This window comes from Prionailurus viverrinus, chromosome D1, assembly GCF_022837055.1.
Source record: "Prionailurus viverrinus isolate Anna chromosome D1, UM_Priviv_1.0, whole genome shotgun sequence".
Classification (NCBI taxonomy): domain Eukaryota; kingdom Metazoa; phylum Chordata; class Mammalia; order Carnivora; family Felidae; genus Prionailurus; species Prionailurus viverrinus.
Genome location: NC_062570.1, coordinates 59,455,715 through 59,705,350, shown reverse-complemented (window position 1 = coordinate 59,705,350; position 249,636 = coordinate 59,455,715). Strand labels below are relative to the sequence as shown.

The following is a 249,636-nucleotide window of genomic DNA, read 5'->3' as shown; positions in this document are numbered from 1 at the left end:
AGAGAGAGGAAGACACAGAATCGGAAACAGGTTCCAGGCTCTGAGCCATCAGCCCAGAGCCTGACGCGGGGCTCGAACTCACGGACCGCGAGATCGTGACTTGGCTGAAGTCGGACGCTTAACCGACTGCGCCACCCAGGCGCCCCGTGAGTGGACTCTTAAGAGAGGAAGAAGGGGCTCCTGGGTGGATCAGTCAGTTGAGCAACTGACTCTTGGTTTCAGCTCAGGTCATGATCTCATGGTTTGTGGGTTTGGGCCCTATGTTAGTCTCTGTGCTAACAGCATGGAGCCTGCTTGGGATTCCTCCTCTCCCTCTCTGCCAATCTCTCTCTCTCTCAAAAATAAACATTTAAAAAGGGAAGAAGAAAAAAAGGTTTGATCCTAACAACTATGCCTTATATTGACAAGCTTATCCAAGTTTTTGTGCATGGGAAGGAAACAGCATAAGGACTGCCATAGTGGACATCTATGGTGTGGTCATCCTAGCACAACTCCTCTCTTGGGAACTGTCTCCTCCATCCACACGGCTACCTAGGGAATCATTGCTCTTGTACAATCCTACCCTCAGCCATAATTGGTCCAGGTGTGGATACTTGTCCAAAGATGGGTCAATAAACCCTTTCCCATAATTTCTTCTTTTTGTTTTTTAATTTTTATTTTATTTTGGAGAGAGACAGAGACAGCACGAGTGGGGGAGGGGCAGATAGCAAGGAGACAGAGAATCCCAAGCAGGCTCCCTGCTGTTAGTGCAGAGCCTGATGCGGGATTCAAACTCATGAACCATGAGATCATGACCTGAGCCAAAACAAAGAGTCAGACACTTAACCAACCAAGCCACCCATGTGCTCCTCATCATTTCTTCTTAATTGAATTGAGAAACAAGACCTTCTCTTTTGGATGGCAAAAGCTGTAAATATAAATCTCAGGAACTGTTTGCAGCCATTTTCCCTATAACAAAGAGAAAGAATATGGTCTGTAGTGTAGAAAGAATAAATAAGAAGTTGAGGCAAAAGATATAGAGACTTAGAATTTAGGAGCCTCATTCCAGTTATTCCTGAGACATCTTTACTCTTTTTGCAAATTAGTTGTTCAGCCCTCCACTGAATTTTGTTATCCAGTACATGCTTCTTTTTTTTTTTTAAGTTTATTTATTTATTTTGAGAGAGAGAGTGAGCACAAGTGGGGAAGGGGAAGAGAGAGAGGGAGAGAGAATCCCAAGCAGGCTCCATACTGTCAGTGCACAGCCTGATACAGGCTTGATGTCACAACCATGGGCGATCATGACCTGAGCCGAAATCAACAGACACTCAGCCAACTGAGCTACCTAGGCGCCCCCCACCCAACACATTCTTCTTTACATTTAATCTAGTTCAAGTTGAATTAAGCACATAGTGATGCAAAGAGCAGACCCTAAAATATGGAACTGGCCTTGTTGATATCAGGTGAAATGTAGTCAGAATCTCTCCATCCTGACCCTAGAAATGAGATGACCTTGTTAGGTGATAATAAAGTAGCTGGAAAAACTACTGCATGTTGTCTCTCAGAACTTGACCTCAGTTTTCCCCCTTGCCCTGAGGTTTCAATTTCAGAGGATTAAGTAGAAAAATGGTAAAATATTGGTGTATACTGTCTACATTTGCAACCTCAGGAAGGTGGGTCAAGAGGGTACAAGCAGATGAGGAACAGCATGACAATTTGTAACTTTGGTAAGGATATGTCTGTTTGTGGGCAGCAATCTAAGGCTGCAACAAGAGTATAATCATGTGATTGGCAGATTGTTCATAGTCAAGTTTTCTGCCACATCCTAAGGTGAATGAATGTATTGATTAGGAAATAATAAATGTGTAACAGGTGAAATGGAGATAATTGGGAAAATCCAGAGGAATCAGAAAAGTGTGATTCTCCCAGTCCTTCTTGGCACTCTGGCCTGACAGCAGGAAAGAGTTGACATTCATTATTCTTTTTTTGTTATCTAGCATCTGAAACCACTTTCTAAGTTAGGGGAATTCCCCACCTAACAGATGTCAGATACTTGCTTTCTAAACTTCCCTTACAACCAAGATGCAGACACTTGACCTAGTCTCAGCCAATCATGTACACTCATCACAGACTAAGTTAAGGAATCTGTAGTAGTGAGGACACAGGGACCATAAGAATCCTCTACAGGGGCAAGGGGTTGTGACAAGGTCTAGTTCTAGGTGCAGGAGGGCCCCTACAGAGCTTGTTTTTGGCAGCATTGAGGGTTTGGCACCAACCACATCAGCTGTGCAAGGGACAGTGGTGGCAGGGCTGTCTTCATGGAGAAAACAATGCAGCTTAATTTAGGTCAGTATTTCTAGATCTATGGTTCTGTATTTAGTCCTCCAGGCATTCCAGTAATTCTTTAATATATCTAATATATTTTATAAATGTAATATACTAATATATATATTTTTTGCTTAAATAAGATGGAGTTCATTTCTGTTGCTTGTAACTAATGACTCTGACTGATACAGAAATTGGTACTAGACTGGCTGAGGGCATCAGGGTCTCAAAACTATTGGAATCTTGGAATAATTTTGATGCCTGGTTGTGACCAAAGGCAGTGAAAATCCAGAGATAGAGTGTCATTCAACGGCAAAAATAGTTCATCAATGTATTACGAGTGGCCACCTGGAATGAAGTGGCCATAAAGAGCATAACGGGGGGCTGTTAGGGATCAGTATAAAGGGAATGAGGAATTGAAGGATTGCGAGGAAGTTTGCTCCTATGTGAGAGAATGGCTTGAAAGAAGTGATGCAGACAGCATGGTGGTGATGAAAGGATCCGGATGGCTACAAAAGCCATGAGCCCTCTATGAGTTAGGGTTAGGTTGGGTGCACATAAGAAAAAATCCAAAATAACAATACTGTAAAAAAAAAAAAAGTAATAGATTATTTCTTCCTCACTTAAGGTAAGACTGTAAGTAAGGAGTCCAGTGCTTGTGTGGCTGCTTCATGGGCATCAAGGACTCCTATTCCTTCCTTCTTTCTGTTTCCTAGAATGTGGTTTCTAACTTCATGTTTATTTCATGTCCTAGAGTTCCATTCTAGGCATCAAGAATGAGGAAGAAGGAAAAGAAAAAGTGCATCACTCAGTGAGACATCTCCCTATAAGGAACCTTCCGGAAGTTCCATGCAACACATCTACTTTTTCTTTTTTGTCTGAACTTAGTTATATAGTCACATCAAACTTAATGGGGGACTAGGAAAGGCAAGATTTTAACTGAGCATATTAGTATTCCCCAGCCCAAAATAGAGTCTGCGTTGCTGAGGAATAAGGAGAGAATGGATATTATCCATTGCTGCATAACAAATAACCCCCAAACTTATTAGCTTAAAGCAATACACATTTATTATCTCATAATTTCTGTGGATCAGGAATCTGGATGTGGCTTGCCTGGGTGTTCTGCTTCAGGGCCTTTCACAAGATGGCAGTCAATGTGCCAAGTCTGTAGTCTCAAATTAAGCCCTGACTTAGGAAAGATTGCTTCCTAAGTTCACTCACATGGTTGTTGCCAGGACTCTATTCACCCAGGGCTGTTGGACTGAGGGCTCAGTCCTTACCAGATGGTAGCCAGAGGTTGCCCTCAGTTCCTTGCCTCTCCATCAGGGCAAGCACATAAGGAGAGCCAGAGAAAATGGGTAGATCTTATCTAATAACAATGAGCCCTTTATATTTGGGTCAGAAGGTCAGAAACAGTGAAGTCAGAGAGATTTGAAGCATCACTCAACAGGAGGAAGATTCTTTATCGTCAAATGGAGGAGCCACATGGTAAAGAATGTGGGTGACTTCTAGGAGCTGAGAGTGACTTCCAGCTGAAAGTCAATAAGAAAAGAGGACCTCAGTCCTACAACTACAAGGAATTGAATTCTGCTAAGAACCTGAATTAACTTGGGAGTGGTTTCTTCCTCAGAGCCCCCAGAAAGGAATGCATCCTGGCTGATATGATACTCTGAGATCCTTAGCAGATGAGTACTGTGCCCAACTCTGGCTTACAGAATTGTGAGCTAATGACTGAATGTTATTTTAAGCTGCTAAGCTTTAGATTATTTGTTACACAGTAACATAAAACTAATCTAATATGCAGTTTGCTTAGCCATTCTCTTTTGATGGACATATGGACTATTTCTAATTTTGTCTTAGTATGAGTAGTGATGCTATGAGCATTTATGTACAAGTTTTTTTGGTGGATGTATGTTTTCATTTCTGTTGAAATGGAATTGTTGGGTCATAGAGTAGATGTATGCTTAGTTTTATAAGAAACTACAAGAACTTTTCCTAAAGTAGTTGTTCCATTTTATACTCCCACCAATATGTATGTGAATTCTGGTTGCTCCACAACCTTTTTCATTGTCAAGTAGTCTTTTTTTTTTTTTTAATGTTTATTTATTTCTGAGAGAGAGAGACAGCAAGTGCACATGAGCAGGAAGGGGCAGAGAGAGAGGGGCAAAGGATCTGAAGTGGGCTCCACGCTGACAGCTGAGAACCTGATAAGGGGCTCAAACTCTTGAACTGTGAGATCATGGCCTGAGTCAAAGTTGGATGCTCAACTGACTGAGCGACCCAGTCACCCCACAAATAGTCTTTTAAATCTTATCCATCCTTGTGGGTGTACAGTGGACTTTATTGCTTTTTTTTTTTAGTTGGTTGACTGAAACCTGGATTCATTGATGAAGTTAAATGAAATTGAGATGCCAAGAATCCTTTGTTATAATGTAGAAGAAAGAATCCAAACACTTAGGGAGATGGGAATGTTGGTTTATAAATCTTTCCTTCTAGGAAAGCGTGATTCATCTACAACCATTTCCAACCCCTGAGAGGGTCCAGATGACATTCTCTTCACTAAGGCACTGAGAAACATATTTGTGAGAGAGTAATAACATCTTTGGAAAATGCATAGTAACTGTTTTCTGTAGGCCAGGGATGTTGGGGGAAGACACTGCAGATGGGACTAAAGAATATGGGCATTTCACTAAGGTGTTAACTGATTCATAAAACCAAGAATCCTTTGGAATCTGTGAACAGAAGGCCAACTTAAGATAAAGAGTTATGGTCTCCCACCCAATTTTCAGGCCTGGATTAGTTCCTTGAATGAAGTGAAGACAAGTACACTTAAGGAAGTTGTATAAAGATCTGTCTATATATTCCTTATAGGCTTTCCCAGTGGGAATTCTAGTCATTTCTCAGGATAACTTATGAGTTGAATTGCATCCTCCAAAAAGATATGTCGAAGTCCTTGCCCTAAATACCTGTGGAATAGGTGGCCTTATTTGGAAATGGGTTCTTTGCAGATGTAATCAAGTTAAGGTGAGGTCATACTAGATTAGTGTGGGCCCTAATCCAATGACTGATGTCCTTATAAAAAGACATTTGGACATACAGACACACAGAAAGAACACTATGTGAGGATGGAGGCAGAGGCTGGAGAGATGCATCTACAAGCCAAGAATTGCTGGAAACCAGGAGAAGTTAGGAGAGAGGCATGTAATGGATTCTCCCTCAGAGTCTCCAGAGGGAACCAACTCTGCCAACACCTTTGAACTTCTGTCCTCCAGAACTGTGAGAGAATAAATCTCTGTTGTTTTAAGTCACCCAGTCTGTAGTACTTTGTTATGGCATCCCTAGGAAACTAAGAGTAACTGTGCCCTTAGGTATTGTTGACACCGGCTCTAATGCAAATTGGAGCTGTAGTTGGCACAGTGATCCACCACTCAAGAGTGGAGGCTTATGGAGTCAAGTGATAGATTGACTTTTGATTGTCATCTACCTCACTGTCACTCTAGTCCTTAAACCCATTTTTAAACCCATGATTTTTCCAACTCCAGAGTGTATAGTTGGACTAGGCATATTCAGCAAGTGGCAGAATGTGTCTCTAATCCATGGAATATGGCTATTATGGTTGAAAGGGTGAAGTGGAAGCCCTACAACTTCCTTCCTATCAAAATTATAAACCAAAAATAATACTGTATTGCTGGGGGAAACGTAAGACTAGTGCAGCCATCAAAGATCTGAAAATTCAGAGGTAGCGATTGCTGTTACTTACCTTCTTAACTCACCTGTCCGGCTTATACATAGTCAGAAGATGCTTGGAGAATGGCAGTGAATTATTGAAAGGTTAAGAGAGGTGATGACTCCAGATATGGTTTCTTTACTAGAGCAAAACAACAGAGACTCAGCCACCTGTAATAAAGTTGTTAGCTTGCAAATGTTTTTTCTCTATTTCAGCAGGCAAAGAGAAGGCAAAGGTATTTTTGTTTAATCTGGCAAGGGCAGAAGTACACCTTCATCATTTTGACGCAATTTAGTCCCATAGACACTTCGATCATCTTAACATCACAGGGGATATCACACAAGTCCACTATAATCATGACAAAATGCTGATAAAACCAGATGTCTTAGTGAGTTGGTGTTTTCAGTGTTTTTGGTTTTAGTCACTCTACGATGTGTGTAGTGGTATCTCATTGTTGTTTTAGTTTACAATTCCCCAACTCCCTAATAACATATGATAAGGAGCATATTTTTGTATGCTTATTTGCTATCTTTTTTTTTTTTTTAATTCTTTTTTCAACGTTTATTTATTTTTGGGACAGAGAGAGACAGAGCATGAACGGGGGAGGGGCAGAGAGAGAGGGAGACACAGAATCGGAAACAGGCTCCAGGCTCCGAGCCATCAGCCCAGAGCCTGACGCGGGGCTCGAACTCACAGACCGCGAGATCGTGACCTGGCTGAAGTCAGACGCTTAACCGACTGCGCCACCCAGGCGCCCCATTTGCTATCTTTTTTAGTAAGGCATCTGTTCAAATCTTTTCTTTTCTTTTCTTTTTTCTTCATTTTTAAAAATTTTTATTTAATTTTTTTTAACTCATATCCAAGTTAGTTAGCATATAGTGCAACAATGATTTCAGGAGTAGATTCCTTAATTCCTCTTACCCATTTAGCCCCACCCCCCCTCCCACAACCCTTCCAATAACCCTCTGTTTGTTCTCCATATTTAAGAGCCTCTTATGTTTTTGTCCCCCTCCCTGTTTTTATATTATTTTTGCTTCCTTTCCCTTATGTTCATCTGTTTTGTATCTTTTTTTTTTTAATTTTTTTTCCCAACGTTTATTTATTTTTGGGACAGAGAGAGACAAAGCATGAACGGGGGAGGGGCAGAGAGAGAGGGAGACACAGAATCGGAAACAAGCTCCAGGCTCTGAGCCATCAGCCCAGAGCCCGACGTGGGGCTCGAACTCACGGACCGCGAGATGGTGACCTGGCTGAAGTCGGACGCTTAACCGACTGCGCCACCCAGGCGCCCCATCTGTTTTGTATCTTAAAGTCCTGATACGAGTGAAGTCATATGATATATGTCTTTCTTTGACTAATTTTGCTTAGCATAACACCCTCTAGTTCCAGCCACATAGTTGCGGCAAGATTTCATTCTCTCTGATTACCGAATAATACTCCATTGTATATATGTACCACATTTTCTTTATCCATTCATCAATTGATGGACATCTGGGCTCTTTCCATCCTTTGGTTATTGTCGATAGTGCTGCTATAAACATTGGGGTGCGTGTGCCCCTTTGAAACTGCATACCTGTATCCCTTGGATAAATACCTAATAGTGCAATTGCTGGGTCACAGGGTAGTTCTATTTTTAATTTTTTTGAGGAACTTCCATACTGTTTTCCAGGAGTGGCTGCACCAGTTTACTTTCCCACCAGCAGTGCAAAAGAGATCCTCTTTCTCTGCATCCTTGCCAACATCTGTTGTTGCTTGAGTTGTTAATGTTAGCCATTCTGACAGGTGTGAGGTGGTATCTCATTGTGGTTTTGATTAGGATTTCCCTGATGATGAGTGATGTTGAGCATTTTTTCATGTGTTGGTTGGCCATCTGGATGTCTTCTTTGGAGAGTGTCTATTTATGTCTTTTGCCAATTTCTTCAATGGATTATTTGTGTTTTTTTGGAGCTGAGTTTGGTAAGTTCTTTATAGATTTTGGATACTAACCCTTTTCTGATATGTACCTTGCAAATATCTTTTCCCATTCCATCGGTTGCCTTTCAGTTTTGCTGATTGTTTCCTTCACTTTGCAGAAGTTTTTTATTTTGATGAAGTCCCAATAGTTCATTTTTGCTTTTGTTTCCCTTGCCTCTCGAGACGTGTTGAGTAAGAAGTTGCTGCGGCCAAGGTCAAAGAGGCTTTTGCCTGTTTTCTCCTCGAGGATTTTGATGGCTTCCTGTCTTACATCTAGGTCTTTCATCCATTTTGAGTTTATTTTTGTGTATGGTGTACGGAAGTGGTCCAGGTTTATTTTTCTGTATGTCGCTGTCCAGTTTTCCCAGCACCACTTGCTGAAGAGACTGTCTTTATTCCATTGGATATTCTTTCCTGCTTTGTCAAAGATTAGTTGGCCATATGTTTGTGGGTCCATTTTTGGGTTCTCTATTCTGTTCCATTGATCTTAGTGTCTGTTCTTGTGCCAGTACCATACTGTCTTGATGATTATAGCTTTGTAATACAGCTTGAAGTCCGGTTCTCTTTTCTTTTCCCTCCTTCCCTCCCTTCCTTCCTTGTTTCTTAAACACATATTGCTTTATTTAGCGTTTCTCTGGATTGCAGAAATGTCAGAGTCTGGGTGAGACATCCCAGGGGGGCAGAGACAGGTGGGTAGCCACCAGGCCCTCTGGGGAGGTGGGGTAAAACAGCAGAAAGAGGTGATGCCTCCACAGCTCCTCCCAAGGCCAGCCACTTCCCCAGGCTTCCAGGACAGGGAGGGGGTCTGGGGCCAGGATCTACTGCCTGTTTTGAAATTAGGTTGTTTGTTCTCTTATTGTTGAGTTTTAAGGATTCTTTGTATATTTTTGATACTAGTCCTTTATCAGATATGTGTTTTGCAAATATTTTCTCCCAGGCTGTGTGTCTTGTCCTTTCTTTTACTAGTGTGTTTTATAGAACAGAAATTTCTAATTTTAATAAGGTCCAACTTATCCATTGTTTCTTTATGGACTGTGCTTTGGGTGTTGTGTTTAAACAGTCACTGCCAAACCCAAGGTCACCTAGATTTTCTCCTATGTTATCTTCTAGGAGTTTTATAGTTTTGCATTTTACAAAGTTAGGTTCTTTGGTCAACTAACATGTATATTTTAAACAATTACTTTATCAAATTAAAATATACATAATTAAAAAAAATCAAGACTTATAATGAAAAACACCAGTCCTCCTCTCTACCCCTTTGTATCCCCAGAACCCACACCTCACTTTGCAAAACATTTCAGCTGTTTCTTTTGGTATTGACTTCCATATATTTAGATAAATAATTTTAGCTAACATTTATTGTTTACAATGTGTCAGGCTTTATCTTAAGCATTTTTCATGTTTAGTCTTTATAATCATTTTATATTGTAGGTACTATTTCCATTCCCATTTTAGAGATGAGAAAAATTGAGTCGCAGAGGGGTTAGGTACTTACATAAGGTCACATGGTTAGCAAATGGTGGAGTTGGGATTTAATCCTAGGTAGTATGTTTTTTCAGTATAATGTTTACCCTGTGATTTCTTGATTTATTAATCTTTTAATTTAACTTTTTATGTTTTATTTTATATTTAAGAGAGAGAGACAGACAGGGGCATGACAGAGAGGGAGGGAGACACAGAATCTGAAGCAGGCTCCAGGTTCTGAGTCATTAGCACAGAGCCCAACGCGGGGTTTGAACACACAAGCAGTGAGACCATGACCTGAGCTGAAGGTAGACACTTAACGGACTGAACCACCCAGACACCCCTTATTAATTTTAGACTGTTGGATTCTTAGTATGAATATTTACCACTCACACCACCTAAGTCCCCAGTGTGTCTCCCAATATTAACCCAATATGCTTTATTTCACTGAATCTAAGACCTCACTGACTATAATACACCTTTATATATCACTAAAAAGAAAAAAAAATACCAAAATAACCATTATACTCTCTTATCACTTAGAACATTTTTAGGGGTGCCTGGGTGGCTCAGTCGGTTGAGTGTCTGACTTCGGCTCAGGTCATGATCTCACCGTTCGTGAGTTCGAGCCCTGCATCGGGCTCTGTGCTGACAGCTTGGAGCCTGGAGCCTGCTTCAGATTCTGTCTGTCTGTCTGTCTGTCTCTCTCTCTCTCTCTCTCTCTGCTCCTCCCCTGTTCACATGCTGTCTCTCTCTTAAAAATAAATAAAGATTTAAAAAATTTTAACAAAAAAAGAACATTTTTATATTTATTGAAAGAGACCACTTACTTTACATTATACATCTATACTTTAGATGTATAATTTATTATACACTTTTGTGCATGCATGCAAAAAGAAAAAGATAAGCAAATAAATTGGTTAAAGTATTTCTGAAATTTATTTCAGAGTCTCATTCTTTTTAATTTTTTGCCTCACAATGCCCACATTTTATTTTTTTAATACAGTGTCATACCCCATACTTTCAAGAGTATTGGTGATATAGCATTTTTTAAAGTTTATTTCTTTTGAGTGAGAGAGAGAGAGAGGTGGGGAGGGACAGACAGAGAGGGAGAGAGACTCTCAAGCAGACTCCACTGGCAGTGAGGAGCTTGATCCAGGGCTTGATCCCATGATCTGCAAGATCATGACCTGAGTCTAAATCAAAAGTGGGGTGTTTGACTGAGCCACCCAGGCGCCCCAATATAGCATTTTTTTAAGAGAGGTATCCACGGGGCGCCTGGGTGGCACAGTCGGTTAAACGTCCGACTTCAGCCAGGTCACGATCTCACGGTCCCTGAGTTCGAGCCCCGCATCGGGCTCTGGGCTGATGGCTCAGAGCCTGGAGCCTGTTTCCAATTCTGTGTCTCCCTCTCTCTCTGCCCCTCCCCCGTTCATGCTCTGTCTCTCTCTGTCTTAAAAATAAATAAACGTTGAAAAAAAAAATTAAAAAAAAAGAGAGGTATCCACTATCATCAGTGGGATTTTCTTCCAAACCATTGATATTCATTCTACAAGTTTCGATACTGGTACTTACTTGATTTTTCCAGAAGATATAAATGAAAACTTCTTAGACAAAACCTGGACTTCTCTCCTTTCCTCAAATGGTTCTTAAATGGGTTGTGGACTAAAATGTCCAGGAGTGGCATATTCAGTCATGTGATAGGAATTAACCATTACAGTTGCATATGAAATAGCATCTATGTCATGATCATTGCCCATCTGCTAGCACTTGTGACAGACTTTGATTTCAGATTCTCAGATTTCAGTTTGATAACTTGTGTATCTTGGAATCCATGAAGAACAGTATTTGTATGCAAATTTTAGTTATGTCAACATTTAATTAGACTTTATACCTGAGCCATGTATCATATATGTAACATGATTAATTTCTTCATATGAATTTTTGCTTTCCTAGAATAATAGCCTGTTTTTCATTTGCTTACTTTTCTATATTCTCCATAGTTATTTCTCTCCTAAGAAATTGTAAAACATTTGTAAATACTCTTTTCCACACAGACATGTCTTCTATTAGTCCCATTATTTTTTTCCTGGAGACATTTCTCCTGGAGTTTATGGGTTAGGCTGGATTATTGTTCCCAATTCTTCACTTCCTTCCTGTTATTCAATTATACACCCATGCTTTTTCCATGTGACTTTGTAGTATCTTCCATTAGAGTAGGGGGGAGTATGTTTTCCCACCTCATTGATGTTGAGCTTAGCCCTGTGACTTGCTTTGGCTCAAGAATGTTAATAGACATGAGAGGAGCAGAATATTTCAATGTACTTGTGTAATTTGGCTTGCTTCTTCCGCTTCTGCAATTTGCCATGAAAATAACATGGCTTGGGTGGCTGCTGGTTTCAAGAGAATGAGAAAACATGGTGAGAAGACTTGAACTCAAACTTCAGTCCAGAGCCAAGCCCAGCTGAGCCCAGTTATATTGATTGAACCCAAGCCAATATGTAGACCCATGGACATGAAAAACATTTGTTTTTGTAAGCCACTGAAATTTTGAGGTTTTCTTTTATTACATAGAAAAAATTGACTAAATGCCTTCTGTCTTCCTGCAAAATCCTGCAAAAATCTTCCTGGACTAATTGTTACTTTGCAGAGCTATTTTCCTGAGATATTCCTTTGCCCATCTATCAGGCCAGATACCCTATTTACTGATTTCTGTGACTTCCTTTTTCTTGGTTTATTTCCTTGTTTGAATGGAGCATATCCTAAAGTAGCTTCCTGAGAAAGGGTGCATAATAGGCATATTTCTTGAGCCCCCTTCATATCTGATTAACATGTTGATTAGGCTATCACATTTCATTAAGAATTTGGCCAGGTATGAATTTCCAGGTTGAAAATAATTTTCTTCCAGAATTTGAAGGCATTTCACCATTGTCTTTCAGTTTCCTATGTTGTTTCTGAGGGATGTAATTATAATTTCTTACTCTTAAAAATGGTTTTAAACTTTATTTATTCATTTTGAGGGGTGGGCAGAAAGAGAGAGAGAGAGAGAGAGAGAGAGAGAGAGAGAATCCAAAGCAGTCTCTGCACTGTCAGTGCAGAGCCAGAGGTGAGGCTCCAACTTGTGAACCATGAGATCATGACCTGAGCTGAAGTTGGACACTTAAATGACTGAGCCATGCAGGTGCCCCTAATTTTTTTAAAGTTTGTTTTGAGAGACGGAGAGAGAGGGAGAGAATGAGCTGGGGAGGGGCAGAGACAGAGGGAGAGAGAGAATCCCAAGCAGGATCCTTGCTGTCAGTGCAGAGCCTGATGTGAGGCTTGATCCCTATGAGATCATGACCTGAGTTAAAATCAAGAGTTTGATGCTTAACACAATGAGCCACTCAGCCACCCCTCTCATTTTCCATTTCTTTTTGTTCTACTTTTTGAGAGATTTTCTCAAGTTTATCTTCTAATTATTTTATGGATTTAAAAAATTAGTTAACATATCTTAAAATTGCAGAAGTTATCTCTGTTCTGTTATTGTTACTTTTAAAAAAAAGAATCTTATTTTTTGTTTCATGGTTATATTATTTTCTTTTTCTTATCTCTCTCTTTTTATTCTTCATCTTTATATTTTTTGGGCAATTTTTTTCTATTGTTTTCTGTATTTTCTGCTTTCTTCTAGTTTTCTTCTTTTTTAAGTTTTATTTATTTATTTTTGAGAAAGAGAGAGAGAGAGAGGGATAGAGAGCACACAAGTGGGGGACAGAGAGAGAGGGAGACAGAGAATCCCAAGCAGGCTCCACACTCTCAGTGCAAAGCCCATCGCGGGGCTTGATTTCACAAACTGTGAGACCATGACCTGAACTGAAACCAAGAGTCAGACACTTAACCAACTGAGCCACCTGGGTGCCCCTAGTTTTCTTCTTGATTATATTTTTGGCTTTTATGCTCAAGCTTTCCTCACATGTCTGGTGACCCTTGTTTCCTTTCATATTTAGGAGTGAAGTATCAAAGTTTGTTGGGAGCTCTGTGTGCCCAGAGCTTGTGAAATGTGGTTTCTCTGTATGGTCATTGGATAAGGACTCATCCATTTTTTTTTTTAATGCGAAATGTTGCATCTATAGATCTTTTCTCTATGATCTTTTAGTATCTCTAGAGAGAAATCTTTCAAGGTTCTGCCCAAGAAGGAAATGTGCCTGGCTGCCATTGCTTTTGAAGCTATGTGGCAGAAGTAGCCGGGGTATGTTTTGGGAACAGCTTTTATACCTCACTTTTTGTTGTTCTTGGTGGTCCTGAGCCTGAAGACTCTCTGGTTGGCTTCTTCCACAGGCTAACACTTCAGTTTCCTGTTTCTTCAGGGAGGGGGTAATTAGCTGACCAGGATGTAGGAGGAGACCTGGAAGTCTTACTGCATCAAAAAAAATTTTTATGTTAAAAAAAATTTCTTTTTAATGTTTATTTATTTTTGAGACACAGAGACAGAGACAGAGCAGGGGAGGGGCAGAGAGAGAGAGGGAGACACAGAATCCAAAGCAGACTCCAGACTCTGAGCTTTCAGCACAGAGCCCAATGTGGGACTCAAACTCACAGACTGAGTTCATGACCTGAACTAAAGTCGGATGCTTAACCGACTGAACCACCCAGGTGCCCCATATGTTTACTTATTTTTTTTTAGAGAGAGAGAGAGAGACAGAGAGAGAGAGAGAGAGAGAGAGAGAGAGAGAGAGCACACGGGGGAGGGGCGGAGAGAGAGGGAGACACAGAATCCGAAGCAGGCTCCAGGCTCTGAGCTGTTAGCACAGAGCCCAAAGCGGCGCTTGAACTCACGGACCTCGAGATCATGACCTGAGCCAAAGTCAGACGCTTAACTGACTGAGCCACCCAGGCACCTCAGTCTTACTGCATTTAAAAAATAAAATATATTTACAGTCCTGGAGTTTCCTGGAGTCCTGTGGTATAAATTTGATTTTTTTTTTTTTTACATTCACTCTGTAGCTATTGGGCGTTTAGTTTTCTTAGTTCTGCTATTCATTTTTCTCAGTTCTGTTTTCCCTATTCAGTTTCCACTTTTAATAGAGTACAAAAATGTACTGAGAGAAAAAGTTTATAATTTCACTAACTCAAAATAAAAATACATATATTAGGCCAGATGATTTAAGAAAGACAGGGGTGCCTGAGTGGCTCAGTGGGTTAAGCACTGACTTTGGCTCAGGTCATGATCTTGTGGTCCATGGGTTCTGTCTCTCAAAAATAAACAAACATTAAAAAAAAAAAGAAATAGAAAGTGATATATAAAGTGTCTTCCTCCTTTCTTCCCCTAGTCCTTCTCTCAAAAGGTAACCTTTGTGAATACTTTTATTTCTCCTAGAAATAAAAAAAAAAAAAGGCTGTGTGTGTGTGTGTGTGTGTGTGTGTGTGTGTGTAAGTGTACATACACATACACAAAGGGGATAAAACCATAATGTATATGAACTAGATTTTTCCCCATAATATTCCTGGAGATATTTCATTATTGGCACATACAGATTCATTTTGTTCTTATTAGTTGTGTAGTATTTATAATTTATTGTGATGAACACAATGGTTTTGAAACAATATTTTTTTTGAAAACAGTTTTTAATGTTTATTTTTGAGAGAGAGAGAGAGAGAGAGAGAGAGAGCATGAGCTGGGAGGGGCAGAGAGAGAGGTAGACAAGAATCCGAAGCAGGGTCCAGGCTCTGAGCTGTCAGCACAGAGCCTGATGCAGGACTTGACCTCAGGAACTGTGGAATCATGACCTGAGCTAAAGTCAGATGATTAACCAACTGAGCCACCCAGGTACCCCTGAAACAATATTTCTAGAACACTATGCAAATTATAAATTATAGAATCCTTCCTAGTAAGTTCTTTTTGTAGAGCAATTATTTCAAGCTAATTAATACTTACCCAGTATTTTTCCAGGCATGTACACTTGCACTTTATTTTTTAGTTTATTAGTTTAAGTAATCTGTACACTTGACGTGGGGCTCAAACTCATTACCCCAAGATCAAGTGTCACATATTCCCCTGACTGAGCCAGCCAGGTGTCTCTGTACACTTGTATTTTAATACATCAAACTTGCTTATTTTAAAATTTAAATAAACTTTCTATTTTGAGAGAGAGAGAGAGAGAGAGAGAGAGAGAGAACACACAAGTGAGGGAGGGGCAGAGACAAGGAGAGACAGAATCCTGGGCAGACTTCACACCATCAGCGCAGAGCCCTATGTGGGGCTTGAATTCAGGACTGTGAGATCATGACCTGAGCTGACATGAAGAGTTGGATGCTTAACCCACTGCACCACCCAGGCGCCCCAATATACCAACCTTTCTTAAAATGATCCCACCTGCAAATAACAGATGGCCACATATATAGTCACAAGGGTTTCAGGTGAAATGCTCAGCGAGGCAGTGAGCAAGATTTTTGGGAATCTTTTGGTTGCAAGAAACAGAAATTTCACCTGAAAGTAAACTCCAGCTAAATGAAAAAAGAAAGTTGGTTTTAGGGATACTCTGTTGTCTTATAGGACCTAACAGCAGGTGGGCTTCAGGGAAAACTGGGACCAGAGACCCAGACACCATTGTAACTCTCTCTGACCTTTAGCTCTGCTCCTCTCTGCAGTCTGTTCTTTACTCTCAGCTCATCAGTTTCTTCCACTACTCTGGCCCCCAGAGCAGATAACTTGGCCATGGCCAGCTCCAGAGCTGTACATCTTAGATACTCTAAAGAGAGCCTTGGGGTTCTCTCTCAAGCTCTGGTTTTAAAATTTCTTGGTGGGGGGAGAAAGGGGAGTCTGGTTGGTCCAGCTTGGGTCATAGTAGGTTATCACATTAGGACCAGTAAAATATATCCAGATGTATATCCAGAGAGCAATGGATGGCCATGAATGGACCAACATGACAGCAACCTTGAAAAGCATCTGGATGGTGTTAGTGGGTGGGGGACAACGTTGCTATCAGAAGGAGAATCCTGAGCAGACTGTTGCCTAGGAGTCTTCCATTACTAAGTCTTCTAATTTCTTGATGGACACTTCCTAGAAGGGGTAAGATTTCAGTGGTGCCATAATTCAAAGAAAATCAAAGCCCTCAGCGAAGGTTCCAAAGGTTCCCTAGGTCACAGAAAGACCATAGCCAAAGATGCCTTTACCAGTTTGGAGGCCACCAACACACCCTTTTCTGGGCCTCCAATGTTGTGTGATCCTTCCAATCAAAAGTGGAAAGCAGCAGGCATTATTGTTAAATAATGGCTCAGAGGGAGATCTACATCTCTTAATATAGATCAAAGTTTCTTTTTGATCCCGTATTCCATCTTTCTGAAGAACCCCCTTTAACATTTCTTGTAATGCAGGTCGGATGGTAATGAATTCTCTCAGTTTGTATTTGTATGAAAAAGTGTTTCACTTTCATTTTTGAAATACTTTCACTGGGTATGGAATGCTGAGTTGACAGTTTCTTCCTTCAGCACTTTAAAGATGTTATTCTCTTGTCTTCTGGCCTGCAGAGGTTTTGGTGAGAAGTATGTTTGTTCCCTGTATAATGTGTCTTTTTTTCTTTGGCTGCTTTCAAGATTTTTCTCTTTATTTTTGGTTTTTGGAATTTTAAATATATGATGTGTCCAGGCATGTGTAGTAGTTTAAAAATATATATATGAATTCTTTGATGCTTTAAAAGGTGGAGCTTTATTCTTCTTTTAAGTTTGAGATGGACTTAGAAACTTACTTCCTGTTCCCTCAGGTATTTTAATTTGTAGTAATTTTTTTGTATTGAGGTATAATTAACATATAACATATTAGTTTCAGGTATATGACATGATTTGACATTTATATGTTATCACAAAATAACTACAACAATATCTAGTTAACATCTATCATTATACAAATTTTTTATTTACATATCGCCATGACTCATTTATTATATAACTGGAAGTTTGTATATTTTGATTGCTTTTACCCATTTTCCCCAGCCCCCACTGAACTGTTCTCTGTGTAAGTTTTTTTTTTTTTCAATATTCCACATATGAGTGAGATTATATGGTATTTGTCGTTCTCTGACTTGTTTAACTTAGTATAATGCCCTCAAGGTCCATCTATGTTTTCACAAATGGCAAGATTTCATTGTTTTTATGGCTGAATATTCTGTATCTTGGATATTGTAAATAATGTTGCAGTGAACATGGGGTGCATATATCTTTCTGAGTTAGTGTTTTTGTTTTCTCCAGGTAAATACCAAGAAGTGGAATTGATGGATCACAGGATCCAAACTAAAAATAAAAAAAATTTTAATCTTTTGAGGAACCTCCCTATTGTTCTCCATAGGAGACTTACTTCTAATGAAGAGAATATGGTGGGAATAATGGTGTGCTACTTCTGAGACCTAGATCATACTAGATAAGGTTGCTTCTGCTTCACTCTTAGATTGCTCTAGGGATACTAACTGCCACACTGTGAGGATTTTAAGCTGGTATGCTTTAGTGACCAGGAAATTATAATTGTTTTATATATTTGTTAGAATAAGTCAGCTGACTGAAGAGATACTGTAATGGGAAGAAACTATCAAAGATAAAAACCCAAGTTGTGACATTAGGCCACAGAAAGCTTGAGTGATTTGCTCTTCCAGAAAGCACCTGGTAAGCATTTATACTGTGTCTGAGTATGTCCAGATAAACCACAGAAATTAAGCAGAGTTAGACTCTAAAACAGTTTTGTAATTTTAACCTGCTGGGATATGAACCTTGACTTCTTTGATAAGCTGTATTAAAATGAAGTTCATTTAACTTTTTAAAATTAATAGACTATTTTTTAGAGCAGCTTTAGGTTCACAGCAAAACTGAGTGGAAAGTATAGAGTTCCCATATACTCCCCCATCCCTAGAAAGCTTCCCCACTATCGACATCACCATTGGAGTGGTACATTTGTTACAACTGATGACATGTCATTATAAGCCAGAGTCCATAGTTTACAGCAGGGTCCATTCCATGGGTTTTGACAAATGTATGGCATGCACTCAACAATATCTAATATACAGAAGAGCTTCATTGCCTTAAAAATCCCCTATGCTCCACTTCCTCTCTGCCCCACTCAAGCTTCCAGCAACTGCTGATGTTTTTTACTGTCGCTATGGCTTTGTCTTTTCCAGAATGTCATATAGTTGGGATCATACAGTATGTAGTCTTTTCACATTGACTTCTTTCACTAGTAATATGAATTCGTGGTTTCTTCATGTCTTTTTGAGGCTTGATAGCTCATTTCTTTTTAGCACTGAATAGATGTACCACAGTTTGCTTATCCACTTGCCTATTAAGGAATATCTTGGTTATTTCCAAGTTTTGGCAATTATGAATAAAGCTACTATAAATTTTGTGTGTAGCTTTTGTGTGGATTTTTCAACACATTTGGGTAAATACCAAGCAGCATGACCTGCAGGATCCTATGGTAAAGTATTTTTAGTTTTGTAAGAACTAAAATAGTCAAACTGTGTTTCAAAGTGGCTGGACTGTTTTGCATTCCCACCGGCAATGAATGAGAGTCCCTGTTGCTTCACATCCTCACCAGCACTGGTGCTTCAGATTCTTTTCTAATGTGTGTGTAGTGGTATTTCATTGTTTTAATTTGTAATTAATTAGTGATGTAGGATATTGAGCATCTTTTCACGTGCTTATTTGCTCTCTGTATGTCTTTTTTTGGAGAGGTGTCTGCTCAGATCTTTTGCCCATTTTGTAATCTGGTTGTTCATTTTTTTTGTTGAATCTTAAGAGTTCTTTGTACATTGTGGGTACCAGTCTTTAATCAGATTATGTAGTTTGCAAATATTTTCTCCCAGTCTATGATTTGTATTCTCATTCTCTTGACATTTAGCTTTGATGCATTTTTTAAAAAGCTTATTTTCTAAATGATTTTTTCTTTAAATTGAGGTATAATTTTCTTGATACAAAAAACCTAAGATAATTCATGTCATAAAAGTCACCCTTTAAAGTGTACAATTAACTCACTGGTTTGCACAAAGTTGTTCAACCATCACCACTATGTACAGAAAATTTTCCTCACTCCAAAAAGAAACCTATTATCATTCCCATTTCCCTCCCCTCTTGGCAACCACTAATCTACTTTGTCTCTATGGATTTGCCTATCTGGACATTTTCATATAAATGAAATCAGAATATGTAATCTTTTGTAACTGGATCCCATTACATTTAATATGTTTTCAAGGCTCATCTTCATGTTGTTGCATACATCAGTACTTCATTCTTTTTATGGCTTAGTATTCCATTGTATGGATACATCATATTTTATCTATTCATCAGTTTGATGGACATTTGGATGGTTTCCACTTTTTTGCTTTTAACATTAATGTAACAAGTTTTTGTGTGTGTTTTATGACACAGGTATATACTTGGGATTGTAATTGCTGGGACCTATAGAAACTTTTTTTTTTTTTTAATGTTGAGAGAGAGAGTGTATGCACACGAGTGGGGAAGGGGCAGAGAGAGGAGAGAGAATCCCAAGCATGCTCTGCACTGCCAGTGCAAAGCCCGGCATGGGGCTTGAACTCATGAACCATGAGTTCATGGCTTGAGCTGAAACTAAGTCACTTAACCGACTGAGCCACCCAGGGATCCCTGAAAGTTGCTTAATCTTCCCAGGGATTGCTAGACTCTTCCAAAGTGATTGCATCATTTTACATTCCCAAATCTCCACTTCATCACTTGTTATTGTCTATATTTTTGATTATAGCCATTATAGTGGGTGTATAGTGGTATCTCATTGCAGTCTTGATTTGCATTTCTCTGATGGCTAATGATGTTTTGCTTATTGCCCATTTGTACATTTTTGGAGAAATATCTCTTCAGACCTTTTTCCCATTTTACAATTAAGTTATTCATCTTTTTATTGTTGAGTTGTAAAAGTTCTTGAAGTGTAGTTACTGTTGATAAGATGTAGGATATGACAGTGACATAGGTGAGTGAAGTGGGCAGGGGCAGAAAAAGACCATTAAATATAAGTAAAGCAGAGAGTTGGAACAGTCATTCATGGTAAGTTAAAGCCACCAAGAATGGCATGTGTGGGAAAAAGAGAAAGTGATACTACAGGAGCTAAAACCTTCCCTGTATGAGGGACATTGAGAATTCAGTAGAAAGAACAATGACAGAAGGGTTGGGATAGTAGTCAGACTGCTTAATTTTAAAAGCTGGAAGAAAGGATGAGAAATAATCACAAAGCAGCAGTGGGGGGCTCACTTCCTGGGTATGACAATAAAAGCGGCCTCCACTTAGGAAGGCTACAGGGGAAGCAACAGTTTATGGGACAGCCAAAGTAAGCAGTCCCTTTAGGGGACAATTAAGGTGAAGAGTGATGGAAACATTCCAACAAGAAGGTGCTTACATAGAATTTGATTATAGGGGCACCTGGGTGGCTCAGTCGGTTAAGCATCCAACTTCAGCTCAGGTTATGATCTCGCGGTCCGTGGGTTTGAGCCCCACGTCGGGCTCTGTGCTGACCGCTCAGAGCCTGGAGCCTGTTTCGGATTCTGTGTCTCCCTCTCTCTCACCCTCCCCTATTCATGCTCTGTCTCTCTCTGTCTCAAAAATAAACGTTAAAATTTTTTTTAATAAAAAAAAAGAATTTGATTATAGAAGGCAAGTGCTGGAAGGCACAGGCAAAGGGCTGGGAAGGGGAGCAGTATGTGTGATGTGGTGGTAGATGACCAATGAGGTTCAGACGCTTGGGATTACTGTGACAAACCTGTGAGGCATGGTGGGATTAAACTTGACTCTTAGGCGATGGTGAGCAAATAGTTCCAGGACTGTGGTCGAGGCTACATTCCTTATTTCTGCAACTGGTCATGGCCCAGAGGTGGGGGTGGGTGGGGTGGCACTCCAGTGACTTCCCTCCTCTTCTACTCATTCCATATTCTCCTTGCCCTATGTCATCTCCTTAGATCATTAGTGTTCTTTGCCTAGTAGGTGATCCAAATCTTTGTTCTTTAAAAATCCGAGTGGTCCTAGTATTTAATACCTAATACATAGTATCAATTAGGACCACAACAAAATAGAAAATTGCTTAGATGTAAAAAACATGGAAATAAATCTGAGGAAAGTTCTGGAGTGTTCTTTTCAGATTCACCTATTTTTTATACTGTCCTTTCTTGCATTATGGTTTCCAGTCTTCCCTTTATCTCTCTGAACATTTTAAACATATATAAATTCAGATTCTTTTAACAATTTTGAGTAATCTCTACATGTAAGTGGTGGCCAAACGCACAACCCTGAGATCAAGAGTTGCAGGTTCCACCAACTAAGCCAGTGAGGCACCCTTCAGACTCTTTTAAAAACAATTCTTGGAGTGTAATCTCTCCCATTTGTTCTTTCCTTGGTTTGTTGTTTCTTCTCCTTCTTCTTCTTTTGTAACTTTTTCAATTTCTCCCTGTAAGCTCATTTTTAATAGGACTTGTTTTCCCATGGGTTCCTTTGTGAAAAGCTGATTATGGGAATATTCTTAAAGAACAGTAACTCCTTGACTTCCACTCTCACAAATCCTTTGACTTTTGGGTTCCCATTCATTTCTGGCACCTTGGGATCGCCCATTTTTAGTTTCAAGCCCAGTTATGTGTTAAGCTTTTTGTTGTTACATATTATTTCCATGTTTGAGGGTGGGAAGGGATTTTGCCTGTAACTACTCCATCTGTTGCAAACTGGTCCGAAGTCAGTCCAAAGGGTCTTTTGAAAACATAAATATGGTAATTTCATTCCCTTAGATGGCATTCAAGGCACTATGAAATTAGGAAACTTGCTTCTCTAGCTTCATTTTTCACTGCTTTCTCCTCTTTTCCACATCCAGATACAGTCTCCACATTCTAGTCATAGATGACTCTTCTCTTTCCTTTCTCTCTCATTGTACCTAGGGTGTGTGTTGGTGGGAGTTAAATGGATTCATTCGCTAGTTTGCACACTATTAAGTAGTTACTGCCAGTAGCTTGTATGTTCTAAGAGCTAGATCCAGAAAACAGTATCTCCAGGTGCCTTCACATCTAGACACTGCAGTGTAACATGAGTTTAGTTAACTTAAAAAAAATTTTTAATGTTTATTTTTGAGAGAGAGAGAGAGAGAGAGAGAGAGAGCGAGCACACGTGCATGAACAGGGGAGGGGCAGACAGAGAGGGAGACACAGAACCTGAAGCAGCGTCCAGGCTCCGAGCTGTCTGCACAGAGCCCAATGAGGGGCTAGAACTAACAAGACGCAACATCATGACCTGAGCTGAAATTGGACACTCAACTGACTGAGCCACTCAGGCACCCCTAGTTAACTTTAAATTAAAAATGCTGTTGAGTCTAGTTAGGTTTACACTGAATTATATATTGAGTCATACTTTTCAAGAACTTGGTATATCTTCTCATTTTATGCCCTTCAGTAGGATTTTCTTAAGTTTATTGTTAAATATTTTATAATTTTGAATAGGTAACACATTAATATGGTTCAAAATTAAAAGTATAAAAATGAATATCGTGAATTTTCCACTTCCATTGCTATCCCCCTCTCTCTACCCAATTCCCCTTTCACAGGTATTTTTTTTGTATATATGAACAAATATATATATGTATTTGTTGCAACTGAATGAAATACCTTTCCTTTGTTACTGTTTTCTAGTTGACTACTGCTAGAATAGAAAAAAAGCTATTGATTTTTATACATTTACCTTTTATTCATACACTTACCAAATTTCCTTATTATGCTACTAGGTTTTAGTATAGTCTCTTGGATTTCCTAAATACACAATCGTATTTCACCAAAACAAGATAAGTTATTATTTTCCAGTATTTTCATCAATTATTTAGTTTTCTTGCCTAATTGTTTTCAGTTGAATTTTCAAAGCAATGTTGAATCCTGTCTTATTTCAGACTTCAATAAAAACAGCTTTAGTATTCACTATTAGAAATGTTTGCGATTGTTTTTTGATGAATTATCTTTTCCTTTTACTTAGAACTTTATTTTACATTAAAAAAATTTTTTTTAAGGAATCTCTATGTCCAATATGGGGCTCAAAATCAGGACCCCAAGATCAAGTTACATGCTCTACTGGCTGAGATAGCCAGGCACCCTTAGAGCTTTATTTTTATATCATAAATCATTAAAACTGAAAAATTTTATTCAATGCTTTTTCAGCATATACTGATAAAATATTTTATCTCCTTTAATTTAGCAAACTTTATCTGAAATAATTTTAGAGTTAGAGAGAAGTTCCAAAAACAATATAAAGAATTCCTATATATCCTTACTCAGATTTCCCACCTGTTAATACTTTACTCTTTTGTTTTATCATTGTGGGTGTGTATGTGTACATGTGTATACATATATGAGTCCATGCATCTGTATGTATGTATGTGTGTATGTGTGTATGTATGTATGTATATGTATATATAGTTTTATATATATATAAAGTTTCCAGATACATTTGCAAATTTTTACCTTTAACCTCTAAATACTTCAATGTATATTTTATAAAAACAAGGACATTCTCTTAATCATGTATTATCAAAATAAGAAAATTGATATTGATCTGACATTTAAATAATCCAGTTTTTTTTTTTGTTTTTTTTTTTAAGTAAGCTCTACACCCAACACAGGGCTTCAATCTGAGATCAAGAGTCGCATGCTCTACCAACTGAGCCAGCCAGGTGCCCCTCTTCGTTCTTGATGTAGTGACTTATATTAATAAATTTCTAATACTGAGGTTTGTACCACTGAAATAAACCTAATATGATCATAGCATACAATTCAACTTTGTTTTATTTGGAATTTTTAATCTATAGGCATAGGTGAGATTAGGCTAGGACATTCTTTTAGGCACTATCAGGTTGGAGTATTAATCTTATGCTGGCCTTTAAAAATCAACCAAGCATCTTTCCATCTGATCCCACAGTCTGAAGCAACTTATAATTAAAAATTGTAACTCATCTATTTGTTGGGCTGGATGACAGCTTCAAGTGGTGTTCACCTTGTGACAATTCAATGAACTGTATACTTGTGATTTGTGCATTTTTCCACATATATTTCAATAAAAGAAGTTTAAGTAGGGGCGCCTGTGTGGCTCAGTCGGTTAAGTGTCCAACTCTTGATCTCAGCTCAGGTCTTGAGATCGAGCCTGTGTTGGGCTCTGTGCTGGGCGTGGAGCTTGCTTAAGAGTTTCTCTCTCTCCCTCTAGCACTCATGTGTGCTCTCTCTCTAAAAACAAAACAAAACAAAAAAGTTTAAAAGAACATGATTTTTAAAAGGATAAATGTTTAATAACCTTTCCAATTTTTTCTTTGGTAATTAATTGGTCTATTCAAAGTATGTTTTGGGTCAGTATTTGCTAGGAAATTATCTATTGTTTCCAAATTTGTTGCCATAGAATTCTCCTAAAATTTAAAGTTTCCATATTTACATGGTTTCTCATTCCTAATTCTGCAGGTTTGTGTTTTTTTTTTTTTTTTTTTTTGCTGTTTTTCTATTTATCAAGCTGAGATTTTATCTATTTTATTGGTGTTTTCAGAGTCATTTTTCTACTTGTCCTTTTTTTTTTTTTGGTTTCCTACTTTTTTAAAAAGTTTATTCATTTTGAGAGAGAGGGAGAGAGAGAAAGAATCGCAAGCAGGTTCCTCGATGTCAGTGTAGAGCGTGACATGGTGCTCATTCCCACAAACCATGAGATCATGACCTGAGCTGAAACCAAGAGTAGGACGCTTAACCAATCGAGCCACCCAGGTGTCCCAGTTTTCCTACTTTTTAACTTCAGGTTTTATCTTTATTGGTCCATTTTCTATTTTTGCATGGTTTAAATGTGTTTCTTTCCTAAATCTCTAAAACAATCACTACACATCTTTGAGTTTTTCTTTCTGAATAATAAGTGTTACATTTTAATTTTCGAGCCCAGTCTCACGCATTCCAGGATACTCAGTATGGGATCAGGGTCTTACTTTACCCCATTTACTGAGGGTCCAATCCTGGCAGGTCCTTCTGGCTGGGCACAAAATCATGACAAATAAATGTGTGCTTGTTGAATAAATGATACTGTTCTGTCCTGGGACCCACTGTGAAGATCTGTGCTTGCTGCAAGGCCCACCCACCCATCCAAATACCTGGAGCATCTGTCATATGCTGGCACTGTGTCAGGTCTTGTGAATAGGGCAGTGAACTAAATAAGTATCTGCCCTCTGGGTGTTTATATTCTAGTGACAAATACAGACACAGAACAAGTAATACAAGTGAACTAAGAATTGCCTAGGATGCTCTGGAAGTGATGATAGGGACCCATCATCACTTAGGAGGTCTACCTAAGAATCTGTAGAAGTGGTCATACTTAAGTTCCTCAAAATCTGAGGATTTACTCTGTCTCCTACTTTCCTCTCAGGAAGGTGGCCATTGGGTTTTCTAATATGAAAGTTGTCTGGTCTTGAGTTATATGCCTATTGCTCCTAGTCACAGTGGATTGAACCAAAGACTGACAGCCAGGCATACGAACTTAATCCAATAGGAATGTTCCACATAGGATGGTCACTAACTGACTGAATTAGAGCCCCTAAGGGAAGTCTGAACACCAAACAGAGTGAAAGGAGAAGAAACAGAGATAGCAGAAGAAGAAAAAAAGAAAAGTAAAGTATAATAGTGTCACAAATCCTATAGTATTGGATTGGAACTGTAGGTATCACCTGAACTCATGATTTTTAATAATATACATATAGACACAGTAATAAATTCAGATGTGCATGTTAACATAAATACACATATTTCTTTAGCTCTGTATGCTGAAAGGGCCTAGAAATAATGACACCCCAGTAGCAATGAATACATCTGATGCCCATTCTCGAGTGAAAGGAACCAGGAGCTACCTGGGGAAATAACTGATGCCAGGGCTAGAACAAGAAAAATATGAGTGAGCTTGGAACATCCTGTGGTGCTAGAGAGTAAGGAAGTACTTAAAAAAAAAAAAAAATGATGGGGACAATGCTGAAACAACACAGAAGCCAACTTGAGAGAGTTCCTGATGGCCAAATCTGGGCCAGTATGAGCAACAAATGAACTATTTTAGTATTAGATTATAACCCATAGAATAAAACAAATATCCATTAGTTTATACTGATATAAATTATTGGATAAATATATGGGGGAAAAGAGATAGCTCTTCCCCACAGTAGAATACCAACTAATACATATAAAATAAGTAAACAGAAAGTCATCATTAGGTCAACACAGCATTAATGTAAACAAAAGCCACTTGGTTTTTGGATGCTAAAATTAGTGGGCAAAAAGTCTAAGAATAAATAAGACATTGACACAGCTTCAAAGTATCTCCCCACAAGATTCTTACTAAATTTCAAAGGGGAAATTAGTAATTTTACAGTGGAGAAACCTGGTACACACCACCTCAGCCATGTGATCAAAAGTAACATCACCACCTGCTATGAGGCATTAGAGGGGCACATCATCAGTTCTGGGGTAGTTTTGTCAAAAATGCAAACCCTCAATCTAATCACATGAAAACAGAAGACAAATCCAAATTGAGGAACATTCTACAAAACAACTGGCCTGGACATTTCAAAAGTGTCAAGGTCATGAAAAGCAAAGAAAAATGGAGGCATTGTCACAGGGTGAAGGAGATGAAGGAAACAGGACAACAAAATGTAACATGGACAAAAAAGGGGGACGGCACCTGGGTGGCTCCGTTGGTTAAGCATCTGACTCTTGATTTCAGCTCAGGTCATATCTCACAGTTCGTGAAGCTGAGCTCTGCATTGGCTCTACGCTGACAGTGCAGAGCCTGCTTGGGTTGTCGCTCTCCCCCTCCCCCACATGCGCGTTTGTGCACGCAGCACTCTCGCTCTCAAAATAGACCAACTTTGAAAACAAAACAAACAGGGGCACCTGGGTGGCTCAGTTGGTCAAGCATCCGACTTCGGCTCAGGTCATGATCTCACTGTTCCTGGGTTCGAGCCCTGTGCTGGCAGCTCAGAGCCTGGAGCCTGCTTCGGATTCTGTGTCTCCCTCTCTCTCTGCCCCTCCCCCGCTTGTGCTCGGTCTCTCTCTCTCTCTCTCTCTCTCAAAAATAAACAGACATTAAAACAATTAAAAACAGAAAAACAAAACAAGACAAAAACCCCCACAAAATGTAACATGGGATCCTGGATTGGACTTTGGGTCAGAAAAAGGGCATCAGCGGGAAACCTCGCAAAATCTGAATGTCTACCGAGTAGTTAGTACTGCATCAATGTTAATTTCCTGCTTTTAATAACTATACTACAGTTTTTAAGATGTTACTATTACAAGAAGTGAGGCGAAGGGTATATGGGAACTCTACCATTTTTGCAACATAAGCCTAAACTTATTTCAAAACAAGAAGCTGTAGTAGTAGTAGTAGCAGTAGTAGTAATAATAAAAAGAACAGCAGTCACTGAGGTAGGGAACAGCAGGCAGCTCCTTGAAGAGCTGGACAGTGATTACTGGAGCATCTGCTGGAGCCCATGTCTTAGCTTCTGTCTGCTTCATACCCACCATACTGTCATGGCATTCCTCCATTACCTGCCCCCATTTTCTGCTTCCTGAAAGAGATCATCAGCTAACACAAAAGGAGAGTTCTAAAATGGCCCTGCAGGGTGACGGAGTGGTCATCAATGGTGGCTACCGTCGATGGAGCCCAAGGATGCACCAGGCCTTGCTGTGCCCTGCTAAGCTGGGGTTGAAACGTGGCTGGTTTGTGGAATGCCCTTGGGGGATGGTGTGCAGCCCCTCTGCTTAGTGACAAAGAAGGAGACTGCATGGGGAAGCTATTCATTCCAGACTAACTTAGTTGGGACAGCAGGATAGACAGAGCTGCTACAGACATCATGGCCACTTGGGCACAGGACTGACTTCATTCTCTCTCTCCCTCCAGCTCCCCAATGTCTGTGTTAGATTCCTGAAGGAGGTCCCATAGAGCTGAGCTTGCTTGGTCATTTGGAACTGTTGTCCAGTTCCAGAGCAGAGCAGGGTAGTGACCCAGTCAGCCCTTCCTCCTAGAGGTGCCTTATTCTGGCTTTGTTCCAAAGCTGGAGAAACATGGTCTGGCCTGACACCAGAATGTGTGGTGAGGGGGAGTAGCTACCACATGGCAGTGGAGTGGGGGATTCTATGGGTCCCTTCTCCTTGGAATTTTAGGGCATGGGAAAGAGGTAGCCTCAGCCTACACTGTACAACCTCTGTGCCTGGGCCTCTGCATTCTTTCTCCACAATCTGTGCAGAGATTATGGGGACTCAGTTGCATGAGGGCCAGCAGAGGGTGGCAGACAGGTCACAGCCTGGTCCCTGTCTTTCCTGAGCCAGATCTGTTCTTAGCTGTCAAACTTCTGAGCTTCCTCAGACCGTGATAAAGTTCCAGAAAGTATACAGGCCATGGGGATCATGCTGAAGGATAGAGAAAAGGGACCTCCTTCTCCTCCCTGCTCTGAAGAGGGTGGGAAGACAGCCCCTCTCCTGGGGACCTGTTAACAAATTTTGGGCCCATAACAAATGGTCCAGGGGAGGGAAAAACCCCTATTTTTGATTTTGAGGCTAAGGAGGGGTCTTCCTGTGGCTGTGGAGGTAAACAGGCCTTAGGCTGGGTGGAGACGAGGTAAAGGGCATGAGGGGAAGATAGGGCGGTTGCCATGCCACAGCCGAGGGGCCTTTATTGGATGTTGAGGGCATGTATAGGTAGGTAGGTAGAAGCTAGAGGCTGTGGCACATCTTCTCAGGGTGTAGCGGTGCCCGGATGTCCAGTTTGTGGGTCTTGCTGTCCTTGTCGATGATCTCCAGCCGCAGCTTGGGTGGACGCTTCTCAGCCTGAGGTGAGGGCAGTTCAGGGCTCTTGAGCAGCTGCTTGTCTGAGTCCTCCACAGTGATACGCAGAGTACAGCCCCCTGGCAGCAGATCCTGTTCATAGGCGGCTGCCAGCTGGTTCACCACACGGCGTTCTACCTGCAGGTGACAGGTGAAGTGGTCGTCACCGCTGTGGCCTGGGCTAGCATGTGGCCTGAGCCTGGAGCCCAGGCTCCATCACTTACTGCTAGGGCAAGTCAGAAACCTCTGAGCTTCAGTTTCCCTCTGCAGAGTGGGGCTAAAAACACACAGTTTAAAGGACTATGCTAAAGACTCAGGGGTGTCAGTTTCTGAGGTTCCCAGCTCAGTTCCTCACTCCTAGCAGGGATTCATACTCGGTTATCCTTCAGGACAGGGGTTTTACTTGATCATCTTCTGGTTTTGGTTGTGAAGGAGCATCTGCTCTGGGTATGAACTATTTCAGGTTGGGAGCCCAGGGGCTGGGTCTGGGGGCCCTGGGGTGGGAAGTGTAGAGGTGCCTTACTTCTCTAAGGATCCTGTGCTCACCTCATGCTTGATGGAGCGGGCGCCATAGTGCACGTTGTAGCCGTCGACCAACACGTCTGCCACCTCGCGGTCCCAGAGCAGCGTGATATTGTGCCTTTGCTTGGCCTGAGACAGGTCAGATAGGAGCATGCCTGCATGTGGCCCAGTGCTTTCCATCTCTCACCACTCTGGCCTGAGGCCTGGGCCTGTGAATGACTGTGTGCCCCTGAGGCCAGTGACCCACACCACTGTTCTCCAAGCCTCTAGGAAGGGGGTGCTCCCAACCCAGTGTTCCCCAATTTCCAACAGGCAGATGACCCATCCCCACCCATAGGCAGTTCCTATTCTTACTCTCTTGGCCCAGAAGTTCAGTTCCTTGTTGACAAGTTGGATGAGCTCCGAGTGGCAGAAGGGAAGGAAATAGACAATCTCATTGATTCGTCCCAGAAACTCATCTCTCCGGAAGTGAGCCTGTAGGGCCAGGTTAGGGGTGGGGTGAGCTCTGTGACCCAGAAGGGGTAAAGGGAATTACTAGACCCCAAAGGGAAGACAGAGAGATGGCTAAGGGGGATCTTCCCACCCAAGACTCCAATAGGAAGGACAAAGACCTCTTACTTTCAGGATGGGGCGAATCACATTCTCCTTGAAGTTCTTTGAGATGGTAATCTTGTCATTAATCTGGACATCCCCTGTGGAAAAAGAATCATAAATTGCCTACTCCCCACACCTAGGGAGCTTTGGGAACTGTATCTGCCTCGTGGCCCCATTTATGAAAAGAGATCTGGTCCTGCCCCTGATGGTCTGTGTGATCCTGGTCAGGGTCTCAGGCCTCTACGCCTTGGCCTGCTCTCCACCTGAATATTGAGAGGGTTAGAACTGGGCACTTCCTGAGGCCCTTCCATCTCTATGTGCTACAAATCCAAAGCTCAGGATTCCTTAGGGTAGGAGTTGTGTGAGGGAGGAACAGAGGGGGAGAAGAGTCAAGACAAGACTTGAGTTCTGACTTGGAAGAGGGGTTGGAGGGTTCACTTCCAAATAGAAAGATGACAGATGTGGCCTCCTGCTTGATGTCATCCTCCACCTCCTGGGGAAGAGATGTGCTGGTGGTCTGGGCACCTGCTCAACTGCCCAGACAGCTCAGGCTGTGTGCCATACCAAGGTTTTCAGCAAGACGGTTATGGCTCATCTCCAAAGCCTCCTGCCGCAGCTGCAGGGCATGCTGTGCGATCTCATCACTGGCCACATTGGAGGTCATGATGAAGATGGCATCCTTGCAGTCGATGGTCTTCCCTTTTCCATCCGTCAGCCGGCCCTGGGAAAGAACAGTGACTCCATGTTCATGGAGGGTTAAGCCTGACTACCTCTTCCAGAAGTTCTCTCTAGAACCCTCAGCTGCTCCCTCCTCCCAGTTCTCTGAGCACTATTCTCACACCTAGGCTTCAGTGCTCACTGCCCTGGGCTGCAACCACTCCTCCTGTTGAGAGTGACTTCAGGCAATATTGCACCTCTGTTTGTCATCAATAAGGGCCCTTGATTCCTCTCTGGCACCCTGGAAGCCAGCCTGATTAAACATGCATTTATCCAACACACTTCCTTGGCGGCCCAGTCCAGGCCAGGCTCGAGGCTCACCGCACCTTTGACATTCTCCTCCTTAAGAGAAGAAATGCCACTCAAGAAACCAGCAATAACAATTCAGTGAGTTAAGTGGTATAAGGTCACTGTAGGAGTTCAGAGGAGGGTATTTTATAGGGCCACTGTGAAGACTAATATGGTCATGTTGGTTAAAAACCCTTAGTTAACCAAACTATGCAAATGTCCTGAACTGTTATTATGACAGCAGACAATATACATTTGCTGTATCAAAATGAATGACATGAACTGAAACCAGTATAAACTCTGCATCTTTATTTATTTTTTTAATTTTTTAATGTTTATTGGTTTTTGAGAGAGAGAGAGACAGACAGACAGACAGTGCAAGCAGGGGAGGGGCAGAGAGAGAGGGAGACACAGAAACCAAAGCAGTCTTCAGGCTCTGAGCTATCAGCACAGAGCCTGATGCGGGGCTCAAACTCACAAACAGTGAGATCACAACCTGAGCCAAAGTCAGATGCTTAACTGACTGAGCCACCCAGGTGTCCCCAAATCTCTCCATCTTTAAAGCCATCCTTTTGCCTGACAGAGAGGAAGAGAAAACAAGGCTCCTCTTTAGCCAGTGTGGGAAGTTTCCTTGGAATCTTTAGCTCTTTCTGAAGTGACACAGATGAAACCATCTATACAGGAGACAGATGCACCGAGAAAAGATACAAGGAGCTACAGTAGAAGGGACAGAACAACGAAGAAAGTATAGTTGTCTGGGGCCACTCAGTTCAAGGGCAAGAAGCTCCACCTACTCAGCAAACATCAAGGCTATGACTGTACAACAACAGCACTTTATAGTCATTTATGACAAAAGCAATGGTCAGGGCCTCGCTGAGCAGAACTGATGGGAATAACAACAGTGGACACCGATGGGGCACTTCTACATCCACTGCAGGTCTCCTGTTTAGTGCTTTCCATGTGCTCCCATACTCTTCCCACAAAGCACAAACTCATGCCAGGCCAGAGACCATGGCTCTGGGGACAGGTCACTGACCTCAACCTGTCAGCTCCTGCCTGCCCCAGGCTCAGATGGTAACTAGTCCTCCTTTAACAATTCCCATTCCCTGGTGGTATGGACCTGACTCAGGGTCAGCCCTTGCTTCTAAAGCCAAAGCAACGGCAGACTAGCCCTGGCCCTCAGGGGCTAAAGGGGAAGAAATGTGCATTAACCTAGCACCTACTCCATGCTGGGCATGGTATCTGGTGCTTGTTAGCCTTGCTTTATATGGGTCTTTGACACAGGCCTCTCAGAAAGTGTTAGTTCCAAGGGGGTCTATTTAGAATAGATGTGCAGCTCAAGTCCTAATCACTTTCTTGTCCCTGCCTTGGGTGGGAAGAAGGGAAAGCAAGGGTGGAAGCAGATAATCTTTAGCTTTTGCCATTAGCTTCCCTATCTATGAGTTATAGATCAACAGAATCTACCTGGGGGCAATTCTTTTTTTCCTTTTTTAACGTTTACTTACTTTTGAGAGAGACAGAGACAGAGTGCAAGCAGGGGAGGGGCAGAGAGAAAGAAGGAGACATAGAATCTGAAGCGGGCTCCAGGTTCTGAGCTGTCAGCACAGAGCCTGATGCGGGGCTTGAATTCACGAACCATGAGATCATAACCTGAGCCGAAGTCAGATGCTCAGCCAACTGAGCCACCCAGGTACCCGGGGACAATTGTAGTTTTGAAGACCTGTTCTGTGCGTGTGTGTGCGTGTGTGTGTGTGTGAGATGTGTCCAAATGTGCGCATAGGACACTGTTCACAGAGCTCAACCCCAAGGACTGAGTACACATGCTGCTATACTGGCTAGAGCAACAACCAACAGCAATTTCATTCCAGGATCAAAGCGCTGTTTCTAACTGGGCCTGTGGATGGGTCCTAGAGGGGTGACGGGAACAGATGCAGGGTAAGACTGACCCAAAGGATGACTTTCAGTGTTCATGTCTTCTCTTCCTCAGAGTCTTTGGCAATAGAATGTGTCCCAAAGAGGGAGTTGTCACTGGCACACCTCCCAGCAGTGACTGGGTGGGTGTGAATGCTACCCTGGGTTATAGGGGTTGCTTTCCCACTGCTTCCATCCTTGAAGGGAAGAGCAGGTTGGGCTCCTCAGGAGCCAGTCTCTTCTTGGGACTTCTTCCCTGTGCTACAGGCTCTGGGGTCATAGTCCTGCTTGGTGTTTTGGTGAGAACATTAGGGCTCCTGCTTCTCTGGATCCAGGCTTGTGAGAACTGGGCTAGGTGGGAACGAGGGTGCTTCCTTTATGCCCCCAGACTGGATCATATGCCCCCACAACTCCTGACAATTGTAACTTATTCTAGCTCAGCATGCACCACAGTGGGCTAAAATGCTTTTTGCTGCCAGTCTGCTCCACTCATTCATGAACACCAAGGCAGACACTGTGCATCCTGTGTCCCCTCTGCCCCACCTGAACCACATTCCCTCTGACTTTCCTGATAGGTCACAAGGCTCTGGGTTAGCCTTTTCTTCTCTACATACTACATACCCCCTAGTTGAGAGATCTCATCCCTTCCTGTGGCTTCCATTACCTTGTCCGTGCTGATGCATTCCTGAATCTCTGCTTCCAGTCCAGAATTGTACTATGCTCTAGATCTCTCCAACTGATGACTGGCCTCTTGGACACCTCCATCTGGTCGTCGTCCCTCAGGCATCTCATTTTCAGTGATTTCAAACCTCAGCAACTCACCTTCCTCGCCAATCTGCTGCTCATCCTCCTGTGTTCCCTGCCTCAGTCAATGGCAGTAGCGGCCGTCTTGTCACCCAGGCCAGAAACCCTGCAGCTGGCCACCCCTGGACCCTCTGTCTCCCCTCAAATTCAATCAAATCACTGAGCCCTGCATAGTCAGCCTTCCAGGAGTTCTGGCTAGCCTGTGGCTCTGCTTTAGAGAAGGCATCCTCAGCTCTAGCCCGGAGGCTTCAACAGCCTCCTTGCTGCTCCCCGTCTGCCTTCCAGTCCATTCTCTCACCAATGCCTTCTCTCAGGCTAGGAAGACAGATCTTTATAAAGTAAGAACCTGGCCATGTTTCTTTCTTGCTTAAAGTCTTTAAAAGCTCCTTACAATCTAACAAGTAAACCCATACTTCATCTCCTGGGATTGTAACTGGTCCCTGACAACTTACCCACTCACCTCCACTGTTCTGTTCTCACTTCCCTTCTGTAGCCGAGCAGTGCTGAGCAGCTGCAGTTCCCTGGACAGGCCAGACGGCCTCGCGCCCCCGTGCTTCGGCACAGTAGGTGTCTGCTGCCAGCCCTTCTCTGCTCGTTCGCCTAGAACCTCCTGATTTATCCTTGAAAGGTATACTATATTCCTGTTGAATTAAGTTACTTAACAGAGCATTTCCCCTGACCTCATGGGCTCTGGGAATGGTTGGACTAAGATAAAGTCCCTGTCCACAAGGAGCCTATAAGCATAACTCTGGCTAAGTAATCTTGGATGACAGCTTTGGTCAATGGAATCAAGGATATAATATAAATTTCAGGAATGACACTAGGTTGGTGGGGGCTGTAGGAAGGGATTATTATCAACTCCCAAAAGGTAGTCAATGGAGTGACAGTAGCAGGGAATGGGTGGACAGGGCTTACATATGGAGGCGGTAACAAGTTCTAGGTGGTGCTGGTTGTATTTCAGTCAGCAGCTGCCTTCCCTCTTTCTGGGCCAAGGTGGTCATCAGAGGTACCTCTCTAGGGATGTCAGAAACTGTTGTGCTCACGCTCCCTGAGCTGGGCCCTCCCTTCCTGTGAATGCTTCACTGCAGATCTACCTCTCTCTTCTGGTCCTACCTGCATGGTAGTTCTTAGTGAAGCTGTAGGCTCTGAACTGGACTGCCTGGGTTCCAACCTTGGATTCTCTCTTCCCAGCTGTATGACCATGGGCAAATTACTTATCTCACTTTACTTCAGTTTCCATATCTTACACAGAGGCAGTAATAAGAACTATCTTCGTAGGGATGTTGGGAGGATCACATGAATTGATACAAGTAACTGTTTTAGACCAGTGCCTGGTACAAAAAGTCAAAAATTTCAACATTATCATGTCTCCTTTCCACTTATCTACCTAGGCAGGGAGCTCCCAGAGAGAAGGTATGGGTCTAGTCCATAGCTGTGTACTTGAATCCCATCAAGAGACTAGAATAAAGTGGGAGGTCTTACAGCACAGATGTGGGTAACTAATATATGACTTTTGAAGGACCGGCCTTTATTCCTCAGTGAGTGGTCTGGGGACAGGGAAGAGCTGGGGGGCTAGGAAGACAGCAATGAAACTAGGGCAGGGACAAGGATACTGGGCCATGTGGGGAAGGTGATGGGCAGCTATGGGGATATCTGGATCTGGGTCTTCTTGGTTTGGCACCTGGTGTGCTATTTGGTCCATAAGGAGTCCCTTCCCACACCTCATCAAGTACACTTGCGACATGGGAAGCAAAACCCCTCCTTGCTGTCCCAGAGCTGGAAGGGGCTAAGTGGAAAAGTGGGCTGGACTCCATCTGGACATATATTGGTTAATATAGCCCCGGCTTGGGAGCAGAGGAGAAGCCTCATGCTCAGTTCTGCCCGGCCTCTAAAGGAAGAGATCCAATCCTCCTATGATAAGCTCTCCCTCCCCTGCTTGAGGTAAGGAATGGCACAGAGTAGGAGAACTGGGGCTCTGGAATCAAATGTATCTGTGGCCCAAACCTGGATCCTCTGTATAATAGCTCCATGGCCTCAGGCAAGTCATTTATAACCTCTCTGAACTTCAGTTTCTTCTTCTGTAAAAAATGAGACAGCTGGGGTGCCTGGGTGGCTCAGTTGGTTGGGCGTCTGCCTTCGGCTCAGGTCATGATCTCATGGTCCATGAGTTTAAGCCCCGCGTCGGGCTCTGTGCTGACAGCTCAGAGCCTGGAGCCTACTTCAGATTCTACGCCTTCCCTTCTCTCTGCCCCTCTCATGCTCATGCTCTGTCTCTGTTTCTCAATAATAAATGTTAAAAAAATTTTTTTTTAATTAGAAAAAATAATAAATAAATAAAAAATGAGACAGCTGTCACTGCCTGGCTATTGTGATGATTAGCGGTGACGTTGTTAGCACAAGCCTAGTACACAGAATGTACTGAAAAGCAGAGTTCTTATTTAGAGCTTACCCTACCAGAAGGAGGTTATCTAATTTGTGGTGAGCCTGGAACTCCTTGGAAGAAAAGGGCTTCACAAGCCAGAAAGGTTCTTGGAGCTTATCTTGGATACAGCCTCCTTCTTTGTCACATGAGGTCCCTGATGCCTAGAGATGGAGCAGAGCTGGAACTAAAAATTCATGTCTCTCTGTCTTGGTATCTCTGCTCCATGTCTCTCTAGAAGGCAGTCTGGGCAGCCAGAAAATGTCAATCCTTGGGTAGTACTGGTCTGTCCTCAAGTGCCCAGCCCAGGCCCTGGTCCAGAAAGGGGGCAAAGCATCATTTGCTAAGTGACTGAATACACATGGGGGCAAAATGGCAAGTGAAAGGATCAGACAAGCCTCTGGGCCCTTGATTCTTGATTCACAGCACCCCATACTTTTGGGGTCCCCTCCTCCATCCCAGCCCAAAGTCACTTTCACCTCATCAAACAGCTGCAGCATGATAGTAAGCACATCTGGATGGGCCTTGTCCACTTCATCGAAGAGCACCACAGCATTGGGACACTGTTTCAGCTTCTTGGTCAGCTGGCCACCTTCTTCGTGGCCAATGTAGCCTGGTGGGGACCCGATAAACTTGGCCACCTGGAGGAAGCAAGGAAACATATTGAAAAAGCCTTTCTATGCTTTTAGTTTCCAATATGGGCATACATAGGAAAATGGCTTTATTCATTAAGACTGCCTGTGTCAAGGGGCACCTGGGTGACTCAGTTGGTTAAGCGTCTGACTCTTGATTTTCGGCTCAGGTCATGATCTCACAATTTGTAAGTCTGAGCCCCACGTTGGGATCCATGCTGACAGCATGGAGCCTGCTTGGGATTCTCTCTCCCCCTCTCTCTAACTCTCCTCTGTGTGCGTGTGCACGTGTACTCTTGTACACTCTCTCTCAAAATAAATAAATAAACTTAAAAAAAAAAGACTGCATGTGTCAACAGGGACAGTCAGGCTTCCTCCTGGGGTGGCAGGAATCCTGCTGTAATGAGAGAGCAGACAGATCTTCTTTATGCTTGTTTTTCAGAGCAAGTCCGATACAAAACAGATCAGTGATCCTGCTGCACACATATGTCCCCAAAGGACAAATCCCAAGGCAGAATCATGTTGATTGACAGATCCACCAAACCACATTTTACCAAGGACTCTCACTCACCTCATGCCGCTCCTGGAACTCAGACATGTCCAGCCTGATGAAGCCCTGTGTGGAAACAAGCAGGAGTCCATTTGGAGGCAGGAAGGTAGAGGGAAGGGTTAAGGAGGAGAGCTGCTCAAATAGGCCCTAGGGTTTCAGACCACACCAACCAAGATCTTCTACCCCATTCTCACCATAGTGGGTTTCTGTTCACTCCTCCCCCACATGATCCCCCCCCATTTGCTACCTTAATAAACCTAAGTCATATCCCTGCCCTTCTAAATCTGGCTCAGAATGTCTCTTTTTTCAGGCTTCTACTGGTCTGATTACCGTATCACCCACCTTCCCACCCATCCCACATTTCCTGAGGGCATCTTGTGTGTGCTGGGCACTGGAGCTACAGCTGTGAACAAGTCTTGGTCTCCGTCCTCAAGGAGAACACCTCAAGTAGGGGCAGACATACATGGACAAATTCGGTCACCATCAGTGTGGACCATGATGAGAAGGAAGGGTACAATAAATACCCAGACAGCTCCATGGTGCCCTCAGCTGTGCAGGTCTTTATAGGGACATGCCCCTTTGTTTTAGTTTTCTTTTATGCTAAGAAATCTTTTAATTTATTTAACAGCTATCCATATGGCAGCTTACAGCCCCTCTCTCTCCACCACTGGGCCTAGGAGTGATTTGAAGGGAACCTCTGGGGTGAGGTTCAACTATGATTAGCCTCAGAGGGAGCGGATGTGTGTGTGTATGTGTATAGTATGGGATCTGTGAATTAACACAGGCAGAGTATCCACTCCTTCTCACAATGGATTTAGGGAGTGAAAAGGGGATTCACAGGTAGCCTGTCTCTCTACTCACAGCCTGGGTTTCCCAGGTTCCTCTCCTAGTGGCACATACTTCCACCTTAGAAAGTGCACTCACTGAATATGCTTCTTCTGAGGGCTGGGGATGACAGGGTGCCAGGAGCCTAGAGGGAGGTAGCTATTTATGTCTGAAATCCAGGCCACATTCTAGCTCTGCTGCTGGTCAGAAATTCACTCGGTGACGTAGTTTTTCTCTGTTCTGTTCACTCTGTACCAGAGGTAGAGGGCGGCAGAAGAGCCTTGGCAGGCCCTTGGTTTCCAGTCCCAGTTTGGCCACTGTCTGTGTGGCACTGGGCATGCTGCCCCCCTCCCCCTTTTTGAACTGCAGCTTCTTCCTATGTAACACAGGCCCTGTTTCCTCTCCCTGGCTCACCAGGGGCCTGAGGAGAGACCTAACCCAAGAGGTAGAGGAGGGCTGGAGAAGTAGTAAGGCAATGTGGAGGTGACCACTGCTATCCGAGAACATGGGGCATTAGCTAGAAAACATTTTCAGAGGGTCCCAGGCAGCTCAGCCAAGAGAAACACAGACTTGAGGAAGAATGGGAGGACAGACATGAAGAAGCCGGGAGTGCTTCCCAGAGGGAGCAAAGCATTGGAACCCATGAGATGGGTATCTAATGATAATAGCTGACAGTCACTGTGTGCTAAGTACCTGGCAATGTTCTAAGCCAGCTGCTCTACAGGGCTCAGAACATGTACAAGTCTGTAAAGTAAGTATTCTTATACTTTTCAGAAGAGAAGACTGAATCACAGATTAATGTAACTTGACCAAGGTCACTCAGGTTTGACAATTTAGCTCCAAGTCTGTGCTCTTAGCCACTAAACTCTACTGCCTCCTATTTCCTGCTCTGTCAATCAGCAGGGCTCTTGGCAGTCTTCATCTGAAGAATCCTGGGCTTTGTGCCGATGTCAATTGTCCCAGGATCCAGAAGTATGGGCTCTACTGCTCACTTATGTCAAATAATGTGGGTTCTCATCCTAGTTCTCTTACTGATTTGCTAAGTAACTTTGAACAAGTTTCAGGGCTTGAGTTTCTTGGCTTGAATACTTTTGGTTTCACATGATCTTAGTTTAGGATGAAGTGAGACAACAATTATGACAGTAATATCCAACATGTACTGATTGATTACTACATGATAATGATGGTGTCTAGCGTTTTACATTATTATCTCAATTAACTTTCACAATAATCTAATCAGTTAGGCACCATTATTGGACCCATTTTATAGATGAGAAAACTGATGTAAACAGAGATCCCAGCAAACTCCAGAGTAGCTTAGAATTGGGGTTTGAACCCAGGCAGTGGACTACCCTTGATTCCAATAAAGAAATTATAAAATTGTACAAATGAGACCTTGTGAGGCAACCAGGTCCAGAGGTACCAGTGACCCTTTTCCAATGAGGAAACTAAGGATCACAAAGCCAGAATTTAAATTCAAGCCACCAAATCCCAGGCCAGCATGCATTTCATTTAGTCAGCCCTACTCTACCCTTTTTATGACACGACACTTCCTATAAATCATTCCTTGGGTCCTGTTGGTGTTGGGTACAGTTTAAGACTCTCAGATTTTGAAGGTAGGTCTCAAACTTGCCTGTTATATGGCCAGAAAATGTCTCTACTAAACACAGACTCTGAGGTGAGCTGGCCCACAGGCTGGTACAAGTAGGAGTTTTACGGAAGCACCGCCTAGGATTTAAAAATTAGGGGCACCTGGCTGGCTCAGTCAGTACAGCGTATGACTCTTGACCTTACGATCTTGAGCTCAAGCCCCATAGTGGGTGTGGGGCCTACTTAAAAAACAACAAAATAAATAAAATGAAAATTAAATACAGAGACAGTTGTTCTGGGCTTCTCATGCCTCTCATCTCCCTATGTGACGTGGGGACAAACTGACAAGTTTACAATCTAGTCTCCTACTGTAGCTGAGAACAGCTGTATTGAGAGAAGAGATGAGAGACTGGATTCTGATTTTACCTCCTCCCCTCACAAATGAACTTGGACAAGCCCTTACATGTTGTAGGATCTCAGTCTTCTCATCTGAAAAGTGGATCTAATTTAGCATCACAGGATCAAGTAAGACAGCTGATGGGGTAGTGCTGCAGAAAGTACCAGATGATGAACACACATGAGACAAGGGATCAGGCACTTACTTAAATGTGCCAGAGCCTGAGCTCACTGTGATTCATATTACCTCACTGCATGCTCACAACCATCTTAGACACAGGATTGGACAGCTTCACTTTGAGGCAAGAGAGCTCAAACTTGGAGGGGTTAAGTAACCCACCTAAGGTCAGGAGAAAGGAGAACTGGAGCCTGTACTGAGGAATGGCTGGCTCCAGGGCCCTGACTGCCCAGCCCACTGCCTCCAAGGGGTGACGGTGTACTGCAGAATGCCATAACCATGCTTCTAGGAGCCCCCGCACTGGTGTCAGTCTGCCCTTCATTCAGATGCTCCAACTGAAAAATGACTTGAATCATCAGTCTCTTAGCAAGCCCCGCCTGCCTCCTACACCAGCAAATCAGACCATGCTTTCCCTTCTTCCACTGTGTATGAAGACATATTAAGACAGCTTGGATAAGGAGATTATAATTTGTAATTAAATATTAACCTTTCTGACAGTATTAAAATTAAACCACTCAGAATTCTTCATCCCTAATCAGGTGGTTCCTGCCCGTAACTGTATCTTCCCTAATAGTCCTGCTAGTTTATGGCTCTTTCCAGAGTGCTAATTGTTTCAATCGCTGCCAACCTGATGAATTGTCTTAAAAATGCTATTTTGGTTGCAGTATGTTAGCATGCTGTGTGCTGCTTCTTGCCTACTGCCTGTCAAGTGGGTCTGCTTTGGGTTTGGTTGAGGCAGAGCACAGCTACTGGCAGAGCCAGGAAAGCTTAGGAGCCTTTAGCCAGTTATTAGGCAGACGGGGGCCAGGGATGTGGCTCCAGAGGACACAGCCTGAGCTACCTTGTTTCTGTGGTGCCAGGCCCTCAGGGAGGTGGCAAAGGGGTGGTGAGGCCAGAAGCAGGAGGAAAGGTGGCCAGGACTCTGCTGCTGTGGCAGTTTGGCTGGCAGAGGCCTAAGCAATTCCTCATTGCCTCAGCTGCAGAGGTCTTCCATAGAAATTAGGTGAGGGCATCTGGGGTCATGGGCAATCTCAGGTGGTGAGTAGGGGGACTTTAGCTTCCACAATGGAAAGACTGGTGGAAAGAAGAATGTCTGGCTTTAGTTGAAATGTTTCTACAATCTCCAAGGATGGATCTCTTGGACGTTTCTCTCTGCGTGAAAACATTTACAGTCTGCCTAGAGGGTGCCTGGGTGGCTCAGTTGGTTAAGTCTGCCTAGAAAGTCAAATTAAGCAGGTCTTGGAAAGCTAGAGTCTGAATAGATATGGGACAGGGACAGCCTTCTCCTATGAAGAGTCCGTGGGCTTTGAGTCATGGGGCAAAGGGGACTATGACCACACCACAGGTTAGGGCATAAGAAATCATGTTTAAAAGCTCATATACAATGGAGAGAAGCAATAAGGCATCTTCTCATTCTTGTTTTCTTCTATAGGCCCCAAGACTCTAGCATGGTCTTGATGCACTAGACAGTAATAGTATATTTCTAAAGCTGTTTCCTTGTTCAGCCTGAGTTCCTCAGGTAAGGGAAAGTGTCTTAAATGCTGAGTTATTAGAATCTATTACAGTACCTGGCCAAAGTAGATGCCTGAAAATGTATGGATGAATCTCAGTGGGTTCTCCCAAATGCCCCAGGAAGCAGGCAGGGCAAGGATTATTTTTCCCATTTCATAGATTAATAAATGGAGGCACAAGGAGATTGGATAACTTGCCCAAAGTCCTGGAATATTTGGTAGCCAAGTTGGGGGCCAGAGCTGAGGCCTGCTTCCTGGGTCAGGGCCCATCTTTTTGATTCACTATTAACAGATTCAGAGAGCCTAGAATTTTGGAGGCTAGCAGTAATGGCGAGGTTTCTATGGCCTGCACCTCAGGCCCAGATCCTGGCCCTTACCTTTTTGGCATCTTTGTGCATATATTTGGCTGTTTGCTTGGCCAGCTCTGTCTTTCCTAGTAAGATGGAAGGAAGAGGTGTTCGGTTAGGACCAGATGACTATCTCCTGGAATGAAAGAATATTAGAAACGCATGGACACTGGAAATAATGTATTTTATGGGTGGGAACACTGAGGCTCAGAGAAGGTCGGTGACTCTCCCAATGTCACTGGGAGAATTAGAGGTGGTGCTGAGACCAGAATCAAAGTGCGTTGCATCTTGATTTTTCTGTGGATGGAGACTGAGACTTTTTCTCTATAGCAGCATCCTAACAGTGGGAGGTTGACACTTATAATCCAGAGCCAACTTATTCTTTGAAGCCCAGTGCAAACCTTGCCTCTGACAGGAGCACCCTGACTTCCTGGTCACTGCACTGCATCTCTTTGGACACCCATGGTCTTGCCATCCAGCCAGGCCCTGGAGCCATAGGCCAAACAGAGGCTGGGAGAGGATAAAGAATACCTCTCCTTGGCTTCACAGCCTTTCTTTGTAACATAAAGAAACAATGACAATACCAAAGCGGTGGCTCTAAGGGCCATTTGGTATGATGGCCAAACCTTTGGAAGTCACTGTCTAGTATAGGAAATCAAGTTCTACAGTATCATGGTGAGGTGGCAGTAATCTACATCTGGGGGAGAGCTAGGCCCATGAAGATGCTGAGAGGGGAAGAAGAGACAACAAATGCATGAAACTCCCCAAAACGACAATGGTGGGAGGTGGTGGTGCAGGTCAGGGGTCTGTGAGGGTGGAGAGCGAGGGAGTGAGAATGCCTCAGATAATCCAGCCCAACTGGCTAGAAAAATACCAAACCCATTTGACTGAAACCAATTTTGCTATGCACCCCACACTGTGTTGGCCACCAGGGGCTTTCTTTAGCTTGCTAGAAGGTTATGTCCCAAGTTGTACTAATAAATAAGGTTGGTGTGCTGGGCAGTGGAGGTGGTTCAACTGTTCCCAAAGGGCAGCCTCTGGGGATGCAGAGTGGCTGGACCAGGGTTAACAGACCCCAAAGGGCCTGGTTGTCCAGGTGCATCAGGCCCTATACCACAGCTTCTGGAGGGAGGGGCATCATTCCAGCTGTTCCTAATGTGACAGACAACCCTCTTTCTGGCTCTAATTTGGAGGCAGTTGTTTTGAGAGTGGGAATTCAGAAGTGGGCTGTGTGACCCTGGCCCATAGCAGCTGGGGCTCCCTCAGCACTCCTTCCCTACTTGCCGTTCTGCTCCCAGTTACCTATTCCAGATGATCCCAAAAAGAGGAAGACCAGAGGGTGTTCTTCATCGTACCAGCCATTCTCCTTCCTCCGGATCGCTAGGGCCAAACACACAAGACGGGGGGTGGGGGGGGGACAGTGAGGGAGGCAGATAAATCAATGACACAAAAGGCAGGATAATTATCACTAAGTATACAATATGTTTTACTGCTCTGCGCCCACTCAAAGTCCTCACTACCATTAGTGCTGCCTAATCTGATTAGCTGGCAAGGCCCCTAGAGACACCTAATCAGGTTAGCATGGATTTGGAAAGCTGCCCAGAGCAGATTTCGGATAAAGTTTTCCAGGATGAGCACTCAGCGTTGCCAGGGAAACTGAAAGGCGGGTGGATGGTGAATGGAGGTGAAGGGGGCAGGGGGCTGGTGAAGGAGAACTGGAGAGGAACTTTAGCTCTCAGAGGGCTGGTTCCACTTCTACTCACAACTGGTGGGAGACTGAGCCTGCCTCCTATGCAAATGCAAGAGACAGAAGCCCATGGCAGGCCCTGAGGGATCTGGGGTATGAGCTCTGGACTCTTTCCCACTTGGGGAAACCAAGACCTAGTCTGCTGTCTGGAAGTATAGCCAAATGTACTTTCTGGAATCCAATCAAGGGTAGTGTGGAGCTCAGGGCACAGAGGGGTGGACCACATGGTTGGCACTGTCACTAACCATGACCTCCATCAGGGAGAAATGGTGCGGGAGTGGGACAGATATGTCCCAAGTTCCCTGGGAGTTCAGCTCTGCCAGAGTGAGATCTGACCTCCCCTCTTTATTTTTATTAAAAAAATTTTTTTTCCAATGTTTATTTTTGACAGAGAGAGAGACAGAGCATGAGCAGGGGAGGGGCAGAGAGAGAGGGAGACACAGAATCCAAAACAGGCTCCAGGCTCTGAGTTGTCAGCACAGAGCCCGATGCGGGACTGGAACTCACAGACCGCGAGATCATGACCTGAGCCGAAGTCGGACGCTCAACCGACTGAGCCACCCAGGCACCCCATGACCTCCCCTCTTTAGGATGAAGTATATAATCAAAGGCTGTGCATTCAAGGTGAGGAAATTAAGTGTCCAACTACAGAGTGGGAGAATCAGGCTCCAGAAGCATCACTCAAGTATAAGACCAGGGGGCAGAATGAGGCAGAGCCATTAGAAAAAGAACCATTTATTGGACAAGTTATCTGCCGGGCACAACTAGAAAAACTGTCAACATTTTTTTATTACTCAAGACCCACACAAACACCCTGAGAAGTAAAGTATTATTCTTAACTCCATTATACTGAGCAGGAAACTGAGGCCAGAGATAAAGAGATTTGACCGTCACGTCACATAACTGGTAGATTACTACTAGTTGGCATAGATGGTAGAGTTACTTCTCTCTCTAAACAGGTTTTCTTTTTTTTGCTCACATATGGCTGCTTTTAAAAAGTATCCATTCGGACTGCATTAATGGGAACGTGGCAGTCAGAAGATAGAAGGGGACAGAGGACTGTGCAGGGTTGGTCTACAGATGGAACAACATGTATGCTCTGATGCTCAGAGTGTCAGGGGGAGATTAACAAAGGGATATATGTCAGAAGACAAGGCCTGGAAAACAAGTCAACTGAGAAAGAGTTGATGGCCTTAGGGAAGTGTCTGCTGGTCCTGAGGTACAAAGATCCTGTGTGGTACAATCTGTGACTCGGTTTCAAAGAAGTAGCTACACAGATCAGGGAAGGCTTTCTAGAAGAAGTAGGACTAATAAGGGATCATGAAGGCCAGGAAGGATCCGAAGGGGCAAAGGTGGCTGGCATGACACAGATGGAGAAACAGGAATGAACATGAATAGTTGTGGGTGGGATCAGCTTGCCGTCTCAAATACCTGCCATAGCACTTCAGGTCTTTGCTGTGGTCTTTCTCAACTCAATCTCTAATGCTGCTACCTAAAGAACTTTCTAGTTCTGGCCTCAGCAGGAACAGATGGAAGTGCAACCTTTTGGGAGATGCTCTCTGTGAATCATGAGGGGGGCCTGAGAAGACACTCAAGTCTAGCTTCTCTAAACTAGCTGATCCAGCCCTATGGAAGGCTTGGTTCTCAGGGGAATCCACTGGCCTCACAGATACCTGAAGGCTGGGAATGACAAGGGGCAGCCCAAGCCTGGCTGAGAGGGAGTCCCCAGTGTCCTGACAGAAATAAGAACCTGTGGGTAGGGGCTTTGGGGAACGTAGAGATACAAGATGGCAAAGGTTAGACTGTGAACATGATGTGTGGATGTGTTTTGGGGCAGGGGTGAGGCAGGGGTCATCTGAAAGGAGTCACATTCTTTAAAAAGTTGGGTGAATTGAGAGTGTAGGCTGAAAAGCTGAGCATGAACTGGGTTCAGGCTTCTTGGGGTTTTGGGGGGAGAGAGAAGTGCCCAGGCATCACTTAGATAGGTGGCCTAGGGGAATTTGGGATCCTCCAGGTGTCATGAAGCTGAGGTTCTGATCTTGATTTCTCTTTCAGGAAAGCTTCCCGATCACTGAGAGTTGCACATTGCTGGGCTATGCAGTTCAAAAGCGCCATGGAGAAGGTGGAATTGGATTATGCCTGGGGCCATCTTTTCCCCTTCTTTTCTAATAATGCACCTGGGAGAGAGCTCTTTATAATGCCAGGCAGACTCCACTGCACAGCTGTCCCTGGCCAATTCTGCCAGACCCAGGGTATGGATCTGGGGTGGGCTTGATCTGGTCCCCCTGTGAAACAGGCGAAATGCCAACCATTAAACAATTACAACTCTGGATATTTCTAATAATATCTGAAGAGAAAAACGACCAAGCAGATGGAGTCCGACAGAATGAAAAATGGAAGCAGCTAGGAAAGACTGAGGAAGCCAGGCCTCAGGGTGTGTGGTTGGCAGGGTAGCTGATGACCATGGCTGGTCCTGTTGGGCTGGGGCAGAGGCTGGGACAGAGACCCTGATGGGCCACTTGAGATGTGCCATAGGTATTGATGTTCTCGCTGTGGACCAGCAACAGCAACTTACTCTGCTAGCACTTTCCAGTGTATCAACAACTTGCATAGACATAACTTCATTTGAGCCTCATTATGACAAAGCAGGCAGGGCAGGGAACTTGATTCCCTTCTTATAGATGAGGAAATATGTGCAAAGAAGTTAGGTAACCTATTCAAGTTACACAGGTAAATAAATGAAGACCCTGGGCTTTACCCCAAATTCTGGCTAACTCTGGAGCCTGAACTGGTGCTTCAAGAGTTTAAAGAAAGAAGTTGGCTCTCCCTGGCCACAGCACCTTCTCGTACCCTAGCCTCACCCAGAAAACTGTCTTTTCTGTAGTCTTCCAGTCTGGCTCATTCAGCCTTTGACACATGGCTTCAGGAGCTCCTGTCCTCCAACAGTCTCCTGACAACTGCTCTCTGGGCTAAGATGGTGTCAGGGTCCCCGAGTGGGCAGCTGAGCCCCTTCCCTGGCCGGTCCCATCTCTGTGAGCTCCAACAGGCCCGGCTGCCTCTACACAGGCTGGGCGAGCAGCAGTGCCTCCTTGCTGTGTTCTTCCCCTTAGCAGAATGCCTGCCTTCTCCTGGCCATGCCCACCACCACTGGACCATCTTAAAACTCACATGCAACAACCTTTTTGATTAACTCTACCACCCCACATCTACTCCATTAACTCTCGGGGTCTGTATTCCCTGGTCGACTTTCACCTATGGGGTGGTATAATAGACGTGGTAGAAGTTATAGGACCTAGTTTGGAGTCCTGGCTCTGCCACTTACTAGCTGACTGAATCTGAATAAAACACTTATTCCTGTAGAGCCTTATTTCTTCATCTGTGAAATGGGAGTAGTCAGACACATGCTAAGCCAGCCCCACATGTAGATGAAATGAGTCTAGGGTTATGAAGGCACTCCGTAAGAGAGGATAATCAGAAAAGTACAAATAACGGTAGTCAAAGCAGCTGCCGCCAGCTTTGGTATTTTATAGATATCTTTTTCATCCTTATGCTAGTCCTGAGAAGTAGGTATTGTCTCCATTTAAGAGGAGACTAGGGCTCAGTAAGGGGCAGCGTAAGGGGTTTCATCCACCTGTGCCCTTGCTTCCTGGAGGAGGGTGTTCCCTGCTCAGACTGTGTAATCTGTGGGAGCAGATGCTAGGAGTTCCATTTCCTGAGGGACCCTTGGGACTAGCCCAAAGGTGGTATAACATTGCTGACTACATGAATTAATTCTTGGTCATTCTGAAATCACAAGGAGGAAAAAAGAGATGCTTCAACTTCCATTTTACAAACGAGAAGAGTAAGGCCTGACCCAAGAGTTTGTTAGTGCTCCAAATGGTTACTACTACCCTTGGGGGAATAAGGCTTCCTCTCTCTTCATAACCCCTCTCCAGGCAGCCTTTTCCATTTGTGCAGCAAACAAGCTCTGAGCCAGGTGCTGGGATACCTAAAAAGACACCTAAAGTAAGGTCTGTTCCTTTCGGGTGAATGCTGCTCTGCCAACTGTGGGCTCCAAATGGAATGGGAACACTGGGAGAAGTGCGGGAAGAGCCATTTGCATCTGGGCGAGAATGATGAGAGGGGACTGCCAGGCAGTAGGGGTATGATGGAACATTCTAGACAGAAAGAACCATCGTATGGCAAACTAAAACAACAGGAGACAGCTGCCTCTGTCCGGCTCAAGGTTCTGGGGCAGTCTGGGTGGGCTGACTCCTCCTTCCTGATCAGTTCTAGTGATCTAGTGTGGGAGGTTTTTTTAGCCTAACCTGGAACACGTTTGTCCCATGCTTGTGGCATCTCCTATGGGAACGAGTCCTTAAGAGGGACTCCTGTGGTTGAGTCACCTGCACATCTATTAGCAATCTCCTGTCTATACCTTATAGGTTCAAGGAGCACAGCAAGTGCTCAAGAAGTACTTGCTGGATGAGTGGATACTGATTGAAGCCTCAGGCTGAGAGGGTGATGAGAATACAGTTCTCTCCTTTTTTTTTTTTTAAATGTTTAATGCTTATTTTTATTTTTGAGAGAGAGAGAACAAGAGAGAAACACAGTGCGAGCAGGGGAGAGGCAGAGAGAGAGGGAGACACAGAATCCGAAGCAGGCTCCAGGCTCCAAGCTGTCAGCACAGAGCTCGACACAGGGCTTGAACTCACAAACTGCAAGATCATGACCTGAGACGAAGTTGGACACCTGACCGACTGAGCCAACCAGGTGCCTGAGAACGGTTCTTTTCTTAGTCTCTAAGGATTAGTGTTTCTGAAGGCAAACAATTGCTACTGAGTGGTTAACACATAAAAAATGCAAAGACTGGCTTTTGCGAAACCCCCCAACCCCCGCTCGTGGGTGTACTGGGGTAGGAATCACTAGAAGGATCACCCTTCCAGAAAGAGGACGGGTTGAGAATCTGTGTTGAGGAGAGGCTAAGTGTGAAGATGGGCTCAGGCTTAATTCACTTGAGTTCAGCAATCTTTTATACACCTGTGTGCCCAACCTTGGGGAAAAAGCTGAAGGAGAGGTAGTTCCTGACCTTTGGAGGGAGACATCAAATAGATGCCCTTTGTTAAGTGCACTGATAAAAGATGTCTGTGGGAAGCCCCAAGAATGGGCCCTCTGTCCAGGTGGAGGGCTAAGGAAGGCTTCCTGGAGATAGCCTGGGTCTTGAGTATCTCAGCAGACCAGGGTGGTCCAGAAAACGAGAACATGTGAAGTGGTATGACGTGAAGGTGGGACTGCAAGCAGCTTTCTAAATTAATCATTGCCACACCATGACTCAGGGATGGCCTGATTATATTTCTCAGCTCAGAAACAGGACCCCAAGAGGGGTCCAGAAAGGTATAGGGTGGGCTTGGGTGATTACGTTTTTGGACTGTCAAAAAGAGAAGTGAAGCACGAGACAGTCCACCGTGTGCCACGCAGCCAATGGTGAGATTCTGAATTCGGGCCAGACCCCAGCATGGTAGAGCATTTAAGCTGGCAGAGGTCTCCTGAGGGAGAGTCAAGTGGGAACAGAGCAATGGGTGTTGAGGATGAGCCCCTGGTCAGAGGGAGCTGCAGGGAAGCTTCCAGGTGTGCAGGCTGACCCAGAGCAGAGCTGGGGAATGGCCTATCCACCCAAGGGGCCAAAGGTCAAGTCGTATGTGTGTTGTTATTAACTATCAATATACTCTTGTTCCTAGTATGCTTGTGAGCTACTAGAGGGCAGGCTTACAGCTTCTCTTCTCTCCTCAGAGCATGAGACAGACATGGTGCCCAACCAAACTAATTCAACAAACTGCACTACACATCTACTTCAAAGCTGTGCCAGGAACTGCGAAAACAAAAACGACTGAGGCATGATCTCTGCTTTTAGGAGTCTACAGTCTATTACTTTTGAACTGAGTTAGGCTAAGTAAAAACCAGCCAGAATGTGGGAGATAGGCAGGGCTGGGCTAGGTTGGGGAAAGGGCCAGAAGAAAAGGAATTCCAAGCAGAGAGGGCAGCATCAACAAATGCAGAAAGCAGAAGCAGCTGGTGTATGTAATGCAGAGCTGGGTTGGGGGAGGCATGGTAGAGGAAGGTGGGGCAGCTGCAGGGGTGGGCCTTGTATACTGGTCAGGGCAGCAAGAGCCACTCAAAGATTTTAAACAGGGAAGTTTTTACATTTTACAAAGCTCACTCCAGCTGGGTAGGAGAAGTGGTTATAGGGGAAGGAAAGGAGGCAGGGCGACCAGGGAGGAGGTCACTATATGGTTCAAATGGGAGATCCTGAGGTCCTGAGCAAGGACAGTGGTATTGGGAATGGAGGGGAGAGGGTAAGTTTTGAGACCCGTTTAAGAGGCAAATGCTACAACCTGATATTTGATGGGCTGTTAGGGGTGAGGGAGAGGGAGGAGGGGCAAGGAATAATCTAAGTTTTTATTTTAGGAGATAAGTGAATAGTGGTGCCTTTACTGAGACAGGAGCACAGGATGTGGACAAGTTGGAGGAAGCAGTGGAGTCTAGTCCTGAATGTGCTGAATAGACAGCTCGTTGCTTTTCTGAGAACGGTGGGATGTAGAGTCTCTGAGATCCCAGGAGGTCTGCTCAACAGGGTAGGCATCCTCCCCCTCCCATGACCAACAGTAGCTCTGGGTTCTGTAAGGAGAGCCTCACTTTCAATGCCAAGGCTCTGGCTTGTGGTATGTAGGCTGGCCTTGCTTTGGCTCCAGTGACCCTAGAAGACCAGAGAGGCCATGGGGGCCTAAGCTATGGGGTTGGTGCTTTATCTCCTCCATTTGTAAGGCGGTAACTGTGCGCCAGCCTTGCTAGAAGCCCTGCAGCTGGGGATCACACTGATAAATTCACTGTATTACTTTGCACAAATCAATATCCCAGCACTTACCAGGGGTTGATGTGACCGAAATTGGTTTCAGCCAATTCGTGTGGGTAATAAATGGCCATTTATCAAATCAATTCATTCTGCGGCACTTCTCTGGCTGCCCATCCTCATGGTACCCCTGGGGTGCCAGGCTCCACCCAGCCAGTCCCTAGCATATATCTGACGCTAGCCTAGAGGATCCAGAGAGGCCTGGCCTACCCCTCTGGATGTGCGTCTGTCTCCTATACTTGCTTCAGTCTGGAGATCTTGAAGCACTGGCTGCTGCTTGCCTGCCACAAATTCTGGCCCAGAGAGTACCTCATGCTTCACCTGGGTTGGTAGGTGAACATTATCAGATCTTTATCAGTGTGATGACCAGCCACAGGCTTCTCAGCTAGGCGGGCATACAGTTATCACCATACAAATGGAGGAGATACACAAGCCCACAGCTCAGGCCCCAATACCTGTCTGTCTTTTCAAGGGTCACTGAAGCCACAGCAGGGTCCACCTACATAACACAGGACAAGGTGTAGGACCCTCCCAATCCGAGGCAAAGTCTGGGTAACAGAATAGAGTTTTGGGTAGAGGGAAGCTCTCAGGGCAGGCATTCTGACAGCCCTTCGGAAGTGGGCAACTGAATCATTTACTCCGGCTATGGGCCAACAACAAGGAGAGACAAAGTGGGTGGTGCATCAGAGGTTGGTGTAGGATCAGAGGAAGAGGCCAGCCTGGGGCTGAGACTAAGGATCAGTCTCGGCTTGAAGGAAACAACTGTGGGCCTAATTTAAAGAACATAGTGCCCCACTCTAGCTGGTAAACACCTTGACGACAGGGACTGGAAAGAGCATGTACTTTATAGTCAGTCAGTCCTGGATTTGGCTCCCCAGTTCACAGATGAGAAAGCTGATGCTCAAACAAGCCATGTGTTTAGCTGGAGTTGCACAGCTAAAGAGTGCAGACCTGCTATTTTAGCCCACGTTGGTCTAAATCTCTCCTTCCCATGTCCTCCTCTCCCCTCCCTCCAACTTCTTGGAGCATCACATCTTATGGGGCTTGAGAAGCTGGGGAGAAGCAAGAGGTCAGAGAGGAGGAGACAGCCTGCTGGGAAAGGGCTCTGTAAGGAGCAGAGGAAAAACACTATGATGGCAGCTGCAGTGCCGGCCCAGGTGGACAGGAGACTGCTTTCTTAGCTCTCTGTGCAGGTAATGCTTTTTCCATGGGCAACTCCTCTCTTCAGCCCTCAGGAACTCCCAGGGCTTCCCCTCCCTCCACCTCAGCCACAGCCTTGGCAAAGAAGTAAGGTGTCGCCACCTGTAAGGTGGTGGCTGAGAGTGGATGTCTGTATCCAGATCCTAAAGGGCAGCCTGGTGTGGCTTGGGCCTGAGTAGTGGGGCCTGTGTGTTCAAAAAGCTTTCCTTGGCTCCTGTGTATGCCTCTAGGCAGCCTCCTGACTTCTAGCTGGTGAGGCAGTTCTGGTCCGTGGGCTCCTTTTATCTGCTGATGAGGGACTCATGACTGCCACATGAGTCCCACTGGTGTGTGAGGATGATGGAGACCAGGCTGGGCTGTGTTGCAGGGGTGGCTGCCTTCATTTTTCAATTACTCCTCTAATTGGTATCCTAGGGCTGATATGCTGCTCCAGAATGTCCCAGAGGGGCATCACAATACAGCCTGATGTCTTCTTTTATCACTAAGCCTTTATCAGGTGCTGTCTTTGGTAGTTGCTGGATCACATCTGGTGGGGCCAGATGCTTGGAGAGAAGGGGTAAGCAACATGAATAGAATGTCCTGACACCATAGCGCAGAGGTTTTTAAACACGAGCTGAGCATCAGAATTGCCTACACAGCTTGTTAAAAGTTTGCTGGGCCCCACCCCAGAGTTTCTGATTCCATAGGTTTGGGGTGAGGTCTGAGATCTGCAATTCTAACAAGGTCCTAGAGGATATTGATGCTGCTGGTCCAGAGACCATGCTTTGAGAACCACTGCCTGCTCGTTTAAGCCAGGTGTGGGTTACTCTGCCCTTGCCTCATCTGCCTGAGGACAGCTTCAGAGAGTCATCATGCACCTGAGTCAGAGAAGAGAAGTGAGACCACTATCTTGAGCAGAACCCTAGTTTTATAATTCTCTCTAGTGGGGTCTGCATGGGCAGAAGGGCCATCAGAGTAGGGGTTATACCAGAGAGCATTCCGGCTCCCAGTATGGGACCTAAGAGCTTCTAGGGTCAAGAAGAAAGCGCTTAAGGCTTGTTCAGGGTATTTCTCCTAAAACTGAACCAGATGCTGACAAAAAACACTGAAAAGTGGCAGAGTCCCAGGCTGGGAGACAAAAGAAAGAAGTTCTAGTTCTGACTCAGCTGCCACATTACAAGTGATGGACAAGTTCCTACTCCTCTCTGGGTCTTAGTCTGCCTACCTGAAAAGTTAGGGGTGGGGACAGTGGACCAGATCAAGGTTTGAGTCAGAGTATAGCAAAGCAGCCTTGAGCAATTATTATGAGTGCTCTGTATCTCCGCTTCCTCATCTGTAAAATGGGGATTTACCCTAACCGGGTTGCTGTAAGGACTAAATGACAACATACATGAAGAGCTTATCACAATGCCTGGCACACAGAAAGTACACAACAAATGTTAAGTTGTAATGTTAGTCACTTCTGCCTGGTATGGTGACAGCAGGATGCACACCTCACTGCAGCAGACCATGAGCTCCCCAGCCCTTTTCTGGCACCGGCTGGCATCTTGATACTCACCAGCACCCACTGTGGCGATGGCATTCTCCTGGCCAATGATGTGCTCTTTCAGCCGTTGCTCCAGGGGAAAGCGGCGCCGCTCCTCGGCCTCACGCTTCCGCTGCTTCTCCTGGTACTGTGGGGAGAGAGGGCAGGTGGCTCAGGAGCACAGGGCCCAACAGGATCCCAGTTTCATTCTACCCTGTAACTCAGGGGTAAAAAACACAGTTCTGGGTCTCCAGGGGCCCTAATGCACACTCTGGCTCCTGGTCATTGGAGGCTGGCCCAGTCCTTCCCACTGTCCCCTTGTCCTAGTCCTCACCTCATTCTCCTTACTTTAGTTGGCCACTGCTCAGGAGTCCTGGCTCATCTTGCTAGTAAAATAAGTACTGCTAGTAAAGTAACCCTTGACTCTGGAGTCTGACAGAAGACCTGAGTTTGAATCCTAGCTTTATCACTTATAAGATGTGCTTATCATCTGGAGCAAGTTACTCCCCCTCAGTTTTCTCATCTGTAAATTGGGGATTAAATATGATGATATACATAATGTGCCTAACATCATGGCTGGCATTCAGTTTTAAGTGCTTAATAAAAATAGGTTATTTCCCTTTCCACTTACCCTCTTGAAAACTTTTCTGGTTTTACTTTTTTTTTAATGTTTGTTTTTGAGTGAGAGTGTGAGTGGGGGAGGGGCAGAGAGAGAGAGGGAGACCAAGAATCCCAAGCAGGCTCCATGCTGTCAGCACAGAGCCCGAAGCAGGGCTCAAAGCCATGAACCATGAGATCATGACCTGAATCGAAATCAAGAGTCAGACGCTTAACTGACTGAGCCACCCAGGTGCCCTGTTTTTCATTTTTTTAAAAGTAAGCTCTCCATCCAATGTGGGGCTTGAACTCATGACCCGGAGATCAATGGTCACATGCTCCACTGACTGAGGCAGCCAGGTACCCCAAAAACCTTTTGGTTTTTATTTTAAAAAAAATTTTTTTTAACGTTTATTTATTTTTGAGACAGAGAGAGACAGAGCATGAACGGGGGAGGGTCAGAGAGAGAGGGAGACACAGAATCCGAAGCAGGCTCCAGGCTCTGAGCCGTCAGCCCAGAGCCCAACACGGGGCTCGAACTCACGGACTGTGAGATCATGACCTGAGCTGAAGTCGGACGCTTAACCGACTGAGCCACCCAGGCGCCCCCCTTTTGGTTTTTAAACCAGAGCTATGAACACCCTCCACTTCCATGATACTGCATTTCAATTAAACACGATTATTCACTAATTGCTGTCTGTTTTGTCCTGTGCATGCCATGATGGAAAAGGCAGGGTGGAGAGGAGGACTAGAACCCAGAGGGTTCTAGTCCTCCTCTCCACCCTGCCTTTTCCATCATGCTGAGTGCCTGGTATGTGTCTGGCCCTGGGCTTGGTCCACTTCAGGGAAGGCAGAAGGAGGAAGCCTGAATATGATCACACTGCAGGGAAGAGAGGAGAGCCAGGCCTTGTCCTCAGGGAGCTCTAAGTTGGGAGGAAGGTGAGGCAGGGCCTGTGCACAAATATTTCTCAGGCAGTACTGATCATTTCCCTCCAAAGCATGTGTGCCTATTTCTAGCCTACACCCATCTCTAAAAAACAAACAAACAAAAACCTCCCACTATTGAAAACAAATTTGTTGCATGTTTGTGACTCTGTCCTCTAAATCTATTTATGAGCCGCCTGAGGGCAAGCGCTGTCTTTTACTCCCTGCATGAGTCCTGACACAGCGGAGGCAGCTGGTGAATGTTTGCAAAAGTGAATTTGATGATAGATAAGAGGAAAGAATTGACAGCCAAACAGGGTGGCACAGGAGTCCAGAGAAGGAAGGATACACAAAGCCCAGAACATTCTGGGGAGGCTTCTGGGTGACTGGAGGCTTGAAGCTGGAGTACTGGGCCAGGCAGCAAATGGAGGGCTATCTGGGGGCCAGGCAGGGAGGGTGAGTGCGCAGGTGGGATGATAAAGTGCGCATGGAGCAGGGTGGATGGTGGAAGGGAGCAGGTCTTGGACTGGGACAGAGAGACATGGATCTTCAGGAGGCTCCTTTCCCCTAAGACCCTGTAACACTGACAGCTTTCTAGAAAGAAAGCTGCCAAGGAAAGGCCCTGTCACAAAAGTTGTGGCTACAGATTGCTCTTGCAGGCAGAGTGGATGAAAAATACCTGCTGCTTGGGCAGTGTTTTCCTGTTACAGTAGTGACCTTGACAGAAGTTAAAAAAAATAAATAGCAAACAATCCAATTTTGGCTGTTGCTATCAGTCTGTAACTGAAAGCTCCCATCAGTCCTGGGTTTCATATGGAGCAATAATTCGGCGCCAATCCCAGTGGAGCGACGCTTGCCGGTTGGAATCCAGAGTGTCACTGTGCAGCTCCCTCAGGCGCCACATACATCACCTGGCTCTGACGACTCCACCATATATCTGCCTCCTCCTCCTCCCTGCCCACCCAGCCCCTCTCAGCACTTAGGTCCACTGGGCTGGAAGGCTCTGATGGTGACATGTACACATACTGCCTGGTGCTGCGTTGGCTAGTGGCCTTGCTGGCTTGTAGTCAGGCAGGCCACAAAAGCAGCTTGAGGCAATGGAAGCTGACTGCCAGGGTTTGTTGAGTCTGCTTCCCTTCCTTCTCCTAGTGATGGGTCTCAGAGTATTCCTGCCTCTGAGCCCTTGGTCACACCGCTCCCTCACCACAAAAGTCTTCTGCATTCCCACCTACAAGTGCCCTGGTGATCTCAACCTAAATACCACATTGTCTAAGGACCCTATCGTAAGGCTTCATGCCTGCCCCTGGGACCTCCAGAGCACTTATTTAACTGCCTGTTTGTCTCTCCTTACTCAACCATGAGGTCCTTGGTGACAAAAACCATGTCTTATTCATCTCAACAGCTCCATCACATAGCAAGGGCCTGGCTCACAGAAGGAGTCAATACATGTTGCCAACTGAATGAGGTTACTACTGGGAACCATACAAAGGCACTGCCCTCTAAAAACAGTGTCTTTAATTGTTACAGTTGTCCCCACCTGAAGTTTGTCTCCTCTTCTGGCTCATAGTGGGGCAAGCTGTGTGGCAGAAATAAGCAGCTCTGTTCCATGAAGACCTGAATTCAAACTTCACCTCATCCACTTACTAGCTAGCTGACCTTGGGGAAGTTCATTCAACTCCCGGAATTTTCATTTCCTCATCTCTAATACGGAGACGGTGACTCACACCCACCTTCCAGGGTCCTGGTGGGATGCTGGGGAGAATCAGGTGAGATAACATACACAAAGAACTCGGCAGAGTCTCTGGCACATAGCAAATGTATAGCAGAAGTGGTAGTGTGAGAGACTTAAGCAGAGAACACAGTAGCTGGCCCTTGGAAGGCCTTTGATAAACGTTATTTCTCTCCTTCACTGCATTTTGATAACTATTTAACCCAGTGCTTTCTTGGAGGTGGGATGGGGACACAGGAACCCTTTTAACTAATTTAACCTGTATGGGCTCCACAGATGAAGAGTTGCTCTGGCTCAAGCAGAAGCTAGGAGCCTAGTCCACTTAGATGCCCCACTACCCCAAAAATGGCTCTTGAGGCTCCCTCCTTAGGAAGCCTAGGTCTGTAGGATACAGTCTCAACACCAGCGAGGTTCTGGGGATACCTCCAACTGCACAAGGCAGCTCATCTCTGCCTGCCAGTTTTCCTTATCTGTTAGAAATTCAGCCTCTAGGTGCTTTCCATGCATTGATGTGTGGGGCCTCACAGAACATATCTTTTTCATTTGTCACAGGCAACATGACTTTTCTTGCCACTCTGTTGGTTTGGGTAGGACCCTGTGGTCTTCCTAAGTCTTCTCCAGGGAAACATTTCTACTCCTATAACTCTTCTCTGATGTCATGAGTTTAGTATTCCTGTTATTTTCTTGGGCAAGGGTAAAGGGTCCCTGGCTTTTATGGGGGTGAGTATAGGGAAAAGGTTATACTGTGATCTGGCCGGTTTCTCAGGAGCTTTCTAGATGGTCCCGGGAAAGATCCAACCTGTGGCCTAAATCAGGACACATCCTGATTCTCCCCCAGCCTGGAGTTCTCAATATCTATTCAGAAAAACTTCTGAAAATGGATCGGACTTTTTGATAAAAATATATAGGATGCTGGGATCAAACCAGGTTAAAGTTTACTGCTTCATGGTCTTTTCCTAATGCTTAGCACAGAGTTTGTATTTTTTAAAAAATGTGTTGAATGAAAGAGTGGCCTTTTTTTTGAAGATTTTATTTTATTTTGTAAGTAATCTCTACATCCAACATGGGGCTTAAACTCACAACCCTGAGATCAAGTATCATACTCACCAACTGAGCTTGCCAGGCACCCCTGAATGAATGGCTTTTTGAGGCATCAGCTATGAGCCCAGGCTTGTGAAAGAACATAGGAAAGGAAAATATTTGGTCTGGATATATTCTCTTTGGGGAAGGAGAGAAAGATGGGAGAAGGCACTTGGTAAGGGCTCCATAAATGTAGGCTACTACTGTTTCCGGCTTTTTGAGGAAATGGAGAGGAAGCCTATAGGGACTGAGGTCGAGGCCCTGCTTTGACACAGTTCCACTAGAGGAGAAGATAGGGCAGGTGACCCAGCCTGCAGAAGGAGAGGACACTGGGCTGAGAGCACTAGGAAGAAACCACCCACAAGAGCAGAAGTGGGGGAGTGATCATCTTCTTAATAAAAGCCACATGCAATTAGCTTCAGAAGTCCTCACCTGGAGCCGGCAGCAACCAGCTCCCCATGCTGCATCTTGGCGGATAATCGTGGCCACTGGTTTCTATCATTCTTGATTTAATATGGCACCCCTCCTGGCTGTGAGTGCATTTACAGGAAAGGGCTGGGAGGCTGGGGTGAAGCCTAGCTGCACGCCCTCAGCAGTGGGTAGCTGGGATGAGTGGTTCTTTGGGGGAGGGTTACAGGGAGAAGGGGTATGTCAGGCAACCCTATTATTGGGTATCCCTCAAGGAACAGGTCTGACAATGAAAGTGGCAATGTGTTCACTGAAAGGGCAGCTGAGGTGAAGGTGGGAGTGGTGAGTAGACAGAATGAGACCCTGGGCAAGCATGCAATAGGTATCGAGGAGGGAACAGAAGAAAGGCCAAGCTACCATTTACCTCTCATGGGAGGTCAGGGTCACAGAGCCCACTTAGGCTGCTCTCAGATATACTCAGATATGCCCCATGTTCCTGACGCTGACCCCAATTCGCATCTCAGGGCTTCTCCCATGCTCTGAAGCTGCAATGACAGAAAGGACTTGGTAAGAAAGTCACCAAAAGGACAGGGAGCAACAGATGAGACTAGGGTCAGGGGATGATGGAAAGAACGCCGAGTGGGGGAATGATGGTAAGAGGAGCCCAGGAGGGCCACCAAAGAGGCCTGGAGGATGAGAGAGGGACCCAAGGGACTTGAAAATCTCTTGAACTAGCTCATAAAGTATACATCCCTGTAGAGAAAGTTAGGGCACATAGCAGGTGTCACTTCCATTACACTCAGTGACCATTATGTCAGCATCCTGGATTCCATTGTCTTCTCTTCCAGCCCATCCTCCTTGCTGCCAGAGTGATGTTTCAATATGTAAATCAGATCATGTCACTGTGCAAATAGCTGGGTTGATTCAAAGACTGGTGAGAGAAGGTTAAGAGGACTGGCTCAAGTGAGAAGATGAGTTGTGTTCTTAGTGCATCATATCAGGAGGCACAGGATGTTGATTATTTTATAACTGGTGATGTTGACTTTGATCACTGGGTTGAGGTGGTCTGTGCCATGTTTTTCCACTACCATTTTCCCCTTTGTAATTAATAAGTATCCTGTGGGGTGAGGATCTGAGCCTATGTAAATAATCCTGTTACTCCTCAAACTCTCACTAGTGTTAGCATCAATTGCTGAGTCTCATCTGACTGGAAACCAGCTGTTCTAATCCTCCCAGCCATAAGAAGTTCAGTGTATCTCTTCCTCCTCTGCACAGAGATGAAGTACATTAAAGCATGGGTCTACCAGTAGCAAGTAATAGAGATAGAATGCTAACCTTTGCAGTCTGGCTCTAGAGCTTGCACTTTACACCCTGGAGATAACAAAAGACCTGTTTCCTGCCCCAGGGAGTTCACAGTCTATTTAGGGAGATGAGACTTAAAACACTAATCTCCTATTCCTACTTTTAGCATGGGGCTACCTAATGATTTTATTGATATAAACACCAGAAGGTGTTCTTGCCAGAAATGTGTAATCTAAATGTAATCATAAGGAAACATCAGACAAACCCAAACTGAAGGACATTTTACAAAATACCCAGCTTGAACCCATTAAATGTCAAGGTCATGAAAGACAAGGAAAGACTGAGGAACCATTCTAGATTAACGGAGACTACTAAAGAGATATGAAACTAAATCTAATTTGGGATCCAGAATTTTCTTTTCTTGTAAAGATAGTCATTGGGACAAACTGGTGAAGTGTGAATAACACTGACAGATTAGTTAATATCAATATTAATGCCTTGCTTTTGAGGACCGTACTGAGGTAAGAAAATGTCCTTTTAGGAAATACAAGTATTTAGGGATAAAGGGGCATCACGTGTGTAACTTACCCTTAAACAGTTCAGAAAGAATTACCTCTCTCTCTCTCTCTATATATATATATATATAATAAAGCAAATGTGATAAAATGTTAACAATTGGTAATGTGGGTGAAGAATTTACAGAATTCATCGCACTATTTTTGAAATTATGTAAAAATAAAATTAAAATAAATCAGGGTAATGCTTACCCCTGGGGGATGGGCAGTGACTGGAAGTATAAGGTAGGTTTCTGAATGTCTATAATGGTCTGTTTCTTGATCAGCTGTGTTTAGCTTGTGAAAATACAGAGAGCTATATAATTAAGATATATGCACCTTATACAAGTATATTGCAATAAAAACTTATTTAAAAGTTAAAAACAAAGAAAAGAGAAAGCAAAAGCTTGTCCTCATAAAGCACATAGCTCCGTGTCTGGCCCACTGTAAAGCTGCAATGAAGGTCAGATGGTGCTGTCATCCCCGTAAGGCCAAGCACAGGGCCAGGCATGGGGCACATTGGCACTTGAAATGAGATGCAGCAGGGAGCAGGCTGGGAAAAGTGGGGAAAGGGTATCACTTCACCCTATGACAGGAGCAAGATAACCCTCTTACTCTCCTGTGTACCTCACCCCTTGTCTCCAAGAGGGCTTTCCTCAGCACCCAGGTTTACAGCCCAGAATGCGGGCCCAGGGGAGCACTGCATCCCCAGCTATCCCTGAAGCAAATGAAAAAATATGGATACAGGAAATGTGCTTGTGATTCTGTCACTGGGATATGCAAATAAAATATATATGATAGGCCTATCTGCCTAATATTCCTGCCAATTCATTCTCTGGGTGTGATTAAAATGAGCAATAAATTCCTCGTGAGTCTCGGCGGAACGAGGATCCGGGAGTGGAGATGCGGGCTGGCACCAGCACGTCCCCCTCAGCTGAATATTCATCATGGACTAGCTCCCCATATTTTTGTTTTATCTGCCATCGTGTGCACAGAGATATATTTCTACCTCTCTCCTTCGTCTCTTAGTTAAAACATGAAAATGGTCTAAGCTTTAAGTATTAAACTCTCCATGTAACGAAATCCTTCAAAGTGAGATCACAACTACCTTCTCTATGAAGCCTGCCCTGCTCATTCTGCCTGAAGGTGATCCATGCTTTCTTGGAGCCCCCACAAACTCTCTGTGGACCCCTCCTAACATACAAATCAGTCTGTAGGTATCAGAACCAAGGGTGCCTGCCTCTCTCCCATCCTCCATTTCCAGATGGCCAGCTCAGAGGACAGGGGCTGGGGTTCATCCACCTCTGAATCTTCTTAGGGGGCCCAAGGAAGCTTCTGCACAGAGAAAGCAGAGAAACTGAGCAAACCGGCAGCAAGGAGAAAATCATGTAGGCTACTAAAGGTGACAGAGATTCTTTGGGGTGCATGGGTGGTTTAGTTGGTTAAGCATCTGACTCTTGATTTTGGCTCAGATCATGATCTCATGGTCCAAGCCAATGCTGTCAGCACAGAGCCTGCTTGGGATTCTCTCCTCTCTCTCTGCTCCTCCTCTGCTCACTCTCTCTCTCTCTCTCAAAATAAAGAAATAAACTTAAAAAAAAAAAAAAGTGACAGAGATTCTTAAATACGTGACACATTTTAAAAGGCAGAATGAAATTAAAAATTAGGCTTATGGATAACTTGAAAATGGGAAAATTTTCAAGAAATCATATTAAGCAGGGCACCTGGCTGGCACAGTCAGAGGAGCATGTGACTCCTGATCTCAGGGTTGCGAGTTCAAGCCCTATGCTGGGGTATGGAGATTACTAAAAAGAAATAATAATAATAATAATTAAACTTAAAAAACAAGAAATAATATTAAGTGAAAAAAAAAAAGCAAATTCCAAATATGGGACTAGGATCATAACTCAAACACCTTCAGGGCCAGGTAGGAAATATAAATGTCTGTTAGGCTAGCACAAAATATAATAGCGAGCTGGGAGGAATCCACACCCCCAACCCTTACGGGGTCACATTTTTAATAAATTCTTGGATTGTTAAAATAAAACATGGCTGCAAGTTTAAGACCCCTGTATGTACCGTAGGCTATCAACCAGGTTAAAAAAAAAAAAGGCCATCTATATACATATATATAGGTAAGGTTCAGAAAAGGCAAATATAGTATCATGAAAGTAAATCCTCTGATTCACACCCCAATAGTTACTTTTAACAACTTGATTTTCTGTTAAGTATCTGCTTTCTTTCTTTCAGCTTCAGTTTTCCCATCTATAAAACAGGGGTAATAAGAGCTGCTTCAAGGATTTGTTAGAGGGTTATAAAAAATGCAGAGAAAGCACCTGGCATAGTACCTAGATGCACTTGATAAAAGATGCACTTAATAATACCTACTATTATTATAAATAATTAAAAATATTAATAGTGATCACATATCGATAGTAGGGCTAAAATGTTCATTGAAATTCAGCTCAGTTGCCCTGTTCTCCAGTGAGACTGCCTTGATCTCCCCAGGTAGGATTCGAAGCCACCTCTGGATTCCCACAGTCCCTGGGCTTCCCTGGTTCACTTTCATGGTTCACTTGCCTGTCTCTTCATCAGACGGTAAGCTCTTTGAGTGTTTCACCCACCTGTCTTCTTCTTACCTAGCCCAGAGCTTGGCACACAGACATTCATAAACATGTACTAAATTATTTAATTCTCTTCAATTTACTTTCCAAATATTCTATAATGACACATATGACTTTTATACTTACACATTTTCCATAACGAACACATATTTGACTACAGAGTGGAGAAGGCTGGGCTGGGAAGCAGGAGGATGCTGGGTGCATAGAAGGAGAGTAAGATAAGATCGGAGTGGCAGTCACCCATGTCTAGACAAAGAGCCAGGAGATGAGGTCTCAGGCTGGAGCCTCAGCACCCTCCAGGCCTGAGTCATTAGGTTATAGACGTAAGGCCTGAACTCAGAGAGGATCAGCTACTGCTTACTTATTGGCAAAGTGGGACAGAACCAGGTCTATAGCAGTGTTCTTCCCATGAAGCTCTGCCTCATGATTTTGAAGAGGTAGTGTTTTTTTGCAGCTTAGAGGAAAAAAAAAAAAAATCAGAGAAGAATGGGTGACAAAGTAGATGCTAAGCAACTGAAAGACAATGCTAATACCCAAGGAGAACTGAGGGGTGACAGGACTGTACAGCAATCAAGGAGAGATGCTCAGTGGACAGTTGGGACATTTCAGACCAGATGAAAACATAAAGTACAGAGAGGTGACAACAGAGAAATAGTCTTCCATGGAGAGGTTACAGAACCCCAAGCAGTCTCTACGTGGTTTTCCAGCTTCTAAAGGCAGCCCCGTGCACTGTGTGACAGCTCTGTTAGGGAGCTCCTCCCGATAGCTGCCACCGAGCCTGGCTCTGTCCCAGCTCTGCCACTGAATGAATCTCCCCGTCCCCCCCCCCCCCCCCCTTTCACTCACAGCTATTCCTGTGTCTATATGTGGTCTCTCCTTTCTGGGCCTGATGTCCCCACTGCCTTTGGCTTTTTTTCTGGCATAGTTCCTCTTTCCCCTTAGCTGCCCTACTCTGCACAGATTCTAAGAGCTCCATGTCTACTCAGAAGGTAGTGTCTCCGATTGCCCTCTGTGGTCCAGAAGGGTCTGACTGGAACAGAGGAACACAACCACCATTTATTTACTCGGGACACTAGCCTTGTACTAACATGGCCAACATCAGGCCACTTCTTAAGCAGCCGAATTTTGTTAAGGATCCCACAGCAGCTCTAACCCCTCCACCTATGCTGGCACTAAGAGACTTGCCCTATGTCAGACCATCTGACACACCATGGGTTCTCTTGGCCAAGTCTAGGGCATGGTCTCATGGGACAGCTATTGCACCTGAGGGATGACGGGAGTGCAGTCCAAGGCTATGTGAAACATGTTTAGGGATATCTTTAAGGCACCTGGGCAAACTGACTCTACCTCTAGGGATATTCCTAGGGATGGAAAATCTGAACAGAGAGGAGGGAATTACTTGCTCTCTAGGAATTTTCACTCTTGCTGGTCCCAAGCACCCCTCAGGATGTGCTGTGAAAGCCCATCTCCCTTCCTACCTCTTCTCCTCTGGAGGAAACTACTGCAGGGTAGTTACTAAGGCTCCCAGGGAAACAAACTATATGGTTAATTCTGGCTGCCAGACATTTCCAGTCTCCCCCTTGTAGGCACATGGTAGGATTACTCTCCTTGGTCCCTTGTGATTGGGTGGGAACAGGGATTAGTTCTGTCCAGTGAGCTGTGAGTGGAAGGGTCTACTTCCAGACTGGGCATTTAACTGCATATGCAAGACCCTCCAGAGCATTCTTCTCCCTCTGGCAAGCAACCTGCCAACATCCCAGAGGGTGGCTGCAATGCCAGTCTGGTCTCTACAGGCCTTTGATGAACAGAGCCCCCACTGTTGACCCATGATGGATAGGCTGCATGAGGCCAAAAATAAATGTTTATTGCTTTACACCACTGAAATTCTGGGTTATTACAACATATCTGGTTTATCCTGACATGTAGACAATTGTATACAGAATAGAACCTTAGAAACCATTCTGTCCAATGTCTTCATTTCACGGAGGTAAATTGAGCTTCAGTGAAAGCAAGTGCTAGCCCAACATCACCCAGTTAGTGAGTGGTAGAGTTGGGATCACAACCCGTATCTTGTCTGTTTCAGTCCAATGACCTAAGTGCTCTTACTCAAGACACAGAGAATATCTGCCACTAGGTGGGACCTGTCACACTGAATCATCTCAAGGTACATCAGCCAATATGCCAATAGAGACTCCATGATCCTGGACAGAACACAAGAATGAGAGTCAGCAACCAAGTCTTCCAGTTCCAGTCCTACCACGGAACCTATCACCTGACCTTGTATTCAAGTCTATTAGCTTAGGTTTGACACTAACTCACTCTGGGACCAAAGTCATGTCACATCCCTCAGCTCTAGTTTCCCCAGGAGTAAAACGAGTCCATTGATTTAGGCTTCAGAGATTTAAAACGTGTGTTCACAGCAGAGCCTCCCCTGAGGCTGCTCAGGAGAGAAGGGCTAGGCCAGTTGGGTGCAACTCTGGTCCACTTCTCCTTAATTTCCTCTGACTTAATTGTTTAGGCTTTGGTAAAATTTCTTACCACTGGACTTGACAATTTCTGAGGTCCCTGGCAGCTCTGAGATTTGTGATTCTAATGCCTGGACTCTGCCAAGTAGTTCCTGACTGATAGCTCAGTGGCTGGGAAGAGCAGAAAGCTGCCTGTATTTAGGGAGCTCAAAAGTTTGGTTGAGAAGATCAAATTAAGATGGAGATTTTTTTGGCTCAGACTATACCAGGCTCTCTGGACTGTGTGTGGAGGGGAAGGGTCAGGGAATGGTTCTGAAAGGAGGGATGATGGGAAAGGATTACTTGCTGAGGTTATAGAATACATAACGAGTGAAGAAACAGTACTTGGGCTAAAGATTTTGTCTAACTATCCCGGTCCTATGAAAAGGAGCTAGAAAAGGAGCTAGAGGGATGATGGGAAAGGATTACTTGCTGAGGTTATAGAATACATAACGAGTGAAGAAACAGTACTTGGGCTAAAGATTTTGTCTAACTATCCCGGTCCTATGAAAAGGAGCTAGAAGGTCTATTAGCTCAAAAACTGAATTTGAAGATTAGTCCTCAGAACCCAGAAGTGGCCCAGGCCTCTGCCTGGTCATGATAAGGGTAGCTTCCTATTTTTATTAAGACTGGGGACTAGATTTATGTATGTGTTTATATACACATTATGTGTATGTATATATAGATACATATGTGTGTGTGTGTGTGTGTATTTTTTTTTAGAGGGAGAGTGCAAGTGAGCGAGAGGCAAGAGAGAGAGAGAATCACAGGAGGAACAGAGGGAGAGAAGGTGAGAGAGAGAGAGAAGGGGGGCTCACCCAAAGAGAGAGAGAGATGTGGGGCTCACCCAAAGCGGGGCTTGTGTTTTACCCAAAGCAGGGCTCGTGCTCACCTGGAGTAGAGCTCAAGCTCACCTGAAGCAGGGCACGAGCTCACCCGAAGCGGGGCTCAAGCTAACCCTATGTGGGACTCGAGCTCATGAACTATGAGATCATGATCTGAGTCAAAGTCAGATGCTTAACAACTGAGCCACCCAGGCTCCCCCTGGATTTGTATTAAAACAGACAATAATCACCTAAGGAGAAGTGGCCTTTGGTGTGGAGCCAGACATCATTTAATGAGCAAACGATTAAATGCAGCATGGAGTACCCATAGGCCCTCTCCTTTCTCCGAAATTTACCTTTGCCTCCGAAGTCCTTAGAAGCTTCATCACCTCCCCTTCTCGGGCATAATCCAAAGGTGTGTGTCCCATTTCATTCCTCTGAAGGGGGTTGGCTCCTGGCAGGAAGAAGAAAAGTAGTTAAAGACTCTATGAGTGATCATTGGGGCCTCAGCCTTCCCTCAAAGGTGACTTGGGCCCTGATTTCAAAGTAAGGAATTCCCATGGAAATAGAGAGCAACAAAACCCTAAGAGATTGTAGAATGATGTGACAAACATCAAGCTGCTCTGACAGGAGAGTTCTTAATTCTGACACAGAGGTCAGGGTACTGGCGTTCCTACATGCACATACACATATGTGCAGAAACATACTACCCACACTACTACCACTACCCACACATACATGTGTTATGTACGCACAGGTGTACTCTATACACACACACAGAAAACAAACACACACAGCTGAATATGCTAAAAAATATACCAAAGACATAAACATATCCTAATGCCAATGCATTAGTCATTAACAAACTCATCTGCATACAGATGAATATTCATTAATAAAACCATATAATAGGGTTCCTTTCTAAAGCACAGACTTTCTGAAAAAAGGTGAAACAGCCCCCTTCTTTCTGTTCTCCACTCCTCTCTCTTCTTTAATGTCTTTTACCTCTGGTATTTCTTGCTTACTAGAGTTAGCTGAGTCCTCTGGAAGGGAGTGGGCATTACCAGGAACCTGGCTATGCTAGCCCCAAGGTTTGATGCCCTTACCAATTCCAACTGTTGGTGACTATGTGCATGTGGGCAGGCATTTCTTTCTGTATCAGTTCCTGTGCTTGGAGGACAAAGAACCTGAAGTATGATAAAAAGAAGGGGCTTGCTGGGGTCCATGCATCTACCTTGTTTCTCTTTTAAGTTCTGGCAGCTCACAAGCCTGTATAAAGTGTCTACTTGGTGCAAAGCCTTGGCAGATATGGAAGAAAGGCTCCTCTGACCCCCACATTATTAGAATCTCCTTCTCAAAGCCCAGGTCTGAACCCTCACTCTCCTCTTCAAACACTGTCCATTCCATTCAATTTGTCAAACTTTGAATGTGTGGGGCTTGAGACACAAAAGAATCAGATCTGGCCTGCCCCAAAGGCACTTCTCTCGAAGCAGGGAGACCGAAACCTAAGAAAGCTGTGCCTTGGACACAGCAGATACTCAAGAACTATGTGTTAAATGGAATATTCCTCGATCTTCTTTCTTGCTAAGGAAGTGTTGTCGGGAAGTAAAGAAGGGTTAAGACACAGTCCCTGCCAGAAGGATCTAATGGGTTGGTTGGAAACACTAAATATGCAGGCCAATGCACATCAGCATGGGGCCTGGCTCAAGGCGTGTGTCCCGCTACTGTTTACTGATGGACTATAAAAACTCAGCATTTCTTCTTTTTTCTTTTTAAATTTTTTAACATTTATTTATTTTTGAGAGAGAGTGAGAGTCGGGGAGGGGCAGCGAGAGGGGGAGACACAGAATCTGAAGGAGGCTCCAGGCTCTGAGCTGTCAGCACAGAGCCCAACGCGGGGCTTGAACCCATGAACAGTGAGATCATGACCTGAGCTGAAGTGGAATATTTAACCAACTGAGCCACCCAGGTGCCCCAAAACTCAGCATTTCTTAATCCTAGGCTGTGGAACATTTGTTCCATGATCTAAAACTATTCCTACTGAAGCTCTCTGCTTCTTAAAGGTCTATAAATTTATCAACCAACAACTGTAAGCTTTATTAAGCATTTACATGTGGCTGTCTGCCTGGGCTGCAGGGGAAGAGGTGTGGGAGGAGAAGGGAGTGGAGGAGAGAGCAAGAAGTATGATCTAGGGCAGGGACACTTATTATCAACGAGAAAAATTAATACTTTTATACATGATTCCTATTTTCTAATAGGAATTTGATATAAAATATTAATATATATAATTTTTACTGAGATAGAATTCATATACCATAAAATTCAACCTTTTAAAGTGTATAATTCAGTGGTTTCTAATATACTTACAGGGTAATACAACCATCACCACTAATTTCAGATCATTTTCATAATCTCAAAAAGAAAGCCCATAGCCATTATCACAGACACCCTAACCTATACTTTCTGTTCCTATAGATTTGCCTATACTTGACATTTCATATAAATTGAAACATACAGTATATGGCCTTTTCTGTCTGGCTTCTTTCATTTGGCATGTTTTCAAGGTTCATCCATGTTGTAGTGTCATTCATGCTACAACATGAAAGCAGAAATGCAGCATTCCTTTTCATGGATGAATAAAACTCCATTCTGTGCATAGGCCACATTTTGTTTAGCCATTCATCAGTTGATAGACATTTGGGCTGTTTCCCCCTTGGCTATTATGAATAATGCTGCTATGAAAGTATGTGCACAAGTCTTCGCGTGGATGTGTTTTCATGTCTCTTGGTTATATATCTAGGAGTGGTGGTAATAATAGGTATTTACTGAGCACTTACTATGTACCAGACACTGTGCTCTGTACTTCATGTACATTACATCACTTAATCCTTACAACCACTATTGAGAGGTAGGAATTAAAATCCCCATGCTATAGACATGAAAACTAGAGCTCAGAAAAGTGAAATCATAGCCCAAGGTTACAAAGCTAATTATTTGCTCGGACCAGGAGTCAAACCCATGGCCAGGTTTTCTCAACTCCAATTCTCTACACTCCCAAAAGGGCAGCCAAAACATACTCCTGCTGAAATATCCTTCCCTGGCTTTTCACTACTTATAGGATAAAGTGCCAGCTCCCTGGTAAGGAGGGTGTCTGTGTTCTTCCTAACTAGTAGGTGGGTCTTTAGGGGCTCAGCTGGAACCTCACTCTTTCAATTCTATTGGCAGTAACTGGGTGCTTTGTATCAGCAGGGCTCTGTATGTAGGATGACGGGATTGACAAAGCCAGTGAATAGTCTTCTTTTTTGTATTTTTTGACCACTCTATAGCAACTGATACCTTGGCCACTCTTTTGAGTTCTATAAAACCACTTTTTCAGGTTTTCCTCACACCTCTGTGACCATTTCTTCTGCAGGCTCCTCTTCCTGTCTTTAAGACTAGCTGTTATCTAGAGTCTGCGTAAAGGAACAATTTCCGCTTTCCAGAAGCTAATGGGGATGGAAGACGACCATACAACTACAACTTGGGCTGAAGGAGGGACAGACAGTACTGTGGGGGCCCAGGAAGGAATGGAGTGCCAAGGGGCCTGCTCACATGGTCTGGCTTTCCCAGCCCACTCCTGTTCTCTCTGGTGCTCAACACTGAGGGGCTCCACAAGGGCCAAGGGCCAGTGGCAGATGGCAACTGCCCGCCCCACCACCCCTATTTCCGGGACCATAGCTAGAGCTGAAAGGGAGCTATAGTTTAGCAGAGTGGAAAGGTCTCCTTTCTTAGGCAGCCTCAAGGGGAGCTCTGTCACTAGATATGGACTGGAGTAAAAGGGGAATCAGGGACCTATAGAAGGGAAAGAAAAGAGGACCAAGAGTAGAAGAGAAGAGAAACAGGAAGAAAAGGGGAGGGGGGGAGAGTAAGAGAAGGTAAGAGAGGAAGACAATGGGAGAAAGAACATAGGGTGAGATTAGTTGCATCAAACAAGTGCTGTCAGTGATCTATATTTGCTTACAGAATGAAAAATGTGTGCCATAAACATTGGCCACTGAGTAATTTCTAGTAGGAGTCGTGTCACTTCTCATAAAGGATGGGATGGGGACAGGTAGGACATCTCTGCACCTGGGCAGCCAGCACAAGGATGCCTTTTAAAACAGTGCTGAGCCTATCTCTAGCCCAGAAGGCCCCACCCCAGCTACTCCTGAGGGGGGAAGCCAGCCAGGTTCCCCAAGGTTCTGGAGCCTCAGGGCAGCACTTCTGCTCCCACTTTAGGAAGGCTGAGGTGGGGGCATCATGGAAAATGTCCATCTAATATTAGTCCCTCAGCCCCCGCACCCTTGCACTGATGCTCTGACTTGACTAATTGCTGTAATAATTGATAGAACCTGACTTCTACAACTGATCGATTTCACCTCCACGACCAACGGCCACAAACCATTATACTCCAATAAATAACCACATTGGGTCTCACCCGCCTGCCCTCTCCAGGGGCATCAGGATGGCCCGTGCCCTGGCCTGACCTCCCCTTGTCTCCCACCCAGGGCCCCTCCGGGCCGAGCAGCTGGTCTAGAGGGTCAGGCCTCTGGGAGCAAGTGAGAGGGCCGAATGGAGGTGGGGAGTGCTAATCGCAGGCCATCCGTCACCTCCCACTGGCTGTCTGGGGCTGGGGCCAACACCTGGAGCACCCCAGGCAGTATAGTGCAGGACCCCTCCCCTCCTCTCCCTGCTCCAGATTAGTGTGTCCCAGCTTATAATATTTGATAAATAGCAGACTGGCTTCCTGGCAGCACTGCTGCGGCTGCGCCTGCCCGCTACAGCTGTGGAAGGTCACTCATTGGGGAAATATGTTTCTGTCAGTGGTATTGAAAAAAGTTTAGTGGAGTGACAGGCCTCAATTTTTCAAATTTTATTAACTCCATCCCCTTAACCATTTGTCTTGAATTCCTTCAGATTCTGGAGGATCTGTCAATAGGCCACGAGAGAAGGGAGGTGGGGTGGGGTACGGGCTGGTCCTGGTTGGTACCAGTGGCTGGCTTGGGTCTCACCATGTAAAGCAGTGGAAATGGTGCCGGCAGAAGAGAAGGCTGGCCCACCAAGACCCAGGGAGCCCACTGGCACAGTGCCTTTGGTTTGACAAAATCATAGATTTTGAGTGGAAAAACACCTTAGTAGTGAGCTCTTCTAATTCCCTACAAAGAGACACCCCTCCTACTACATCAGAAACAGGTGGTCACCCTGACTCCCCTGAATGTGTTCAGAACCTAGCCTCATGCTCATGGCCCTCCACAGGGTTCCCCCCACTAAACTGAGGGCAGATCCTTTTCCTACAAACCCCAACCTGTCCCTCCATCCCCACTCCCACCTTGGTCTTCCTGCAAATACTTGTTCATCTTTAAAGACCGGTTCAGGCTTCTCTAAGAAACCTTCCTGGTTTCCTTCCCACCCCAGGTTTGGTACCATCATTTGTGCTCCCACAGGCCCTCTGCTCTGTCTTACCGATCACTCTGCAGTTAAACATTCTGTCTGCATCCAAGACTGAGGGCTCCTAGAAGTCAGGGACTATGTCTGACCCACTGCGAGCCAGCACAGGGCCTGGCACAATAGCTTTCACTAAAATTTACCAAATAAATGGACTTCTTCCCAAGGACTATCTTCTGAGGCCACACAAAACATGGCTGTTCTTCTTGCCTCAGAAGAGCCCTCTGACAGCAAGTGCATGCCCCATGTTGCTGACACCTGTAGGCCAAAGCTCCTAGTCTCTTTTCTGGTCCCAAACACCTCTCTAGAAAATTATATCATGTCAAGTCCCAACACTTTCTGGGCTCTGTGGGCGGGAAGTGGGGACAAAATGGTTAGAGAGAGGCTCACATGCCCTTCCCTGGGAGAGGACTAAAGTTAGGGTGGGGGAGGAGGCCTCCTCCCTTGTCACTACCAGTCTTGGCCCTCTGCCTACCTCTGTGAATATCAAAGAAGATAATGCTAGGATAAGAGGGCTTACACACACACACACACACACACACACACACACACACACACACACAGAGTAACTGCCCTATACAAATGTGTTAGTCTATATTATCGATAATATCAGCATGCTCACACACTCCCCACCGCCCCTTACAGTTCTCTCAGCCAGACTGGCCTTCTAGTGATCCAGGTCTACCACCACTGCAGTTTCCATGACTCACCCCTTCCCCTACAGGCAGCTGGTTCCCAGTCCTTTAAAAGAGCACTGGGTGGGGGAGCTTGCAGGAGTAGGGGTTACCTCTCCCTGGCTGTGTGATCGAGGGCACCTGCTTCACTTCTCTGGTGGTAATGACTGCTGCCTTGCCCACCTCTAGGGGTTTTGTTTGGACTGAGTAAAATAAAAAGCTCAAAAATGATTGGGAAAAAAAGACTGTACGTTGTTCTTTGTAATAACGTTTATATTCACTCTCCCATTTTTACTGCGAGCTCCTGTACCACCTTCATCCTGATTTTCACTATTTCAACAGTCTGTTTACTATCTCCAATTGGAAGTTTTTTTGCGGAACTGGGGTGCCTGGGTGGCTCAGTCGGTTGAACGTCTGACTTCAACTCAGGTCATGATCTCATGGCTCATGAGTTTGAGCCCCACATCGGGCTCTGTGCTGACAGCTCAGAGCCTGGAGCCTGCTTCTGATTCTGTTTCCCTCTCTCTCTGCCCTTCCCCCATTCATACTCTGCCTCTCTCAGTCTCTGTCTCTCAAAACTAAACAAATATTTTAAAAAATTAAAAAAAATTTTTTTTTTGCTAAATATAAGGGAAATCATTCCCATAATTAGAGGTATCTGTCAGGGTGCAGCGAAATCTTTTTGGTTGTGTGCTCCCCATCAAGGAAGCATTCCCAGAGAGACAGAATAACGACCTCAAAGAAGCCGCACACCTTCCCTGTCTCCACAGTGTTGCTTGTGCCATTCTTCTTGCCTGGAACTTCACTCCTTGCCTCCCTGACCATCTAGATCTTACCCCTTCTTCAAGGTTCCTTCTCTGGGAAGCCTCCACCACCCTCTAGCTATCCATGCTCTCCCCATCTGTCTGCTGGCTCTTGTTGTCCTCTCAACTCCCTCCCTTTCCTGGCAGCCCATCCCTGTTTCATCCTCACAGCTAGTATGTATGTAGCTCCTCAGGTCAGAGACAAACCAATCCTTCTCCATTCACTGAGGCTGAAGGTGAGAGAGAAGAGACCTGTCCAAAATGCTGCAGGAAGCTGAGTGGAACCAGAAAGAGCCCCAGTTCCTGACATCTAATCTTGAGCTGTTTCCATAAGCCATACCACTGAGCATTCTCAAGATATGTACACACACATACATGTGCACCTATAGATACGCCTCCCCTCTAACCAACAATCTTTACTGAGCACTCACTACATGCCATACCCTGTGCTGACTCCTTCCATGTATTTCATTCTTAACAACAATTTGAAGAAAGTAGAAGAGGTATTATTTTTCCCATTTTCTAGATGATTTAACTGAGTCTGGCAGAAGAGCAGGATGAAAAGAGACAAGCTAACATTTGTTGTGTGTAAGGCCTTTGTATACAGTGTCTGAATTATTCATCATACAAATATTCAGAGAATACGGGCTCAGAGAGCTGAAATAATTTGCCCATGGTCACCCAGCAGACAAATAGTAAAGATGGAATTTAAAGCAGAGATTTATGACTGTATTTTTGTATGTGTTTGCAATCTTCCATAATAAGTTTTTTTGTTGTTGTGTTTGAAGAAGCCAGGTCTGGTTTTCCACCACATGGTGCTACCTTCTAAAGACCTGATGACTCAAAAAGAGGAAAAAAAATCATCGCTCTTCTTCCCTTCCAGTGTGCTCAGAGGCTCCAAAACCAAGATATAGGGGGGTTTCTAGAAGTAGGCTTGGGATAGACAGCTTTATGGAAAGGGTACAAAATGGGGTTCCTTTTCCTCTCATTCAGGGCTGCCCCATCTGGGGACCAGATGAACAGTGATTCACATTAATTGACCCCCCAGAAGGTCATCTACCAGTCCTAACTCCCCAGTGGACCTAGACAGGTGGGATCCCTTACCTTCAAAGAGGGGGATTTCTAAAGTTCATGGAACAGAGAGCTACTGCTTCATGGCTGAATCCAGCCATTCCATTAAAACCCACTGAGTACTGATGCTGGGCGAGGTGCTGGGCACACAGAATCAGAGCAGTTCTTGCCTTTGGGCAGAACCAAGACTGATGGGACACAAACAGAGACAGAAACAGTGACAACGCAGTGTGGTGAAGGCAGACAAGGGGATGAGGATGACGACTTCCTTCCCCTCACTACAAGGGAGCACATACTGTGTAACTGGGGAGATGGGAAACCATGGCACCAGCTGGAGAAGAGCAGAGGTGTTGCACTGAGTAAGCACAAAGGAAAAAAAGACTGGAGAAGCCTGGGTAACAGAAGGTTGGAGCCCAAGGTGGTCATGGAGACTGTGAGTGGGAGAGTGGGAGCTGGCCTTCCAGTCCAGGGCTCTTTCCACCTGCCCAGTCTTGGGTCCCACACCCCAGGATTTCAATTCCAACTGACCAGAGGACTGGACTACACAGAGCTGTCACTGCTTTCTTCAGTGGTGAGCCCAGATCCATTTCCCCTATCCCAAAGCTTTCCCAGACCACTCTAGCCTATGTAGACCACCTCCTCCTTTGAACGCCTAGAGCACTTATCTGATCATACACTTTTCACATAAAAGTGAAAAGAATCTCCAGAATCAGATGTATTACAAAAGGGATGCTCTGTGAATGCCTAGAAAAGGAAATGGTGATGATCGCCAGGCATCACGATGGGTTCACGGAAACCAAGTCATGCCAGACTAACCTCATTTCCTTTCTTCACCAGGGTTATCTATTTGCTCAATCAGGTGCAGCCAGGGAAAATGTGGACTTCATCAGAGATTTGCTGGGGTATCTGAGGACAACCTGAGAACATGATGGAGAATTGTGGGCTGGGTGCCAGTACAGTATGGAGAGTTAATAGTGACTGGTGGACTAACCAGACCCAAGGGGAATGGAGCCACTAATAGATCATAAGTAACCTGGAAGGAAGTTTCGAGAGGCAGCAAAGAGGCTTGGTCCTGTTTAGTACATTTATCCTTGACACAAATATCAAGGCATGGTCTGCTCGTTGAATCTGCAGACAACAGATTAGGGTTGGGAAGAGCACGAGATGCACCTGGTGGATGGTTGACATTAAGAGCTGAAACAAACGAGATGAAAAGTAATGGAGATAAATGGGAAGTCATGGGTTTCAGAAGAGAAACAAAGTAGAGATGGTTCTGGGAAGAGGGATCAAAATAGGAAAGGGCTAGGCACCTGGCTGGTTCAGTTAGAAGAACATGTGACTCTTGATATCAGAGTTTGAGTTCAAGCCTCGCGTTGGGTATAGAGATTACTGAAAAAACAAACCTAATAAAAGATCACAAGCAGAGATATGCCACAATTGTTGTGCTACTTACTAGGAAAGTGTTGGGAAGCCACATGAGAATAATGGGTTAAGGAACTGGAGGTTCAGGCTGGAGAAAGATAGCTCAGAAGAATATGACTGCAACTTCAGGTATTTGAAGGGCTGGCAGTGGAATAGGGATTAGATTCATTCTACATAAGCCAGATGGTAAAATTAAAGACCCTTGGATTTTGGTTGAATATACGAAATTTCTAACCATAATCCAAAGATAGATTCTGAGCAGGCTGAGGAACAAATGAGTTCCCCAGCACTGGAAGTATTCAAGCACCGAGTGAATGACCATCTGGTAGGTCTAACACTTACACATCAGCTTACAGAGGTTTTTTTCCAAGACTTATTGCTTAACTTGTGCTTATTCATTCAGAGATACTTTTTAAGAATGTTCTGGGTGTCTGGCATCAAGCTAGGTGCCAGGAATACAAAGGTGAATCAGAAAACACTGGCCCAGCTCTTAAACAGCTCCCAGTCATGCAAGGAGAAGATGGGTAAGTTTATTTAAATAGTATCTTGTGCCTTGATTACAGGCCTCAGCACAGGGAAGCTGTGCTTCAGCTTAGACTAAACCAAAGAGATCCTGTGGAAATTCAAACACTTATTTGGTTACTGAAGGCCAGAGCTTAATCAAGCCAAAGCACATGCTTAAACCAACTACTGGCTGTGGGCACAGAAGTGTACAGTGAAACACCATTTGTGAATTTTTGTGCATGATATTTTGCTCTTATAAATCTGAGATTTGGTCTTTGGCTGGGACTTGTTTATGTACCTACAGATTGTCTTACAAGTGGCTGTGATGTCAGGGTGAAGTGATTTAGCCAGCAGGGCTACCCAACTCTCCATTTCTTACCCACCCTATGGGGACTGCTTCAGCACGGACATAAACATGCTCCTGCCGTTACCTTATTGCACTCGTCACATGGGGAGGCTAGAAGGCTTGATTCAGGGATATGATTGGATTTTAAATCCCAGTCTCACAGGATTTTAATTACTGGTCTGGGGCAGCAGGGATAGGCGCTGGCTGCCTTTGGATGGAGGAGGTCGATACACCACTCCACAACATATTGAGCCACAATGCCTGCAGACTCTATTGCTCTATTTAATCATCTTTTGCAAAATTTACAGTGGAACAGGAGGGATCAATACAGAATTTATCACATTCTCTTGTAAATATGAGCCAGGAAAGAGTTCCAGGCAGTTTGTTACTGAGTGGGAGGGAACATGTCTGTGTACAGCTGGGCATTAGGAGAGGAGACAAAATCCATACTTCTTGGCATAAGCTACAGATGCTCAGCCAGTCCCTCTTAAGCCTGGAAGCAAGTTCAATGGGAAGAACACTGATTCATTCATTCATTCATTCATTCATTCATTCGATCAACCAACCAACATTGCAGAACACCTATTTTATGCCAGATTCTGTAGAGGCTCTGGGGATACAGACTGGTAATTCTGCTCACGAGATCATAAGCGAGATATGCCACAACGGCTGTGCTACTTACTAGTGAGTGGTGGAACTTGGGGAAGTTACTTAAGAGTGCCTTTGTTCATACATAGGGAAAATATAGGTAATAAGAGTATCAAATTCACAGAGTTATTTTAAGTATTAAAAGAGATAAAAGCCTTAGTACAGAGCTTGATACACAGTAAGAACTCAATAAATGATAGCTATTGTTATGGTTACTACAATTACCATGATTAGGCATTCCTTCTTACAATGCCATCTCACCAATGGTCTATTACAGAGATGGCATATTGAGCAGGGAGCCAGCCACCTCATCTCTTTAGCAGACAGAAGGAGACTGGGACGGCCTTCCACAGGTTAGACACCTGACCAGGGCTACTGGCAGCAGAATCAGTGGAGCAGAGGACAGAGGGTGTACGAGGTGGAGATATATGTTGAAACTCTGTATTTTGAAGCTTCCACTATAATCTCTGAAACAACAAAATAACCTCCTGAAATTGCTGTGGGGGAATAGAGTGAGAAGTGATACACTTCATGTGGGCAAGTCAGGGAAAGTTACAGAGAAGAGACATAAATGAGTTGGCTCCTGAAGACCAGGAGTTTGATAGGGGGAGAAGCAGGGAAGGGGCATCCCAGGCAGAGAAAAGTGAATGAGCAAAGGTTTAGAGGCAGGAAAGACTCTATCCTACGCACCTGAGTGGGCCTATGGCAACAATAGTTCCTGTCTCTCTGGGCCCACCTGGCTGCAAGGATCCCCCTGGTAGGCCCACCAACCTCTGGTCCCAGTCCTGAAGCAAACCATCATCCCCAGCCCCTCTTGGAGACAGGGCGGCAGAAGACTCATGGTGCACTGCAGGAAGACGTGCATGGGGTTAAACATCTAGGCTTATCTTACAGGCACTGGGAATTGCTGAAGGTCTTCAAACAGGGGAGCACCTGCAGGGTAGAGACTGGTTTGAAGGGGAATCTGGAGGAAGGGAGATGAACAAGAAGACTGTTACAACAGGCCCAGTGACAGTGATGAAATCTGAACTAGGGTAGTGAAGACTGAAGAGAGAAGATGGACTTGAGAGAAAATTCTAAGACAGGCTTGATGGAAAGTGAGAGTGAAATCATCAGACTTACTTATAATGCTCTGTTTGTGACCAGTAGATGATGCTGCCAGTCACCAAATAGGAGAATATGGGAAGAGTCTGAGGAGGGCTGGGTTTGGATACACTGAATATGTGATGTCTACAGAATATTAAGCATCAGCAGAGCTACTGGAGACATGAAAGTGCCTGGCTTGTTCTAAGGCAAATATGTAGGCTAGTCTGGTTAGAAAAGAGGTGGTACAGGGGCGCCTGGGTGGCTCAGTCAGTTAAGCTCTTGATTTTGGCTCAGGTCATAATCTCGAATGGTGCAGAGCCTGCTTGGGATTCTCTCTCCCTCTTCCTCCGTCTCCCTCTCTCTTCCCCTCCCCCCCCCAATAAATAAATCAACTTAAAAAAAGAAAAGTGGTGGTACAAAAGCATGGAAATAAATGCTCAAACATAATTCATACACAGAGTTAAGTGGGAAAAAGGGCAAAAGCAAAAACTCCTGCCAAGGACTTCTGCTCAATGCAACCTAAGGTAGAGGTTTTCTAGATGAGAGATAATGTTCTGAATAGCATGTGACATAGGCAATGGAAGTGTGGGGAGCCTCAGCTCATTTTCATTTTGGGCAAGTTTCCTGGAAGTTGTGGGCTTTCAGGAGGCCAGCTCTACTTCCATCTCTCCCCATAATCCAGCACGGACTAACCCCCAGAGATGGCAGCAAGCTCTGTGCCCAGAAAGCAGCTGGGAGCAACTGTCATGGGACGGAATGACTCTGGATAAAGCAGAGTTCAAAGTGGACATAATAAGAGCCTGGGTCCCTGGGCTTGTGCATTCTCCCCGCCCCCTCCCACAAATGACAGCTGAGACCAAGGCAACCGAGCCTGGGGTCTGGGCTGAATTTAGCAGTCATAATTATACTGCTGACGTCTGGGGCACAGCCACAGTCTCTGCAGAAGGCAAAGCTTTTGTTCATGCACTAAAAACACATCATCTTCAAACATGCTAATCTCATGTCTGCTTCCATCTAACAACATTGAAGGGAGGCTGAGGAGAGGGCACACAATGCCCACACATCTGGCTAATTCAGTTATGAGGCCAATCAATCTTGATGGGTTGTCTATAAAACATCAACCACCCCAAAGGACTGACCTGACCAGATGTTTAAGCTTCTGTTGACCAATCCCAGCCTAATGTCCACGGCAGACAAGAGAGGTTATCAAGAGATGGCTTATGCTTCCACTCACATGTCTACTCTCAAAGCTAAGCAAAGCCTTCTGCTTGGATGAGACGTATCAGTCCATTAAGTGGTGGTTAATCCAGGCTTACTGAAATGATGTACAGTGGACCCTTGAACAACACAGGTTTGAACTGAGTGGGTCCACTTACATGTGGATTTATTTTTGACAAAAACAGTATTATAAACATATTTTCTCTTCCTTATAATTAAAAAAATTTTACTTTTATTTTAGAGAGAATGTGAGCGGGGGAGAGGGGCAGATGGGGAGAGAGAATCTTTTTTTTTTTTTTATGTTTATTTATTTATTTTGAGAGAGAGAGGGAGGGGCAGAGAGAGGGAGAGAGAGAATCTCAAGCAGGTTCCTTACCATCAGCACACAGCCCGATGCAGGGCTCAAACTTACAAACTGTGAGATCAAGACCTGAACCAAGATAAAGAGTCAGATGCTGGGGCGCCTGGGTGGCTCAGTCAGTTAAGCATCCGACTTCAGCTCAGGTCATGATCTCATGGTTTGTGGGTTCAAGCCCCGCGTCGGGCTCTGTGCTGACAGCTCAGAGCCTGGAACCTGCTTCAGATTCTGTGTGTGTGTCTGTCTCTGCCCCTCCCCAGCTTGCACTCTGTCTCTCTCCCTCTCAAAAATAAATAAAACATTAAAAAAAAAAAAAAAAAAAGAGTCAGATGCTTAACCAACTGCGCCACCCAGGCACCCTAAGAGAGAGAGAATCTTAAGCAGGCTCCATGTTCAGTGCAGAGCCCATCATGGGGCTCAATTTCACAATCCTGGGATCGTGACCTGAGCCAAACTCAAGAGTTGTGTGCTCAACCAAGCCACACAGGCGCCCCACTTTTTTCAGATTTTTTAAATAACACCTTTTCCCTAGTTTACATTATTGCAAGAATATGTTATATAACACAACATGTATGTTAGTGAACTTTATGTTATTGGTAAGACTTTTCTGATCAAGAGCGGGCTATTAGTAATTAAGCTTTGGGGGAGTCAAAAGTTATATGCAGATTTTTGCCTGCATTAGCATTCCTAATCACCACGGTGTTCAAGGGTCAACTGTATATTCAAATATACAGACTTTCACTTTGACTTTCAAGAAGGCAGGAGGCCTTCTTTACAGGTGGTTTCGAGAACACTTGCAAAAACAGAAACCAATGAAATAATTTTGCTAATTGTACTTCCTAGTCGGGAGAGAATTTAAGAGTGCAGAGGTGAGTATCTTTACAATATTAAATGCTACAGGCTCCAGTCCTGGGTGCAGGAGCCATTCATCTGCTGATGTCTGCTTTTCAACCCCACATCAAGGCTGAATTACTCATCTCCCTCATAAAACTGTTGTGGTTTTCTTTTTTGTTTTGTTTTTTTTTAAACCAGAAGCCACTGCTAACAAGGACTCTCTCAGTTTATGCTCCTTCCTTTATGGCCAAAGCCAGTCACCAGGCAACAGTCACCAAAAATAAAAGTGGAATGGCAGTGGGGAGATTAGGAGGAAGAGGGCAGGGACTTGCTGCCTACACCAAAAGGCCCATTTCTGACCTGGAGCTTCTTGCTGGTGCTAATTATTCCACTTCACTCAAAAGGGCTTTTCTCTACCTAATTCTGAGGATTTCACCAAGTTTGTCTCAGTTGAGGCTGCACAACAAACCAGATAGATGGACTTGGGAAAAAGAAACCTTCAACTTTTCAGAAAGTGGTGAGAGAGAAGCACAAATTTAAAATGAGGTCAGGCAACAACAGATGTTGGCAAGGATGCGGAGAAAGAGGATCTCTTTTGCACTGCTGGCGGGAATGCAAACTGGTGGAGCCACTCTGGAAAACAGTATGGAGGTTCCTCAAAAAATTATAAATAGACCTACCCTACGACCCAGCAATTGCATTTGTAGGTATTTATTCAAGGGATACAGGTGTGCTGTTTCGAAGGGACACATGCACCCCATGTTTATAGCAACACTATAGACAATAACCAAAGTATGGAAAGAGCTCAAATGTCCACTGACTGATGAATGGATAAAGAAGATGTAGTATACATATACAATGGAATATTACTTGGCAATTCCATTCAAAAAGAATTAAATCTTTCCATTTGCAACAACATGGATGGAACTAGACTGTATTATGCTAAGCAAAATAAGTCAGAGAAAGACAAATATCATATGACTTCACTCATATGTAGAATTTAAGATATAAAACAGATGGACATAAGGGAAGGGAAGCAAAAATAACATAACAACAGTGAGGGAGATAAACCACAAGAGATTCTCAAATACAGAGAACAAACTGAGAGTTGCTGGAGGGGTGTTGGGTGGGGGGATGGGCTAAATGGGCATGGGGCATTAAGGAGGGCACTTCTTGGGATGAGCTCTTGGTGTTATATGTAAGTGATGAGTCACTAAATTCTATTCCCAAAATAATTAACACTGTATGTTAACTAACTTGGATTTAAATTCAAAATAGAATAAAATATGGGGCAGCTGGGTGGCTCAGTTGGTTAAGTGTCTGACTTCAACTCAGGTCATGATCTCATGGTTCGTGAGATTCCACTTCTTCCTCATGGCTACAGTAATCAATGTTGCTGGCCAATCCTGCCTCCTTTCGATTATTTTCCACCTTGATTTCCATGATATATATACATATGACTTTATCTCCTTTGAAGGTTCCTGTTCATTCTTCTGTCCCAAGTTACAGGTGACACCCAAGACTAAGTCCTCAGCTCATGATCCTTTCTTTCTGTATGCGCTCTCCTTTAAGAAACAGTTCCAACTGGCACAGTTTAAACTACCCCAGTGGTTTGCAATCCTGGCTGTATAGCAGAATTATATGGGAAGTGTTAAAATCTTATCAAACCAAGGCTGGAGAAAATATTTGTGATATATATCACACATAAAGGGTCAATATCCCTTTGAACAAAGAAAGGGATCCCTTTCAACAACCCCATTCAACAAAGAAATTTTAAAAATCAAGAGAAAAATAAAGACCAAAAGTCCTATAGAAAAATGGGCAAAAGACATGAATAGACAATTCACAAAAAAGAGATACAAAAAGTCTCTTAAACACATGAAATGGTGTATGGTTTCACTCATGACAAGAAAATCAAACTAAAACTATGCTGAGATACTATATCTCACCTATCAGATTGGCAAAAATCTAAAAGCTTGACAATACACTCTGCTGGAGATGTTGTGAGAAAAACAAGCACTTTCTTTTTTGTCTTTTTTTAAAGTTTATTTTTGAGAGCACATGCGCAAGCAGGAGATGGGCAGAGAGAGAGACTCCCAAACAAGTCCATGCTGTCGGTGCGGAGCCTAACATAAGGCTGGATCCCACAAACTGTGAGATCATGGCCTGAGCCGAAATCAAGTCAAGTCAGATGCTCAACTGACTGAGCCACCCAAGCACTTTCATACATTGCTAGTGGGAACGTAAAATGGTACAACTTCTGTGGAGGAGAAATTCACAATATTTAACTAAAGGACATATGTATTTACCCTTTGGCCCAGCAATACCACTTTTAGGACTTTGAATCTCAAATATACATGCGAGAGGTTATTCACAAAAGCATTATGTGTAACTAAAAAATACTGGACACTTCAATGTCTGAGCATAGGGGATATAGTGCAAACACACAACAGGATACTATGCAGGTGTTAAAAAAAAGAAAAGAATGAGGAAGATCTCTGTGAACTGATAGTAGTTTCCAGGAAATACAGTTAGATAAAAAGAAAAAAAAAAAAAGCAAACTGCAGAAGAGCATATATAGTGTGCTACCTTTTATGTAGGAAAAAAGTAAATTAAAAAATACATATACTGTATTTGCTTATACTAAGAAACATGGGATTAGGGCTCACTGAGGGGAGTGGAAAAAGGTTGAAAGGGATACAGGAAAGTCTAACTTCTCTGAGTGTATCTTTCTGGATAGTTTTTAGACAAAAGTGAATCTTCTACATATTCAAACACCAAAATTAAAACAAAAACAGGTAGGGGAGAAAAACCCTAAAACTGAAAATAAACTGAAAAGTTAATCCAACTGTATTTCAAATGAATAACATACACACTGAAGGGGAAAAATACCATCCAAGTAACTTAATGAACCTAGTATTTGACTATATAATCTTAGCCACGGTTGGAATACGCATGAGAACTGCAAACAAATCCTAACTGGAATTCTGTTTAGTAGGCTTTTTTTTTTTTTAATGCTTATTTTTGAGAGAGAGAGAGAGAGAGAGAGAGAGAGAGAGAGAGAGAGACAGAGTGTGAGCAGGGGAGGGGCAGAGAGAGAGAGACACACAGAAACCAAAGCAGGCTCCAGGCTCTGAGCTGTTAGCACAAAGCCTGACACAGGGCTCAAACCCACAAACCGTGAGATCATGACCTGAGCCGCAGTCCGGCCCTTAACTGACTGAGACACCCAGGTGCCCCAATAGTATGCTTGTTTTCTATAGTGGTATAGGTGAGGCAAGGCCCAAGCCTTCTTAGACGTCTTATAGGAGTAAACAAATGAGTAAATGTATCATTGCTATTTGGAGCCAGCACTCTCACTATAGAAGAAGGGGCATACAAATAAGAAATGTATGAAGACAAGGAAGAACCCTGTAAGGATGAACTGGAATGGGAGGTAGTGGTGTTCAGGATTCCGAAAATACGTATGTGCATATGCCCATGTGTGTATATATGCATATGCATGTATGTATATCTTGTGAGGGATCTATATGCACATGTGTATATAACCATATGTATCTTATGGTCCTATAAACAGAAGGGGTGATGAGCAAGCCTGGTACTCAGGTGTCAGTCTCTAATACAATCGCTCACTAAAAAGTCTTAGGGCTCCTCAGAGAAATGGCTGATTCCAGGGGCACCAAGATGGATACAAGACTAAAACACCTTGTTATGCCAGGAAATATGGAAATGCTAAAAAAAAAAAAAAAAAAAAAAAAAAAAAATTGCCACACTGGCCAAATCTGAGATAATTTTAGCACCAACATAACTAAAGATAGTAATGAGCTGCAGAACAATTAAAGCAATAGTATCTGTGAGCACATTTTGACAACACATAGATAAATGAGGGAGAAAGCGTTCTTGCTTTTGCTTACCACAGGATGCCAGGTCCTAAGTGGTCAATGTGGAGTGATGCTGGAGTTGGGAAAGATGCAAAATATTCATTTTGCAACCACTTATAAAGATTGGTTCAGGAAAGAACCATCAATGGAAGCTAAGTCCAGGGGGGAAATTTTGATGAGGAGCAGGATTACCTGCATGGTCTTAAAACTGTCTCCCCACAGAGTGCTTATTAATTTCAAAGGAAGAAGTAATAAAGGTACAGTGGAGAAACAGGGCAATACTTGGGTTGGTGATGGGACGGGAGTAAGATTTTTTACTGAAAACTCTTTTGAATTCTGTACTGTGTACAAGTATCAACTATTCAAAAACAGGAAGAAAAATAAATATAAAATATCCGAGATTGTCGTAGGCAGAATAACAGCCCTCCAGTGATGTTCACATTCTAATCCTTAGAATTTGTGAATATGCTAAATCACTGGGCAAAGGGGAATTAAGGTCGTAGATAGAATTAAGTCTGCTAATCAGCTGACTCTGAGAAGGGAAGATTACCCTGGATTATCTAGGTGGGCCCAATGTAATGACAAGGGTCCTTATAAGTGAAAGGAGGGAGAAGACTCAATGTCAGAGTGAAAAAAGAGAAAGACCAACTGACCACTGCTGACTCGATGACAGAAGGGGGCTATGAGACAAGGAATGTGGGCAGCCGTTAGAAGCTGGAAAAGGCAAGAAAACAGATTCTGAGTCTCCAAAAAGGAATGTATTACTGACACCTTGCTTTTAGTCCAGTGAGACCCATTCCAGACTCATCTCCAGAACTTTAAGACAGTAAACTTGCATTGTCTTAAGTCATTAAGTTTTTGATAATCTGTTTACAGCAGCAATAGGAAGGATACATAAGAAAAGTTACAGTGGTTGTCTCTGAGGGGGAGGACCAGGGACACAGAAGGGAGACTTCCTTTCCCCTATATATCTTCTAGTACTGCTTGAAGTTTTTATCATGTACAACTTTTAAAGTTAAGAATCACTGTAGTCACTAAATAAACAACAGTCAGTCACTTTAGGAACTCTCTATGGATTTCAAAGTGGAGTACAAGTCCTCTGGCTCATCCCCAAGGCCCTCCACACTCAAGCCTCCCTATCCATAATCTAGCAGGTGGCCAGTTTCTTCCAGGTCTCTAACATGCAAGCCTCATTTCTGTTACTGACTCACCTGAAAAACTTTCCTCCTTCCCTCTGCTTGTTTGAATTCTACCTGTCCTTCAGGGACTGCCTCCAGTCCTCCTCCTCCAGGAAGCTTCTACAATGCCAACAGTGATCTTCCCCTCCTCATTCATTACACTAATTCATTCTGCCTTTTGCTTAGGTTTAATTCAGAGTCCTGCCACTGTCCTGAGTGTGCTTTGTGTATGAACCTTTTTACCAAACTAGCACTCTACAGGGTGCAGTCTGAAGGAAGGGCCTATATCTTTTTCTTTTTTATTTCCTGTAATGCCTAGTGCCCCTTTATAAATACACTTATTCAAAAAATGTTTACCAAGCACCTATCATGCGCTAACAATATTGCAAGGTGCGGGGAATATAAGCACTGCAGATCCAGACCCTACCTTCAGGGAATGCATTATATAACAAAGGACAGATCTATTGATCAAACAGCTATATGTCTACATGTTGTGGTAAGTGTAAGAAAGAAATTATACAGGACACTTTAAGAGCACATATCCGAGGAACCTAGAAAAGGGATACTGGTGGTCAGCTGCAGGAAAATAATTAATAGTTGCTGAATAACTATGAGCACTTAGATTTGCAATTAGACAAATCAGAGGGCAATTATTTATTGAGAATCACAAAATATGAAAGTAGAAGGGAGCTTTGAGATTGCAGTCCAATTATCTAGTTTTACAGATGGGGAAAATGAGGCTCAGTGAGGGGGAGGGATTCCTCAAGGTTGCACAGCAAGGTCGAGTTGGCGCCAGGTCACCTGACCCCCAGCCACCACTCCCAACAACACAGCATTCATTACTTCAAAGGGAGTTTCTGAAGCATTCCTGAAGGGACAAACTCCTTCTTCCACTACATTTAAAAGAATTCATTTCCAAAATGATGTTCAGGAAGGAGTCTGTGGTTATAGACCTACAGAGAGCATGTCTGCTGTGCCCTTTCTAGGACACTGCCAGGCCTCTGTGTAGAGGAAGAGAGGGCATGAATGCTAGAAGCAAAACTCCTTTGGGGAAAGGAAACTTGGTTCTGAGCAAACTCCCAGTCTGACTCTAGGACAGGAACTTTGCTGCTATTCTGCAGACCCTGACCTTCAGACTGACATCCCTTCTTAAAGCTGCAGTGCTGTTCTTACTCTGTGCATTCAGTCCATGACACATTCACTGAAGGGGCAAGAACGGGCCAGCAAGGGGCAGATGGCCTTGCCTTGGGAAATCTGAATTCTACTCAGCTCTATTTCCAGGCCCAGTGCAGGTGGAGGAGCACACTGGACACAGAACAGACCTGGCCTAGCTGATGCTGACCTTTCCCTCACCCAGGGGAGCCTTGGCCTCCAGCTGCCACTGTTGGCGGTGATGAGGTCATGCCGGATACCAGCCAGGCTCATCTGATGACTGCTTGGAGCCGATTACAGCCTTGATGAAATGCGCCTGCCTGGATGGCAGGTGGCTCTGGAGAGCTTGGGCTCTGGTGACCAGGCGCTCATCTCTAACTCAACCATGCAGTGACTCCTCCAAACCCACAGGATCTGGGATAGAGAAATATCTTTCCTTGGGGAGTGAGCAAGGACAATTCTTCATTCTGTCCTGGGTAAGGGTCTGAGTAGGCCAAAGGAAGAGGATAGGACTCAGGGTCACTGAAGGCCCCCTTTAGCCCTGACCTACCACATGGACTCCAATTACAACACCACAGAACTCTTCCATTCCCCACAATGCCCCTGCCTGGACTGCTGAGTCCCCTTGGATGACCAGTGCCTGTCGCTCTCCACGGGACTTTCTCAAGTTAAGTAACAAGCTAACATCTATACTTCAGGTCTCAATACATTTGCTCAGGGAAGGCTTCAGATCAGATTAGGTCCCCGTTACACCCTCACAGTACCCTCTACTCTTCCCTAATACTTATCTCAGTGGCAATTAGCTAATAATTTTGTAATTATTTGCCTAATTTCTATATTCTGCCAGAGCTTAAGCTTCACAAGGATGGGGAGTGCCATAAACAGTTGTTAAGGTAATAAGAGGAAATCAACAAAAAGACCAGTTTTATAGCAAAAAGAGATAGTTTTATAGGAAAGTTTTGACTAGTATTCTTTAAAAGGAAACTTTTATATACAATAGAGGGGCTCCTCTAGACCACCACCTTAGCTTTGGGGCCAATCAGGTCCTCTTGGCTTTCTGACCTGCAACCAGTTACTCACACAAGCCCATTTTTCCTAGTTTTGAGTGGCATCGAGGTCTTTCTTTCTTTCTTTGTTTCTTCCTTTCTTTCACGTATAACAGCTCTACTGAGATATAATTTACATATCATAGAGCTCACCCATTTAAATATACAATTTAATGTTTTTAAAGTATATTTACAGAGTTGTACAACCATCACCATAATCTAATTTTAGAATATTTCATCATCCCCAAAAGAAACCTCGAACCCATTAGCAGTTACTCCCCATCCTTCTCACAGACAACTACTGGCATGGCGGGATTTTAGCTCTGTATCCAAACAATATGAGGAAACCTTCAGTGTCCAATTATCTGACATGATCTCTTCATCATGCAGATGGAAAAAGTGGTGCCAGAGATGGACTGTGATCTGCCAAAAGTCCTACAGGGGTGAGATGGTGGCAGAGCTGGGTGCCCACATCCTAATGGCAGTGCTGTGAGCTCTCTGTTACACAGTATGACTGTGTCTCCCAAATGGTCTATCACACTGGACTTCAAGCCACATGAAGGCAGAGGCTATATTCTGCCCATCTGTCTTCCCTTCTTGCCCAGGAGTACCATCAGAACAGTTATGCCTCAGGTGTGGTCCATACACTGGTGCCAGTCTGTGAGCCTTGATACCAGTCCTCAACGAGGTAAGTACGGTGAGAGTAAGTGTCTAGAAACTTTCACAGGGACCCAGAGTTATTCTATATCTGTCAAACCTAAAGGCACATTTGAGCTCTATTTTGTATGCCTTTAAAAATATAATTTTGCCAGTAATTTATTTTTATTGTATTTTACAAAAGTATTGGTTATTGGTTCATGACAGATTGCAAAATCAAACAACAACAAAAAGAGACAAGTCTTTCATAGATTGTTTGAGAAGTACTGCCTTAAAGCAACCCATTCTCCACTCTCTTCTGCTTCCCCTTTTCCCTCTCTATTTCCTTGAATGTCTTGCACTGGCTCTCCCTCTCACGCTCACATCAAAAATGCAGGTTCTCTCAGTTGTGTCCTTGGGTCTCCTTAGCTCTGTAACTTCCCACGGGCAACTCACAGATTCAGCCAGCTTCCACCACCCCCAAGAGACTGCCAACTCTGAAATTTTCATGGCCAACTTAGAGTCTTTTCTCTCTTCAGCTTCAGACTCATTTATCCTACTGCCTGCTGCACATCTCTACAACACTGTCCCACTGGTTCCCTGGTTGGTCAACAGCTATTTATTAATCGCCTACCATATGCCAGCTGTGAGGTTTTTTTCCCTAGGAGCTGCGACTATAGCAGTAAAATAGAGGGACAAGGTCTCTTATGATTGTAAGACTTACATTTTAGTGGGGGAGAAAAAGATAACCAATAAATGTGATCATTTGGGAACTGATAAAGAAGATAAGGTGGGGTAATATGATAGAAAGTGACCAGGGAGCTATTTTCCTAGGATGCTCAGGGAAGGGTTCTCTGAGGAGGCAGCACTTGAGTTGAGACCTGAATTCCCAAGGTGGAAATGATCCCATCTCTGGGAGAGGCAGGTACAGAAGCCCTGCCATGAGAAGTTCTGTGTGCCTGCAGGACAAGAGAAGACCAGTGTCACTAGGGAAGAGTGAAAACGGGGGAGAATGGCTAGGGATGAGGTCACACAGACAGGCAAGAGTCTGGGCTCTGGGCCTTACAGGCTCTGGTAAGGAGTCTGGATTTCCTTTTGGTGTCAGTGGCATACCAATGTTAGGTTTTAGGTAGGACAATGATAGCATTTATGTTCGAAAAAAGATCGCCTAGCTGTTTTTTGGAGGATGGATTCGGGGAGACAAGAGTGGAAATGGCAGAACTTAGCCAACCTGTGGTGCTTGTCACCCTGCACGGGGACTACAGGTGAGGCAGTGGAACAGGGGAAACAGGAATGGGTTCAAAATGTGCTTGACTGGCACAACTGACAGTACTTATTGAAGGACCTGACAGGGAATGTAAGGGAAAAAGAGAATTCAAGGATGACACCAGGATTTGGGGCCTAAAAACTACACAGATGATGGTATCATTTATTGAGATGGGGAAGCCCTGACATGCCAATTTTGGGAGAAAAATAGATGAATATTCTGGCCAGGGTGACACTGAGACAGAGGAAAAAACAGGAGTTGGGGGAGTGGATTATGTGGGTAGGGACGTAATCAGGACTTTTACCATGAAGGGATGTAGAGAAATGAGGTGGCAGCTGGAGGGAGATCCCAGGAAACTTTTAGTTTGCTTTATTTAAGATGGGTGATAACCAGGGCATGTTTTTGTGCTGACTGGAATCAGCCAGCAGAGAGGGGAACACGGCTAATACGGGAGAGATAAGGGATACCCAGAGGAGCAAAGTCCTTGAAAATAGGAGCCTGAGCCCAAATGCAGGGCTGCATTAGGAACTACAGAGGAAGGAAGGCAGCATTCAAGTACAAATGTGGTAGGCTAGTGGAAGCGGTGGGAAGATGAGGTAGTTCCCTTCGAACTATAATGTATTTTCTATAGGAAGCAGGAGGTGGGATCATTTGCTTGGGAGCTAAAGGAGAGGACTGGAGGTCTGAGGAGAAAGAAGGCATAAAAAAGGTGTCCTGGTCCAGAATAAGATGGTGATTTTAATCACAAGTACAGTGGGGCAGCTGGCAGTGCTGCCACATTTGTGGCAGCTGCCACATTTATGGTCATAAATGTGAAGTGAGTCCAGTTAGCATGATTGTATGATTTTTTCTTTCCCCCAGCAGTATTCAGCTCTTCAGATTCAGACATGAAGTGAAGAGAAATTGGGTTTAACTACGGTTAGTGTTGAGGCGCCTGGGTGGCTCTGTCAGTTGAGCGTCTGACTTCGGCTCAGGTCATAATCTCAAGGTTCGTGAGTTTGAGCCCCGCGTCGGACTCTCTGCTGACACAGCTCAGAGCCTGGAGCCTGCTTCCGATTCTGTGTCTCCCTCTCTCTCTGTCCTTCCCCCACTCATGCTCTGTCTCTCTCTCTCAAAAATAAATAAATATCGGGGCGCCTGGGTGGCGCAGTCGGTTAAGCGTCCAGCTTCAGCCAGGTCATGATCTCGCGGTCCGTGAGTTCGAGCCCCGCGTCAGGCTCTGGGCTGATGGCTCGGAGCCTGGAGCCTGTTTCCGATTCTGTGTCTCCCTCTCTCTCTGCCCCTCCCCCGTTCATGCTCTGTCTCTCTCTGTCCCAAAAATAAATAAAAACGTTGAAAAAAAAATTTAAAAAAAAATAAATAAATATTTAAAACAAACAAACAAACAACAAACTACAGTTAGTGTTTCATCAGATGAGTGCAAAGAAGGGAGAAAGCAGCAATGGAATCATTAGAACACTGGACCTCAGAACCTAAAAGTGAGAGGGAAAAGGGAGGGAAGAAGTAAACATTCAAAATAGCACTGGTCATTCCCCTGTACCTCCAGTCCTGTATTTTTTTTCTTTCTTTTTCTTTTTTTAATGTTTATTTATTTTTGAGAGAGAGAGTGAGAGAACTCAAGTGGGGGAAGGGCAAAGAGAGAGAGGAAGACACAGAATCTCAAACAGGCTCCAGGCTCTGAGCTGTCAGCACAGCTCGAATGTGGGGCTCGAGCTTGGGAACGACGAGATCATGACCTTGGCCAAAGTCAGATGCTTGACCGACTGAGCCACCCAGGAGCCACTCCAGTCCTATATTTTTTATCTCAGTGCAGGTACACGCCATCTATTCAGACAACCAACCTAGAACTCGGACCTCATCTTGACTCCTCCTCCCCTCTCACTGTCTGATCCTACTCCTCACTCTTCCTGGGATCAGTCTTCTCTCTCTTCAACTGTCTTGGGTTAGGCCTCACCTAGAAAATTTCAGTAGCTTTTAAATGAAGTATTTTCCCTTTTTCCAATCATGCCCTCTTCTCATCCATGCTTCTCCATTTTCTTTAACCTTTCTCTCAAGTATAACATATACACAGAAAAGTTAAAAAAATACATAAAGGTATAGCTCAAAGAAATCTCATCAAGGTGGATACACCTGCACAACCAGCATGTAGATAAAGAAATAGAACATTACATATCCCAGAAGCCCCCTGGTGCCCAGTAACTATCTGCCCGCTTGAGGGTAACTACTACCTTCACTTCTTACACCATTGGCTACTTTTGTCTATTTTGAACTCTGTATATAATTGCAGTCACATAGTAAGTACTCTTTCATGTCTGGCTTGTGTCCAGAATGTTAGGTTTGTGATACTCATTTGTGTTGTTGTACAGAGAAAGAAACCGTTCGTTCGTTCATTTGTTTGTTCATTCACTCATTCCATCCATCCATTCATTCATTCATTCATTTGATTATTCCATTGTGTGAACATTTCATAATTTATTTAATTTGAATTTATCCATTTGATTACTGATAAACATTTCTGAAACTCCTAAATGATTTTTCACATTAACATAAATCCAATCCTTCCCTCTCCTAAATTTTAATGCTTTCCCACCGAAGGATAAAGTCCAATTTCTTTAGCAGATCTTGGTATAGGCCTCCCTTATCGACTCCTGCTTTTCATTCTTGACTTCTGAGCCTTCTATCCATACCCTATAGATTCAGCTCTTCTGAACTACCTGAAATGTCCTAAATACAGCATACTGCTTCAAACTCCATGCCGCTGGACATGCCGTTCCCTCTGCCCTTCTCCCTCATCTACCTGGTAAACTTGTATTCATCCTGTAAGACTTAGTGCAGACACCATTCCTTACACCATGCTTTCCCTGCCCTCCCCAGAGACAGAAAAGGTCTTTTCTTGGTGATCCCTCAGTACCTCCTATATATCTCCATTAATATACCCGATGGCAAGTCTTTGTTAAAATGTCTGATTTCCTCTCTGAACTATGAGTTCCTTAAGGGCAAAGACCACGTCTGGATCATCTTTATTTCCCAGGTGCCTAGGGTAGGGCCTAGGACAGGAGAGGTACTCAGTAAGTGTTTACAAAATGAATGAAAAGACTTGCCTAGGGGTTATATAGGATGCTGAAGCTGGCTGGAAGGGGTCTGTGGGATCAGCTACTCCAACTTCTCTGTTTTACTGAGAAGAAAGGATTTGCCTAAAGGAGAAAGGATTGGCTAGTGGCAGAGCCTGAATATCTGATCTTCAGCCCAGTGCTCATTCCCCTTCTCTGCACTGCTGGCAAGAATCAGAGGGCGAAGTTTCCAGAGGACAGCCTGAGGCAAAGCCGACTCCCTCAGCATCTGGCAGTACAGCCAGATGGACAGACAGTGAAGTAGAACAAGAAATGGAACTCTAAGTTTCCAGCCCCAAAAACAAACTAACAGGCTGTTAAAGGGAAGATGTCAGCACTGGAAAGGCTCTTTGCCTTAGGCAGAGATGGTGGGGAATTTGACTCATTTGATGATGGCTGGTTAACACTGACGACTGAGCTGCACACTTGGAGAGAAGGACAAGGAAGAGCCATGAAAGTAGGTAGAAGAGGCTAAGGGAAGCCCCGGGGAAAGTGCTATTAGTTTTCATAAAGGCCAAGTGTTTCTGAGGGGATGAGCACTGAAAAGGCAGTGGTACTGTGACTACAAACATAGCTGCAAAGAGGCTGCTCATATGTGAAGCTCCAAAAAACCAGATACATGCTGACACTAAGAACAAGTGGGCCAGGAAGCAAGAGTACCACATCTCCAAACAGAAAGTCTACAGTGGCTTTAGAGATGATCAGTGCATCTAGACATGTGCTAAACTATGTGCAGAGAGCACTGCGGCAAAGGAGGGAGGGGCAAATAAGACACAGTCCTTGTCCTCAATCTACCTCAATCTAGTAATGGGGACTGGACCCAAATCCCAGGGAGCAGGGAAGAGTTCAGAAGGGAGGTGGCATTCAAGATGGGGACCGACTGGCAGAAGACCTGCATGAGTAAAGGCACCAAGGTGGGAACGCTGAAGCGACATTATTGTATAGCTGGATATTATGGTAGCAGTGGGGAAAAAAGTTAGGTGAGGTTCATGACTGGAACAACCAGGTTAAAAAGTTAGGATGAGTAGGGGCGTCTGGGTGGCTCAGTCAGTTGGGTGGCTGACTATGGATGGCTCAAGTCATGATCTCGCAGTCTGTGGGTTTGAGCCCCGCGTCGGGCTCTGTGCTGACAGCTCGTAGCCTGGAGCCTGCTTCGGATTCTGTGCCTCCCTTTCTCTCTGCCCCTTCCCTGCTTGGTCTCTGTCTCTCTCTCTCTCAAAAATAATAAGCATTAAAAAAAAAAAAGTTAGGATGGGTAGGATTCTTTTTTTATTTTGTATTTATTTTTTAACAAGTAAGCACTGAGTATTTTTGAAGTAAGTAATACAAGACCATCTATAAAGTGCCTACTTTGTAGAACCTACACATGCCCTAAGTCTGACAAAACCACAGACAGCAGGTGGCATACTCCCATTTCCAGAAGAGGAAAGACAACCTCAGGGCAGTCAGGAGCTTGCCCAGGACCACACACTATTTGGTGGCAGGGCTGGCATTGACATCCTGACTTCACAGTTCGTGTTCTTTCCTTGCAGCTTTCTTCAACTGGGTTTCTCCTCTGAACCACACATAGGAAATTATCTCAGTAATGATTTTCTCAATTCTCCCATGAATGGTGGTGAATAACTCGTACCATTTCAGCTGCCTGGGAGAGGAGTTATTCCCTGTGTACTGTGGATGCCTTAGAGCATTAGGGCTCAATTCTCTGGAGGAATCCTAGTTGAGAAAGGCTGCCATGACTGGAGGTATGTCTTAGGAAGATGGATTTGGCCATGGGATCACATCCCTCGGACGAAACAGCTGCAAAAACCCTTAACTGCCCTAGAAATACTGGGATGAGTCAGCTCCAGGGGCTTGAGGGAGGCGGCTCCCTACCTTCCCCAATTATTCCTCATCCCAGTCATCCTGTCTCTCCCTCCCTGCGTCCCTCCAACCTTTTCTTGTACTTGGCAGTCAAGAGCAGAGGCAGAGCTTTCCTGTTCATAAGCCAACAATACAGGCAGAAGCAGCATGTTTACAGAATGAAAACCACAAAGATTTCCACTTTTGTATGGAGCTCAAGAATAGAGAATTGCTACCTGTGAATTCAGAACTCAGTACTGTCCACGCAAAGCTGTCTGGCAAACTCTCATTATCCTTCCTGATAGGACTTAAGCACAACCCCTGCCCCCTCCTCCCAAGCTTTCTGTAACTGACTCCACCTCCCTGCTCACTAAGCAGAGGTAGGTATTTCCTCCTTTTGTTCCTAGAGCCCCTGTCCTCCAGCTCCCAGCCAGACACCCACCCAGCTGTCACTGCCTGTTTCCGTATCTATCTCCTCTACCAGTCTGAGAGTCTCTCAGGGTCAGGGTCAATCTGCCTGATCCATCTTAGGATGCCCTGAAGTCCACAGCCTCAGAGATGACAACTAGCTAGCCCACACTGACAATGCAGAGCTGAGATTTAAAACCAGGTCTGTCAGGGGCGCCTGGGTGGCTCGGTCCGTTAAGCGTCCGACTTCAGCTCAGGTCATGATCTCACGGTCCGTGAGTTAGAGCCCTGCGTCGGGCTCTGTGCTGACAGCTCGGAGCCTGGATCCTGTTTCAGATTCTGTGTCTCCCTCTCTCTCTGCCCCTCCTCTGTTCATGCTCTGTCTCTCTCTGTCTCAAAAATAAATAAACGTTAAAAAAAAAACAAAAAAAGAAAAAATAAATAAAACCAGGTCTGTCAGACTCCCAAGTTTGTGTTCTTTTCACTATGTTTCAGGACCTCCTAAAGATGAAGACATAGCCCGTGCTAAGCACCCAGCCCAACCCTGCAAGAGTTCAGAGGTGGTGCAATCAGAATGGACCAGAACATCAGAAGAAGCTTCCTGAGAAAGGGAGACCTTGAAGAGCCCAAGGGTCTAAATGAGAAGAGAGGGAACACAAGGGTGTTTTAAATAAGTTGTGGCAGAGACAGAATTAAGAAGCCTTTAGGCAGGAGCAGAGGTTTAGCATGGGGAGGAAATAAGAAGGATTAGAACTGTCAGAGCAAGAGCCTGACTTCTCTATACAATCATGGTGCACCTTCCACATATCGTGGATTTTACAGACATTATCACTGGTCCTCACCTAACCCCTGTGATACTTCCCAGGTATTATTTGACAGACAAGAAAGCAGGCCTAGAGAGTTAAGTTGACATGTCCAAGGCAATACAGCTAGTAGGTGAGGGAAGTGGGATTCAAACCCAGGTTGGCCTGACTCTGAAGTCTGAGGTATCCTCCTCAGACACTTTCCTGAAGTGACCATGCCTCTAAAGGGGTCAGAGAACTTCCCACATTAACAGACTGATGCTGCTGCCTGGACCACCTCCCAGTTCTCATATGGGGACCGCTGGCCAGAGGGCAAGAGCGGCTGCTTACTCTAGCTCTAACCCTCTACAATCTGGGGGCCCCAAATCCCTATGGATGAAGTAATTTCAAAGACAAGGGTTCTGTGTGGATCTCGTGAGCATAGGCTGCCCTGTGCCTATGCCTGCCTTGGATCTCACAGAGAGCCTCCCTCTAAGTTGCTGCAGCAAAGCCGGTGGCAAATACAGGCCCTGCTGCCTTCCCTGAAACCCTTTGGAAGAGGTCACCTAAGGTCAGAAGACTTTGGAAATGTGACTGGCAATAGCCTCTAGGACAAGGGAGCAGGATCTTGCCTCTCGGTTGGCTGGTCACACATACAGGCAGACCAAGAGAGGTCAAAGGGGGAGGGAGGTTAGAAGTTGGCAGGCCTGCAGGCCTTGAGTGACAGCCACTTGTTCAGGTTGGGAAAGGAGAAATAAGTGGGTTAATGGTTTTGGCCCTTGAGGCTGGGAGACTAGGGCAGGGGGTGTAACTAGATGCTGGGTAAAAAGGCAGGTGGGCCAACTGTAAAGTTGGGGGCTAAGGGCATCTGTTCCAAGTCAACAGGCAGGAACCATGCCCCTGGAACGGCTCAAAGGACCAGCCTTGGCCTGGAGGGGTAGGGTGGGGAGTGCTTCATAAAAGGCCCGTGCATCTTCATTTCAAAGGTGTTCGATCTGGAAGACTGGGGAGAGGGTGTCTCTGTAGAGTGAATTCCCTGTCTGTTTGGGGGCTGAGGGGAAGCAGGGAATGTAAACCACTGGACAATGGCTGGGAGTATTGATTGATTTTTAAGGCACAGCAGAGAGAAGCCCCATGGTGAATGCTCCAATTCTTAGCTACAAATGTCTTGCCTGAGATCTTTCCAAAGGACAAAGTGAGTAGCATCTTGCTTGAGACGTTTTCTAAGTCTCTGCTTCTGAGAGCAGTGAATTCTTGCTCTGAAAGCATCAGTCATCCCATCCGCAGACAACCCTGCACTGTCACCACATCCATGAGCAGTCCTATGCTTCACAGTGTTCATGTCCCAGGCCCAGGCACACTCTGCTGCCTAGGCTGGGGGGATGGGCCAGGCCTGGGTTCTAAGCCAGCATGGCTGTGGCTGACAGGAGGTGGCAGGGTTTGGGGATTACTGGAAATCCCTCCAGCCCAGCACATGACAAGGACTAGAATATGATCTGGGAATATTAGGTTGGGGAGGCAAAGGCTTTAGGACTGAAAGAACTTCTTTGAATACTGGATTTTGAAAAAGTGATTAGGTTGCAGAGGACAGTTGGCAGCAATTATAGATAAGAAAATAACAGTGTATTTTAAAAAAGATATTTCAACCAGTCAGAGAAGAACTAAAATGGAATGGACTCCTGGGGAAGAAGTAGGGTTCCCTCAGTCTCTGCCAGGATCCAAGAAAATGCCACCCTGTGAGCTCTTGGAGATTCCTGCCAGGAGGAGAGGGAGCAGGCAATCAGGGTGACCTAGAGGACCTCTAAGGCCCCTTCCTGAGCCCAGGCTCTATGAAGAATGACCACCGAGAAGGATCTTGGCCCAAGAGAGGGTCCCTAGGCTCTCAAGAAGTGGCAACAAGGGCATACACAGGCAGTCATGTGCCACACTCACTCAGAGGCCTGGGCATGTCACATCCTGGCAAGATGCTTCTTTCCCTACCCCAAGAAGAGGCCAGAGTGGGATAGGGGGAAGTGGGAGGGAAAGTGACAGCTTGGGAAGTATTTGGCAGGGTGGCAGGTAACTCTGTACCAGACCTAGACAGAATGAGTCCAGCCTGTCTGGGGATGGCATATACTGCCTTTCCAATTAAACCAATGCTCTCCAAAGGGAGGGTATTCAGTCCTGAACAAAGATTTATTGAGTTCTTACTTTATGCTAGGTACTGTACTAGGTGCTAGGGACTAATTAGTCATGGTTCCTGACTTTAGGAAGTTCAGAGTCAAGTTTGGGAGAAGGCTTCTGAACACATTAAACTAATTCCAGATTGTGACAAGAGTAATTAAAGGAAAGAACAGGGTGCCATGACCCAGAGTAATGGAAAGGGCCTAATTTAGACTGAGGTGGGGGGATGGGATCAAGAAGGATATCTTTGAGACCTGTACTGGTAGGGATTTGAAGGCCTCCTGTCTTGTTCCACTAGCCCTGCTCTGGAGGTCACAAAGGAGAAGAGAGGACACTTATGGGGAGAGTCACAATCAAAACTCAGAGTGTGTGCAGACAAGGAGATGCTGTGGGATACGACACACACATAGGAAAAGAACATGTTCCAGGCACAGAAGGGCAAATCACACATGCCCAGAGCCACTCTCATGAAGTGCAGCCATCCTTGAGGCATTTCCAGCTCTGGAAGAGTAACATAACAGAGCTCTGGGGAAGCATTTCCAGAGCAGAGAGGTTGCCAGGTACTCTTTCCCTGCTAACCCCCACCCCCATCACCCACACGCTCACCTCCATCAAGCAGCTCCTTGACTGTGCGGTAGTCATCCGCAAGGACGGCGTAGTGCAGGGCTGTGCAGCCCTTGAAGCTGGCGCGGTTGTTCAGCCGGTTGTTGAAGTCATCCTCTCGGGTGACCAGGACTGGAGGGACAGCAACACAAACCCTTCCATTAGCAACAAATGCCATGAGCCACCAATCTCACCTTTTTCTTGGTTCTTTATTTTCCTCCCTCACTCATGTACCTGCTTACTAAACACATGATGTACCTACTAAGTGCTGGGCCATCTGTGCAGGGCAAGAGGTGGTAAAGCAAAACCAGTTAATTCCACAAATGTTTACTGACATTTATTATGTGTTAGGATTCATTTGGGTGCACAGAAAAGAGTCAGATATGATCCCTGACTCAATCCAATGAAGGAGGCAGACAACAAACAGATATTTACAGTGTTATCGGAGATAAATGCTATGTTAGAGGTATAACAGGATGATATAGAAAGCAGAGGGGAGCTTAGCTCACTTTGCGCATGAAGAGAGTATCCCAAAAAATGAGAGTCTTGAAGGGTGAAGAGAAACTATCCAGGTGAATAAAGAAGGTTGGGGTAGGCTAACGGAGGAGTCAGGTGGGAGAAAGAGACTGTTCTGCTAATAACAGCCATACATCTCTCTAATCTGAAGATTTTTACAATCTAGTGAGTATTTAACAGTATTTTGGAAAGAACTTTTTAAAAAAGCCATTAAAAATTTGAAACCACAGAAAAATACAAAGTAGAAAAGGCATCAACAGTTCAGCAACTCAAGAAACTACATTTAATATTTTGGTATATATATATATATATATATATATATATATATATATATATATATAATATGTGTGTGTGTGTCTTACATATAAATCGTACAAAGCACATATATATGTATCTTTCTCTATATGTACATGCATATAGGTCCTATAATATTAGCGCTTACTATATTGCAGTTTTGTTATCTTTTTTTTTTCACTTTTTATGATGTACTATGAACATTTTTTTTTTTAATTTTTTTTTTCAACGTTTATTTATTTTTGGGACAGAGAGAGACAGAGCATGAACGGGGGAGCGGCAGAGAGAGAGGGAGACACAGAATCGGAAACAGGCTCCAGGCTCTGAGCCATCAGCCCAGAGCCCGACGCGGGGCTCGAACTCACGGACCGCGAGATCGTGACCTGGCTGAAGTCGGACGCTTAACTGACTGCGCCACCCAGGCGCCCCTGAACATTTTTTTTAAGGTAAGAAGGAGAAGTATTTCATGTGGTCAAAGAGCCAAAAACCCTTGGTTCGGTCCAGTGCTAATATTCATGACTCTCTCTAATTTGATACGAAAGAATCTAAAACCAGTTCCATCACTTCTGCAGGACCCTCTGGGCTGGGTGACCACAGATGTCCCAGTGTACCCTGGATGGGTCTGGTTTATGCCTACTGTCCTGGACAGTCCCAGTTTGGACAATAAATTGTAAGGTTATCCCACCTCTGGGGCCCCACCTTGGGAAATGAGACCACCTAGAACAGTAAGTATCCTGCATAGAGGATAGGGTTTCTTTTTTGCCTCATGGAGAAATTATTGGAGCTACTGTCTATGTTCCCACCTGAGTTGAGTTTGTTGGGGGCAGAATTTGGGTCTACCTACCTGTACACCCTCTTCCCTAGCCCATAGGGCTTGCAAAGGTAGGCTCCTCTTAACTCTCATTGGATAAAGGGTATAATTTAGTCAACAGGTAACCTTGCCTAGGTAGTTAAAAGCACCATACCATTTCTAAATCATTCTTTTCCAAGTGGTCATGGAATGGAGTCTATGCAATTCCCCTCTTGTGAAACTAGACTTCCTATTTAAAAGTCCCCCAAACCAGAAGACTGTCACATCTCTTCCTAATACTAGTAGACTTCACTTACTGACCTTCTACTCTTGCCTGGAATGGTCACTTCACACAATCTATTTAATTCTTCTAACTAACTTCTGTAGTAGGTATTATAATTTCCATTTTACAGATGAGGAAACTGAGGTAGAGAGGTCACATAGTCAATGAGTGGTTGAGTGAGGATTAAAACCCAGGTCTATGGGGCGCCTGGGTGGCGCAGTCGGTTAAGCGTCCGACTTCAGCCAGGTCACGATCTCGCGGTCCGTGAGTTCGAGCCCCGCGTCAGGCTCTGGGCTGATGGCTCAGAGCCTGGAGCCTGTTTCCGATTCTGTGTCTCCCTCTCTCTCTGCCCCTTCCCCGTTCATGCTCTGTCTCTCTCTGTCCCAAAAATAAATAAAAACGTTGAAAAAAAAAAATTAAAAAAAAAAATAAATAAAACCCAGGTCTAATCCAAGTCCTCTTTCTTCTATTTTATTTTTTTAAGAGACAGAGAGAGTGAGCGAGAGCGAGTGCACATAAATGGGGGAGGAGCAGAGAGAGAATCCCAAGTAGGCTCCACACTGTCAGTGCAGAGCCCGACGTGGGGCTTGAACTCATGAACTGAGAGATCACAACGTAAGCCGAAGTCAGAGGCTTAACTGACTGAGCCACCAGCACCCCCAAGTCCTCTTTCTTTACATCATATCATGTTGCCACTTAATTTTGCAAATAAGGGAATCAGAGCCCAGAGCCCAGACATTTTGGTTTTAGCCTTGGTTCCCACTCCCTCTTCTTTCTCTGCTCAAATGAAGGTACAAGCACATTCTCCTTGGAACTTGCCTTAATAAAGATCGGTCTGAGATTTGTAGCTAGCACCAGGATAAGCGAGCTTAGGTAGAAGCATTTCAAGTGTTTGGCTAGAATGAAGTTGGTGGAGTGTATAGTTGAAGAACAGACAGACTTTCTTGTAGTCTAGTCAATTAATGATAGATCAGTTCTTCTGCACCACACAGAGGCTCTCCAGACTGATGACCTCTCCCAACCCCTGAGTGTTATCTGACCTTTCCTGGAGCAAGAAGAACAGGAAGAAGGCCTCTGAATAGCTAACATACAAGTCCCACGTGCATCTGCATTTTCCCCATAGGTCGCCTTTAGGACCTAACTCAGAAATGACTAACTCTTAGTCACAAATAGTCTTATCAAATCATAGTAAGTGATCTTGTTTCCAGCCCACTGCAGATTAGGAGAAACAAACAAGAAGCCTGGGGAGGAGGCTTCAGAATCCAGCAGACTGATTAAAATCAAGCGCTGCCCAGGCAGGAAGGGAAAAGAACAGCACAATAAAAAGCTGAAAGAGGAAGTCACAGAATACGGCACCTCAAAAGCCCCTAAGGGTATCACTGAACTGCCACACAGGACATTAGCTGTTGAATATAATGATGAACCTGAGGAAAAGGGATAGTTGGCTCAAAAAAGCAGGAAGGATATAATCCATTTTACAAAGAAAACACATCACTTATTCAACAAACAACATTTACTGAGCATCAACGCATAGTAGTAGTTTCTGGAGACACTAATGAATAAGACATGATTCTTGACTTTAAGAAATTAACAGTCTGATGCAAGAATCAGGAACAGACAAATTATAACACTGTTTTGTGAGGACAATGACAGAGGTATACACTGGATGTTTGCCATAAAAAGCAGATGAACTCAAGGAACACAGTTGGGGCTATTCGGTTCAGGGACAAATTTTGTCAGCAGAGTACCAGCATCATAGTCCACCTAATAAGGAATGTCTGTGAGGAGGACCCCTGCTCATCTCTGAGGTCTCATCTCTCACCATGCCCTTCCTAATGAGCTTTCTTGCCTCTGAACTTTTACAAATACGATTCCACTGCCTGGAACACTTTTCCCTCTCCATGCCTTCAGCTGACTAACTCTAATTCATTTTAGGCCTCTGATTAGAAGTCACTTCCTCCAGTATTACTCTTCCTAAATTTGAGGCAGTTATTCCTCCTAAGGGCTTCCTTGGCACCTTAAGCATCTCCCAATTACAGTATTTATCATATTCTGTTGTAACCATCTGTGTACTTGACTATGTTCCCTACTAGACCAAATGCTCACTGAGGACAGGAAGTGTGACTGTCTTCAGAGCTGCATCCCCAGTGTCCAGTTTGGTGTCTGGACATAGATACACACTTCACAAATACTTGATGAATTAGTGAATAAATGCGTAATATATAAATAAGGTCCTAATATTACCTTGTTTTAGAGTGTGGCTGTTAAATAAGTGAGCTCAGGAGCCAGACCCTGGTGTTTGAATCCCAGTTCTGAACTTACTGACTGTGTATCTTGGGTAACTTACCTAACCTCTCTGTGCCAAGTTTATCTGTAAATGGAAATAGCAGTACCCTCTCATGGGATGTTTTAAGGATTAAACAAGACACTATGAGCAAAGGGGCTTGGAACAGTGCCTGGCATATAGTACCTCTCAGTAAATGTCAGCCATTATCCTTCCTGTCTGGTCTTGTGCTTCCAAAGTTCATTCTGTCTGTGAAAAGTGGTCCCATTTGGGGAATCCTGCATACACTCTTCCCTTCTGAAAGGCGCACTGCTGACTAAGAACCAGCTGTTTAATTTGGTGTTAGCAGTACCCTGTTTGACAGCTCTTTCTCCCTTGTCCTTGTTAAAATCCTATAGCACTAGTGTTCCACAGAATACTCTTTGGAAGTGAGTAGTGTACTACAATCTCTAGAGCATTTTCCTTTCCTTATTTATTTCAGAATAAGCCTGTGAGGTGTAAGTTTATTTTCTCATCTCACAGATGAGAGCACTGAAGTTGAGAAGGGTGCTACAATCAGTTAGGACCCAGTGCAGGTCAGCTAGGCCCATTCTGTGCTCTTGCAGGAAGCTCTTTTCCTGACATCACCCAATTTGAGAAGCCTCTCCCAGAAGATCTTGCTGAAGCCCCCAGATCATATGATGTCATACTATTCTCTATCCAAAACAAGTAGCTAAAGGTGGAAAGGAGGTGTGGGGAGAGGTGCGGCACGTGCCCTCACATATTTACCCACTCTCATTGAGGAAGAGTAAGTAAATCCACGAAAGCTAAAGTGACTCATTCAAGACTGGCTCACCAGCTGCCCACCAAGGTGGTCTTTCGAGGCCCCTGTGTGAGCCAATCCTCAGCCAGCAAACTGACTCCTTCCTAAAAGAAGACATTTCCCAGCCTCTACCAGCCCAGGGAGAGATGAGCTCAGGCTCCTGCTTCTCCTCTAAGTCAGCCGTTCCCGTCTCTTCACCCCTCTGACCACAGGGAGAATGATAACGCATCCCACTGTCATCCTTCTGCTCCCACCTCTGTCTTTTGATGTTGCAAAGTCTATACCTGGGTGGTGTGGCCAGTATGTGCCTGATGTGCACTCTGCAGGATTCCCTGGACTCAGCAGTGTCAAGGAGTCAGCAGAGGTGAAAGTAGTACCTGAAGCCCTTCATGTAGCCCTGGCCACTTGCCAGCACTGCTGAAATTACAAAAAAAAAGCCACCGTCTCCCACAGTGAGAAAGTGATTTAAGGTAATGGGGTCATACAGTCCTGACTTTAAGCTCTGCCACTACTAAGTTCTTCTATCTGTAAAATGGGTATGATAAGAAATCATTTGAGGAACACTATGTGTTTAAATATTATGACAATCAAATCTGGTAACAAATTTTAAGACATCATCACCACAAATATTTACTAATGTTGCTCTCCCTTGGGTTAAGCACTGGGACACAGACATGAATCAGACATGGCACTTGTCCTCATTTGCAAAGTCTACGGGGGGAGACTTTGAAAAAAGGTATATGAGGCAAGATGGGTGGTCTCTGGTTAACAAAAGCTTTATTACCACTGCCTTGTACAGGGGAAAGGCAACCCTAGAAACGAGTGCCTCTCCCTCAGGCTCAGCCAGCCTCTACCTGCCACTCCAGAACTTGTGCCATCTAATGTCATGGAGTGTCTAGCGGTGCCTTTGCTTTTAAAGATGTGGGCATGTCTCCACGAGAGTAAATGTCTGTGACTAATCTGACAAATGCGAGAACAACCCCGTACATTTGTGCAGCATTTTATAGTTTCGAGAGTACTTCAATGTGACTGTTTCCTCATTCCATGACAACTTAGGACAGATGCCATCGCTCTACTCAACAGATTAGAAGACAGAGGTAAAGAAGCTGGGTGGCCTGCCCAACGCACACTGCCAATTGGTGGTGGACCAGAACAAGATCTGGAGCCTGCCTGGCCCTATCCTTCATACTTCTCAATGCCCAGCTTCTGTCAGTGCCTGCAGGCTCAAGCCTCACATAAACCAGGGTTGCTCAACCTGGTTTGAAGCTCAGGATGTAGGTTAAATTTTTATCAGAGTCTCGGGGAAGAAGCCTTGGGCTCTTAGCTTCCCCCCGCTCAAGATATTCTATATCAGGGCACCTGGGTGGCTCGGTCGGTTGAGCATCTAACTTTGGCTCAGGTCATGATCTCACGGTCTGTGCATTCGAGGCCCACATCGGGCTCTGTGCTGACAGCTTGGAGCCTGAAGCCTGCTTCAGATTCTGTGTCTCCATCTCCCTGACCTTCCCCTGTTCAAGTGCTGTCTCTCTCTCTCTCAAAAATAAACATTAAAAAAAAAAAAAAAAGATATTGTGCATCTATTACCTCTTTAAATCCTCGCTATAACCTGAGAGACAGCACCTTGCCAGCATGGGCAGGCCGACCTTTCAACCCGTGTGGACACTGTCAGCTCTGCTTCTTGTGTTTGTCTTCAGGCAGGGGATGGGGCAGGAGAGAGACCTCCTGTGCGGGGTCACCACGAGACTATCCCTGGGAAGGGCAAGGCCCTTCATTTTCTTCCACAGCCTGGAAAACCCTCCTTCCTCTCCAAATCCTACTTGTTCTTTAAAGCCCTGTTCAAGCTTCCTCTTCCAGGAAGTCCTTTCTTCCCAGCTCTGCTCTGGATGCCTGTCATGTTGATTAGGCATACCCATCTGACCAGTTAATCATTTATTGCCTAACAATAGCCCTTGTAATACTTTCTTGTGTTAAAATTTCCCTCTGACCCCCAGTTAGATCATGGATAACAGTAACTAGTTCATAACACTTTCTGTATATATTTCATATAGCATCACCTCAGTATTTTATGCATCTATAGCACTCAACATGAGAACCTTCAACCATCTGCCTGCCCATGAGCACACCAACACTGAGCTCCTCAAAAGAGTAAGTGCTATGAGAGTCATACATGCACAGGGTCTAATGGCAGCAAAGACGGGCACAGGTCATGTGGCTTGGGGAGGAACCTCCCAGAAGAACGGTCTTGAGGATGAAGAGGATCTTGCCAGATGGAGAGAGGAAGAAGGGCATTCTAGGAAAGAAAGTATGTGCAAAGGCCAGGGCATGAAGTCTGCACTACCTGGCCCCTGGAGAAACTGAGTCTTTCAGTAAGCCTAGAATGCTGCGGGCAGAGATGAGGTTGCCCAGGGAGGCAGAGACCTGACTCAGAGTATTTGGATTCTACCTTGAAAACTATGGGCATGCAATGCAATGATTTTTCTTAGGGGATTAAGCAGCATGGAGAACAGCAAGAACAAAAAAGATCAAGAGACAAGAGAACTGGATTCAAAAATGACTCTTTCACTAACTGAAGATGCATTTCAATCCCTCTGTGCCCCCAGATTCCCTATTTTCATTTTTTTTAAGTTTATTTATTTTTAGAGACAGAGAGTATGAATGTGAGCAGGGGAGGGGCAGAGAGCGAGGGACAGAGAGAATCCCAAGCAGGCTCCACACTGTCAGCACAAAGTCCAACATGGGGCTCGATCTCACGAACCACGAAATCATGACCTGAGCCAAAATCAAGTGTCGTATGCTTAACCAACTGAACCACCCAGGCACCCCCAGATTCCCTATTTTTAAAGTTGAAGAGTTTTTCTACACCAGTGGTTCTTAAACTTTAGCGGGAACAAAACCACCAGGGTAACTTGTAAAAAAAAATGTTGATTCTTGGGGCACCTGGATGGCTCAGTCGGTTAAGCATGTGACTTTGGTTCAGGTCATGATCTCACAGTTCATGGGTTCGAGCCTCGAGTCGGGTTCGGTGCTGACAGTTCAGAGCCGGGAGCCTGCTTCAGATTCTGTGTCTCCTCTCTCTGCCCTTCCCCGGCTCATGTTCTTTCTCTGTCTGTCTCTAAAAAATAAATAAACGTTAAAAACAAATTTTTTTTAAAATGTTGATTCTTAGGCCCCCATCTCAGCAATTTTTAGTAGGCAGGGCCTGGGAATGTACAGTTTAAAAAAGCCCTTTGTGTTGCTCCTCAGAGAAAACTCTAAGAAGCATCAAACTAGATGGTCTCTGAGGGTCCCTCCCACTCTAATGTTCTTGTGACAAACACAAGAAAGATACAAGGCTAGTCAAACCCATCCCACCTCCACCTGCTTCGTCCTGCTCCAGAGAAGCTAAGGATGTCTGGGCATCAGAGCACTCTTCCCAAGCCCTATGTTTAGAAACTTAGAGCAAAGCCCCCAGGACACCAAGCCTTGGGATGAGACCTCCAATATCTCACTTATACCTCCTTCTGCCTGCCTCCAGAATCCCAGTTGGAATTGGTCCTTTTACACCATATACTCTAGTCTATCTCCTCATTCATCCACCAAACATTTATTAAGTACTTTCCATGGGCTGGGCCATGGCCTGCAGAGCTTGTAAATGCTGCAAGTAACACTGAAAGAAATCCATCTTTTATAAAATATCTCTGGCAGGAAAGAGTTCAGAATTTTGAGTTCAAGAGAACCAAACTCTGATCCTACTGACTCTGGAAAATTACTTTGTCCCTCTGGACCTCAAATTCATCATTGGTAAAATGGGAACATAAATATCTATGAACTGGGTTGCTGTGAAAATCAGAGATGATGTGGTATAGTAAGGGGCACAGGAAATGGTTGGCACCTAGGAAATGGCCATTTTCCTAGTCCTGGAGCTGTTAATATATCCATATTCCTCTGACTTTCAGAGGCTTTTCCCACCTAGTCCTAGTTAATGTCTCAACTCCTCCCTTCCTGCTGGCAAGACTCCCCATAAGAGGACCCTGGTGATCCTACCATGAATCCTTAGCAGGCAGTATTGTGCAGAGGTCAATAATGACTGAGGAGACTGGGGAGCAAAACTCAGTGTATAACTTTGATTAAAATACTTAACATCTCTCAGAATCTGTCTCCTCATCTGTAAAACAGATATCACCACCTACCTTGCAAGATTCAATGGCAAGCCCAATTAAAACACAGATGAAAGGGGCGCCTGGGTGGCGCAGTCGGTTAAGCGTCCGACTTCAGCCAGGTCACGATCTCGCGGTCCGTGAGTTCGAGCCCCGCATCAGGCTCTGGGCTGATGGCTCGGAGCCTGGAGCCTGTTTCGGATTCTGTGTCTCCCTCTCTCTCTGCCCCTCCCCCGTTCATGCTCTGTCTCTCTCTGTCCCAAAAATAAATAAAAACGTTGGAAAAAAAAAAACACAGATGAAGGATCTGAGTGGATATATATACAAATGGCCATGAGGCACATGAAAAGATGATCAACATCATTAGCCATCAAGGAAATGCAAATCAAAACCACAAGATACAACTTCACATCCATCAGGATGGCCAAAGTAAAAAAGACAGGCAGTAACAAGAGCTGCTGAGGATGCAGAAAAACTGGACCCTTCATACCCAGCTGGTGGGAATGTAAGATGGTGCAGCCTCTTTGGAAAACAGTCTAGCAGTTCTGCAAAAGGTTAAACAGAGAGTTATCCTATGACCAAGCAATTCTATTGCTAGGTATAAAGCCAAGAAAACTGAAAACATTATGTTCACACAAAAACACAAATATTCACAGTAGTATTATTCATAGTAGCCAAAAGGAGAAACGACCCAAATGTCCCTCAACTGATAAATGGAGAAATGAAATGTGGTCCATTCATTAACGGACCATTCAGCTATGGAAAAGGAATGCAGCACTGACACATGCCACAACACGGATGAACCTTGAAAACATGCTAAGTGAAAGAAGTCAGTCCAAAAGATCACATATTGTATGACTCCATGTATATGAAATGTCCAGAATATGCAAAGCTACAGAAACAAAGTAGCTTAGTGGCTGTCTAAAGTTAGGAGGAGTTGAGAGGAAATGGAGAATGGAATTTCTTTTTATGGAGTGATGGAAATGTTCTAAAACTTGACTGTGGTGATGAATGCACAACTCTTGTGCATATATTATAAGCCACTGACTTATACACTGACTTTATATATTTATATATGTATGTATTTTAGAAAGAGAGCATGTTGGGGCACCTGGGTGGCTCAGTCGGTTAAGTGTCTGCCTTCGGCTCAGGTCATGATCTCACGGTTTGTGGGTTTGAGCCCTGGGCTCTGTGCTGACAGCTTGGGAGCCTGGAGCCTGCTTTGGATTCTCTGTCTCCTCTCTCTGCCCCTCCCCCACTAGTACTCTGTCTCTCTCTGCCTCTCAAAAATAAATGTAAAACTTAAAAAAAAAAAAAGACAGCATGTGTACAAGTGGGGTGGGGGGGAGTGGGTATGAAGGAGAAGGGGAAAAAAAGATAGAGGGAGAGAGAGGGACAGAGAGAGACAGAGAAAGAGAGAGAGAGGGAATCTCAAGCAGGCTCTACACCCAGCGCAAAGTCTGACGTGGGGCTTGATCCCATGACCCTGGGATCATGACCTGAGCCAAAATCAAGAGTTCCAACGCTCAATCCAATAAGCCACCCAGGCATCCCTGACTTACACATTTTAAATGACCGAACTGTACAGTATCTGAATTAAATCTCAACAAAGCTGTTATATTTTTAAAAAGTGTATGTAAGGAGGTGAGCACACTGCCTGACATACAGTAGATAGTCAATAATGTCAATACATTTATTATTGTGCCCTTTCCTCTTCCTGATGCCACTCCAACTCTGACGAGAGTCACCTCTCAGATTAACACTGTACAATGTGTCAGGCTCATTGCAAGAGCCCATTTCATACTCAGTAGAGGGTCACAGGTGAGTCCTGATGCCTAATACCCTAGGACTTAGAGTCTTTCTCCAATACTCAAATAAATATATAACTCTTGGTGAAGTAAGAAAAAAATGGCCTCCATTTATTGAGCACTTACTATATGCCAGGTATTGTGCTAGGCACTTTACAACTATTTTCCTCCCAAGAATCATTAGGCTGTTATTATTATTATTCCTAGTTAATTAATGAAGAAACCATGACTTACAGGGTTGTATAAATTGTTTCAGGTCACAATGATATTTAATAATTGAGCTGCTCTGTTTAACTCCAAGGCTTGTACTCTTTTCTCTATGTGATTACATGACATCATTATTCCTTTTATCTATATGTTACTCATCCTTTATGATTTAAGCAGGCTGATCTTCACCGATCTCCTTTCCCTCTGTGCATTTGAGTAATGTCTAGTCTGTATCAAATTAGTTACCATTCTCTTTTTAGTCTTAAATGTTCTCAGTTGCCTCTTATGTATATTCTTGAACATGGCAGGTGCTCAATAAATACTTCCTTAGTGAGTGGATGTTGGAGTTTGTCTCCCCAAGCAGAAAACAGGTTTTTGAAGGAACAGACACTGTGTCTTACACATCTTTTTATCCTTCATACAAAGAAGGCACCCATGGTCTCTAGGTTGGCCTATGGGTGGAATACCAGACCCCACTTGAAAATGGTTCTCACAGACACCATGTTCTCTGCCCATGGACCGGAAAATTTCTCCTTAAGAACAGGACTCTGCTTATCTCATTATTACCTTCTACTAGGAGCTCAGAAAAGGTTTGAAGAATTAAAGGTAATACTGGGTCCGTACTTACTCTACTGAAGGCACATCAAGGGCAGCCTTCCCCCAAGGACCCCAAACTCATCTTCTCTCACCCCCATGAAAGGGAAGGGGGAGAACAGAAAGGTTGGCCTAGAACTTCAAGAAGACAGGTTGTTGACCCTGCCTGTGGTGCTAGGCAGTGTGGCATCCTCTCTGGGCCAAGACCCCTTCTTTGAACATAGACCTAGGTCGAGCTTTCCAGAGCCCACATGTCACCTTCATACCATCATATTCAGAGAGTGGGGCAAACTCTTAAGAATGTGTTACTCTGCTGTCTGTAGACACGTTGGCACTGTGTTTGATCCTCTTCTTCCCATCTCATCTAACTCTCACAGCAGTAACATCTCACAGCCATCTAGAGTCCCTCTGAGGTGGTCAATCATTACTCTGAGCTTAAACCTCCCCCACTGCCCCTGATTTGCCCCCATCCCAACTAAAGCAGAATCCTTTCAGCTCCAGGGATCCTCCAGGTAGGGCTGGCAACAAGAGGAAGAGCCTGCCCTCTCTGCCTTTCAGCCAGTTATGCTACTTGGTTGGCCAAACCTGGTCCCTCTGTGCTCCCCATCTCTATACCTGCTTGCCTCTTCTCTGCCTTTTCTTCAAAATGTTAAAAACTTGCAATAAAAACAAATACAAAATGCTGTAATTAATAGCCAATTCCAAGCCAACCCAGCATCTCTACTAATAAACCTCAACACTTGCAAAAAGAACAATAAATTCTGCCTCTCTCTGGTTCTGAGGTGGTCTCTTTTATATCCAGTCCGTGTGTGTGTATGTATGTGGGTAAGTGTGTCTACATATATATTTATTTTCCTTTATTTCCCATCCAGGGAGGGGCAGAATAATGAACTGCGTGCGTCAGGGAAGATGAATCTGAGATACTAGGGAGCAGTGCAGTAAAAAGATTAAAGTGTTATTATTGTTGTTTTTTTTTCCCCCATGGTCCATTGTGACAGCTCGACCGTCATCTGTAAAAAATGTCTCAGCGAGAGATAATCATCGGAAACTCAATAAAGCGTCAGGGGGAGCCTCAGCCCCCATCAATCACTGGGTGCCTGGAAAATTTCAGCCCTCTGTCTCCCTTCCTGCTATCCATATAAATGTCTCTAATATATTTTGTGTGGTGTGTGGGACCCATCCCTGATTTGGAACTTTTGATGAAAAAATATTTATACACAAAATATGTAAATCAGTTAAAAATCACAAGACTAGTCCTTTGCCACCTCATCCCACTTTTCCTTTATTTTTATAAATGTATCAAATTTATTCTTTTTAACAAAACATGTCAACTCATCTATCTCCCTTTCCTAGTCAACCATATATAAATATGGCTAAAAGGAGGGGAACAATTAACCTAACTGGCTGATACACTTCATCTTGAAGTTGGCTAACAGGCGTGATGGATTCACAGTGCACTGTCCATCCCGGTGACTCTGTAGTGGCTGGCACTGCTGAGAAATGAGATGTAGAACTGCTGGCCCTGGAGGAGTGACAAGGCTGTGACATTGATGAGGAAGAGGCAGGGACATTATTAAAAATAATAACTTGCCCAAATAGCTTTTGGCCTGGCAGATTCCCAAGCCTTCCAAGACTCTGGACCAGCAGAGGTTCTGGGCTAAGTGTGGGACACCTAGAGGCTGCTCTGGTGGCCAGGTTCTGTGTAAGAGCAGGAGACAGTTCCGCTGGCATTTTGGCTGCATCTCTCTGCCTCAGTTTCTTTTAGTGCCTACATCACAGGGCTGCTACGGGCACACAGCATCAGTGTTACCTGCTGCTGCAGCCACCTCATCACCATTATCTTATTATTACCTCCCCTTGCTTCTCCACCCTGCAAGGGATCAGTTCCTGTGGTGCCCTCTCCTCTAGAACCATCAAGGCTCCTCTCTGTCTAAAGGATAAAGTCCAAGTATCTAGACCTGGCCCCAGTCTACTAATGCCACATCTTTCCCATTCACTACTCTTCAAAATAAACCTGCTGTATGGCTGCTTCACCTGGACAAGTTCACTTAACAGCCTGAAACACATTTTTCTTTTCCTCACTGTTGTGGATATAATACAGCCCCTCACACCCAACTGCACCCACCTTCAGGCCCTCCATAAAACCTTCTTATACTTTGGGGCTCAGATACCATTTTATTTCCTTAACTGCTTCAACCAGAGATTCTCTTCTTTGAGCTCTGATAGTCCTTATTATCTGCACCTCTGACTGGACACTTGTCAAAGACTGTCTTGGTCCAGTCTTCAATCTTTATTATTACGATTTACTTTTCTTACTAGTATCTCACACATTTGCACAATGCCCTGTATCTTCTCAAGTGCTTTCATAAGTACTTCAATTTGATCTTTATAATAAACCAATAGTTTACTCTTTTCTATAGATGAAAAAATCAAGGCTCAGAGAAATAAAGAGAAACGCCCAAAGTCACACAGTTAGGTGATGACCAGGCCACTCCTCAGACTCTAAATATCTGGCTCTTTACAGACAACAGTTTGCTACCACTGAATAGCATTTGGAAGCCCATGTCAAAGATTCTGAATGAAGTTCCATAAAAGTATGGTGAGGATAATGATGATGATATAAAAACAGAAATTTACATTAGTGGAATTCCTTCTATGTTCTAGGTTTTAGGCTAGGGATAAATATACTATCTCTAACTCTTCTGGTAACCTTTATTTTACAAATAAGGAGACAGAGCCTCAGAGAGGTACAAAAAAATACTGCAGGTGTCATAGCTATTAAGTGTTCTGTACTTATGGCATTAGCCCACAACCTCACTAGGAGTGAAGCTTAAAGTGGCAAAATAGGGTCTCTTCCAGGGAGAAAGTCCAGACGAGTTTTTAAAAGCAGTACAAGCCCAAGGCCAGAACTAACATCTGTAGACTTAAATCATGCTACTCAAAGACTGGGGACCTCTCTTACGCCCTTGGGAGGCTTATTCTTCCATCTAAATTTGTGCTTTCCAAGGGGATAGAGGGGCTGGGCACACAGTAGGTGCTGGGTGATTAACTTATACTGAATAGATGAGCTAAGATGAGACGACTCCCTGGCACGTCCTGGGGAGGGGGAGAAATGTTATAGAGAGCCGTTCCATTACCGCCAGTGGGAACTCCTAGCCATCTCCTGAACTCCAGGGCACTTGTCCACTGGTTTGTGATGCGCCAGCTTGCACCGTCCTGTCCCCCATCTAAAGACACAGAGATGGGGAGGTCAGCTGGAGCAGGCCAGGGCCTACAGCCCCTGGAGCTGTGGGAAGGGGACCACCCAGGCTATTGGGGTTAGCCTTGGGAGGTACAGCCTACTCCCCAGAAGGGTCCTATACCAACCCAGCTTCTGCACGACTCATCTTTATTCAGCCACCACTTGGAGCTGAGAAGAGAAGTTGATTTATATACTATTCTGGTCATGTTTCTGCCGTGTTTTATTGTTTTAATTGTACATATGAGAGGCGCTCAGAGTGCTCGCTTGCATTTCTGACAGCCCCAGACACCCAATGTTTATAACAGTTACTTACAAGCAGCCTGCGGCATCCTTGGCTGGGCGACTTGTTTACTGTTATCGTTAATTTATTGCCTCCTCCACCTGAGGATTGGGACCCACCACCCATCGGCTAGCCACAAGTGGAACTCTCCTGAGTGAGCATGGGTGGGGAGCAAGGCACTGAATGGAATGTGGTCAAGATCGGGGAATGAGTTGGTAGAGAAGCAGCAGTGATCTCCACGTTCCCCTCCACATCTGTCCCCTCTATGTGCCTTTGTTTAAGCTGTGCCCCTGCTTAGAATATCCTTTCTTTTTTCCTTTCCTTTCCACCCTCCAAAGCCCAGCTCAAATCCTACTTCTAAGTACATTACCTGCTCTGATGGTGAGCCTTGAGTTTCTAGAATCTTAGAAATCACATGGCTGACAGGGGCCTTGGAGGCCATATTGTCCAATGACCCAGGGCAAGAATCCTCTATACAGAATCCCTGATGGGCAGACATCCAAGCCTCTGTCAATGCTCCTTGAGTGATGAGTTGCTCAGTACCTCCAAGGAAGGTTTGCATGGAGTCAAAACCCACTACAGTAGAGAAATTCTTCATCAAATGACATTATCCTTTACACTATGCTTTAGTTATCTCTAGTCATCCTAATAGCCCTGTAGATGAGTATTGTTATCCCTATGTTAGAGAGGAGACAACTGATATTCAAGAACCTTAAGTCACTTGCTTAAGACCATACAGCTTGTAAGTTACAGAACTTAGACGAATAGAGCTTAGATAACTGCCTGGCACCAAAGTCTGACCTTTCTCCAGGACACCATTATGCCTCTGAAGATGCCACTCTTGAGGGCTAACGACAACGGACAGAACAGTCAGGCCAGCAGGGTTTCTATGCCACGCACTCCTGTATCACTTGCACTAGCAGACCTGCCCTCTGCCCAGAAACACCAACTCTGACAAAGGTGGGAAATACTGTAATGTGCCTGACTGAGCAGGCTTCTTGCCAAGGAGCAATGGTCATATGTAAAACAGGAGAAGGGTTTCACTAGGAATGGGGCAACCAATAATAAAGTCTCAGAAAGGAGGTCACAGAAGTTTCTTTCCTTTCTTGACTGTGCCTGTGCTGAGCAGGCAGAACAGAGATAACAAGGGCACTTCTCTGATACCTTTGGTCCCCTTGTTTGGATCCTCTTTCCTCCTCACACCTTGTCCCCTCACCTCTTACCTTAACTCTTTTCCTTGGGCAATTTTAGTCACATCCACTGTAATCCCTACCAAGTAAACGCAGGGGGCTCCTACATCCCTATCTCCTGACTTCTCCTTTGAGCTCCAGACCCATACATCCAACTGTTCACCCAAATCAGAAATTGGGATGTCACCATGGATACCTCCTTTTCCACCAATTTCCACATTCGGCTAAGAACTCAACCTCATAGTATGTTGTTCGTATCTACTTTCTCCATTCCCAAAGATCACTTTTAAGAATCCCTAGAAATTATAAGTGCATTTTGGGGAGACAAACATAGCTTCTCATCCAATTCTCAAAGGGGCCTATCATCCCCTAAAGGTCAAGAGCCATTGCTGATCACTCCCCTCCAATTTCATCCTCCACCCCATTAGAATGATCCATCTAAAATGCAAATGTAAACTGAGCATCTCCTTGCTTAAAATCCTTTAACGGCCTCCAGAAAACAGTGTGAGCACCCTAGAACAGTCCTACAATGTTCTTCTCATGTGGAACCCTGCTTCCCTCTCTAGTCTTACTTCTTGCTATTTTCTCAGCACTGTGGCAGATGAGTCCACCTGCTATCACCCACCCACCCCATGTCTCTGCATGTGTTGTTCCTTCTGCCTGGAAGATCCATCCCTCTTAGTCTGCCCGTCAATCTCCCACTCATACTTAAGACCCAATTCAAAGTGACTTCCTAAATAGCAGCCTGCCCTCAAGTAGAACTCATCATTGCCTTTATCAGGGCTATCTATATTCTTTGTACGTCTACCTTTGCATTTATCACCCTGTACTGTGGTGTCTTGTTCATAGGTCTGTCTTCTCACTTGACTGGGAGCACTGTTGACTGGCTAGACCATGTATATTCATTTCTACATTCCCAGCATCTGGCAGAGTGCCTGACACTCAGTAAATGCTACTGAATTATAAAGAAATAAAACTAATAAGCAATTACAACTGTAGAGCACTTTACAATTCACACGTCATATACTTTATCTCTTGATGTTCACGATACCGATAAGGCAGAAAAATGATCTATTACTGGGATTTGGGGAGATCCTTCCAAGGTCACAAACTACAACTCACCTTTCAGTACTGAGCACAGTATAAGACCCACAGAAATTCTACTAGAAATTTAGTAAATTTGATGGACTTAGCATGGCCTCTGCTCCAAAGGTGAAGGACCGTCCAACTGAGCCTTTGACTTTCCTCTGGATTTGCTTGGACACACTCTGGGCAAGGGGCTCACATCTCGTATTCTATTCTAGCTTCCTCACACATCCCATAAGTCAGGTAACCTCCTGTGAAAAAGTATGTCCAATCCAAAGGAAAGAGAACCACAAGATTCTTTTGTTTCTGTCTACTTCATCAATGAGAATGACCCAGAATTGGATACAGTAGGCAATAAATAGTGGTTGAATAGATGAAAGAATGAGATATCTTTAAATGAAAAAAAGAAAGAAAATCTGGTTAAGAAGGAGCTAAAGTCTTGGTAAGGAGAGAGGAGAGTCTTGGGATGATTCTAAAGGACTGTCACTTTTTAGGACTTAGCATACATGAAGTTGGAGGGGAGACCACATTCAAACTGATAGGTCAGGGAAAATCAGAGAAGCTGCCAGAAAACTGTGGCAGGCAATGATGCAGTCTGGAATTTAACAACAACAACAAAACAAGTGCAAAGACAGGCATATTCTGCAAGCTACAAGATTGAGTTCATCAATGATTCTGACAAAATTCTAGTATTTTTTTTAATGGTTCTTTAACACTTATGTAATTACTGGGTATCAATATGGGTTCTCTATGGATAACACAAGGCCATGCCAGAATAATTTAGTATCTTTTGGGGAAAGGGTTACTGGGCAAAAAAAAAAAAAATATATATATATATATATATATATATATATATATATATATATATATATATATGGCAAATGCTAAACACATTTTTATTTTCGCAAGAAATCTAAGAAAATCTCTTAAAATTCTGTGGACAAATGGAGGCTAGAGATAAATGAAGTTTGGTGGATTCAGTTGTGAATGTTGAATAATGCTTCCAAATTGTCCTGATTATGAGGTCCAAGGCTCTGTACTGAATGGAATCCTTATGAACATTTAAACCAAAGACTAGCACATAAAGTACATGATAGCAGGGATCTTGTCTGTCTAATTCACCAATGCCTAGAACAGCGCCTGTTAAATAGGAATGTCATATGAATCCATAGAAAGCCTACACACCAAATTTGCAGATCATACAAAATGAGATACTTAACATTTTAATCTTTATTTCATAAGGAATATAATAGCCTTTTCCAATATTTTTGTTGTCTATCTACCTACCTATACAGAATGCAGTATGGCTAGTGTGAGAGTTAAAAATTCAGAGGAGGCAGGCAGGCAGCGGAAAGAAAGGAAGGAAGGAAGGAAGGAAGGAAGGAAGGAAGGAAGAAAAAAGAAGAGAAGAGGAGAAGTAAAGAAAAAGGAAGGAAGGAAGAAAGAAAATATCTACAACACGGTTAGCAAACTACAGTCTATGGGCCAAATCCAGCCTACTGCCTATTTTGTAAATAAAGTTTTACTGGTTCATATCCATGCACATTTAATTGTGTATTGTCTGTAACTGCTTCTGCACTATAGTGGCCAAGCTGAGTAATCAAAACTGAGGCCCACAAAGCTTAAAAGCCACTATACAGCTCTTTCTAGGAAAAGTATACTGACTATGGATCTAGAATAGAATGTTGGATATGAGCATCAATCTGGAGATAACAAAGACATAAAAGAATGCAGGGATTGGGGACTGGCGTGAAAGTAAAGGTTAGACTACACGGCTTCACAGCTCTGAGATTCTGTGAAATCAAAAATAATGATTGAAGGGCAGCTGGGTGGCTCAGTTCGTTGAGCGTCGGCTTCAGCTCAGGTCTATGATCTCACGGCTTGGGAGTTTTGAGCCCTGCATCGGGCTCTGTGCTGAAAGCTCAGAGCCTGGAGCCTGCTTCTGATTCTGTATCTTCTCTCTCTCTGCCTCTCCTCTGCTTGCACTCTGTCTCTCTCAAAAATAAATAAGCATTAAAAAAAATTTTTTTTTTTAAATAATGACTGAACCCTGCTGGAATCTGAGAGCAGGTGAGAGGGTACTTATTCAAACAATCCCTTCCCTTCCACCTGGCTCTGCTCTCTCAGCAAATGTTCCTCCTTGCTTTTTGGTGAGAGCATCTGGACAGAAGACAGAGCTGAGGACAGTAATACTGTGTTTGAGTAAAGAGAGGATAGCCCACAAAGCAAGTCTCCACATAGCAAGCTGCAAATATAGGGCAAGTTTGGTACTTATGAAATTCTCCTCTGAAACATGAAGTGAACATAATTCCTCCAGCTCAGTGGGGAATCCAAAGAGGCATAGGTCATGGCCTGCACATGGAACTGTCAGCTGAGGAGGAGAGAACAGACATATGGGCAGATGAGAGTTCAAATAACCATATAAAAGGTCAAGATTTAGAGAACATTCAAAAGAACAGCTGAGGGCAGGTTGCAATTATTGCCAAGGACACTAAAGGCTTTGTAGAGGGTCTAGCCATAGCGGTGGAGCTTGACACAAGGAGTAGGTTTAGAGAGGTAGAGAGGTAGAGAGGTAGAGAGGTAGGGGGAGGGCAACTCGACACTTCACCAGGGCAGCAATGCTCTGATGCTCTTAACATTGCTCTCGTGCTGCTGACTTGAGAAACCTCGCTGGGGCAGCAACAACCCCTCTGCTCTGGGCTACCAGAGCTATGTCAGTCTGGCAGCCTCACTGACAGCTCCGAGGGCTGAGTGCACCACTCCCCTGACTGGACGTCCCTCCAGTCAACGTTGCGACCCTCAGGCAGTCAGTGTGGCTGGCTGTCTTCCTGGCATCACTGCCAACCCTGAAGCAGCACTGCTCGGCTGCCCTGTTGCTAGAAACAGGGGTATCTCAGCCTCTGTAAGCAACACAGGATAACAGACAGGGAGGGAGGAGACCGCCCCAACAAGCAAAAGCCCAAAAGTGAAATATTCATTTCTGCCTGTAGCCAAAGCAACCCATCCTCTCCTAGACCTCACTTTCAAAGAACCACTCACCAGAGGCAACCAAGACTGACTTCACTGACTACCCTCCGACAGACATGTGACAAACCCTAGTACGGGTGCACATTGCCTCTTTCTTCTAAAATCCAAACAACCCACATGACACCTTTGGGAGGTGCTTATGACCACTGCATTTTACAAACATAAACGTCAAGGCACAGAGAAGGTCCACATTTGTTCTGGGTCATAATGGTAAATTGAGGGGCCAGTCCCAGAGACAGGATTGCATTTTGCATATAGAAGGCAGGGAAGCAGTATTCGGAGTAGTATTCAGAGGGACTTCTGAGGCGGAGGAAATCAGTGAGGCTACTTTCTAGTTCTAGGGCAGGGACGGAACAGGGTAAGTCTGCAGGAAGTAGAAGAGGAACAAAGCCACATTCCATGCAGTTGCCTTAATTATTTTATGGAAACCTGCTCCATTGTCCACTCCTCTGAGGCTCCACAGGCTGAGGCGCTTTCGGAACACCAGGTGAAAAGTACCCCCACTCCCTGCTGTGGTCATGAAGTCAGGCCTCTATCTTATTCCCCGAGACTTCTGAAGGGACATAAATTAAATTATAGAGCCACAAGGGACTGTGAAAGGCACCTATTCCAAGCCTTTTGGGTTATCCATGAGTTCCCAGAGGATAAAGAACTTATAGACTCTCACTCTGAGTTTCTGGTAGAGCTGGCACAGAGCAAGACTGCCTGGTAGCCAAAGGGAGAAGAGTGCTCAGAACAGCAGGGGAGTCTATGCTTACCTTCCAAAGAATGGATTCCCTGCTCCTTGGCAGTCTTGTAAACACTGCTGAAGTCATCCCCGAGGTTTGGGTCAGCACCAGCAGCAAGGAGGACCTGCACCACACTGGAAGAAATCAGAAAGACAGAAGTGTCAAAAGCTGGAAACGCCTAGGAAGTAGAGTCTCAGATTCTGATACCTGTTTGGGGATTGGATCTGCGTCTGTTCAAGTGAGTGGTACAGGGGAAACAACATGAACTCTGCCAGTGTGAAAGTCAAGGGTAGGAAAGCTCTGAAACTTACTAGCTGAGAAGCTCTGGCCAAGTTATTTAACACCTTTCTAAGGCCCTATAGGTTTCCACAACTACAAAATACAAAGTATTTATTCAACAATCAGTTGTCAAATGCTTCCTGTGTTGTAGTCACTGTGCTAGGGTCTGTGCCCTCATGGAGGTTAGTCTTCTGGGGAGGACGACAATTTAGCATAAAATTGTAGCAATGTATGATCAAGGCTATGATGGAAGAAGTACCATGTGCAGTGGGAAACCAAGGAAAGGGATCAAGAAAGGCCTCCCAGAGGATGTGGTATTTAAGGTATTTAAGACTTGAAGGCTACAGAGTCGGACCTGGGATGGGGAAGTGGGAGGACTCAATGCGTTTACAGATCCTGGAGGCAAATGAGCACGGGGCTTCCCCTGAAGAAAGTAGGGCTGGAGCAGAGAGTGTAAGGGAGAGAAGCATGGGAGAGGAAGCAGGCCACTGAAGGGCTTAAAGGGGAAGGGACCTGACAACATACGCCTTTCCTCCCCACCTCAAAATACAAAGACTTAGAAAAATACATACTATATTGAAATACTAAATTAAAACATCCACCTCCTTAAAATTCCAAGAGTAGCCGCTATTCACAGTTTGGTATATCCTTCCAAACCACTGCTATTAGAAAAGTCACTCCAGTAGCTGTGTGTGAATGGACTGGAGGGAGGAGGACCAGAGGCAGGGGCCTCTACAGACTCAGTGAGGTTAAATTAGGTAAATTTATAAAGCACCAAGCATAGTATCCGTGACCCAGGAAGTGTTCGTATATACGTTTACTTCACTCGTATTACAGAATATTCCTGCCAATGCTTTATTTTTTCTGTAACAACAACAACAAAAAAATGTGTTCACTATAAAACATTCAGAAGATATAGATAATTAAAAAGAAGGAAATATTTTAGAATATGTAACAGGGGCGCCTGGCTCAGTCAGTTAAGCAACCAACTTGTGCTTTTGGCTCAGGTCATGATCTCATGGTTCATGGGACTGAGCCCCATGTCAGGCTCTGTGCTGACAGCATGGAACCTACTTGGATTCTCTCTCTCTCTCTCTTTCTCTCTCTCTTTCTTTCTCTCTGTCCCTCTCCCCTGCTCACATGCACGGGCTCTCTCTAAATAAATAAATAACCTGTAAAAAATATGTTTTAAAAAAGAATATAAAACATCCATTTTTTCAATGTATGTACATTTTTATTTACAAAAATAAGATCATACATAAATTTTCTCTGAACACACACAAACACACATATTTCCATGTTTTAAGTGTTTGTCTATCACATTGGGTTTTTTTTTTAATGTTTTATTTTATTTTTGAGAGAGACAGAGCAAGAGCAGGGGAGGGCAGAGAGAGAGGGAGACACAGAATCAGAAGCAGGCTCCAGACACCGAGTGTGTCTGCACAGTGTTCTGACCCCGACGCGGGGCTCAAACCCACAAACCGTGAGATCGTGACCTGAGCTGAAGTCAGATGCCTAACCAACTGAGCCACCCAGGATCCCCTGTCTACCACATCGTTTTTTAATGGCTGCACAGTGTTCTACTATAAGACTATTGTATATTTTATTTAGCCAATCTCCTACTGTAAAACGTTAGATTATTTTTAATATTTCAGTAACACATGTCTGATTATTTCGTTTGGCTAAATTCATTGGAGATGAAGTCCTAGGTCAAAAGCTTAAACCTTTTTAAGGGTTTTGATAAATATCACCAAACTGAATTTCAGAAAGACTGTACCAATTTTTTTTTTTACTAGCAAAGGAAAAAGAGAGTAACTTGGACCTTCCTTTCTCCAAAATAGGGTGTTTATCGGGGCGCCTGGGTGGCTCAGTTGGTTAAACGTCCGACTTCAGCTCAGGTCCCGATCTCGTGGTCCGTGAGTTCGAGCCCCACGTCAGGCTCTGGGCTGATGGCTCAGAGCGTGGAGCCTGCTTCCGATTCTGCCCCTCCCCCGTTCATGCTCTGTCTCTCTCTGTCTCAAAAATAAATAAACATTAAAAAAATTTTTTTTTCAAAATAGGGTGTTTATTTTTCTTCATCACATGTCAATCTGGTAAAGAGAAATGGAATCACACTGCCGTTTCAACTGAATTTCTTTGATTACTAATGAGGTTGGACTTAAAAGAATATGTTTAGGGGGCACCTGGGTGGTTCAGTTGGTTGAGTGTCTGACTTCAGCTCAGGTCACGATCTTGTGGTTCATGGGATTAAGCCCCATGTCAGGCTCTGTGCTGACAGCTCAGAGCCTGGAGCCTGCTTCAGATCTGTGTCTTCCTCTCTCTCTCTCTCTGCCCTTCCCCTGTTCGCCCTCTGTCTCTCTCTCGCAAAAATAAACATTAAAAAAAAAATGTTTAGTAGTTAGTTGTGTTTCTTTTTTAATGAATCACAACAGTTGATTTTATTTTCATAATGTCCTTTGACCATTTTTCTCTTAGTATGTTAATCTTTTGCTTACTGGCCTTCAGAACTGTTAATGCCTTTGAAGGCGTAAGTGGTAAGCAATTCAAAAATTTACTCTAATTATTATAACTATTAAAAAGTCAAACAGTAGTTTTAGTTTTTCTCTTCTTTGTTAGATTTTCAGTATCTGTAACCATCAGTGTTGAGGGTTTTCCCTGTACTAACTGGCTTGAATTTCATTACCTTCAACAGGCAAACAACCTGGCTCAATTACTTGCTGCATAAATGAACGAATTTTAGTAATTCCCATGTCCACAGACACACACTCCTCACAGACAGATCAAAGAACCAGACACGTAGCTGAGGTGCTTCTACAACTGATCTAGCATGGTCAGGTTGAATCTCAGGTGTCTATTCACCTTACCTACAAGGATCTTAAGAAGTACCTTTCACAGGTAATCCTTGTAGGATATGGATTATAATTCCAAAGAGAAATGAGAAGTGTCTGTAAGCAGCTAAAATCCACATCTAAAACTCAGATACTGAATTCATAGCAGAGTCTGTCAGGTTCTCACTTGGAGACATATTTGTTCTTAGTTTACACATAAGTGGGATGAGACTGTTTCCCAGAAGATTAAAAGCCAAAGGGTACAAAAAGGCTGTTATACATAGGCAAATCAATTGACGGCAGTGAGAAAAAATATCTGCTGGAAAGGTAGTATGATATAGAGGTTAAGAACACTGGCTTTAAGAGGTGCCTGGATGGCTCAGTTGGTTAAGCATCCGAGTCTTGATTTCAGCTCAGGTCATGAGCTCACAGTTCATGGGATCAAGCCCCGTGTTGGGCTCTGTACCAACAGCAGGGCATCTGCTTGGGATTCTCTCTCTCCCTTTTTCTCTCTGCCCCTCCCCTGCTCACTTGCGCTCTCAAAATAAATAAACTTAAAAAAAAAAAAAAAAGAATATGGCTTTAAAATCTGGGACAATCTGGGTTGCCTGGGTGACTCAGTCAGTTAAGCATCCAACTTCGGCTCAGGTCATGATCATGCGGTTCGTGAGTTCGAGGCCCGTGTCGGGCTCTGTGCTAACAGCTCAGAGCCTAGAGCTTGCCTCAGATTCTGTGTCTCCCTCTCTCTCTGCCCCTCCCCTGCTCTCACTCTCTCTCTCTCTCTCTCTCAAAAATAAACATTTAAAAATAAATAAAATAAAAATAAAATAAAATAAAAATAAACAAAATAAAATCTGGGACAATCTGAGCATCAACATGAATAATGACAGTAACGGATTACAACCCATTGAGTAAAATAAGATTCCATAATTCCATACTGAAAACAAGTTAATGGAGAGAAAGGAAAGCTCTTCCTTACTGTAGAATGACAACTAATAAATGTAGAAGGTATGATGAAATTAGAACATCATCATTTTGCAATCTCATAATTATCAAGGATAATAAGAGCATCTGGCTTATATGGCTGTGTTAACACATGTAAAGTGCTTAGAACATCATCTGACATACAATAAGTGCTCAATAAACATTGGTTATTATTATTACTATGTACCTGACTCTGTGGTTGGGCTGTGGGGAAGTCAAGAGAAATGTGAATTAAGACACTTAAATTAGGAAGACAGAATGATATTTTATAAAAAGCACAGAGAGACCTGGGTTTAAATTAAAGCTCTGTCATTTACTGCCTGTGACCCTGGACAAGTTACTTCACCTCTGAGACTCCATTTCCTTACCAGAATAATGGACATAATGACGTCTCCTTTTCAGGTTATGAGAAAGTATGTGAAACTTTGTGGCACATGGCACATAGAAGGAGCTCCACAAATACGAGCTCTTTTCCCTTTCTCCATATAATCTTAGTGATAACAACATGAATCTGGGCCACAGTGGGCACGTATACCTGACCACCCTTCCCCCAGGACTCATGCCGGCACAGCCCTGTGTTAAGAAGGCAGCTCTTCTATATTCTGCACAAGTCAGCTTGTTATAAAATCCAAGTGAGAAAGGTTTGTCGATCTAAACTCAAAGGGACATAATTTGGTTAATCCTCAGATGCTGTATCCAATCACCATTCAATCACAACCCCTCCCATGGCAGGCTGTCCCTCCAGGCAGCTAGTGTCACTAACTGTGCTAACCTGGGCCTCTCCAGGTTCATGAGTATTGATTCCGTCTGTCCAATTTGTAGGCTGCAAGACGTGTCCAAGCAACCAAGTATGCCGCCCTTGGCCCTGGAGGGCAGACAGTGGTCTGGTAGGATGGAGAGAAGACAGTGACTAGGCTCGGCCCTCGGGCAGCTAACCCAATCAAAGGGAATGGGCAATTCACTTCACAAACTTGGAGGCCAAAGAGGGTAAGCAACCAAGCTAGTGACTCATTCTGAAACCTCAGAGAAAATTTCCCTCACTTTTAATAAAACTCAAAAGGCAGCAGCCCCACTATGGGGTATTGCTAGGACTAAAGGAACTGTGGCTGCTTAGTGGCCAAGAATGGCACCAAACACCTTGCCAGATGGCTAGGAGGCTTTTTGTCCAAGGGCCATTTACGTACTTAGAAAGCATCTAATCCAGAGCTTCACGGGGATCAAACCCCTCTTGGAGAAGCCAGCCCAGATCAGGCCAGAGGGCTACATGACTATGCTTAGCTTTGGTAATCAAAGCTAGCTCTGATGACCAAAAGAAGTGTCCAGACCTGTGGGCTACAGCAGGACAAAAACAGGCTAGCCAGGTTAGAGAAAGCTACGGCAAAGCTGGTAAGAACAGACTTAGCAGTTGGCCATGCCCAGCAAGTATCAAAACGTTCAGAGTCAAAATAGAACCAAGGGCCACAGACTAGGCAGCACTGATATGCGGTAGAGAGTCAAAAGCCAGGTCAGATGTTAAGGGCTAGGAGCTAAAGGAGAACCGTAGGCCACAAACGAAGTAAGCAGCCAGAAACTAAGGAATATCCAGGTACCAGAGGTCAAGGCAAGGCAAAAGAAGCAGAAACCAGGAGCAGCAGTAAGACTTTGGAAATGAAGTGATTTCTGTCTCTTTGATGCTTTTTGCTGAAGCAGAAACAAATCCCCAGGTTCAGAACTGTATCGGGGAGAAGGTGACTTACATGGGGAGAAGGTGAATTGGCCCATCTGGCTGACAAAGGGAGTACAAGGTCAGGAGTAAAATGAGAATCTGATGGCACAAAGGGAAGCAGACACTGCTATTTGAGGTGATCCATCAAAGGACAACTGCAGCCTCCCCTCTGTTCTCGTGCCAGCATACTAGGTGCCATTTTGTACGTCTGGGGTTAGATATTACTGCCTTAAATTTGGATAGCTGGTACCAAACAGACTTTGGTGTACGGGCTAGGCCTTCGTGGTCTTAACATCTGGATTAAAGGGGGCAGAGTAAGTCATTCTATGCACTTAACGTTTTTCTACAACAGGAAACATTTCTACTCAAAGGATCTATGTCAACTACTCTTCAAGTTCTCCATAGGCAAAGACTTAAGAATATCAGCAATTCTCCAAGCCAGCTCAGGATTTGGTCTCTGGTGGTCTGTGGAAAGATATGCCTACCAATGTGAGGATTAGTCTCAAAGGCTAGAGATAATTTCCAGACTCTCTTTCCCTAATTTCAAGATTCAGAGGATGTGTACAGCCCAAGAGGACAGGAGTCCGTCCTTAATGACCTGACTCTAGCAGCAGTACTTCCTTCCTGTGTGCCCATCAGGATCTGTTCTGTTCTTATCTCCGCCCAGTACTCACCAAAAAGGCAGGGTCTTGTGAATACTGAAGGTGAAGGAAGTGAGGGTAAACTCTGATTCTAGGCTGAGAGCTATTTTTTTCTCTGCCTTGTTTCTACTGCCTGCTAGTACAAATATCTATTTTCTTAAGGGTACAGAATGGCTAAGTAGGAGGAAGGTAGTAGTCTAATCGTAAGAGCTAACATTTGTGTATACTTCCCCCATGACACACACTGTTTTAAACACTTTATTTATAATAACACATTCAATCTTTACAGCAACACAATGAGGCATGTTATGCATTAAGAAAACTGAGGCACTGCATGGTTAAGTAACGTGTCCAAAGTTTCATTCAGCTGTAAGGAGTGGAGGTGGAATTCAAACCAGGGCAGTGTGGCTACAAAGTCCATGTCCTTATCCCTCTGCCATGTTGCCCCTCACGCTCCTATATTGACTCCCAAGAGCTAACAATCTGTGGGAACGCTGTGCCTCAAGTCAGTTTTTAGCAGCAAAGCTAGGATCAGAAAGTCCAACAGAAAGATGGGGCAAGGGTATGAACAGTGAATTCCCAGAGGAAGAAACAAACAAAAAAGATTATCATTAAGTATATGAAAAGATCCTCAAACTTATGTTATTAGAGACATGCAAATTAAAACAACGAAACATCACTTTAAATCCAACATATTGGCAAAAGTTAGAAAGCTAAAAAATGCCAAGTGTTGGAGAGGACATGGGGTTCTGGGACTGTTCACGTACTGTCAGGATAGACTGGTGCAGCCACTCTAGAAGCCAAGCTTGTAACACTTTGTCAAATTAAAGTACCTTACTCTATGACCCAGCACTTCTCTTGAATATATATATCCCAGAGCAATTCTTACACAGATCCATAAAAGGCAACATGGAAGATGTACATCCCAGCATTTTGTGACTGTGGGGAGTTGCAGGCAATCAAATATCCATCACTGGGGAATGAGTTAAGTTCAATGTGGTAGAGACACACTATCTGATATAGCAGTTAGAAGCAACAGACTAGATATACATTCAACAACACTAACATGATCTTTTAGAAGGGTTGATTCCCTATCCCCTTCTATTAATCATTAACTGAACTTAACCACTTGTTCCAAAAGTTTATTCCTTTAGGAAGTCTCTCAACTGCAGAACTTCTAATTCCTATGATGATCTGGTAGATCTTGGGGACTAATGGGTTAAGGACCCAGAGAAAACAATGAATTCTCTGAAGTACACCAAAGACCGTCAAATGTGCCACGACTTCTGCTGGGAGTGCCCCCCCTCTCCTTCAACTGGTTAGTGCTCATCACTTTCAGGGCTCTTCAGTGATAAGGTCACCAATTCACTGAGTCTTGTCTGACCTCCAGCCTGGATCCATGCCCTTCTTATTTGTCTACAGACTGCAACAGCCACACCCACGGGTAGGTGACCCTGATCATATTGTACCATGATTGCCTATTTACTCGTATTTACCTTTCCTGCTAGACCATGAGGCATGGAGACCATGTCTCCACCTTCCTTCCCAGCTCCTTGCCCAGTGCCTGGGTCAAAGTGGTCAGTAGATGCTTTCTGAATAAGTGCATGAATAAATGATGAATAAATAAAATTATTATTTTCTCCATAAGTTTATTTATTTTGAGAGAGAGAGAAAACAAGCTGAGGAGGGGCAGAGAGAAAGGGGGACAGAGGATCTGAAGCAGGCTCTGTGCTGACAGCAGAGAGCCTGATACAAGGCTGGAACTCACGAACTAGAAGATCATGACCTGAGCTGAAGTTGGATGCTTAACCTACTGAGCCACCCAGGCACTCCAATCATTATTTTATTTGATGGGAAATGGAGAATGGTAGATGGCAACTGTCTCAGCCCTGCCTAGCCATCTCCTATCTGAGGTTCCAAACTAGGCCACAGGTGGTTTAGCTGTGGAAAACCTTCATCTTCCTCTCCTGAGCATGAGGCCTTTCCTGCCTTCCACCAGGCAGTTCCCAGACAAAGGTGAGGAAATGAATAGGAGAGTGGTCCCTAACTGGAAGCTCCTGGGACTCATGAAACTCCCTTTGGAACCACAGCCCCCAAGAGGCACATTTTAATTTGCTGATCAGATTATAATTAGATTAGAGGTGGGAGCTCATGTAGGAAGGTTGGCTCACACCGACCTTGATGAGCTCCTGGTTTCAGGACAGTGGGGTGTCACAATGCATGGAAGATAGTTACATCGATCGATGTTAAGGCTTTCTGCTCTCAGTGGCCGGAGGGGCTTTGGGTTGCCACATTGTTTAGGAAAAAGCAAGGAAACCTGTGGTGTGGACCGAGGCCTATGCTGGGCAGGCACGTGTCAAAGACAGCTGGTGAGCAGCTGGAGTTGGTGAAGCAAGAAGGGCAGTGATCCCAGCTCCAGGTCGTCCCCACACAATGTTGAGCTTCAGGAGAAGCTCCTCCAACTCCTCCTCCCCTCTACCCGCCCCCCTACATCCAAAGCATAGGGTCACTGTGATGAGTGTCACGGGTCCCAAGGAGAAGACAAAGAGTTGACCTATTCTCAACCCAGTGCACACCTCGATGAAGGGAGGAAGCAAAGAGGTCAGAGTTCAGGAGGTTTGCTGGGAAGTCAAATGAGCTGTGGCTCATTCAGCCTACTGGCTGGTCTATGAGCTGGTCAGGAAAGCAGGGTGGCCTGACCAAAGGCACCGGCATGTGTTAAATCTAAAGGTCCTTTGGCATGGGGGCATGAAATGGGAGTGGAGAGGGTGAGGAAAGCAGTTTTCTTTTTAAAGGAGGTTCCTTAGGCCAAAGCATAAGAGACTCTTAAAAACTGAGAACAAACTGAGGGTTCATGGGGGGTGGGAGGGAGGGGAGGATAGGCGATGGGTATTGAAGAGGGCATCTTTTGGGATGAGCACTGGGTGTTGTATGGAAACCAATTTGACAATAAATTTCATATATTAAAAAAATAAATTAATTAAAAAAATGAAAAGTTAAAAAAATAGTAATAATAAAGCAGGTTCCTTAGGAAACAAACTAAGGATCAGGTAGGAGGCAAAGTACCTGTATAGAAAATGTGCCCCAATTTTCTCAAAAGAGGATAATAATCTTTTGTTTACTTCCCTCAAAAGGTAAAAGTTAATAATCATAGTAACAGCAGCCATAGTGTGATAAGCACTTTACATTCACTATTTCAGCTCCATATAACCACTTGCAATGAGGTACTAGTCCCATTTTATAAGTGAATAAACTGAGGCTCAGCAAAATAATGTGAATTGCCAAAGTATACACATTAATGAAGCATAGGAACCAAGATTCAAATCTAGGTCTGTGTAAGGCCAAACCTAGTACATATTTCACTAAACTACACTGGTTCTCACTCATCCAACTATCCATCCATTAGTGTGCCTTACTATCCCATAATTACTGAGCCCCTACTGTGTACCAGGGACAGTGACATTTTCAGATGGTATAGTAAAGCAGGTCATAGCAGCCAGCTGGGTTAAAAGGGAGTCTCATTCAGATGGACAGGGTCAAAATCAGTGGTGAGATCATTTGGGGCAAGGCTCAAGGAAGACATGGCACATTAAGGAGAGGGGCAAGGAATCAAGACCACCATCACAGGGTTTCCAACACAATCTCGATTTCACATCCTTAGCCTAGTTTCAAATGTAATTCCCTATCTTTCATGTCTTTCAATCTGTGCTCTATAATATATGGTTGTCAAACCTATGGGCTAATGTGGTCAAGCTCTGATGGTAGGGATTTCACCACAGTATGGGCCTGATTAGGCTCTCTCTAGGCAAATGACTATAAGAGCACGCTGGGGCTGGTATTCTTCTTCAACTCTGGATGAAAATAACAACAAGAAAACAAAAAATATTAATAACACAAGCAGGTATCTATGCACTAAATAGTCTTATGTGCATCTTATGTGGAGATTAAATCTTCACAATCACCATTGCTGAGGTAGGTGCTATTATTATTCGCATTTTGCCGACGCGAAAACAGAGCTAGTTAAGAGATACAGCTAGGTTTCAAACTCAGGCAGTCTCCTTCCAGAGCTCTTGTTCCTCACCACTGTCACACATAACTGGACTGTGTACTCCCCAAAGCAGGGACTGTGCTTGACCATCTGTTTCTCACACATAAGACCCAGTACAGACCAGTAAATATTTGTTGAATCAATTCACTTCTGGGGCCTTAACACTGCACTGCTGATACACACACTGAGTTTTTAGTCAGCTCCTGGGCTTTATTTGCTAGTATTGCTAAGTTGGGACTTCCTCACCCTGCATTTTATGGTTGTTTTTTGGTTTTTTAATTGTAGACTTAAACACTCATCCCTATTAATGTTTATCACCACAGATTTAACCATTGTTCTAACCCACTGAGTTCTTTTTTCATGTCCACAATTCTTTCACCTAACATATTAGCTCTCTCTCTAAGCTTCATTTAATCTGCCAATTGGGTTGGCATTTATCCATAGTCTCAGTAGAATCACTGATGTAACTACTGAAAAGGACGAGGCCCTGTGGCTCACCACTTGAGTCTGCTCTCCAGTCTCCAATCATATATACACAACATATGAAATAGGTCATTCACCATTTATTAGTCTGTCTGAACTATTCTCCACATCATACTTTATTCATGCGAAATGTCATGAGAGACAAATACCTTGCTGAAACCCACACACACCTACTATACTGCTTGTATACTCCTGACCCACTAGCCTGCAGCCTTATTTAAATAAGCAGCTCACCTCTTTCCACCATCTTGGACCCTTGGACCCTGTGGAGGCCTCTTAAAACAACAGGGAACAGGACTCTTAAAACAACAAATATGTCTGTTAGGCTGTGGTCCAAGGCCATTTTTGTTGGCTATAAGTGAGGTCTTTGGAACCAGAGGGAGCACACAGCTCTTCTTAAAACTGAAGATGTTTATGCTCTAGATAAAACTGAATTCTATCTAGGCAAGAGATATGCGTATATGTACAAAACAAAGAACAACACAGTGACTCCTGATGGCAAACCGAACAAAACCAGAGCAATCTGGAGAAAAGTAACTTGTGCTTGTGGAACCACTGGCATGGTTCATGCCAAATTCTGAAGCAATCTTCCTGCTAAAGCCTCTGGCCACAGAATCTGTGTGATGTTGTACCCCTCAAGGATTTAAACTTAATGAAAAGTAAATAAAGGTATAGTTTGTTCTCTTAGCTAGAAAGAAAGAAAGAAAGAAAGAAAGAAAGAAAGAAAGAAAGAAAGAGCCCATGGCAGAGAGTGGATCTGATGTCTTTAAAGAAAAGATGTGGGAGTGAACCATATCACAGTCCTTAGAAGTTGAACATCCTTCCCAATGTATCCTTCCCCATGACCAGGATGAGCACTGGATGCTCTCCTTGTTGGTCCCAACTGAAACTCTCCAGGAGATCACTAAACACAGAACTCCTGAACAAGATATAGTGTTGGAGAAGGGGGGTTATCCTGAGATTGTTATGTTAGGCAAATGAGCTGGCACTGCTTTCCAGGGACCACTGTCTTGGGTTGCCTGAGGTCAAGGCATGCATCTGCCAAACTAGAATCGGTGCATGCTGGAATTGGAATATCATTACTATGAAACAGGATTATCTTGAGCAATGATTCCAAATGGGATTAGAAATGACTCTGTTACTCAGACATAATCGGCCACAGCAGCAGCAGTGGGAGAAACATCAAACTCGGCACACTTTTCTGGGGACATGATGCTGGCATTCCGGGCACCTGGCCAGCATTCTCACCCACCCTTTCTTGCTGGGAAATACTGAGCACTGTCCAGCATCGGGCAGGTGGCCACCTGGGACAAGAGCCAGTCCCATATCAAAGTGTCCTGCTCTGGGGTCTCATGTTCTAGGCCCAGCTTCTAGGATGAAAAGGAGTGGAAAAAGAATCTCCAAAGCCCTACTACTTCTGAGTCACCTAAAGGTATTGATGAGAGACAAGTAATACCCTACATTCAAAGACAGGCTTACCTGTAGACCATTCGCTAATTTCCTCCTGGAGTGACCAATAATCAACAACAAGAATAATAATTAAGGCACCACTACTACCATTAACCAAAGTAACAAACCCTTATCAAGTGCTTACAGTATGGTAGGCATTGTTCTAACACTACATATACTTACATATTTAAACCTCAAAACAGCGTTTTGTGGTAGATCTAATTATTATCCCCATTTTATAGTAGATGTGAAGAAACAATCACAGATAAGTGAAAGAACTTGCCGAGGTACATAACTAGTAAGAGAAAGAATGTGGTTGAACCCAGATAATCCAGCTCTAGAGCTACAGCTGTACCAATGCTAGGCTACCAAAGACTGAGAGGATCATGGCCTGTGTTGGATAAGGCCTTTCCTTCACATTCTCTGGTCTCTAGCCTCTGCTAGATCCTCCAACAAGATCTGGCACAGTCCTACTTTCTCACCTTTGTGAACCTATGCTCACTACAGTCCTTCTCTCAGAAATGCTGTCTTTCTAGCCCCCACCTCTATCAATCAAAATCCTGTCCAACTTTCAAGGCCCACCTCGTATGAAAGGCTTCCCTTAATGATGTTGCCTCTACATGGCGTGATCTACACCTAGCACTATAGGTGATCTTCTCTGAGGCACTGACCACATTCTGCCTCATTCTACAGTTAAAGTGGGACTTGTTTATCCCTTTACTGCCAGATTTTTAAGATTTTTTTATTTTTATTTTTTAATTTTTCTTTTTTTTTCAACGTTTATTTATTTTTGGGACAGAGAGAGACAGAGCATGAACGGGGGAGGGGCAGAGAGAGAGGGAGACACAGAATCGGAAACAGGCTCCAGGCTCTGAGCCATCAGCCCAGAGCCCAACGCAGGGCTCGAACTCACGGACCGCGAGATCGTGACCTGGCTGAAGTCGGACGCTTAACCGACTGCGCCACCCAGGCGCCCCAAGATTTTTTTATTTTTAAGTAATCTCTCTACCCAACATGGGCCTTGAACTTACAACCCCAAGATCAAGAGTTGCATGCTCTACTGATTAAGTCAGTCAGGCACCCCCCAATTGTCACTTTTTGAGAAATGGAGAATGTTTTGTCTGCTTTTAGACTTCTCATAATCATCCAGCACATCATCAAGAAACCCTAATTGAGCTGACTTCACTCTAGTCCCAGCACCCCTTAGGCCAACCCATAGCCTTGCTCCCCACCATCTCCCTCCACAGGCAGCATACTCCAGTGGAAAAAATGAGAATCTGTGGCTCAAAGACACCTGGCTTCAAATCCTGGTTCCCTCTTTCACTTATTAGACAACCCTGGGTATCCCTGAGCTTCACTTTCCCCATCTGCAAAATTGGGATAATAATCCTTCCCTATTAGGATTGCAGTGAGGATTAGAGACAACCTGAGAAGTGCCTGACATAGGCTTGGCATACAGAAGGCACTCAATCACAACCATAGCCGTGATCACCACTACAGTCAGAAGATCAGCCAGCACAGCACAGGCAATAAGCAGCCAGGCCAAGAACAGGATGGGGACCCTGGGAAGAGGCTGCAGAACTCTGAGGCAGGATAGACCTCTACATGGTTGGGCCCCCGAAGGACCTGCACTGAAGCACAGGTGCAAGGGTGCTCTACCAGCACTGCCTCTGGCCAGCCAACAAGGAAGGAGAGCCACTCAGGGAAGCTGCCCCTGGTCCAGCTCCAGGAGCAGCATCACTCTAAGAACACCTGTGCAGTGACTGACCCCATAAAGAAAGGTCTGCACAGCCAGGAATCTCAATTGAGCTACTGGTTTCTTAAAGACAGGTTTTAATGCCCACCCACCATCTCAGTAAGGTGGAGGGAAAATAAGCAAATGCTAAAAATAAATGACTGCTATGAGAGGAAATTAAATGGTCTTCAGCCAAGGATGGCGGCATTTTAAAATTAACAAAGCCCAGGTACCACATCCAGGAAGGCCTTGGCAAATGCGTGTTATCCACTCATTAGATCAGCTCCTCAGGGACCCCGGCCAAGCAGGGAAGGCAGTGCCGGGAAGCAGTCCTTCCGATGCTTATGAAATGCACTCCAGGAGAAAAAGCAGAGGAGGGAGGGAGACTCTTGTGGGGAATTTCAAACAGTTTTTCTGGAGCTCTGCTTCATAACCTCACCTTCTCTGAGGCAGGGGCTTTCAGAGTAACCATCAAGCCCAAGTGGACTTATCTGAATCTCCCCCCCACCATCCCACTCTTGGTTCCTGAGGCACAACAGCCACACTATCTAGGTGGTCTCACTGCCTGGCAGTCCAGGGACAAGGAGTCTGAGGATCATGTGGGATGGAAGACAAGCTCCCAGTCCTGTATCCTGTACTTTTTTCTTACTATGAAGAATCATAGGATACTTTGTGAATTTACATAAGCTCCCTGTGTATCGCTTGTAAATGAATTTGTCGTTGTTCATCAGGAATTACACTTTATGACATCACAAATCATGTGAAGTCACAAACCTTTATTCTCTAGTAACAATTAGAGTATACACATGAAATACCATCAACAAGAGGAAATCTAAACATTCCAGGTGACCAGGAACTATACGAATTCATTTTGACATGACAAACAAATTCTCAGTGTGCCACCAGTCACAATTAATAATGAAAATTAGACAGGGATGATGGCTTTTTAAAAAATTTTTTTAAATGTTTATTCACCTTTGAGAGAGAGAGAGAGAGAGAGAGAGAGAGAGACAGAGTGTGAGTGGGCGAGGGGCAGAGAGAGAGGGAGACACAGAATCCGAAGCAGGCTCCAGGCTCCGAGCTGTCAGCACAAAGCCCGATGCACAGCTTGAACCCACGAACTGTGAGACCATGACCTAAGCCAAAGTCAGATGCTCAGCCAACCAAACCACTCAGGTGCCCTGGGATGATGACTTTTTTAAAAAGTTTTTTTTAAGTCAATTTACTGAAGTATCATTTACTCACAGTAAAATTCACCCTTTTAAGATGTACAATTTGATGGGTTTTGATTGTTCAATCCAGATTTAGAATATTTCCATCACCCAAAAGTTCCTTTGAGCCCTTCCTCCTACTCCTAAACCCTAGCAGCCACTAACCTGATTTCTGTCCCTACAGTACTGCCTTTTCCAGATCATCCTATAAATGGAATTATATCATAGCTAGTTTTTTGTGTCTGGCTTTAGCTTAGCATAAGGCTTTTAATATTTGTCCCTGTTATTGCACGTGTAATTTTTTTTTTTTTTAACTGCAGAATAGTGGTCCGCTGTATGGATGTACCATAATTTGTCCATTCACCAGTTGATAGACATTTGGATGATTTCCAGTTTGGGGCAATTATGAATAAACTACTATCAATGTCTTTTTGAAGATTTTTGTTTTTGTTTTTAATCTTTTTAAATGTTTATTTAAACATATTTAAAACATATTTACAGAGGAGGGGCAGAGAGAGGGAGACAGAAGATCTGAAGCAGGCTCCACACTGACAGCGCAGAGCTCAATGCGGGGCTCAAACTCACTAACTGCAAGATCATGAACTGAGCCAAAGTCGGATGCTTACCTGACTGAGCCACCCAGACGCCCCCAAGATTCATGTTTCTATATCTCATGGACAAAGTTGGTATAAGAGTTGGTTTTGCTGGGCTAGATGGTAATATATGTTTTGCCTTTATGAGAGACTGCCAAAGTGGTTTATAGCATAATGCATTCCTATCAGCAATGATGGCAGTTGTTCTGCATCCTTGTCAGCACTTGGTACCGTCAGGTTTTCTAAAGTTTAGCCATTCTAGCAGGTATACAGCGGATTCTCCTTGTGATTTTAACTCACATTTCCCTAAATGACGAATGCTGAGTATCTTTTCATGTGCTTATTTGCCATCCATCTCTTCTTTGGCTAATGTCTGCTCACATCTTTTCCCCATTTTTTAAAAATTGGGTTGTCTTTTTACTGTTGATTTGTAACACTTCTTTGTATCTTCTGGACACTATTTCTTTTATCAGACATGTGTTTTAAGTCATTAAAAACTATAAGGATCTAAATCATACCGTACTTCCATCACACCGCTATCCCTTGCATGTAAACACTGATGAAGTAAACAGGACAGACTTATACCTTCATTTTACAAATACTTTAGTGACACTGGACAGAGGGCCAAGCAGTAGTTGGTAACTGCTAAAACTCAGGAGACTATTTTTACCTCCACAATAAGCACCTAACCAACACTAGGCTTTAAGGAAAGCTACATCTGGAGAAATGACTCTTCTATAAACAGCTTTTGGCCCCCCAGGCTCTGCACCTCCTAAAGCCCTGTTCTGGTCCACCAGGCTCCTGGAATGGTCAACAGTCGTCACACTCCACTGCTGGCCATTGTCCACTGGGAAAGGTAGGAGGCTCCCAATCCATCCTTCAGTGAAAGAGCAAACAGTGGGGCCTGTGGCTGCTTGGACATCAAAGTTGAGCAAACAGGCCGGGCAGGCCCTGCCTCTCCGCCTACACATCCTGCAAACGCCATGTGAAGGAGCTTCCCTGAGGGGGTCATGACTTTCAGCTTGTCATAGCACACATCAAAGTTCGCACCACACACGAACTGGGTACATGGGTTCGAATCAAGTCGCCCAAGAGCGGATACTCAGCCATTGTATCCAGTTTTAATCCTGTGTTTTCCCAAGTAATTAAGCCTTCTTGCTTATGAACTTGTGACTAAGTAAAGCATCACTGAGAGGTTGTAACATCAAAGTGCCTTCCACCGTCTGTCCATGTTTGGTAAAATTGGATTTCTTTCCCTTCTTAAAGAAAAACTAATTGAATTTAGCTGAAGGCTGGGTATATTTGCACGAGCTGGTGAAGGCTATGCTAAGTCACAGTGATCATCCTGGGACCCTGTGGCTTAGCCTTTAGTTGGGTTGGGTCAAAGTGCAACACAGAATGAGGCACCCAGACTCAGGCTAAACAAGTGCCTGTGGCATGAGGCTTATGAAGGTCTCATTGTGGAAAAGGGGTCAGCCCCCAGCGACTGCTCCTCAAGTCGCTAGTACACCCAAGCTGTTACTAGGGCTGGCAAAAGGATCATCCTAGTAGAATGTTGGTAAATCTTTGGCAGAACGGCTACTGAAAACAAAGGCCATCACATTACTTGCATCCTTGATGTCAGCAGTCCAAGTAAGCTTCTTAAGGCAAAGGCTGTGATGCTTATTATCTGAATCCCCTCACAGCCTAGCACATCAGCACCAGACACAGTATAGTTTTTTAAAATGTTTGCTGGATACATAAAATGATAGTATAAAGGGGTGCCAGAACAAAGTTCCTCCTTCCTGATGAACCAAACTCTCTGTATCCCTTTTTTGCCTTGTTCGTCAGGAAACTTCAATCCAAATTAACACTTAATTCCACTAATTACCTGATTTGCACTGAGTACAGCATCGTCCCATTTATATAAAATTACACACACACACACACACACACACACACACACACAGATCAATCTCTAGACAGAGGGAATTTAGTTGACTGCTACTTTCTTCTCCATATTATTTTTATAAAAACAATAAACCTATTTTCAGAAAAGAAAATCTCTCGTTCAATCCTGATACAATTATCTTTCCTTTTACCAATATGATTTCTGATCCAGTTTTAACTCTCCCGTGTACATTTATATTTGTATTTTAATTTGAGTCACTGCAAACCCTTTTGGAAATTAAAGGTGAGAATAAATTATAAATTAAGTTCCCATACATACTTCAAAAATTTTTTTCTACAGTACTGTATTTTCTATTCAAAATTAAATAAGATAGTACTATCTTTACTATTCAAAATTAAGTTAAAAGACAAATACATACATAAATAACAGTTCACAAGATGTTAATCTCCTTATGGATAGACACTATTGTGCTCTATCCCGAAGGATGTAAGGCATGAAGCAGGCACTCACTAACGGCAGTTGAGGTGAAATGATCAGATGGTCTTAGGACCTCTCTCCCTTGAGCTTGCAAGCTGCCAACATCTAAAGGAGGTGAAGGTTCTCTGCTCTCAGCTTTGAATCAAAACGTGCAGTTCCTCTACCCTCCTTTCATCCAAATCCAATTGAAAGGTGGTGGTATTTCAGGCCTGATTCCAGAAGGGCTTGGTGATTGATGAAATGAGGATCAGCACACTTCTAATCAGGAGAAACTTACTGGCAGACTGTGCTGGCATAAACATGATCATCTCTCAAGACCACCCCCTACGGCACTTTACCAATGAGGCCTACTCATTCTGACCAAGGTACTCCTGGCATTCCTTTATATCAGGTTCTATTTTTCCTTTCTCTCTCTCTCTTTTTTTTTTTTTTCTTTAAGTTTTAATTTTAGAGAGAGGGCAAGTGGGGGAGAGGGGCAGAGGGAGAAAGAGAGAATCCCATGCAGGCTCCATACTCAGCATGGAGCCTGATGCAGGGCTAGATCCCAATACCCTGGGATCATGACCTGCACTGAAAACAAGAGTCAGACTCAACCAACTGAGCCACATAGGTGCTCCTATTTTTCCTTTCCTTTTCTTTTCACATTTATTCATTTTTGAGAGAGAGAGAGAGAGAGAGAGACAGAGCACAAGCAGGGGAGGGGCAGAGAGAGAGGGAGACACAGAATCCGAAGCAGTCTCCAGGCTCCGAGCTATCAGCACAGAGCCCAATGCGGGGCTCGAACCCACAAACCTTGAGATCATGACCTGAGCTTAAGTCAGACGCTCAACTGACTGAGCCACCCAGGCACCCCAATTTTTCCTTTTCTATAGCACTTCTTACCTTCTAATAAGGTATGTAGTTTACTTATGTATTATATTTATTATTTATTGTCTGTTTCTGCCTCTCTCTACGCAGGGACCACTAGTATAGAAATATGCTCTGTGGGAAAAAAAAAAAAAAAGAAAGAAATATGCTCTGTGAGGACAGGAATCTTTGTCAAGAACAGTGACTGGCAAACAGTAGGTACCAAATATATATATATATATATATATATATGTATATATATGATATGTATCATATATATGTATACGTATATGTGTGTGTATATATATATATATATATATGATATGAATAAATTAACCTAAGTTTGCTATTTGCAATAAAAATCTGTCCCTGGGCCCTGGAAGGAAGAGGAGGGCACAAAATGGATGTTTAAAACACCAATAATTAGTCCTAGGAACCAAAACAAGTAAATACTAGCCAACACTCTCACTTCGCTCAACAAGCAACGCTGATTTGCTAATGGCCCTGGATAAAGACAGGACAATCAGTTAAGCCAACAACTCATTAGATTTATAGAGAAATGTCCCCAAAGCACATCTACCAGCTATCTGCTCACTGATTGACAGTACTCTTAAGTATAGTGTTATTTCCTATTCTGTCTCAGCGCTGAAAATACTATGTAAAGAAGGGCACACACTCCCTTCTCTTTTCTCCACCACCTGCTATCTCTTGTGAATGGAGACACTTGCAAGCTGGGAAAGAAAACTGGTGGGTGGGGTGGAGGTAGTGGTGGGTGGAGCATCACTGGTAGAATAAACACATGTGTTTATGTGTAGAGACATCTAATATGGGCAACAGAGAATAACAACTCACCATTTGTAACAGGTAGCACAAACACTATCTCACTGGGTTCTCACAAAAATATAGCAAGAATCTACCCAGCTCACAGAGTCAGTCCTCTCCTAACCTCTGCTTTGATAATTTCCTGTCCACATGGCTCTGACATCATTGATTACACTACACTCTGTCTCTCTACCTGCCATTCTTTTTCACATTGGACCTTGAGCTCCCAAGGTCTCTGGTTCTCCAATAATGAGCACAGAGTCTGGCTCAGAGTAGACGTTTACCAAATGTTTGTAAAAATAAATGATTTCAGATGAAGAAATAGAGTGCCCACAGAATTCTTAAATTCAACGAAGGGTCAGAACCAGGATTGGATTCCAGAACTCTCAACTGCAAAGCCTATTTACATCAAGTTTTCTTTTTTCTTTTTTCTTTTTGTCTTTTTTTAATGTTTATTTTTGAGACAGACAGACAAAGACACAGTGCGAGTGGGGGAGGGACAGAGAGAGAGGGAGACAAAGAATCGGAAGCAGGCTCCAGGCTCTGACCTGTCAGCACAGAGCCTGACACGGGGCTCCAACTCACGTGCCATGACATCATGACCTGAGCCAAAGTCGGATGCTCAACTGACTGAGCCACCCAGGCGCCCCACACCAAGTTTTCTTTTAAGGGCTTGGAGCTTAAGTGGCAAATAAGGAAATGGAATTCTGAGAAACAAGTTCAGGACAGAGGAGCAGAGAGGGGAGACCTATCTCACGTATAGCTAAGTCTCTCAGCCAGTCTGAAGCACTGCCATCTTTATATTAGAAAACCCGTTTTGTTGGTTTCCACCACATTTATGATCCTTCCAAAGGAGGCCAGTACTGGCAGACAAAAGCCTTAATGATCTGCTTAAAGGAAAAATTAAAACTGGTAACTCAAACTATCAATTTCAGTGGCTGCTACTTAAGTGCCCAGTCTACTTTTTTTGAAAGCATTTCTTTTTGCTCCTTTTTAATCAATTCTCTTGCATAACTACAGCTAGAGACTGGGATGGAAAGGCAGTATGCAGCACTAGCCCAGGATCTGGCAGCAATGAGGTACAGTAAAACACACAAACTTTGTAGGCAGCCAGACCAGGCTCTAACTCATCTGTGTGATCTCAGACAAATCACCTTATCTCTTTGGGCTTCAGTTTTCTCAGCTACAAAATGAGAAATCCATCCATCCACCACCTACCTACCTACCTACCTACCTACCTACCTACCTACCTATCTTGTGTCAGGTGTGAGAACTGAAGTAATTCTCTACACACAGGGGACTATTTCAGTCTTTACAAAACAGCTATCCCTTGAGGAAACGGGGGAGCGGGCAGGAAAAGAACACAGCCTCCCATGGGAGGGAGAATGCCCCCAGCCTTCCCTAGTTTCCATCAGAACCTCCAAAGAAACAGCCTAGCGGGGCCCTTACTGTGACTACAGATTCCTCACATGGACAGATGGTGGAATAAGAAAACATGGAGGTAACTCAAATGTGTACTTTCAACCACTTAACACACTTCCAAACATTTTGTGACTTCAACAATGCAAATGACATGCCTAATGTCACAAAGCCAATGAAAGATGGAGCTAGGATCCAGAGTTATATTCTTCCCTCTCCACATCTTCTATACTTTCCACTGCACAAGGTGTAGACCTGACCTTCTCCTTAGTCCACCACCCTGCCTCTGGAGAAAACATCAGGGAGACAAGCAAGGGTGGGAGAGGGTTCTGGAATGTGGTCTGCAGGGATCTGGCTAAGGGAGCCCTGTGTGGAAGGAGATCTCTCACCTGTCGTTTCGGCTGATGGCTGCCACCATGAGTGCTGTCCACCCAAGTCTGTGCCTTGCATTGACATCTGCACCTTCTGACAAGAGCCTAGAAAGAGAGAAATATTTTCAGTGTATGGCATATCATGGACGTAAGAGTGGAAGAAATGAGACAGACAGTCAACAAATAGGGAGGCTACATGAATCTGGAAACAGAGGCCTTTGAGAACTAAGTACCCACTCTAGCTCCTCTGGCCAGTCTCCCCCCCTTCCCCAATTATCCCCTATCCCTCTCCTTCTTCCCTTACTCAGTCTGACCCCTGCTGTTATCCTTCCAGCCTTCTGAGGAAAGAATGTGCCTTCTCTATCTTAATACCCTGACACTCCCACTACCTTGGTCCAGAATGCTCTCTCCCTGATTCTTTGCCTATTCTAATCCTACTTCCATGGTATGGAATACAATCCTGGCTTAAGAGCTCCCCTGAGAAGGCTTCCTTAGCTCATCCAATCCACAGATCTGTTTTCCATCCTTAGATTTTCCCCATGCTTAGCACTGAATGCCCAATGACACTGCTTATCTAGGTAATTCCCAGTGTGCAAAAGGATCACACTCAAGTTTCTCTGTATGGTGGTTATTTGGAAATTCAAAATCTCAAACCCAAGGAAACATGGAAAGAATGCTAGAAATGCTAGATTGGGGTGCCTGAGTAGCTCAGTAGGTTAAGCTTCCAACTTTGACTCAGGACATGACCTCGCAGCTCATGAGTTTGAGCCCTGCGGCAGCTCTGTGCTAGCTAACAGCTCAGAGTCTGAAGCCTCCTTCAGATTCTGTCTCTCCCTCTCTCTCTCTCTGCCCCTCCCCCAATTGTGCTCTGTCTTTCTGTCTCTCTCTCTCAAAAATAGATACATATTACCCAAAAAAAGAAAGAAATGCTACATTATGTTTCTAGGAGAGTCCACACAAGCCTGACTCTCTATGCCAGTGCCTAACACATAGTAAGAGCTCAATAGTTGCTGGATAAATTAACAAACACAGTTTTATATATATCACTAAAATCCTGAATTCCGGGTCCTGGGAACAGGGGGTTCTACAATGTGGGGGTGGATAGAGAGAAGGGGAGTAAACAGAATGAACCTCTTACTGGACACCTACTATAAGCAGGAACTGCCTTCAGAACTTGACACACCTGCTCTCATTTGCTCTTCATAGACGCTTAAGGAACTGACGCTAACCTCCTCTTCTCATGGATGAGGTAACAGGCTCAGTGAGGTGAAATGACTCACTGAAGGTCACAAAGCTAGCTAAGGAGTGATCAGTGACTGAAGTTCAGGCTGATAAAGGCTCTAGAACTGGAACCCTTCTCGCCTCACCACCCTTCCTCCAAACTGAACCTGACGCCATGGCACATGGAAGACAAGATACTCAACTGATTTTAGCAATCACCATACGTGCCTGGTCCTGTGCTAGATTCTGGGATGGGGGGGGGGGGGTGAGAAGACACAGGTGTACCCTAGAGAGCAAATGACATAGTTGTGGAAGGAAGACTCAGGACAGCAGGAAATCAAAGCCTGCAGCATATAGTTTTCCACCAGAAGTGCTACAGGAGACCAGGAGAGAGGGGGACCAAAAGGCAAGAGCAATTCACCAACAAGGCAGGATCTGCTTATGAGGACTGGGTGGGAGGGTGTTAGGAGGACTCTTTAGAGGGGAGCAAATGAAAGGGCACCTGCAGAGAGTCTGGAGGCTTAGAATTGAGTCCTAGTGCCATTCTTGTGCCACAATCTGCAGTCACTGCTCCTCTGGACCAAGCCAAATAAAAGCTCTGTGCTGCTGAAGTAAGCAGGTGATGAAGGCTTGAGGAAAAGCCATATCAAGTATGTATTCACTTGGCCCGTGCTCACGCAGGGGAGAAGACAGGCCAGCAAGGACATAAGCATGCATCAGAGGAGCGCTGTGAATGGGGAGCACAGGCTACAGGTGCACACCCAGGAGACCTAACCCAGTCTTAGTGACCTGGAAGTCCTTCCTGAGGATGTGATGCTAGAGAGTTAGCCCGACAAATGAGGTCGAAGGAGAGGAAGGAGTGCATGAGGCAGAGGCTAAAGCCTCTCCCCCAGAAGAGAAGGCAGCATGACTGGGCACAAAATATGAGGGAAGAGTGTTGAAGAGGAGACTGGGAAGTCACTCATCTCTGATCTCTAATTTGGAGGATTTCTTCCAGTGAAACTCCTGGGCCTCTTTACCACACACAGTTAAGCCTTTTTTTTGCAGGAACAATTTTCTATGGCCAAGAATATTAAAGAGAGTAAGAACCCTGTGAGACAAAAATCTCTGCACAAAACCTCCTTCCTAACTTACAAAACCTTCCCTGGTTTAGCAGGTGCTGTGGAAAGTGCATGGGTATGAGAGTTTAGAGCCTGGGGTTCTGATCCTAACTGTGATTCTGATAGGATGGCTTCATTTCTCTGGTCCTCAGTACAGAAGGCCAGAAAATCAGGACCAGCTGAAGCAAATCAAAGAGGTTTCTGAAGGAAAAGCCTGAACTGTGCCTTGAAGAATGGAAACAGTTTAGAGACGAGGGAGGAAGTGCGCAACAGTCAAGACAAAAGGACCAAGACACTATCAGGAAACAGGGAAGCAATGGGAAGGTATATTTGGAAATCATCAAGTAGATCCATCCAGGTGACAGTTCTTGGCAGAGAAACAGGCAGCTGCCAAGGTATGCAGGGCCTACAACAGAGCCTCTAAAGTCAAGACACAGGGCCAAGGCAGTGGGCGTAAATCTCTTTTGAGACATAGGCTTCTTTGAGAATATGACCAAAGCTGACGATTCTCTCCAGAAAAGTGCACAAGAGCACAGGTACTCAAAAAAAAGATTTTTTTTTCAATGTCCAGGAGTTCACAAGTCTTCATGAAATCAAAAACAGATCCTAGGTTACAAACCCAACTTGAAGAGTTGACAAATGCCTGGCATGCATGCTACTGTCCTGCCTCCTGCATCTAAGTCAGAAATCATGAATCTCTCCCGGAAGTTTTTTCTGTGGAGCCTTTGAACAAGCCTCAGAATCCTTTTCAACCCTCGTTCTAATCAGGCATCATCGATCAGCTAAAGCCGGCAACAGAGAAGAAACCTATTTGGCATTCCTTAAAACTCTTACCACAGGCAAAAGGGTTGTCACTGAAGGTTTCTGTGTAAAAGAAATTATAAAATTAACCTGATAGCTTAAGCAAGCTGACTCTGAAAGGGGAGAGAGTAGAAAGTGGGGACAAGAAGACAGTTTGGGAGCTGTTGTAACATAGACAAGGGAGACAAGTCAGGGCAGGAAAATGAGAAAGCGGGGCATGGCCAGGAAAAACTGAGTGCAGCCAGAATCCCTCCTGTCTCCAGTGGGACAGTGAGCCGTTTTCCCCTGCCTGGGCCCTGAGAATTCTGGAAGCAGCTCTGATCTGGAAGTAGGGCTGAAGAAACAGGACTGAGATGCCTCCTCCTCATGCCCCTTGAGGACCGAGTATGGTGTAATGAAAAGGATGAATAAAAGGACTTTGTAATAAATCAAACCTGGATTCACATTCTAGCCCAGCTAGATAACCCTAGGCCAATCAATTCTCTGAGTCTCAGTTTTCTCACCTATCAAATAGAGACACTAACCTCGAATTTGCTGGGATCCTAGCCCAGTACCTGGCACATAGCAGGTGTTCGATACAGGGTGGCTTCCACCTGCCACTTTGCCCTACTTCCACCTCTTTGATGGAACGAAGTGTTGTAGTCTGACGCTGGCAGTGGCAGGTTGGCCAATACCCAGGGATTCTAAGACAGGGTCACACAGGATGACTGGGTAATTCATTCAGCTTGGCTCTGGGCACTCCTCTCTTCATTGATTCAACAAACATGTGTACATACCTACTCTGTGCCCAGCTGCATGCTGACTCCTGGGAAGGAGACAAGACAGAGGTTCTTGCTTTCCAAAGCCTGAGCCAAGCAGTGTTTTCTCTTTATATATGTACACACACACACACGTGTTGTATTTATTACTTTTTTTCCACAAATAATACATTTTAAGATTCACTCACACCGCCAAGTATACAATAATTCCATTTTTTAAAATTGCTATATAATTCTCAATGGCACATTCACCAGATTTTTTCCTTCTCTGCTCTCCCAGAGATACCTACTGAGGCAGTCTCCATCTCCCAGCCACCAAAAGTATGCTCAAAGAACATCCTCTTAAGGGGGGCCTGGGTGGCTCAGCTGGCTAAGCATCTATCTGACTTTTGATTTCGCCTCAGGTCACGATCTCACGGTTTCTGAGTTCGAGCCCTGTGTCAAGCTTTGCGCTGACAGTGTGAAGCCTGCTTGGAATTCTCTATCTCCCTCTCTCTCTCTGGCCCTCTCCAGCTCTCTATCAAAAATAAATAAACATTAAACAAAACAAACAAACAAACAAAAAGAACAAGAACATGTGCCCTTTTGGACCAGTATGAGTATTTCTGAGGCACGTACTTGCAGTGAGATCCCTGGGTTTTAGGGTGTTCCTGTGTCCTGCTCTCCCAGCCAACACTCGGCAGTTGCCAGCTTCCTACTGACTGCAAGCCCAATAAGTGTAAAGGGATCTCACATTATTGTTTTAGTTTGCATGTCTCTGATTAGCAACAATTTTCAGCTACTTGTTACACGGCCATCAGCATTTAGGGGTTATCTTTTTTCTGTACAATGCAGGGTTTTCTTCTAAGAGGAGGACTGCTGGAAAAGAGGGCTTCTCTAAACTTGCTATCCTGTTAATGAACAGAGCCAAAAGAGCAGAGAGCAGTCAGGCAGCCTGGGCTCTAGTTCCAGGGCTGGCGCCTCCTACTCTAACAAGCTACGGAAGGTATCTCATCCCAAGCTTTAGCCTCCTCATAGGCTCTTATGGGTTTCAGGAGGGGACACTGAAATCTGAAGGAAAGGGCTCCACCAACTAGAAGGCTCATTCCTAGAAGGCAAATCTTGGTGTTCTTCAGCGACACTCCAGCTTTTGAGCCCTGCACAGCATCCTGAGCACCATTCTTTGCAGCCTTCTGGGGGCTCAGATGTAATGAAAAAAGCAATGACCCTGGAGTCCAAGGGCTGGAGTTCAGATTCTCGCTCTCTTGCTTACTAGCTGTGGCACGGGGGATATTAATCTCTATTGTGCAAGGTGGCTGTAAGGATTAAAAGAGATACCATGTGGTAGCACTCCATAAGGAGTGGTGGCACTTGGTGACTCAAGGCGGGACCAGTACCAACATTACAAACCATCACAAGTGAACCCAGCTACAAACAACTTTTCCTCCTTCAAAGCTGGCTGGGGCCCCTCCCCCACTTCCCCTCTGTGCTCAAAGTTAGGATTTCACACACCCAGGTCTCCTCCATTTCATTTTGTTCCTTTGCAAGTGAATGCCCAGTAGGCAGTCATTTCAAAGTTTCGGGCCAGCTGGGCTTGCGGGTGGCTGCCTGCTGAGAGTGGCTGAAAGGGCCTCTGAGGCCTGAGAAAGCCACCCCTGCTCTCCCCTGTGATTTTCACCAACGGACAAAATGCGGCAAGTGAATTAATCTCTTTTAAAAAGAGCAATGCTTGTGACAGAGCACGGTGTCTCCGAAAAGGTTAGGATTCCATCATCCCTGAGATGATGAGTGGAATGCTTAATGCAGGTTGCCACTCAGGGCAGAGCAGCCTCTGTCCAGGAGTGGGGCACTGCAGGCCTTTCTGGGCTCCGTCCAGACTTGTGGAAGGCCCTTCCGTAATGAACTAGGTCTCTCCTGCCTGGCAGAGCAGTGGTGGGTGACACTAATTGGGGGTGGCCCAGGGCAGCAGACAGGAAGGAGGCCACACTAGCGGTCAGGAGTTGAACCCCAGATCTCACACAGCTCTCAGGAAGTAGGGTGGAGCAGGGGAATTACCAGGATAGACTTGGTCCACATGCATGCTCCAGCATTACTGGGTGGGTAGCAGTGAATGAATGCATGACCTAGCCTCTCTGAACTTCACTTGGTCCCCTCATCTGAGTGACAGCTACTGCTCTACAAGCCTGTTTCCACATCTGTTAAAAAAAATGGAGGACCCCAGCAGCCCTACTCCATAAGTCACACAGGGGTGCCATGAAGAAACAATGAGGCAAAATATGTAAAAATACCTGACATGCAATAAAAATAAAGCACTGGACAAAAAGAAAAACGGCCTGTACTATTATCATTTCCCAATTAGTATCTACCCCATTTTAAGGAAGTTAACAAGAGTAAACCAGGATATGTGAAAGGTGTACACAGAACTTGGAACATAAGTGCTCAAAATTTTCTGTGAAATGATAAATAAGCAGTCTCAAATCCCCAGGCAAGGGCCAGCAGTAGAAAAGGGCACCCTAGCCCAAGACCTAAAGATCTCCATAGGAGGGGGCCTGGGTGGCTCAGTAGGTTAAGCGTCCTACTTCAGCTCAGGTCATGATCTCCTGGTTTGTGGGTCCGAGCCCCACATCAGGCTCTGTGCTGACAGCTCAGAGCCTGGAGCCTGCTTCGGATTCTGTGTCTCCCTCTCTCTCTGCCCCTCCCCCACTCATGCTCTGTCTCTCTCTCTCAATAATATATTAAATAAACGTTAAAAAATTTAAAAAAAAAAAAAAAGATTTCCATAGGAAAGGAGGCAAACCATAAGAGACTCTTAAGGACTGAGAACAAACTAAGAGTAGATGGGGGGTGAGGGAGAGGGGAAAGTGGATGATGAGCAGGGAGGAGGGCACTTGTTGGGATGAGCACTGGGTGTTTGTTGTATGGAAACCAATTCGACAATAAATTATATTAAAAATAAATTAAATAAATAAATAAATAAATAAATAAAGATTTCCATAGGAGAGTAACAAATCAAGGGGGACAACAAAGCTGCTCCGATATATCAGGAATCCAGGAGAGATCTGAAGGGTATGGACCAAACATGAAACAGTTAAGGGGGAAAGGGGGTGGGGGGTATTAAACTTTCCCTTCCTGCTGTGAGTGCTTCTGTATTCTTTTAAGTTTTATTGTTGTTTTGGCAACAATGAACATACTATTGCTTTTCTTTTTTAAACAAAACTTTCTTAGGGGGAAAAAGCCCCTTACCCTTTTTTTCTCCAAGAAGGCTTCCCTAAGACTGCCTTGATGCTGCCTCATTGGCCTATGCTAGCTAACCTATATCGTACATCAGTTTCCCTTTTTTTTTTTTAATGTTTATTTTTGAGGGAGGCAGAGAGAGAGAGAGAGAGAGAGAGCGCGTGCGCGCGCGAGCACAGGTGGGGGAGGGGAAGAGAGAAAGGGAAACAGAATCAGAAGTAGGCTCCAGGCTCTGAGCTGTCAGCACAAAACCTTGATGCAGGGCTCGAACCCACGTACCATGAGATCATGACCTGAGCTGAAGTCAGACACTCAACCGATTAAGCCACCCAGGCTCCCCAAACACATCAGTTTCCTTGTCCCCCCACCCCCTCCTCCAGTCAGCATGACCCTCCTGTCTCTTCACTCCTTGTGCTGGCACCACAGCCACTTTCTCAAGGCTCAGGGGCTGAATGAATGAGTACATGTATATAGCACTTCCCGACATATATCTCTCACCAATACCTGTCTTATGTTGGAAGTTACCTGTTATATATTGGTTAGGCCTGTCTTCTTCAAAGAACTTAGGCTCCTGTGTGTATGTGGGAGTATGTGGGTGTGGCTTCTCAGGCTCAGGGCTTGGGATACTTCAGATGCAGGCCTGGGGCTAGAGGCCATGGATTCTAGTCATGACTCTCTCAGTAACTAGCTGTGTGATCCTGGATAAATCAGTCTCTCTGGGCCTCACTTTTCTGTGGTAAAATAGGGGACGTGAATTCAATGATTTCTCAAGTCCCTGCCAGTTCTACAATCTTAGGATTCTAATTACGTATAATGTCAAAATTTGAGAAGTGGATTCCTGACAGACACAGGCATCAGCAAGACTTCCAAAGAAAAGACAACTCCTCCGGCTGCTGTCTGTAGGAGGGAGACAGTCCCAGACAGGGATATGGGGGCAGTTTTGAGTTATTCTGGCTAACCAGCTCTTCTACTCAGCGGAGGGAGGTACCACATGATTTTTCTTCCTCTTTCTTTACAACCAATCAATACAAAGCGGCCACTGAACTTCAATCGTGCATTGTTCCAACTGATTTCCGGATCCTTCACATTAACTGGCTCTCAGCTGCAGCTGGGAAGGGGGGCTGAAGGGTAGGGAGCCCTGGCCCACCTGCATCAGAGGCCTGGAAGCAGTGAGCCATGCAGACTCAATCATGATCACTATCTGGGCAACAGGACTCTGGCTGGAGCCTCGCAGAAGGTCCTGTTTACAGTAATAACGGCACCAGGCCAGGCTGTCTGAACAGAGGCAAGGCGCCTGGGGCTAGAATCCACACACACAGCCTCCATCTGCGCCTTATCTACCCAGTAAGCCTGGGCTGAGAGGGGCAGGGCCAGGGAGGAAGAAGGCTGCTCTCAGAACTCAGCCTGGGCCAGTGGACTTTAGGTAGGATCCTGGTGCTCTAACTTCACAGACATGAGGCCTCTCTAGCATCTTCTGCATTTGCTACTTGAACAAAGCATTCTCCTTTAAGGCCCTGCATGGGACCCTTCCTCTAGGAAACTCTCTAGTTGCTCTTTCTGCCAGGAATATGGCTCACCCCAGCACTGCCATACCCAAACTGCTCCAAAGGCAAGCAGGTGGGCAGAGAGGCAGAAGGGCAGGCACTTATGCAGCACTTACAACAAACGTGTAGAATGTGCCTGTAAGCTTCCTGACTAGTTATTTCCTATCATATAAAGTTTTAAAATTTCTAGACATAATAAATGATCGGCAGAGATTAATCAGTCCAATCCTTCCTTGTACAGATACAGATGTGGAGGTCCAGAAAGCATCAGCCTCAGACTAGACTAATTTGGATATGAACCTGCATGTGTCTCTTCCAGGCTGCGTGACTATAGCAGGTCACGTTAACCTCTCTGAACCTCAGTCAGTCACCTTAACCTTATCAGCCTGCCAGACCTACTTAACAAGGGTGCTGAGCTTGAGCAAAGGAAATACCATATGCAAAAGCACTTACATTTTGCAAATGTTACTTGTCATTACCACAAGTTTTCATTTGTTCAAAAGCACACAGCACAGGAGCTGGATCAGACCCTCACTGAGTAGTACTAGATGAAATGGAATGAAGTCCAATGCTGGGTGACCATTCTTTGTCCCATCTCCCTGTTTCAAGCAGAAACTTGACACACATTAAAGTGCACAGATTTTTTTAAGTTTATTTGTTTATTTTGAGGAGGGGAGGGGCAGAGAGAGAGGAGAGAATCCCAAGTAGGCTCCATGCTGTCAGTGCAGAGCCTGATGCAGGGCTTGATCTCACAAACCATGAGATCATGACCTGAACCAAAATCAAGAGTTGAACACTTAACCAACTGAGCCACCCAGGTGCCCCTCACAGACTTTTTTAAACTTTATTTTGAAATGATTTCAAGCTTACAGAACAGTTACAAAAATAGGACAAAAAAACTCAGATCCATCCTCCACTCAGATTCTCGTTACATTTTGCCTCCTGTGCTTAGCCATTCCTTTTCTCTATTTTTTAAATTTTTAAAAATATTTATTTATTTTTGAGAGAGAGACATACAGCGCGAGTGGGGAAGGGACAGGGAAAGAGGGAGACAGAATCTGAAGCAGGTTCCAGGCTCTGTGCTGTCAGCACAGAGCCCAATGTGGAGCCCAAACTCACAAACTGCAAGATCACAACCTGCGCCAAAGTTGGCCACTTAACTAACTGAGCCACCCAAGCGCCTCTCCTTTTCTCTATTTTTTTTTAATTTTTTTTTTTTTCAACGTTTTTTATTTATTTTTGGGACAGAGAGAGACAGAGCATGAATGGGGGAGGGGCAGAGAGAGAGGGAGACACAGAATCAGAAACAGGCTCCAGGCTCTGAGGCATCAGCCCAGAGCCCGACGCGGGGCTCGAACTCACGGACCGTGAGATCGTGACCTGGCTGAAGTCGGACGCTTAACCGACTGCGCCACCCAGGCGCCCCTCCTTTTCTCTATTTTTTTCCTGGACCATATGAGAGTTAGTTTCAGACATTATGTGCCCCTTTACTCCCAAATACTTCAGCACATATTTCTAAGTACAAGGTCATTCTCTTTCATAACCACTAACCAATAATGACCAAATTTAGAACACTTAGCATGGATAAAATGTTTTTATCTAATATTCAAATTTCATCAATTATCCCAATAATGTCCTTTATAGAAATTTCCCTCTGTAATCCAGATGTAAGCCAGGATCAATATTAGAACCAGGCACTGCAAGTGTCTTCAGTTTCCCTTCACTAGAATAGTTGCTGGGCCTTTCTTTGATTTTCTTAGTTCTGACACTTTTACAGAGGAAAGCTAATTTGTTTGTAGAACGTCTTTCAGTTTGGGTAACGATTTTTTGAGGAACCCATTTCCTATTATTCATCCATTCATTCCACAAACTTTCCATGAGACTGGTTATTACAGAACTCTGAGCTGAGTTCCACTGTGTCCTTCAAGGCATTCACTGTTCAGCTCCACACCTGGCAAACAGCTAAAATACAAGCAAGGACCCTGGAGAAGGTGTTGTGTGAGGGTAGGTCAGAGCAACAGAACCACAGGGACAACTTCCTGGAGGCAGAGACATGAGTTGCACCAGAAAGGACAGGCAGAAGCACAGATTCCCCCAATGATCTCCTGGGATCCTCTTTTAAATTTTTATTATTTTTTTTAATGTTTATTTATTTTTGACACAGAGAGAGACAGAGCACGAGTGGGGGAGGGACAGAGAGAGAGGGAGACACAGAATTGGAAGTAGGCTCCAGGCTCTGAGCTGTCAGCACAGAGCCCGACGCGGGGCTCAAACTCACAGACCACGAGATCATGACCTGAGCCGAAGTAGGATGCTCAACGGACTGAGCCACCCAGGCGCCCCTTAAATTTTTTTTTTAATGTTTTTATTTATTTTTGAGACAGAGACAGAGCATGAGCAGAGGAGGGGCAGAGAGAGAGAGACACAGAATCTGAAGCAGGCTCCAGGATCTGAGCTGTCAGCACAGAGCCCGATGCGGGGCTCGAACTCACAGACCACGAGATCATGACCTGAGCCGAAGCAGGACGCTCAACGGACTGAGCCACCCAGGCGCCCCTTAAATTTTTTTTTTAATGTTTTTATTTATTTTTGAAACAGAGACAGAGCATGAGCAGAGGAGGGGCAGAGAGAGAGAGACACAGAATCTGAAGCAGGCTCCAGGATCTGAGCTGTCAGCACAGAGCCTGATGCAGGGCTCAAACTCACAGACTGGGAGATCATGACCTGAGCTGAAGTCGGACACTTAACCGACTGAGCCACCTGGGTGCCCCTCCTCGAATCCTCTTAAGGAAACATCCCTGTTTCCCCAAGCAGTGTGTGTTAAGGCTGGGATGCAATAAAACATGAAAAGCAACAATACAAGGCTATAAGGAGGAGAGGGTGGCCCAGAGCACCCTTATCTGGGTACCTCTGCCCAGGGCTATAGGGTATGTCCCAGTCAACAGCTGCCCTGGTAACTTGGTGACAAGATAGAAATGCCGGTCTAGGTAGCTGAAGTGTGGGAAAGGGCCACCGGCGCCACCTACTGGCACTACAGTAGGACTCTAGCTGGGCAGCTGGCTGGTTGCCAGATAGCTTGTCACAATATGGCAGTGAGACACAGAAGTGACTCAGACTTCTCCAAAAGGGCTGGCACTTGAGCCACCAGTGCCAAGCTCCAGAACCCCATGCTTTTCAGTAAATACTGGACTGTGCAAAGTCAGTCACAATACCTGACTCCCTAGACAGGTGGAGGCAAAGACTGGCCTACATTAATTCAGATTCATTCCAGTAACAAAACTTAGGTAGCATCTTCTCCAAGTCAGGCTCTGTGCTGGGCACTAAGTGTACAGATATGAATCAGACATGGACCTTGTCCACTAGCAGCTCCCATCTGAATTGGGGTTGCGGAAATGGGACAAGTACACAAATAAATGCTTTAAGTATCGCAGGTGCTCTGAGAGCTCTGCTCACTCAGGGTCAGTGAGCACACAACATACTTGGCTCCTCATGTGGAGAGCTCTTGAATGGTGAAGTCAAAAGAACTCACACTTCTTGAGCAGCCTACTATGTATCAGGCACCTGACGTGATCTCATCTGATCTTGTGACTAGTTAAGGACTTGCTTAAGATGACTAGCCAGTAAGTGGCAGCTTGGGACTGGGACCTCTCCCTACTGAATCACACTGCCTTCCAGGGCACATATCCCATTTCTTCCCTCCTTTCCCACATTTAGCCTGGGGCCAGCACACCACAGGAATCTGATGGGACTAATCAACTGACAAAAAATGACAAAGAAGGAAAAGACTTAAACGGAAAGGAGGGATCTGAAGAATGGAGATCCCCTTTGATTAGTTCTGCTTTCTAGAACCTTCTCCCATTGAAGAGACCCTCTTCTCCTAGACTCAAGATGAGAAAGGCCCAATCCATCCCTTCTTCCTCACGGTAATCTCCACATTAGCAGCACTACTTTCATACTCATGTAGCAATACATGGCAATACGATACTTTAAAAGTGGTCTTGCCTTTAGGTTAAAACAAGTTTGCTAAACAAATCCAATCAAAAGGTTAAAGAAGTACAGAAGCCCTGGTTCTCAGCAGGCTGGGCTGACTGCAAGCTTACAGAATCTAGGAGCACAACACAGCTACCAAAAAAGCTAGTGCAAGCTCAGGCTATATTAATAGAAGCATAAAATCTCTGACAAAAGGGATGACTGCCCTGTTCCTCACAACTGTGGTCATGCCACACTGTAATTCAGAAAGGGCACCAAAACTTTGTGGCCATTTCATTAGGAAATGACTAGGATAGGGAGAAGACTTGAAAACAGTTTAGGGAACCAAGTCTTACTTGGCTTGGAGGTCTGTCTCCTAATATTTAAAGGTCTGGAGGGGCGCCTGGGTGGCTCAGTCAGTTAAACATACGACTTTGGTCTAGGTTATTGATCTCGTCATTCCTGAGTTCGAGCCCTGCATTGGGTTGTCAGCTGTGCTGACAGCTCAGAGCCTGGCGCCTGTTTCAGATTCTGTGTCTCCCTCTCTCTCTCTGCCACTCCCCCACTCGCACTCTCTCTCCCAAAAATAAATAAACGTTACCAAAAAAAAAATTTTTTTTTTTTAAGTCTGGAACAGGAAAAGAGTTGCGCAGTCCTGGAGGACAGAGCAGGGACTAAAGGGCAGTTGCAGGGGAAGCTAACACATAATGACAGCCCACTATGTGTCAAGTGCTATGCCAGTGCTTTCACACATACAGCTTCAGAATTCATCACAAGATAAATGTTTTTCTAATTACCGAGTGCCTTTGCTTACATTACTCCAAATGCCCAGAAAACCTTTCCACCAAGCTCCTTGTACCCAAATACTACGAATCTCCAGGCCCAGACTAAATGCCACCTTCTCTATGAAGCCTTAACTTTTCTTACATACTAATTACAAGTCTCTTACCAGACTGCAAGTTCTTGAAAGGCAAAAGTCATCATGATGCATGTTTATTCTCCTCCTCAATGCCAAATGGGGCATAATGCTTATAAGGGGTCTTAAGAATAAATAAATGCCAAAAAAATATAAAAAATAAAAATAGGGGCGCCTGGGTGGCTCAGTCGGTTGAGCGGCCAACTTCGGCTCAGGTCATGATCTCATGGTCCGTGAGTTCGAGCCCCACGTCGAGCTCTGTGCTGACAGCTCAGAGCCTGGAGCCTGTTTCGGATTCTGTGTCTCCCTCTCTCTGACCCTCCCCTGTTCATGCTCTGTCTCTCCCTGTCTCAAAAATAAATAAAATGTTAAAAAAAATTTTTTTTAATAAAATAAAATAAAATAAAATAAAATAAAAATAAATGCCAAAGCAGATATACAAATGGCCAATAAGCATGTGAAAAGATGCTCTATGGATGGATCATCAGCCATCAGGGAAATGCAAATCAAAACTACAATAGGATATCACTTTACACATACTAGGATGGCTATAATTAAAGACAGACAATAACAAGTTTTGAAAAGACTAGAGAAGTCAGAACCCTCATACATTGCTGGGGAGAATGTAAAATGGCGCAGCCACTTTGGAAAACAGCCTGGCAAATGGATAATAGAGTTATCCTATTGTGCAGCAGTTCCACTTGTAGGTATCTACCCAAGAGATATGAAAACATACATTCACATAAAAACCTGTACATGAATGTTCACAGCAGCATTATTCACAACAGCCAAAAAGTAAAAACATAAACACCCATCAACTGATGAAAAAAGGATAAATAAAATGTGGTATATCTATACATGGAATATTATTTAGCAATAAAAAGAATGAAATACCAATACATGCTACAACATGGATGAACCCTGAAAACATTACGCTAAGTGAAAGAAGCCTGTCCCCAAAGACCACGTTGTATGATTCCATTTATGGAAAATGTCCAGACAGGCAAATCCACAGGGACAGAAAGTAGATCAGTAGTTGCCAGGTTCTGGGGGGAGTGACAGGGAGTGACTGCCAATGGGACCAGGATCTTTTTTGGGGTGAGGGGGTGATGAAAATGTTCTGGAATGAAGCAGTGGTGATGGTTGCATAATCTTATAAATATATCAAAAACCACTGCACCCTTTAAAAGAGTGAATTCTATGGTATGTGAGTTATATCTCAAAAAGAAAAAGAAAAGAATAAAAGAAAGAATGCTTATTCAACCAGAGTTTGTGCATCCTTTGGGAGGTAGAGAGGGCCTCATACCTAGAGGAGCTGTCCAGCAGAAAACCTCCTTGAAGGGGAAAAAAAAGAAAACCCAAAGAAGGACTTGAATACTGAAGAGGAAGTGAGGCCAGAGACAAAAAGTGCCTTGGATCCAGTCTACCCATGCAGGGGCTATAACTAAGTGTCACTTGCCCTAGAAAGGATCCTGCCCTGCCTGCTGGACTCTGAACCCCTGGGAATTCAGAGGCCTCCCACAATTGTTTGTGCTTTATATCCTGTCCCTGCTCACTGTCCATCTGCAAAAGCTGGTCAAACACACAGACTTCCCGGGAGGCCTGGGTGCTATCCCCCCCCAAACAAAAGGGCATTGAGATGGAAACCTCAGCTCAGCCTCAGAGAGGATTCTTATGCAACCTTGCTGGGCCTCCCATCCACATGAATGGAGGATCCTGGAGACCAGTCAGCCTGTCCAGCTGCTGTACCCTCCTGCTGGGTAGCCTCTGGAGAATAAACAGGGCTTCATTCAACCAATCAATCAACCAGTAAGGCTCTATCTGTACTGTGTGCCTTCTGAGTGCCCAGCCAGGCTTGTGTGACTAGCTACGGTGGAGGCAGGAGGAGGTGCCATCCACCTTGCTGTGACAGCACAGCCTGGTTGAGGAGACACAGACACAAGAGTCAAGGAGAAAACTAACCGTGATATTGTGTGGCTCAGACTTTAAGGCTGTGGGAATCTGGTAAGAAAGCTCAATATGGGCTAGAGCAAGTAATGAACTGAAGCAAGGGAAGTGCATACTTTGGACTCCTGTGGGCCTCAGTTTAAATCACCACACTGCTATTTACTAGCTGTGAGGTAGTAAGCACTAAATCTGAGCCTCAAGTTTTGTCATCTGGAAAATGGATGTAACATAATCTGCTTTTGCAATACCGTACCAAGAAATGAAAATAATACATATAGAGTATCTAGTACTCTGCCTCACATGGAGTGGGTATTTAATAAATGACAGCTATCATTATTAGTGAGGGTGAGCTTTCTGGAAGAAGAAGGGCTTGAGGTGGGCGATGAAGCATCAGTTGGATCCAGACAGGACAGGGGTGGAACTGGAATCACTGCAAAGGCTTCCAGGTAGAATGAGTAAGCTGCATGTTTGGGACAGTGAGAAGCCAAGTCTCAGTGGAATGGGGTTCTTGGGGTGGAGGGAAGGGCCAGGCATGGCTGGCAGGAGCGTGGGGCTGGAGGCAGGGGTGTGGGTGAAGAGCAGAGGGGAGGACAGGTAAGGGATCTGGATTTGACAGTTTCTCTTCAGGAGCCTTGTGGACTCCCAATAAGGCGGACAGAAATGGTTCTTCCTCTAGCTAGAAAACATCTCGCTGAGCCTGGAAGAGTGCTGAGGAACTGTGACCCCAGCAAGCCTCTCTCTGCTTCAGGCCGCTTCATCTGGAAAATGAAGTGGTGTGCGACTTCCAAGTGGGCCACTGTGGATTACTCTAGCAACCTGCATTTCTGTTTCATTGTCTGTGAAGCAGGGCTATTGTTACCTGCACAACTGTGAGGATTTAGTGATTAAAGCCTCATGCAACTGCTTTAAAAAAAGCATTTGTTTTTTGCTTTTTTAAATTTTTTTTTTAATGTTTCTTTATTTTAGAGACAGAGAGACAGAGCACAAGCGGGGGAGGGGCAGAGAGAGAGCCAGAGCAGAATCTGAAGCAGGCCCCAAGCTCTGAGCTGTCAGCACAGAGCCCGACGTGGGGCTCAAACCCAGGAGCCGTGAGATCATGACCTGCGCTGAAGTCGGACGCTTAACCGACTGAGCCACCCAGGCACCCCAAAAAAGGCATTTTATAAACATCAGCCACTATCAATAATATTCAACAATGTTATTAAAATATTATTTAAGATTCTTGAAAAAGTTTTATTTATTTAACTAATCTCTACACCCAACATGGGGCTTGAATTCACAACCCCAAGATCAAGAGTTGTACACTCTTCCAACTAAGCCAGCCATGTGCCCCTAAAATATTATTTTATAATATTTTATACTACATGTACCAAAGTATATAAAAATTATAGGTGTAAAAAATGTCATTAAAGTAATATCCTATAAGAAGTAAATAAAATTCTGAATATATGTGAGTTCTAAAAAAAAAAGAGTAAAACTAAGCATGATAGGCTGTGTTTTTTTGCCCCACTTAATATTCATTTACCTTGTGTTCATTAGTCTGGGAGGTGTCTGAATACTCACACTAAAAGTTTAAGAAACATGTACAGGGTAACAACTGAATATCCAGAAAATTCTATCCATTAGCTTAATTTATTTTTCTAGCTGTGGGGTAAAAACCTGGTGTAATTATCAACACTTAGTAACAAAACTTGCTATGCACTGAGCATCTGGTATGCACTAGGCATAGCACTAAGCAGTTTCTGTCATTTAATGTTCTCATTTAGTACTCACAGCAATGGTGTGAGGTAGGTCAATCATCATCTCACTTTAGGCGAGAAGCGGTTAGGCAACTTCCCAAGGTCACAGAGCTGACAAACGGCACAGCTGGAATTCAACCCTTGTTTTCTCAGACTCACAGCTGGGAATGAAACCTTGCTTTCTCCCATCCCAAAGTCCTTACCACCGGGATTTCTGCCAATGAGATGAGAGCCTCCTGGGCAGACGCCCTGACAGAGTGACAGGGGAGAACCACTTGTTGCCTTAAGAAGACTCTGGACCTGGGACTCCTGCTCAGAAGGGAGAGGAGGGAAGGAACTAGGATGTAAAAGAGCCTCAAAATTCAAAAGTGAGATTTTTTTTCTGGGAAAGCTTTCAAACAGGACATGGACAGAGCAGGAACTGTGAAGCAAGAAGCTAAAGTGAATACTGTAAGCCCAGAAACACATTTAGCTTGACTATTTTCAGTATTCTTGGATTTCTCTCCCATTGTTTCTAGGAAAATTCCGTGGGAAAAAAATCTAACTGGTTCTAGCCATGCTGACGTGTTATGGTCATGACTGAGCTGGGATTTACAAGCAGTGGCACTCAGGCCACAGCGATACTGTTGGGGAGACAGAGCCTGACTGCTGCCCCTGCTGCAGGGCCCTGGAGGACTACAGCTTTGCGACTTACCCTGCTGCGGTGGCTGGATCAGTGCCAAAGACGCTGGCAACACACAGACTGGTAACACTCAGATTGGTTCCTTATGTTTCTCAACAATCAGAATGGTTGTTGATCATGTCAACCTTCCACCCCATGCCCCCCCACCACCACCAAATCAGCTACCACTGCTGTTAGAACAAACACAAAGCTCCTTACTACGGCTTCAATATTTATTCTGGCACCCGCTCTACACTGCAGGTGCCTGCCCTTTTCAGTTCTTCACACTTGCCATCGTTCCTCCTTCCACGGGTCTCTGTAAATAAAAGTTCCTTCTGCCAGGAAAACTCTTCTGCCCTTCTTCACCTAGGTTAACTCCTCACCAGAGCTCAAGCTTCCTCTGGGAACCTTTTCTTGACCAGAGGAAATCCACCAGAGGCTCTAGGATTCTCTTTACCCTCCCTTGCAGCATCTGTCACAGCTGTAATTTCACATCGGCACGATCAACATCTGAGTAGGCTTCCAGCTCCATGAGGTGATGCCTCTATGTATTTTTGGCTTACCACTGATCTATCAGAGCTTAGCACAGTGCCAGCAAATAGTAGGTATTACTTGTTGAATACAAGAGCTAATTCTCCATTTTTATATTATTTTTTCAAAGGGAGGTCAGTCCTCTTTTACAGGTTTATTATAACTATCAATAACTATTAACATTTGCCTAACTCTTTATCATTTACAAAGCACTTTTGAAATATTCAGTAAGTATGTGTTAACTATTCACATGAACAGCAATGAAAACCAGCAATGCTCACAGTATTGTGGGAGAGAAAGAAAATAGATGACCTATCCCAACAGGGGGTGATAAGTGCTGTCACAGAGGAAGTTCTGGGTGTTATGGGGACCTACAGGTACTGGGAAGGCTAGGGTACTTGAAGCCTTCCAGGAAAACATGACACTGATGACCCAAAGGATGAGTAATTTTCCGGACAAGAGCTCACCTGCCTGGAACTCTCATAAAACCCTAGGAGGGTGGTCTGACAAATATTATCAACAATACTTCACAGGTAAGGCCACTGAGGAAGTTTAGGGACTAAGGCCACACAACCAAGAACCAGGAGGGCCAACACTAGAGGCTCCATCCCAGGGCTGGGCTCCCTTTCAGGGACATCCCTCCTCCCTACAAGCCACCCCAGTAGGCCTTGACCATTCTGTGCTCTGGGGGTTGGCCAACCACCTGACTCTGCTGGGTTTCTATGCAGATGACTGATTGCTTCCACCTACCCATGAAGTTCCGAAAAAGCTGCTAATCCAGCCTTCCCCAATTACCTGCCATCACCAGGGAGAAAGTAAGCAAAGATCCAGTCCACGCACCTCAGAAAAAGGTACAGGCCACTCTGAAGAACTGCTTGCCTGGGAACTGTCCACTTGAATTAGTGTTTCAGTGTGCGATCTGGACCTTTCCAAAGAGACTCAGTTTTCTCTGCAGAGTTGAACACTAGAGACTATATTCAAAGTTCTCAGTGGGGTCCCCATTAACATGATCTGGAAACAAAGACTCAAAGAGGGACATTCTATGATTTACTAAGGGTCCCAGAGCCAGTTCATAGCTGTGTCAGAAGTGGAAGCCAGGTCTTCTCATTCTAAAAATCCTTTATTCTTTCCATTACACTGCCTTCTAACATCCCACTATTCAAAAGCCTGTGCATGTTACATCCTAGCATTCAAAAAACAGTGTGATGATCTTAAGGAGCTCTCACAACAAGCATCAAATTAGAAGAGTGATACCAGTGAAGCCTTGACCTTTGGTTTAGAATAAACTTTAGTTTCAACCTACTGTAAACCACAAGGACATTTAAATATTTACTGGTTAAGAGAGCTGGATGTTTTGGTTGCCCTGATGCCATCATTAATATCTTCCCATCCAGCCAAAATGATACAACAATCGATAAACAGACAGCTTCTCTGAGGCTCTGAGACAGTCAAATGTACTTACCAGCCAGGGTTTTTGTTAATTAGATAAAATCCTTGGATCAATGTGCAGAACATTTACCTATGCTGTAGCTGAGCACATTCTGGACACCTTAGCACTGGCACATGGACAGCAAGTGCCTCAAGCCCCAAGCTGGGGCATCCAGGGACAAGAACCAAGCCATCAATGTAAAGCTAGAATAAATGTTTTGTGCCCTCAACAAAACCCAACCCTTTCTTCTTTCTTGAAATGCAAACCAAATCAAACTTTTTTCCAAAGGCATCTACTAAACAAGTTTGAGCTGGTATGAACTCCTTTATTTTCTAAAATCATGAAACCAGAAATCAAAAAAAGATAACAAAACAATCTCTCGAGTAATCACTGATATATATTTTTTTTGGGGGGGTGGGGGAGACTGCATGGTATATACAGTGGGAAGAGTCAGATCTCCACTTGAGTATCTCACTAGCATGTTAAATTTAACATGTTTAAAACCAAACTCATAATCTTTTCCCCCCAACTCAGTTCTCCTCTAGCACCTTCACCTCAGTGAATAGCATCTACATAGCTGATTAAGCCAGAAAACTGAAATTCCTTCTTAATAATTTCTTCTCCCTAATCAATGATATCCAATTCTATTCATTCATTCAACATTCATTTATTAGTATGTAGGACATATCAGGCATTGATACTGCTCTAACCACCACCAAGTCCTGTCTAGCTTACTTCCTCCATCTCTGCTATCACCTTAGTCCAAGTCATCACCTGCCATCATCCTCTCTTCTAGACTATTCCAGTCACTTTCATCCAATCTTCCTGCATCCACCATGGATGGCTCTCTATATCATCTATTCTCCATGGAGCAACCAGAAATCTTTTAAAATTACAGATCTAGATCATGTCACCATATCTCCCTCCCTTCCTCTCTCTCTCTCTCTGTCTCTGTCTCTCTCTCTGTCTCTCTCTCTCTCTCTCTCTCTCACACACACACACACACACACACACACACACACGTGCTTAAAATTCTACACTGGTTGCCCAGCAATCTTAGTAAAAATAAAAATCATTACCACGGCCTACAGACTCGGTGTAGTATGGTCCTCGCTTAATTCTCCAGCTTCATTTCATGTCCTTCCGTCCTTGCTCTGTAGAGTCTAACCAGATTGGCTTTCTCTCAACTGCTTGATTTCTTCACATCTGTTCTTAATTCAGGGCCTTCCGCCTACTATTCCTTCCAACTGAATGTTCTGCTTTTCCCTTCATCCTCTCGAGCTCACTTCAATCTCACATACTCCAATGCTTTTCCTTACTGATACATACCCTCACCTCAACCCCTCCCAGATTCAAGGTTAGATTCCCAAGTGTCTTATACTTCACTTTTTAATCAAGTTTGAAGATATAATTAACATATCATATATAACCCACCCATTAAAAATGTACAACTCAATTGTTTTTATTATATTGAGTTGTGCAATCTTGACTACTAACTCCAGAACAGTTTCATCATTCCCCAAAGAAACTCCAGACCCATTAGCAGTCACTCCCTAGTCCCTCCCAACCCCAACCTCTGCAGTCCTTGCCAATAACTAATCTACTTTCTGTCTCTATGGATTTGTCTACTCTGAAAATTTTATATAAATTGAATCATATGATATGTGGTCTTTTGTCTGACTTCTTTCAGTTAGCATAATGCTTTCTAAGTTCATTCACGTCGTAGCATATAGCAATACTTCATTCTTTTGTACTGATAATATTCTGCTATATGGCTGTATTATATTTTATTTGTCCCTTCAACCATTGTTGGGTTTTGGGCGCTGTTTCCCTCTTTGGGCTATTATGAATAACACTGCTATGAACATTCACGTTCACGTCTTCATTTCTCTGGTGTATATACCTAGGCATAGACTTGCTGCATCATAAGGTAATTCTATGTTTAACATATTAAGGAAATGCCAACCCTTTTCCAAAATAGTCACACCATTTCACATCCCCACCAGCAATCTACAAGGGTTCCAATTTCTCCACATCCTGACAAACACTTGCTATTATCCTTCTGCTTACAGCCATCCTACCAGGCATGAAGTGATATCTCATTGTGGTTTTGATTAGCACTTCCCTAATGATATTAAGCATCTTTCCATGTGCATATTGAATATTATGTACTCATTTGAGTGTCTTCCTTAAAGAAATGTCTATTCAGATCCTTTACCCATTTTTAAATTCTGTTATCTTTTTATTGTCCAGTTAAACAGTTCTTTATGTATTCTAGATAAAAATCTCTTACCAGATATATGATCTGCAAATATTTTCTCCCATTCTGTGGGAAAGTTTTCATTTCCTTGAAGGTGTCCATTGAACACAAAGTTTTTAATTTTGATGAAGTCCAATTTATCTATTTTTTCCTTTGGTTTCTCGTGATTTTGTTGCCATATCTAAGATGGCTTTGCCTAACCCAAGGTCGCAAAAATTTATCCGTATATTTTCTTTTAAGAGTTTATAATTTTAGCTCTTACATTTAGGCCTATGATCCATTTTGAGTTAATATTTGTCTATGGGTAAGGTAAGGCTCCAACTGCATTTTTTTGGCATGTGGATATACAGTTGTCCCACTACCATTTGTTGAAAAGACAAACTGCAATTCATTTTCAAGTACATAATTAGTATTGGCTCCCAGTCACTGGCTCCCAGTTAGACTGTAAGTACCAAGAGTGCAGGGATTGTGCCAATCTTGTTCACACTGTATCTCCAAGCACTCAGTCCAATGCCTCGCTCCTAATAAGCACTCACAAACACTGGTCAAATGAAGCAACATTTTGTCATTAACAAATACTCTACAACTCTACCGGTTAAAGGTATTATCATCTCTGTGTTACTTAAGCTCATAAAAGTCAGGCAATATGTGCCCAGTTTTGCTGGTTCTCAATTTTGACTCATGTGTTCCCTCCTCCCCCGGGAAGGGAGTTAGTACGCTCCTCCAGGACAGGAACTGCTTCTACTTCCTCATGGCGTTGCCACCAACACAAATTCAGCTCAGGGCTGGGCACAGAAGACAGGCTAGACAGATGAACAACTGAGGGACAAATGCACAGTGCCGTCCATGACCAAGTCCCTTCCTTTCTCCAGTTCCTCCTAGCCGCAAACTGTGATCAAACAACACAAATATATAAATCCCCCTCCTCACCACACACCCTAGGCTGATTCTTGCCTCAGTGCTACCACTCATGCAACCCCCTTTGCCTTCCCTTTCTATTTGCTAAGGCCTACTGATATTTGAAGCCATTTCCAATAGGATGCTTACTCTGGTCTCCCAGGTTGGTTAGGGCATCTTCTGGGCTACTGTCTCACAGCACTGACCACACTGTGTTGCCACAGTCTTCCCCAATACCTACATTGAGGGCAGGAATCATGTCTGGTCAGGTGTACCCCATGCCAGGCATAGGGCCTAGCATATGAGAGGTGCTCAGTAAATTTTGTCAAGTGATCAAATGGATCATGGAAGGTAAAAGCAGTCTGAAGTTGAAGACTGGTATCACCAGGGTTCCTTCATTAGAGAACGTTTGGGCTGATGAAAAACTGAGTTAGGCACAAAGCAGAGAGGCCCAGCTTCCTGCTGGGAGAAGGGAAATGGGTTGGGGGTGTTGTCTTTCACCCAAGTTTGTTCTGAAAGAAATGTGATCTCCACTGAGAGAATAGGAGGCCTCATTTCTCTCAGCCTGGATAGCTCCTTACATGGCTCAGCCCAAGCCTGGACAGATGTGCCTTCAGTCTGCCCTGTGCCCTATGTTTCGGGTGAGTGGTTCCTACATCCAGAAGCCAGGCTTGGGTATGAGCTGAGCCGAGGAGAAGGGCCACCTGCTCATGCTGCTGACAGGTGGGACAGGGGCCCCAGGACAGGGCTTCCACTCCTGAAGAGTCAGAGTTGAACACATTAAGAAGGTTTAAGTGCCTTGGGGGAGGAGGAAGGAAATGGCAGGGAGAAAGGAGGAGAGGAAGAAGGGAAAAGGGAGGGATCCAGCCTCCCTCTGATATAGCCAATGGGCATATGGAAATAAGATTCTGGACTTTCTGCTTCAAGTTTGCTGAAAAATCAGTAAAAAGCAACTTTCCCCAAATTCTGTTTGGGGAAATTCTGTGCTGGGGAAGAGATGTGGGAAACCAGACCTCTCCCTGACCTGGGGAGGCACACAAACCACTGGTTTAAGCTGAAGTCTAGCTCACAACCTTCTTAAACAAAGAACAGAATGGGAGCACCTGGCTGGCTCAGTCAGTAGAGCACAGGACTCTCAATCTTAGGGTCTTGAGTTCAAGCCCCACAGTGGGCATGGAGCCTACTTAAAAAATAAATAGGGGCGTGTGGATGGCTTAATCAGTTAAGCATCTCCTGATGCTTGGCTCAGGATCGAGCCCTGCATGGGGATCTGTGCTGGGCATGGAGTCTGTTTAAGATTCTCTCTCTCCTTCTGCCCCTCCCTGGCTCATGCTTGCTCACACATGTGGGCACTCTCTCTCAAAAAAGAAAAAAAAAAAAAGATTGCCATGCTGAAAAGCAGAGTCTGTGCCTAGCTCATCTCTGACTCCCTTACACGGGGTGAAGGGAGACTCTGAGTCATCATGACCAAAAGAAATGAAACAACAGCAGGCAGGAAAAAAGCAGCTGGAAACTGGGGGAGACACACAAAAGGCCCCAACATATGCTATCCACACAGGCAAGAAGGAATATTCTGCATCACACACACCATGAATTCAACCATTTTCTGCATTCTTTTGGCAGGTGTTTATTGCTATTAGAAAAATGTGTATTTGAGGGGCGCCTGGGTGGCGCAGTCGGTTAAGCGTCCGACTTCAGCCAGGTCACGATCTCGCGGTCCGTGAGTTCGAGCCCCACGTCGGGCTCTGGGCTGATGGCTCAGGGCCTGGAGCCTGTTTCCGATTCTGTGTCTCCCTCTCTCTCTGCCCCTCCCCCGTTCATGCTCTGTCTCTCTCTGTCCCAAAAACAAATAAACGTTGAAAAAAAAAATTTAAAAAAAAAAAAAAAAGAAAAATGTGTATTTGAAAGAGCTAAAATAATCAACACTTGGGGGCTCGCTGGGATAGGGTAAACTCAGCCTCCCCTGGGTGATGGAAAAGTGGATTCACTGCACTGATGCTCTGCAAATACACTACCTACATTGGGTTGCCACAGGAAAGCAGCAGCCTGGCATCCCTCAGCGGTCACCAACCGGTGATGTGAGGGTCAGCAAAGGCCTGCCAGGAGGTGGCACGGCCAGTTTTTGCCCCCTCACTCCCTTGTACTGCAGCAGAAGGAAGCGAGGCTCATCTGTTTCTGGGGAAATGAAGACGCCACGCACAGCTGGCAGTTATGAATGGCTCTTATAACAGCAAGCTGACATCTGTGCTTGGTTTTTAAGATGCATCATCGCATGTTTATTAAACTATTGCTCCGTCGTATTTATTTGGCTACGAAACAACTCCCAGCCCATACTTCCAAAAGTGGTTTATTAAAAACTAAGCCTTGAACATTAATACTCAAAAGCACCCTTGAGAATCAATAATAATGCTGCAGATGAAATGAAAGGGAATCAAAGCAGTAAGTCTTGGTGGGGGCTGCAGCTGACTTTCAACACTTTCTTATACATTCAGGCAGCTGGAGTGGGGAGGAGCACCAAGAGTGTGTGGCACTGGGTGTGGGGATAGCCACTGCAAACACTAGGTTTCCTGTCCAAAATGGACACATGGTAGCAGGGAAGGTGGGGTATACTGTGGCCACCTCACTTTATACAAAGGGCCAAAAAGGCCAAGATGAGGCCCAGGGTAGGCCACTAGTTTCACCAAGAATAAAACCTCTGCCCCTAACCAACAGCCCCATACTGATGCCTTATGCTGGTCCCTGTCTGTGCACCTATCCTGGACACAGACGGCCCAGTCCCAGCACCAGGCTGAGCCCCAGGCTGTGTCCCATCCCTGCCCAAGAACAAACCTGAAATCCAACCTGCCAGTGGTCCTAAAAGGCACAGCTGAGCCAGGCAGACTGGAAGAATGCACTCAGCCCCTGAGCAGGAGCCCAGTGTGTACACCCCAGCCCTGCAGGCAGACTTTTCTAACACCAAAAGACCTGGCAGAAAGGCCTCTTTCAGCTCCCTCCCAAATCTCCAAACTTTTTCATGGGTGCCCCCCATCTAGGCAACAAACAATAACACCTGGCCACTTCCACAAAGATATAAGAACAAATTAGAAGATTCAGTAAAGGACCCAAAGGATGTGGGGAGGACTCTAAACCATGCCCTGCAAAGAATAAAACAGTGGAAGGATCCAGAGCTGTTTGGGGTTAAAAAAAAAAAAAAAAAAAAAGGAGACACAGGGCTGACTCCCTACCTTAAAACATTTAAAGGTTGACCTGGGCCAAGGGAGCCCAGGTGACTGTGACCATAGGGAAGTCACAGGGCTCACTTCCCAACTTAGTGTGAGCATTTCCTCCAAAGCAATCATCACTGGAGGAAGGGGTTCACCCAGCTCAGGTGGGGGAGAGCAAGTCCTGGGGTTCAACACTTACCTGCTGACTTCTTGGACATTGTTGGTGCGAGCAGCTTCCATCAGGGCTGCATCTGAAAAGAAAGGGGGCACTGGTCAGATCCCTATCCAGGACCTACCCTCAAAGCTGCATGGAGGACCCAGTAAAACAATAGAAATGGAAGAACTTCAGAAACATGGGCTTTAACAAGGGAAATTACGCCAAAGTATATAAAGGGAAAGCTAATCATCCTCTGTCCAGATGGTATCCACTGTTAACTTATCTTCCACATCCATTATGGAACCCAAACTCGTAACTCTTCTCATCATACAGGTGGTTCAGGTAAGGTGCTAGCAACTATGTGCTGCCTATGGCAAATGCATGATGTGTGAATCCCTTCACTCTTCATTAGCTAGAAAGCTCTAATGTTTCACATGGCTGCCACTGTTATTAATCATCCCCCCCTACCTTGTGCCACTTTCACCCCCAACTCCAATTTCTCAGCCTAGTTTTGAATCTCATGTCACAAGTCACCAACCCAACACCAGAAACAGAATGGGAACAGGCAAGCGTGTGGGCTCCTCTGAAAGTTAAGAGCCTTGACCAGGAATCAGAAGGCCTGGCTCCAACAGTCTGCCCCCTACTCCCTGTGCTGTAGCAGCCCCTTTCCTTCTCAACCCCCACTTTCAGGACTATAAAGCAGAGGCAATAATCCTTGTCCCGACAGCCTCACAGGGATGCTGAGGAGATGAAATGAGGGTCAAAAAGTCTACAAACTTCTCAGTGCCAAGATCAGCAAAAGGAGATCCAAAGCAGAGGGTTCCAATCCCTTAGGAACCACCTAGCAGAAAAGCAACCCTAGGGGCACCTGGGTGGCTCAGCTGGTTAAGCATCTGACTTCAGCTCAGGTCGTGATCTCTTGGTTTGTGAGTTAGAGCCCCACATTGGGCTCTGGGCTGACGGCTTGCTCAGAGCCTGGAGCCTGTTCCGGAACCTGTCTCCCTTTCTCTCTGCTCCTCCCCCACTCACACTCTGTCTCTCTCAAAAATAAACATTTAAAAAATTGTTTTTAAAGAAAAGAAAAGCAACCCTAAACCTAATGTAAGCCTGGTGTGGCCTGGGCAGTTGGCAGGCTACTGGCACCACCTTGTGGCCAAAAGGAAAACTGCCTGACTCAGAAAAAAACAACAGTAGAGGCACCATTTTTTCAAATAGTCTATACCAAATGCCCTTGGAGCCCTATCTGCCCAGCATGGTTTTAAGCTCCATTGTTGAGCAATGGAAAGACTCATAGCCAGCCCTGCCTCAAGGAGTTCTCAGTCTAGCCAAGAGACTCACCCAGCGAAACATTGAGGAGGCACTGCAGTAGGGTGGGAAGAGCAGGATCTGGAGCCAGACAAACCTAGGTTCCCATCCCAATTCTGCCACTTACTTGCCATATGACCTGGCCAACTCACCTAACCTCCTGAGCCTCAATTTCCTTACCTGTACAGCAGGGATAAGATGGCCACCTTATCATGCATATGCAAACCGGATGTGTGGTTCAAACATTAGTGTCTCCATCCCACCTGCCGGCCTAGACTCTAGGGTCAGATCTTTCCTGGTTATCTTCCCCAGTGGTTCTCTAAGCACACATCCAGGGATGCTCAGGCAGCCCTCAGCCGGAAGGAGAACAAAATTCCCTCAGAGATCACTGAGGGATCTCACTCTGCAGAAAGAAGTGGCTTCTGCATGGTCACAGGAGGAATGAGGAATGAGCTGAGAACCAGGGCCTCCTGGCTCCTACAGGGAGCTTGTAACTCCAAATCAGGGTATAGGGTAGGCTAGCAAAGTCTGAAGGGTTGGAAGTGATCATGGTTTTGGTCATTACCTACTTTAGTAAATAGACAAAGTCCAGTCTGGAGCCCCCAGGAAAGTCTAAGGCAAGACCTTGGACACCTCCCCCAATCCATCTAAACATACTGGCCTCAGGACACTGCCTGCTCATGAACTTTCCATGGCTCTCCACTGCCTACAGGAGAAATTCCAAAACCTCCAAACCCTCTTGTCTGACACCCAGGCCCCACTCCATTTGCTCTCACCTCATTCCAAAAACGCCCTGTCCTCCAACCAGGCTGGCTACCCTGCTAACCTCTATACACATCATGCTGACCTGTGAATCCCTTATCTGTGAAGCCTTCGCATGAAACAGAATCCAACTCAAGACACATTTACTGCGTACCTACTAAGTTCCAGATGCTATCTATGGTGGACAAACGATGTGAAAGTATTAGGGAAAGGGGCTGGTATCAACCTGAAAAAAAGATAAGCTGCATTCCTTGCTCAATTGGAGCTCACACTACCGCTCTCTTTTTCATCTCTTGCCTCATCCTACAGAACTCAAGTTCAAATTCCCCATCCTCTAGGGGTCTCCAATCTTCCAGGAATGCTTTCCTGATCCTACTGGTGCCTCCAATCCCCCAACAACACACTGTCAGACCACTCACCACACCCATAGGCCTAACTGCCTGCACTGTCTCCTTAACTGACTTTTTGTTAGGAGTTCAAAACCTCCCAAAATTGGGCTCACAGAAGGTATTAAAAAAAAAAAAATGCTCAAAGTTATAGAATTATAGCATGCCTAATCCTCCTGCCAACTGTCCCACCTGGCAAGATCACCTCACACCTGAGACCAGGCACAGCAAAACCCGTGGGAGTCTGATGGGCAGACCCACGCTGCTGAACTCCAAGAGTCAAAATAACAGCACTGTAAGATTACTGAGAAATCATTCTTTACTGTGTAAGGGGCGGGGGGGGGGGGGGGGGACGGTGAAGCCAGAGAGGAGCAAGGGGTGAGCAGTGGCAAAGTTGGCATTGAAACCAAGTCTCTACTTCCTTTCTTAGGCCACCTTACAAGGAAAACTTCTCTAAATTACCCAGTGGTTGCCGTTAGAACACACCGTGGTTTCCTGGAGGCCTCTTAGGAATTGGACCGGGCAGAATATTAGAGCATAAAGGGTCCATTCTCTAATTTTACATGTTTTGTCCATTGCACAGATGGACAAAGTAATGCCCAAAGGAGGGAGTTGGCCTACGATGGGAAGTTACACAACTCACAGGCAACTGATCTCTCCAGTTCACCACCCTGCCCCAGTAACCAGATGATGTCTGGGTTCCTCCAAGACTGAAGCTCTGCTGGTGTAAATCTACAAGCAACTCCCACCCTCGAGTCAGGACACTCCTCCCGCCTCTACCTTCCCCGAACCCAGACTGCCCCGATAATCACCCTTGTTGGACGGGCTCTTGCTGTAACAGTGAACCACTAGCGCCGTGGCCAGGGCCCACATGCTCAGTCCAGCCTTGTTGGGGACCCCGTTCCAGCTGTCCTGTCCCGGGAGTGTTTCTTCTGGGCTAGGAAGGCGTCCCCATGTGGTGGCTAGGAAGCACTGGGTCTCGGTGCGTTCTCCCTGACGCCCCCAGGTGGCTGCCCCTCCTCGGGTGAGGAAAGCCGGCGATGTTGCAGGGCGCCCCCCGACGGCCGCCCTCAGCCATTGCGGCTCCCCGCGGCCCGCGGTGGTTACAGTCTGGCCGGAGGCACTTCCATTTCTCCACAGCGATGGGGACCTAAGCAGCTGGAGGAGGAGCCGGGGCGCCGGCGCTGTTCTCAACACCAGGGACCCCAGCATCGTGACAGCTGCTTCGATAACCCCCTGGTGCCGGCCCCTGTGCTGGCCGCGTCCAACATGGCTGCCGCGGCGCGTTCGAAGACGCCGCGAACGCGGTGGAATTCCGCGCTACTTCACGGGAGTGGTAGTCCACAGCCTTAGATTTTTCTGCAGCTGGAGAACAAATAAACTACACTTCCCAGAAAGCTGTGTTACTCGCGTCACAATGACTGCCGACTTAGAGGAGCCTAGGGCATGTTGGGAAATGGAGTTCGAGTGAGGGGGCGTGGTAAGAAGGGAAATACCTAGGTGGGATGTGTCGATTAAAGTTAAGGTTCAAATATCCAACGGAAAAAAGACAGCCTCTTTAACAAATGGTGCTGGGAGAACTGGACAGCAACATGCAGAAGGTTGAAACTAGACCACTTTCTCACACCATTCACAAAAATAAACTCAAAATGGATAAAGGACCTGAATGTGAGACAGGAAACCATCAAAACCTTAGAGGAGAAAGCAGGAAAAGACCTCTCTGACCTCAGCCGTAGCAATCTCTTACTCGACACATCCCCAAAGGCAAGGGAATTAAAAGCAAAAGTGAATTACTGGGACCTTATGAAGATAAAAAGCTTCTGCACAGCAAAGGAAACAACCAACAAAACTAAAAGGCAACCAACGGAATGGGAAAAGATATTCACAAATGACATATCGGACAAAGGGCTAGTATCCAAAATCTATAAAGAGCTCACCAAACTCCACACCCGAAAAACAAATAACCCAGTGAAGAAATGGGCAGAAAACATGAATAGACACTTCTCTAAAGAAGACATCCGGATGGCCAACAGGCACATGAAAAGATGCTCAACATCACTCCTCATCAGGGAAATACAAATCAAAACCACACTCAGATACCACCTCACACCAGTCAGAGTGGCTAAAATGAACAAATCAGGAGACTATAGATGCTGGAGAGGATGTGGAGAAACGGGAACCCTCTTGCACTCTTGATGGGAATGCACACTGGTGCAGCCACTCTGGAAAACAGTGTGGAGGTTCCTCAAAAAATTAAAAATAGACCTACCCTATGACCAAGCAGTAGCACTGCTAGGAATTTACCCAAGGGATACAGGAGTGCTGATGCACAGGGGCACTTGTACCCCAATGTTTATAGCAGCACTCTCAACAATAGCCAAATTGTGGAAAGAGCCTAAATGTCCATCAACTGACGAATGGATAAAGAAATTGTGGTTTATATACACAATGGAGTACTACATGGCAATGAGAAAGAATGAAATATGGCCTTTTGTAGCAATGTGGATGGAACTGGAGAGTGTGATGCTAAGTGAAATAAGCCATGCAGAGAAAGACAGATACCATATGTTTTCACTCTTATGTGGATCCTGAGAAACTTAGAAACCCATGGGGGCGGGAAGGAAAAAAAAGAAAAAAAAAAAAGAGGTTACAGTGGGAGAGAGAGCCAAAGCATAAGAGACTCTTAAAAAAATAATAAATAATAAAAAAAATAAAGGTTCGAGTGGCAGAGCTTTCTGCCACGTTCAGTTAAAATACGCGACGCAGTTTCTGACTACTGCAAGTTAAACAGGGATCTTCAGCAGAAGCCTATTATGAAATGTATGCTTATTTCTTTTAGCTTATTTCTCTTTACAGCCTGGGACAGCTTTTCAAAAAATGTCTAGGGTAACCAGTCTACCTGTAATAGCAATTCTCTTTATTTTCCTAGACAGACTTCCTTTCAGTTGAAGAGCTAACTCCTAGTCTCGCTTTCTCACTCGAGGTATTTTCAAAGAGTTTGCATCTCATGGCGGCTGCGTGTGGGAAGTTGGGCAAGGAATGTTATTCCTGTCTACAGAAAAGGGAATTTGGGCTCAGAGGTTCAGAAAATTGCTAATAAATCGATAAATAAAGCTCAGGTCTTCTAGCTCGGAAAAGAATACCTGCACCCTCATTTCTTCCCCTCTCTTCTAAACTACACACAGGCAGGCAAAGGAGGAAGCTCTTTTTTTATGGCAGTCCCATCTCTTATTCCTGCATTTCCTTTAAGTCTCTGCTCAAACTTCACATTATCAGAGCCTTCTCTGATGATTTAAATTAGCAATCCTCTCCCCCCACTCCCACCATCTTGACTACTTTTTTTCACACTACTTACCACCTGCCACACTGAAAATTCGTTTTGTTTACTGTCTTTCGGTGGTAGAACGTGAGCCCCAGGAAATAGGGACTTTGTTTTTTCTCTTCTACATTACTAGCACCCAGAACGATATCTGGAACAAAAAGAGCTACTCAATAAATATTTGTTCGGTAGAAGGATTACTCCCACCTTATTATCGTGGCAAAATGAAAATAAGCTTTAGAGTGCAGCAGACCTGGATTTCAATTTTGACTCTTGCATTTACTACATGTATGACCTTGGACAAACTCCCTTCCCTTTCTCATTGTTAATTTTCTCATTGTCAACGGTCGATCGTACTCTACCTACCTTCAAGAGGATTGCTTGTATTGGGGCACCTGGGTGGCTCAGTCGGTTGAGCATACATCAGCTCAGCCATGATCTCAGGGTTTGTGAGTTTTAGCCCCTGCACCCCGCATTGGGCTCTCCGCTGTCAGTGCGGAGCCCACTTCAGAGCCCCCTTCAGATCCTCTGTCCCCTCCCTCTCTGCACCTCTCCCACTCACTCTCAAAAAATAAAAACAAAAAACATTAAAAAGGAGAATTCCTTGTATTAAATGAGATAATATGTAGATCACCACTGTCCCTGGCTCACTTTAGGTCTTGAAGAAACGGCAGCTGGCATCGCTTTCCCCGCTCTAGGGGTGCATTGGATTCCCTACTCTAAACATTTCTTTTTGAAGTTTTTAATTTAAATTCCAGTTAGTCAACACACAGCGTAGTATTAGTTGCAGGTGTACAACATAGTAATATTAATACAACATTTCTGTACAACACCTGGTGCTCACCTCAGCAAGTGCCCCCCTGAATCCCCATCACCTATTTTACCCATTCCCCCACCCACCTCCCCTCTGGGAACCATCAGTCTGTTTTCTATAGTTAAGACTCTGTTTCTTGATTTGCCTCCCTCTCTTCCTCCTCCTCCCTTTGTCTGGTTTCTTGCATGCTTCATATGGTATACTCTCATGTGGTATTTGTCTTTCTCTGATTTATTTCACTTAGCATAACACTGTCTAGTTCCATCCATGTCATTGCAAATGGAAAATTTTCATTCTTAAAAATACGGAACGCTCATAAATCTGCATGTCACCCTTGCACAGAGGCCATGCTAATCCTCTCTGTATCATTCCAGTTTTAGTATAAGTGCTGCCAAAGCAAGCACTTTACTCTAAACTTCTTGGGAGCAGAGATGGAGTTTCTCATTTCTTCATCCTTTAGTAAGCCACTCAGCAAATAGCTGTTAAACAAAGGAGCCTGCTTGGGATTCTGTCTCCCTCTCTGTCCCTCCCCCGCTTGCTCTCTCCCTCTCTCTCAAAACAAATTAAACTTAAAAAAAAAAAACAAAACACTTTGACCTTCCTATGTTTAAATACTTAGAATATCTCTTGAAGGATAATAAAAATAGTTGCCTTTGGAGTGGACAAAATGGAGCTGGAAGAGAAGTAGTGAGGAAAGGAGAGTTTACATTTTCGGCATTTTGTACCATGTCCATATATCGCGTATTCAGTTAAATCAACCAATCAAATAGCCAACCAATTTCTCTTATTTCTTTTTGTTTTGTTTTGTTGTTTGTGTTTTAATTTCTCTTATTTCTATATCAATATTCACTTTAACTTCCAGCACCAGCTAGGAGTACATTTAATTTCATTCAGACTGCCGCCATTATTTCTCATGTGGAAACACTGCCATCTTGTGGACTTTTAAGATAGTGCTGCTAAAAATATTAAAATCATTCCATTTCACTCCACTCCATTCCTCCCAACAAACATTTGTTGATGCCTACCGTGTGCATTTGTCCAATCGTTTAAAGCTGACAAAGTTTCAGTGATATTCAACCTCATTTACAGAACATCTGTGAAGCGCCAGGCACTGAAACTACAGTCCCAAAAAAGTCTTGGAGATCTGGCGGGGAGTCGGGGGAGGTGTCTCCAGACGTCATTGCATAGCTGTTAAGCGCTACAGCAGAGATAATTCAGGTTTCCCTGGGAGCCCACAGCAGGCTGAGTGTCCGGGGAAGAGACATCTGAGCTGAGTTCTGCAGGAAGAGCTACAACTGACCCCCCAAAAAGGGAATAAAGTAGCTTGCTTGGGGGGCGCTTGGAGAATGGGTCACTGCAAAGGGAACACTCTGAAAATTCACAGAAACAATACATTTTTTTTCAATGCACAGTTGAGGAACTGTGTGTGCAGTGTGGCTAAAGCACGGAATAGGAGAGACTAAGAGGTGAGAAATGAGGCTTCATTTCATAACCAGAGAGGTTAAAGCAACTTAACCAGGTTCTCTCAGCAAGTACACACTGCACCAAGAAATTTTCTGTTTTTATAACTTTTTTAAAGTTTATTTATTTTTCAGAGAGATAGAGACACAGTGAGGGGTAGAGGGACAGAAATAGAGGGAGAGAGAGAATCCCAAGCAGGGTCCATGGTGTCAGCAAAGAGCTCAACATGGGGCTCAATCTCACAAAACTGGGAGATCATGACCTGAGCTGAAACCAAGAGTCACTTAACGGACTGAGCCACCCAGGTGCCCCTGCACCAAGAATTTAAACCCAGATCTAAATAACTCCACTGCTTCTCTTTCTGACCACTAATGTTTTGCTCTGTGAGCCTTTCCAGGGCCCCATGCCTAATGCTCTGCTCCTCCAGACCCGGACTCAAAGGTGGGGCTCCTCTCTCCCTCCCTCCCTTTCTTTTTTCCTTCCTTCCCTCCTTCCCTTCCTTCCCTTTTCATAATGCTTGTTTCTGTAGCCTTGGTACTAGGGAGGAGCAAGGGAAGGCTTTTTAGATCACAAAGTGATAATTCAGTCTCAGAGGAACTCTCCACTCTGGTTTTTGTTGATTCTGGCCATGTTGATAATAAAGGAGAGTGACTGCATCAGAGCCTCTCTCCATCCCCCCAGCTTAGTAAGGCCAGGGTCTTGTCTGGGACAGAGTGGGGTGAACCTCAGCATTGAAGCTGTGTCTCTGGGTAGTGGCCCTACATCTATCCATGTGTAAATGAACGTGTGTGTGTGTGTGTTTACTGAATATTACTGTGAGCAAGACTCTACTTTTGGTGCTTATGATATATTATCTTGCTTAACTCCAACAACAATCCTGTGAGGAACAGTATTATCTCCATTTTACAGATCAGAAAACCACCAAAGTGTGGAAGGGGTAAATAATTTCACCAGTGTCACCCCAGCCTGTAAATGGCAAAATTGGGTCTCAAATGGTCTGAATCCAAAGCCCAGACTCTTGATCACTACAAAACCCTGGCTCGCAGGAAGTAAGTGACATAGATGTAATAGACACTTCTGAAATGTGCCTTAGGTTTGGAGGAAGAAAAGAACCAAAAGGATCATCAACACTGTGCCGTCAATATGATACATTCCGAGCTAGGGTATGAGGATGTACTCCCGCAGAACGGAACCAAATTGAAGTGTGGGGGAAAAACTCCCAACCCGAAGGAGTTCCCAGATGCTCAGCTATATGGCCAGCTCTACCTTGAGAGCTGGTGGAATGATCACCGTTGCTTCTCCAAGCTCAAAGGGGCTCTGGTCTCTCTGACAGGCACAATACAAACCCCTTCTCATTCATCTGACATTCTTTAATACATAACTTAACTAGAAAGCTGACAGAACAAAATCTTAAAAGGGGAAAGGAACAGATGAAATTCTAGAGTGCATATTTTTGATAGTAAGGAGGGTGAACTCTGGCCACAGATCTGCTTGGCTGGCCCTTCTCCCTGGGCACCTGAACTCCTGCCCCTTCCCCCAATCTCATCTTTGTCTTGCTTGGATTGTGGAGCAAGCTCCTTTATCTCCTGTCACAAATGGCTTCTGTGGAAGCAGAAGCTGGAGTGTGGGTAACCAGATGGTTATTAGAAAATGTTGAAAATGAGGGGCGCCTGGGTGGCTCAGTTGGTTAAGCGGCCGACTTCGGCTCAGGCCACGATTTCACGGTCCGTGAGTTCGAGCCCCACATCGGGCTCTGTGCTGACAGCTCAGAGCCTGGAGCCTGTTTCAGATTCTGTGTCTCCCTCTCTCTGATCCTCCCCCGTTCATGCTCTGTCTATCTCTGTCTCAAAAATAAATAAACGTTAAAAAATAAATAAAAAAAAAAGAAAATGTTGAAAATAAGACAACACGTCCAAAACAAAGTTGCTTGTGCTAAGCCCATGTCACCAAACTGAGACTTAATTTAATTACCGTTTTGGCTCCCCCAGAAATGGAATCTTAAACTAGCCAATCAGGAATCGCCTGAAGTAATCTGCCAGACAAACCCCTGCCATCCGCCATTGAATGTAACCTCTCAGTAACCAATCTGGTTTTTTGCCTAGTAAAACTTCCTTGTTCCTGCTCCCTTCTGCTTATGAAAGTCTCCCATTTTGTGCAGTTTCTCAGAGCTCTTTTCTTTTTTTTTTTTATTATTTTGTAATTTACATCCAAGTTAGTTAGCATATAGTGCAACAGTGATTTCAGTAGATTCCTTAATGCCCCTTGCCCATTTAGCCCATCCCACCTCCCACAACCCCTCCAGCAACCTTCTGTTTGTTCTCTAAATTTAAGAGTCTTTTATTTGTGCCCCTCCCTGTTCTTATATTTGTGCTTCCCTTATGTTCATCTGTTTTGTATCTTAAAGTCCTCATATGAGTGAAGTCATATGATATTTGTCTTTCTCCAACTGACTAATTTCACTTAGCATAGTACCTTCTAGTTCCATCCACATAGTTGCAAATGGCAAGATTTCATTCTTTTTGACTGCTGAGTAATACTCCATTGTATATATACATACCACACCTTCTTTATCCAGTCATCCATTGATGGACATTTGGGCTCTTTCCATTACTTCGGCTATTGTTGATAGTGCTTCTATAAACATTGGGGTGCATGTGCCCCTTTAAAACAGCCTACCTGTATCCCTTGGATAAATACCTAGTAGTGCAATTGCTGGGTTGTAGGGTAATTCTATTTTCAATTTTTTGAGGAACCTCCATACTGTTTTCCAGAGTGGCTGCACCAGCCTGCATACCCACTAGCAGTGCAAAAGAGATCCTCTCTTTCCCTTCTTTCCAACATCTGTTGTTGCCTGAATTGTTAATGTTAGCCATTCTGTGGCACAAAAACAGACACATAGACCAATGGAATAGAATAGAAACCCCAGAACTAGACCCACAAACGTATGGCCAACTCATCTTTGACAAAGCAGGAAAGAACATCCAATGGAAAAAAGACAGCCTCTTTAACAAATGGTGCTGGGAGAACTGGACAGCAACATGCAGAAGGTTGAAACTAGACCACTTTCTCACACCATTCACAAAAATAAACTCAAAATGGATAAAGGACCTGAATGTGAGACAGGAAACCATCAAAACCTTAGAGGAGAAAGCAGGAAAAGACCTCTCTGACCTCAGCCGTAGCAATCTCTTACTCGACACATCCCCAAAGGCAAGGGAATTAAAAGCAAAAGTGAATTACTGGGACCTTATGAAGATAAAAAGCTTCTGCACAGCAAAGGAAACAACCAACAAAACTAAAAGGCAACCAACGGAATGGGAAAAGATATTCACAAATGACATATCGGACAAAGGGCTAGTATCCAAAATCTATAAAGAGCTCACCAAACTCCACACCCGAAAAACAAATAACCCAGTGAAGAAATGGGCAGAAAACATGAATAGACACTTCTCTAAAGAAGACATCCGGATGGCCAACAGGCACATGAAAAGATGTTCAGCGTCGCTCCTTATCAGGGAAATACAAATCAAAACCACACTCAGGTATCACCTCACGCCAGTCAGAGTGGCCAAAATGAACAAATCAGGAGACTATAGATGCTGGAGAGGATGTGGAGAAACGGGAACCCTCTTGCACTGTTGGTGGGAATGCAAAGTGGTGCAGCCGCTCTGGAAAGCAGTGTGGAGGTTCCTCAGAAAATTAAAAATAGACCTACCCTATGACCCAGCAATAGCACTGCTAGGAATTTATCCAAGGGATACAGGAGTACTGATGCATAGGGCCACTTGTACCCCAATGTTCATAGCAGCACTCTCAACAATAGCCAAATTATGGAAACAGCCTAAATGTCCATCAACTGATGAATGGATAAAGAAATTGTGGTTTATATACACAATGGAGTACTACGTGGCAATGAGAAAGAATGAAATATGGCCTTTTGTAGCAACGTGGATGGAACTGGAGAGTGTGATGCTAAGTGAAATAAGCCATACAGAGAAAGACAGATACCATATGGTTTCACTCTTATGTGGATCCTGAGAAACTCAACAGAAACCCATGGAGGAGGGGAAGGAAAAAAAAAAAAAAGAGGTTAGAGTGGGAGATAGCCAAAGCATAAGAGACTGTTAAAAACTGAGAACTGAGGGTTGATGGGGGGTGGGAGGGAGGGGAGGGTGGGTGATGGGTATTGAGGAGGGCACCTTTTGGGATGAGCACTGGGTGTTGTATGGAAACCAATTTGTCAATAAATTTCATAAAAAAAATACTAAAAAAAAATGTTAGCCATTCTGACAGGTGTGAGGTGGTATCTCATTGTGGTTTTGATTTGTATTTCCCTGATGATGAGTGATGTTGAGCATTTTTTCATGTGTCAGTGGCCATCTGGATGTCTTCTTTGGAGAAGTGTCTATTCTTGTCGTTTGCCCATTTCTTCACTGGATTATTTGTTTTTTGGGTGTTGAGTTTGGTAAGTTCTCGATAGATTTTGGATATTAACCCTTTATCTGATATGTCACTTGCAAATATCTTCTCCCATTCTGTTGGTTGCCTTTTAGTTTTGCTGATTGTTTCCTTTGCTGTGCAGAAGCTTTTTATTTTGATGAGGTCCCAATAGATCATTTTTGCTTTAGTTTTCCTTGCTTCCAGAGACATGCTGAGTAAGAAGTTGCTGTGGACGAGGTCAAAGAGGTTTTTTCCCGCTTTCTCCTCAAGGATTTTGATGGCTTCCTGTCTTACGTTTAGGTCTTTCATCCATTTTGAGTTTATTTTTGTCTATGGTGTAAGAAAGTGGTCCAGGTTCATTTTTTAAGAAAAATTTTTTAATGTTTACTTATTTTTGAGAGAGAGACAGAGCATGAGCAGGGGAGGGGCAGGTAGAGAGGGAGACACAGGATCCCAAGCGGGCTCCAGGTTCTGAGCTGTCAGCACAGAGCCCAACGGGGGGCTCAAACCCAGGAACAGTGAGATCATGACCTGAGCCAAAGTCAGACGCTTAACCGACTGAGCCACCCAGGTGCCCCCAGGTTCATTTTTCTGCATGCCACTGTCCAGTTTTCCCAACACCATTTGCTGAAAAGACTGTCTTTATTCCATTGGATACTCTTTCCTGCTTTGTCAAAGAATAGTTGGCCATACATTTGTGGGTCCATTTCTGGGTTTTCTATTCTGTTCCATTGATCTGAGTGTCTGTTTTTGTGCCATCAGAGCTCCTTTCTATATGCTAGATTGGATGCTGCCTGATTCATGAGTCGTTGAATGAAGCCAATAAGATCTTAAAAATTTAGTCTGCTGAATTTTGTTTTTCCACAGGATCCACACCTGTAAAGATGGGGTGGGGTGGGAGGAGGGAGCAGGGTCAGGCAGAAGAAGAAACTAAAGTACTAAACAGACCTGCCCAAGTCTTGGTCAATCTGGAATTACTCTGAAATATTGCCTATCTGTGTTCTGTGTCCAGCTGGAATGGCTCACTCAATCACTGCTAAGGGCTGCTTAGGCAGATCCTGAAAGAGCTGACGGCTACATCTGTCTGCTGACTACACTCTCTGCATTCCCCTTCCTTGAAGGGGGACCTGAGCGTATGTCTCCATGACTACCAACACGCGTAACGTTATTCACTCACGGATTGATCATTCAGTGTGCTATGTGTTAGCTGCTGTGCTGACTGCTGGAGGGCAGGAGAGGATAAGGGACAGAGTAGAAGTGAATCCTATCCTCAGGTTTAGTCTAGAAGAGGAATCAGATACTTATGGAGCAGGGTGGTATATCCAGAGGGCAGCGAGAGTGTCTAGACAAGAGTCACTGCTCTAGCTGGGGGTGATCTCTGCCAGGGGTCCTTCTCAGTCGAGCTTTTCAAAAGGAATCTACATCTGGGGCACCTGGTGGTTCAGTCAGTTGAGTGTCCAGCTCTTGACTTTGGCTCAGGTCATGATCTCACAGTTTCCTGAGTTCCAGCCCTGTGTGGGGCTCTGCACTGACAGCACAGAGCCTGCTTCGGATTCTCTCTCTGCCCCTTCCCTGCTTGTGTGCGCTCTCTCAAAATAAATAAACTTAAAAAAAAAAAAAAAGGATTCCACATCCTATTTGTCCAGTCCTATTCTCTCACCACACCGATGTCATCTGTGTCCTCCCCTCCCTTCCACTGAAACTGCTCTTTGTGAGAATACCTTCCCATCCAACTCTCTCCCCAGTGAGAGTCTGTGTGGTCCTTGATATCTGAATGTTGCGGTTGTTATACGGGATTCTATTAGCCCCTTGACTCAGAAGGCACTAAGAGGAGGTAGATAGAGCAAGTGGTTTCTCTCTCTTGAACTAAATGTAAAGAGCCAGAGGTCTAAGAGGGCAGACAGAGAGGGATTTTGGAGCAGGGAAAGAGGAAGTGATCTTTGAGTCCTGGAGAACAAGCTGCATTTGGGAAGCGAGATTTTGAAATACTACTACACTGCTTGTTCTCCAGAGCCCAAAGACGCCTCTTACCTACCTTCCCACTCCCCTGCTCCAAATGCTCTCCATTCTGCCCTCTTAGACCTCTGGCTCTTTACATCTAGTTCCAACTAGTGGGCTATAGCTTATCTCAGTAATCCTTGTACACTAAATCTTTCATAGAGGTTGCAGCTGGCTATCCTCTTTCACAGAATGGATTTAATATGGGATCCAAGGGGATCTCAGTGGTGCAAGGAGTAACCACAACAGAGCCTACGATGGCCTGTGTCACATCTCCTTGGCTTACCTGATTTCAGCCGTTACTGCGGCTGACAGTTCTTTGTGATGGCAAACTCATCTTGTGCTAACAGCATCCCACCTCAAGCAGGAGTCTGCTGGCCTCATCACTTAATGTTTCAGTTTCTGATACTCGATCTCCACCAGAACCCAATGGCAAGTTAAGATTTGCTTTTCAAATGGAAGACAGCCAGCAGAGAGGGTATAGTTTTACTTCAGTCCTCTAAGGGTCTGCACTGTGATTATCTTCTTGGGGTTTTGGCAGAGGCTCGCTCTCTCTTGTTACAGACACTTCCCATACCATTGGGTCTGCTAGGTCTCACGACCAACCTAGGCCTGCCGCAGAGCCTTTTCTGGCCCTGGGCCCCACTCAAAACTGGAAATCTTGTAGATTATCTGGTAAATGGGTTGGAGCAACATGCTCCAAAGTAGTATATATGTTGCCTCCAAAATCCAAACAGGCTTATTACCAAGCTTTATGCCTCTTTAGTCACGGTGGTCAATTAGAGATGAAGCAACCCGTGTCTCATTTTAACAGCTATATTTCAACATGTCCCAGGAACCTCGACCCCTAGAAACTTCATCCACATGTCAGGTCCCCGAGTTTTCACAGAGTTTTTCTCGTATCTTCTGGAATGCCCATGTCCTACCAAAATATCTAACATGTTTACTACTTCCTGCTCAGCAGGTCCAATGAGCATAGTGTCATCAATGTAATGGACCAGCATGATGATCTGTGGGTTATCAAGATGATCAAGGCCTCCTCTGGCTATATTATTCCAGAAAGCCAGAAGTTGACATAGCCACGAGAAAAAAATAGTGAAATAATACAGCTGTCATGCCACATCACGGCAGATTGCTTTTGGATTGAAAACAAAACATTTTCCAGATGCCAGGAGCTATATCGATTTGCTCCAATAAAGACATCACATCCAGGTTGCAGCTGTAATTGAATTCACTAGCTGAATATGTGTATAATAATCCATAGTCACTCTCCAGAATCCATCAAGCTTTTGCATCTGCCAAAAGGACAAATTAAATGGGATTGTGGTAGGAATAACTAGTCTGTATCTTTCAAGCTCTGTTGGTGGTGCTAATCCTTGCAATTTCCTCAGGAATGCATCACTATAATGATGCCAGGGAGGAAGGTGGTTTTGTCTCTTCATTAGCTAGAATGCGTAAGTCTGGGCAACTACAAGGTGATTGAAGTAGGATTGTCCCTGATCACCATTATTCCCAATGACCCACTTACAGAACTCATGTTTTCTGTTCCGTAATCTTAGGGCCTGACAAGTTCCTATTCATGTGTGTGTGTGTGTGTGTGTGTGTGTGTGTGTGTGTGTGTGCGTGCGCGCGCGCGCACGTGCTTCTACCAGGTAACTAAAGGCTATGACTGTGGTTTGGTCACTCTGAGCTCCTCATGCCAATGGACCAGCAGACAAAGAGGTTACTACACTGGCAGGGGTCGTCGACCCTGAATCACATTAATAGCTAGGGTTGCCATTTCATAATGGATAAAGAAAGAGTCTGTCTGCAATTCAGGGAATTCACTGGGGCAAGTCTTGCTGCTTCTCTGCCCAGGAATAACTCTGAACGGATCATTGCAACCATTGTTTGACAAGAGGAAGGCAAGGGTGCTGAATTCTGGATCACCCCACCAGGCAAGTAACCCAGATCAGCCAAAGTTCCGGTTGAGAGTGAGGGAAACCTACAATGGTTGTTAGAGCAGGAAGATGATGAATGTCAATTATGGCCCTGGGATCAGCTGTAATAAAGGCATATAACTTGGTCTGATAGTCCCTTCTAAAGAAATGCAACTGGTCATCAGCTTGAAGAACCGGCTTTAAGCTTCTCTCCTGGGGAAAAAGTGAGAGCATCATTTTTCCTCACACAAGATCCAGATCTAAACGGGTAAGAACAGATCTAAGTGGCACAAGAGATGGATGTACAAGATCCAGTTTATTTCACCCCAGATGTGCTCAGCCTGACTTGCCCACTCCTCTCTCCAGGACCTAAACCACTTGCCATATTTTCTGGCTAGACTGCCCTGGGATATGATTTCTTTCATTCCAGTGGTGATAGCCCTGACCACCATATCTTCCAGCTCTGGTTGCCTCAGGCACCCCCTTAGGCTTCAGGACCAAGTGTCAGCACAACTTCTATCACACCCACTGCCGTGGGAGCCATAGCAGCTCCCACACCAGGTCTGACCTGACTGGACCTTTGAGTGCTCTGGCTTCCCCCACTGACTTCTCAGAGGGGTCAAATACACAACCTGCAGATCCTAAGGACTTACTGTCCCATGGGGAGGATTTTGGCCAATGAGAAACAGAACATGACAAGGCACCCACAGACAAATGGCTTCCTTTTCCAACCCTGACAGAATGTTTTTAGATGCAGCGGTTCCATATGGCTTCTCTGGAAGGGTCCTGTAAGCCATCCCATTTAGCATTCTTGTAAAGATGGTGCCAGCTCAGTAAAGCACCACCTTGTAGGTAGGTGTTCTCTTGACTTCTCTACCTGATTATTCCTTTCCCCCCACTCTTGCATCTTTCCCAAAAAAGCATCAGCACATATGTTTTGCCTCAGGTCAGCTCTGTGTTCTAGAAAATCTGGGTTAGGAAAGAGGTGTGGTCAAAGAATGAAATATTTAAAATTGAAATTATGGTAAGACTGAAGTTCTTATAATGACAAGGTCTAGAATACTATCATGGAAGGGAATGGCTTAGATAGAATGGATGACAATTTCATGGAGAAGAGAATATTGAGGAATTTAAGAATCTGGGGCACTGGAATAATCATCAATGTGGATATGGAAATTCCCAAGAATGATGTTGGAGTGTTGGAGAGAGTGATCCAAGGGCTAAAATCATCTACACATGGGGAGGAGGTCAGAGATGCCCACATACAGAGGGGTTGTGGATAGTATAGACTCTTCGTATTATGGAAGAGAAGGCATTTGTGATTAGCAATGAGGAACAAGGAGAACATGTAAATCACCTCCAGGCCTAGAGATACAGAGGCTGTAGGAGAGCAAGCAACTACCTCTTGAGAGGACTTCAAGGAAAGCAGTACCTTTGGACCAAAATTATGTTGCAGAGCAAGAAGATGAAGAGAACGTTCATAAAGAGGGTAAGAATGCAGAATATTCTGCTGATGAATGACCTTGAGCTCTCAGGGCACAGTGGAGAGGTTTTAGGAGATGAGGAGTTAGGGCAGATGGGATCAGAAAAGGTGATGTCCAAGCCAAACAGGAATAGGTCCTGGGAATGAGGACGAGTGGTTGGCCGTACCCACAGGGTAAAGGGCCTATTGAGATCCATCCTGATGAGCCCAAGGCAGAGAGTGGTGGAGCGGCTGGGAAGAAGGAAAGAGGAAGGAGAGCCGGCTCTAGTCCAGAGTTTGCTCTTCTGGCCCTGAGGACGGAAACGTTCAGCCCTTGGATTGGGTCCTGCTCTGAAAGCACTAGCTCTCTGGGGACTTCTGTGGGCGGGGAGGCCTCTAGAAGCACAGATGTGTCCTCCCACCCTAGCTAAGTGGGTACACCCGCCCCCTGCTGGTCACAGTGGTATAAGCACTGGATGTGAGGTCTTGTAGGTGCTGACTGTAGGTGGACCAGTCCGTTTTCTCATTGACCTTTGGTTCTGCATTCTGGCAAGGGACTGTTTTCCTTTGCTGGTGTTCGGTGTAGGCCTGCTTATTTCTAAGACACTGTCATATCCTTTTCATTCCTTCACCTAGTTTGCATAATTCTTTAATCTTTATCTTCTTATGAAAAGGAGTCTATTTTTAATGTCTTGACATTTCTCTCATAACCTACCATTCTCTTTTCCTGTAACTCTGATTCCTTCTCTTACCTTAACTGACTTTGTACACTGTGAGTTTGCTTGGCCTGACACGGTTAGCCCAGACTGTTTCTCACTTTCCAAACAATGTACAAATTTCCTTCCTCCTTTTGACCAACTCTTCAGAAGGACTCGGTGACCCATATGTAATAATCTGAATTTGCAGGGTGTCTGGGTGGCTCAGTCGGTTAAGCCTCCGACTTTGGCTCAGGTCATGATCTCACGGTTCCTGAGCTCAAGTTTCTGACAGCTCAGAGCCTAGAGCCCGCTTCCAGTTCTGTGTCTCCCTCTCTCTCTGCCCCTCCCCTGCTTACACTCTCTCTCTCAAAAATAAACATTAAAAAAAAAAATCTGAATTTGCTGCCTGTGCATTATATTTCTATTAATTAACCTTGATACTTCCTTTCTTCTAATACAGATTTTCCTCTCTGCTCAACAGTGCTCACCCAGTATTTCCCTTCACCTTTTACTTATATTTTTCCATCTTCCACAGCACTTCCCTCATCTTCTACAAAATTACCCTCACTTTCTACAAGTATGTCCCCACCTTATATAAGCACCACGGATAGCTATTTTCCATGTTTCTCCTGTGTCTTTCCAGCGTTTCTTTCCTCCTCAAACCTACTCGTATAGCTTACATTCTGGAGTTTGACCAAAATACCAGTGCATGACTCATATACTTCTGGATGATTGATACAAATTTTTAAATCAATAATATTGCAAACTAGTGTGCACAGTACTACCACCTTTAGTTCCTTTTGTGAAATCTTCCCCTATTTAGGATTTTTGTGAACTCACAGTTCTTTAACAGACATATGAGCTCTGATTCACTGGGGTCGCTGTTTCCCTCTCTGGGGTTCATTCAGATAGGTGACTCCTTGGCCACTCACAGCCCTGTTTTTGTTTCTGTTTTTTTTTTTTTTTTTAAGTTTCATTAGGTTTTTTTTTTTTTTGTTTTTTTTGTTGTTTTTTTTTTTTAGTAATCTCTCCACCCAACATGATCAAGAGTTCTGTGCTCTTCCAACTGAGGCAGCCAGTCTCTCCTCACAGGTCTGTTTTTAAGCAGGTGTTTCAGACCTTGTCAGTTCTGCCCAGGTATCTCTGAGTGCATCCTTGCTGTCTTGAGTAGATGACAGGATGCTACAGGCTCAGTGTGAAATGCTTCCTGCTTCGAGAGATGGAACCAGTGTGTTTCTTCCCTAGAGTCTTAGCCTTTCTTCCAGGGGAAAAGTATTAAGAGTCAAAATCTAGCTACTGCCCCTCATCAGCCAGAGGAAGGCAGGTCAACGCTAGAGTATTCTCAGGCCACTTTGATGCCATAGAAAGCATGTTCTTTTCCTTCTGGCTTTTTTTACCTCCCTATTGTGTAAGGAGTTATGAGTATGTTATATCATGTTTCCAAGTTACCTTTACCAAAGTTCTTGCTAATTTTCTCTAATGTGAGCTATTATTAGTCAACTTCTCCTCCATTTTTTCAGCTAATTTTCCCTTTTTCCCACCAATACCAACAGACAAAATTGTCAGAGCAAACCATTCAGTTTAGTTATGGCTTTGTCTCACCATTTTCCAAGTCTCCACTTTGATTTTCTCTCTTAACCCTCAGCTAAGCATCCCTGGGCTCCAAAGTGTGCATGTCCTGACGACCTGACTCATAAGCATCATTGCAATTGCATCACCCAAAAGGAAAAAGAAATCCCAACCTTCTTAGGATAACTTTCAGCTCAAAGAGAGGAGCAAACGCTTCACAAAGGTAGAATAGAGACAAAGCCTCAAGGTTTCCCTTCAACTTCTCTAGTTTTCTCCTGAGTCTCACAATTTAAACCTATTTACTTCCCCTGAATAGTTTCCCTTCTCTTTGGTGCTGTCTCAGAGAGAGAGAGAGCGCGTGCACAAGTGGGGGAGGGGCAGAGGGAGAGAGAATCCCAAGCAGGCTCCATGCTGTCAGCACAGAGCCTAACGTGGAGCTCGATCCCACCAACCATGAGATTACGACCTGAGCTGATATTAAGAGTCGGACGCTCAACTGACTGAGCCACCCAGGCACCCCTATGACATTTGTAATTTCACATGCTAATTTACACCTTTATTTCTTGTTTCATCACCTATAGACTATGTCTCTTGATCCCAACATTTATAGAAATCAGTGCCCCTGTTCTTCATTTACCTTTGCTTCCATCTTCCATCTGTTTCTATCATCTGTATTTTCATTTTTATATTTTCAAGGTTAAAAGCATTTATATATCCTTTTCTGTTGCCATAATACATTCTGTTCAATCAGAAAGCTGAAAATCAATAAACAAATGTATAAAGTCTATATCAGGTAAGAATATTTCTGTTTTATACAAGAGGAAACTTGACCCAGACTTCCACAGATAGTGAGTTTATGGACTTCATAAAAGTCCCAGAACAGGGTTGGCCATTGGTGTGGCTTAAAGCAGGAGCTGATAAAATATCATCAGGACATAAGTCCTCTCCATCTTTTGGTTCTGCTCCCCACTGTGTGTCAGTCTCAACCACAGAGAGGCTCTCTCTGCCCTCTTATTGTCGTATGGCAGCCAGTAACTTCTAAGACTACATCATTCCAGGTTTAAGACCAGCAGGAAAGAGTGAAAATCTTTGCCTCAACATTTCCAGCTAATGTCCTAAATTCCTTGTGATCGGACATCTTATGGCACGTACTGCCCCTTAGCCAATGTTGTCACTAGAGAACAGTATGTATTGTTTGACTTAAGCCTGGCGTGTATGTTCCTTCCTTAGACTTGAGGGCAGAGCCCTACCCAGACTAAATGGCTGATTGAAGAGGAACCCTGAGCTAGTTAGGAAACAAGTATCATGTAATTCTTTCTTTGTAGTTTTCCTTTCTCTCCTCTAGGCACCAACTTTCCTCAGCTCCAAAGCCTATCCCCCCTTGTGAATAGCAATTCTCGTCAACAGATGCCTGCGAGGGAGTTTCAGGCCTCACACCCCCAAATTCTGAGTAGGTTCTGCTGGAACAGCCAGCTCCTGAAAATCTCTTAGAAAGGACACTGAGTAGAGAATTATAGAATAGATTCATCAGGGAAGGATTCTGAAGCAATTTTTTTTAGAGATGGAAGAAAATAGTTTTCTAGAAATAAACATGGCTTTTCTCCTTAAGTGTCTCCAAATCCTCAAGGACAGCAAATCCCTGGAATCCGTACTTTCTGCAGCCCCCTCCTCCTGTAATCCCCCATCCTCCTGCTCCAGCCTGTCCTAGCTGCAGAGTTCTTGTCCTTTCACTTCCCTCCTGGCTTGAATTCCAAGTCTGTTGATTTGTTGATTTACTCACTGGTCTTATTTGAGTACATCCTCAGGAATCTCCTCATCAGGACTATGTTGGAGATAAAAGTCCTTGTTACTTGTTTGTCTGAAAATGTTTTTAGTCTGCCCTTGCACTTCACAGGATATAAAAGTAAAAGACTGATAACACTTCCCATCAGAACTCAAAAGGTTTTATTCTTCTGTGGTCTTCCAGTACCTACGACTACAGATGAGCAATCCCACGTGAGTCTGGTTTTCAGGTCTAATTTGGAAGTCCCATCTTTCCCTTCCATCTTTGAAATCTTTTAGAATCTTCTCTTTATTCATGGAGTTTTGAAATTTCACACAGATTTATCATTCACGTGTTTGGAACTTGGTGGATTCTTTTCGTCTGGCAACTAGTGTCCTTCAGCTCTGGCCAAGTCTCTTACCACTCTTATAATCATCCACCCTGTCTGACCCATTTGGAATTTCTATTACTCGAGTGTTGCAAATCCTCTCATATCTTCCATCTTTATCTTACTATTCTTTTATTGAATTATTTGACCAATTATATATTTAATTCCAGAGCTCATTCTTGCTTCCTGGTGGTTCTTTTTTTTTTTTTTTTTTTTTAATTTTTTTACTTATTTTTGAAGGAGAGGGAGAGCGTGAGCAGGGCAGGGACAGACAGGTGTCAGCACAGAGCCTGACGTGGGGCTCAAACCCACAAACCGTGAGATAGTGACCTGAGCCAAAGTCGGACGCTTAACGGATTGAGCCACTCAGGTGCCCCCTGGTGATTCTTTTCATAACTGCAGCTTCTTGTTTTAGCACTTTCATCTTACAGGCTTTCAAATACCTGGTACTTATTTGCTTTTAGGAATGAGCCACAAAGACCTGATTGGGGCTCTGTGAATATGTGCTGGGCTTGTTTATTGGAGAGCTTGACTCCAGGCTGATCCAGAAATCAGCTGCCCAGCGTGCAGATATTGGAAATACATTCTAAACAGTCGCTTGAGAGGCAGATGCCTGCTAGCTGGGGGTTTGGTGTGGGGATGGGGTGGGAGAGCATGTAAGCAGGGTCCAATGTTCTACTTATAGAACTGCCATCTATTTCCCAGTTTTCAAGCCCAAGTCATCTTTCTTCCAATGGCCATTCCTGGTGTTTCCAAGCCTTATGGTTCTCTTGGGTTCTGACTCTACCCAACTCTGTCTCTCAGTCCTCTAGCACATTCCAGGGTGCAACTTCCTGCACCCTGCATCATCAGAACTACTTCTCCATCCACTTCCTTTCTCTCAGAAATGTGTTGACATTCCTGTTACACTGATATCCCCCTCATTTTCTCGTTTGTATCTTTTTTTTTCCCTGTCATGTAATGGGTTTTTAGGTGGGAAAAGACAAATTCATGTTTTCTATCTTGAATCAGAAGTTAATAGATTATTGTGTATGAGCACTAAAAGAAAAAAATATGAAAGGACTCCAGCTTTTAGTACCATCTATCTTCTTAGAAGGAAACCCTGTGCATGCTCCCCTTCAAGATAGATGTGACTCACCATGGACATGCTGTAATGGCTACTCTGGGTCATGGCTCATCTCAGGTCTCCATCTTCCCTGTCGCAGGGAAAAGCATAGGAAATGGTTGAAATGAAAGTATCTTCCTGATGGGATGGATGCAACATAAATCACATGGGCCCCAGAATGTGACCGGGGCCTGATGTTTTACAGGATCCTCTCTGTTCCATTTCATGCCACTCTTCCATACCACCCCCACCACTCCTGAACAGTCCAGCTGAATCTGCCTCTCACTGGGCTTTTTCCCCCAAAGCTTTCCCATCAGAAGAGGTGAATTTATCATTCATTGGCTTCTTTTTCTTAAGATTTCGTTATGATCTGATACTCATTTACCTCCATGATTTAGTTTTGTATAGGGCCCCAAGTTTAATAAACTATAATATACTTCTGACTGTATCATGTCAACCAATATAAAATGGCTTTTCATTTTTTTTAATTTTTTAATGTTTATTTTTAAGAACGAGAGAGAGAGAGAGAGACAAAGCATGAGCAGGGGAGGGGCAGAGAGAGGGGGAGACATGGAATCTGAAGCAGCTCCAGGCTCTGAGCTGTTAGCACAGAGCCAGACACGGGGCTAGAACCCACGAACCGTGAGATCATGACCTGAGCTGAAGTCAGATGTTTAACCAACTGAGCCACCCAGGTGCCCAATGTTTATTTCTTTTTGAGACAGAGACAGAGCACAAGCAGGGGAGGGGCAGAGAGAGAGGGAGACATAGAATCCAAAGCAGGCCTCAGGCTCCGAGCTGAGAGCACAGAGCCTGACACGGGGCTCGAACCCACAAACCACAAGATCATGACCTGAGCTGAAGTTGGAAGCTTAACTGACTGAGCCGCCCAGATGCCCCAAAATGGCTTTTCATTTCAGATGCATTCTGAGCCAAGACATACTATTTATATTCTGGACATTGCCTCTATGTTAAGGAAGAGGAAAACTATCTGAAGAAAAGACTGCTGTATATAAGATGAAACTTGGCTTTATCTTTTAAAATGCAAACCCTCAAGTTCAGATGACCACAAACATAACCCTCTACAATATCCTCGCCCTAAGTCAAATGGATATGTGCCACAGAGAGCTCCTCCTATTTACCACCAGCACCTGCCACACTATGGGTGTGTGATAGATGTTTGCTGAGTCAATGAGTATTGGGCCAGAACTGTTTAAATATCTTTTGCTTGGGTCAGGATTCATTCTAGAGACTAGAATAGCACTCATTATGCAGGTGGCATTAAGTACTGTAAGCTATGGGGAGACAGGTGTCTAAGAGGCAAACTGTAGTTGAATATTTGGAGAAGGGGAAGGAGCAATCATTAGAGTTTAACTACTTCTCGGTTCTCTCTGAAGTGGATTCTGATTCTGAATTCATTTAAAAGGTACAGGATGTTTAGAGAACATTATTTTTAACAGTGGAAAGCCAGAAACAGAATGGATGTCTAACACTAAAAAAAGTTACTGGATAGAATAATAATGTAGTCTTTTTAAAAATAGACTCGATTTTTTAGAACAGTTTGAGATTTACAGAAGACTTGTGACAATAGTACAGGGAGTTCCCATATACCTTGCACCCAGTTTCCCATATTATTGATAGCTTACATCAGTATGGTATATTTGTTACAATTAATGAATCGATATTGATATCTTATTATTAACCAAAGTCCACACTTTAGATTTCCTTTGGATTTTGCCTGGTGAGCTTCCGCTGTTCCGAATCCCATCCAGAATACGTTACATTTAGTTGTCATGTCTCCTCAGGCTTCCTTTGTGCAGGTGTTTATAACATTGTTTTTAAAAATGATAAATTTATTTAAAAATGTTAATGTATTTACATAAGGTAATAAAGACCAAAAAGAAACACAAGGAAATAAAAATACTTGCATCAAGGCATCAAGGTTATGGTTGAAATGGACATATTTACATTGTTTTCTTTTTAAAATCACGTTCTAATTAATGGTTCAATTATAAATCCTGAACCCTTCACCTCTCCCCATCACATTTGTACACAGTTTTTGACTCCTAGATAAACAGCCTACAGGCAGCGGCTCCAAAATAGCTGATGGGGGCTCACAAACAGGCCCCGAGAGACCCCCGTGAGGTTAGGCTGGACATCCTGAGCTGTGAACAGAATGACATTTCTTCTTAAGTCTTCATCTCGTCCTCCCGCCCACCATTTTAAGACTGAGATAAAGCAGGTATTTGAACTTCACGTTTAGACAGGGAACTTATCAACTTCTGAGCCTAGAAGTCTAATTCTTCAATAGGTTGAGAGGAGAGATTGGGAATAAACACCACGTGGTTATTTCTCTATTTTTCTTTTTTCTCTCCCCCAAGCACCTACCATTTTCCCTTTTCTTCAGCAACAAAGCACTACCCCCCACCCCCACCATGTAGAACTAATTCATGCAACTCTTATGTCCAGGCTCTGCTTACAGATACTCTGCCATCCGGATTCAGAGCAGAGGGGAGAACAGAGCAGACTTTCGGGAACTTAAAGCGTTTTAAAGCCATCTTGTAGAAGTGGAAGGTGTTGGTGGAAGAGAGTGGTCAGACACTCATGAATTTCTTTCCTCTTCTTCCTGGAAACACATCTGGGGTCCACTTCCCAGCCTCCTGTGCGGGTGGGGGTGGTCATATGACTGAGTTCGAGCCGGTGGAACGTGGGCAGAAGTGATATGTGCCACTTCTCAAGTGAGGAATGTTGGTGAAACAGAATCACGTTCCCCCAGCCTGCCCGAGTTGCTCAGCATACATACGCCTGTCTTCTCACACATGCAATCCCAAATGGCCCATGAACATAACCCACATACCACCTCCAACTCACTAGTCACATGTAACTTCTGTTACACCTCTGAATCCAACTCTGAGTCTGGGATCTCCGGGTACAACCCGTCTCAGGTCTGGATATCGTTTCTCACAATCCAACATCCAACAGGATGAAGTAATGAAGGCCCCCCACCTCTACCCAGCAGTTCTGAAATTTTTAAGTCTGTCACTAGCAATGCTTCATTTCTGTTTACTCATTTCTGTATTATCAGGCCTCTTGGGGGACAGAAAGCTACAGTGTTTGTCAAAGTGAGATAATCCTGAAGCCAAAAGAGAATTAAGTTGGTCTGTGGGATGCGGCATCTGCAGCATTTAGATCTGGAATCTGTGGGGCAGTGACAGTCGGCCGCACGGTTGGAGGACCGGAGCAAGAAGCACTTAGGAGAGGAATGAACCGAGACGTCTTGCAGAGCTTACTCTGTCGGCTTTCAAATCGCCCCGAGTTCTGCCTACACTTCCCCCTTGGGTTCTGTGAAATACATTTGTGTTTTTATCATAATTAACCCTCCCTTTCTGCCTCCCGATTCTTTTTTGGCTTAATTAATTTGAATTGGTTTTTCAGGACTTATTAAAGAATCCCAACATGATGAAGCAACGTTTAGAAACGCGAAACGAGGGGCGCCTCGGTGGCGCAGTCGGTTAAGCGTCCGACTTCAGCCAGGTCACGATCTCGCGGTCCGTGAGTTCGAGCCCCGCGTCAGGCTCTGGGCTGATGGCTCGGAGCCTGGAGCCTGTTTCCGATTCTGTGTCTCCCTCTCTCTCTGCCCCTCCCCCGTTCATGCTCTGTCTCTCTCTGTCCCAAAAATAAATTAAAAAAAAAAAAAAAAAAGAAACGCAAAAGGAGGGGCGCCTCGGTGGCGCAGTCGGTTAAGCGTCCGACTTCAGCCAGGTCACGATCTCGCGGTCCGTGAGTTCGAGCCCCGCGTCAGGCTCTGGGCTGATGGCTCGGAGCCTGGAGCCTGTTTCCGATTCTGTGTCTCCCTCTCTCTCTGCCCCTCCCCCGTTCATGCTCTGTCTCTCTCTGTCCCAAAAATAAATTAAAAAAAAAAAAAAAAAGAAACGTTAAAGGAAGGAGGCACCTGCTAATGATCGGCAAGTTTTATCTGCTTCGACTCGAAAGAGTGGATTCCAAACTCAGACATAATAAACTCTTTAATGAGTCCCAGTTTTCTTTCTGTGAGGGTGTGATAATCACCTTTTAGAAATTCCCTTGTGGAGATTTATAGGGGTGTAATATCTCTAACTGATTGACATTTCATTAAGTTTAGAGATCCCTGCTAGAAAGGAAACCTTTGTTAACCCCTGACTCAGAGTTTTAGGGTAAAAATCCTCACCATTATTCATTCATAACATCCTCATTCTTGCCTCAAAGGGCCCTGCTTCTGGAATACTTAGTAACAGATATAGAATGTATTGACAGGGTGGAATCTGGACACTAAGAAACAAAGTAGTGGGACACCTGGGTGGCTCAGTCGGTTAAGCATCGGACTTCGGCTCAGGTCATGATTTCTCGGTTCATGGGTTCGAGCCCCGCCTTGGGCTCTGCACTGACAGCTCAGAGCCTGGAGCCTGCTTCGGATTCTGTGTCTCCCTCTCTCTGCCCCTCCACCACTCACACTCTCTCTCCCTCTCAAAAATAAATAAACATTAAAAAAATTTTTTAAGAAACAAATTAGGAAGCAATTGCAATAGTGAAAGGGAAAAATTTCCCCCCAAATCATGGCAAAGTAAAAGAGGAGGAAATGGGCTTGGGAGAGGTGCAGATGGGATTTAACAACTGAGTAGGTGTGAGATATGAAGAAGAGGTCTGAGTCAATGAGAACCCAAGGCTCCATCTGCAGCATTTCCGTTGTGTTAATATATAATTAAAATTGAGTTACATTACTTTTTACCCTTAATATCAGCAAAAATGAGAAAGCTAATTAATGCTAAATATTGTTGGGGATAATGGAATATAGGGACACTCACACACTGCCAGTGTCAGAACAGACTGGTACAGCCATTCTGGACCCCAATCTGGCAATGCTAAGTAAAATTAAGATTACATGTGCCTTATCACCCAATGATTTCCCTCCTGAGCCTATATCCAAGGGATATTCTCATACATGTTGAATGGGGAGATGTACAAGGGTGCTCATTGCAAATGTTTTCTTTGAGAGTAAGTTTGAGGCAACCTACTTACCTATAACTGGTGGATTGAAAAGTAAAATGTAGGGGATGCACCCAACGGAGCACTCCGTATCAATTAGAAGCAACAAACTAGATGTACATCAGCACCGGAGGTAGATCTTAGAACCATAGTATTTAATAAAAAAGGAATAGTAAGCAGGGGCACCTGGATGGCTCAGTCAATACAGCATACGACTCTTGTAAGACAGGAAGCCATCAAAATCCTCAAGAAGAAAGCAGGCAAAAACCTCTTTGACTTTGGCCACAGCAACTTCTTACTCAACACGTCTCTGGAGGCAAGGGAAACAAAAGCAAAAATGATCTATTGGGACCTCATCAAAATAAAAAGCTTCTGCACAGCGAAGGAAACAATCAGCAAAACTAAAAGGCAACCAACAGAATGGGAGAAGATATTTGCAAACGACATATCAGATAAAGGGTTAATATCCAAAATCTATAGAGAACTTATCAAACTCAACACCCAAAAAACAAATAATCCAGTGAAGAAATGGGCAAAAGACATGAATAGACACTTCTCCAAAGAAGACATCCAGATGGCCAACTGACACATGAAAAAATGCTCAACATCACTCATCATCAGGGAAATACAAATCAAAATCACAATGAGATACCACCTCACACCTGTCAGAATGGCTAACATTAACAACGCAGGCAACAACAAATGTTGGTGAGGATGTGGAGAAAGACAATTGCTTTTGCACTGCTGGTGGGAACGCAAAGCTGGTGCAGCCACTCTCGAAAACAGTATGGAGATTCCTCAAAAAATTGAAAATAGAACTACCCTACGACCCAGCAATTGCACTACTAGGCATTTATCCAAGGGATACAGGTAGGCTGTTTCAAAGGGACACATGCACCCCAATGTTTACAGCAGCACTATCAACAATAGCCAAAGTATGGAAAGAGCCCAAATGTCCATCAATGGATGAATGGATAAAGAAGATGTGTGTATATATATATATATATATATATATATATATACACACACACACACACAATGGAGTATTACTCGGCAATCAAAAAGAGTGAAATTTTGCCATTTGCAACTACATGGATCGAACTAGAGGGTATTATGCTAAGCGAAATTAGTCAGGGAAAGACAAACATCATATGACTTCATTCATATGAGGACTTTAAGACACAAAACAAATGATCATAAGGGAAGGGAAGCAAAAATAATATAAAAACATGGAGGGGGACAAAACAGAAGAGACTCTTAAATATGGAGAACAAACAGAGGGTTACTGGATGGGCTAAATGGGTGAGGGGCATTAAGGAATCTACTCCTGAAATCATTGTTGCATTATATGCTAACTACTTTGGATGTAAATTAAAAAAAATAAAATAAAATAAAATATAGCATAAGACTCTTGATCTTGGGGTCGTGAACTTGAGCCCCATGTTGGATGTAGAGATTACTTAAAAATAAAATCTTTTTTTTTTTTTTTTTGTAAGTAGGCTTCACACCCAGCGTGAAGTGCAACATGGGGCCTGAACTCACAACCCTGAGATCAAGACCTGAACTGAGATCAAGACTCAGATACCAGGGCACCTGGGTGACTCAGTCGGTTAAGCACCCGACTCTTGATTTCAGTTCAGATCATGATCTCAGGGTCGTGAGATCGGGCCCCGCGTCAGGCTCCACACTTGGCATGGAGCCTGCTTTAAGATGCTCTCTTTCCCGCTAACCCTCCCTCTCACTCTCTCTCTCAAATAAATAAATAAGTAAATAAAATCCTACAAAAAAGTGGGACACTTCATCAACAGAGCCATCCAGGCACCCCCTTAAAAATGAAACTTAAAAAAAAATAGTAAGCTACATGTTTTTAAATTGGCCACATATATAAATGAAAAATACACGTATCTAACATAATACATTTTATAAAAAACATACAAATAAAAGGATACACATCACATATATTAGAGTGTTGTTCATTTAAAGAGAAGAATGGTTGGGGGGGTGCCTGCTGACTCAGTTGGGCGTCTAACTCTGATTTTGGCTCAGGTCATGATCTTACAGTTCATGAGTTCGAGCCCCACGTAGGGCTCTGTGCTGGCAGTGAGGAGCCTGCTTGGAATTCTCTCTGTCCTCTCTCTCTGCCCCTACCCTGCTTTTGTGCTCTCTCTCTCTCAAAAGAAATAAATAAACTTAAAAACATTTTTTTTTAATTAGAAGAATGGGACCGAGGAATGAGAATAAAAGACAATAAATCAGTAAATGAAAGAAGAGAGAGTCTTCAAGTGGACCAATGAGGATGGCGTACCATGAATTAAGGAGCATTATGGACTCAACCCTCTGACCTGAGGTGAGAATAGACTTCCATGAAGGAGGTAAATATCCCACAAACATCACTGAGACTTGAGGAACCCCTCAAGTGGTACTCTTCCTTGGAAGATATCCTTTGATTAAAATGTCAAGTACAGGGGCGCCTGGGTGGCGCAGTCGGTTAAGCATCCGACTTCAGCCAGGTCACGATCTCGCGGTCCGTGAGTTCGAGCCCCGCGTCGGGCTCTGGGCTGATGGCTCAGAGCCTGGAGCCTGTTTCCGATTCTTTGTCTCCCTCTCTCTCTGCCCCTCCCCCGTTTATGCTCTGTCTCTCTCTGTCCCAAAAATAAATAAACGTTGAAAAAAATAGAATAAAATAAAAAAATAAAATGTCAAGTACAAAGATGCACTTGACCATGTGAATCTCCATGAAGCTCAGGTGATGAGTACAATAACAGTTACTAGGTCAAGATAGAGGAGAAAGGCCGAAAGCATAGTGGGAACAGGATCCGGATTTCTTGACTGAACGAAGGCAGTGGATAACATGTCCCTGAAATATACCAAAATGGGCATACTTGTGAGCAAAACTAATTTACACTGAAAAGCACGGGGGTTAAGGAGAGACAGCAACAAGCAAGATATGAGTAATCAAGTGATCAAAAAAAAAAAATGGCCATAAAATTCATGGTGAAAGTGAAAGTATATTTTCCCTCAAGATTATAAAGGGTCAGAGTGCAAAAGGAATCAGGTAACTGGCAGTTCTAAATCAGAGAATTTGTGGAGTCTATGAATAAGAAGCTGGAGTTGAGGGAAACTAAATCCTCTTATGAAAATGAAAATTTAGGGGAAGGGGAGAGAAGAACTGAAGACTGGGGGGCGGGGGCGTGGAGAGTGGTCATATTTGGGAGGGGGTGGTATGGGAGTGAAGAACCAAATTCTATACTTGGCAAGAAGTATTCCAAGTGAGGAATATTCCCTTAGAAACTCTAAAATTCAACGATATCACATAATTATCCCCTGAATCCTGAAGCAGCTGTGCTGGTTACCTGACCCTCAGACGGTCCCTAGTCAAACTGGTTGGGACCCAGATGCTCAGTGAAGCGAATGAGTAATATTCTATTTTCCCACCTTTCTTTCATCTCCAAATTCAAGTTCCCCCTCTTTTCTCCTTCAGTCAGATTTTTATTGGAAATAAAAGCTGTGCAGTCAAGATGTTAAAATAAATGCTCTTGGTGAGGGGTAATTTATAGAGGAAGGTCAGGGGTTCTCAGACTTCCCATGTCTAGGCTCTGATGGAACATTCTGATGATTAAGTTTTATTGAGTTCAGCATAATGGGTGTGGATCTGAAATAGCACTCGGAGACTTCAAGATGAGAAAATAATTGAGAACAGGAATCTATCTCACTCATCTTTGTAAGTCCCTGAGCCTAGTCGGGCATTTAGCACATACGCGGTACCAAGGTAGTGCCTGAAGTGTCAATGAGTATTGAGCCAGAAGTGCTTAACGACCTTGTGCCTAAGTCCGGATTCACCCTGCCTGGAGTGGACGTTGCCTGGATTAGGGCTAAAAAGGCAAGGGAGGCAAAGCTCTTTGTGAAGAGGGGCTGCCAAAAGTCAAAACCAGAAAGGCTTTTCAGAAGTTTTGGAATGGGGACGGTGGCCGACGATTATTAACTTCCTGATTTGTTACAGGTAAATATAAACAGGATGCTTACAAAAAATTACTTAGGATAGCGAAAAATAAGAAATAAGTTTGAGTAGGCACTGGAACGTCTCAGAGAAACTAAGAAGAAAGCAAGGACATTAAAATAGTTTGTGATAGAGTATAAAGATTTTAGGTGCCATTTCATTTATTTTTATAACGTTGCAAATTGTAATTTTAAACGTTTAAAAAAGAATTCGTTGAACTTTTCACATGGTGCCTAGTCAGTGAACAGATACTAACTTGAGAAAAGCACGTGGGGACCCACATTCAGGACTGCTCCTCATTTAGGTTTCCCCATGTGCTCTGAACAGTGGACAGAATATTCCCTCTCAATTTCTCACCTATCTTTCCTATACCATTTTGAAGATAAAGAAAATCGGTGTTTGGCATATTAAGTTTAGACAGCGATCTTGTTCCATTGCCTTGGAAGTCAGGTGGAGAATTATTTTGTAGGCCTCCAGGGAGAAGTAGCTAGGGAGAGCTGGAGCATAAGCATCATTTTCAGTTTTCTGTTTTCCTCAGTTTCTTCTGCCAGTTGGTTCTGGACCACCTACTTCCTCCTTTCCTTTAGTCACGAAACACATCAATTAATACAAATAGATGCTTGGGGAGCTGCTGCCAAGTTCACACACTCAATATCTGATCAAACTCCGCTAGAAAGCTCTACTACGTGAAATTTCTGGATGGCTCTAGATGAAAGGAGTGATCGAAGTAGGCAGGGCTGTCATGGTACTGTTGTCCAGTTTGCGCACTGCCTAAAGATATCTGGTTGACTATGTGAGCAAAAGCAGTCCCCACTTCACCCCTCCATCAAACTGTGTGCACTTACTTGTGGGAGCTGCTTTCAAAAGTGCCATTTTGTATGGCCCCCAGGAGCCATGTCTGCTCAGAGGAGGGCACTTTTGTCTAACTTGTCCACATAGCTGGGGCACCTGGGTGGCTCAGTCAGTTAAGCATCCAACTTCTGCTCAGGTCAGGATCTCATGGCTCATGAGTTCAAGCTCCGTGTCAGGCTCTGTGCTGACAGCTCAGAGCCTGGAGCCTGCTTCAGGTTCTGTGCCTCCTCCTCTTTCTGCCTGTCTCTCTCTCTCTAATAAACATTAAAAATTAAAAAAAAAAAAACTTGTCCACGTAGGAGTTTTCTTCCATTCGTTCAAGGCATACACTCTTAGCAGATGTCTTGAGAGTGGGTTAGGGTTACTCAGAGAAATCTTGGGAGAGAAGGATTTCAAGACAATTCTGAAGGAAGAAAAGATGAATTTTTGGAGAAAAACCAGCAGGGCAGGAAGAGGTATTGCAGACACTCTCAGCATCCTGCCTCAGACTGCCATCTCTGCATCTGATGCACTTCTGCACTTGTAGGCTGTTCCAGAACTGTGGAAAGCTGCCTTGTTCAACAAACTCAGCATGCTGGAAGTGCTGGGGAATTAACACTCCCCAGATCAGCCATCAGCCAATGACTGATGAGATGTGGTGTAAAATACCCCAGAGCTCGTATTTCTCTAGTGAGATAATTGTGAGGTATGCTTTGAACCCTTTTCCAGAATCTTCTTGTGGAATTAAGCTGTAGTTGGCCTCTGTGGCAGCTGGTTCCTTTCCCTGTGTCACTTCCTTAACTCCCCAGCAGGTGGCTCCTGAACCTCCCAAATAAAAGACTTGCCTAGAATCTTCCTGTCAGCACCAGAGGGAACCCACACGGAGGTACTGTTTGCTTGGCTGGAACAGGCACTGGTCTGGGATTGAGAGGAAAGTGGATACATGAGTGGGGTGGATGGGGGGAGGGGAGCATTTGTTTAAGGACTTAGAGACCAGACTGAGACTTTACACTTGATTTAAGAGACCATTCATGTGCTGGGTGAAATAGGAATATTTTTCTTACAATTTACTATGTTCACATTTGATGTACTAATTCCTAGGTTTCTACAAATCTTGCATTTTCCATTGAGTTCTGGCTATTAAAATCTTGCCTGAAGTCAAAAACTGCAGACTTCCTATCTATTAATTGTGTGTAAAAAGAAACTCTGGAGAGAGAAGTATTATCACAGTGTAAGACAAAGATGAGAGTCAGAGCAATGAAGCCATTCTCAAGAGCTTGTTAGAAGATGAAGGCTGAGAACAGTCACAAGACTATAGATGAGACTACCCATGTGAGGATTTTTATTTGTAGCCATCCTATTCAATAATTTATAGCCTTTTGAAAAAGCGACTTTGTAAGGTTATCTGAAGACTCCTTAAAAACATTGAGATTTCAAAAATTTAGTATTATTTCCTGTGGTAGGAAACCTTGAATCCCAAAGGTTTGCATAATAATTGGTTGTCATGGGAAACCACATGATTGTAACTGGTGTCTGTAACTCCTTAAAGGTATATAAATAACCTAAATCCCTTTGTTCTGCAGAAGAGTCTCAAAATTCTACATCTGACTCTTCTCACTTAAGCCAGAAAAAAATTAATAAAGTCAGCGACTCTGGCAGACTCTGTCCTAAGACAACGCATTTGAGAAATTTAAATGAGATAGTTGGCAAATTTATCACATTCTCTCTGCCTTGCAAGCTTAGAAACCTAGATTAATCTTTCTTAGAGGTATTTACCCTTGTCACACAAGTTCAGAAGCCTAGGATCATCTTTTATACGTAGACTCTTATTAACCATTCTCATAGAGAATGTCATATTTAAAAAACAGACTACTGGCTTGTTAATTTACTCTGGAACTCTTTCTGCAGAGTGGACTAGTTACTCACATTCTCTGGTCAGAGCACTTTTGCCCTGTAGGCAAGCTACTCAAGGAGTCAAATTATAATCAGAAGTTTGGTGTGTATTCGATCAAAATAAGGGCATTTGTTCATTTGAGTGGTTAATGGCTTCAGACTAAGTTAGAATGACACTCTCATCTTGCTCTCAGGACCAGAACATTTGATGGATTTTTTGGTCCACAGTCCTCTCTTCCATGGAGGATATTTGGAAGGACACTATAGGGTTTGTCTTTTTGGTTCTCTTTTTTCTATATTTATGCCTAACCATTAATTCCCCTTCTGATGAACACTTTCTTTAGATATTTTAAATACATTGACCTAGTCCCGAAAGGTATGGGTTCTTAACTATGGGTTTATCAATAACTGGATATTCTTGAATACCTGAAAAGTGAATGTGTATTTTATGTCTACGAACATTTTCTCTAGAGGGGACTCACAGATTTTACCAGACTCTCAAAGTGATTTGTTATCAAAACAAGGTTAAGAACCAGAGATAGAAACAAAGTGAAGTCCTGCCAACCTGGGTACCCACTTAGAATGACTTTCTAGGTTTCTTTTTTTTTTTTTTAAAGTTTATTCATCTTGAGAGTGAGACCATGGGCGTGCATGTGCACGTGTGTGAGCAGGGGAAGAGCAGAGGGAGAGAGAGAATCCCAAGCAGGCTCCACACTCAGCACAGAGCCCAACTTGGGCTCCATCTCACGACTTCGAGATCATGACCTGAGCCAAAATCAAGAGGCAGATGCTTAACGACTGAGCCACTCAGGCGCCCCTGATTTTCTATGTTCTACTCTGATTCATTATGTTCTGTTTTAAAGCATTAACTCTTCTGGGGCACTCTTGTTTCTATATCTAAGGGGAAGAGAGAGTTCCTCAATATAACCGTGAAAGATTTGAGAGTCAGAAAGAAACGGGAGGATTTCTACAAGAAGGGATCAACGTGAGCCAAAAGAGAAGTGTCCTGTCCAATAGCATTTTAGATGGGTTAAAAAAAAAAATCCCAATTTACCCTCTGTTATTTTGAAAGTTCTAAAATTGATTTCTCTTCTAGTGGTTAGCCTGTATGTAGGTCAGAATGAGTAGGGATGGTTGCTTTAAATCTGGAAAAGCTGGAAAGCATGTATAGAAGTGGATTCAAAGTTAAGTGCATGCAGACCAAAGAGGTGAAATGTGAGTATGAACAGGCATAAACTTGTGAATTACTAATGTGGATTTAGGCTATACTCTTTAACTTGAGTACCCACAAGTGGTTTTAACAGCATGTTGGCTGGTTTATTGAAGCCTGGACTCAGTGCTGGCCTAGAGTCAATGAGGTTAAGGTATCAAAGGTCCAAGAGCTCAGGGTAACGGGAATCTTGGGAGTGTACCTAGGTGTGTAATCTCAGCCACCCTCATCTGTAACCCTGGCAAGGTCCAGAGGCTGCTCCATTACCACGGCATCAGCTACGCACAGGTGATGGAAGTACCCTGAAAAGCAAGGCCAAAGATGGTAGTGGGGGAGATACCACCTTAGAACTGGACTTTCTGATTTCAGTGGGACTAGAATTCTGGATTGCCAAAGGCCAGGTGGTGGCTCTTAACTTCAAGGTCAGGTTGGGTGAATTACCACAATAGGCTGCAGGGACAGAAAGGCTCTTAGAGTGTTTGCACTTTCAGAGATCTGTGGTGGCAGCTAAATGATCACGGGGTTCTTAGGAATGAACAGATGGGCAGTCTACGAAGGTGTAGCTTTAGCTATATATTTGGAAAACAGAAGCCTGACTCAAGTTGCCACAGTGGGACTATACTGCCTCATATCCAATTATCAAACCAAGCCAGATCACAAGCCTAGAGCCCCTCAATTAAGGGGAAGGCTGGGTCCCTTCAAGGGACCTTCCAAGCCTCCCCTAGAAAGACTTACATCCAATTTTTAAAATAACAATGCAGTGGGAGGGTGCCAGTAGATACTGTTTCTTAGCTGAGGCTATTCATTTGGGGTACAAAATACCACCCAGGTTAGAATCAGAGTGTATATATATACTAGTATGTGTGTGTATATATATATATATATGAAGTAGACATACTTGGTCATTGGCTGAATCCCTCCACTGGTTGCCTGATCCCTTCTTTTATTGTCTCTTATTTAATCCGCTCTATGGCCTCTATGGCCTTACAACAAGAATGGTCTGGAGAGGAGATATGTAGATGGACTTCCTGGAATGGGCACAGAGTATGAAGACAATCATGTCTCACAAAAATGCCCAATAGGAGGCACATACTGTAGATAAGTCACTCAATAGGTGGACATAATAGATGGACAATAATGGGTGGACAAGATGACTGGTCATGTAGATGTCAGTTAGCCTTTTTCCCCATCCACCCCACTGACTGCCCAATGGTCAGGTACAAGAGTGGCATGGTGACAGAGACAGAAGCTATGCATAAGCTTAATAGCATAAATTCCCCTCACCAAAGTTAATTTGGCCATCACCACTCATGAGTGCCAATAGCAGAAGCCAACAATGAGTCCCCAATATAGCACCATTCCCTGGGGAGACCAGCCAGTCAAACGATGTTAAATTTACTTCATAGAAGCTCTTCCCTCATTGAGGACAGAAAAGTGTCCTCCTGGGAATAGATATATTTCCAGATTTTCTTCCCATGCCTCAAATGCTTTCATCAGAATCATCAAAGACCTACAAAGAATATTTTATAAAATACCACCAAGAAATCCCCATATGACATAAATTCTGACGAAGAAACTAATTCTATAGTGAAAAGGATGTGGCAATTGGCTCATACCATGGAATTTATTGGTTTTGGATATACATTATTACCCAGACACAGCTGGCCTTAAAGAACAGTGGAATGAACTTACTGAAGGCTCATTATGGTGGCAGTAGGAATATGGCACCCTAACAAGCTGGGGAGCTATCCTCCAGGAGCAACACGTGTTTAAAACCATCAACCAGGGGCGCCTGGGTGGCGCAGTCGGTTAAGCGTCCGACTTCAGCCAGGTCACGATCTCGCGGTCCGTGAGTTCGAGCCCCGCGTCAGGCTCTGGGCTGGTGGCTCAGAGCCTGGAGCCTGTTTCCGATTCTGTGTCTCCCTCTCTCTCTGCCCCTCCCCCGTTCATGCTCTGTCTCTCTCTGTCCCAAAAATACATAAACGTTGAAAAAAAAATTAAAAAAAAAAAAAAACCATCAACCAATATTTGATGTTGTTTGCTCCATAGCTAAGACACACATGGATAGGAACAGTCCCTCTTATGAGTACCTCTACAATCCAGTTAAAGAATATTTGCTCCTTGTTCTCACAATCTTAGTGTTGGCAGGTTTAGAAGTTTTAATTCCTAAGTGAAAAGACACTTCCAACAAGGAATACAGTCATGGTCTCACACTGCTGAGACTGCTCAGTCGTCATTTTGGTCTCCTCATGACACTGAGCCAACAGGCAGATATGGGTTTTCTATTGGCTGGGATACCTATTCCTAATGTTAAGGAGTAAGTAGATTATTGCATATTTCAGGACATCGTAGTCTAAGGAAGCATCAAGGAGAAATTCTAATTTCAAGTTGTCTCTGGTATACCAATCATTTTATTTTAAATTAACTTGACAGTCAGGAACATGTGGTCTTGGGGCACCTGGATGGCTCAGTCAGTTGAGTGTCCAACTTCAGCTTAGGTCATGATCTCACAGTTTGTGGGTTCGAGCCCCATGTTGAGCTCTGTGCTGACAGCTTGGAGCCTGGGGCCTGCTTCGGATTCTGTGTCTCTTTCTCTCTCTCTCTCTCTCTGCCCCTCCCCAGCTCACACTCTGTCTCTCCCTCTCTCAAAAATAAATAAACATTTAAAAAAAAAAAAAAAGGAACATGTGGTCTAACATGAAATGTACAGAGGTGGGAATTCCTTTTATTAATTAATTGATTTATTTTTTATAATGTCAATTACTATAATTTTATTTTTTAATATGAAATTTATTGTCAAATTGGTTTCCATACAACAACCAATGCTCATCCCAACAGGTGTCCTCCTCAATACCAATCTCCCACCCCCCATCAACCCTCAGTTTATTCTCAGTCTTTAAGAGTCTCTTATGGTTTGGCTCTCTCCCTAACTTTTTTTTTTTCCTTCCCCTCCCCCATGGTCTTCTGTTAAGTTTCTCAGGATCCACATAAGAGTGAAAACATATGGTATCTGTCTTTCTCTGTATGGCTTATTTCACTTAGCATAACCCTTTCCAGTTCCATCCACGTTGCTACAAAACGCCACTGTCTTTTTCAGAAAGAGACAGAGTGCGAGCAGGGGAGGGGAAGAAAGAGAGGGAGACAGAATCTGAAGCAGGATCCAGGCTCTGAGCTGTCACCACAGTGCCTGATGCAGGGCTCGAGCTCACAAACCACAAGATCATGACCTGAGCTGAAGTTGGATGCTTAACTGTCTGAGTCACCCAGGCACCCTAGGAATTCCTTTTTTTTTTTTTTAATTTTTTTTTTTTTCAACGTTTATTTATTTTCGGGACAGAGAGAGACAGAGCATGAATGGGGGAAGGGCAGAGAGAGAGGGAGACACAGAATCGGAAACAGGCTCCAGGCTCCAAGCCATCAGCCCAGAGCCTGACGCGGGGCTCGAACTCACGGACCGCGAGATCGTGACCTGGCTGAAGTCAGACGCTTAACCGACTGCGCCACCCAGGCGCCCCTGGGAATTCCTTTTTAAACTTCAGTCTAGGAAGGGGTGCCTGCCTGGCTCAGTCATTGGGAAGTGTCACTCTTGCTCTTGGGGTTGTGAATTAGAGCCCTTTGTTGGGTGTAGAGATTACTTAAAAATAAAATCTTTAAAAGAATAAAAAATAAACTTCGGTCTGGGGAAAGCCTATGAAAGGTTAATCTGGCCTATGGATAAAAACAGAAAACTCAAACTTTTGCAAATCACATAGGAAAGATATCAAAAGTGGAAAAGCCCAGTTTATGATCACTGACTGAAAGGACAAAGTCTTCTGACACAAAAGCAGTTCAGAAAGAGAGAGCAGGGAGAATTCAAAGACCACAAAGAGGCTTACCATGAATACTCGGTCCTGGTCTGAGGGCCCCTCCACGCTCCTGGGCTCTGTGGTGCTCCAGATTTGTCCAAGATGGGTCAGATCACAGTAGAAAATTTGACCACAGATTCAAAGATGGTAGTAAGATTTTGTTATTAAATAAAAGCTCCGTACGAGAAGAAATGGAAAACACCAGAATGTGAAGAATTCCTTGACTTGCTTGCCTTGCTTAGGGATGGGGCTTCTATCTTCCAAAAAGAAAAAAAAAGGTAGGGGCGCCTGGGTGGCGCAGTCGGTTAAGCGTCCGACTTCAGCCAGGTCACGATCTCGCGGTCCGGGAGTTCGAGCCCCGCGTCAGGCTCTGGGCTGACGGCTCGGAGCCTGGAGCCTGTTTCTGATTCTGTGTCTCCCTCTCTCTCTGCCCCTCCCCCGTTCATGCTCTGTCTCTCTCTGTCCCAAAAATAAATAAACGTTGAAAAAAAAAATTTTAAAAAAAATAAAAAAAAAAAAAAAAAAAAAATAAAAAAAAAAGAAAAAAAAAGGTAAAGGATTTTCTTTAGATGCACTAAATCATGAGGCCAATTGCATAAAGCAAATGATCACACCCTTGAGAAATTTTCCATGGAACCTGAGACTGAAAGTGTCCAGGATGGAGATACGAATGCAAGTCTGGAGTTCCGGATCCTAGGATGGAGGTTGAGAATCATTAGCACAGAAAAGATGTGCCAGCATTCCTGTCTCATGAGCCTTTGTAGTCCTTGTTCAACTTGTAGGTAATATGAGCGTTAGATGTAACAGTTCACCTTTTGATCCCAACCTTGTGCCAAACAGTATGGATAATGTTTTCCAGTCCTGGGCCCACATCTTCCAGGCAGCTACTCTCCCTTCATATCTCATGGGACAAAATGTTCCTGGAAGGGAGGCAAAACAAGGGTCTGTTAGAGACTGTGGATCCTAAGTAGGAAGAATTTTTTTTTTTTTTTAAGAGAGAGAGAGCACGTGTGCACAGAGGGGCGGGGGGGGGGGGGGGAGGGAGAGAAAGAGAGAGAAAGAGAGAGAGAGAGAGAGAGAGAGGGAGAGGGAGAGGGAGACAACCTGCAGTAGGCTCCACGCCCAGCATGGAACCTGACTGTAGGGCTTGATCCCACAACCCTGGGACCATGACCCAAGCTGAAACCAAGAGTTGGACGCTCAACTGACTGAGCCACCCAGGCACCGGGGAAGAATTTTTTAATCCTAAAGCTAAATAAAAGCTATACAGGGGCGCCTGGGTGGCGCAGTCGGTTAAGCGTCCGACTTCAGCCAGGTCACGATCTCGCGGTCCGTGAGTTCGAGCCCCGCGTCGGGCTCTGGGCTGATGGCTCAGAGCCTGGAACCTGTTTCCGATTCTGTGTCTCCCTCTCTCTCTGCCCCTCCCCCGTTCATGCTCTGTCTCTCTCTGTCCCAAAAATAAAATAAACGTTGAAAAAAAAAATTAAAAGCTATACAATTTAATTCTCCATAGGTAAGTTAGTATGTATTTGTTATGCATGTTGCATATATGAGCTGGTGGCGGAATGTATGAAATTTTATGCTAAGCAAGACGTCCATGTTACGGTCTATGCATGGACATGGTTGACTACACACTCGATGATGTGTGTGGGCTGTACTGAAGAAATGGAGGGAAAGTCATTCCGGCTGTTATAAGAAAAACTGGTAGCAAAATAAAACTTTAAAACCAAACGTAAGGGGTGCCTGGCTTGGCTCAGTCAGTGGAGCAGGTGACTCTTGATCTCAGGGGTTGTGAGTTCGAGCCCCACACTGGGGGTAGAGATTACTTAAAAATAAAATCTTTTTAAAAATAAATGAAATAAAACCAAAAGGAAAAATGGAAGAAGAAGAAAAAAAAAAAGCCAGTATAAGCAATGCAGTGATTTCCCCAGAACAGCCCCGGTGACTGACACTGGGCACGTTGCAACAGAATTTAGCAGCACTGTAGAATTCCATCAAAATGCACATAACTTTCAGTTCAACACGTTCCATTATCATTTGACAAGAGCTCTTCAGCTTCTCAATCTAGAGAAATGTTACAGTTTACAGGGGCTCTGCACCAAGTTTCATTACAGTGGAAGAGAAAATACACATCTTGGGCAATTTACCTTACGTGTTTCTCTCAACAAATAGCTGCTCATGCACTTTATTTTAATGGAGAGGGCTCTTTCTTTGACATCAGAACCTTCTTAGGAATTTCTGTTTTTCGGGGCACCTGGGTGGCTCAGTCGGTTAAGCGTCTGACTTCGGCTCAGGTCATGATATCACAGTCCATGAGTTCGAGCCCTGCGTCGGGCTCTGTGCTGACAGCTCAGAACCTGGAGCCTGCTCGGGATTCTGTGTCTCCCTTTCTCTCTGGCCCTCCCCTCTCATGCTCTGTCTCTCTCTGTCTCAAAAACAAATAAACATTAACAAAAAATTTTTTTTTTAATAAAAAATAAAAAAAATAAAGAATATGTTTTTCATCCATGTGAGGATGAAGCACTGATTCCCGGTTATGAGGTGTCTTAGGATGTCAACATGAAAAAAAGATAAATAACAATACAATTAAATATTAACCTTAAAAATATTAACTTTGAACAATTTTTTTAAATGACCATAATTTCAGCTGTTTCTCTGGTAGCTCAGGTGAGTCTGGGATGGTGTTCCAGGTGGGAGTAGTGGGGCCATCATGAAATAGAAGAGGGAGTGTTCTGATGCCAGAAGCCACAACAGGGCCTCTGACCAACTGTTGAAGAGTATAAAGTTCCTAAAAAGACGGGGCTGACATCCTGGAAGAGAAAGCAGCTCAGGCAGTTTCTAGTCCAGCCAAGCTCCCAGCCTCTCTGCTGTGCAGAAGGCTCACCAGGGAGTATGAGGCATGGAAAATACCAGAATGTGTGGCCATGGAAAAGGTCAGGGGAGTCGGGAGACGTGGTTTCAAGTGGAATGGCGTGGCTGCTGCAGTAATCTTAGCAAATATCCAGGTGCCTGAACTGAGTTGGTGTCCTAGTAAGTGAGGGAGGTTGGAGAACTGGTGCTCTCTACAAGTGTAAGTTCTAGGGGTTCTAGCAGGAAGGGACTGAAAGCTGGTGGGCTGAGGAGTCAGAAAAGAGGATGGTGGGCCTTGAGATTTCCAGTGTAGAGAGTCTGCAGACGCTGAGTAGGTTGGAGGACATTTCCTAGAAGTGGTCGTCTAGATTGAAGAGTAGCTGAATGGTGTTGGAGCTGAGGGGGTAAAAAATCTGAAAGGGTTTGCATGAGTGGGCCTCAGGGTGGACCATATACACAGGATGATGCCTGGCATGACGAAGGTCAGAGGTGGTAAAACCAGAGGACACAAACCTCAGTGGTGGCATATCAGTAATGGCTGGAAGAGGAATGGGGAGTGTAGAGAAGGGTGTTCTCTCTCCAGCCCTGTGAGAGGAGTGCTACCAGGGGCAGGCTCCACTCTACCCAACCCTTTCCAAGGTGTCCTGACTCTCAGGTTTCTGTGCATTTACACCCATCGTTCCTTCTGGCTTGAAGCCTCTTTGTTTTGCTGTTGTTGTCGTTGTTGTTTGATGTTTGTACATTTATTTTGTGAGCAAGAACATGCACACAAGTGGGGAGGAGTGGAGAGAGAGGGAGAGAGAGAACCCCAAGTAAGCTCCATCCTGGCAGGGCAAAGCCTGACCCGGGGCTCAATCTCAGTTTGTGAGATCACAACCTGAGCTGAAATCAAGAGTTGGACGCTTAAGCGACTGAGCCACTCAAGTGCCCCTGGCCTGAAGTCTCTTTCATTTCGTATCCTATTTCACCCAACATAAGACACTATCAATTTAGTACACTAAATATCTTTCAAGACCTCACTCTAATATCACTTCCAGTGTTAGGCCTTCCTCAACATTTTCAGGCAAAAATTAAACATTGTATCATGCTTCCTGCCTCAGGGTTCGGGTCAACGACCTCACCTCGATGGTAGTAATTCAGGCTCAACCACCACTAGTTCTGTGATTTCGAGCAAGTTACAAGAGTAATCTCGGTCTCAATTACCTCATTTATAAAACGAAAATACAAACAATAAATACCTCAGTAGTATTTCTGTGAGAATTAGAAGAGAGAAGTTTATAATTTACTGCCTGACACATAGGCATTGCTTAACAAAAACCATCTTTTTCTCCATGGAGAACCTTGTAACGTACCTTAGCCATACACCCGCCATCTCTTTGATAATCATTTGTTTATAGTCTGGTGATCTCTTTAGTGACAGAGACTTTGTCTCCCCATCCCATCTGTCATTAATGCCTGGCGTGAATCAGGGCTCCAGTGAATGTTGTTGAGATGACAGGGCCCAGCCTGAAGTGGATCTGCGCTGCAGAGGAACTGAGTAGCCAGCAAGTTTCAAGCAAATTTTGCTCTGAAAGGGTGCTAGAAACAAGAGAAATGTCTGGGGTTGGAATGGGACCACAAAGAGCGATTACCAGGAAACTTTGAGCTTTTACACAGAGGACTTTTGAATTTGGGTCAAGCCTAATGAAAACAGGACAGCCAGGGAAACAATCCAGCAGAGGGAAGCTGCCACCCACCATCTTGGGTCCAGTGGTTGATATTCATCCAGATTCAGGCAGGCTGAGAACCCCAAGAGAGGAAGCCAGATCCCACTAAGAGTCAGAACTCCAGTTAACAATGGTTAGTGAAGATATGTTACTGCGAAAGATGAATTTCCATGAGGTCGAGACCCAGAAACCTTCCTGGTTAGACAAAGACAAGCATGGAGGAACTCCCATGGTGGCCAGGGAGCTGTAGGTCTCAGGTAGGAAAGGCCTCTCTTACGAGGCCCCTGTAGCTTGGAGCCCAGAAGCCTGAGTGGTGGTGGGAGGGGCTGAGGAGACCCTCAGGCCTGAAAGCCCAGTCTACTTGAGGTGACCTTAAATTCAGAGAACTAAAGCATCTGTCCTCACAGTCTGAGCTCTCCTGAGACTTCAGCAATCCCTGAAAGGCAAGAGAAGTCTAACTGCCGGGCAAGTACAGGGAGCCCTGAGAGCCTATCCTCTTGGTTTTCTGACTCCAGGTTGAAGCTCAAAAAGTTTGAGGGGCCCAAATCTTGAGGAATCCCATAGAGAAACCTTTCCTTCTCCTCCCATCTGCAGGAATAAGAGAAAGCTCATTCCTCTTGCTAATGCCTAGCCCCCTCATCCTGCTGCCCTTCCCTGCTGACCTATGCAACCCTCCCCAGCCTGGCGCCTCGTTAGGCACGGGGTTTGTGAAGGGGGTATGGGAGGGAGGCACAGGGGCAGGGAGTTGACTGGCTGGCTGGCCAGCATCAGTATTGGGAAGGGTGGGAACACAGGATTATTTCTGCGGCCTGCACTAATGCTCACGTCCCCCAAGACATCTAAGGGAGCTACTGGCCCTGACTGCAAAAGTGTATACTTTGTCTTCCAATTTACTAGTCTCTTGACACTTCATGATGATTAAAAAGCAATATTTTTATGTACTGTCAGCAGGATTTTGATTGTGATGAATGTTATCATCTAATGGAATAAATCATTTATAATCACACCATGCTTTTCTGTGACTAGTTATTTCTACAGGTTGTATTATTTGCTCAAGAAATTCTCTCCAGGCATTAGATTTGACGCCTGTATTTTCACAGTTCAGAAGGTTCATGACTTATACATCTCACAGATATCCTTGCATCCTTGATTGATTGAGCCAGAAATACAAGAGCTGTCTCAGAGAAATCCCTCTCCCTACACTATCCCACCAGAAATCCAAGCTGTTACCCAGCCCTGTCAGTTAACTTTAATAACAGCTTCCAAAACTACTGCTTGCTTCTCACGCTGATTATCTCCAAGGAAATGGACAGGCACGTTCTGATGTGCAAACAGCCAGGAAGTCGAGGCCCAGAGTGTGGCGCTCTACTCACCAAGGGTGGGTTTGGCGAAGAGACAGAGGGCTTAATTCACTCTTCGTTCCCCACTCTCCATGCCTGAAGACTACCTTGCCCTTTGCCTACCAGCTAGTGAGGCATATTACAAAGAAATAAGTAAAACCATATGGTAAAATGGTATAATAATAGCCAAGAATACAATGGGAGAGAACAGAGTCAAGACCTGTGCAAGTACATGCACTCTGGATGTGACAGGTGGGGCCACAAGTCAGGGGAAAGGACACCTCAATGAGTGGTATTGGGACCGGTGGCTTTCCACATTAAAAAACATTGAGGGGCGCCTGGGTGGCTCAGTCGGTTGAGCGTCCGGCTTCGGCTCAGGTCATGATCTCACAGTCCGTGAGTTCGAGCCCCGCGTCGGGCTTTGTGCTGACAGCACAGAGCCTGGAGCCTGCTTCAGATTCTGTGTCTCCCTCTCTCTCTGCCCCTCCCCTGCTCATGCTGTGCCTCTCTCTGTCTCCAAAATAAATAAAAACATTAAAAAAAAAACATTAAAAAAAAAAACATTGAATTTGATTCCTACAGAGTGATGTGGGAAACAAAGGCAAAAGGAAAACATTTTAAAACTTATAGTCCACTAGGGGCGCCTGGGTGGTGCAGTCGGTTAAGCATCCGACTTCAGCCAAGTCACGATCTCGCGGTCCGTGAGTTCGAGCCCCGCGTCAGGCTCTGGTCTGATGGCTCAGAGCCTGGAGCCTGTTTCCGATTCTGTGTCTCCCTCTCTCTTTGCCCCTCCCCCGTTCATGCTCTGTCTCTCTCTGTCCCAAAAAAATAAACGTTGAAAAAAAAATTTTTTTTTAAAACTTATAGTCCACTAACAATTCCTTGAGACCGACAGAGAGACCTTCCTCTAGGAACCCAGCTGCCTCAATGATGACACTTTGCCAAGGACAAAAGGCAATCTTAGCCCACCCCCCCCCACCCCCCCCCCCAGGATCCTGTAAGTCTACTTGAACATATAAAAATTCCTTTGGAAACTTCCTTTATCTCTACCCCCAAAATATATGTTGGCAATCATCCTCCAAGCATATGGCCCCCTGATATACATGTGAAGGGTCTCATGAATGAGGTTTTACTAGACAGGAATACATGACCTTTTCCTAACACCAGCTAGCCCCCTCAACCTCGCTTCCAAAATTCCTTAGAAGACTTATGCTATCCCTAATGCCCTCCCAACTTGAAGGTATATAATCAATCACCTGTCACCCCAGGGCAGTTCTTTCTGCCCACAAGTCCTGTCCCTGTGCTTTGGTAAAACCACCTTTTTGCATGGAAGATCTTTCAAGAATTCTTTCTTGGCCATCAGCTCTGAACTCTGACATTTCCACATCACACGGTACCATACGTAAAAATAATCTTGGGGTGCCTGGCAGGCTCCGTCAACGGGGTATGTGACTCTTGGTCTTGCTGTTGTAAGTTCAAACCCCACGTTGGGTGTTAGAGGTTACTTAAAAATAAAATCTTAAAAAAAAAATAATAATCTCGGGGCACCTGGGTGGCTCAGTCAGTTAAGTGTCTGACTTCGGCCCAGGTCATGATCTCATAGCATGAGTTTGAGCCCTGCATCAGGCTCAGTGCTGACAGCTCAGAGCCTGGAGCCTGCTTCGGATTCTGTGTCTCCCTCTCTCTCTGCCCCTCCCCAGCTCGCACTCTGTCTCTCTCTCTCTCTCTCTCTCTCAAAAGTAAATAAACATTAAAAAAATTTTTTTTACTAAATAAAAAAAATAATCTCCAAGAAACTAAAGACCTAAATGTGAAACATAAACATCTAAATTACAAAAAACAATGAGGAAGGATTTTTTTTTAACCCCGGAGCAAGAAGTTCTTTCTTACAAAAAAAAAAAATAGAACAGGCAAAGGCTTATTTCTTGTTCATACCTCAACTTATTTCTTGTTCATACTCGAGCCACAATGGGGCTCTGCTCATCGTCACTCAACGAAGCAGGATGCTGAAGGCCCCATCACAGAACATGCTCACGGTGACGGGGCCCGGAATGGGGAGCACGGAGAGGTGGCTGCATCCCTACACCTCATCACTTCTGCCCCAGTACGCAGATCAAGTGAAGCCATGGGCCACATCTACTTTCAAAAGGGGCCTTACAAGGTGCCTAGAAGAAGATAATACTAATTGGGGAAACATTTCTTAAGACCAAAAAACACACAAAACATAAATTGTAGTAATAACAATAAGCTTAAATGTACTGGGTGCTTACTGTGTGTCAGGCATTCATTGTTGTAAGCACTGTAGACGTTTCCTCATTTAGCCCTTCATAATAACCCTATGAGGTGAGCTCTGTCATTTTCCAAATTTACAGTCGAGGCACTAAGGTTATGCAAATGGTTGTCAATGAATAAAACAGAGGCAAGAAACAAGAGAACATATCAGAGAAGGGGTGATGGTGGTGAACTCTTGGGAGGGGTTATGCAATTAAGTTTAAAAAAATTTTTAATGTTTATTTATTTTTGAGAGAAAGAGAGACAGAGCATGAGGTGGGGAGGGGCAGAGAGAGAGGGAGACACAGAATCTGAAGCAGGCTCCAGCTCTGAGCTGTCAGCACAGAGACACGGGGATTGAACTCACAAATGGTGAGATCATGACCTGAGCAGAAGTCAGATGCTTAACCAACTGAGCCACCCAGGCGCCCCAATTCATTAATTCTTTATACATTCCTGAAGCAAACCCTTTGTTGACTATACATGTTGCAAACATTACCTGTGGCTTACTTTTCCACTCTGAATGGTATTTTTTTTTTTAATGGAAAAAAATCATTCATTTAATGTAGTCCAACTTATTCAGTTTTTTTAAATTTTTTTAATGTTTATTTACTTTGACAGAGAGGTAGACACAGTCGAGGGGGGAGGGGCAGAGGGAATCTGAAGCAGGCTCCAGGCTTTGGGCTGTCAGCAGGGCTCGAACCCATGAACTGTGAGATCATGACCTGAGCCAAAGTGTCAGATGCTTAACTGACTGAGCCACCCAGGTGCCCCTATTCAGTATTTTATGATTGGTGTTTCTTATGCCCAGTTTAAGAAAATTTTCTCTACCCCAAGACCAAGAATTTTGCCAATGTTATCATAGGGGCCAAGGGCAGGCTGCCCCAAAATATGCCAGTTTGGCATAGTGATTATTTTAAAATTATACATTTTTTAATGTTTATTTATTTATTTTGAGGTAGGGAGGGGCAGAAAGAGAGAAAAAAAGTTCCAAGCAGGCTCCACGCTATCAGCGCAGAGCCTGACACACAGCTCAATCCCACAAACTGTGAGATCATGACCTGAGCCAAAATTAAGAGTCACATGCTTAACCAACTCAGCCACCCAGGCGCCCCATGTAGTGATTATTTTAAATAAAAGTCACTTAAGAAACAGCTGGTGTGAGTGATGAGGTTCTTGAACGGTTAAGAAAGAATTCTGGAGACATCTTTGGTACAAAAAGGTGATTTTATTAAAGCACAGGGACAGGACCCATGGGCAGAAAGCGCTGCACTGGGGTTGTGAAAAGTGACTGATTACATATTTTTAAGCTAGTGGGGGTTAGGGATAGCATAAGTCTCTAACGAATTTGGAAGCAAGGCTTTCGCGACCTTGAGGGGCTAGTTATTGTTAAGATAAGGTTACTTTTAGTCTTTACTAAAACAAAAACATTAAGGAAATAAGGCAGCCATGAGTTGCTTGAGGAAGGTCACACTCTGCATGTTTCAGGTATCTATCAGTGGGCTGCAAACTGGAAGGAGATTTAATTTCAGCTACATTTCTCTTGCCTTTGTTTCCCTGCATCATAAGGACACTCAGACCCTCCTCTGTGCCCCTGAAAGCAGGAAATAAACCTCCCAAAGAAAAGGTATCTTCTCTGTACAAAATATAAAGACATCCTTATCACCAGAGATGGGAACTTTGATTTTTTTTAATGTTTATTTATAGTTGAGAGAGAGAGAGAGAGAGAGAGTGAGAGTGTGCGCATGTGCACACGCGCGAGCAGGGGAAGGGCAGAGAAACTCAGAGACAGAATCCGAAGCAGGCTCCAGATTCTGAGCTGTGAGAGCTCAACTCGGGGCTCAAACCCATGAGCTGTGAGATCATGAGCTGAGCCAAGACCAGGAGTCAGACACTTAACCGACTGAGCCACCCAGGTGCCCCCAGCGACAGAAAGCTGTCAAAGCAAACCGTGTTATTATTTTTTTTTCTAATCTACTACTTCAGTCTAAATTCCACTTAGAATTCCTTACAAACTAAAAATTCCAAACATCTGGTTTTTTTTTATCCTGTCAATTCCTCACAAATGTACTGTCCTTTTGTCTAAAAAGTATAAAAACTGCCGGCCTCTGTCATTCCTTTAGGTCTCAATGCTATCATTGGGCCTCTGTGTGCACATAATAAAACTGGGTTGTTGTTTGTTTGCTTTTTCTGTTAATCTGTCTCAGGTAAATTTAATTCTCAGTCCAGCTGGAAGTCCCTGAAGGCTCGAGGAAGAATTTTTCCTTCCCCACATTACCTTCTAGGATGCTTGTTATTTTTTCACATACACATCAACAACCTACCTAGAACGGATTCTGAACTATGATTGAAGGAGGAGTCAAATTTTATTGTTTTCTATATAGATATCCATTTAGCCACAGGTCAGGGGTTAGAGCAGAGGATCAGCCTGCTGCTACGTGTTAACCTTAAAAATAAAACTGCCAATTATTTTACTAGAAAAAAATGGGTTTATTCAGGAATAGCAGAGAACTGTAATCTGGGACAAGCAAGCTGTAGCAAAACCATGGCCTAGTCTGCAGAACAAAGGAGGGGAACACTGTGTGAACCAGACTAACACCATCTTGGACAAGTCCGCCATGATGACTTCACAGTCACCTGAAGCCTTAAGTATAGCCCCCACCCCACACACAAATTCTTTCTTTTCATCCAACCACACCCTTAAGTACGCCCTTGGGGCATAACGTCCTTGATCTGCTCTTGGAGATATAACTATGACACAACTATTCTCAAACATTTCCTCCTGGGTGGTCTACTAGCACGTACTCCCCAAACTCTAGGGCTACAAAAGCAGGTCTTACCGGAGATGGGACTGCAGAGATCTACTAGTTTTGCCACTCCGCAAGACACACTTCTGTCCGTAAGTCCCTTTAATAAACCATTTCCCGTCAAGCTGCACTTGTGAGCCTTTTTCTTCAGCACCCCACCTTTTAAGGTCATTTTGTATATACCGCCTTTCCAGAGAACGCTTGGACTTTTATTGAGGAAAGGGGGGAGGGTGCCGAGCAGGCTATTATAAACAAAAAGTCCATTGGCGTAAACTGGGAGTTCGAAATATAGTGGCTCTTCATTGGCTGAGTTGTGACTGTCTCTCATTGGCTGCGCGGTTGTGGTTGGGGGTGGTGTAGGTGGGTGGAACTTAATTCCTCCTGCGGGAATAGCAAAGAAGTATCCACCTGTTGGGTCTGCAATTGACAAGGAGGGGTGGGGCTTGGAAGGAAGTTCCCTCTGCTGTCTCCCAATTTCATTCTAAACTAGCTTTCTTTTCAGAAACAGGAATTTCCTGGAAGCTGTCATACCTCCCTGGATCTCAAGTGACAAGCAAGGCATTGGTCCCTGTGTTTAAGAGAAAAAGAAAAATAGAGACCGCAGCAAGAAATTGTCAAATGGGTGGGGTACATTTTCTTACAGTAAGAACACAGGATCTAAGACTGAAAGCCTCTGCACCTGTCATCCATTTGAACACTTAGCAAGGCTTGATAAGGTTCTTTCCAATGAAGTTCCAGTGATGTCTTCCTTTGATAAACCTTAGGTAATCTTAGTCAACAGCTTTGGCATTACTCTGTCTGTAGAGATCAGTTGGTAGGTTGTACCTGGAATAGAATACTTGGTTATGCATCATTAGTGCTGTAAAATAATCCACACAACATCATCTGGCCCACAAATGCTCTGCCAGGGAGAGGCCTTGGGGGAGTAACCAGAAATTGTACAGGCCTCCCACAGATGATGGATCACCAGCGGAATCACCGTTTTCACCTTGTGGTGCATGTCATGCTCCTAAGAGCTATGGGAAGGGCATCTGGCCACTCTAGTCCAGTTTCTGCTTAAACCCTGGCCAGTTTATCTATTTTAGAATAGTATTTTGAAGTTCCACCACTTTCCCTGATTCCAGATAATGTGAGCCACAAAGGCATTCATGAATCAATAGGCTTTGCATCTATTCATAGGCAAGGGTATCCAAGCTTTAAAAAACACCTTTTGAAAACCCTTAGAACTCTTTTGCCAACAAAGTATCAATCCTGTGCTTGGGCTTGCTTTAAAAGGGCATACATTTACTGAAATCTATTCATGTGGTCAACGGCTTCACTTGAATAAAAACAACTGGAATAAAATATATTGTCATCCTTCCAAGGGAACAGGGGGTGGGGGCTTGCGTTGCTCTCCTTGTCTTAACATGTTTTCCCACACTGCAATCTTTTTTTTTTTTTAAGTTTTTTTTTCAACGTTTTATTTATTTTTGGGACAGAGAGAGACAGAGCATGAACGGGGGAGGGGCAGAGAGAGAGGGAGACACAGAATTGGAAACAGGCTCCAGGCTCTGAGCCATCAGCCCAGAGCCCGACGCGGGGCTCGAACTCACGGAGTGAGTGATCGTGACCTGGCTGAAGTCGGACGCTTAACCGACTGCGCCACCCAGGCGCCCCTCCCACACTGCAATCTTAAAAAGCATGTCGTTCTTAGAATTCCATTGAAAGGTTCTGAAAACTGGTGCATTCAAAACATGCTAATTGTTCTAGAATTCCCTTGGTGTTTGTGGGTGCCATGCCTGGGGCAACAGGTACACAGTGAGAGAAAACACTTGGTGCTGCCAACAACCGTTTAGGGAGCACTGAAGATGGTGTGGGCAAAAAGATGCCCTGGTCAGTCTCCAAAGGTCACGAGTATGGGGCCTTAGAGTACGGCAATGTCTGAAAGAGATGCCGGAAGATGTCAGTTGATTAAAAATGAGAAAGAGGGGCGCCTGGGTGGCTCAGTCGGTTGAGAGGCTGACTTCGGCTCAGGTCATGATCTCATGGCTTGCGAGTTCGAGCCCCGCGTCGGGCTCTGTGCTGACAGCTCGGAGCCTGGACCTGTTTCGGATTCTGGGTCTCCCTTTCTTTCTGTCCCTAATCCACTCACATTCTGTCTCTGTCTCTCTCAAAAATAAATAAACATTATTATTATTATTTTTTAATAAGAACAAATGCGTCTGAGAACAGGAAATGGTTACAGCCTATTCAGTTACCCATGGAAGGAACAATATTTTACGATAGACATAGGAGAAGGTAACAAAAGTACCAGAAGAAATATTGGTTCCTTTATCAGTGGGGAAATGTTGGGGTTTTGCCACAATTGGCCTACAATCATGAAGCGCTCAAAAGCATCATGAGGACTGATACAAAGGCAAACAAACTTTTGGGAAGTGAGAGCACAGGTGCAGGGAGGGCTACAAGTTTGCTACCCAAGCAGAAAAGACAGAAAAACCTTTTCCACCTCATGTTGAGAAAACACTGTATAACCAAAGACCATTCTTTTCTCTGAGCAATCAGTCACTATTCATGAGGGTTTTTATCACCATTAACTTTAATTTGCCTTGCTGTGCATGCACGTGCATAATGTGGAACACCTTTTCTGCACCTCACATTCTCTCAGCCTCACTTACAGTTTCCAGTCTCATCTGCAGTAAACGGTACCATGCTGGCTCCTGTTGACACACCTCTCTTCAGGTGCGCGCTGCCTCTCCCTTCCTGCCTCTCGGCTTCTCTGACGCAGAGGCACAGAAAGCCTGGGAGAACCCACTTTGCATTCATAGGTATGCAAACCCGAAGTGTGGGGAAGTCAAAATTCCATGGGGCAACTCTCAACCAATGGAGGACATAGGCCAGACAATAAAAATGTCTTCCTTTTGTCCCCCCCGTTCAGATGATTCTGAGACTCATTTCATAAAGCTCTCTTTCTACCCTCCAGGGCCTGCCCTTTCTGCTCTCTATAGGTTCACTTCCTTTTTTTTTTTTTTTTAAACATTTATTTACTTTTGAGAGACAGAGGCAGAGCACAAGTGGGGGAGGGGCAGAGAGAGAATGAGACACAGAATTCGAAGCAGGGTTCAGGCTCTAAGCTGTCAGCACAGAGCCCGATGCAGGGTTCCAACTCACAAACCGTGAGATCATGACCTGAGCCAAAGTCTGACGCTTAACTGACTGAGCCACCCATGCGCCCCTAGATCACTTCCTAAATAGGCCACCTGACTGTGTAGGTAAGGCAGAAAAATCCTTTTCTGCTACCCTCTTATGGTCTGTTCCTAAGGCATATGAATTAAACCAATAAAAGAAAGATTCATAAGAGAGGAAAAAAAAAACAGGTTATTTATGTGTGTAACACACACAGGAAGAGTCAACAATGAGTAACTCAAACAGGTCTTCGGAATTTGGGGCTTATATACCTAACTTAGTAGATGAAGAGAAAAAAGAGAAAGGGCGCTTATGGAAAAACACATGACTTTTGGGAAAGATAAATGAGCCTTTGGAGAATAGATCAGAGACATGACAGTCTCATGATAATGTCTGTTTGGGTGTGGTGCCAATTTCTAGTCTCCAAGATTATACAGAGTTGTTCCCAAGACAGGATTTATAACAATTTGAGTTCTTCTGGGAGGCAGATAAGGGATTCCAGGAACTCAAATGCCTTCAGCTCAAAATAATTCCTATGCCCAAGTGATATGTTTGGGGGTGGCATACCCTGATCCCCTCCAAATGTAAGCCTCAGGTTAAACACACAAGCACATATAATCATACCAAACAATATGCTTAAATGACAATATCTATTTTTAAAATCATAATGAATAGTAGCAATCATCTTATTTTTTAATTTTTTTTAATGTTTATTTATTTTTGAGAGAGACAGACAGAGCATGAGTGGGGGAGGGGCAGAGAGAGAGGGAGACAATCTGAAGCAGGCTCCAGGCTGTCAGCACAGAGTCTGACGTGGGGCTCGAACTCACAGACTGTGAGATCATGACCTGAGCTAAAGTCAGACACTTAACCAACTGAGCCACTTAGGTGCCCCAGTAGCAATCATCTTATAAAGCAATATTTACAATACGTGGATTAATTTACCCTCTTCATTTGAATATTTCAAAGACCAAATGTGTTTATACATAGAAAATAATCCATAGGTTAGAAATCTGCCTGGGGATTATATAACCACATGCTTTATTTTCTCTGTCTCTTTGGATTTTAATTTCTTTAAAAATCTCCAGATCGGGGCGCCTGGGTGGCTCAGTCGGTTGAGCGTCCGACTTCGGCTCAGGTCACGATCTCGTGGTCTGTGAGTTCGAGCCCGCGTCGGGCTCTGAACTGATGGCTCAGAGCCTGGAGCCTGCTTTGGGTTCTGTGTCTCCCTCTCTCTCTGCCCCTCCCCTGTTCATGCTCTGTCTCTCTCTGTCTCAAAAATAAATAAACGTAAAAAAAAAAAAAATTTAAAAAAAATCTCCAGATAAACAATGTTAACTTATTAATTAGCTTAATATTTCATTGCCTGTGACTCAAAGTTATGTACAGGTTTTGGAAAATACACTGTTAACATTAAACAATCAATCAGGCTGATTAAGGATTTATAAGGGAAATATGGTAACAAAACATACACTTTTAGGTGAAAACTGTAGAGTCACATAATTTGTCATATTGTGTATATATTATAAGTTCCAATAGTACAAGAAACAATTTATAAAATACTGTTTTTTTAAAAGAATTAAATCAAAAAATAAAATAAGTAAATTTAGTAGAATACTTGTGTTTATATTCACATACTCTTATTTTTTTATTTTGTTTATTTTAATGTTTATTTATTTTTGAGAGAGAGAGAGAGAGGGCACATGCGCACAAGTCGGGGAGGGGCAGAGAGAGAGGGGGACACAGAATCTCAAGCAGGCTCCAGGCTTCAAGCTGTCAGTATACAGCCTGACGAGGGGCTTGAACTCACAGACCAAGGGATCATGACCTGAGCTGAAGCCAGACGCTTAACCAACTGAGCCACCCAGGTGCCCCTACATACTGTTAAATATTAGTGTAAGTAATAATAATCAGGAAATTTGAAATTTCCACTTAATTTAACTTTTGGGAGGAGATTGAAAAATTAAATTCAAAGTCTTGCAGAAACTAAAATACTACATGTGCATTTTCATTTCCTACTGTGGTAAAATCAAGGAGAAGACCTATATCATCTTTTAGCTAAAATTCACAACATAATTTATTTTATCAAAGGGTTTACCTTCACGGAGAATATTAAAAGCAACACATTAGCATTTAATTTCCTTGCATTTATTTATTTTTCCATTTTATATCTGTTTATTTGAGAGCTTTGCCTGTAAAAGTCCTAGCTGATAAAGGCACATTGTTGCAAAATACCTCCTGAAGGAATAAGACAGAACTCCATCTGATAAAGAATGTACACAGGCAAAATTAGATGGCCAGGTTACTTCCTTCTTTCCTCTTTTCCTCCCCCAATTCCAAATCACAAACAGCAGCTGATTTCAAAGCCCCCTCTGCCCCACCCAGCCCCACTATGGCTGAGAGGGCTTCTGTTACACTTGCTTAAGATTAATTCCAAAACTGAGAAGGATTTTATAAAATGCGCATTCAAATCCTGAACACGTTCTTCCTCCTTAACACAAGGATTCTCAGGGACCCACACAGATCAGGAGTCCATGATTTAGGATTCTAGCAAGATTCTTGGTCAAACAAGACCAACATTCAGAAGACACTCCCCAAGGGTGAGGGTAAGAGTTGCTGGAACTGAATCAGTAGTTGGTCCACACCACTGAACTGGGCAGTGAAGGTCCTTCCGTCCTTGGAAGACTTACCCTTAGCCTGTGCTGCAGGGAAAGCTGGACTAAAACACCAGATACTGACTCAGCAGAAAGCAACATTTCTCTCTTAGAATTCAACCTGAATTCTTTCAGGTATTTCCTTAGAAAGTCATACAATGAGAAACATTCAGGAGATACACTGGCTAAAAAAGTGTCTCTGTGCAGGAGAAGGTAGAAGACTTCCTATCCGCAGAGCCCTTTTGGGTACAGGTTAAAAAATGCTCAAGTGTTGTTTGAATCAGGGGAGAGAGGGCTCTTAGCCTTCATCCAGACATTTCGGAGCTTCCTCCAGGATGTACAGGCAACTGAGATTTCTCATTAGCATTTAATAGTCTATCACTATCAGCTCAGGTGGTGACCACATGCAGCCATGGGGTGTGTGTGCGTGTTAACCCTGGTGTTTCCCAGCACCCAAAGTATCACAAGTCTGTGGGGGTGGATCTGGAACTCTCAAGCCAGTAACTTGTCTCCCTTGGGAAACAGGTGGGAAAGAGGTGGGTCATCAACTCAAAATAAGGAGCAAAAAACCCTTGAAGCATCCAAAACTAAGACGCTGAAGAGTAATGTCAGTGATACGTGTACACATTGTCATTTACTGGTAATATTCTCCAGATAATTAAGGGACAAATTACTTTAGAGAAAGGGAACTCTGGAGGCGCCTGGGTGGCTCAGTCTGTTAGGCAGTTAGGCGTCCAACTTCGGCTCAGATCATGATCAAGCACTTGGGAAGTTTGAGCTCCATGTCAGGCTCTGTGCTGACAGCTGAGAGCCTGGAGCCTGCTTCAGATTCTGTGTCTGCCTCCCTTTCTCTCTGCCCCTCCCTCACTTGAACTCTGTCTCTCTCTCTCTCAAAAATAAATAAAAGGGGGGCGCCTGGGGGGCGCAGTCGGTTAAGCGTCCGACTTCAGCCAGGTCACGATCTCGCGGTCCGTGAGTTCGAGCCCCGCGTCGGGCTCTGGGCTGATGGCTCAGAGCCTGGAGCCTGTTTCTGATTCTGTGTCTCCCTCTCTCTCTGCCCCTCCCCCGTTCATGCTCTGTCTCTCTCTGTCCCAAAAATAAATAAACGTTGAAAAAAAAAATTTTTTTTTAAATAAAAAATAAATAAATAAATAAATAAAAGGAACTCTGGAGAGAAAATGAGGGAGCCTGGGGGTTCCCAACAGGAGATTCCAAATGAAGACTATGCTAAAGTGGGGCGCCCTAGGTGGCTCTGTGGGTTAAGCATCCAACTCTTGGTTTGGGCTCAGGTCATGATCTCACAGTTTCCGGAGTTCAAGCCCTGCGTCAGGCTCTGCGCTGCCAGTGCAAAGCCTGCTTGGGATTCTCCGTCTTCCTCTCTCTCAGCCCCTCCCCCACTGGCATTGTCTCGCTCTCTCTCAAAATAAATAAACTTAAAAAAAATAGACTATGCTAAATCCCTTTGTCTTCAGAAAAATATAAGCTGGGTGGTAGTGTCATGTGCAAGAGCAGCAAAAGGAAGTCCCATAATTCACAGACCTTGGGAGGAAGCACCTGGGCCGTGGTTGCACACAGGCCTCTTGGCAGAGAGGATCAAGGGCTTCCTTATATTTATTTTATAAAGTAGTGAAATTCTCTGAAACTTGATTAGAAAGAAGTCTTAGTACTGAAGCATTTCTTAAAATCTCTGTGACTAGTAATTTTTGGCCTGTTGTGAATTTGCATATCATTGGGCCTGATCTGCATATTTATTTTGTAACTCAGCAGGAACCACGAAGCTATTAAACTAAAGTTAGATTTTCCCGGTTCCCACCCGAAAACATTTTGGAGAAAGGGTTTAGGTCTGAAAACAGGAACAGTGTTTCAACGTGTATCAACACTGCATTTATTTTGTAGGTTATTTACACATATTTTGTTTGATTCTTGTAAGAACGTAAAATTTACCTTTTACCCAAAGGTTTTAATACTCAATTGAGCAGTTTCATTCTTTTCCACTGGAAGTCATTTTTTTTAAGTAAAAAAAAAGTTAAGAGTCATCCTCTTGAAGACTAATTTCTTTACTCTGTTTAAATGTATTAACATAAATTACAAAGTGCAATTTACAGCTTAAGTCTTCTTGTAAACATGGTGTTCTGCGATTTGGAAGGTTTTCTTTTATTTTTCTCTCAGCCTGGAGGGCTTTTCATAAAAGGCTAACACATTTAAAGTATCGGAGGTATGGCTTGATTTCTTAATTTTTCCCCTTGGGAGACACTGAATCCCTTTATCTTAGATTTATATAAGAGCTCAGTGATCCAACACAAATAAGAAATGCTTTGAGGTTGAGAGACATTATAGAAGTATTTTCTACAGAGTATTTTCTACAGCGCAGGCCTAATTAATTAAAAAGTCTCTTTGATATCAGACTCATTTTGTGTCACCCGTAGTATGCCCAGACCAATCCTCCGGAAACAAATAAATATCTGTTGGGGTTCCAATCCCTTGGATTCCCAACTCCTGATCCTTTACTTTATACCAATTAAACATAATTCATCTGGACTTTTACATGGGGAAGAAAATATCTCACTCAAACAACCGAAGACATTTTCAAATTATTAGGCAATCTAAAGATTAAGCAGTAGCATTTTTCTTGCCTAAGGAGAAGAAACCATGTATGCATTCATAAAACAGCTGCCCTGAGCTTGCCTGAACCACCACACACATACTTATCCTCTAGGGGGCGGTAGTTCCCTGTTTCTGGGAAAAAACAACCCTCTCTAGTTCAGAGTTTTGCCACTTGGAGCCTCTAGGGAAAATTCACTTAGCTAGGCCTAATTCGAACAGAAAGAAAACACTCCAGCTTCGAATCAGATAAAATTCTAACCTAGAAACTAGAAACATTTATTCCAGGAGACAGAAGCACAAGAGCTCTTCCATCTGCTCTGTCTGCAGGCAGGCTCACAAATAAGACACTACCTGTATTGTCTGGATTCATACCCATGAACATCTGGCAAAAGCCACAAGACAGTAATCCACAATAACAGGAAACAGAAACTGCAGTTGTTCACTTCCCAGTGCTCTATAGATGTTCTTAGTTGGTTGCAACTTGATGTGCTTGTTTCTAATCGGTTACAGATCTAATTGGACACAGATCTCAGAGACAGGCAGATACCCCAACAAGATCCAAATTGATTGTCATTATGAGGGTTCCCTCTGTATACAGAGCCTGAGATGAGGGCTTACCTGGAAGAGTTTATCTGGGAGATGATCCCATGGTGCAGGTGTGAGGAACCAGTAGGGTGAATAGTCCTTCCTGTTGGCTGGGGACTGAGGGGCTCCCCAAAGTGTGAGACTTTCAGTGCTAAAATTGGGGAAGTCCCAAGCAAACTGGAACGAGTAGGTCACTACGGGAACTGGGGAGCTAGCCCCAGAGAAGGAGGGAAATCCAGTGCAAAGCTGAGCTGCTGCATTGGTTTGATCTCACAGGACCTCATGGGGGTGCAGCTCAGAACTGGGGAGCATTTATGCACAGGTTCTCATCCCCTAGTAGACAAGCATTGCCTGTTGGGGTGTTTATTTCTCGCACATTCAGGGTGCACGTGCATGAATGAGTGCTTGTGAGTTCCCACAGGCATTTCTCACTGTGGCTTCAGAGAAGCCGTGGGCAGAAAGCCTGAGAAACAAGCAGCTGATGCCCATAACCATGGGGTCACGCCGACACGGATCTGGTCACAGCAGCAGTGGCTGGAGTCAAAACTGGCCTGATAGGGTGCGAGGTGGGGCAAAGAAGGGTTCAAACCAGGAAGGTTAATTTTGCTTCCCTTCAGTTGACTCATATTTGAGTTCCACATGGGTTCAGCAACTTCTGCTGTTAGCTTCACATCAGTTTATTAATTTAAATGAGATGAGACTCTCAAATTATTTGTTTAAATAGTAATTCTCTGGAGTAGTTTTATCTTTCTCTCATGTATATTGAAGAAGGTGCCATGCCAGTGATCCCCTCCTGGCAAAAAAAGAAAATTCACAGGCATTTGTACCTCCCCCCAAAACCAAGGTAATTTAAATGTCATCACCAGTGTAACATTTTTTTTTTAAGTTTTATTTATTTTGAGACAGGGAATGCATGGGTGGGGGTGGGGGGCAGAGAGAGAGAGAGAGAGAGAGAATCCCAAGCAGGCTCTGCCCTGCGGGGCTCCATGCAGGGCTCAAACTCATGAACCCGTGAGATCATGACCTGAGCCAAAACCGAGAATCAGATGCTCAACTGACTGAGCTACCCAGGCGCCCCCAGTGTAAAACATTATTAAGACAACTGTGTTTGGGGTGCCTGGGTGGCTCAGTCGGTTGAGCATTTGACTCTTGATTTCAGCTCAGGTCATAATACAGTTTGTGAGTTCCAGCTCCACATCAAGCTCTGCGCTGACAATGGTCTTCTGTTAAGTTTCTCAAATACCCCATATGATTGAAAACATATGATATCTGAAGAAAAAAAATAGTTACAAACAGAGAGGGAGGGAGGCAAACCATAAGAGACTTTTAAATACAGAGAACGAACTGAGGGTTAATGGGGGTGCAGGGGCCGGAGGCAGGGAAAATGGGTGATGGGCATTGAGGAGGGCACTTGCTGGGATGAACACTGGGTGTTGTATATAAGTGATGAATCACTGGAATCTACCCCTGAAACCAAGAGGACACTTGGTGTACTATATGGTAGCTAACTTGACAATAAATTATATATAAAAAAATTAATTAATTAAATTAAATTAAAATAAAAAGATTCTCTCTCTCTCTCTCTCTTTCTCTCTCTGGCCCTCTCCCCCACTCACTCTATCTGTAAAATAAAAAAATAAAAGTCAACCAATTTGTCAAAAAATTAAAAATAAGAAAAAAACCTTAAAATTTTTATTTTATTTTATTTTATTTTATTTTATTTTATTTTATTTTATTTTTGAGAGAGAGAGAGGGCACAAGTGAGTGAGGGGCAGAGAGAGAGAGAGAAAGAGGGAGAAGTGGGGCTCACCCAAGGCAAGGCTCATGTTTACCCGACGCGGGACTCGAATTCACGAACTGTGAGATCATGACCTGAGCCGAAGTCAGATGCTTAATGACTGAATCACCCAGGCGCCCCTAAAAAAATTATTAATAGTAAAAAAGACAACAGTGTTGAGAAGCTGGGGCTGGTGTGTTGAATTGAGAATATGCAGATTATGGCACAAGGCCCCTATTCAGTCAGCAGGTAGCTCCCTCAGTATCCAAGCTCCCCACTCTGGGGATGTGAAACCCACAGCTGCGCCATTTTGCTCGAAGGTGCAGGGTCAACCATCCACACAAAGGGCAGTTCTCTGTCCCAGGTCAGGTTCCAGTGGGAGATACAGAACAGAGTAGCAAGCACTTATTATCTATAAGGTGGCTGGGGCAGAGGTCACTTTTTGTGGACTTAACTCTACATGGTTATGCTTTTAAATTATTTAGTATTTTTTAAATGTTTATTTTGACAGAGAGAACATGAGCTGGGGAGGGGTGGGGGGAGAGAGAGAGAGAGAGAGAGAGAGAGAGAGAATCCCAAGCAGGCTCCATGATGTCAGCGCAGAGCCTGATGCAGGGCTCTATCCTATGAACTCTGAGGTCATGACCTGAGCCGAAATCAAGAGTTGGATGCTTAACCGACTGAACCATCCAGGTACTCCTCCACATGCTTATTTTAGAAGGTGTCCTGGAAAAACAAAGCAGGAACTTATGGTGGGAATGCTAAACTTAAGTCCTTATCAAAATATCCAGACTCTGGGTGTGAACAGGGTTATCATGCTGTAAAATGCCTGGGCAGCAACTCAGAAAAACAAAAGTTGCTTTTCTCATCAACAGCCCGTCAAAATCACAGACTCTAGAGGTTAAAACATACTGTCACAAGACATAGCAACAATCACTGAAACCTAGATGTCTTGCAAAACTTTTCAGAAATTGTTTTAGCCATGATGGTTTATCTATTTTTACAAATATTCATAGTTTTTTTTAACTTTTTATTACAGAAAATTCTCAGAATCTCCTTGTACCATCAACAACCATCAGACTTTAGCCATTCTTTTTCCACATCCCTCCGTTAAGAACATATGAAGCAACAGAAAAACTATGTGATCTTAAACAAATAAAAAGCACGATTTGTCTCATATAACATAAAGTCTAGACATAGGTTCAGTCCAAGCTGTATAATTACACGATGTCTTCAAAAATTGAGCTCTGTCTATTGTTTTGGTCTTCCATCTTTAGAATGTGATTGCAAGATGGCTGGTAGGCCTCCAGAAATCACATCCTTGTTGCAGGAAAGAAGAATGAAGAAGGGTGAAAGGGACCCAAGATTATGCCAACACCTTGGGTTCCCTTTGGAAACCTTTTCCAGAAGCTCCACTCAGCAACTTTCACTGACATCCCTTTGGCTGAGACAAGTCACATGGTCTCTACTTGCTACAAGGGAGTGTGAGAGGTAAGTAATTTGAGCCGGGGACATAGTCATTCTGAACTAGATCAGGGTCCTATAGTCAGGAAGAAGAGGCCTTGGCCCTTTTGCCAATGATTGTTGATCTGCTTCTAGTGCTTTCCCTCCATTGACCACCCAGGTTATTACCTTTTTCTTTTTTTTTTTTAACAAATATTTACTTGATAATCCCTTCCTGCTAGTCCCATGGCCTTTGTCTTTAGAGAATTAAAAAGTAGTGTTTGCTCTTGAAGAGGTCCTAGTCTGATCTGTAGCAAGAGGCCCATACACAATACCTAAGCTTTAATAAAGGCAGAGTCACACAAACACCTTGTTGAAAGACATAGAAGGAACCCCTGAAAGATATAAAACCAGAAATGATTCAAAGGGGTAGGCTGTAGAGACCAGACTGGAACAGAAAGGTACATAGCTGAAGATTGTTGATACCATTATAAGCTCTTGTGTACTGCTTGCTTTTTTTTTTTTAATTGTGTGCCTACATAGCTTTGATAAAACATAAAAAATAATCCTGAAAAATAATACTGCAGTAAGCATCTTTGTGCATAAAGAATGGTTGCCATTTTTGGTTATGTTTGCATGATGTATTCTTAGAATTTCTGTGTCCAAGATCACAGATACAAATTTGTTTCCACAAAGTGTCCAGGGTTGCTAAAGAGTTTAATGGGGTGATGTATGTAAACTACCAAACACATAGCGGGCACTCAGTACACATTAGTTAGGAACAAGTAAATCACCCAATGTTTTGTCTGGATTCCAATTCCTTCCCAACAGCTGCCGCAAAGAAGAAGTGTAGCTCTCTTGATGATATTCCTTTGGGTCTTTTGCTAATACAAATACTGCTGCAGTGAGCAGTCTTGCGCCAACGTCAATTCGGGGTTTTGCCAGTCTATATTTGGGATAGTTTCCTAGAAATGGGTAAACGCATATGTCATTTTGCTAGATGTTGCCATGTTCCCTCCATAGGGGTCATACCATTTTGCACCCTCCCTAGTAATGTGTGAGTGAGCCTTTCTCTCAAAGCCTCCTAAGGGAAATTGTTGTCCAACTGTGGGATTTATATTCATCTGCTGGGTGAGAAATGATCTCTCAGTGTAGTTTGAATTTGCATATCTAACTGATACTTGTCATCTCCCCCTGCCACTGCCCATTCTAAATTTCCCTCACCCTCAGCCAGCACCTCAGCTGGCCTAGCTGCTTGCCAAGGGGATGATCTAGACCTTCATCCCTGAGGGGTCTGAGTCCTTGGTGACCTTGCCTTTGGTAGGTTATGGATGCCTCAGTTGCCCATGCAGTGTTACTGCTGAGCACAGAAGCAACAAGATGCATCCTAGGGAATCCCCTGAGGTCTGGACATTCTCCTTTCTGGCCCAATGTCAGCAGTTCTGCCTCTTCCTGAAAATCAGAGTTGATTTTACCCTGCCACCAATGTGAATACATTTTTGCCTTCTGAGCCAGGTGGCAGTTATAGCTTCAGGTTCAAGGAACTCTCCTGTGACTCTTGGTGGAAGGGCTCCTCCCTGGAAACCAGGACTTCTTCCCAGCAGAGCCAAAAGCTGTATGATCTTCTACAAGTGGGACACTGGAAATGGTGGGAAGAGGGGCCTCTCCTCTTTCTATCCTTTGGTTCCTGGACCTCTGTAGTCCAACCAACAGAAACAGAGTACCACAGGGGCACCTGGGTGGCTCAGTCGGTTGAGTGTCTGACTTTGGCTCAGGTCATGCTCTCACGGTTTGTGAGTTTGAGCCCCGCATCGGGCTTTGTGCTTTCAGTTCAGAGCCTGGAGCCTGCTTCAGATTCTGTGTCTCCCTCTCTCTCTGCTCCTCCCCCACTCACGCTCTGTCTTTCAAAAAAATGAACAAACGCTAAAAAAAAAAAGAAAAGAAACCGAGTACCACATAACAGCCATTAGTTCCATACATACTGCATATCCTCCAGGACAGCACCCAACCCAGCAAGGTGGCATCCCCACGCTCACTGTGAAAAGTAAGGGAGACGATTCATTCTCAGAAATACAAATAAAATCTGTGCTGTCTAATTAACAGTAGGTTTACAACCTATTGGAAATATATATGAACCTCCACTCCCCACCATAATGGAGTCACAAACCCTTGGACGCTTCAGCTCCTGGTTCCTCTTCCCTCTCCCCGTTTTGCAGGCTTAGTTTCTCCGCTTTGCAAAGAGCATGTGTCAAAGAACAAAGGAGGGACTGAAAGTCTCTGCATCACCTCAGGAAATGAGGCCGATGAGAAATCAGGGGAGGGACTTGCACGCTAGGAGATAAATTGTCTGCTGTAATTGCCCCAAGTTGCCTGCCCATCAGATACCTGCTCTTGTGAGAACATTGATTAAAGCCTCACTTCACTGTTCTCCGAGTCTCTGCGTCTCTCCTTTGATTGGATCAGTGGGCTTATTTCTTATACCAGAGCCCAACACAGGACTCGAACTCAAGAAACCATGAGACCATGACCTGAGCCGAAACCAAGAGTCTGACCCTCAACATCTGAGCCACCCAGGCACCCCAGGCTCGGTGGATCTTGTGGGAATGTGTCCATTGTCACATCTTCATCCAAAAGGAGGCCCTTAGGCTAAGGCAGTGCAAGGCAGAATGCTTTGTCAGGAAGTCAGGTATAGGTCACCTTGCATTGGTGCTGGCAGAGGCCCAATAGGTCTTAGAAGGCAAACCCACACCCAGAGCTCATTTAAGTTCCTCTAAGGAAGAATCACTTCCCCTTCCAGGTTAGAAGAGATCTGATGTAACCAACTTTTTTGATCTCAAGGGGGTGGATTCTCACTGGAGACCCTTGGTGGCAAGTTAGATAACCAGCAGAGGCAGTAGCTAGATAGGACTTGGTGAGTGTGAGCCCATGCTGTTAGGCCTGTGCATAGCCTCCATCCCTGCTGCTGTGACTCCTCCACTCATGGTCCACTGCTCCGGCACTAGAGTGGCTAAGGACAGAGGCTGGCTGACACGTGCCAGAGGGAATGATCCTGTCCACCCGATTGTCGAGTGCTTCTTCTGAGGTGGATGCTTCCTAGCGAACATAGAGGTGAGACACAAACATCTTGACATTCCACTCCTTTTGCCCTCCCCTAGGTCGTCCTCCTGCCTCTTTCCTGTCCTCTGCTGATGCTTCTTTTGGGCCCCTGACCAGCAAGCCAGTGATTCACCCCTGCTCAGAAGTGCGTATCTTTATCTTTGTCAAATCTTACTCCTTATAATGCTTACAGCTGACAGCACGGCTTGGTGTTCTGCCCACTAAGAGGATCTTCCTTCTATACTAGCTTTTAGGGCCATGACTGCTTGGGGCTACAGTGTGGCAACAGTCCATTCTTGGCCCACATCAACTTACAGGTGAGCCTACCCATATGTGAACCAGACGTGGATGTTTTCTTTCTCTATTGTCTGGGCATAGGGAAGCCCCCATGAGGCCATGAGTTTGAGGGCAGGAGAGACATCAGTGCAACAGATTACTGACATGGGGCTCTGAGCCACCTGCTCGTATGACTCACACTCGTATGCGTCTTATAGACTTCCTTAGGCCTGAATGTACCATTTCCATCATACAGTGGGTTGCTACTGTGCCTGTCTGCTCTGGCTATGATTCGATGGATCTAATTAATACCCAGCTCGTGATAGCTCCTCTCTCCTAATCATTTACTGTCCATCCCGTGGCCAGTCTCTACAAGGGCCCAGTAGTCTGTCAGGATCTGCTTTTCAAATATACAGTTCTCTGGTGCAGAAGGCATGGCCTAGCTAGAGGGTCTGTGCCATGCATCTCCTGTGGGGCTTGCCAGGGACTCCATCCAGCATCCAATTTCCATGGGCACCTCTAACACTATATCCAAGGGGTAAAGCAGCTTATACTGCAACCCGGTCCTAATGCAGAGTCCTCTCTTCCTCTGGGCCTCACTTGAAATTGTTAGACTTCTGACTACCTGATAAATGGATTGGGGCAGTATTCTCAATATGGCATACACTGCCTCCAAATTCCAAAGGACCCATCAAACATGCATATCTCGCTTAGCAATAAGGAATATAAGGTGTAATAATTTGTTCTTTGCCTCAGAAGGGATGGCCCAGCATGTCTCAGACCTAGTCCCCCCTAAAAGCCTCACCTATGTAACAGGCCAATGAAACTTTGTAGGGTTTTTCTCACACCCTCTGGCACGTATGTGTCTTATTCAGACATTCAGAGTGACATCGTATTCCTGTTTACCAGGTGCAATTAGCATGACCCCCATTAATATGGTGGACCAGAGTGATGTTCTGCAGTAAGTCAAGGTGACCAAGGTCTTTGTGACAGAGAAGGAGAGTTATAGTCTTGGGAGCAAGACTGTAAATGAGTACTACCGCTCATTTATTTGTGAACTGCTTTTGGATCTCTTTACTAATGGGGACTGGAAAGCACACACTGACAGAATTGAAGGGAAGCGCCAGAGATTGTGCTGATCTATTCCAATAAAGACACTACATCCAGCATAAGAGCTGCATTTGAAGTTATCATTTGTGGTTATCACATCATCCAACATGAGTCACATGGTTTTTGCAGATCCTAGTACAGGTAGAATAAATGGGGGATATAGTGGGAACCACCACCCTCTCTCCTTTTAGTCTTTAAAAAAAATTTTTTTAATGTTTATTTATTTTTAAGAGAGAGAGAAGGAGAGCAGGAGAGGAGAAGGGGCAGAGAGAGAGGGAGACACAGAATCCGAAGCAGGCTCCAGGCTCTGAGCTGTCAGCACAGAGCCTGATGCGGGGCTCGAACTCACAAGCTGTGAGATCATGACCCGAGCTGAAGTCGGACGCTTAACCGACTAAGCCACCCAGGCACTCCATATCCTTTTAGTCTTCAAGGAAGACAATTTCTGAGCACCCCCCCCCCCCAAAATTGCCAACCTACATATTCGGAGACTAAATATATGGTTCTTGTTTTAAGCTACTAATTTTGGGCATGGTTGTCATGTAGCTAAAGCTCCATTCGAAATGCAGGCCAGGAATATAGAAAAGAGATCTGAACAAGGCCTGTAGGTTTAGGAGTCATACAATGGTAACTGACGTGGATGAGATTGTCGTGGAAATTCATGTGGAGTAGGAACAGCTTGAGACCCCCGAAGTCAACATTACCAAACTAAGTTCAGTGATTCCTATCTCACAAAATGGCACCGCCATCTACCCAGGTGCCCAAGCTGGAGACCTGAGCCTCTAGCAGCAGACATCATGCATTTCATGATCTCTCCACCAGGCATCCTACACACTGGCAAAACAGGACTTTGTGATGCTCTTCAACTGCACTGTGCTCTCTTCCCCGCACTGTGCCGCTGCCTATGCGCTTTCTGCCATCTGGAACACCCTGCCAGCCCCTTCCTCATATCCTTAACCGCCATTTCAACCCCATGTGTCACTACTTCTGGGCAGCCTTCCCTGACCACCCCCAACCACAGTTAGACTCTCCTCCTCTCCTACCTTTCTATGCACAAGCCATAGCACACATTCCTGAGATGACGGCTCTATCTCTGCCAGCCCTTCACATCCTCACCATCTGACTGTGTGGCTCTGAAAGTCAGGGGCTATGCCTTTTATGTCTGTAAGTATCTGTGTTTATGTATAGCCGAGAACGTAGAGTGTCTCCCGGGGAACAAACCAATCTAAGCAGGGTCCTGCGTGGGATGAAGAGATTTCAGAATAGCTGGTCTGAGTGAATGACAAATCTGATGATTTTTTTCTCTCTCTTCCTTCTATAGCTTATATAGCAAACACCCTTGGTGGGCTAATGCAACACTCATTCTCAAACCACTTTTCCTTTGTCCCCTAACTATAAACTCTGGAAAACCTAGTTGTTTTCTCAGATTCTTTTATTTAGTGTGACCAATAAAATGAAACAGAAGTCCACTAGAGGCTTCTGGGAAAGCCTTCGCTTTTCTTTTTTTTTAAATGCTTTATTTATTTTTGAGAGAGAGAGACAGAGTGCACGTAGATAAGGGACAGAGAGAGAGGGAGACACAGAATCTGAAGCAGGCTCCAGGCTCTGAGCTGTCAGCACAGAGCCCAACATGGGGTTCAAACCCACGAACTGTGAGATCATGACCTGAGCCGAAGACAGATGCCCAACTGACTGAGCCACCCAGGCGCCCCTTGCTTTTCTTATCAAAAGAACACTTGGGCTAGAAGATGGGCTCTTTCTCCCATCTTCCTGCCTGGAATATAGATGTGAAGCTTAAAACTTCATCTTGTACCATGAAGCAACAAGCCAGCATGCTAAAGGTGGCAGAGCTGGAAGCCACGTTGGGTCTGCTGGCATCGTTGAAGCCCTGCCCCAGCCTGCCTCCAGCCCTCTCCTCGTGTGAGATAATTAAGTGACCTGATTGTTTAAGACACTGCTTGTCAGGTGTTCTATTCCAGAGGAGAAAGCATTCCTCTCTGAGGCAGAATACACAGAATGGCAGGACTGCCGGAAGAGTGGTCCGAGTCAAGGTCAGGCTGGAACCAGTGTTAAAGATAAACCCATCAAGTAACAAATACACAGAGTTGCTTTTCTTCGTTTTTGTTCTTTTCAGCTCTTGGTGCTGTGGGGGAGACTTGGAAACAGCGATGTAGCCTCTGTTCTTAGAATGTTTACAGTCAAGTGGGAGGAGGTCTGATGAAATACCACACTGAACAGCATGCAGCTGAGAGCTGGATTTTATAAAGCTTGGAGGAGAGAAAGCTCAGTGAAGGGGAAGTGGCTGAGATGGAGAAGTTTCCTGCAGGATGAGGGGCTTGAACAGGGCCTCGGAAGAGGAATGGGATTTGCTGACTTGTCATTAGCCCCTCCGTGATCTCTGCCACGCAGGTGAGCTAAAGGAGATGCCTGCTGGCAAGCCCCCAGTGCACAGTAGAGGCTCATTAAGTCTTAATGCCCTTCTAGTTTAGAAAGATATTTTCCTCCCTCTCATGCATTTATTCAACACATATTTATTGAGCCTTTGCTATGGATGGGGAACTGCTCCAGGTGCTACGGATACAAGTGTGAGCGGAACACACACAGTACCTGACCTCAAAGAGCATCAGTTCCAATGAGGGACACAGATGACAAACAAAAGAAAAACGTGGGACTAGAGGGGACAGGATTAACAAACTCAGGACTGGGTCACGTCCTTCCCTTCCTTTAGGCCTCTGCCTTCCCAAATGGACTATACATCCGGTTCCCCTTGTCCAAGCCACTCATTGGACAGCCCTGCTTCCTGGAGTAGGTAGCAGTACTGGCCCAAGGGGACACCTGCTGTGGGTGCTGTGCGGCCTCCGGGCCCAGGCCACCCCCATGTCTCTGCAGCCTGCAAGCCTCTGCCATTCCTCTGTGCCCACCCAGGCTAATGGCCCTGTACCCACCCCCATCTCCCTTTCTGAATCACACACACAGCACATGCCACAGCTTAACTCCATACCCCTCAGTCTTTCGGCCACACAGTGCCCTCGCCCCAGCCCCAGCCCCAGCCCCAGCCCCAGCCCCAGCTGGTACACTCTGGCCTTACCTTTCTGCTGGAAGGCTGAGGAGACATGGCTCTCGCATCCTGAAGAGCCCCTTACTTCCTCCTCTCTCAGGAAGCCCTCCTCACCTGGAGCCAGGTGATCACATAGTTGATCATCCTAACTTGGAAGGCTCTCAAGAGGGGAGGGGCCACTATTGGTAATCACATCTGACCACAAGCAAACTGAGGGATGTGGTCTCCTAACCAGAGCCCAAAGCTGAGGTCTCATGCTCCAGTCAGCCTCTTCATCGGTTACCTCACCATTTCCCAAACTGTGTTCCGTGGAACACCTGAGAGAGTCACAAAACCAAAACAGAAACTAAAAATTCCACATTGAAGTAACTTTAGGAAACTCTGAATTAACCCAAGATAAACAGATTTCTTTTCTGTAGGACTTCCCAAAATTAATATGTGTTGGTGAGAGTATAGCATGTCATGTCCCTCAAGCCCATTTGACAATGGAATCCTTGCGCAGAGAGCATCCCATGGAAGTAACACACTTGATGCAACACTGTCCTAGACAAATGGAGTTGCTCCCAGAACTTATACTTATCTCTGTCCTACAGTTTAGTATTGCGATGTGAGCACCAAGACGGAGATGGGTTTAGACCAGCTCTGCCTCTTTGCAGCTGGGTGCCATTTTGCATCAGGATGCTTTTGGGTTTTTTGTTGTTGTTGTTTCTTTGTTTGTTTTTGTTTTTTGAGAGAGAGACAGCACAAGTGTGGAATGGGCAGAGAGAGAGAGAGAGAGAGAGAGTGAGAGAGAGAGAATCCCAAGCAGGCTCTGAACCACCAGTGTAGAACCCCATGTGGAGCTTGAACTCATGAACTGCAAGATCATGATTGGAGCCAAAGTTGGATGCTTAACCACCTGAGCCACCCAGGCTCCCCAGGATGCTTTTGGCTGCAAGTAACAGATATTAGCAGGTATTGTAGTTTATTACTGTCATAGCAAGAACTCCTGAGCTAAGCACTTCCATTACAGCAGTGTCCTCAAGGACCCAGCTATTTTCCATTTCTTCACCCTGCCATCTTCAGCATGCTGCTTGTCTCCTCTGGTGGTCACAGGATGGCCACAGCAGCTCCAAGTACAGTACTGTGAAACAAAGACATTCAGCAAAGAAGGCCGTGTTCTCCTGTGTACGTCATTACCATTTATTCTTTTTGTTGTTGTTTTTTTACCACTCATTCTTAACAAGGAAAAAAATTTCCAGATGCACCCCCCCCCATACCCCTATCCCTGTAGAAGTCTTCTCCTCAGGTCTCCGTGGCCAGTAGGGTGACAAACCATCCTAGTGTGCCCAGGACTGACAGATTTCCAGGGACTCAGCACTACCAGTACTAAAACAGGGTCATTCCTGGGCAGCTTCAAAGTTCATAACTGGGTAGGAATGGACCACATAATTTCCTAAATCAGTCATTGGATAGGGGAATGGAATTGCCATGATTAATTTAGACTAATCAGGATCACCCCCTGAGGCAAGAGAGGGGGGCAGCTTTCCTGAATATGGAATGATGAGCACCCAGGCAAATCCTACAAGGAAGAGGGGAAACGCTGTTGGTTGGCTAGGCAATCAGCAGGGCTGCCTTATCTGTAAAATGAGATACAGTGATAATCTCTGCTTAAGAGGTAGTGGTAGAGATTAGATAAAATGACATATGACCAGGCCTCCCATAGAGAACCAACAATAGCATCTTTTTTTTTTAATAGCATCTTTTTAGTAAGCACTAACTGTATGCAAAGCACTGTGCTAAAGGCACCACGTGTGTTGCCACTAGAGCCACAGAACATTCTAGGAGACAGGGATGTAAATCTCATTTTACAGATGTTCCTGAGACACGCAGAGGTTAGGTGATTTGCCCAAGGTCATACAGTGAGGAAGTTCTAGAGCCAGGTCTCAAAACCAAGTCTGTCGCACATCACGATGCCCATTTTAATCTCTCTAGCCTCTGCTGCCTTACAGAGTTGTGCATCAAATGCTAATTTCCTTCCCTTTCATCTCCAGCTCTTGGCACAGGGCTCAGCATTTAACAAGCATTTATTCAAAAAAATTTTTTAATGAGTAGGTGGTAGCAGCTGATACTCGTTGCAACCATAGAGTTTACAAAGAACTTTGCTTGAATTTAGGGTTTTCTCCTCCAAATCTGGTCCTCTTCCAGGACGCCTTTTCCCCGCACGTGGCACCAACATCCAACTAGGTGCACAAACCAGGAAACTAAAAGTCATCATCAACCTTCTTTCTCCCTCCCAGTCATCATCTCCAACCCATTGCCAAGGCTGTCTCTCCAACCTGTACACCTCTCTCAGTCCTCTGTGACCTCGGCCCACATTACCATCACGTGCTCACCTGAACTGCTACAAGAGCTCCCTAACTACCCACGGCACCCAGCTTCTCCCCCAGTCTCTTCTCCATGCACGGCCAGGGTGCTTGTCTCAGTTTCCGACCTGCTCACCTGCCTAATGCAAACCCTTGACATTCATTCCTTTGGGGATAAAGCTCAAACTCCGTAACACAGCCTGGCCTCTGCCTGCCTCCCTTGCCTCATCTTCTGCTGTCTCTACTCCCTCTCATAGTCCATAGTCTCCCAACCACCTCCTCCCCTGACCTTCCTGAAGTCCCTCCTTATTGTGCTTCCTCCTGCCTTGGAATCTTCACACATGCTGTTTCCTCCATTCTCACTTACCTTGGACCTTAGCCTGGGTGCTCTCCTTCTGCTGAGACTCCCTGACCACCATGACCAGGTCAAATCCTCTTGTCAGAGGCTCTTACAGCATCTACTCTTCTTTAATGGTCCCTTTGGCACAACTATCATTTTACATTTGCTTGTGAGTCAGTTTTTATTTATTTATTTATTTATTTATTTGTTTAGAGGGAGAGAGGAAGAGAGAGAATCCCAACCAGGCTCCACACTGTCAGCACAGAGCCCCACGTGGGGCTCAAACCCATGAACCGCAAGCTCACGACCTGAGCTGAACTCAAGAGCAGTCACCCAACTGACTGAGCTACCCAGTCATCCTTGTGTTTGTTTTTAAAGTAAGCTCTATGCAGGGCTTGAACTCACAACCCTGAGATCGAGTCACAGGCTGTACTGACTGAGCCATCCAGATGTCCCTGCTTGTCAGTCTGTTTGATTGATGTCTATCCCTCAATTAGCCTGTAAGTTGGGTGTCTGATTTTTTTGACCTCTCTACAGCCTCTCCGATGCCCAGCCATGGACATCACATAGTATGTTTTCAACAAATGTGTGTTTCACTATTAACTGGTTGATTAATCAATTAGGGTTTCACCCAGAATTCTCCGAGCTCCCTCTGGGCAGGGCTCTGCTTTAAAGCTTTTGTGTCACCACCGCCCCCAGCAGCTCACACAAGGCTGGGCCTGGGGAAGTTTGTAATGAACACTCTGAGTGACGATGACCACGTGGTTGACAGGGATGGGGCTGCTTGTCAGAAACAACCTGTAACGGAGTGAAGCATGTGGGACAATAAAGGGGAAAGAGCTGAGGATGGGTGTGGTCTCAGGAAACCCTAGTTTTGGTCTGATGAGGGAAGGAAATAGGGAGCATAAATCAAAGATTGTACGGAGGAGTTGTCCCCTCTCTGGGCAAGGAAGCCAGCAGTTTGTGTGTCCCTTCCAGATGGTGGTCAGTGATTGGGCTGTCCTGCCAACTGGACCCAAGACACCAAAGGTGAAAAATGTCCCCTCCTCCCTCCAATCCCTGTGCCCTGAGGTACCCCCTCCCTTCCTCAAACCCTCGTGTTGGTGTCCTTGTGCTGCTGAAACAAAGTACCATCAACTGGGTGGCTTCAAACATCAGAAACATGTTGTCTCATGGTTCCGGAGTCTAGAAGGCTGAAGTGAGTGCTGGCAGGGTCACGCTCTCCCTGAGGGGTCTAGGGGAGGATATTGCCCTGACTCGCTCCCAGCTTCTGGTGCTGGTGGCAGTCCTTGGTGTGGATTGACTTGTGACATCATCCCATCTCTGCCTCCATCTTCACATGACCTTCTATCTGTGTGTCTCCGTGTCTAAATTTCCTTCTTCTTATAAGGACCTCAACTTAATCACATCTGCAAAGATCCTGTTTCCAGAGAAGGTCATGTTCTCAGTTATCAGGGATTGGGACTTGAACTTACCTTTGGTTGGGGGCAGGGTGTGGACACAATTCAATACACTACCCCAGAATGCCACAGTTAACCTCCTCCAAACCTCTTTTGAACCTGCCCTTTCTGTCTCTGAGGCCAAAGTCCTTTCCCTGGGAGCTCTCTTCTGAGCCCTCAGCCTTTGTCAAAGACAAAGTTATGCTCCTCATGCCCAGGAATATGCCCTGATGAAACCCTTCAATTCACACAGCTGGCAGTTTTGACTGGAGCCAAAGGCTTTCACGCCTTTTCTCATTTAATCCTCACGGCAGCCTTGAGGAGATTTATTATTATCCCCACTTGACAGATGAGGAAATTGAGACCTGGGGAAGGTAAGTCCTTACACAAAGCCACACAGCAAGGAATGGCAGAACACAGAATTCTTATGCCAGATACCATACCCTTAACCACTGCGCTCTTACTCCTGAAACACTTCCTTGGTGAGCTATCCGCCAGCTGCCAAGAGGGTTCGAGTAAACCCATCTGGCAACTTAGAAGAGTGTCGTGAAAAAACTAAGGGGATAAGAGAGACTACAAAACTGGGGGCCTGTGTTTGGTCACTAGGAGGACCCAGGAATAAGGAGTCACAGATTGCATTAGGAGATGGAAAACAGATGCATAGAAGTTTGGGGTGACATTTCCTTAGGGAGGAATTTTCCATTGGTGATATTTTAAAATTCATTTGATGATGATCTGGTATAAATTTGATTTTTCTCTGTCCTACTTCTACATGTCCCACTCACGGTTAACATCACTGTGTATCCTGGAGCCTGCCAGTGTTCTGGAAGCCAGTTTGTTTTAAATGATGTTCAGCACTGGTCATGCAAGCATGACTCCACCGTGAACATGATTTCCTCTGAAGGGAAGCCTGACTGTTCGTCACGCAGGTGTGGTGATACTGAACAAGCTATTTTCTTCAGTTGAATGAGGTAACTCTTGCACGTCCGTGATTACTGAGACACTCCTCAAGACACGCAGGCCAGCCACAGATCCCTCGATGGATGCAGTCACTCGGAGTGGATTTACAACGACTCACTTTTCATTTAAGCATTTTTGCTGAGTGCCTACTCTGTCTTAGGCTCTATGTTGGGTACTAAGGATAGAGAAATAAGCCAGACTTAGTCTCTCCCTTCAAGGAGATCATGTTTTATTGGGGGAGACAGGCAATTACAACCAATGGGATCAATGCTTTGAGAGAACGCTATCAGTTGAGATTCCTAGTTGTACACACCGTAATCTACGCTTAAGTAGAAGGAGAAGAGAATCGGGCTCAGTGCTACACAGCTGAAGGTCAGGGCCAGCCAAAACGCCCAACCAGTTTTCAAGTGGAAACATCACCACCCTGCCACCTGTTGCTTAGCACCTATGTGAATGGCTGCCTATTAGAAACCCCTCCATGGGCACCCCCATCACAGATGCTTTTCAGGTGATGCTGTCTAACTGCATGCAGTCATCAATGTCCATTATGTACTTCTACCTCTGTGTCTTATCAAGGACATCTTATTTTTTTAAGGACTTTTTCTCTCGTTTTTTAATGTTCATTTATTTATTTTGAGAGAGAGAGAGAGAGAGAGAGAGAGAGCACGAGAGGGGGAAGGGCAGGGAGAGAGGGAGAGAGAGAGAATCCCAGCCAGGCTCCACATCGTCAGTTCAGAGCCTGATGTGGCGCTTGATCCCACAAACCATGAGATCATGACCTGAGCCAAAATCAAGAGTCGGACGCTTAACTGAGCCACCCAGGTGCCCCACAAGGACATCTTCTTAATGGAATCCGAGCTGTAGCGGAATGTGGGAAATGTTTTCCAGCCTCTATGCCACAGGAAGGCAATCTAGAAGGGGTCAGGCAATTGGATGTTTGTATCTGGGGTTCAGGAAAGATATGTGGACCAGTGAACTGGGCCATGTCACAGAGGGTTTGCCTGGGTGCAAAGATTGGTGAGGATGGTAACCCAGACCAGGTACAAAGGTGCTTCCACTTCAATTCACCACTGAATTCACCACTGAAACAGCAAATGAGGTGGTAGAGAGAGAGACACAGTGTGAAGGTAGCTCCCTGATGCCTGCCTAACTCATACAGGAGTTAGAAAGTGAGAAATCCACCAGGGAAGGGGAATCCTGGCTGCTGCTGGCTACTGTTTAGTTCATTAGGCTAGAACTCTGCACTCAGGGATCTACTGATTGTCACGTAGGCAATTCCAAAATTCTATTCTGATATGGAGCAGTTCTAAACAATGAAATACTGAAGTGTTTTGCATTAAAACGTAAGTGTTGATCAGGGGTGAACTTAAACCAGGGAGACAGACAGAAAGTAGTTCTTCCTTCTCACCAGCCACTAGGCAGAAAGTGGAAAGCCTTGATTCTAGGTAGGGATATCTGGTCAGGGATCGATCCTTGCTTATAGATCAGGAGCTAAGGAGAGAGACAGCCACTGGTGAGTCTTCTCCTCTCCTGAGGAGGGGTGTGAGTTGATATAAAATAATTTTTATTTGATATAAAATAATTTTCTCCATATCTGCATCACTATTTCTCTCTTGTTATCACAGGATTTCAGCAAAATTTTGTAGAATACTTCTTTAGCATGCTTTGGGAACTACTTGTCCCAAAGATAAATGCACTTATCTAGATTTGATGAAGACTGAATTGAGGAAAGGGAAAATCACACGGATTCAAGATGCATTAGAAATCTCAAGCAGGATAAATACAGAGAAAGACATACATAATAAGCACATTGTGATAAAACTGCTGAAAATAAAAAACTAAGAGAAAATCTTAACAGCAGCCACAGAGATGCATTCCACTACTTTCAAAGGAGTAATAACAAGACCAATAGCTGACTTCTCATCAGAACCAATGGAAGTCAAAAGAGAATCATCTCCAAGATGCTCAGAGAAAATACTTCCTAACCTAGAATTCAACAGCTTCAAAAACATCCTAAAAGAATGAAGGAGAAACAGATATCCTCAAACTAGTACAAGCCAGAAGAATTCAGCAGCAGCAGACCTGCACAAAAGGAGACACTAAAAGGGTGTTTTCAGGAAGAAAGCAAGGGTTCCAGATCATATACCATATGTCAACAGTAGAAACAGATAAACAAATATATTCATAAGATGGGATATTCACAATATATACATACACAAGAATGTCCAGGGGAACATTGTTCTTAATAGCCAAAATATTAATATCCAAATGACTACCAACATTCATACATGAAGTACTAAACTTCAATAAAAGTTAATAGATTTGTACTCCCATCCAAGATGGAGTCATAAAGGCTAGATTTACCCACCTCCTTGAAATAACAACAACAAAATGGACAAAATGTATGATATAAAGTTTTCAAGAGGTTGGGTACTACTAGGCAAGGAATGGGATCCTAAGAGAAAGGAAAATTGTGGCAAGCTTTACAATTGCCCGGCTGACAGCCTAGAGAGAGTTTCCAGGCCACCGTGCAGGGAGGGGGAATCCCCGGTGAAGCCTGGAAGTCTCCCTGAGTTGAGTGGATGGAGCTGGGAATCTGAAAAGACCCAGTTGGCTAGAGTTTACAGGGCAGAGTGCCAGAGATGAAAGAGCTGCCTAGAGAGAGAATTCTGAAGATTTTCAGAGGGTGTCCCTCAAGTGTTCAATTGAGTTGTGATCAATGCACACACTGGAGCCCTGATTCCGTCACTTTCCATCAATCAACATTCCTGCTTTGAGCACCTACTGTGAACCGAGCCAGAGTCAGGGCAGATCTCTTCCTGCCATTGAGGGGCGCCCAGTCTAAAGGGGGAAAGAAACCACATGCCCCTAAAGGGCACACACTGCCTGCAGAGTCTCAGCTGAGAGCCAGATTGATGTTCAGAAGCAGATGTGGAGATAAAAGAGAGCCTATTGCTCTGACCTGCCTCTCCCCTCTCTGACCCCAGCACCAGGCGGATGCAGGGGCACTGTGATGTGGGAGAGACAAACCAGCTCACCAGGGCCATGCCTGCAGGGTGGGGCCTATGTGAAGCTGACCCTCCCTGGGATGGGGAGAGAACCTCGGGCCAGGAAATGGGAGCTGGTACCCAACCCATCCCTGTTTGGCCTCTGTATCATATGATCTTAGAGGGCCCTGTCCTTTCTGGGTTTCCTCATCTGACCCCGGGGATGCTCTATGAGCAACTTTTGCTCTGAGGGAAGTTGCTGCCAGCTGAGTTTCTGAGCCTCAGTTTCCCTTGTCTATAAAGGGGACAATAATTCCCTCCCAGCCTTGGGAGAACCTCCCAATTAAGAGATTGTTCTTTTCCTCCAGCCACTGCCAAAAGGGGATAAAGAAGCACCAGGGGTTTGTGCAGAGGTGAGGGGACAGGCAACGGTTGACCGTCTAAGGCAACATGGGGTGAGGCAAGTGCTTTCCTCCAATCCAGCTTCTTTTATCTCTCCCCAACTTATCCACCCCACTGCATCCCAGGCTATTTTGTTAGTTCCCAGAATTCCCACGTTCCTCACTCAGTTCTGCAGTTTCTCCAGTGATGACTTGGGAATGGAGAGTGGCAGCCATCTTGGCAGGAATGGCAGCACCTCCCATTTTCACACTTGTCTCGCCAATCTTCACACCGGATGGTGTACTCTGCTTCCAATACGAACCCATCCTTGTAAGCCCTCAGAGAACAGTCTGGCCACAGCATCTATATGCAGATTTCACTCACACACAGCTCCTTAGAAGTAGAGTGGGCTTCCCTCCCAGCACACCCTCCTGAAGGCCTCCAGAGGGGCCTCATCATCCCAGTTTGTAGACAGGAAAACTGAGACCAGAGAGGAAGAATCCGAGTGCTCATCCTGCCATGAGAGAAGAGGAAGTCCAGGAGGGATGTGGTGTGTGGTGACAACTCTTGCTTTGTGTTTCAGGAGAGAGAACATAGCAGTGCGAATTTCTGTCAGATAGGAGGCTTCCCCTCACGTTCTTGATCCTCTCCAAACCAACCATGCCGCCTCCTCCCCCTCCCTCCTCTCATTCTCCCGTTGACCCACTCTCCCTTCTCTTCCAGGCACTGTCCAGAGTCTAGCCTTGGACACGCGTCTTGCCCCACTGCCCTGGGGCCCAGCTCCTGCTCAGGCCTCTAACCCCTTCACCTCCCTGCTCAGGGCTCCTTCCAGGAGACTGCAGCTGAGGCTAAGAAAACAGCATCTCCCTGCAGTCCGCCTGCATCATGCCCCTACGCTGTTGGGCCACCTCATGGCATCCTTGGCTTGCTTGTGCTCCCCACTTCCAGGCCCCACAGTCTCAAGTGGACTGAGCTCTGGGAAGCTGAGCAGTGAGGGAGGGCTGAGGCCTTGGGCACATCCCCTGCGCCTCCCCACCACCCAGCCTGCTTTCCTGGCCTATCTGCAGGCTGGACCTCACCTCCTGTCCCAGTCCCCCCCATCCACATATCAAGACCCTGGAGCCCAGCCTCCTCCTGAGGCGCCTGTATATTCCAGCTAGCTCCTGCTCTGACTTTCCAGCTTCAACAGCACAGGACGAAGCGTGGCAGTGCCGTCTCCCAGTTATTTTACGCCCAGAGGAGGAGTTCCACCTATGCCTGATCACAAAGCTGGTACTGTCTTCCCAGGGATCCTTCCGCAGAGGGGGGCCACTTAACAGATACCTCCAGGAGACATGGGATCTCACTAAGGTAAGACTGGCAGGCCTCTGTCCTGTTCAGTGAACAGCTAAAGGAGTTTGGAGGCCCCTAAGAAACATTTCCCATTTTCCCTATGAAGTCTGTACAGTGTACCCAGTGTAGACTGCGTACAGTCAGTGTAGACTGTGTAGACTGAAGAGTGTGTCTGCCTATAGGAGAATGAGCGTGTGGGTCTGTGTGTGCATGTCTGTGTGTGAGAAGGTGTCTCTGTAAGTATGAAAGGGGCGTATATGAGTGGGTGGGAAGGAGAGGAGCCCCCCCGCCCCCTCCCCCACACCCTTCTTAGACCTCTGGGGAGGTGAGGAGAGTAAGGATCGAGCGCCATCTGGTGACCATGAGCTGCTAACTATAGGCCACCAACCACTTCACCTCTTTTCTCTTGCCCCTCCCACTTCCACAACACAACTACATAGAACTGATCTCAGATCCTTCTTTTGGGGCTCCAACCCACTTGCTCACCACTCCTACCCCCCACCACACTCCTACAGAGACTCTGACCCCCTGAATCTCTTGCCTCTCTCCCAGAGAAAGAGCCCTTGGAGGGGATTCAGGTAGGCAGGGCTCACATCTCAA

At 44.5% G+C, this 249,636-nt stretch overlaps 1 protein-coding gene, 1 long non-coding RNA gene, 1 other non-coding gene and 1 pseudogene across 4 annotated transcripts; 1 reads left to right on the top strand and 3 right to left on the bottom strand.

Moving 5' to 3' along the window:
* Positions 1-29,097: 29,097 nt before the first annotated feature.
* Positions 29,098-172,131, bottom strand: CLPB (caseinolytic mitochondrial matrix peptidase chaperone subunit B). Of its 2 annotated transcripts, XM_047878206.1 has the most exons (17): positions 171,593-172,131; positions 168,370-168,421; positions 142,000-142,086; positions 120,230-120,333; positions 113,785-113,874; positions 98,937-99,065; positions 66,798-66,895; positions 53,929-54,043; positions 43,861-43,938; positions 42,589-42,644; positions 37,733-37,777; positions 37,009-37,170; positions 30,955-31,111; positions 30,415-30,488; positions 30,151-30,270; positions 29,821-29,925; positions 29,098-29,412 (listed from the first exon to the last, which is right to left on the bottom strand). In XM_047878206.1, exons 1-17 carry the CDS (start codon positions 171,990-171,992, stop codon positions 29,164-29,166), a joined length of 2,121 nt encoding a protein of 706 aa, XP_047734162.1. In that variant the 5' UTR covers positions 171,993-172,131; the 3' UTR covers positions 29,098-29,163. The 2 variants fall into 2 exon arrangements, with proteins under 2 accessions (XP_047734162.1, XP_047734163.1); XM_047878207.1 differs by lacking the exon at positions 113,785-113,874 and having other exon boundaries at positions 171,593-172,129.
* LOC125176562 (60S ribosomal protein L35a-like) lies at positions 131,482-131,814 on the top strand (annotated as a pseudogene).
* Positions 172,132-175,211: 3,080 nt separating the features above from the next.
* LOC125147225 (U6 spliceosomal RNA) lies at positions 175,212-175,317 on the bottom strand. The gene has a single exon (XR_007145068.1). It is a non-coding gene; the product is annotated as a U6 spliceosomal RNA (small nuclear RNA).
* Positions 175,318-209,248: 33,931 nt separating this feature from the next.
* On the bottom strand, positions 209,249-216,564 carry LOC125146738 (uncharacterized). The gene is made up of 3 exons (XR_007144863.1): positions 216,345-216,564; positions 212,716-212,941; positions 209,249-209,433 (listed from the first exon to the last, which is right to left on the bottom strand). It is a non-coding gene; the product is annotated as an uncharacterized LOC125146738 (long non-coding RNA).
* Between the last annotated feature and the right edge of the window lie 33,072 nt (positions 216,565-249,636).

What these genes read in the sequence shown, in the direction of transcription:
- CLPB (XM_047878206.1), bottom strand. Translation starts at nt 171,992, where the DNA reads ATGCTGGGGTCCCTGGTGTTGAGAACAGCGCCGGCGCCCCGGCTCCTC. An exon ending in CAAGGAGCTGCTTGATGGAG is followed by an intron (nt 66,896 to 98,936) that starts GTGAGCGTGTGG and finishes TCTTCCTGCCAG; the next exon opens with GAGCCAACCCCCTTCAGAGG. An exon ending in TAAGGACTTCGGAGGCAAAG is followed by an intron (nt 54,044 to 66,797) that starts GTAAATTTCGGA and finishes CTCTCCCCACAG; the next exon opens with TACCAGGAGAAGCAGCGGAA.